The sequence below is a fragment of the Vanellus vanellus genome (assembly GCF_965231255.1).
Source record: "Vanellus vanellus genome assembly, chromosome: 7".
NCBI classification, from domain to species: Eukaryota; Metazoa; Chordata; class Aves; order Charadriiformes; family Charadriidae; genus Vanellus; species Vanellus vanellus.
In genome coordinates, this window is record NC_138912.1 from 3157696 (window position 1) to 3413487 (window position 255792).

A 255792-nucleotide genomic window follows, 5' to 3' on the forward strand; every position below is an offset into this window, starting at 1 on the left:
GCCCAGTATTGTAGGTCTGTTTAAGTTAACCGTGCAGTTCCCACGCACTTCCTTACCCTACGTGCCGAAAGCACATAGGGAGGGAAACGCTGGTCAGTGCCTGTTGGAGATGCGTTCGAAACCCCCTACAGAATTTGCAGAAGCCCCAGTGGAATTGCCTACGTGGTTATTGTGGCTATGTGTTGCAACTGGACACTTCGTGACTCCTAAATCCCCCCACTTTCTCCTCCCCTCTCTAGCACAGGAGACGGGAGTTCTCTAAGGCAATCAGCGGCAGCAATAGCAGCAGCCGCAGCAGTAGCAGCAGTGGTAGCATTTGTCGTGCACCTTGCTGAAGAGGAGGGCCTACACACAAGTGACTGCTAACCCCCTCAAAACACACAACCTAAGAAGAACAGAAAACAGAGGCCCCAAGGAAAAAAAATGAAATTATATCGGTCAGCACGGAAAAGCTGGAATTATTAAATTATTAATAAAATAATTATTAATTATATTTAGCGGCATCCCAGAAGAAAAAAAAGTAAGGGGAAAGAGAGAGGCCAGCAAGGTGACTTTGCAGCAGAGGAAAAAGCTTAAGTATATTAAGCATCAGCAGCCAGTCCGAGCCGTTCATGGGATGAGTGCAGGTGCCATGGCTCTGTACGGAGAGGTGATGGGTAGATGGATGGATTCGGCCAGAAGGGCCTTAAAATGAAGATGTATCATTCAAGTTTGCTATGCGTTCAAGAGAAAAGCAGTTCACGTATTCAGGGTGGTGAGACACGGGCTATCCAACAAAATAAGAAAAGGCAGTAGGAGTTTAAATGGTTGAAATGAAGACTAGATTGGGCTGGAAAAGCCAAGGACAACATGGAAAAATCTCCCTGACGTGTGTTAGCATCCCATTACCTGCTTTAATAGCACCTCTGAAAAGAAGCACACTGACATTTGCCAGAGAAAGGTGCTGAGATGAGCTGAGTGGAGACCTGAGGTGCAGGAGTGAAGAGAAACAGTAGGATTGTCAGTAATTGGCCCACCGCTCAAGCGAATAATGTGATACTATTTGCTAATTAGTTTTTTATAATGCTAAGAGTTCGCAAGAGTGAAGAATTGCGAAAACAGTCAGTAGCAGCACCAAGTTACAGATATTTCAAATCGCCAGGAAATACAAAGTTGCAGTTTTTCCTACAGAATGGCTCTTTTACCAGGGTGGATACAATCTGCTTTCACAAAACAGCATCCAAGTGTACCAAATCAGCTGAAACATGAGCCAAAATCTTAGTATTAGTCCAGGTGACTGGGGGTGCAAATGAGACTCTCAGATACTTACCCCGAGAAAGTTATCCACACAATTTGGTCGGAAGTGCAAAACCTGTCCATGTAGGCTTTATTTTGTTGCAGTTTAGTTTCATTCACCTGAAGGGAGAAACCGAGAGCCTCGGGCTAGCTGAAAATTTTGCTTTTTCGTAAAATAAAAAGGACTGATTGAAAACACTCACCCGAGAGAGGGAGTAACTCTAGAGGGAAAGTCGTATAGAGTTTAATTGGAGTTACAGCTGTAATTAAGTTCCAAGCAATTATCCTAGAGTGAAAGTAAGGAAATGAAGTCCTACCTATGTTGGGATTCTCTAAGTTATCCTGTGGAAGTGTAGGGTAAAGGTTTAGCTCTCTCTGGAATTCTGTGAGTATTTATATCATGCTCTGAATTTACAGGCAGAGCTAGGAATATTACACATAGCGTTCTCCGTCACATTTTAGTGTTTTGTTTAGGAACCACACTGTATCTCTCTTTTTTTTTTTTTTTCCTCTAAAATTCTGGGCTTTCAGAACAAATTTGTGATAAATATAACTCGCAGAGCATAATTATTGAACTTTAATACTTAGAGCCTTCCATTTCTTCAACATCTGTTCCAAGATAGACTGACTTCTACTTGACAACAGTATCTATGACACTGGAAACCCGAAGGTGGAAACACATCGTCTCAAGGTTGTAGTTTGTCTGAATTTGTTCCTTTTAGTTGCTTATAAAAATTTTCCTAGAAGTGATTAGGCGTTCGCTTATGCAGGGTAATTATGTTGCATAAAGCATCTTCCCATTATGTAGCTAATAAAAACAACAGCAATGTATATCTTGGCCCAAAGAGGCTGGGAGTTTATTAAAGTTGTAAATTATGGATTCTGCTAATGCAGGGTAATAAGATCAAACAGCACAGCATGAGCAGTGATCATTCTCCTATTTTTGTCTAATATTGTGTAGTTATTAGACATTTTGTCCCTTATTAATCATCTTTGACCTTCTTCCACAATGTCTCCTTCCTATAAAAATGAATAACTGCTGAGAATCGTAATGTGCCCACGAATGTCCATGAGGATAATAGGGCACAGTGTGTTACAAATGCAGTTGATACAGCAAACGCCCTGATGAGACCACAGCGATGCCCTCTGCTCCTCTGACCTGGGACGTGACCTGTGGGGCTCGCAGGCAAGGAGGTGGCCTGGAGTAAAGCAGATATCTAAAATTTATTTCAGCAGAATATCTAAATACACTTTCTTAATGTCAGGTAAGGGATTTGAATGACAATGATTCGAATAGCAACAACTTACTGTTTTCTAAACGTTGTGGGAGAAGACTAGAGAAGAATCCTTCGGTGGAAGGGGCAACCCAGGTGGGACATGACAAAGCAAACGCAAAATCTTCTTTCCAAAGTCTTCTTGTAAATTCAGCACAAAATCTCCCGCACTGGAAGACAGCCAGTGTGCTTCCACAGCGTTCCCTTTTGTTTTGCGAAAGACTAAAGGATCGAGAACACGGCCACCTGCAGCAAGGACATGTCATGGAAGAGTGCTCAGCGCTTTGCTCACTCCTTGTCGGTACAGACTACAGCCCCAGACCCTGTTTCACCGGGGATCCCTGCGGTAGCAGCATACAGTAATATGACTAAATCATTCCTTTTGCTTATAATATGACCGCGTTGTATAAAAATGTAAATCTTTAGGGACTTTATAACTTATTCGTATCAATCACAACAATGCAATTAGAATGAGAGGAGAATAAATTCTCTGCCGAGAAGTTATTTTCTCCAAAAGGTTTAATTCTTGTCTCTTCATTGTGGTTTTTTTCCCTTATGTACAGGAGAACAGAAAGAAAAAACTGTAAGGTAGGAGTTGATCATTCTATTCTGCTTGTCTGAACAAATGTTAAATAAAATCTTACAAGCCGTAGACAGTTTTAAATAAAGTGGGTAGGACGTTTGAATAAATAAATAGGTAAGATATTAAAATTTAAAAATCAGCAGCTCTGCATACGAAGTAAATTCGTTTCAAAATGTGTTTGCGTCCTCCCTCTCTGTGAAGTCCGCAATAACAAACCAGCGCTTACGCGCCATAGCACAGATCACTGCACTCACAGTCTTTCAGGAAAGGTCCATCTTCACGCCACCCGTCTGACCAGGACCTGAACTCAGAGCAGGTTAAAACTTGCACACTCCAAAATTATGCTGCTACGGCTGAATTTCCCAACGGCTTTAAGTTGCACCCCCTGTTAGGCTGGGGACTGCAGACTCCCCCAGCCTTGAGCTGTCCCCAGGGATGTCCCGGCTGCAAAGCTCGATGCCCGGAGCCTGCGGGAGCCGAGGGATTTCCAGCTGCAAGGAGGAGCACGGGCATCCCGCGAGGGCAGGTACCGATGGAGTAAGGTTAGCAGGAGCATCGATGCAGCGCTCCAACTGCACAGCCAAAACCCACCGAGCAGCGAGGGTTACTAGTCTCAAAGAAAATGCTGTATTTGAAACATGCCCTTTACAGCAGGTGGCTAAAGAGTGTTTTCCCGGCATGGGGAATAACGGCTTTTAAGGACTATTACAATTATTTTACGTGTAAGCAAAAAGGAAATAAAAAAAAAAATAAAAAGAAACAAAAACCAAACCCCAAACCAGCAAAATCCTAAATCCGCCGTTTTCATCATTTAATGGGCTCTGCGTGAATGCTAAACAGAAGGAAGCCACAGAAAGGAAAGAGTATAAAATGGATGCACTTTAAGCAGCAGCGAGCCATTATCTCTCCGTGGTGTGTGATGCAATTCAGCGGGCAGCACGTGGGCTAGCACAGCCCGGAATCCAGGTGAGTTTTAGGATCCCAGGAGTTTTCATGTTTCATATGTGGTGCAGGTGTCTCTGTACATCTCGGGTGGTGGCAGGAGGCTGTGAGCATCGGGCACGTGTCCACCTACGGCTACTTGAAGCATCACCGCCTGTGCCGCTTGGCTGCCGTACAGAGCAGGAGCTTCCACTGCTTCATGCGGGGCTAAAGGGCTTATATCTCACGTGTTTGTTTTTCATTTAACACCCTCCGCCAGGTTTTATTTAGTTTGGACGTGTCCTGTGACGCCTCTGCATTTATATTCAGCACATTTTAAAATCCACTGGAAGAGACTTGTTTTGTGCCCGAAGAGGTGACAGGAGACTGCAAAGGCAAGTGGCAGCGGAGCCAACCGCACCGCTGAGCGCACACCGCTCCACTCTTGACTTCACTTTTGTGTACTCTTCCCTGGCATTCATTTTCCATTTGCTTATTTGTCCTTTCCTTGCTTTTAGTGTATAGTGCTTCATTCCAATGAATGAAGTCCTACTCACAGATAAGGGACAATTTCGGAAACCCAACCAAGGCCTTTTCCCTGCCTCTAAAACCGCCGTGCAGCTTTGGTTACCAAACTGAAGGACTTTTGGAAAAGCAGCCTCAGCATGGTGCCTGGCAGAAGGCAGCAGGAATGGTGTATAAGGACTAGTGTGGCCAGCAGGAGCAGGGCAGGGATCGTCCCCCTGTACTCGGCACTGCTGAGGCCCCACCTCGAGTGCTGTGTTCAGTTTTGGGCCCCTCACGACAAGAAAGACATTGAGGTGTTGGAGTGTGTCCAGAGAAGGGCAGCGGAGCCGGTGAGGGGTCTGGAGCACACGTCTGATGAGGAGGGGCTGAGCGACCTGGGGGGGTTCAGCCTGGAGAAGAGGAGGCTGAGGGGAGACCTTCTCGCTCTCTACAGCTCCCTGAAAGGAGGGGGTAGCGAGGGGAGGTCGGGCTCTTCTCCCAAGGAACAGGCGATGGGACAAGAGAAAACAGCCTCAAGTTGTGCCAGGGGAGGTTTAGGATGAATATTAGGAAAAATTTCTTCCCCCAAAGGGTTGTCAAGCACTGGAAGAGGCTGCCCAGGGCAGTGGTGGAGTCATCATCCCTGGAGGGATTTAACAGATGTGTAGACATGGTGCTGAGAGACGTGGGTTAGTGGTAGTTTTGGCAGTGTTAGGTTGATGGTTGGACTCGATGATCTTAAAGGTCCCTTCCAACCTAGGAAAAAAAAAAAAAAGCAACCATCTGGTGCCCATGGGATGTGTGGGTGACACCACCACAAATCCACAAACGGTGTGACGGTGCACAGGAGCAGGGCTGGCCTTGAGATCTCCTCACCATCTCAGGAAGAACAGGCTGGAGCAGAGAAGCTGTTTTGAACAACTATCCTTCCCATTTTCATGCTCGAGAGAGAAGGGCTGGCTTTTCTCATGAGTGAACAGAAACATGCCGGTATTGCAGAAGTTGTTTTTAATTAATTAGAGAGATGGAAATCTTTCAAAAATTGGTTTTGGCATTCAGGATCTGATAGAGGCGGCTTGGCACCACCGACAAAAGAGAACAGCAAGGTGACTGATCAAAGGAAGGAGCTGCCTTGGCTGCTGGTGTGGGCTCGAGCCTCGGTGTCCTGCTCCTCAGGTGACCTCTGCAAGAGGGTGGAGGGGGACAAACCACTGCCAGCGCGGGATGCCATCCCCCTTGCTCAGATATCAGTCATGGGATATGGTGCAATGCAGAGTTAGAGTTCAGAGATGGTGAAATCAAGCAATAAACTGTTTATACACATTTTTAATACACTGGGACAGATGCTGACTTAACCCATAGTCAGGACACAGCCTCCTTCTGCCCCATCAGTACATCTCTTCACCAAAACAAGGAGGTTTATGGCCAAAAAATGACTGTTCAGCACAACTGGCACCAAGTTTTCAGCAGTTGGTTTCATGTGTCCCTGTCAGATAGCAAAAACAAAAGGGACGCTGGTGCGTCTGCCCTGTCCATGCCATCTGGAGGAAGCCAGACAGACGTTTCAGCCAGGACCCAGGAGGAACGAGGAGCAAAGTTTGAAGAAGCCACGTCCATGCTACATGGCATGGTGCGTGCAAGAGCTTGCACGGAGGATGGGGATGCCTGGGAGCCGTGGGGACATGGTGGCGTGGATCAAGAGCTACTCTTAGACCCAGCATAAGCCGTCTCTCTCCAGTTTCCCTCTTGCATATGAAAATGCACACAGAAACTATTAAAACCTTGTGCCGGATTATCCTGTGAATCTTATTTACTCCCATATGGTCAAATACTTATTTGCTTTCCTTATTAGCAGTGTTTACTCATCAGCTCTACTTTCTGAGCAACCTCAATTTTTTTTCTACCTTTACAGAAGCAACATCTGTCACAAGTTGCTTCCTCGGTCTGCCCTTTTTATACTCCTCAGCTTGCATTTTTCTCTCATGCAAAGTCATTTTTATTCGTATGAAAGCACAATAAAATGAGCTTTCCTTTTCCTGTTTGTGCAAAACTGCCCCCCACGGCTGACCGAAGCAGTGAGCAAAGCAGAAAATTAATATATGCCGCGGCCTTCACTGCAAAAGCGCCCCTGGAGTGAGCCAAAATGCCAACGTCCACCCAACTAAGTGAAAATTAACCTTGGCATCTTCCACCGCAATGCCAAGGCCTCTGCTGCTCAATTTAAAAAGGTGCTGGTGGTGTGTTGTAGAGAAAACGCGAGAGGATATGATCCTGTAAGCCAACCTGCTCATCTCCAAAGTGCTCCTTTGGCCAACATCAGCGAAATCTGAAGGGAAAAAAAAAAAAAAAAAAAAAAAAAGAAAGTTTTTTTTTTCCAATAGTATTGCTGATATCTTTGTGACCTGCCACCCAGACTACCGCAAAGTGTTTAGTAACTGCAGAAAGTGTAAGGGAGGAGTAGCCTGTCCCCGCGACTTGGTGCACAGCGTGAAGTGCCTGAAACCCCCCGGTTCTGCTCAGCAGCGTTGTTCTGGGTCAGACAGGGACGGGATCCCCTGTTCAAACACCCCTTCTGCTGACAGAGCGGGGTGTTGAAGTATGACATTTGCCAAAAAGCATCCCTACTGATAAATTCCTGCTCTATCTATAAGGACTACTGTTTTGGTTTTAGGTCAGAATGTAAATGAAGTGCTTCAAAGTATGGAAAACATTAATTTCTATTCATCTGCAATTATTCCATAGAAGAATGCCTAAGGACAACGGCTATGAAGGCTAACATAAGGATTTGCTTTTTGTGTAGGACTAACTTATTAAAAACTTTCAATTAATACAAACTAATTAGAAATAAGCAAGTTTCCTTTAAGCTGGTCCAATACCCATGAAGTTTCTCAGGCACTTCAATAATGTTTTCTGCAGGACAACAGTATATTCATAATCATATCTAATTAAAAGGCTTTAAAGGCACTCTTATCATAATTTTCCATATGTTGCAGAAGATTGCTACTGAGTATTGTTTTCAGAGCAACAATGCCCCAATCCAGAGCAGGTCCCACCACGCTGGATGCTGCCCAAATACATATCCCTGCTCCAAAGAGTTTATGATAATCTCAGGCCAGCGAAGCCTGTAACAAAAAAGGGGACGAGAAGACAATGATGGAGGGATAAGCGGTTTATGTGCACGAATGCCGCTCAGAAAACGTAACTCACGCTATGAAATTAATGAGATAAATATACGAAATGAATTAGCAGCACATCCTTGCCTACAGAATATTCTCCAGCCCATTTCCGTAATTGTAAAAGCTCTATTAACAATCAGCACAAACAACTTTTTGATGTTGACCTTTCCCAGCCCGACTTGTAAGTTGTACGCAGGCCGAGCCCCACGGATGTCAGCAGGCATCGTAACGGGCACCGTCCCGTCCCGCGTGCCGCAATCAATTCCAAGCTAATAGAGTGACGCGTGCTATGACTTTTGCGGTGCTGCCTTGTCCGGGCTTGGGATGTTCTAGTTCAGATGCAGAAGTGAGGAAAAAAGACAGAAAAAAGGTTTAGGTTTGTCCTGGAGTCATACAAGAGGAGAAGGTGATGGTAATAAAAATTGGTTATTCTGATCTGCTCTGGACAAGGCACGATCCCCTCTGCTGGCATTGTCCTGCCCTATTGCGTGCACACACGTAGACACACACGGACGGGAACCACCAACCTTTCTAAGTGAATGGTATTCACGATATCATGCATGCAGCAGTGTCTCTTAATTCCAGGCTTTCATATTTTATAGTCCTTTCTCCCGTCCTTAGCACTTGCTATAGATTTTTAGGTACTCAACGCAAAATTCGAGCTGCTGATGATTTGATCCCCTGCAGAAAAAAAAAAGGACAGATAAGAATACTCTTCCCACCCATCCATAAATACTTTGCTAATCAATTCCCAGTTTATCACTAAAATCACCTGGCAGATTTCAGATCGCAGAGGGGAAATCTCAGCTTTCAGTCCGTGTATGAAAAGTAACTCCCAGCGAACACTGATTTTTTAATGATACTTCTGTTAGAGCAAGGTTCCCGTGTTCAAAGGCAGCAGAAAATTAAAAGCATAGAAAGATTCAACACTGAACAGTACTGCTCTGGAAAGTTATTCAAGTATATCAGGGTAATTTTGTAACTTGAATTACACTGGTCATTACCAAATGTGGCAATAAGTAGATGCACATTTCAGATAGGAACTCGGGATAGAAATTGATGCAGGGTTTTGATAACATGTCAGTGCATTTCAGTTTTATCTCCTGATTTCAGGCTTGTGAGGTTGTTTCTGTAATTTATTTTTCTTCTATTTTTACATATTACTAAGATGTTAAATGGAAATGTATGTGCAGAGTTACCAACAGCGAGTGCACTAGCCAAAAAATCATTAAATAAAAGTTCTTTTATTTCAGTTTCAATAAATAGGATGATGTGACTTTATTAAAGAAGAAGATTGAAAACTTTGTGATGTGAGACACTTTTAAATGGAAACAGGTTAAATTATTTACTGTGGTAAAACCAGTATTTAATGGAGAAGCATTTAAAATTTAATTGACTGCTGAGATTATCGGTTGAATTCTGCGAGGCACCCACATGATGTACAGCTTTCTCTTGTAATTGAAAACACTAAGAAAAACATTTTTATAAATCTATTTTGAAACAAAAAAAAAGATAATGGAAGATTTGTTGTAAAATGTATTGTCGTGTTATTACTCAAGTCACCAGAGAAAACTAAAACGGCATAATTTGGGGGGAGTGGAGGATGAATAGGGCAGTGCTTTCATTGATAGAGGACTATGAGTGAAAGTTCCATCTAGAATTTTAGATGGATAATTAAATAACCTAATTAAGTTATTTAACCTGGTATGTAATCTAAGTTTAACTGACTTACTGAAAATTCTTAATAAAACTATAGTTGCTCTTTTGATCTTGTACGTACTATCTCTTCCCAGCCGAAATCTCCAGCCATGGCTTTTTTGAATGGTAAAACGTATCCACAAGACCGCTGAACCGTCACGGAGAGGTCCTGCTGCAGCACACCAGGCTCCCTGGGGTGAGTCTGGGTCTTTGCAGAGACCCGAGACATGAGGTGCGAGAAGGTTATCGGCTCCTGTCTCACCTGCTTCGGGCTGCCCTGGAGTTTCCCCGTGCAACGTTACGCAGTGATGCTCCATGCAGCTCTGCCTTTACTTTGTTCTTCCTTCGTCTCGTGACCGCATGAAGGTAACGATATGAAGATTTTGACAAATGGATGGGCCTGAAGGACATGCCCCAAGTCCCACAGCCAAGCAAAGTGAACCAAGAGCAGGATCAGGTCTCCTACCTCCTAGACCACCCTCCAACCCAGGCCAGTGTCCTGCACCACCACACGTCTGCTACCTGAGAGAAGGACAGGTCCTGAGCTCTATAACTCCCTATACATTATGTTTTTATAATATCTGTCTCTAACTGGAGACCTCATTGACTCAGAGCATTCCCAATGCATCGGCGTTTGCCTTTGGGTGAGACACTTCACATTGTCATTCCTCCTCACGTGAAATGACTCCCACTGGGTCAACACAGCAGTGCTTTAAAAATGAACGTCCTCCACTTTACAAAGATTAATTTGCTTTCAAAATTACAAGAAATTAAAGCAAGTTTTTTAAAAAATGACTATGTAGGCATGTACTGGTGAGAATTTTTCTGGGAAGCACCAGCTGAGTCAGCCATTAAATGATCCTTCCAGACTGTTTCTAGATTATTTATAACACTTGACAAAATATTTCTAATATTAGACATTGCCAAACAATGTGTCAAATTGCCACTCTAATTACTCCACCAGCAACACAAATCCTTCTGCAGTCGATCACATTTGGATATGTTTGTAAAAACCCAATAATTTCTTCGTGTTATTTTTAAATTGTTGTAATTTTATTTTAGATTTGCTGGCAGCTGTAGAGCTAGCATAGGGCAATAACCATTCTTTTCATCACAGCACACATTTAACAGACATTTCCTTCTATCTAGGGACTTTTCAAAATCTTTTTTTTTATTTAAACCAGAATGCTTAATACATTTGCATTTTAAAAAAAGTAATTTTTGCTCACAGTTTAACTTGTGATCTGTGCTTAGGATGCACAGCACAAAAATAACACTTTCGTCTCGAAATTTCCTTTTCTTTCTGTTGTACCTTTGTGGGAGACAGCAAAAGCAAACCTCATTCTGAGCAATTAAAGGCTTTAATATTTTTCAGTTGCTACCACTGTGCAAAACCCAGCAACATGTACCACAAATGAAATAATTTCTCTGGACCTAAAGAACCATTGTGTTATTACCCTCGAAATGATGAAAATGTAATGACTGTTTATTGGAGTTGTTTGTCAGCATTAGTGAGAACTTAGGATTTGTGGCAATTTATTAATTCTTGCTGTACAACATGGTGTGTCAGGCAGACAGAGGAGCTGGCCTGGTTGAATTAAGACTTCTACAACAGCCACTGTCAGTTTTGCGTGTTCTCCATCGGATACTAAGCCTCACAGATACCAAGTCTGTAATGTTTAATGGCAATTTGTACACCAACCTGGGTGTGACTCACTCCAGGTGAGAGTGGAGGGCTGCTCTTGCCAACGCACCTCCCCAACCTCCTCAGGGACCTCCAACACCCCTGGTCTCCACCACCGAGAAAAGGGCTGCAGGCACATCCCTTGAGCAGTTCGCTATAAAATCATAGAAAGGTTTGGGTTGGAAGGGACCTTGAAGACCATCTCACTCCAACCCCCCCTGCCCTGGGCAGGGCCACCTCCCCCCAGCCCAGGTTGCTCCCAGCCCCGTCCAACCTGGCCTTGAACACCTCCAGGGATGGGGCAGCCACAGCTTCTTGGGGCAACCTGCGCCAGGGGCTCACCGCCCTCACAGGAGAGAATTTCTTCCTCGTATCTCATCTCAATCTCCCCTCTTCCACTTTGAAGCCATTCCCCCTCATCCTATCACTCCATGCCCTTGTAAAAAGTCCCTCTCCAGCTTTCTTGTAGGCCCCTTCAGATACTGAAAAGCCTCAATAAGGTCTCCCAAACCACCTCACAACCCTCTCTGGAGCCTACGCACAGGCGTATTCACAGATCTAGGCTACTGCACCTCAGGCTTTAAAACCTTTCCTTTAAAAAAGTCTTCTCCTCTGTGCAAAAAGAAAATGTTGCCTCCCTTAATGTTAAAAAAACCCACATTCCAGTCGTATAATCCGTCCACACTCATCTTTTCTTTTAAATTTAGTAATTAAGTTTAGTCTCAGCTGAGAATCAGTATGCCAGATTTCAGCCTGAAGTGAAAATAAATGGTTGAATTATAAATCCCTAAAAATAGAAATTCAGAATGCAATCACTGACACAACCTTCATTTGGGCCCCTGTAGTATTATAAAAGACATTTAGTAAACAACAAGGTAGCTAATGATGCACTAAGCATTTTCATACAGCACTTAGAGACAACTCACTACACCTAATTAGAGCATTACTAGAGTCATCAACTGTCTAGTACATCTGATAAAGAAATGTCACCTGCCTCAAAATATGGTAGCAATTCCAGTTGCCTTATGTGCAAAGCTTTAAAAATTGGAGAGAGAAGACGACAAAAACAAAGCTAATGACATAGTTCACGTCTTGTTTTGAAGCAGTAAAGAAATTCGGAAGCGAAATTTTTTTTTCTTCGGTGTCATTTGCAGAACTTTGCAATAAGCTCTTATGGTGATTAAGAAACCAACCAAACAAAAATGTTGTGTCCATCCCTAAGGACACGTGTTGGGTTATTTAATGCCTGGGCTGAGAGCCTGTCCTGCACGGGCTGCACGGGACTGAAGAGTGAGCGGTGAAGGCTGGGCTTGTCTCGCCCCAGGCTGACTATCCAAACGCGGAGCTTATTTTTCACCTAGGCTTTTCTTACATGATACAGTGATAGATGTGACTCAGGAAGATGATTCATCCTCTTGAGGTGTTAACTCAGACAGGGTTGAACCGCCTTTGGGCGCATTGGCCTCTCTCAACTACAGAGGGAGCAAGATTATTCCTTTAATCAGACATCCAGCTCTTAAATGACTGGAGTTAAACGAGATGGATTCCACCCTAAATTCATAGTTCATACGGGTACTCTGTCTCATCCTTTTCTGAACGCAATGACAGAGTGATTGCTACTGTGGCAAATGTTACTTGTGCGTGAGTCGGAAAGCCTGGGGCTTCCACCAGCAATCGATTATAATACAGCTGGAAAAATCTGTGTTAGCCTCTTGTCCGGGGCTGCACATGGGCTGCTAACCGAAATGTGGCATTTATGGAGTTCTCTACAAAGGCAGAAGTGTCCGAGTGCTGAGATCAGCACAGCACTATTTCCATGTATTTTCAAACATTCATGAAGGCAACAGGAACTCAGCAAGCAGATTAGCATCAGTGATGTGGAACCACAACGTATGCATAAATAAAGCATTGGGTGAGTAGTGAATAACTCCGACTCTACAGGATCTTTGGCAGTAATGGCAGGATTTCAATTATTTGGATGTTTGTTGGGAATAAAAGTATTTTCTGTACTTTGAAACTAATTCATCAGTTGCTTTTACGCTTGGAGATAATTCAATGTGCATCCACAGGGATCTCTTTTTGGTTTAATTCTATTCAGTATTTTCATTTATGACTACAGCAATAGAGAGTATTCTGTAAAAATTAAAATGCCACTAAATAGAAAAAAAAAAACAGACAGACAATCAAAACTCAAGATTACTGTAGTAAAGGGAGAAAATGGTACACGTTCAGAAAGGTGAAATTCAGGAGGGGAATAGTTTTCCATGCCGTGATACTTCAAGATGTACTGGGAGCGGGAGGATGACATATTGAATACGAGCCAGTATTGTGACTGCTGCAAGAGATGACATAATTTAAGAAAGGTCAGAGACGAACTGTAGAGGCTGGAGGACAGCTGGGAGATTTAACAGACATTCAGAAAAGCATGACTTTTCTGAAAAAGTTGAAAAATTTCATTTTGTTTAATATAAGAAAGAGAAGGCTGTTTCAGGGGTGGGAACCAGCAGCCCGTCGTTCTCATCCATTGAAGATGAGGCAAAATGAGATCAACTCAATGGCAACATGAGATATTTTAAGAATTCCTAATCGATCTTCCAGGAGCCACATCAACAGACGAGACCTCCTCATTTCCAGTGGCTCTAGTTTTGCTTTTTGCTGTTGTCACAGCAGGACAGTTGCCTAACTTGGTATTTAGAAGAACGTGGTTTTGCTTGGAGGCAACACAAGATCTGGGGCTGAGCCTTCTCTTGAGTCTCTTTCAGCTTTTCCTTTGGAGGATGATTTTTTTTTATGACTCATAACATCAACCCCCCCCATATTTGTTCGTGAATTACTGTTGTATGTCAGGCAAGAGCCACCTGGGAGAAGAAACCTCTTTTGAAGCACAACGTGCATGATGACACATGGAAGACTGCAGCTGTCCCCTTGCCAACAGTGGCCTGGATTAGAAAGATGTAATGAAAATACACGCTCCCTGTTTAGTCATTGGGAAATGAGTGGTTTCGTAAGTTTGTATTTTCCATTCTTCTTGTTTTTTCCCTCCCTCGGGGTATTTCTTTCCCTCTTTTCTAAAGGCTCGTGTTACCATGGGAAACACGACAGAAACCAGCGGGCGTTGTTAGCCTGGGAGATCTTAAATAATTTCTTATGTGAAAACATTTTAATTCCTAAGGTATAATTTTAAGGTGCTGATCCAAAGCCCATTGTAGTCTACGAAAGGCTTTTCATCAGAGTTAAATGCGTAAAAGTTAACTGATTACTCCTGTATTAACAAATTCCTGCAATGAGAACACAAAGGTATGCTGGAGAACACAGAAATAGCTCTTTTGAAGACTGAAAGAGCTGAGTTTATTAACAATGTAGAAAACCTTTGACTGAGTCAACACAAAGCATTTTTCAAAGTGTTTGGCTCGCACAATTCAGAAGTCGATTCTCTGTCAGAGCATTTGCTCTGGACTTGTCAGGAATCTATTGCAGAAGTAACAGCTCTGTTTGCAGAAGTCTCTGCTAAACACTACCACCATTTCTACTGCCTGGTCAGACGTGTTCTGGCCCATCCTTTCTTCTAAATATGGAGATATTTCCTTGCTCCACTTTAAAATTGACTGGGTATCCATAAGGAGGACTTGAGAAAATAAGTCAACTCGATAACCTGATGCTTAGCGGGTAATCTGTTAAAATACATCACAAGACTTCAGTGAACGTTACTTTGCTTTCATTTTTGCATGAGTAACCTTCAGAAAGCTTCACAACTGTCTAATGCATGCAAACATTTTTTAAGAGAAACTGTTTCATCTTTTATTCTATTAATTCATTTATCAAAGGGGAATAGGAGCCTATGGGTTTATTTACATCTTCTCACCAGGCAAACCATTGCAATCTAAAATAATCCCGAGCAGAAATCTGCCAAGAACATTGGGAAAACAGCTTTTCTTGCAGGTGTTAATGTGCTGAATCAGAAGTAAAGCCTCAGAAACAGACAGAGAGGAAATAAAGATATTTGTAATGCCTGACACACTACAATTTTCATTTTTTTTCCAGGATGAGCTTTCTAAATCTTACCCTAAAGTGTCTGTTTGAATTTGATTGAAGGTCAACATATTCTCTTTGTAAAATGAAAAGTATCCAATTACCCTGTACATCGGGGAGCTAATGCAAGGACAGTTAATGAGATCTGCACGGAAACATGAATATTAAACAGTCAATACTGCATAACTCGGGTTGCTGTCCCGGGATTTGATCCAAAGTCCGCTGGGATCAATTGAAGGATCAGCACACTCAGTCCAAAGGGGTTCGATGCAGCCCCATACATGCACGTACTCTCTGGGCAGACCCATTGATGGGTCATCCAAGTGAAGGGTTGGAGATGGCCTTACCAGCCCCGAGCATCCATCCCAGCCCACATGAGCCTGCTCCAGCCAGCACGTCCTCCCGGCACACGTCAGCTTTGCTCCAACACGAAATCTGGCCCTTCTCATCGGTTATCGGTGTTTGCTGAGCCATCACCATCCATCCCTTAAATGCTCTATTTCTTCTGTCAGACTTTATGGTGATTATAAGTGCAATTAGTATTACTGTGTAGCTCATAATAAACTATCGTATAACGCAGAGTTCTCAAATGTGCTAGGTAATCTGTACTTTAGAAGATATATATACCCAGACAGTCAGAGACACACAAGCATGAATTTAAAAGTGTAATTATCCTGAGAAACTTCACGAGCTACCCGGTATCTCACACCAGCCTGGCTGCCAGTGTCCAGCAAAATAAAGCACTCACAATAGCAAAACGCACATATCTGCCCCAAAATAAAAGCTAGTTACATACATGCATATTTTCAGTTTAGATTTGGCAATTTCGTATCCTGAGTTAGACCTCAGCTGTTTAAGTGACTTCAATATTCAATTACCTTTTGTTGATAAGAAACCCGCTAATTGCGTAGCAACGTCAGACTCTAGAATGACCTCTATGGATGCTGGAAAGAGGCAGGTGTCTAAATATCTCCCTGTAATGAATTTTACATTGAAAATATTTGATTTTTTTGTTTGTTTAATTACAGCATAACTTTTCCTTTCAGAATCAGATCCGGATCCTTATTTGCTGCAGGCAGTATATATTCACTTAGGTATCAGGTCCCAAAGTAGGCGCCAACAATAGCAAGCGGGAATACCATTTTACAAAATAATAGATTAAATCTTTATATTTTGGGTTTCGGTAAAACTACCATTCCTCCTCACCCGTGCCCCTTTGCAGGTGACTGTATTTGCCCCTGCAGCTCCACCTCGCCTCTGGCTAGCAATGCCGCAGGGGAATAGCTGGCTGTCTCCGGTGCGGCGGTGCCAGCGGAGACGCCACCTCTGCTGTGGCCACCTCGAGTCCAACGCACTTAGAGATCAGCAAGTTTAAATATCATCCCTCCCTCAAAGCCACGTACCTGAATCTCCCGGTGCTAAGGTCACGTCTAGGCAGGCAGGTTTGGGAAAGACGGGGTAACCGCGCGGCCGTGTGAAGTCAATGGGTATTTTCCAAATTGTATTAAATCTCTGTGTGAAGTCTGTCACTGGGGAATAGAGTGACCTTGGTTCACTGTAGCTTAATCCTCCTCTAATCCTCCTCTCCAAGGCAGGATTACAGTACGGCGAACTAAGAAATTTCTCCTCCTGGAGGAGAGCTTCCACAGAGGAGTTTCACGTGTTGTAACTCTCCTGCCGTCACCCTGCGGCGCGCAGCCCCGCTGCATGTCCCGGCAGCGTCCCCAGCAAGGCGCTGGGCCGGCTCCCCGCTTCTCTCCACTGGCACCACCTTATTTTTCAATAATTTCTGTTGAAATGAATGGGACTACTGGGAGAACATGGCATAATCCAGACCAACGTTGTAAAGTGTTGTATGTATGTCCTGAATTTCATCCCAGAGGAAAATTTTCGCAGCCAACTATACCAATGGACTTGAATGTGTTTATTTTGATGTTATTGCTGAACAGCAACATTCTATTTAGGCATTTTAATAGATATAAAGAATAGCATCCATTTAGCGTGTGGGAAGCGCGTAGACCAAATAGTTCCAATTTTCTGATGTTTTAAGGTACTATGCCTGCTGTCAGCTCACGACAAATCAGGTGCCAAGGAGGTCCTCCCTGGGCAAACCGCTCTTTAGCAAAAACAGTGTTTCAGTGTTGCCTAATGAGATATTGGATCATTAGAGAAATGTTAGTTTCCAAGGAACAACAGGAGCAATTAATTTGGTCTCACGTCGCGGAAGGTTGCAGCACATGCTTGTTTGGGGAGAATAATACATCAGAAGGAGCCCCAAGCAGGACTCGTGGGCTGCTGGTTTGAAACTGTAATGGTTACAGAAGACTTGGAGTCATTTAAAATTTTATCACTACTTCTTGCTAAAACCAATGACATGAATTATTTTAAGTCTTGGTAGCATTAAGGTAAGAGGAAAAACTTGGCAGAAACTTGTAGTCGATGCAGAAAACAATGTAGTATGTTGATTTTCCCCCAATAATGGCTCGTGTATCTAATTAATCTTAAAGTTTTGAGTTTTAAATTGGTTTATTTTCTTGGTTCTTACCTTTTCTAATGGAAGATCTTACCTAAAATAAACAACACATGCAAGTAGAACATAAAGACCCCAGTCTGTGAGTACAAGCGGTAAATACTTTTAACGCAAACTTGGAATTACTTGTAAGTTAAGAAGATATCTGCAATGACTTTAGTGAAGACACTTACGTGGTGTGAAGTCCCGAACCTGTCCTTAGCTAATGCAGCTTTCTGCCGACTACAAGTGGCATTAGATTAGGACTAATGAGCTCTCAAGTCATTCACACACATCTCATATGCTAAGAAAAAAACCCGAACTCTGGTATAAACTAACACACTGATCTCCAATTTGGTTTTGGGCATCACAGTCAGAGATATGCTCCTCATTAAGGCTACCCTTGTAGGGTAACAATTAACCACATTTTAATGACTGATAAACTGACTCTAAGAGATCTTAATGTATTATCTTAAAAGTGTGTAGCAATACCTGAGCCCCGGGGGTTCTGGGTCTTTGACTTTTTGCTTCGAATGTTAGACTTCATCTACGGGTGAGCTTTCATCCATCGATGGAAAGTTTTAATTTATGTACAGGAGTATTTGCAGATTTGGATCACTTTTCTGCGTTGAGCACAAACTGCTGAAAGTTATATTTCAAAACAGGAGGTTTGAGGTTTTATTTTAAATTTTTCTATGCTTGTATGCTTGTTAAGAAAAAAAATAAGTTGTTTCTGTTGCAATGTTTCTACTGTGATATTGACATTCAGAAGAAATCAATAAAAGACTCTTCCACTGTTGGCTGTACAAAAGAAAGGGATGCTGCTATTTTCAGTAATTTAATTTTTGTTTCGTTTGCGAAGTTCACAGAGCCGCTCAAAGAGCCTCCCCACGGTGTGCAAGGTACACACTACCCCCTTGGTCTGCCGGGGGAAGGGGAGTCCACCGAGCAAAAAGGAGCAATGTCATGGCCGGGCAATCCTCTGCGGATCCCTGGCGCCAGCCCGGCTGGTTTTCCCACCCCACGCACCAAAGCCCCAGACAAGACCATGGCTGAACACCTACGCTGAGCAAAGAAGTAAATATTTCTTTGAAGATTTACAAAGAACATTCGACTGTCCTTTAAACAGTCCCTGTGCCAAAGCTGGAAGCAGAAGCCACTGTTCAAACGCGAGACGTGGGGACGTCAGGCCGGCTTCGCCGGGAATACTAATTCAGCCCTAATTATGGATAAGCTTATCCTGTGTGACGGTGCTGAGACACGCAGGAGAAAATGAAAGGGTTAATTTAATTTAAGCTGGGAAATTAACCTAGGGAAACTGTTCTGTGCCATGGAAAAAAATCAGTTCTTGGAGAGGAGTGATGGTCTTACATGGGAGTACCGCAAGCCCTGTGTGCCCGGTGGCCCGTGCCAGCGGTGGGTCCCCCTTCTCCACTAAAGCATCTGGGAGGAGGAGGAGGATTGACAGCAGCAGTATTTCTTTACCGACAGATCCCGTGCAACCCATACAGCTTTCAGTGGCACTTCCATTGCAAAGCAGAGAGGGTTACATGGATATGTTTTATAGCCCAGTTGAAATGCTTTGGTATATAGAAAGTGCCATTTTTCTTCTCAGTTTTAAAATGAAAAAAATGATACCGCCTATTACAACTGAAAGAAAAAATTGGGATTTAGTGCTAATTAAATGAAAAATGCTTGAAATGTAAGAGGTGGCAGGAGCTAACCACTTGGAAATTTGGAGGCCTGGGAAAAGGACAAGCCGTGCCGGCGCAGGAGACGGGATGGCGGCTGCCGCTGCTGCCCTTGCAGGGCTCACCCAGTGCACAGCTGGTGGCAGGAGCTCCCCTGCAGCTTCACTCCCTCGCAGCTTCAAGCTCCTCAGCTGCGGGCAATGGGGACATTCAAACCACCTGTGTGGATGGCCCTCCTTTGAGGTTTGGATTTGCCCTGAACTGAGGCTTGTGGCAAAAGCCCGGGAGCATCCTTTGCTCGTGGTGCAGGGGAGAGGCTGTACGTAGCCATAACACGGGCACAGCCTTTGTGGGTATGAAATGTTGTCTCCAGGTCAATGCTCAGTGGAGGGTTTGGGGTGCTGAAATTCCCATGGCTTCAACTTGCTGAAAGAACTTAAATAAAAAAAAAAAAAACAAAAAAAACAAAAGAACCCCCGAAAGTCACCGCCTGAGTTTGGGGCCAAAGGGGACCATCTGTCGTAAGGAAAATGTTGTATTGCAATATGAAACGCATCTACTTTTGGACTGGCAGCTTCTGAGACTGCAATATACCCACTTTCTCTCGCGCACAAGATCAATTGCGAATCCCTCCTGAGCACAGAATTATGCCTCTGAACCTCAACCTCCATTTAAAAGATTTCTTTACCCTGTGATTGTTATGGCAACTTTAAAAAGCTGAACTGCATTTTTCTTGGGTCTGCGGAGAACCCAAAATGATCATTTCGAGCGCATGAATTGTCTCGAGCACAGGAGTAAAAACCAACATGACAATTGGAATGTCAACGCTGCCGAGGTGTCCTAGCCGCTACTGATGTTTTAGCAAAATCACGAGTAAAGAGCTGATGACATTTATGGCACCATCGGAAAGACTTGGCACCAAGACGCGTAACTGCACTGGATGCAGCCGTCACAACAACAGCGCCGTCAGCTTTTATTGCAGCCCCTGTGAGCAGTGACTCAACTCAACACTGGACATCAGTAAAAAAAATGTGAATCTGAAAAGGCAAATGAATTTCAATATATTTTAAATGCCTCAATTCAAACAATTTCACTATCAATTTAAAAATAATCCGTTACAAACCCTGGAGGTGTCTGAACCACGGTGGAGTCTGAGACGGCCATACCAGTTCACAAAGGTGGAAGATGGGCAGAAGTACCTCATGTAGCGGTCACCTTCCTCTGCTGAGCTGAGCTTTGTCCTGAAGGCTTGTTGAACGACATGTTCAAGGTAAAAAGCATTAGCTGCATTATCATCACCTGAAAAAGTAATGGAGAGGGCAGATAATCAGTGCTCTCTACTCTGAAAAGATATTGACCTAAAATATCACTTCCAGCTTAGCTCTGGGTTTTAAAAAAAATGGGTAATTCTTTCTGTGTAAAACCCTAGTCAAAACCATCTGTTAACCAGCTGGTGGCAGTGTTTTCATTAGGAAAAGATAAAAGGTATCACACTCATTTTCCATAAAATCCACTCTTTCAGCTATTGAAGTGGAAGAATCTTACTTGTTACTTGTTTTCCCCCATTAAAATTCTAAGAAAATCCATACAAGAAATAAAACCCCTCAGTCACTGCCGCAGAATACTCTGCTTTTAACAGGTTATATAATGTCAGGAGAGCACAGATATGCTTTATTTCCCTTTCGAGCCTGGTTGGTGTTTATGCTGCCAGAATGCTGCTTTGTTAGAGGGATCCTTGCTTTTTGGTGGAAGTTAGTCTAGATTTCGAACAGAGATGTTAAGGACGATAGACAAAGAGGACAGATTTAATATTGGTTTCTACCCAGTACCGGGCATTGTGCTTTGAAAGAGAGCGTTAGTGTTGTTTCTGGAAAAAGAGAGCGCTGCGTTATGTCTTTGTTCTCCCCACACATTCAGCAATGGCGTGTTCCCATCCCTCTCCTGAATCTTAATTCAAACCAGACCCTAGCTGCGTGGAGGCGAGCTTCACCTCTCCTTACGGTATTTATTAAAAAGAAATAGCAATTAATCAGCATTTATCAGAAATAACTTACAGAATCCGGGCTGCCTTATCTGGAAACACCTCTCACACCCCCGTCCCTCCCAAGCTTCCAGCGATGAGCCTTGACGTGCCATATTTACAGATTTTTCCACCCTGAAATAACAGGTACCAAGAATACCAAGTGATAAGTGAAAGCTATTCTGACCCCTCTGACTGAGAATAACATCGTACTCCTACTCGGAGGAATCAAACACTCCTCCCCGTATGTGATAGCCGTGCCATCTGCACTACCTCCATCTGCTAACAGGCGTCTTAAGCCTACACATATGTACCCCAAACTGATGCCAATACGTGTCGGAACACCTCCTTTATGTCCGGGAATCACATCACGCTATAGCTAAGATGTTAAAAAAAAAAAAAAAATAATGCTTATTATACTGCGTAAACCCCTCCGGCAGCGCGGGTGCAGAGCCAGCAGGGCCATTAACTGCGGACCCCCGCGCTCCTGCTCTCCCTCTACATCCCCCCCCCCTCCCCCCACCATTGCACCTAAATTAGTGCAGGTGCAGTAGCTGCGGGGCTAATGCCTCCATGTAGGATATAACGAGGTTTAGGAAAGACTCATGACCCACCGTAAATACCTGCACTGCAGTTTGGGAATGGCCAACTGAGATGGCAGCTCTCCAAGGCTGGGCACTCCTCTCTCTGTTTAGCACCGTGAGCGCTCAGCTTGCTTTGGGTTATCCGAGAATCACTGGAAAACAAAGAAAATAACACTTATTAACTTCAATAAATGCGCTAGTATTTGAGAGGCGGGCACTTATGTGCTTTGCTAAACTGGGAGATCTTTGCTATAGGTTGTGGTCGTCCACTTTCAGTTTGGGTTTGTTTCTCCTTTCTTGTACAGCAGACCAGGAACTCCAGCGCGAGGAATCCTGTGATTAAAGAAATACATTACTAAATGGGAAAAACCAAACACACGCGCATACGGCACTTCAAAAGAGGAAACGTGGCATTCAGTTTAACAGAAAGGTCAAAGCCACGCTTGACTTCAATGGCTCTGAAGGTCCTCGCTGCTTCCAGGGCTGGGGAGGACGGGGGCGCGAGCAGCTCCCGGCCGCCTGCCCAGGTGCTGGGGCGGGCGAGCATCATCGATCTGACACCCGATGGAGAGCGACCTGGAGAGCCTGACAGGCAAGCTGGCAGGAAACCTTCCTCGCTGTGACTTTGTCAGGATTGATTGATTTTCCCAGATCACTTCATTTTTTATGATCTGGCATTTTCCAATGGAAAACTGTTTGGAGGAGATTTCTGGCCAGCCTGATTTCGGTCCCTTTGGGGTTTTGTTTCATTCCTGGCCTTTTTCAATATTTGATGAGTGACCAATTTCTGCACAGATTGCAAACGTTTGGAATAAAAATTGCCCATACACCCCCCCCCCCCCCCCCAGGATGCACGTTTCATTATTCCTTTCTCAGGTTAGAAAATACAGTAAATATTTCTCAGTGAATACGTGATTGATGTTTCAATCACGTTTGAATTTGCATCCACCTTGGTGTTCTTTCCCTGTGCGTATTCCTGTGAGCTGGCTGGATGATCAGAAAATTAAGCATTGCAGCCAGGAGTGTTCATGGATGGAAACACATTTCATGCTTATTCCACAAATACTCCTCCATGGTCAAGTAGTCACGATCCCAAGGCAAGAGAGAAGCCAGCGTGTGAACTGGTAGTCACACCATAAGCGACATGAAACAAACTCCAAAAATATGGTGGCGTACAAATCACAAAAAGGCAGAAAAGACGGTATGTTTGTAAACAGAGCTGGAGCTCACACGGGGACTCGTGCCCCGTGTTCATTAATCTCTGTTATTTATTCACTAGCATATAAATCCAATATATGTTTACTTTACTTAATGCGTGTGGTTTGCCAATTGGCATCATAATATAAAATATTTTCTATTTAGAGTCTACCTTTTCATGGAGGCCAGCTTTTCAGACAACCACAAATTAACACTTTGGTTTTGTTTTGCCTCCTAAAATCTCTTCCATAAGAACACAAGTACCTCGAGGAGCTGACAGCAGTGCGACGGCGTAACTTAACGCAGCTGCTGCAAATATCAGAAACCTTCTGCAAAGCCTTTGCTGGACCCTGGTTTGTCCAGGTGACAACGCCCATCCCCTAAATGTGAGGTTACGATGTTGCTGAGATATTTGCACTATCCCGTTCCTCAAGGACCTGCGTCATCTCATGGGTTTCCTCATGTGTTCAACACCAGAAAACCTTGGGACCTCTTTTCCAAACTATTCACTATGCAGAACATTTCAGTTCTTGCTCTGTGCCCTTCAGTGCCGGTTGACTTTTGCTGCTAAAATAAACCTGAAGACCTACTTGCCCACAAGCCCTCCCCTTGTTCTGACTCAATCGCGACTAACTGTGCCTACCACTGAAAGACAGGGAGGAAACGGCTGAATCCTTATCTGGAGGAGGGTTTTCAAAACAAATAGCATTTGAGGCTGAGATTTAGCTTTTATTGGCTCCTGGCATCTCAACTCCATTGGAAGCTTTTGAAATCCCCAAATTGTCAAGTGTTCCTCTGTCTGCTTTTCTACTCAAAACGCTGCTCATCCAGAGAACTTATGGCCAATCCGTATTACCCTCCATAGCCTCTCGCTGCCTTTTCAGTCCCCTTTGGTTGGCTCTGTTGACGTTAGAGGGCAGTCTTCCATTTTATTGCTCTTTTCCAAACATATTCTAAATAGCGCTTATTGCAATGTGCAGAACCGCCAGCGCTTTGGCAGGCTCGGGGTGAGGGGAGAAGCGCGTTCAAAACAAAAATGATGCTACTTTCATTTTAAAAACTACTACAATTTGGTGAATATGTTCTCTCAAATATCACATTTGCATGATCTTTGTATAGCTAGGAGGGTATACAATTTAGAAAATGTAACAGACATTAACTATTTCGCATTGCAACGGCTCTCTCTGAAGGCTCAGTGATTTCCCAGCAGGAACTGGAGTGAATTAAGGCAATGCAGCCGTTCCTTGACATTGCGGGGCGTTAAACTAGAAGTGGCTAAAGGTGACTACTCTGCACCTACGTTTTATGGTGAATATCTCTAAACTCCCTACAATCTCTTAAATTCACTTCAAGAAGCGGTTTGAAATCAAAGACAAGCCATAAAAAAAAAAAAAAAATGTCAAAGACCAAAAGTTGCTTTTGTGTAGGAAATGTATTTCTGAATCACAGACTAAGAAATGTCTCATAGTCATAAAACCATAAACCATCTATAATGCCATTCCCACATTCAAAGTGGTAATATTCATATATCAAAGCTGAGGTGCTGTTAGCGTCCAACTTTTTTAGGATGGCATTCATCTTTATGACAAAAATAATTACGGAATGGTAACCTGCAGCGCTTTCAAGCTCGTGGAGAAAAAAAAGTACCACGTCTCCCATCTCCAGCCCCACCAAATTTAAAAAGCTAAGCTTGTGATCATGAAAATGGAGAAAGAGCAAAATATATGTACGTCATAGGCTTTTATCTCTCTGGGAACTTTTTTTTCTGGTGCAAGTATGCAGGGCAAAAAAAAAACCAACCCCAAAATATGGAAATTGCTCAGTGATCCAATTTTAGCCTGCCCTTTCTCCTCCGCAAATCTCCTCCTTCATGCCATCACATGCTGGTTATCCATCGTTCCCACAATTAGTTATCGTTTGCACTACAGTAGTGCTGGCATACCAAATTAATTTGCAGGGGCTAGACACTGCACAAATCCCAAATAGAGAGCACGTACCGGCCCCGGCAGCAGAAAATCACGTCAGTGTAACAGAGGAAGGAAAAAAAGGGCGAGTTCATATTTTTTGGCTGTGAGACCCAAGTGCAGAAACAGTAAGTAGCCCGCCCAAGGTGACATAGGGACTGTGGGGAAGCTTCCTGTAAGGAAAAGGAGAAATGGCTTCTTTTTTTTTATTGATTTTTTTTTTTTTTTTTTTTTTTGCAAGGCTCCGTGTCAGGCGTAGTGCGTTCCCGCCTGGGCTCGGCTCTCCTGGGTTTGTGCTTCTGCAACTCCACGGCACAAAAATATGAGAAAAAATCTCTTCGCTCTCCCCCACTGGCATGTGAAGTTCATTGTTTATTTATGGTAAAATTGAACCATTTCCTGAAGGTCAAGAATTTTAAAAGTAACTCTCAGAAATAAGAGTTTTCATACACTCTGAGACAGGATCCCCTGGAGAGTGGTTGTGTTTGCTTTTTCTTCCCAGTTTTGTTCCGTTAGTCATGAACAAGTACTTACCTCGCTGCTGTTAGTGACCGTGGCTGTATTTAACAAGGCATTGAGAAAAATACACGGCTGCGTTGGGGTCATTAAAAAAAAAAAAGAAAATATAATGTAAAACTACTGAAGCACCGTTTGCTACGACCATTGGTAAACACCAGCATATTAATGGAAACCAGTATGAGTCTCGTGGAGACCTAATGAGGAAGACTGATTTTTTTTTTTTTTTTTTCATGATTCGCACAAAATAAAATCTCTGCATTTGTTGCAAACACATTAAAAAAAATATAAGTCAAACTTACAGAGTGAAACTGTGTCCTACAGCAGCAGGAAGGCAGGTGGCAGAGGCAGGACCTCATCCCTACCCCACTCTCTATGCTGCAGGGGAGGAGCTGGAACGAACTAATGCAAATGGAGTCATGGTAATGAATAACCGCATCATATATTCCCCCACTAACTCTGCAAGCATTGGAAAAAAACACTTTCCAATGAAACTGCCTTAAAAATGCTGGGATTTGTAATGCAGTATGACTATATCCATCTAAAATAGAAGGTATTTCGCGTAAATAAAAAGTGAAAAAATTGAATATGGCTTAGCAAAATATCCACATTAGGCTAGTGACCAAAACATCTAGTTTTCATTTTAAGGCTGTAGCGTCTATGGTATTGCTAATTAAGCAGCGGGACAGGCTCAAAGGTACAGCCTGGGTGACAGGCCAACAGCACGAGCGCGGCAGCGAGGGCTCGCGCTGTGCCGAAACACCTGACTTCATTCCGAGAACGTAGGGAAGATAAATGTAACTCGTTTCCTTAACGCAAGCACGTAAATGACACCTTATTTGTTGATCATAAGGAGTGATTTGTAAACTTCAAACACCCAAATACGCAAATTGACACAATGCTTTACATGCAGAAGAGCAAACTATCTAAACTCACCGCCGCGGAGCAGAGGAGAACCTGCTGCGAACCCCATTCTCACGCACACCCTTCTCCTACGCTGGGAAAACGTGCAAAGCCAACGGTGCCTCGCCAAGCACCTGGGCATCAAAAGCAATAGTTTGGTGGTAGAAATTTAGAAAAAATGCCAGCTTGATACAAAAATAGAGAAAATGGTTGGGCTTTTCAAAATGATTTAGTAGTCTGGTGCTTGAGTTGCACCAATTTGAAATGGAGATTGTGCTCGGACACAGACGCTTGCCCAGCTGCTGGCAGTTAGGAGCATCCATGAGAAAGCCCGTTACGTTATTGTTCATATTTACAGATAGGCAAAGAAAACGATAAATAACAACCCACGTTTGCAAAAGGGAAAAGAACAATTTTTTTTTGGTTTATAAGTATCTTTTCATAGGCCAATTACATCAATTCCACCCACATGGGTCATTTGTCTTCTTTCATTTAAGATTGTTTAAAGTAATCAACAGGATCTCCATGCATCAGTTAGCATACTTCATTATGTTCAGCAATCAGGATTTGGCCTTAAATTGCTCCGTAAGCTCCTCCAGTCAATTTTCCTACATTGCCTCAAGTGGCTGTAGGGAACCTCATTAATAAATGGACATGATTAGATCACATAACCAAGAGTAACCAAAGATAAGAGAGAATATAAATAGTGTATTAAGTAAAGTTTGTTTTCCTCCAGTTGTGCTATTTTATTAAAAGACAGAGAAATATAGCACTTGCAGTTCCCTTGCCCATCTCGGGGGCAGACAAGCGAGGAGCAGCCAGAGCCCAGCACTCAGGGCTGGCCCACACTCGCCATGGCTTCTGATGCCAAACCATGAAACTGAGTCAATAATGAGCAGTCGAATAGCTTGTCCCCCTGACTTACACATTGCTTCTTCGCGTGATGGTGCACTCCAGCCAGCACCAATTGCCGTCTAATTAAGTGAATGACTTAGCATCCTTCCTGATGTGCCATGGTGTCTTGCGCAACAATAATTTTGCCGTATTTTGAATGCGAAAATGAATTTAAAACTGAGAAATGCGAAACGAAGTGGCATTTCACAGGATGCACTTTGCCAGGCATCACTGAGCAGCAGAAAACATGCTCGTGACTGTGCTGCTCCCATCAGCCGGGAAGCTAACAAGACTCACATTGCCAGCAGGAAGGAATGATTCGCAGACCTGGCTAAAACTAAAAAGCAAAAGCACCAGCAGAGTCAACACATCCCTTGTCATAACACGGGGAAACCAAAGGGCATGCCTGTCCAAGAAGCCAGGTTCGTTTATCCCAAATTTCTAGATGAGGAGCGAAAGCCCTTATGACTTCAAGCCGAGAACGTGTGGCGTCTGTGACACATTTCCAGACAGAGGCGAATGTTACCACAACTGCCATTCAGTGGCTTCAAGAAAATCATTAACAGAAACAGTGGCACTCAGTTCACAATTAAGACAGCAAAATTTATAGGCTGAAAAGAGATCTCTGTATGTGAATTGTACACCCGACCTCCCACCGCAGTCAGCTGAGCTCTGTCTGGTACGTCCGATGTATCGATGGGTTTCCCAGACCCGTGCAGAGATGCGCCCTTCGGAGACACCCCGTGGCTGTGGGTTGCAGACCGTGTTGAGAAAGACCCATCAAACACCACCGATGGGCACAAGCGTGAAGGCCCTGGCATGGGAAAGGAGCTCCATCAAGCAGGTTCCTACCAAAATATTTCATGACTCCAGGTCTTTGTTTACTGTAAAAATATTCTAAAACAGCACTGTAGAGGATTATCAATGAAATCGTCAGAGAAAAGGAGCAAATATTGCTAAATGGCAATGATTTTTCCCCCAATGGTCATTTTTACTTGCACATATTCTCCCTTTCCCCCTGTGGTTTGAATCAACTTGAGATTCATTTGGGTTTTTTTTTCATTTATTTCATGATTTTTACTCATAAACAAAGTAAACGAAGCTCCACAACAAGTATAACCATCATCTACTTGCCAGTATACTTTTTTATTAAAAAAAAAAATAGAAGTGTTTGGGGGACTGAAATCACTCTAGAATAACGCTTACTCCTGTATTTACATCTCTGTGATTAACAATAAATTTACGCACGCATCCTTGTAGACCTTGGGTTCATCCAAGTGTCATGTTACTAATTACAATGCTAATGAAGACACAGAGCCAACCACGGTGGCCTGGGCTCCTCACGGAGCTCCCAGCTCCAGCATTTAGCTGCGGTTTTGAAATGCCAGCGATGCTGTGGTCCCCAGATCGAGATATGGTGGGCTAAAAGAGGCAGTAGGCACAAACCACAGAAATCAACGAGGATGCTTTTTGGGGAGAAAAATCTATTAGTGCACATAGCTGCTGTGAGGTGCTCAAGGGTTGCCATAGAGATTCACTGGATTCATTCGACCGACCGTAAGAAGCGAACACAAAATACTCTTACCGTTAATACGCTGAACGTCTGATCCAAAGCCCATTGAAGATGCTCAGTAGCTTTCTGTTGACTTCAATGAGTTGTGGATGATGTCTCGAGAGCAGCACTTGATAGCTCATTTCTTATCGCATTGAGCTCTTTTATGGCTTCTGAAAGGTTCATACTGAAGACTTTGAGAAGATAGGTCTCAGTTGATCAAGCTTTTAAGATATGCTTAATTTTAAGCATAATCAACCCAGTGACTTCAAATCCAGTAGGGTATTAGAAAAAAAAGTCTTTCTATCACCACAAAGGCAGAAAAATTCCCCCTGGCTCTAAAACTGCCTACTGGAGTGAAGTCCAACGTACAGCTGTATCATTTTGTCAGTCAACAAGCTCCATTCTCAGTTTGGTTGCGCGCATGTTAGGGTAGGACAATGAGCTCAGCTTGTTTTCTTAAAAAAATGCAATGGCATACTGTTTCATTATTTAAAATAAATTTAAATACAGTGAAACATTCTGTCAGACTAATAAAAAGCGTATCTTTGACTTTTTTTTATCTTTTTCCAAAGTCTTTAAACGTTTAAGCAGACAGCTCATCAATGACATATTGCATAAACGCTTCACTGTTAGAAGTAATTTTTCATGATGAATCTTTAAAGTGCCAGAATATCTGATAAGTTAAATTTTGATTTTCTTTATATGACAAATGCTTAATAGTTGTCTTAGAGTCTTTCTGCACTATGCTTTTTATCTGTGTTTTATTACGGTAATAATAACATCTAATATACTCTCTCATATCTGTCTTGTTCTTTCTTAAGGTCAAAATTATATCCAGAGCTAAAAGCAGCAAGACACTTCCTTTCTTCCTTTCAGTATTTTAAGGCAATATATTACCACCTATAGGCAAATAATAGCAAATTAGGAAATCTAAGCGTGATATATATATACACACTTTAATATATACTTGGTAATCAGAAGACCAAGTATTGGGATGTCATTATAACGACTAATTTTCAGTCTTGCAGGTAAATTAGACGCTATTACATCAGGCTATTTAATTGCCTTTCTTGCCAATAATCTGTGAAGAACTAAAAAAAATGCTAATTCCTCCTCCTGTCTTCAGGCAGATTTCACTCATTCATATTTTATTGGATTTGTTCTCTTTATTTTCACCTCGTGGCGGATCTTAGCTGCCTCTTTCAAAGCCACAGCTCATTTTTAGGGAGCAGAGGAGCAACAGGGAAGGTACGAGAACGCGCATGGCCCTTTGCAAGGTGCCCTTCCAGGGATGGGGGTGGGGATGGGGATGCAGCACAGGCTCCTGAAGTTGCAGAGCAGTGGCAGCCCGTCCCCAGGGCTCAGGAGAGGGTTGCTGCTGGAAATAGTGACTGCTGTGCTCCGAGATGGCCCTCACAGCCCAAGGACAAGGACCCATCAGTGGAGACTTATGTCCAAAGCTTCCAAAGGAAGATACAAGTTAGAGCAAAGTAGGGTAAAAAAGCCCTATGAGTTCAGGGATTCTGCATGTCCTTTAAATTCATGTTAATGTATTTTACCAAAGGATGCATGATCAAAAAAGAAGAAAATACAAAGTATTACTAGCTGAAGACTGAATAAACTATAGCAGCTGCACTTTGAAAGTGGAGGTGGAGAGGATGCCTCTCACTCAGCCTCATCAAGGAAGGAGCATCTCACCCATTCGATGGATGTAAAGATCACCCTTCTCTGTCCCAACACCTCCAAAGCACTTCCCAAATCCATCACTCGTGACACCGCTTATGCGAGATGGCTTGACGAAGACAGCTGCTCATTTTTCAGATGGAGAAACTGAGTAGAAATGAAGTGACTTCTCTAAGGCCACAGACTGAATTACTACCAAAGGCCGAGACTGGCCAAGACATTCCCACCTTCCCAGCTCGCTCCGCAACCCCTAGAAAAAGCCTTGCCCTTCCCACCCTCTAAACTTGTTTATTCTTTCTCTTAGGTTAGCCAAGAAAAATAGTGAAGAAAGTCAACAAAGTATCTTTTCACAGTGTAAGGAATCCCTCTTCTCCAGAAAGGAACAGAATTTTCTGCAGCACGTTAATTACGCTGTAGGCCAGCATTCCTACGGTCGTCCCTATTGTCCTCTTTGCACTGCAAAGAGACATTTTATGTCATGTTTCCAGTTTCTGTCAGCATAAAAATTAATGTGCTCAGCGATGGCACCCTTAGACCCTGATTTTCCGACAGAGATCACTAAGGTTACTCTCTGTTCCTTCCAAAATAAAGCCACCTTTAAAGTTCAGAAAAGAGTTTAGCATTTCGTGTCGAAGGCAGCACAAGCGCTGTGAGTTTTCAGAGGGTGGTGACGGCGAGATCAGGCCACCAGTGACAGAAATACCTCTGTAAATCAGCTGGGTAATCTACATTTTCCATTTTTGGCTTGCTCGGTGTGATTTAGGTGAGTGCAAAACTTATGGCTCTTGGTGGCCTCCTCGTACCATCCTTTTTGCGTATGCAGATCCCTCAAGGCGGAGTGCCCTGTCAGGGAATGACTAAATCATAAATAATGGGCTTTTTCCTCCAGCCAAGAAGCTGGTTTTCTTGCAGCCCATACTTTCAAAAAAAAAAAAAAAGGGGATGAAGGTCTGTGCAAGCGGGATACAGTCTCTCCGTCCCTCCGGAGCACACCCTGCTCGAAGGCAATGGCCAAATCGCTAAACGACTTGGTCATATACCCGCACAATAAATTAAAGGAAGAGGCTGCTTTTCAGAGCTACGCGTATAGCTCTGTTGGCTTTCAAACAGCCTTGTTGATCATAGGTTACGAAGGCAGAAGTGTATTTGATTATGTAGAAAAAAAGTCAAGTAAAATGGATGTGAAAGCCCAAGAGAATGATAAATCTGGACTTGTTTCGGGTTTTTTCTTCCCTGCCAAACAAGTTGGGTGGTGACATGAGCTGTGAGGAGCAGGCCAGGGCCACTCCAGGCAGCTGCACTGCGACAAAACACCTCCACCTCCCTGAATACAGACGTGCACCGAAGCGGAATGCACACATTACGCCTGTGCAAGGGCATAATTAAATCCACGTTACGTTTTTTTTCCCCAAAGTGCTGTTGGGACCCCGCACTCAGGACCTGTGTTCAGCAGGTCGGTACCTCTTGGCAGCACTTACCCGCACGCCCAGGAGTCACGGGCCGGGAGTCATTCCTTGCCCTTCCGTTTTACGTGGCCAACGGCGTTCAAATGCTGCTTCTTGGGCAGAGCTGGAGAGTGTTTGAGTTGGAAAACTGCATTTGCAGGACATCTGCCGCGGCTGAAACCCCAGCAGCCAAGACTGAAGCAGGGCGAGTGCCCTGCTGCAGCGGAGCTCCTGCGTGCCACCGCGTTTGCTGGCCTGGGCTTCCCCATCCGCACGTTACAGGAGTCAGAGCGCACGAGAATAATAATCATCTAACATTCTCCTTATACAGTTTTGAAGGTCTCTAGGTGTCACTCGACTAAGAGCTGCAAGAGCTAAGCAACCCGGACGCCAACGGTACCCAAAAGGAGCGTAAGTGTTTAAGCAGCTTTAAAAAATACGATGCTTAGAAACATTTCAGCATGGACAAACACAGACAGGAGCGTGTTTGATCTCCTTGAACCAGCCAGAAATGAGGCAGCTGCAGTCCAGAAACCCAGAATCGCACCAGTACGGCTCCGTGCTCGAGTGGCTTTTCCCCGTGGGCTTGGGGGGCGCGAGACACGGGAACGGGCATCGCAGCGGTGATGGTGCCACCCCACCTTGTTCTGGGTTTAGTAGTGATGTCCCAGGCTATGATATTTAACAGGGAAATATTAGAAAGCATCCGCATACTGATTTATTATTATCTTAGCTTTGAATTCGAAATGCATTTGCATGGACACTTTGCGACGTTTTCGAACCGACGTTACAGCTTGTTACACTGCATTTGGAGCAGACAGCCACGAGGTAAAATTCACACAGATGTCACTCAGCAGATGACCTTTCCTACGCACCACATTTACATATTTTCAGACCAAACTACTTTTTTTTTTTTTTTTTTTAACAGGAAATTAAAAAAAAAAAAGCAAACCACGTTATTAATTACTGCACCACAACTGTAGCAGACGAGCCGAAACCGCATTTGGCACATTTCATCAGATGTGCGTTGCCTACATAAGTCAACTAATTGAGGCAAAGGGAGCTGCGCTGATACCCTGCCTTAGAGTGATTTCCCAGGACTCTTCTGGAAATGAGATGACACATCTCAAGAGATTATTTCCTGCTACAGTCATTTTAAATAACTATATTAAAAAGAAACTAGAATTTACGAGTAAGGCCTGATTCTGTCTTTCACCAGTGGCCCTTCGTACCTTTGGAAATCTGAAATTAGTACTTTAAATCTGTATTAATATTGCCAGAGAGGTTGTCTTCAAGTAAATGTGATTTGGGACAGGAAAGCAGAGGCATGCCATGCCTTGCCTTGCCGCCGGGTTTGCCGCTACGGCAGAGGAGGGATGTCAGGAATAATACCGTCAGTCCTCCCGACAGGCTGCGGGCACACACCTATTCACAGCACAGGACTAATTTTGGGTTAATCAGGAGCAGGCTGATTAAATCTGTAGCTTTACAAAGAAGGGGAATTAACCAAATGAAAACATTCATTTCAATACAAAACTTTATGATACTGTAACTTTGGAAACAAAGCCCTTTCTGAGCAATCCCATCTGCTCCACTTGGCTTGTGCTCTTTGAAGCAAACATCTGTTTACATGATGAAGACACGGGTACATTTGTCTCTCTTGGTTTTATCATAGAAAAGCATTAAAATGATTTTAAGCGCAAAGTTAAACATCAGATGCTAAAACCGGGACTGTGGTTTTGAACATTTGCTTATGACTTTGCTCTTCGAAAGGAAGTTTTTTTAATTCCCGATCCAACACCGTTGCGAAAGGACCTTTTATTGAGAGGCATCTCCAGGTAAGGCTTTAAAAAAGCCAGTTCTTCATTCCGGCCCACCTTGGCTAAGCAGTTATTCAGCAGGACGAGGCAGTAATCAGATTTTCCATGCAGCTGGCAATTCAAATAAAAAGGATTGCTGCTCTGAAGATAAAAAAGAAAAAAAAAGAAAAAAAGAAAAAAAGAGAGAGGTAAAAAAGGGTAAAATTATGGATTTGTGTATTTGTCAGGTCTTGTTCAGTATAAAAAGCACAGCAGAAACACAAAACCAGTTTATGCTTAGAATGAACTGTTATTTCCTAAGGATTCATCATATTCAAAATCAGCTTGGTTTTGTAGCTTTCTAGAAAACTCAGCTGTGGTATTGCTGGTATAAAATACTGATACTGTTACAATTATGTCTAAGGTATGAAACGAATCGTTTTCCGTGATGTTGACCAGCTGTGACATGTAACACAGTTTCCCTAGAGTAGCCTGCATGTTTATTGCTGTAAAATGAGATTTTTTTTTCAGTTAACAATGAAACCACATCTTGTTGTCACTTGTGTGAAGCCATGTAGTTTAAATGACGGATAAGAGAAAATGAAAATACCTGTAAAGCAGAAATTTGGGAGAGGAAGCTTCCTAGCAGTTACGACTAGTTATGGTAGCAGTTATGACTAGTTATGGTAGTCGTTATAACTAAATTGAATAAGCACAAAAGAGCAATGGGAATTTTAAAAAGTCTGGATTAAAATCCAGATAGGTTTATGTATGTAGGTGTTCCTCTCACCTGCGCTTCGCAGTATAAAAAGGTAAACTACCTTAAAAAGTTTTGCAAATTTAAGTTGCATGTACATAAACGTTGAATTTTAAAGGAAGCATTTCCTGGCATGTCTATAGCTGCTCTGTGCCTCTTTCACCCCCTCGTGATTTACCAGCTTGCTGATTGTCTATCTAAAAGAAATACTCTGCCATCATTTCCAAAGCTGTGTACTGCGATCTCGCTTGGGACACGGTTGCACGCAAAGCCACGGGGTTAACGCCTGCCTTCACTGGAAATGATGGGAAAATTGCTATTAGCTTCACTAAGATTAGTTTTAATTCAGTATGATATTACTTTTATTAATACTGGTTAGTACGTCACATTTTTTTTCTGTTCTGTGCATATAAAAGGAAGATTAATGATCCTTTCTGCAAGGAAGAGCGTGCACTGAGCCCGAGGAACCGAGCAGGCACGCAGCTCGCTAACCACACAGCTTCTCTTCCCGCTGGCCGGGATTTTTTTCCCCAGACTGACGTTTCTCCCTGGCAAGAAGAAATGCTTTCTGCAAGAAACACAGGCACAGAGAAATTCCCCTTCGAATTTTTATTGGTGTCTCCCAACCTATTCAGGGACTTACCCTACTGTACCAACGACTGTTATTTCGACACGCAGGATATTCATTTATGTGAAATAATCAATGAAACTCATTTTACCCATTATATCATTGCCATAAAGAGATCCACTAAGAAACACGGCTAGTCACATCAAGCTGTGTCTAAACTGCCCATGATCAGAAATGAAAGATGATTCAGCATTTACAGAAGTAAAAGATAGAAAGGATAGGTTAAGGCTAACGGGGACTTCACACCAATAAAATAAACAGCTGCGCGAGTGGCCACCGTTTCTGCTAGCCTTAATGAAGAGATAATTGTGCAAAACACATCAGAGGAAAGAAAGAAATCTGAACCGTGGCCTCAAGAGCTGATTTTACAGCAATAAAGAAACAGAGTGTCTAAAGAAGACTTTGTCCAAAGCAGGAAAATTGAACATCATTAGAAATAAAATATCTCATTCCACGTTGGCAAAGTCTTAAGTGGTGTATGCATAGTTTGACCAGTGATCTGTCACGGTAACCTGGTCGAGATCAGCACCTGAAAGGATATTACCATTATTTAAGTAAACCTGTGCACTTCTGTGCTATGGGCTGTTCTACTTTCTTTCATAGTTTAATCAAATTTGTATTGCCGATTCCATGCAATAACTCTCCATAACTTTATATAACAATTTCTCCTTTACCTACACACCAACAGTGACAAATAATTTTACTGGCTTATAAACTAACTAGCAGTAAGTGGAATTAATACATATATCTTATTGTACCTATTTGATACAGACAAGGAATTTGGACGAAATAGAGAGGAGATATTGATGTTTTTCTCTTTTCCATACAGTATTTCAACTTCAGCAAAGGCTCCCCACACTCTACATTAAATATGCAGTAGATTTCTCACATGATTATTTTAGAGGCTTGCATATTTTATTAGTAACTAAAGCAAAAATTGAGCTATACTCCAGAAAAATTAGGTAATAATATTTAACCAATAGCTTTAATACAAGAAGCTTCTTTGATTTTATAAAAAAACAACAACAACAAAGAAACAAGCAACCCGAAAAAAAAATAATTTAAATAAAATAGCTATTTAAAAGAAATGAAACATCTGATCTTCAAGTAAGTAGGGAGCGTGACTTACCATGGAAGGGACAACTGGGTAACCCGAGCACACAATTGTTGTTGAGATCCAAAGAATGAAAACAAAGTTTAACCTGCATAGGCTTCAAAGAAAAACTGAGATCGGTTAAAATTGACAACAAAATCAAGCAAAACTACATGCGTACACATAAACACACAAACAGTATATTTCCTCCATGCACAAAGTAATCTGCAGTGTCTTTACCTGATCATTTTTTGCTCAGGAGTGCATATGTAAGTACATGCAGTTATACTACCAAATTCCTCACGTATCCTTTCAGTTCTTTCTTAGATGACCATTTTATACCAGAGTTCAGGAGTGAAAATGTCATCAAAGCTGATTTTATTATGACTAATTGGTCCTTGTTTGGCCTTTTCTTCTTGTTAAATGGGAAAATGGCAAGAACACGCATTCAGCTGCCATTATGAAACTACCAATTGATTTCATTTAAAGTGTTCCATTAAAATGTCTCTCAGGTGAGTTTACTGTTAAGTCTGTATCATCATAGCAAATACGGTCAAAGGTCTACAGATTTCAAAAATACATTTCCAGAATTTTTCACTACTTCCAATATATCATATTAAGACCTTGTAAAGCCTGCCTCCAAGGGAAGAACAGTGAAAGTGCGCTTTAAGTAGAAAGTTCCGCAAAGAATCTTATTATACTCACAACAGCCACAATACATAGAACAATACGGTTTCTTCTTTTTCTTCCCCTCCTTTTTTTTTTTTTTCATGCTTAGCTTTTAGTGCACCCAATTTTTAAGTGTTTTTCTTAGAACTTAAGTTCTTTGGACATTAATTTCTTCTCTTGCATGCAAACATATCTTAGCCTGTGTTAAATCCATACAATGCAATCTTCTGTAGGATTAATAGATTCTGATAATCTCCATCAATGTAGCAAATTTTTAATTAATGTTTATAATGGGTAAAATGTTTAAGAGCATCGTTTGTCACTGAAACAAATTTAATTGCGCTACATTTAATTTAACTGTATAACATTTTGGGGAGTCCTGTGGTTTATATACAGAGTACTGTAAGAGTCCCACAAAGTCTGTGAATTTTAGACTGCACAGGCAAGGGAACGCTGAAAAAAAATTGAATTCTTTTTTTTCTTAGAATAGCAACTTTAAGGATCTTTTTTTGACAGTCACCCAGCGTCAGCCATGCACGCCAGTGACTCAGCAGCCTCAAACGCTGCATTTCCTTCAGTGTTTACACTGAAAAATCAACGTACGAGGGCTCCAGAAGGCAACTCTGTGTGAGTCTTTGGGGACACCTGAGCTGTTATAAATTATGGCAACTTTAGCTGGAACATTCAGTCTCCTGATGTAGACGCATTTAATTCCAGAAGGTAGGAAGCACTAAGGCCTTCAGATAAGACCAGAAGAAATACGGTGGTGTGTAGGAGTCTTTAACTCTTTTTACAGAAAAATTCATAATTTGATCTCAGATTGTGGTTGAATATTTTTTCATCATCACTGTACACGCCGTTGCTGCTCGTGTCAGTGGTTGATATTTAAAAAGTACGTGTTTGTAGTCGCTGGTAAAGTACTTCAGGATTCTTCGGGACCAACAGGACTACAGAAGTATAAGATGAAATTAGCCTCATTTAAACACTGCAGTAAGCAATCCATTTACAAAAACCGCCAAGAGAACATTTGACTATTTGCATATTCAGTATGTGTCCTCTTATTCAGAGAGAAAATCCTTTCGTTTGAATTGAACATCCCGTTCCGACTCGTACAGGACCTCCAACTCCAACCGATAAGCGGATTAGCCCGTGTTTCTGCTGCAATGAAAAGCACGTCGGGCTGGATTCTGCTTGAGCGTACTTCAGCGTCAGCTTTCATTGTATCTGCGTTTGGTTTAACTCCATTCTCATACAAAATTAACCTTCACACAATGTTATTTGTGGAAGGCGAGGGACAAGAAAAGCCTTGTGATTAAAGTTCAAGATTTCTAGGTTCAGTGTGGAGTTCAGTGACTCTCTGGGTAACCTTTGGTTCTTGACTTAGGTTTTTTAAAACATGAGTTGATCGAGTCCCTGGTGACAATCCACTGTGCCTGGTCAGTACCTCCTACGCTTACCATTATCACATCCCTTTAAAACAGTGGATTTGGCCACAGTTTTAGCTCATAAGCTTTGGACGTGAGAGATGCCCAGAGCCTTTCTCTGTAGGCACCTTCAGCATGAGCAGGTGGTGAGAGGACAACCAAGCAAGGCCACCAAGCAGGGGCCAGCAGGGAGACAGCCACGTGGGCCCGGACAGGAGGAAACTTTGAACACCATAGGAAGGCAGCTCTTGTGTGACTTACTAAGGTGTGACAAAATGATGATCAAATGCGCTCATTAAGGCTGTCTGACACAGCAGGTAGGAAAGGGAAAGAGGCTCCTATGGCAGCAAATCTCCCGAGGACTTTGCAAAACCAATCTCATCGGGTCTGAACGCTCGGATGAAGATAATGGTTAACCCGAGGGTCTGCACGTATTTCATTCATGCTCGTATTACAAATGCTCACAGTAAGATCTTTCTTAGCAAAATTCTTGAGCCTTCTTTCCCAGTTGCGCCTAAAAGTCACCTCTGACAGACTGTGGTCCTTAGGACCCGACTCTAAGAGGAGACGGGCACGTAATGTTTGGGGTTTTTTCCCCGCAAAATCCAAGAGCAGATTCCACCTTTTCAAAGGCTTTGAGGAGCTGAGCAACCACAAAAGCTCTCGCATTTGCTTCTCGCTTCTTTGAGTTTATTTTTTCTAGCTATTCAGGATGCAATTTAACACACCACAACTGTGATTTACATGCATAAAGTGTATATGGAGATTTAGATACATTCAAGATATTCCCACTTCAGGTCTGGATGAATCAGGTTTAACTGAACAAGTGGCAATTGACATTTCTGTCTTTTACTCTGTCTGCAGAGCACCCAGTCTGAGGCTTTGCTCCCAGGTAAGGTTCATTGGCAGGTATCATAGGTCATATGAATCATTAAGGACCATAATAAAAATTCCCAGCATCCATCAAATTTGCATTTTATGAGAATAAATTAGCAGCAACCTCTCCCACTTCCCTGCAAAGCCAACAACTTCACCTCTCCCCTCCTGCTTGCTTTGTTAAAGGGACAGTGTATTGCACCTCGCTGCTGCTCTCGTTTGGGTTCCCCATGAAAAACATGAAACGCAACACAACGGCTGCTGATAAGCCCATCGAGCCTTGCAACTTAATGAGGTTAACATGCCTATAAGCTTTAGAACATGGTATTTCCCTCCCCCTTCACAGTAATAAATCGAAAGTGTTTAAACTGTCAGTGTGTGCCTTTGGTAAGGGATCACAACAATAAAAATGAAAGAATACACCAAAACCTGTCTGCGTGGTCCATCGGTATAACCCCAAGCATTACAAAACCATAGCAGGTTAGTGGTCTGGATAAAGGCAAGGTGCTAAATCTTGTTGTTCCCCTCTAGGATGCTCACAGTGAAACCTCAGCATGGCTTTTGTTGGAGACAGCTGCCCGGATATTTTGCTCCAAGCTCAAATGTTTTCTTGCTCTCAAGTACATCAAGAAACCAAAGAGCCAGGATGGTTTCCTTTGAGATCATGGCAAGGTGCAAAATAGAAATTAATCATACTCACAGCCTATAAATGTGTTTCTGACTCTGTGATATTAGAAAATCCCAGCAAGTCGCAAAGACAGAAGAAAAACAGACGTCTGAAAGCGAGTTTATTCCTTCAGTCGTTATCGCTGTGTTCTCAGTGCCAGCAAGGGTGGTGAGGTACAACCAAACCCTTCGCTTCCACCACTGAGATCTCATCTACAGGGGCACAAAGGAGCTAAAAAGTTGCTGCAGATGCACACTTAACTATTTCTGTGCATTTACAGGTTGCCCAGAGAGGCTGTTGAGGCCCCATCCCTGGAGGTGTTGAAAGCCAGGCTGGAGGTGGCCTTGGGCAACCTGGGCTGGTGGGAGGTGCCCCTGCCTATGGCAGGGGGGCTGGAACTCGATGATCTTCAAGGTCTTTTCCAACCTAAACCATTCTATGATTTCTCCGCCATGATTTTTTCTACTCCCTTTAAACTTGGTTGTGCTCCAGAACGAGCACGGCCCCGGCTGACCGGCTGAGGGGTCATAACGCCAAACGCTGCGGCCGGGGGGAAGCACGGCTCTTGGCTCCCCTCCTGCCCTCGGAGATTTGACCGGGCAGAGACTGACCATCTCTGACCACCCCACGACCGCGCAGCACTCGTGCCGGTGGGCTGCAGCCTCTCCTCTCTGTTATTTACTCTGCTGCTGTGCCGCCACGGCGTTGGCACAGCGGTGCTCTCTGCGGAGGATGCGATAGTCTCATCAGAGGTCAGGTGCGTATTTTCCCGAGTCCATCGAGGCCCGCGTTGGCCGCTGCGGATAAGCAGCTCTCCGTTCCTCTTTCAACTTCAGAAGTTCTCCAGAAGGAGAGAGGCATTTATTGGATTTCATTCTGCTCGCTCACGCTGCCGCCCGCGGAGGGAAGTCCTGTGAGCGACACGCCGCTCCAGCCCCCGGCAGACGGGGACGGCGCCTACGCTGGGCCCTGGCACCGCAGCCCTCGCCCGGCAGGCGCACGGCCCCCTTGTAAAAACCTAATTTCCGATGCAGACGTCGTTCCGCTCTCAGCCTGCGCTAGCAACGTTTAAGGCTCCAGCAATGCACCGAAAAAAAACAGGAAAATGAGAAAAGGCATTAAAGCAAGACGCAGCGGCGCCGCTCCTGCCTGCCGCTCCCTAAGGGCGCCCTGCTCCGCTCGCTGTGCCTGGGCAGAGGCTCGGCAGGAGGAGGTGGGCAGCAGGCGAGCGGTGTCGGACCGCGTAAGGAGCAGGGTGCGAGATTTGTGGGCATACGGACAATGTGAACCTCGGGGTGCAGGTTGCCACCCGACGTGGAAGCGCTTCCGCGTCATCGGAGCCGTGCACGTCGCTGCCACAGCAAAGGGGATGAAGCTGCGGTCCCATCCCCCGTGCCAGAAGTAGAAATTAGCTTTAAAGTCACATTTTTCATCCTACCTCAGTGTTGGCTGTGGCATAGTCACCATCCTCTGGATTTTAAAGTCTAAATCATCATCTATAATTACATGTATGTTCTTTTTCCCGGCTACAGTCAACGTACACAGAGACGACGTGGGCAGAGACAGCGTGAGTTTCCTTACCTGGGTCCGCTGGTCCCACTCCCCCCCGTCACGGGGCAGAGCTGCCGACTGCGTCAGACTGGGCGGTGATGTAAAACCTGAGCCGTCATCACCAAACGTCATCATCATCTCCCACAGACGGCGGCGCACGGCACCTTGCAGGCCCTCTGCCAACCGCACAAATGTCCACGCGCCTTCTGCTGATGCTGCCGCATTCCTGCTGCGGTCTATGGGAAATGACAAGAATAACGCTTTTGGCAAAAAAAAAGATATTTAAACATGGCAGAAAAGATTTCCGATTTATAGACTCTCTTGCGTTTTTGCCAGATTCCTTAGCGTGCCTTCAGTAAAAACAATCTGCAGGAAGTGCGACATGAAAAACAAGCTCTCATTATTCTCCATGCACCACCACCAAATGTTAAACTCATTTGATAATTTATCTGGAGGTTAAAAAAAAAAAAAAAAAAAAAAAAAAAAAAAAGCAGAGCAGACAAAACTTGCTCAACCCATTAAGGGGAGACTCAGCAGCGGAAAAGTGGTGGTAATCAACATTTTTGCTATGCTTATTTGTGCGTGCCAACATAATGTATGCATTCAGAAATTTCTCAAATAGACCCTACAGGAAGTTGCTGCCTAAGAAAAGATGTCAGTGCTGAGCTAAAAAGACACCTGTCAAAGCTGAAACCCAATTTCTGTTCAGATGCAACAAAGATCTGGATGATCTGAGAAAGCCTGAATAGTTGTTGAAGTAGAAGCAAGAAAGAGAAACGAGCCTAGATAGACAAGAAAAAGCAATGTTTTTTTGAGGGGAGAGAGGAGAAAAGGATGTAGGAAAGTCTGATGTGACTTAAGAAGAGGAGATCAAACTTTAAAGGGATCAAACTTTAAAGGAGTCGAGGAAAGCTAACGTAAATAGTATAAATAGTAGGGAATAGGGAGAAAGAGTTGGATGGTTTTGAAGGGCATAATTCTTTATGTGTGTTACCGCACTGTATCTCAGGGTTCTCCAGTGGATAAGGCTAAGAAAGACAAGGAAAACTTACCCGCTCTTTTTTATTATGCTAAGATGCCAACAGAATACTCCGGCTTGAGCAAGTTTGCATATTGTCGTCTACAGAATCTCAGTACAAAGCCATTTTTTTCCTGCTCTCTAAGTCCTTGAGTTGTCATACCAACAAGCGCTATGTCATTTGGGAATGGAAAAGAGGGAATGACGCAGGGCAAAAGTTAGTCACAGTCGCACAGCTAACCCAATGAAACAATTATGGTTGGGAGGCAAAAAGTGGGACACAAACCTGCGGACCTGGAGTAACTGCAAGGTCAGTGAGGAACACAGAGGATGCCAAATGCTCATCAGGACACTCACCATCTACAGATTGGACAGAAAAGGGTGAATTGCTTACACCTGAGCAGGTTTTTATGCAATCTGGAGTAACCTTCAGGACGGAAAACAGGTCAGCTGGATGCAGAACATCTGTCTACAGTTTCATTTCCTCTACAAACAGTCCCGGTCTGATCAGCTGGGAGAGAAGCAAAGTTACTTCTCACTTGGCACAGAATTAAGAGAAAATATCCAAATCACAACTCAGGGGTGGCTCATTTCCTTGTGAACAGGCAACATTTGCGAGGCAGAAATCTCAGCTGTTCCACAGATTAGCTCTTGGCATTTCTGGAGAAGGGTAAGATGCCAGTTTAAATTTGTGACACGAGACCTGAAGTACCTTTAGGCAATAAGCGGCTACATCTGAAACAGCAGTCATCATTTGTAGGAGGTGAGAGGACACACCTTTTTTCTCCAAAATGCAGAGCATTTTCCATCTGTTCTTCATGCTCTTTTAACTTACTGCTATTTTCTTTCTACTTGTCTGTGCCACTGAATAAACAAGGGTATTGCAGCCTCTTTAAAGGAGGCATCTTTTTCTGCAAAATCCTTTTGACAGGAAGGGCCTTCTCCATAAAGACCTACTAAACAGAAGACAAAGAGGCACTGAACCCTAGAGCAAGCCCCACATCGTGAACATACCTGTGCTTTCAAATTCGCTGGTAGGAAGATAAAATCAAACTACGAGTCTGCCTTGGTCTGCCGGCAGTGGAGGCAGAGAGGCGGTACGAGGCATCGGGTACCTCTCGGTACCTTTGGTACTCCATGGGTGACGGCAAGGAGCTTCACTACCTTGCAAAACACCAGCCCCAGATCACTACTTGGTGACAACCGTTGCTTATAAAGGTCCTCAAGTAGGAGAGAGGTAATGTTGCTGTCATACAATTCGGTGCCCAAGCTGAGGTGCCTTTTGTCTGAACACGAGCTGCCGAGGAGCCCGATTCTCCCTTGGGTTCTCCTCCTCTTATAAAAGGCTTCATTCAAAAATACCACGTGCCAAAAGACAGAAGAAGTTTTGGTTTTCTCGCTGAAAACCCGTTGCAGCTGACTGGATTTTTCTTGCTCTTTGCAAGCATTTCTTCACACCTAATTATGTTTTAGCACCCAATATAAATCCTCAAGAAGTTACATCTGCCTCCCTTAGTCTTCTGTTGCTTGCATTAATACCTAATTTACAAACCTCGTCTCTCTCCCCGTCTCCACCTTGCGAATTCCCCTTTAAGCATCAGGGGCTTCATGGTTTTTTCCAACCCATATCCCTTCCCACAGCTGCAAGTTTTGGGGGTAGTCAACTGCTACTTATTAATCAAGAATACAGATTCCTACGAATAAACACAAAATCCAGTATGAGAAAAGCTAACATAACCTCACTCTCCAGGGAATAGGAACAGCCACAAACGCTGAGGATGAGGGTTGTTCTCTGCGGACGGGACAGTGGATATTTTCTGGCTACTTACTACAGAGTTTCACTGCTCCAGTCTCACAGGAAGAGTGCTGAAGACACAGTACGTGAAAAGGACCAGCTCTCCATTCAGCTCCACACTGTATTGACTGCCAGAAGCAAACATGTAGTCCACAAAAAACCCCTGTGACTCCTTTTTCCCTCCAAAGAGCCCGCCCGCCGACAGCCAGTTCTTTCATTCGAACAGTAAAAGTTCATGCTTTTAAACCCAATTCCCATCACACAAGTACACTGAAAAAATTCAATGATGGACTTTAATATTGCCCTTTTCAATAAAGACTGAGCGAGTCCCAGCTGTGAGCAGGGAAGACAGACAGGGTGTAACTTTCAAAGGGGCTGAGGGCATCTTTTTCAAAGCAAGGAGCACTGGGAGCTGAAGGACTCGACGGTGCAGCAGCGAGGAGCACACGTGAATCGATACTCCACGGAACCGCCGCGTGCATCGCCCGCCTGGTCCTCAGCACCAAATAACCATGCGAGTGTGGCGGGGCCCAAGCTGTCTCAGCAGGGTTGAGGGGTATAGGGACCGTGCCCTGGGGACCAGGTGATGCTGCTCCTGGTGCTGCAGTGAGCACCATCTCCACTAGCTCTGGGATCTCTGCACAGGGCTCCAGCGCCCGCCACGGGCCCACCCTTCGTCATTACTTCATGAGATTGGAGATGCTCCAGACTACTACAACAAATTATGAATGAGCAACTACGAATGCGAAGCTCGCGCGGTTCCCAGTCTCTTTACCGCAGCTGGAATGACAGGACCACATTACATAGAAGAGATCCCTTGAAATTCGAATAACCCTACAGTTCTCTGCCTTGCCAAATTTCATAATATCAGCATCATCTAAGCCAACAGGACAGGAGCTAAAAATACCCTGATTCAACTCATCGCAGGCTTCTGATATAAGGGCAGAGTCTCTTAACATGTGCTCTTTGAAAGTGTTGAAGCTTGTGGCCTTAGGGCATGTCGTACCGCGGGCGTACCAAGCTACCTCAGATACCGATAGCTGCGCATCAGAGACGTGACCAACAGGCGCAACCCAAAGCTTTCCCATTTCCCTGGAACGATTCACAGTTCAGCCCTACCGTGGTCTCTTGGTGAGCATCTCAGAGTCCACATGTGAGTTTGCAGTGCCAAATTACACACTATGTTCTTAAGCCACATCAAATTGCCTTTCAATCCCTGTAGTTCACGGGCTGTAAGCCGCTTTTTCTGTTCCAACTGTCAGAGATGGGGACCGCGGAGCCTGATCACTTCGAATTTCCCAGGGCTATTTTCTAACCTACAACCTCTCCCAAAGCCCCGCTGACACATTTGGGGTGGCGTAGCATAAACAGGGGCTGGGGACGGAATTTGAAGAGCACACTGTGTTCATACAGACTTCATGTTCCCCGCCATCGTTCTGAGGTCAGTCCCATTTTCCGCAAGAATGCATGCAGTACAAGAACAAAACGTATTTACTATGTTTTTTTCCCCGGCATAAAGCAATCTTTTGATTCTCCCCTTTCTAATTTTAGCCATGGGGGTATTTTTTTTTTTTTTTTTTTGCTCTTGTATCACTAATATTTCTCTTTGGAAAGGGATGGTTCCTGGTTCCCCTGCCCATCTCTGGACCCCGAGCAGCACGTTTCACTGTCTTCACGGACGCTATCATCCATTCAATCCCAGCTGGCAGGTTGTGGCTGGGCTATGCATCATTCCAACCTAAGCAGTCAAATACTCTTTGTTCTGGACAATACCACAGCCAGGAATGACCTTAACTTCAAGAGGAAACACCCCAGACTAGTCCAAACTGTGTTTGTTTGTTTGTTTTTTAATCTCCACAAAGCATGGCAAGGCATGTTTGCGGCTTGCAGGCTCGCTCGCACGAAGAGAAGCTGGCCAGGCAAGCCCTGCACCCTGCTGTGGATGAAGATGTTACAGTTGCCTGGGAAACCGCTCCATGGGATCACTAAAATGTATTCTATATGTTTGCCTTCAGATACGAGATTATCACCTTGTCTATGAGCAGTGGCAGGAGAAAATCCCGACATGGGATAAACTGAGACTGTAACCTGCAGAACCCAATTAACTCTTTTATGGCGTTAGCTGAAATTTCACGGAGCTAAACCCAATATAAAACGCCTCATGATTCAACATCAACCACATCTTCCCCGAAAGAGTAAAGGTGGGTTACAGTTAGAGCATCTCATTACTTTAGAGCATCTCATTCCTCAGCAAAGGACACGTTTTAAATCCTCTGGTATGTTATTAGCTGCAAGAACTGGCTGAGGTGAGACAACGGACCTAAAATCAGAGCAGATGGGATTATTCAAGGACTGAGAGCATTTATTTAGAGTCAGTACTTGCAAATTTGGATCATTTTATTTTTTCTCTATTTTAAGGAAGAAGACATTCAGTACTTACAGAAGGAGCACCTGTAGGTAGCCACCAACCAGCCAAGCAGGACGGTGGGGTACGGTCTCTGCTTGCTCTTTCTCACCGCAATGAGCAGTTCAGGACTCGTGAAGACCAAGAAGTTAGAGCTCTGCCACATTCCTTTCCCAAGGTTTTCTCTGGTCCCACGATCACGACATTGCACACAAAACCCCACAGACTTTATGGTGAAGAAGTTCCTGTAAGAGCTGGCAAATGCTAGTTTGGGGGAAAACAGGCTTAATAGCAAGCAGGAAGGAGTAAGGAATTAAGGTTAATTAACATTTTATTGCAACATAACAAGCCAACAAGCCCAAACAGGACTGTGCTGTGCCTGAATATGGTCGGGGTAGGTAGGTAGTTTTAGAGGAGAAAGATCAATAAAGAGGAACAGGCTATTGCTCAAATCCTCCTGTTTCTGGCAGCATTTTAAACAAAGCATCCAGTATTTCACTCCTTGCTTACCTTCGTTCAAAAAACAACACCGTGCTTTAATTTCTCCTGTGGGTGTAGTCAGCTCTTAAGTTAAAATCCAGGCTTAATACCTTCTTACTCATAATTTAGGTCACGGGCTGGGAAGCGACATAGGAAATACAGGGAAACGTCAAGCTCTGCCATAGATGCTAAAACGCCCTCCTGTGCTCCAGGCTCCCGCGGCATCAACTGCACACACGCCTCTGCTCCGAGAAAGCCAAAAAAGAGAGGCTGAAATCCCTACGGGATTTACCACCCGAGTTTCCAGGCCTTTGCGAGGATCTGTCTTCAGCCTCTGAGGCGGCTCGACCGGCTAAGGTCAGCAAAGACTCCATTCTGCTCCGCACTCGGAATGCCTCGTACCCTGTGGGCAGCTCAAAAAGCGGCGGGAGAGATGGAGGTGTGGTGCGCGGAGCTGTGGGCAGCGCTCGGAGTGCTCCGCTCACTGCTTCCCTCCCGCGGGAAAATGGGTTGGGTCAGAGAAGGGCAACGGAGCCGGTTGGGGGTCTGGAGCACACGTCTGATGAGGAGCGGCTGAGGGAATGGGGGTGTTGAGGCTGGAGAAAAGGAGGCTGAGGGGAGACCTTCTCGCTCTCTACAGCTCCCTGAAAGGAGGGGGTAGCGAGGGGGGGTTGGGCTCTTCTCCCAAGGAACAGGCGATGGGACAAGAGGAAATGGCCTCAAGTTGCATCAAGGGAGGTTTAGGATGGATATTAGGAAGAATTTCTTCCCCAGAAGGGTTGACCAGCACTGGCACAGGCTGCCCAGGGCAGTGGTGGAGTCACCATCACTGGAGGGATTTAAAAGCTGAGTAGACGTGGTGCTGAGGGACGTGGGTTAGTGGTGGGTTTGGCAGTGTTAGGTTGATGGTGGGACTCGATGAGCTTAAAGGTCTCTTCCAACCTAAAAGACTCTATGATTCTATAAAAAGGAGCGAATGGGAATGCTAAAGGAGTCATTGGGATCATGCAGTTCACGTGCACGGAAAACGGAAGACGACGGTGTTTAAACAGCAGATTGCAACAGTACCACTCTGGGAGCATCCTGGGGGGGGAGGGCAGTATTTGGTTGGAGTTCCCATCCTTCACTGAAGAAATACCCACAAACCAAACCAAACCAAACCAAAACACCCTTCTACTCTTGTCTCTGTTACACAAATTGCGGGGTAACGTTCAGTATTTCAGCTGCGGTACTGTATATAATTAGAATTACGTACACTGTTATCAGTCATTGCTGTGTGACTTTCTACGGTTTATTATGCTCATACTCACATAAACATAATTACATTGCACAAGGCTATAAACTCCCCATACTGGAGGATGTATCTTTTTTTCTTGTATTTATTAAACTGTGTTTACACACATTCTTACTAATTTATATTGCGTCTTTCTTGTTAAAAATAACAGCAAGATATAATTGAGTCTTCCATTCATAATGCTGATTTTTCTACTGCTGAAATATACGTGCTTAAATTTTTTGTACATCAGAAAATCATCTGGAGCCATAGACAAAGGCAGCAGTGTTATAAGGCTTTTGGTTTTCGCTAGGTCACCATCAGGCCTGTGCAGAGATTGTTCCATCTAGCTAACAGAACGTGCTGCTGAAAGCACAGCCAGGTCCTTCAAAACTGCACAAACTTCCAGGAACTGCACTTAAACTCCCAGGAAATTGCGTACAATTGATTGCTAACATATATTTTAACTGCTTCTACGTTGTTTTTTTTTTTTTTTTTTAGTATTTCAGCTCTGGCTTGATTTGACTGAGGTTTTCACTACGCAATATTTCAGAAGAAAACGTTAGAAATAATTAATCACATAGGAGGTAAGGATGCCATATTATCTGATGACACTGGGGAGAACACAGGACTTTATGTGCCGCATTACCTACCAGCCTCTCTGCAGGGTTAAAAAAAAAAAAAAAAAATAAAATAAAATAAATAAAATAAAATAAAATAAAATAAAATAAAAAAATAAAATAAAATAAAATAAAATAAAAAAATAAAATAAAATAAAATAAAATAAAATAAAATAAAATAAAATAAAATTCTATTTTGTACATTTTCTTCTGGTTTTAGCATTAATTTTCAGTACGTTTAGTAAGCGCCGTGCCAGCCTGAAGGACCAGCCAAGAGAGGCTGATGAAGCAGCTGCCGGCCCTTGCTGCCAGCGTGCTCGATGGCGAAGGGAAGGGACAACGTCCAGGGGTTGGCATGGCAATTCCGGCATCCGTGCTCCCACAACTCCTTGGCCTCGCGGCAAGGGCTGCCAATAAGGCTGTCAAATTAGCACTTAGTGAGATGGTGTCTTGTGACGTGGACTTCTTTCCTGTAGGTGAGAAAACCTTTTTCAGGCTGGGCATCAAAGAGCCACTATCGACAGGGGCTGGAGAGCTGTTATTAGCCACCTGGAGGGAGGGAATCGATATCCAGCAACCAGCGCCTGGAGATACCCAACCTGCTCTAAAGGCTCGTTTTTAAAAGAAGTACAGCTTCAAGACATTATCATGATGCGGGAACGCCGATGACGCCACCTAACCGACTCTTATAATCTGTGGTTATTTTTTGGTTATCTGTTTAGGCACTCCAGGCAAACCACCGAGCACCACTGGCCGCTGCCAAGGCAAGCTGCAAGGGGAACCTGCACGACTTCTGGTCGTACCGCAACATCATTGCACCAGGAGCACAGTCACAGCCGAGCCCAGCAATTCACTTCTACCTTTTTTTCTCCTCAAGGCATAAAGCTGAAATAGAGCTCCATGCCACGGGCTGACAAGACCTCACCAGAAAGCTCCATGAGAACGTATCGCGTGCAAAAGGGTAAAAAAAACCAACCAAATAATCTGTGAAGTGGGACAGAAGTTCTTTGGTTTCACTATGAAATAATTTGTGATGAAGCTTAGCAGGTAAATGAACCGAATGTCACGTCACCAGATAAAAGACTTTCACGTGTTGTCAGACAAGCTATAGTTGTGTTCGGTTTTTATAACCATGTGTTTTTCTCAGCCTTTCTGCAAATTAACTCCCCTACGCATTTGTCAGGGAGAATGAGGCAGTGAAACACGAAGCGATCTATGCTGATTTCCAGGCACCCGGTGTTAGCGGGTCAAAGATATCAGGAGTTTCTGGAGACAAGTCTGGGTGCTGGTTAAAAACCCTAAAAAGTCACAGGTTTCCTTTACATCACATCTGTTGCTCCCCTCTCCTGTTCTACTGCCACCGGAGCAGAAAATGCCCGGACTGAAACATCCTCCGAAAAAAAAAAATGGTGATGCTACTGCCCCGGGGGATGCTGACGGAAAACTCTGCGTGTTCCTTTGTCTGCCTTTGCCCATGGAAAAATCCATCAGCCATTAAGACTTTAGAACTTTCTACAATTATTTTATTCTGTGTTAAGTGGAAAATAGGAGTCAAAATTTATTGCGCACATCACAGTCCTGTGTTTAACCCCCGAAAGGATTTAATTTCGATAGCCAGAGAGACCGTATGTCAGCAGACATATGGGCTATGTAATTTACAGACACATTATGAAGCAGATTATTTTGTGAAAAAGCTGAGAACGTCGAGAATTTTGGGAAATGTCTGAAAACAGTATGCAACTGTAAATGAAGTGCCTGAATTATTTGAGATTATAATTTCAAACAGGTTTTCTTTATTACAGAGTCCTTTGTGCTCGCTTCTAAGACTGTGTGATTTATCTTGCACTCTATCATTTCTTTTACAATGGTACGTATCTCTTAGCAGAGCCCACATTTATTTTCATAATTAGGATCATTGCAGTGTTTTGATTTTGTTTATAACATTTGCATCTGTTTACTTCAAATGCCTTTGAGCCAGTACAACTACATTTTATACCGCCCTGTCCTGCAGCGGCAGACAACTGGAAAACAGACTCTCGCAAAGACTTCAGCTCATCGGTTTTAACGGTAAGATGTCCTCAGAGAACCAATTTAAACCTATTCCAAGAATAGGTCCCATGAAGGACTCCATTTGTCTGCAGCGAGCAGGTATTGACCATTCCTATCCATCTCTAATGCAATGGGGATGGACGTGTTTTCTGCCTGAGATGTCAGCCAGAAAAGTGCGTATTAAAGTGATTACCTTGGAAAGCGCAGCTTTTCAGTCTTCCTCCAGTTTTCTTCTGGAACAGACAGTAGACAGCATCTGGGACAGGAGTACGGGGTGGGAGCTCATGACTTTTGAGGTGACGTTTAGTTGGCTGCAGGTTCAATGATGGAAAATTCTAGGATTTCAGCAGTGGTGGCAATAATCTGGGCTTTCACTGCCTATCAAATAATTTATGAGAAATCATTACAATGAGAAAGTCAATTAGAAAAAAGCATTGTCATAGAAAAACATCCTCATATGAGAAGTAAAGGATATTTTGCCCAAACTCGGGTAAAGCACGTGGCAGGGATGTCCTTTTAAATATTTGCATCAGCTTGGTTTACATTTCTTTGTGCAACTTATCATTAGCAACAGCCTGAGCACGGCACTGTGCTGAATACACTCATTCCGACAAAACAGAATGCAAAAAAAAAAAAAAAAAAAAAAAAAAGTGCAAAAGAATGTCCATGAAGATAGATTTCAAAATATATCAGTAACAATAACATTCATTATTCTAGGAAGCGCTGGAAAATGGAGGCATTTCACACAGTGACTGAATGAAATAGTCAAATAGCACAACACACTACCTGCAATGACAGTCATAAAGTGTTCACAACTTTTAATTACTTGGCCAAATGTCTGCTTTCACGACACATTTGCAACGAAGTCGGCTATGCAAAAGCCTGCGGATATACAAAAGTCTGTGGCCGTTTGCAGACACAAAAATGAGACTTCCAGACAGCTTTCCATGAGCTGAGAACTATTGCCAGCTCTTTGCTGTAGTAACAGGAATTTGTCTCCAAGTGTCGGGAGGTCTTTATTGCCTTCGGTAGACATCTCCCGAGTCAATTCACACAGCAAACGAGGAAGAGGTGGAGTAACAACAAGGCAGAGGCTGCAACGCAATATTTCAACCCTTCCAGGATTAAATTCCGAGACGCGGAGAACAGTGAGGACAGAAGTGATGGATGAAGTAAGTGGGTTTATGTCAGAGGCGTTATCAGGAAAAGCTAATATCTGTTTTGTGTTGCGGTTAACGACCAACAGAGTATTAGTGTGTGAAAGTGAGTTAAGGCGCAAATGCCCTGAAACCGCCTCGCGATGGGAATGATGCGGCGGAGTGATGAAGGCGGCGGTGCCACGGCTGGAGCGATGCCAGCGGCCGCCGGGAGCATTGGTTCGTCAGGGCAGCCTGCGAAGGGCAGCGCCCGGCAAGCCGGGAGGGACGGGGTTTCGCTGCCACCTGCTGAAGCCTTGTCCTGGTGCCGTCGTTATTCGTTATCTCGATGCAGCGCGCCTGGGAATCCCGATCAGCTGTGAGGACCGGGCTGCACTGCGCATTATAAGAAATAAGAAAAAAGTGTCCCTAGCTGTACCTGATCGTTTCGGAGGATAGTGTAAGCTGCCCAGAGAGGGAGGGGGAGTCTCCCACTCTGGAGACATTCCAAACCCGCCTGGACGCCGTCCTGTGCCACTGCTGGAGGTGCCTCTGCTCTGGCAGGGGGGGTTGGACTAGATGAGCTCCAGAGGGCCCTTCCAACCCTGACCATTCCGTGATTCCTGTTGGCACACGCTCCCGAGAAAGGACCTGTCAAAAAAACCCAGGTCTCCCCAGAAACAAAGCACTGCATGAACGTTGATCGTAATGATAATTATTTTGCAGTTTGAAGAGGAACGTTTTTAATATCGGACAACTGCAAATAATGGCCCTTTTCCTGCCAGCTTCCACCAAAGGGCACAACAAACCCAACATGGCTCCGGCCTGCGTGACAGGATCTCCCTTCCCGGGAGACATTTCTCAGTAGCAATGGGGGAAATGCCATGGGACACGGTGAATGAGGACAGAATCATAGAATCATAGAATGGTTTAGGTTGGAAAGGACCTTGAAGATCATCGAGTTCCAACCCCCCTGCCACAGGCAGGGACACCTCTCACTAGACCAGGTTGCCCAAGGCCACCTCCAGCCTCGTCTTGAACACCTCCAGGGATGGAACTAAATCTCACTGCAGAGATAAATCTTCTTCATCCAGGTGTCACACAACAAGGAAGAAGCCCAGTCAGTCAAAACGGCGTGGTTGTTTTTATAAATGGGTTTCTGCGCCCAGCAAAGCTTCCTCTCCTGCCGCCTGTGTCATGGACCCACCACCTCTCCTTCCCTCTCTTCAACGTTAACAGCCCTCCTCCAGGACAGCTCACCTTCTTGTGCCGAAGCATCTGTGCTTTACAACTCTCCAGTAACTTCTTTCCCAACTGGAAAATGCTTTCCCATAGCTCCCTATTTTTTCTAGGGTAGCATTCAGGTCCAAACCCACCAGAAAGGGGTATGGGGTGGAAAACTCTGATTCCTTTTTTTTTTTTCCATTCTCCTGCTTTCCCTCTACAATTAGTTGCTCTTCCCGAGCCATCGCCTGCCTTGGTACCAGCTCCTCTCAAGACAGCAGAAGTCTGTTGCTCTGAAGCAGACACCAAAGTGCTTCATGGATTATTGAAGGGACAGATGGTCTTGGAGCGACCTCGGTTGAGTCCCACCAGTGCCATGGAGGGTTTTCTCTGGCTGCGGCGGAGCGCAGTGCTGCTGCCCAGCCGCAGGAGTGCAGATGCAAACGGTACTTTCTAAATGTGTTTAGACTGAGTAAACCACGTGTCTCCTGACACGGACTATTTTGCTGCCTCTCAACCCACGTCTGCAGCTCGTTACGCCCCGGTGGTGCCAGCGTGCGCGGACCCTGGGCCACTCTGGGACCACCTGAGCCGCTTTAATATGTACCATTATTTTCAAGGTGGTGGAAAAGAGTCAGGATTTTAGGTGACATCAGTGACGGTTATGAAATGTAACGGCCTTTCCGTGCCTCTTCCAGAGCACTTACAGTCACTGGTTTTCAGACATAACATACAAAAGTGGTATTTCCGCAGTACTGGGGAGGTGGATCCGAGATGTGCGTGAGCGGTTAATGCATCGGAGTGTATATGTGTGCAGGAGCACTCTGAGCCAGATTTTTCTCCTGCTGAGGTTAACGTGAAAACCTCTTCTGGTTTCAGTCATGTAGAGTTGAAGCGCGCAGGTGGTATTCACCCAGTGTATAAATGAGAGGTTGCACGAGCGTGTCTTCCGACTGCATTCAAAACTGCCTGGCAAACTACGTCAGGACCATCAACTCCCAGGGCTGAGACATCAAAACCAACGCGAACAATACCAAAAAGCAAAATGAAAATAGTTCATATGTACTAACAGCCTGGGAGAGCAAAACCCGGTATGAAACACTTTGGATTTCTACGGGTTTAAAAGAGCGGCAGCGACAGTGCATATAAAATGGTTTAGTTTGATTTCCAGAAAGACGCGCTTGTTCCTCCTGATCGGGTGTTGGGTAAGAAACATGCTTTGGGGATGCAGCCCGAAGCGGGACAATTGGTCAGAGCTGCTTCATTACTTAAACCAGATGAAATTTGTCTCTAGAAAGGTCTAAGGGAAATTTCGTCTCTGCAAGCCGAGTCAAGTGCTGCCCAACAGGTTCCTGATCTCTTGAGTAAGTGGAGCAAGCAGTCCATGCGACACAGACAAATGTGAAGCGCAGTGCAGGCAGAGTATAAAAGTGATCAAATGGAGTGCAAAATGAAGGAAACAGAACTAAAATAAATCTTGAGGCTACCATCTGGGCAACGTGTCTTCAGAGCGGAAAGCTTCAAAAACGCTGGGATGCAGTACATACCTCAGGATGGGACTATTTAGGATGCGATAACTGCATGATGTTGCCATTAATATCAAAGCATGCACACGCCACAGCAACATGCATCCACGGGTATAAATATTTTTGGGGAAATATTTTAAAATTTTGCTATGTAGGATGAAGGTTTCTAAAACATTCACTGAGCTAAAGCAGTGTGGTCTCATTTTCAGCACTAGACTAATTATTTACATACAATAAACAACTCCTCTCTGAATCCTTCCTAATAAATAAATAAGTGCCCTCGAAAGAGGATTATTTTCAGGTAGCTAGAGAAAGGCGTTTTGACTGCTTACTTTTTTTTTTTTTTGAAGTGCTTTAGATCTTCCTTTAAATTTGCTGCTTATGTTCCAGGAGCAAAGATCGTTGTCAGGTTTCATGCTGCCCTGTTGGAGAAGGCCATAGAGAAAGCATTTTCAATTTTTTGTATGCAATTTTAGAGCCAATTTGAAGATTCAAAATTACTTTAATACTCCTAACTAATCAAGGCATAGTATATATAGGTTAAAATTATAAAAGATCTACACATCCTAGGAAAGCACGTATTAATGCATGACCTAAAAAGAGGAAAAAAAAAAAAGGTATTAAAAAAAAAAAGCAGAAAGAAAAGAATATGAAAAATAAGAGCTACACCCGCTCTCCCAGAACTTGAAAGTCAGAAATGCAGATAAATTATGTGATATCTAATTGCTATAAGACAAGATGATCATTAAACCACAGCTAGGAAACAATAAGACCATAATGAAATACAAAAGGTTGAGATTATTAACATCTACTCCCCCATTTCTTTATATTAATTACTTTTCTGGTATTATCACAGGAGGTCTACTTTTTTTAAATGAGCTGTTTCAGCATATGAGGACCAGTGACATCCATCTGCAGCAAAGGGGATTCCAGAGCGGTGCTCTGCCTGCATGGGTGATGCTCCTCAAATCGGAGCTCTCGTAAATGAAAGCAACGATGTGATTTTTCTAAAAAAATAAATAACTATTGATGCAAATACAATAGTTCATGACTTATCTTCTGCTTATTAATTTGAGGAGAGTTTTTTTTTTTTTTTTTCCCCAAGAACTTACTGCAAATCCCTAAAAGATGCAAGAGTCACCAAGAAAAGATAAGAAAATGCTATGCTGGCCACGGGCAGGTGAAGGTCCTATTTTATTCAAGGCAATAGAAAATAGAAATGTTGAGACATAAAAGTCTCCCTTCGATGACAGACTTAGGAAGCACGCGGTAATAGCCAGGTGAAACGATTCAGGGCACACAGCTCATTTATAACCCCTGTCCAAGGCTGTCGCGGCGCCGAGAGCCCGGGGCTCTGTGGAGGCACACAACAGTATATTGGCAAATGTCGAATCTGTCATCCAGAGAAGAGAGGAGGAAGAGTCAGAGAGGCTCTGCGGAGGCCTGGCTGGGACAAGGAGAAAAAGGTCTTCCTGGGACGTTATCTCACCTTGTCGCTTCCTACCATCGGCGTTTCAGAGAGATGTCAGATACGATCTCGGCAGCAAATGCAGCGGGACTTTTTGTTTCCTCTGGAACGGTGTTCCTAATCGTCAGCAAAGTCCGTTTCGCTCTTCATCAGCTCCGCAGGCGGCAGTGGGGGGTTTAGAGGAACTCAACCGCGGTCAGAGTTTCATCCAAATCGAGGTGAAAGGCAGTTTGATTTCAGAAGGAGAGAGCACAGAAAGTGCTCCTGGAAGATCCGAGGGCGGTTCTTGGGGAGAGAAGAGTCAAAGTAAGAAACAGCTCTTTTTTACTCAGCCACGGAGCTGTTTTGCCAAGCTGTTTAATACGATCCCAAATTGCGCCACTGAAAGCACCTTTTAGGATACGTACTACATTTTTAGTCACCTGAAATGCTGATTTTCAGACCTTGCATATACGTCTTCAAGGGAAAACCAGAGCAATATCCGTTTATTTTATTTGCACACACATGTAAATAGGAGTATGCAGCTATAGTCTACCTACGCTGTCAGCCCCCATCAGCCTGATACTGCAGCACCCAAAATGCTCCACGCAGGACCTGACCGAATGCCAGGAAGATCCCGCAGGCCCTCATAACCTCTCCTGGTGCCACCAGTAACGTCTGCAAATATGACCCCTGTGGTTCCGGCATTCAGAAGTTTTCTTGGCAAATATTCCATCGGGGTAAGCTGTGACGGTGTCAGCCAGGGCTAACGCTTATGAAAGATGGAAAAACAGTATTATCAATGAAGAATTTTGGGCGGTGAGGGGCCGGAAAGATTGTTAATTTTTGAAGCATATTTACATCCAAACCTAAAATAAATGCGATTCTAGCCATTATACACTTTGAGATGGGCTTTTTTCTTTGCAGCCGAAGAATTAAAAAGTGCTCTTACATGCAGCAGGGATAAAACCGCATTTAGTGCAGATGCTAAAAGAAAGCGTATCAGTGAACTGCGAAGTGATTATGTTGTACCCTTGGGCAATAAGGCTGTCATAAAATTTCAAAACAAGATGTGAGAATCTAGGACAGTTCTGTTGTTGGGTCACAATATTTGCTTTGCAGTCACATTCTCTGTTTCCTAGTTATAAATTAAATGGCGACATTTCTAATATCAATTCATCCCCTGTCGCTGAAAATTTGCAGAAAAGCCTGAGTAGGTTTGGGAAGGAGAGGGGAGGTTGTAACAGCAGAACATGTTAGATACAGGTCAAATACAGTCCTTGAACAAGTGAAATGGGGGAAGATGGGAACTTCTGGCTTTCGTTCAAACACAGACCTCTGCAACTAATTACTTGTCAGAAACAAAATCTGAAATTTTGCCTCTATTATCCACCTAACCTCCCTACAGAAGCATAGGGGTATCGATTAATAAAGCCACTTTAGGCACAGGAGAGGCACTAGAAGGAGGTTCCTCCAGAAGGCAGTTTGAAACATGTAATGCTGGACCGTCCCCTGGAGAAGCCCCCCCCCAAAAAAAAAGCCCAAACAATAAAAAAACCAAATGAAACTAAGATACTCGCAAGGGTCTTGATCACATCCCAACGGGGAAGAGAAAATTTTGAAGTCGCCTCTGCAACAATTCTGCGTGTCTAATAGAATAAGTGCGATATCAAAGTACCGGATTTACAGGCTGTACACATTGCGAGAGTAGTGAAATGGCACCAGTGGACCCACACAGGCCAGTTTTCCTTAATAATTAAACCGACTGCCTAATGTGGTCAAGAAGGAGTAAGACTCGGTTGCAGCCAAGTGCCACAGCCGTCGAGTGGAATAAAATGGTTATATGCAGCATGTGGAGGTACCCCCCACCCCCCCCAAAATATATACTATGCACACCAAACCTCCAAAGTCAGCAGAAATAGGGCTAATCCTGTAGCAGAGAGGGTAATTTCAAAAGGTAATTGATGTCTTTTTAACCCAGAACTGTCAAAATGTATTGACAATAATAGAGCCTGACAAGTCTAAAGTTAAAAGAGAAATTGCAAGATTGATCCACTTGGGGTTCCGAATTTTAAGCTAAGTTGGCATCGCACTTTTATCAGGAGAGTACCCAACAAATATTTCCCCATAAATAAAGGAGCAAAGCAAAAATGGTCCTTACAGCGCAACCCCAAATATTCAAAACCCAGAGTTTTCCCCTTAACTTTCTCAGAATGGTTGAATCCCATTTCTCTTAACAGCTACAATGTGTCTGATAAGAGCAACGTGTTGGGAAGTGGAGGTCATCTAGAACGATAAAATCAAATTCATTTAAGTGAAAATGCTTTTAAATCTACCTTATACGTAAGTTACCGCGTTGCCAACTTCTCTGCGCTGCAGAGATGTAGAGCTCTGCACTGAGAATTTAAGGGCTGATGGGACTAAAAACCTTGATTCGGTTGAAAAGGGAGAGGAAAAGTCACAGGAAGCCGTAGAAACTAGAGACAGTACCAAGAGCGGGCTGTGAAGCTACAGAGAATGAAAGTGTCATCGGCACTTATGTCCCCGCTCATCCAGCTCCTCGGGTCAGGGGGATGTTCTCCCTCCCTGGGCGGCTCAGCTGGAGAAGGAAAGACGGGGGAGATGCCCAAACCTGGGAGGTTTTGGGGGTGTGGGATGAAGTAGGGAAAGGACTTGGTTTTCAAAGGGCTGAAATGTCCTACAGCCCTACGCGTGCCGGTGTTCAGACTGCACAATGCACAGACTTCCCTGTCTCTAAATCCTTCCCACTTGTGACCCAGACACTCAAGATTTAAAAGTCCTTACGGGCGTTAAAAAAAGAAACAAAACCAAAACCAAAGCAAACCTCAGCTAACATACAGCTTTAGGAATAAGAAAGTTAATGAAAAACTCTCATTGACTTCAGGAGGCCAAGAGATCTTAACGCGCACATCACCCAGGCAGTACTTTGCTGCATCCAGCTCATTTTAGTGAGGTTGGAGAACCACAGTCATGTAAGACACAGAACAGCATGCTGCAAGATGCAGAAAGTTTAAGCAGTAAGATAGCTAACGTGCTCCCCAGAGGATTAAAATGGCACTATTTATATACATTTAGCTTGTTTTGCAATATAGAAGATACACATACCTATGTCATTATCTAAACTTAAACACCACAGTTGGAGTTGTTTATTTTGATGGGCTACTTTAGATAAAGTAAAAAAAAAAAACAACCAAACAACCAACAACTGGCATGTAATCTCCTGTATCAGTTCACAGGCGAATAGTGCAGGACAAGAATGCACTGCCAGTACCAGTTTCAGAATAACTTTAAAAGTTTAACTCCCATTTACATTTACCCTGGCACCTTTTAGATTTGAGACTGAGCAGAACGAAGAAATAACAGCACTAGTTTTTAGGGGAATATTATCTAGAAAACTCAGGCAGTAGTTTCTACTAGTAAAACCCAGGCCTCGGTGGTGGTGTTTCCTAATGACGACGTCTGTAATCCTGCAGCCTCCTCCCCCCCCCCCCTTGGTGTGCAATACTCGATCTTCCAAACACAGCTATTTATAGTGGAGCTGTAATTTCAGTATTTCTAAAGGTAAGTAAAAAGAAACCCCTTGCTAGCACATTCCTACCGCAGCCCTCGTTTTAATTACTGAGATTTAAAACACTGACCACCCCGTGACGGTGGGGACTTCAGGCAGGTAATCCCACGAGGTCTGCACAGACCACACCGGCAACAACCCGATCCTCTTTCCTCTTCAAAAGAAGCACTTCAAAGGAGGCAATTTTTCTCTCTCAAACAAATTCGGAGAAAAATAGCTGGATACCAATTTCTGGGAAGGAACGAAAAGCAGCAAACACTCTTTTCTCTGACAACACTCATCGTACCAGTTACGGTTTGCTCAGCTTCCCCAGCCGCGTGCAAGAAGACTCTGCGAGCAGCTTACAATTTAAATCATACAGCAATTATTTATTGGCTGACGCACAGAGAATACAGCTCACGTTTGAAGAGCCCCTTCGCTAAGCAAAGGCACAGCCATTATCCCTGAGAGAGCAACCGGATCCTCGATGTCGCTGAGTTGCCATCATTTGTCACCACCACCACCTGGGTGGCATCCATGACCCGAGCGACTGACACCTTGACCAAGGACTCGACGATCCAGTGACTCCCAACCCCCTTCCCTGTTGATTTTTTATTATTATTTTTCCTTTTAGGCTTTTATACCTCTCCATGCAAGTGTTTTTTCTGCTTGAACTCTGGATCTTGTCTCAGAAATCCCACCCTACCCCAGAGCTTGGCTGCCAGGCCCACCGGTGGCCGAGCCCAAGGAGGGACAGGAGACCATGACAGGGACACGCACAGAGATGGGGTTTTCCAGAAGACGAGAAAGTGGGCAAAAATATACAGAATGTATTTAAAATATTTTATAGCACATACGATCCACCGAATTGCCAAAACTCCTCTGTATGTGCAGTGGATGATACATCCATTATTTTATAGGTAATTTCTGACCCATCATCATAACGACGCAGCCAAATGCTTGAACGACCGTGATGAGCAGTGGTGATGAAGTGCTTTGGAGGGTGCACTCACACCTTTTCCAATTCATTATACATGAGAGACACAGCACTCTGGCAGAAATGCTGCAAAACAAATGAAATTTTAACCTAAAGTTAAACCTTACAGTTTCCACTTCCCCATCTGCAAGTAAAGAAAGTTAGGAAATAGATAAATTTACCAGCCAGGTTTTGCTACCCACTCCCAATTAGGAGCCGCTCCTTCCCACTCCCCCTTTGCCCATCCTTCGCAATGCGTGGGTACCGCAGCATCTCGCGGGGAGCTGCCAAAAGCGCACATCATTTCTCAGCAAACGCAACGGGAGCATGTGCTCTACTTTGTTTTTCCACTAGCTCTGCTCTTGCCTGAAGGTGCCTTCCTCTGCCCCATCATTTTCTTTAAAGAGAGAAGAGAAATGCAAGCGACATTCATTTTATAGCTCGACTACAGGTAAATTATCTGGTAAAACAGGTAAGCGCTTGGCTTTCTTCCCTTTCATTTTTCTTATCGTGAAAATAAAACGCAGTGGGTGTACTGATTTATTATTACCGGCACAGTGTAACACGAGTATCTGTGATACTCTATACGCCTGCATAAATCCTTGTCTGAATGACAAAACCCCCATCCCATGTGGTTTGAGGTTCCCCCTGAACCTCTGCCCCTCAGCTACATCAACTTTTTGCCAGGAAAAAAAAAAAAAAAATTCCTAAAGCCCCACATCTCCACTGGTATGGTCCCCACGGCTTCTGGGCAATGCTCATGCTGGGGGGTGCCAGTCCCAAACCTGATGAAGGCTCCAGCATGGGGTCACGCTGTGGGCTCAGCTCTTCCTTCGGGGCAAGATGGCCCCAGGGGGATGATGCATGGTATGGCATGGCACGGCAGGGTATGGCGTGGCACGGCATGGGCAGAGCCAGGCACAGAGAGATCATCCCTTATAGAATCATAGAATGGTTTGGGTTGGAAGGGACCTTAAAGATCAGCCAGTGCCACCCCCCTGCCCTGGGCAGGGACACCTCCCCCCAGCCCAGGTTGCTCCCAGCCCCGTCCAACCCGGCCTTGAACACCTCCAGGGATGGGGCAGACACAGCTTCTCGGGGCAACCTGCGCCGGGGGCTCACCATCATCACAGGGAAACATTTCTTCCTCATATCTCATCTAAATCTCCCCTCTTCCAGTTTGAGTCCATTCCCCCTCGTCCTATCACCCCATGCCCTTGTAAACAGTCCCTCCCCAGCTCTGCTGGAGCCCCTTTAGGCACTGAAAGGGGCTCTAAGATCTCCCCAGAGCCTTCTCTTCTCCAGGCTGACCCCCCCACCTCTCCCAGCCCGTCCTCCCAGCAGAGGGGCTACAGCCCTCCCAGCATCTTCCTGGCCCTCCTCTGGACCCGCTCCAACATGTCCATGTCCTTCTTATGTTGGGGGCTCCAGAGCTGGACGCATCCCTTGGAAAGGCAAAGGTCCCCATGCTCCTTTCCAGAGGATAACAGGGGTGGGTGAAACTGCACGCTCTCATTCTTACGAAACACACCGTCCAGTTGTTCCTTTTTAGAATTTTTCCCTCATTAAATAACAGAAATCGAGGACAGAAAGGAAGGAGAAAGAGGAGGAAAAAAAAAAAGGAAAGAACATCTTAAGTGCAAACGTCAGTATTTTAAAAAAAGAGGAAGCCAGGCTCTGGCTCCCACACGGGGCTTTGCGGTCACTGGTCACTTCCAATTAGCTCATACCAGCGGCTAATGCTTGCTGTCAGCCAGAAACAAGAAGCACTGGAGAAAAAGAAGTTCCACGCAGAGACTTTGGGTTTTTTAACAGTACTACAATGGCCTGCAGGAAAGGAGAGCATCCCCGCTGAACGTGGGTAACTCCGCGTTAGATAACGCTGCCGGAGCTTGGCACAGCTCTGGTCCCAGCAAAAAGCAGCCCCCTCCTGCCCACGACGTGCCAGGGCGAATCTCCCCCCCTTGGGATCGGCCTTTCCCCGCTAACACGGAGCTGGCACTTGTCCTGCCGCTGCTCCGGGAGATCCTCGTAGGCACCAAGGACGTGGGAGAGAAAATCACAAAGGAAACGCAGCTACGTGTGCTGCAGGGGTGGGCACTGGTGTGGAAGTCAGCGCTGCCCCGGTGAACAAAGGACCAAGAAAAAACCACCCCACCCTGAACTGAGAAGCAGGGCAAGCAGCTCAGGAGGTGAAGAAACAAGGAAGAGACTCAAACAACTGAAGATTATAATGAAATGGTCATGTATAATGAAATACATCTGGAGATGCATCTGCTGAAAGCACAGTCATGGCCCAAGAGCCAAGGGACTCCTGATCAGGGCGGGGAGCGGCTTCAAACTGGGAGAGAGGAGATTGAGATGAGATATGAGGAAGAAATGTTTCCCTGTGGGGGCGGTGAGCCCCCGGCGCAGGGTGCCCCGAGGAGCTGTGGCTGCCCCATCCCTGGAGGTGTTCAAGGCCGGGTTGGACGGGGCTGGGAGCACCCTGGGCTGGGGGGAGGTGGCCCTGCCCAGGGCAGGGGGTGGGACTGGGTGATCTTCAAGGTCCCTTCCAACTCTAAGCATTCTCTGATTTCACCCCGGGACAGCCCCTGCACCCGCAGCAGCCCCCGTGGGCACCTCGCACCCCGGGCAGGCTGGAAATAAAACCCTTTGCCACAGCGGTGCTGCTCCTCCCCCTGCCCCCCGCTTCCAAACCCACGTGTGGGGGGCACACACCACTCCCCCCCAGCCCAGGGAGGACCGAAGCACCCAGCATACTTTCACTGCAAATTCCTTTAGCTAATTGGGTTTGTTTACTGAATAAAACAGGACCGAAAACAGTCAGCCACTGCTTTATTTTGGCAGGCGTTGTCCTTCCCTGAGGCCAGGGAGCTTCAGCCGGTGGCTACCGAGGGTTCGGCTTTTCCATACATAATCATTGCTTTGCTTCCAGTTACCTCTGCAGCTGAGTTGAACGCAACCTGGTTCTCCATTATGCTCAAATGATTATTTTTCTTTTTTAGAGTAAAGCACTTTCTAATCTTAGATGGTTTCCAACAAAGGCAATTTGCAGTTAAACCCCGGTATTATCCAGAACAGGATACAAAGCATCAGGGATCGAGACTGATCATCAACCAGAACTGAGTCATCGTCACTCAAAGCTGAATTTTAAAACTAAACCCAACTTTGTTATTGTCTACACTTACTCGGGCAGTGGATTAATTTCTTGGACAACAGACCTTTATTTTAAATAAAATAAATCGGTTTACTTTGTATAGCCCACTGATACCAACAGTAATTTTGTCTGAATTAAGTCTTAAATGAATATTAGTTATTGAGGCAAATTGTACATATGCTTAATGATCGTTTATGTAAAAAATATAATTGTATAATACTATAGTGTTATAGTGCACAGGAGGAACAAACTGAGCTTTTACGGCAAGAATTCTCCGTAATTCTACCAACAGTTTAGAAAAACAGTCTCACCCCCTTCAGCAGAAGTATTACATCTCTACCAAGAAAAATAATAATGCAATACAGAAACGACGCGTGCGAGTGCTGTGGGCATGAAATCAGTACTGGCCTTGCGGTTTCGTTATCCTGAAGACGTTAATGACTACCTTTACACTGATTAAATATTACGAAGAGGATGCTGTGCCTTGCCCACAGTGATAGCTGCGAAGGGGTGACTTCGGTGGACTTGGCAGAGCCAAGCTGTAACTCAGGAGAGGATTTAGCCCTCGGTGGCTCCTTTTTGCTTTTAAAGGAGAGAGGTGCAAACGCTGTGAGAGCAGTACTGCGCTCCCCATCAAACCAAACAGAACTTCACCTTGTCCAGGTCTTTAAGAGACCCGACCTACCTTAAGACATGATTTCTGCTACTGACCTTACACGAACACCGCGTCCCCAGAAAACCTCGCACCAGAGAAAGGAATCCGATCTTCCCAAAGCCACTTTTCTGTCGAGAGCCCCGCGGAGCAGCCGCGACACGAGCGATCCTGATCCAGGTTTCAGGAGTTCTCGCCCCTTCCCGCGGGTTATTGTCTTTGTAGACGTACTCACGTTCCCCAGTGCCCGTTTCAGATGCCACACGTGACACGGAAGGACGATCCAGCACAAAAACGTGGTATTACCTTCCACAGACCTCTGCTCACCTCCGTATGGACCGTGAGGGCAGTAATTAAAGGAACAAACTGAACTCTTTTAAAAAAAATCTTCTCTTTCTAGCTTTTTCCAGTATTTTCCCCTGAGGAAAGAGTTAACAGTGATGTGCTGCATAGAAGAACAACGACAACCAATAAATTTGCCAACTGTACACGGTAATAAACTCATGGAAGGAAGTTTATCCCCAGTAGACTGAGACATTATTGACAGCCATATCTCAACACGATTTTAAAATTATCTCAGGACAGGCCTCCCGTAACACTAAGAAGTAGTAGGTAACTACCTCACCTTTTGAAAGAAGGCATTTTTCTTTTGAAATTTTTGACTTCACAGTTGATTTATTTGGGTTTTCTCGCTGACAGATTTTGCGCACATGCAATCAAAATGCAGGAAAACACATGTAATTTGCAGCGAAGCAATAATTACAGCTTAAGTGAACTTCCTGCACTCTGCGACGGCTTCTTCTCTTGCTACGAGAACACGCTTCCCAAAACAACATTCGTAATGTTAAGTTAAATGTTAATAAGCGTTCTAAACTGCATAAATCATGCTAATATAGGAAGTGTTTTGCCTAGACTGGAACTGGTGGGGCTGTTTTACCTCTCCAACTGTTACACTTCTACATTAGTCGTCTGCGATTCGACACAGCACGGGTGTCAAACTGCTCTAAAATGGAGCGCGGGTACATATCCATTTCCACGGGCTCTTTAATATTCTGCTAAATATTATTTTTTTTAGTAGAGACGGTTTTTGTAGTTCATTTTCTGGGTTCTCCACTGTTGGTGCAGTGATCCGTCATTGCTCGTAGGAATGACGGAGAAAGAAAACTCGATTTAAATTGGGATTAGAGTGCTGAGGAAACGTAAGCACAGCCATAGGAAAACAAGGCCAGAGAATAAATATAAAACTTGGAAGAGCAGCCAACAACAGGAGCACACACACAAAAAACGCCTTATCTATAGGAAAACAGTGTCACATTTGTTTTTGTCCACGCTTTCTCTTTGGGAAGGACTCCCTCAAATGTTGATGACACCATATATTCCCCTCTGACGGAAACTGGCAGAAGGCCACGGCTTTCAACAACAGCAGAACAAACATCTTTTCAAGCATCTGTGAAGCCGATAGACCTCCTGGTTTGGATATGTGTGAGCGACCGATGATGCTTGCTCTTGGTGATAATGAGGACAATTAGAGGCTCCAAGCTTTTTTAAGTGACGTGAGGTGAGTCACCCAAAGAACGTGGCAGCACGCAACCGGGCATTGCTCACAGGGAGGACACCTCTGTTGTGCCAAAGCGCAAGGCAGCGCACACACCACCTTTGGGGACCAAGCAGATATTGCCCCAAAAGCTTTTTCAGGGGTGTTTTTAACGAATCATTTGACAAACAAGAAGATTCAAACACCATTTGGGTTTCTTGCGCTTTAAAGGAGAAAAAAAACATGTGAAAAATGGAAATGGGAGTATCTACCAAGGAGGCTAAATACCAGGAGAACATTTTCATATGGGCAGCTTACGGAAATCTGCCTTCAGCTCCAACTCGGAGGAAACTTCATGAAAATGATTTGCAAATAATGCAAATTAAACACAAGGTGTCAGCGAAGAAAGTGTGGTCTCATCACTGCATCTGTAGCATTAATGTGCTATGGCCATCGTTCCTCCGTTAGTTCTCCAGCTCTGCAAGAGAGTTTGGGCTGCAAACACTGAAGTTCAACAGCATCGGAGCCAAACTGTGCAATGAAAAGTTGAGTGAATGGCCAAAACAATATGGATTCAACCCAAACCAGCGACATTTCCCCACCCATAAAATCTCTGCAAGTTTGGGAGAGCAGACGGGGAATTTGGGTAGCAATGCATCTGAGATGGTCAGCTTGGATTCTGAAAACCATGCATCAACGCGTAGGTGTAACAAGACGGCGTAAGGGAATGGAAACCGCTTGGCTAAACGCAACATGAGATGGAACAGAGTCACCGTCCCCGCTCAGTCTCACAAAGGGGTCAGCACGTGTCCTCAAGGCACTGGTCCAGAGCCAGCTTGGTTAGATGTGAAACGAGTTATTTAATTCAGCAACTTTGCAGCAAAGTGCTGGAGTACAATACCACACAGAGTGGAAATTAAAAAAAATTAAGTCTGCCGTTTGATGGAGAAATCTAATTTACAGTAATTATTCATGTCTGCAGAATACATATGACAAAACTGAGGGAAATTAAAAATCCTATAAATAGCCTCACTGCAGAACAGCTGGTGAGATCCCATACAATGCCCAAGCATTTATACCGATCCACACGTTTCTGCATCACCAAGAAGACGGCAATTGCAACCCTGAAATTCGGTTTAGATCCATGAAAAGTAGAAAGGGAAAACGAGAGGAAATTGAAATGTCAGACCAGCTGGACCTCACGCTTCCCATTACCGCCTTAACGCCGAAAGCTGAGGATAAAGGAAACCCCTGAACTGCAGCGTTCACCACCACTCAAGCGCTTGGTCTTTTTTTTTTCACTGGCATATTCTACATGCGCTCCGATTTATTGCTTTGTCACAAGGCGAGGTGAAAGCAAATAGAAAAATGCCTTTCCCAGTTTGTGCAGAGGGCTGCAGGCAGCCCCAGCCCGGCCCCCGGCAACTCGGTGCTGAGCGGGCACAAAGTTGTCCACCTTCACCACCCATCCACCTAGGGAGAGCGGCTCCAGCCCGGGGCTGTCTCCACGGCTGTAGTCCATGTGCGCACCCTGAGCGTCCTGCGTGGAATTTAAATTCATTGAGCAAAACCGCAGGCAATTGATCAATGCGGCACCTCAAAGGATGCATTAAGAGGAAGCAAAGCACCAGAAAGGCGTCCTACACTTACGTGAGGGAAAAATCAAAAGAAACATTTATTATTACAAGAACAGTGGGGCTGTGTGGACCACAAGGCCAAGTGCAAGGTCCTGCACGTGGGTCAGCACAATCCCAAGCACATATCCAGCCTCGGCAGAGAATGGCTGCGAGCAGCCCTGAGGAGAAGGACCTGGGGGTGTCGGTGGGTGAGAAGCTCACCATGAGCCACCAATGTGTGCTGGCAGCCCAGCGAGCCCCCGGCACCCCGGGCTGCGTCCCCCGCAGCGTGGCCAGCGGGGCGAGGGGGGATTGTGCCCCTCTGCTGCGCTCTGCTCTGGGGAGACCCCCCCACAGTGCTGCCTCCAGCTCGGGGGGTCCCCACAGCAGAAGGCCCCGGAGCTGTTGGAGCGGGGCCAGAGGAGGCCCCGGAGATGCTGGGAGGGCTGGAGCCCCTCTGCTAGGAGGATGGACTGGGAGAGGTGGGGGGGTCAGCCTGGAGAAGAGAAGGCTCCGGGGAGACCTTACAGCCCCCTCCAGTACCTAAAGGAGCTCCAGGAGAGCTGGGGAGGGACTCTGGATCAGGGAGGGGAGTGATGGGATGAGGGGGAATGCCTTCAAACTGGAAGAGGGGAGATTTAGATGAGATATGAGGAAGAAATGTTTCCCTGTGAGGGCGGTGAGCCCCCGGCGCAGGGTGCCCCGAGGAGCTGTGGCTGCCCCATCCCTGGAGGTGGTCAAGGCCGGGTTGGACGGGGCTGGGAGCAACCTGGGCTGGGGGGAGGTGGCCCTGCCCAGGGCAGGGGGGTGGGACTCAATGATCTTCAAGGTCCCTTCCAACCTAAACTATTCTATGAAAACACAAAAAACTTGAAGACGAGCCAGGGAGAAGCTGTACAAGGCTCTGTGTGTTCCCAGTAAGGGCTGAATGGTGGCAGCAATGGAAAGAGCAGCCTGTTTCCCGGTGGTGTGAACTTCTGACAGTTACAATGAACAGCAACATCTCCATGAAACACACACAGCAGACGCACGTGTAACATAACAGGTCCAGGAAAAACAATTTCTGCCTTACCTTCCTCTATGTTCATCTTGAGGATAAAATTCTTTTTTTCTTCAAAACGTCATCCAAAAAGCATTCCTAAGCCCAGTGCAGATGGTAATTGCTGGATCAGAAGAGGAGGATGACTCCTGTTACACAGTGTACTGTCTAAATCTGGTCTACATATTTTTAAACATCAAAGCAGCTGCAACCTTTACAAAAAAATTTCTGCTTACTTCACCTGATCGTGTCAAATATGTATACAAGGAATGACTCGTTTATCCAAAGGGCCTTTACTAAAAATAGGTAATTGTGAACGTCCATCATGGGCCAGCTGGCATCAACGCTACCTCGAGCTTCTGGCACAGAATGGTCCCCAAATAGATGACAAGAATCGATAGGAAAGATGTCTAATGTGAAGCAAGAAGGTGGACATCTCAACCAGTCAATGAAGTGAGAGATTTTAACAATGTGTGTTTAGATGCGTGTGCACGTACACACACACGTATGTATGGACACCCACAGGACTCTCTTATTCATACATCATAAACATATACATATGCACTGCAACCTTTTTATCATTTTTCTCTATGAAGTCACACATCGCAGACATCCATAGTAAAGAAAAATACCTATGTTAAGACAAAACTGAATTTAAAAACATTTTTACACTCAGATTTCGTGATACCATCAGAGACATTTCAGTAATCATAAATGTCAATTACAGAAACCAGCTTAAGAACTGACCTTTGCATTGAGCTTCCCATTGAAAATAAATTTGATTAAAAACCAAACAACCTTTGACCAACAAATCTTTTGTGGTTTTGCATGGGACTGATGGGAATTGATGTGTGCACCTGCGAAAATTCCCCTCTCACTCCCAAGCTAAGACTCAGAGAAATGGTATTAAGGGCTTCTCCTTTTTATATTGGCACTGCAAGTTAACTTTCAGTAAGTAAATTCAAGCTAACTTTCAAGAAGCAAAAATCACTGGCCATTAAAAATCTGTTTTTTCATACTACTTTGAAGCTTGACACCTCTGAAAATCTTTCAAGAAAATTTGTGATGCACAGCCTTGTGGTATTGCTCTCAAGTCCGAGTGAAAGGACAGCACTTGGGGGGAGGTTAATCCCTGTGCAGTAGCGTTTGTCTTAAACGGTGAAAACTTGGCCCCTGTGGGTCCTGCTACAGCCCCGGACATGGTCTACTACGGCAGACATGGAGGGGTCACCTTTCAGCATGCCGCTTGCCTTCGGCATCCTCCTGGGACACAAATATCAATTGGAATGGAAGTCTGAATGGGGACCTTTGGGTGCGGAGGCATCAGGAGAGCTGCAGGAGGAGAAAGCGGTGGCAGCAGGACCAGGTCAGGCCAATCCCACCATATCCCCATGCAGCTACGCAAGGCAGTGAGGGGGGGAAGCAAAAGACTGATTGAGGCCATTAAGGGGTGACGGTGGGAAGATGAAGAGCAGAACAGGAACTGCACAGCACCCTCACCAGGCAGGGAGACAACAGCCATCGAGTGCTGCCTAACGAATTCCCACAGAAGTAGGACAGACTAAAGGGACATGAGATCACAGTCACCGCCATCTCCCAAAGGGAACCACGGGCACATCCAACAAACCAGCACATGTTCACCAACCTCAGAGTAAGGCAGGAGACGGGACGCAGGCTTCACAGCAGGCACCGCTTCTCCTCCACGTGACCATGAGCAACCCCGGACCCATTCCTTGGGCACGTGTGCCTCCACCTGTGGGAGGACGTGAGCATGACAGAGTAAGTGTAAGCGATACCACTTCGGGTAAAATTAAGTAGCGTGCTTTTTCTGTATTGTCTCATACCAAGCTCTTCTACATTGGCTCAGCTTTGTCGCAAATGATGTCACAATAAATTCGTATTGCATGGGGATGCTCTGACACCACGCCAACGAGTACAGAGGAAGAGAGCATAGAATCATAGAATGGTTTAGGTTGGAAAGGACCTTGAAGATCATCGAGTTCCAACCCCCCTGCCATGGGCAGGGACACCTCCCACCAGCCCAGGTTGCCCAAGGCCACCTCCAGCCTGGCCTTGAACACCTCCAGGGATGGGGCCTCAACAGCCTCTCTGGGCAACCTGGGCCAGTGCCGCACCACCCTCACAGGGAAAAACTTCTTCCTAATGTTCAGTCTGAACCTGCCCTCTTCCAGTTTAAAGCCATTCCCCCTCGCCCTATCGCTACATGCCCCAGTAAAAAGCCCTTCCCCAGCTCTCCTGTAGGCCCCCTTTAGGGACTGGAAGGCCCCAGTAAGACCTCCCCGGAGCCTTCTCTTCTCCAGGGTGAACAGCCCCAACTCTTTCAGCCTCTCCTCATAGGAGAGGTGCTCCAGCCCTCAGATCGTCCTCGTGGCTCTCCTCTGGACACGCTCCAGCATACCGCAGGAAGAGTAACAGCCTTCGCAGGGTTGTTCACTGCTCAGAGACTGTAACTGAATTAGTTTCTGGATTTGCTGAAGTGTGTTTTTACAACACTTTGAGGAGGGTAATGATTCGTTCTGGTTGGTTTTTATACGAGCTACAGCCTCGAAGCTGTTAGATTGTGAAAACGGTGACAATTTGGGTCTGAAAATGAATCCGAGCCGCTGATTTTCAATTCCCAGTCTCTGCTTGCGTCTCTGTAAAACATACACACATACGAGATTTAGAGCTTGTACTGCAGGACCCATTTGAAAGCGCACTCCTTGTCTGAGGCGTCTTGCAGGGCCAAATTATAACACTTGCATGAGCACAGGAATTTGCTAAGGACGCGTGAAAACAAACACATTATCAGAAATACAATTTACAAGCATCCAGTTAAAGGTCCACGTGAAAGCCTCTTCCTATCCTTTAGAAAGTAAATGGAACAGAAAAGAGGAAAACTCAGCAGCATCCCAGCATGATCGCCCGCACAGTAACAACAGCAGTCTCTAAAGCAATTTTCAATTAAATGAAAGACTTACAGAATTAAAGTTGTAATACGTTATTGATCGTCTATGGAAAGAATATCTGATCGACTGTAGCTAGGATTCCTTCCCAGTCTGTTCCTCTTGAATGGAGATTGTACTAATAACAAAACAAATAGGGAATCATAGGACAATATCAAACAGTAAATTCCGAGACACTCTGGTGGCTGATGTTATCTCCCACGGCGGGAAAAAGTGTGTTCGTTTGATCCGAAGCAACTCAATGCTTTAAGGCAAAATAATGAGAATACATAATTGACCATTTGAGCGCCTAAATGTGAGCAGGGCAATCTGTCTGCCTTTGTAACAACGTTTTTGTTTTACCGCTGTGTAAGTCATGCTTCTGCTGCTACTTGCGCCATGTAGGAGCTACCTGAGGTAGGAAACATTACCTAAAACTCATCAGTTCTCTGAAGTCTTCTCATCGGTTTTCTGAAGTGTTCCGTAACAGATAACTTATAACTTAAAGACAAGTAAGCCATCATCATGAATATTGACAGCACACAAAGACGGATGCTTCTAGTGCTGACGTGTGTTTCATCTCAGTCCTACACACGCGCAGGCACGAGCAGTTCTACACCGCTACTATGAAAGACGGCAGTTTTATCACGGGTTCCCTCAAAACTGTTCAGAAAAAAAGAAAGTAAGCGTACGCGCAGCCCTCTACAGAGCTCAACAGCTCCTGAAATTCTGCAACGAGGATCAAAACCACCAAGCAAACGTATTCATTTTCGTAGACAAGTTTTTAAAATAATATTTTATTTTTTGTCAGTGGTATATTTAAAAACAATCTACCGTAAGAGTAAAAAGACTGTAGATAGTAAAAAAAGAAAGAGTGATGACAATAAAAAATGCTAGAGTATAACGTTAGTTTCCTTCCTCCCTCCCAACACCCCACCCCATCATTGTCCAATATTTCTCATAGCCTAATATCTGGAAAAAAATTGCCTTTTTTTTTTTTTTTTTTTTTTTTTTTTACACTTTCAGCAATTAGGAAATTAAAAATACGTAAGGCTTTCTTCGCAGGTACATTAATTCATTATTACATGAAAAGCAGGCACCATAAAAATTAAAACATTCTAAAAACCATCATATATACAAACGCTGTACAGAATGATGGCACAAGGACAAAGTGATTCCATTCAGTTCATCCTAATCCTCATGAAATATTACACAATAAAGAAGAAAAGAAGAAGCTCTTCCCGCTCTTCCCGTTCTTGTACTCAGCCGCCAGGTTCGGAACGACCGGGGGTCTCCTATCCACCTACGCTGTTTCTTTTCCTACACACTTGTGCCCAAGAGCAGCTAAAAGGCTCCATCGCTTCACCCACCGAGCGGCACCCAGAAGAAGGGCCAACGCAACGAAAACGGAAACCACTGACCACCGGCGACCGCTTTTACAAAGCCCATTAGCCATCCGTTTATTTGTAATGCAGACCAATTAAAGGGAAGGCACATTTCACAAATTAACCCCACGATTGATTTTTAGCCCTGGGCAGAACCGGTATTTGGGGGAATCCTACGGCAGCTTCTCCTTACTGTGAAGCCTACTCCAACGTGCACCAAATTCAATGTGAATATCCTCATCCATTCCTATATACACTGAGATTAGGTACAAAATCCTCAGCTCATTTTAAACTCCAACAGCTACCTAAATGCTTTAGGTACAAAATATTCAACTCTCATTTTAATCTCCACAGCTACCTACGTGCCTGAAGTTATTCCGGAGGAGCCGGGAGAAAGGTTAGGGAGAGGGTACTGTCAGTTGATGAACGCCTCCCGGTCTCAAGTAGAAATCCAGATTTCTTTCAAGCGAGGGGAGGGAGTAACCCCAGCGAGAGGGGTGACGTAGTGTTGTTTCTGACACACGGCTAGAAATGGATTTCTTACGGAGTTAGAGTCATTGCACTACATGTTAGATACCGCACGCCTGAATGAGGTAAACATTATATACCATAAAATACTTAGGTAAATGAATTGTTACAGCTTTTATCTTTGGAAAAAGCGCTTCCTTCTTCACTGGACAATCCCAGAGTCAACAGACGTTTGCTTCCGAGTTGTCTTTGGAGGCGGAGGCGGGGGAGTCTTGCTGGGCAGCGGAGGCGGCAGGTGCTGGAAGAAACCAATTTGGAAGAGACCGTGTTAGCAGTGACTGGATTTCCCCAGCGCTCGCTGGTTCGTACACAACCGCGTGAGACGGCGGGTAAGGCTGTGGCCCTCTGACTCCTGAGAGCTTCTCCGCAGAATTTGCTCCCATGAATAGCAAATGCTCTCGGCCATTAGCTTAAAACGCGACTTTTATTTTTGACAATGAAAAAAACTCTCTCGAAGGTTCGTGATTAGTTAGCTCAGTATTTCAGGAAAAATCTTTTGAAAGCGCTGGAGAAGTTTATAATTCCCCACTTTATATCATGATAGGATATTGATTTCTTGCTCTGTATCGATTGCCCTCAGCCTCTACGCACTACACAGCTTAAAAGCCAAGTTGAAGCGACAGCTTCATTGCTTTTCCATTATTTTTGTATTTTTCAAATTTAGAACACAAATAATTAAAAAAAGGTAACCATTTAAAGAGAGAAGTAACTTGCAATTTACTATCATGCATTCAGTTATAATTAAAATATTCAAACAGAGATCCAGACTGTTCAAATACACATATTTTAAATCACTTCATATATCATAAAACAGAACAAGAACACCCTCAGAACACCCTCAGTTAGATCCACCAGCTAATTGGGCAAATCAAAAAAGTCATTATGGAAATTAAGACTTTTTTTTTCATAACGTCCAATCATATATATGATAAAATCTGTTGCAGAAAGAGCTTGAGAACGCTGCAATTTCATAGAATCATGGAATCGTCGAGGTCGGAAGGGACCTTTAAGATCATCGAGTCCAACTGTTAACCCAACACTGCCCAAACCACCGCTAACCCACGTCCCTCAGCACCACATCTACCCGGCTTTTCAATACCTCCAGGGATGGCGGCTCCATCCCTTCCCAGACCGCCTGTTCATGTGCTCACCCAGTTTGTTTTTCTACTGCATTTTGGCTGTGCAGCCGTTAGCTGGCACTGAGGCCGTACGGCGGTGTCACACCTCATAAATGCTGCTTCGGGTTTGTTTTTCCTAAGATTCTTCCCGCGCTCAGCCAACCACCGCCTTTCGTTTTCCTCCACGCGTAACGATGCTTCTCCTTCGCCACTTGCGGTGTCCCAGCGTTCCCGTCCCACCTTGCCCACCCCGCACTGCTGGCTCCGGGCGCTAACGGGGAAAACCCTACGACACACACCCGCCTCTTGCCAAATTTCCTTCCTCACCTGCTACAAGACCAGTTCAAACATCTGAAATGCTTTAGCGTTACCTCGCAGGTACTGCACTTGCCACTTTGATACTCATATTCCAACTTTTATTAATGCCTTGGACAAAATAACCGATGATTTCTCAATCACAGTAAGAAGCCAGTATACAAGTAACTGAGAAACCATGTGGAAGCGGGTACGAAACAAGCCTGTTCCTTTCAAAAGATACCCAAAGCTGCCGTCCCAACAGACGCGCGGTTCAGGGTGACACCGGGACATTTCAGCCTTTCTTCTGCCGCGAGGAAGACGCAGCCCAGGAGCCTCCCAACGCTGCCGCAATCTAGTGACTGCCAGTTCTCCGAGCTGCGTCAGAGCAGGAGGAAAAACCCATCCTTAAGGTAACCGAGTGCCCTCTCCTTAAGGTAACGGAGCTTCTCTCTCCGTTTTGCCACTGTCCCAAAGAGCCCACCCAGAGAACCAACCCACCGCCATGGCCGCGCTGCCTGCGCTCCCACCTCCCTCCCTGCCCGCAGAACGCCTCGTTACCCAACTCGGGGATCCGTTGGGTTTTATCTGCTACTGGATAAGAAACTCTGGACCCCCAGAGCAAGGCGCCGGAGCCCGGGGCTGGAAACCCGCATCCCCCCTCTGGCAGATGAGGATGGGACTGAACGTATTGGGCAATGAAGACCTTCATCTTCAAAGGCCAGTTAAAGCTTATCCTAGCTCTTTTGAAGAAATAACCAAATTATTAAAAGGTTTGAGTCTCAAAAGGGCAGTGCTGCTTGAAACGCGCGCATCAGGCAGCCCCTGCTGGGGAAGCGGCACTCGTTTTCCAGCGCAGTCTCAAAACCGCGCGCTATTTATTCCTGACTTACTGTGGGAGACGATGATCCCCGGGTCGGAAAACCAAGTCAACAGACTAACGGGAAAAGCAGATAAAATAAGGATGTTATTTTACTAAATGCAAAACTGAAGCTAAGTTTGTTTTGTTTGTTTGTTTTGTTTAAATAAAATGCCACTGCTGATCCATCTCTAATTATTACAGTCAGAACCATTAAACATTTCCCCTACCTGACCAAATGGGACTTTGAGCAACTCGGTCTGGTGGGGGGTGTCCCTGCCCATGGCAGCGGGTTGGAACTAGGTGACCTTTAAGGTCCCTTCCAACCCAAACCCAAATGGTATGGAAAAACATTTCTTAACCTGGGATGTTAAGTTAGCTCCTGCATCCCTGAACAAGCACCCAGCCAAGAGCTGGACTGTCAATGTCACGTAGCCTCACGCATTCAATTGCGATCTGCAGATTTTGAGATCTTTGAAAAACTGCCAGATGCAGGCAGGTATCCAGGCAGGAGCTCTGGGCAAACTCTGGGAGCTGCTGGTGGGTCTGCAGGACATCAGCGTACAACAGGCAAGAACTCCTCACAGAGACGACGTTCATTTCAAAACCGAAGAAGCCAGGCGCCCCTCTAAAATACATTACAAGACCTAAAAATTTCCTCAGTGCTTTGCTCTCGGATGACATCTTTAACCTCGTATTTATCGCTACAAAAAAAATAACTCTGCTGATAGCACCATTTGTAAAAATCCATTTTGAATTTAAAGAACGGGATATTGGCAATATTTCTCAATCCAATTAGATCAAAGGCGTTTCTCAAACAAATGAGCCCTTCATATTGATCAGAGAACAATCAAATTATCCCTGAAAACCTGCTTCTGAAGAACAGATACAATGCAAATACAATGAGAGTAAGCTAAATATATATGCTATAAATAACAAGCACAAAACCCACCAGAGCTTAGATTCTGCAAGCAAATTAGGCAGAAAGAAATAACAGAGATAGGTAGATAATTATTATAATTGAATTTACAATTTCCATTAGAAAGTCGGATAAATTTAGTACATGTTCATTTATATAATAAGCTACCAATGAACATATTAAGAAGGACATGTAACGCTCGTCAGGGCAGCGTTATTGAGAAATCAGTACGGCAAAACGTGCCAATATGGGACTGGTGCAACTCCAAATCCAGCCATCGCTCCCGGCGCCAATACGCGCTCCCTTTGTTCCAGCACGGGAAGAAATTCAAGCACACTTTCCCTCTCCCTTTAATATCGTACTCAGAAAATCATTATTAGGCTCATGAAGATCATTTTGCCACGCTTCCCCTTAAACTTTGAAATACAAAATAGAGTTTCCCTTGATTCTACATTTCCATTAAGAACTGCTTTGCAGCGTTCCCGTTTGTATTTCAGCGGTTAATTGTGAACCTGCCGAATCTCGAAGCATGTTTTTACTTTCTGACATAACGACAGAGACTGCTGGTTCACATTCAGACCTATTTTGGGCAGAATCCTTGACTCACGGGTACCTCAGGGGAAGCAGAAACCTTATGTAAAAGGCACATCTGCAACACAGAAGCAATCTGCTCCTTCTGCTTCAAACATGAAATTGCTCCCATTTGTTTGCTTTTTCCTGATACAGAAAAGAATCAGGCTTAAAAACATTTGTCTCCATTCTCTTAGAGATATAAAATACACTATACTGTACACGTGCAGGATGCAATAAAAATCAATTAAAGAGGATGAAAAAATATATATTTTTTTTTTTTACTCTGGGAAGAAGCAAAATAAGACACCGGAGTGCCTTTCTTAATCAGAAAATACTATTAAAAAAAACCCAACAACCAAAATTTGATTCCCAAAAATGGTCCTTGTGACACTGTACGAGATTTCTTTCTGCGTAACTACTTTTCTTTTAAATTAAACGGTCATCCATACGACGAGCTATGGAGATCCAATCGAAACCACTTTAGTTTGAAGGATTAACGGATCTAATTAGGTCAGAAGCAGTAGAAAGGAGGCGTACATAGGCTAGCAACTGCACGGGAGTGTGCAAACGCTCCCGAACCCCGAGCTCGGAATTGCTCCTTCTCGCTTACACCGTTGTTTGTAGCCCGAAGCCGGGTCGCCTGAGAAGCCCCAACTTACTTATTTAATATCCGCAATGAAAAATAACACATAATGTGAGGTCTTGGAGGAATAACGCTCCCATTCTGAAAGAGCGATAATGCGCCAGAGGAGAGATCAACCCAACTCCCCTAATTTGAATCAAATTATAGACAGTTTAAGCTAATTGGCTGTTTGACCCAGGGAGCAAAGTTATGTGGAAAATACCGCAGGTAACCGATGGAAAATGACTGTTTAAGCTCTGTTGTCATCTATTTCATCCGTCTACTTCATCTATTCGAGTTTCATTTGACTTTGTATCACAGCCATTAGCTGCCCTTGCTGGAGCACACTTTGGTAAGAGAAATTAATTTTCAGAGTCCCCCTACGGAGGTGCCCTTTGTGTGCGCCCACCCCCGAGTGCTGAGCACCCCTCCTCGGGCAACGGGAATCATAAAATCACAGAATGGTTTATGTTGGAAGGCATCTTAAAGCTCATCGAGTTCCCACCCCCCTGCCCTGGGCAGGGCCACCTCCCCCCAGCCCAGGCTGCTCCCAGCCCCGTCCAACCGGGCCTTGGTGAAAGATCCCTCAAAACGGGCAACATCGATTTGCTCCGAATGGGTATCTCAAGTTTTTTTGGTAGGACTCTGCCTGGGGCAGCAGGGGGGTGTTCCCTGGAGGATGCTCCCGTGCGGTGACAGCAGTGGACATGGGGGAGAGCTGGATCTTATAGCAGCTCTCCAGTATGTGAAGGGCGCCTACAGGAGAGCTGGAGAGGGACTTTTTACAAGGGCATGGAGTGATAGGACGAGGGGGAATGGCTTCAAAGTGGAAGAGGGGAGATTGAGATGAGATATGAGGAAGAAATTCTTTGCTGTGAGGGCGGTGAGCCCCCGGCGCAGGGTGCCCCGAGAAGCTGTGGCTGCCCCATCCCTGGAGGTGGTCAAGGCCGGGTTGGACGGGGCTGGGAGCAACCTGGGCTGGGGGGAGGTGGCCCTGCCCAAGGAACGGGGGTGGCACTGGCTGAGCTTTAAGGTCCCTTCCAACTCCAACCACTCTATGATTCTATGACTCTATGACCCAGCAGAGGTCTTGCACCCCTGGTGCGGGGAGGGCTTTGCTCCCGGTGCGGGCCAGTTGTGTTAAAGCATGGCTAATGCGATTTTCCCTCTGTTGAACCACATTTCTGCATGTGGAGGCTATTAGTATTTCAGACCGCTCCGGCTAACTCGATTTTCAAAAGCACGCTTTTTCTGCTCTGCTCCGTACATAAACAGAGCCCGAGAGTTATGAGCAATACCTTCAGAATTAGGTTTAGACTCCAGACCGAAACTGTATTTCTTAGTGAAGGTCTGGGCCCTGCGAGAGCCATAAACAAGTGCGTTACCAACTGGCCGGAGCGAAACCCACAGCTCGATCCCGCGCCGCGCTGAGGGCAGCGACACGGCCCTCTCCCAAACAAAATCACAGCCGCTGTTGAGGGATACATCACGGGCTCTGTATCTACAGGCAGACAGCAGAAGTACACATTTTTCACTCAAAATCCTGTAATAAGCAGTGGCAGTCCACTGATTTTGGGACTTATTAAAAAGCGACTGTGAGCTTTTTAGGACATCTTTGCTCGGCAAGCGTTTAACCCACCACAGCCCAGCCCAGCCCAGCCGGGCGGGAGGCGGCAGAGACTGGGCGCCGGAGGAAGGGCTTGCGACGCTTCCCTCCTCCAGCAGGCAAAAACAATGACCAGAGGGTAAATAAAAAAAAATAAACTTTTTTTTTTTTTTTTCTTTTGGGCACAGTATATGCTTCTATGCATCATGGAAAGGCTTGGGTCAGACAGCCCGTTTTTTAAAAATTTGGAGGATCAGTCAGAAGAGGAGAGGTTTATTTCCATTTGTGAGCAAATGCAGCCCACAAAGTCAACTTTCCAATTCAATCTAATGGATTAATAATGCACGTTTTCCAATTTCATGTTTTCCAAAAATCTCCACGGGATAGTGCCGCTAATGACTGTCCTCCCGCTGCCGCAGTAACCAAGTCAGTGGCAAGCTTTGGGCCACCAAACCACTCGTTGGGTCCTGGGGAGGTGGCCCCAGGATGCTCAGAGGCTTCAGCCCCCGCTCGGGGGGAAGGGAGCCAGGGGGCTGCATGAGGAAGGGGTTTTCTCCTGAGAAATAATGTCAGAAAAGGAACAATTGCAAACCCCGACGTAGCGCTCCCCAACTACCTGCTGCCTCCATAGTTTCAGCTGGGTTTCCAGCCGTCGGCGTGAGTACGGCACGTTTGCCGAAGCCTTTAAGGCCGTTTTTGGCTCGCTGTGGCTAACCTAGGGGATAACCATCAGCACTGCAGCACAGAAGTATAGAGATATTTCACAACACGTGAAAAATCCCCTGGATTTTTCCTCCCGTGTAAGCGCTTCCATTCTATCCAAATAACCAGTCTGAATAACTCCTCGTGCAACAGGATCCCCGAGAGTCAAAATCAGCGCCGTCGCCATCAGCCGTGCGAGACCGTTCCGGTCCTCGCATCGTGCACCGCTCTCCCTCCTTGCCGAGTTCTTCATCTACACTGGACTGATCGATACCTTCTCATCCAAACCATTATCTGATGCTTCCTAAGCGTTATAGCCGATATTATAAATCTAAGTGCTCCTTTGTCTGTTGTCTTCGACTTTCCCTTCTCGCTGTGAATACTAAGCGGCCGGTTGATTTCTATGCAAGGGTATGGGTGAACCCATAAAGAATGAGAAGTGCCTAAAGGAATCCCTTGATGTAATAATAATCCTTGCAAGAGTCGTAGACTTTTTTTTTTATGTTCCCATATATTATTAAGAACATTTTTAGCAGAACAAATCATACGGAGCAAGAAAATATATATAAGGGTAGCGCAGTTAACAAGGAATAAGAGGACAAGCAGACAATTATAATTAGATGATCACTTGGATAAAAGACTTAAGGTAGACCAAGTTAATAGTGGGCTCCAAATAATCTAAGATGACCATCTCAGACACTAAATGACACTATTGCCTGCAGTTTGAAGTATTTCTTGATGCATTTATCACTGCATGCTTTTCAGTTCACTACAGCACTTCATTTTTGTTTTTCCTAACTGCAAAACAACCAGAGTGAACCATGGAGTAATTTCTCCTAGAAGGAGATATTTCCAGCTTGAAAGCCACTAAGGTAATCTTATCTATAATACTTTTTACTGATTTTTCCTCACTGGTACAAGGCACGTGTAATTTCAAAGATGATCAGTTTACCAGGCAGAGAATGATAAAGCTATGAATTATGTAGCTATTTGACCCGTGAAACACAAAGCATTAAAAACTGGAGTGGGATTTAATCACAGCAGTAATAAGACTTTACCCATCTGATCTTTCATGCCCAGCACTACTCATTTTCTTTATGTTCTTCAACAGCTTCCTTCCTACAAGGCTGGCGAAATAAATGCACAGAGTGATTGTTGTAAGACTAGAAGCCTTTCCTAAAATTCGTTCTAAGGCTTATACAAATCTGCTTTACAGCCATTTTTCAGACTTTGAAACTACATTCCCTTGTCTTGGAAAGTTTATAAAAATACAACACTGAAATAAAGTTTGATTATATTTGATTGCATTTCTAAGGTCTGCTTAAATCCCGAGCTCCTTCAACTCCCCATGTTGAACAACGGGGCCCGTTTCTACAATTCCAAAATATATTTAAAAAAAAAAAGAGTCTGAGCAGTGAAGACTGTAAAGAGAAAACAAATATTAAGACCTGAATAAGACTTTGCCAAAACCCAAGGGAGCATATTGGTACTGTTTTTACGAGCTTCCATTTAATGATGAGGAACCCCTGCGAACGACAGGTAGAGGAGCTGCGCAAGGTCACATCGTCAACAGCAACGACACCCAGGCTGGAACCTGAGTCGTCTTCGGGTCTGGGCTCTAACCATCGCCGCACGGTGGCATCTGCAAGCAGGGCAGTAAATATCCAGCATTTGTCCGCTCGGTGGAACCCCCTTCAAACAGCCTCGCGAGGAACGGAGAAAGGGATTTTTATTCCTCACCGCCTGTTTTATCATCGCATTGTTTTAACGCTTTTTAGCAAAAAATTGAACTCATGTTACCGATCCTGAGCTACCACCGTGACCTAAAACTTACAGTGTATCACACAAAAATGAATTTACTACTCTGGAGCTCACACGGGAAGGAGTTCATGAAATTTGAAACCTAATTTGAATTTCTCAGGTTTCTTCATGGCGATGCATTCCTTAGGCAAATCTCCCGGCAGCCCTCCTGCACATCTGTAATCTTCCACTTAGAGGTCTGTATTCAGGCCGAGCGCTGGCCCCTGAGAGAGGAGCCAGGGAGTAACAGCTTCGATGGAAATTAGAGGAAAAGGGCTTGCAAAAAAACTTACTGAAAATATTTACTAAAGCCATCCAGCCATGGGGAAGAACTATGGAGGAGATAATGGGAATAAAGAATTTTTCAATGTATGCATATAATGGGTAAAACATGGTGGTTTGAGTAACACTACTCACATTCCTGAAGTTACTTCTATAACTGTTCTTTTTCCCCATTTAGCCTGAAAACACTAAATTCCTGCAACAACACAGTTACAATTTCAACAACATAACAAGCCAGAATTGCGTCCTGTTGTACACCGTGATAGTCCGTGTTAAACACAATTATTCCCAGAGTTAAAACTAAATTCCTGCCTGACTCTTTCTCTGCCGAGGTTAGAAATGCTTTCTCTAACCGTGGAATTTACTGAAAAGCAAATTAATCAACAGAATTTCATTTGAACAATGAACTTCATAGAAATCCTGGAAGACACCTCTGCAAACAATAAAGAATCAGTACCGCTGAGAATTTTTCCATAAAATAACAGCTTGGCCAAAGTTATGCATTTCAAAGTCAAAGAAAAGAAAACCTCTTTAAACATTTTTTTTTTTTTTTCAAAAAGGAAATAAATGGTCCCTCTCAAAAGTGCTGCTTTAAAGAAAAGGACCAAATTATTTTTAAAAGCTTCCAGGATACAGGAAGCAAAGCTGAAAAAGTGTATCTTCTTGAGAAAGCTGAAAACCCTGCTGCTGCTGAAGAGCGTTTGTGAGCTCCTTCCCTCAAAGGAGGCACGCGTGCTTGCCTCGGGGATACAAGTGGCGATTGAACACCGGCAGAACACAGCTCCAGAAAGGAAAGACGCCGAGAACATATTTTATTTCCCTTCCTGAGACAGGATGGAAAGGCTATTAAATCGAATTTGCTGCTGAGACTATATCCTGCCAGTTTAAGCTCCCTTACCGACACAGCTCACAACATGTAGCTTTGCCACCAGAGTGAATCCAACCACCCTTCAGGTTGGTCCTCGTCAGCGGTGCCGTTCCCTCATACTCCAGTTTGCAACTGCGGAGATCTCGGGATCTCCGAGGATTACACCTCGCTGTGGACTGTTCAAGGTACAAAAGCACAGAAAACTGCAGACAGTGCTCCTCCTCTCTGGGACTCACCCTTTGATGGGCAGGGGGGGAGGTCGTCGGGCTGATCAAGTCTTGACTTTCCATGAGGTTCCCGTAATCGGCCATGCTCCCTTTGAGAGGCAGAGGAGGAGGAACGTCGGGGATGTCGGAGCTGGACATACCATTCAGCTCCAGATCTGTAAAAATCAACACCGAGTTAACTCCTTCAATAACCGAATCGAAGCCAAAGATCCCGACGGCGCCAATTCTGACAGCGTCGATAGTGCCATAATGCTGCACATGCGGTATCTTTGTCTGCTCTTCACTGCCTCTATAATTATCTGCAGCTCATCTAATGAGGGATTTTAAAGGAAAGTAGAACAAATGAACCAACCCCCGCATCGATGGGAAGTACGCGCTGTGGAGTCACGTTGGGCTAATTTCTTGGATACGCTTAAAATACTTGAGCCATCCTGCATTTACACCTCGTACGTTAATACACAATAGAAGTTTTGGTAAATACAGTAAGAAAATATAACCGAGCTAAGCTTTATTTACTTTCCACCAGTAAAATAAAAGCTGCTTCTTAATGAAATGCACAAATGAAAGCCTATAATTAACTACATCTCTCTCAAAAAAATCCAAACTCCAGGTAACCATAATAAATGAGCAGTCATTAGTTGTTGAGTAAATAAAATCACGCAAGAGAAAGTACAAAACATTTATTATTACTGTTTGCTGGGTAGAAAGTTCCCTTTCCTTCGCAGATAAATCCTAGCAGGTACGTGCTGTAAAGGCGAATAGCCTGAGGGACAATAAAGTTTATTGAGGCCTGAGTGATACATAGGTTTTTGTGTAGAAATCCACCCACGGTGCATTTCAGGGTAATTCAGTCATTTTAACACAGGCAAAACCCACTGTGAGCTCTACGAGATAAGAAACTTAATTTATTTTTGATAAATTAGGGAAGTGTTTTCATTTAGGAAATGAAAAAAGGTTATTTTTATTTTACTGGGGTGATTTGTGAAACAAGTGGAGGACTTGTTTATGCAGATATTTTTATCGCAAGGTTCCTATCAATATCTTCCAAAAAATGTCCTTTTATTGTTCTCTAAAATGGCCTCTCACTAACACAATTTAACTGTAAGGTGGCTGTATTGATTTGTCACTGAAAACTGTAATTTTGCTCTTCATCCTTTCACTTGAACTTTCAGCTATGTCAGGAAGAATAATATTTTCCATCCTGGGACTTCAATCTTTCAGTGGCTTCCTTCTTCATCAGACAAAAACGCGTTGTTTGTCCTCCAGGACCTGAATTTCTCATCCCTTTTCCCAATTGCTCCCATTTTTCATCCTTCTTTTTCCAGGACTTCTCCATTCGCCCCCAGAAATCATAATACTTTCCTTTAAATATTCCCATCAGAACCTATTTCTGCTAAACTCATGTCATTAAACATGTAACTGGAAAACAACACTACGCATTTGTAACTAAATATTGATGCTGCCAAAATATTGATGCTGCCAATGAACTTCCCTGTTCATCTTGTATGAATTTCCCAGTCATAGTGTACATCAAAAAATCACGGGCATTTGAGACCATAAATCTCACAAAACAGCTCCTTGACATACATCCTATGCATCTCGTCCGCAACTACACATCCATCCATCCATCCACCTATCTATCTATCTATCTATCTATCTATCTATCTATCTATCTATCTATCTTTGTATTTGTTTGCTTTTTCCATGCAGTTTAGGATAACGCTGGGAGATATTTGGAAAATGGCATTTTCCTTAGAGTTGTAGCTTTAGCCGGAGCTTTAGCAGCACCCTGAATCCTGCTTCAGAGAGGGAAACCTTCTTTGGGCATTCACTGTAAACATGCCATGTTTTTAGGTCTCCCTATATACATACATTCCTTGGGTGGAAACTGAAAATGAGTACAGTAACACACTATCACCCAAAGATGAAGAGAATCTACCTGCCCCAAACACTTGATCTTTGTACCTTACATGACATTACAGTATCTACAAACTTCATCTAAGCCGCTACATGTAGATTAGTTGGTGCTACCAAGAAGACAGTGAGACGAATTTTGGTAGGAGTTACACAAACCCTTCGTTTCTTCAAGGTGGACATTTTGGAAGACCCAGGGAAAGGCAGGTGAGCGATGTTTTCACCAGAGCTGCAGAGGAAACAACGTCTGGAGGCGATTCTCCTTTAACATCTGCAATACTCGGAACGAGCTGGACGCTCACCAACTGTCCGTGCGACTGCGTCCTGCTCTGCTTCCGTCCCTTCCCCTCCGTTCCCCAGCTCCTGTTACCGCTCTGATTTTCTGCAGCCCCCACTGTGCTCCTACAGCCTGCACGTGGCACCTTCACAACCTCATCCTTTTGTAAGACAGCAATTAATCCCTGTAAATGTGCACAGAGTATTTGCATCCACATGAACAGTTCATAATATACATTAACAACGTATTTGCCTTCAGTCCGGCAAACTATTTAGTAGAACAACAACATTCTATAGTGGAAAAGAATCATTTGCCCTGATTAGCTAATCTCCCACACAGTTTCATGAAATCGGAGTCATCCACCCTACTGCACAACCAGGGATCGAACACAAACGCCAGTAATTTTCAGTCGTGCTTCCAGAAGATCTATTTGCTACAGATCTATTAATTTTCCCCTGCTCAGTTCAGCTGAAATACACCCCACTAACTCAGCCACTCTACAAATCATTACTCATCATTCCTGGCTTCCTATCATTACTCAAGGTGCTTCATCGGACCAGTGTGCTCTGAATGTTTATTCTTTACTGGACATGTGCCACTGAGAATGTCTTTGAGCTGGCAAGAGATCTGTTCGATGACTTTTTTTTCATCTTAACCTAATGACCAAATTTTACACTCCATTCTCCTAAACTGCCAGCTAACAAGCAAGCAGTATTGCTTAGCAACCCATTAAGTGCTTTTAGCCAATTTGTGCGCTGAAGGAACTTCTTTATCCTTGGAATTCCTAAAAAATGGTATCACTACTGTTCCTCAGACGATTATGGACAAGTCCCACGCGTTTTTCAATAAGCCGAACCTATTTCTCGTAACACCTATAAATCCCCATCATAAAGACATAAATAAATATTCTCTGAAATACATGAGAGAGTTTCAGATACTTTTTAAAAACGAGATCAAGTTAGTTTTAATAAAATGCATACAGGAAGAAATAATCCAATTCAAAGAATATTTTTTTTTTGCAGGAGTACATATACTCTACTTCTCTGTATTTCCAGTTTTTAGCATACTGCTAGTTTTTGGCTATCAAAACTGTAAAGAAAGGAGCGAGTTCACCATTATCAAAATACGCGTTTCGGGTCTCTGACCATGCACAGGAAACGCTGCATTGATATGCACTTGCTTATCCCTCTTCCACTTGTTTGCAACCAACAATTTCAAATCGTTAAAACAAAGCCACAATGCCTTTTAGAAGACAATCTCGTTGCTGGAGATTTGTAGAGTAAACACGTTCCTGCTCACAGGACATATATCCGCAGTTGGCAACAAGAACTTTGCAAAACACTGACTATTTAAGGGAAAAGTTTTTAAGCGTCAAAAAAAGTAAAGAAAATTAAAGGACCTTGATCAAACAAGATTTTTTTTTTTTTTTCTTAAAACCGATCCTCAATTCTCCTCTTTACTGGCGCTGTACTCTTGACTGTTGTACTGCCATTTGGGTACATGTATCAAAAAGATCTTTTTTTGCGTGTGTCGCACGCTAGCAACCGAAAACTCTGAGTATCAGCTTTTGGTAAAGAGCACTATAAAAGAAACGCGTGTTGTATTACACCCAGTTCTGCAATAGAGTTTCCTGAAGAATGAGGCAAACATGATATTTTAGAGAAAAACTGAGTGATAGGTGTCAATGTCAAACAAAAAATACATCAAAAAGACTGACTTTTTCCCCCCTCTGGCTTGTCCTAACTATGCAGCAAACAAAAGTTCTTTTAAGGTACAATTACATTGAAAGATTATTTTTTCAGCCTTTATGCTCCAAAATACCCTAAATCCAATACAGAATCAAGTCCCACACTAATTTTTGACCGTTACTCCATACCTAAGTAATTGCTAATGATTACTTGACAAGGAAAACAAAACTTTTCCGATGTCACAATTTCGCTTGCTTTTGTAAAAGCTTGAAAGAATTTTTGCTGGCAAATGCCAGGAGCGCGACGTTCAGAGGTCAGTTCTTGTTCCTGCAAGGACAAGAACCAGCCCATGGTGATGGCAGAAAGACTAACTCAAAGAACTCAACCCAAGGTGTCATCCAACGCTCAGGAAACCCATCTCCCCACCAGAGGTTATTTTGCAGAAAATATTCCGGGAGAAGAAAATGTAATTAAAATGAAACACTTACTGGCCTGTACGCTGAAAGAAAGTTTCGTCCGTGGAGTTATCGGGGGTGGCGTCACTTGGGAGCTGGGAGGTGACGGCGAGACGGAGAAACGTCTTTCACTTGAGATGACGTTTATGACTTGGCTTTTTGGTCTCTGGGGTCTCAGCGGGCTGATCTGCACAGGGACAAAAGCAGTGACAATCCCAGTTGTTTCACTGCAGCACGGCACGAGCGCTCCCCACGGCTCATCAAGGGGAGACGGGAAAGGAATACGTGTCGTTACCGAGCGGCAGCCCGTGGGATTGCTGCATTCTCCCCACTACCTCCTAAACAGTAACAGGGCAACAATAACTTACAATACTTCCGATTTAACGCAGTATTTCAGAGCTCCAAATGTTCTTCCCTTCTTCCCAAGAATCCCAATGACACTTAAGGCACACGCCTTCCCGTAGCCTGGCATGTTTTCCTGTGCAACAATGAGCCAATTCCCCAAACACTCGCTTAATAACAGCTAAGGAAGTCTATACCCTACACAAGATTATACAGCATTCAAAATCTTTTCTTTCTTCTCATGTGGCTCTACTTCCATTTTTACTATTTACTTCTTTAATTATTTGCATGGTCAAACCCTCTTCTGAGGAAGACATCATCTGTCCAGAAACACTTTCTTGATGGCGCATGGTTGTGCTTACGTTTAATTCACTGAAATATCCTTATTGTTTTGCTCTGGCTGCTTCATGGTCCATTTACATTTGCCAACAGAAACCCTGAACTGATGCTGGTAATTGGAGGGGCAACTAATGCTTTTGTTAAGGTGATTCCTTTTACTGACTGTAATTCTGAGCTCTACTGTTAGTTACCCATCCACCAGCCTCCCTATTTCCAGTAATCACAGTGAAGAAAGGAACTTTTTATTTCCAGGAGATGAGGAGAGAAAATGGAGCAGCAGCCTGAAGAGGGGAATTACATCCAAGGTGCTGCATTAGGACAAAACTGAAAATGCCCAGCAGCAATTTGTGCTTTTTTTTTTGCAGAATTTTGTCATTCCACAATATTTTTTTTTTTTTTTAAGTATGTTGTGAAGGAGAAATCTAAAATGAGGTATGAGTGTTTCCTCTTATTTTCAGAAAAGAAACCTTAAAAGGGTTTGTATAAAAGGCTGTGTCTCTGAGACCCTTCTGTGAGAAATGAATGACCATAAAGGACGTAACGTTTTTTTGAAAGTTCATCAAGACCTCAGGGTAACCTTTCAGAAATTTGCCTGATATTAAAATTCAAGTCCTAAAAGCTCCAAAGGTTTCTTATTTCAAGATCTTTTAAAGCATATTTTTAGTAGAATGAATAAGCACAGTAATCACTTTCTCAGAGGCATATAATTATAAAAAAGCAACTAAGGAAAACACACTCATTGATTAGGAAAGCTGCAACGCCAGAATCAAGAGAAAACCCAACAACTAGAATCAAGTTCCCAAGTTAACCTGATCTGTAGCTACTTATCTCAAATAAATTTTAACGTCTTCTGTGATTGACAAGCTTGGTCCTCTTCTTAAAGCTTCGCATAAATCACGGTTCTGCTAGGGAATATGAACTCTTTGGAGACCACTAATCCATAATGAACCCATCGCTAATTTTTTTTTTTTTTGGTCTACCGAAAGCAGGATCAATAGTGAGTGATGTCAGATGCCACTAAATCAATAAAATGTACAGCCTGTTATTCTGTTTTCTTACCCAGGCTTTCCACTGGTCTGTTAACTACCTGGCTCCAGTGTGAGGTTTGCTCAAGGAATCAAAGAACTAATAATGAGAATTTATGTTAAAGAAGTTTATGTGATACTTAAAAGAAGATATAAATCTCTGGGAAACTATAAAGACATTACTGATCATCTTCACATACTAAAGTGCTTCATTTATCTTTTGATAAGATCATAGCAGTACCAGATCTCTGTAATTAGGGCTTGGATTTTGATCAGTCAATAAATTCATTATGAGTACAGTGAAATTTGGAAAAAAGTATTTAACCCATACAACTAGAAAAAAATGGCCTCGGACTGCTCCTTTTTAAAGAACATGCAAAAGCTGCAGGAAATAATTCTGCAGTTTTATAACCTTCTCACGTTCTTGCACGATGATTCATTTGATTGGTAAAAAATGAAGTTCCCATATAAGAAAGTCCATCACAGTGATGGAAGCACTCATTTCATTAGACAACATCATCTTTGAAGAGAGTAGCGGAAGCTCCGCAGAGAGGGGAATGACCGCTGTCTGACTCGCCTGCTGCTCCTCTCGCTTGATATTCTCCCTACATTCGGTATGGTGCTTACAATTACCTTGCGCAAACCAATTAGTGGCGAACAACACAGGATCCAGAGCAGATTCATACAGAAGGTTATTGATGCATCCTTCCCCCGTGAAAGCAAACCACTGATAACTACCTGTTTGGGTTGGGCGAAGAATAATTTAAAATACGAGTGTTGTCAGGCAACAGATAATTGCGTGTGAGCGTGGGTGTGGGGGACGAGTATCGGACACTGCCGAGCACAAGCCCGCTATTTGCCAGCCACAACTGGCAGGGGCTGGTTGTACACTGCGGTGGCACCTGGATGACGTGACACACAGAAGTGACACACACTGAGCCCTCTTCTTAATAAACAGACACGAGACAGAGCCCGCGATTAAGAGGCTGACCACACGCTGTGCTTCTGCACATCGATTATTTTGACATATCCCACCATCCGAAACCCATCGAGGGTTCGCATTTACCGCGTCTCACCCGTGACGATATTGAGAGCGTTTTTTTTTCCAGGCTGCTGTGGATCCTTCAAACACCTCAGACCAGACTTCCTCGCCCGGTCTTGCTCACGAGAACATCGTGTAAGATGTGCCCAAAGTCATACTGAAGGCGGCCCCTCGGGGGGCTGCGCATCGTTCCTACCCCCAGAGCCGCCTCCTCTGTCGCAGAAAGAACAAAGAAGGGCTTGGCCGAGCCGGTGTTGACAAATCCAAGCTGGCTGTTATTCCATTCTTTCATTCATTGTCTTGAAGGTACTTTTGAATTGTCACCATACTAAAGAAAAGCCTGTCTTCCGCAGTAAAACTCCCAAACATGTCAGAAGTCAGAACTAAGAATCCATTGGAAAATTCACCAAATAACTGAAATCTTGTAATCAAATTAGCGATGGTACAAGTGAGTTCTAAAATTCTCAACAGAAGGAATCCAGTGATGATGATAATAAATCTCATAACCAAGAATAGTTTATTACTAAAATCTCACTTTAAATCTTTATTTTAATTTCCTCTTCTATTCAAATCTGGATTCCAACTTCTTTGGAAAAAAAAAAAAATCCTTAATTTTTCCCCTCTCCATTTCATCATCATCTTTTTCAAAGCCTGCAAACTTTCTGCTTCCAAGGTCCTAGTGCGAGATAAATCAAAATGCCTTTTCCTTCATAAAACACAGCAGTAACAGTGCTTTGGGAGCAATTTCAACTTGAAAAGGGAACTTGCACACAGCGCAGCCCACAAAAGCAGAACAGTGGAAAAGCCGAATTCCTACCCACAAAAGATAACAATTTCCCCTTAATGTCATTAATAGGGGACATATGTCTCCGGAGTGCGAAAATTTCAAGACAAATTTTATCTTTAAACTTCTTGACATTATCTGTACAAAATTCCTGAAGACGGCAGTGGGAATTGTACAACCACTCTTGTAAACTAATCTCAAAAGTGTTTCCTCTATTTCACCCACAAGAGAACATGGACCACACTACCACCGCGCATTAAAAATCGCCTTGCTCATTTCGGAGCTCACCAAGTCCTTTGCAGATACGGAAAAAGGAGAGTTTTTCTCTCACCGGTAAACTCCTTTTCATATTATTGATCTGTGGATTTCAAGAAGCTCAAAGTAACTGTAACTAATGAAGACTGACATTTAATTGCCCTCCCTCTCTATAACCAGGGGAAAATTAGTCATACCAGTCACCCAGTGAAAGCTTTTGACTGGGAAGAGCGGAAAACTTTGAGTCAAACCGTGTTGGGCTTTGCTCGTTTTTGTTCTTCACGTGACAAATGGGAATACACCTTGAAGGGTTATGGTGTCCTCCTTTCCGGTCAGCATTTGCGTTTTTCCAGTCATAAGCAATCTTCTCCAATCTCCAAGACCTCGCAGAGATGACAGTGACCTTGTGGTGACATCACCCAGCTCTCCAGCATCCTTGGACGCCTCCCACCTGGTCTCATGGATTTTTGCAAGTCCAACTGAGCGAGCTGCCCCGAAATACATTTTTCTTCTGCTGTGGCTAATGCTCTTCCCCCACAAGCCCTGCTAGTCCGTGGGGGGGTCCGGGATGGACCTACTCAGGCGTAGGCAAAATACGACCGCTCCAATGTGCAGAGTCGAATGCGCTGCATCAAAAAGATGAGACACGGACATCTACGCAAAATGTGTTTTCTGTCTGAAAACACTCCAGTGATGCTCACCTGGCTGGATTTTGGCAGGAGGAATCTCCATTTAAACCAACCAGGGCTGATCCAAAATTTACTGAAGTCAATGGAAAAACTGACCGGCTTCAAACAACTTTGGGTGAAAAGCCTGAGAGGCACAAAAGGGATTTTATCCGAGTTTTTTGCTGACGTAACACTGGGCCTGTGGCCACAACAGACAAAACAACTCCGATCTTCCATGATGTCAGAAGATACACCTGAGAGATTAGCTCATCTCTGGATGGAAAAGGAGGAGCAAATCCGGAAAAGAGAGGAACTCCGGCTGAACTCCTGAGTAATATTCTGCTACAAATACCAAACAGAAAGACTTAAAGGACCTGGTCACCACAGGTCAGAGGGAAACTCTTTGGAAAGCCCAGCGTAAATGACAGAGCCACCAACAAAAGGCTCTGCTGACTTAAGAGCTGGCTCTACCAGCGCTCGTGCCAGCCTTTAAAAGAACATTACGTTTATTCCTAGAGGGCAAGTTTGAAGCTATTGGCCTCAAAACAGGTGTCCAGGCAGAGATTTGGAGGCTACTGGTAGTTCACGCACCCCCGCTCCAGCTTAAAATGGCCTCGATTTCCATTTCAGAGCTAAAACTTCCCCAGTTACCTAAGCCTTTAGGACAGTTTCAGTGAATTAAATGTATGCCAAGAAGAGAGGGCTTAAGAAAGATATGCCCTGTAGTTAATATTCTTACACACAGCCACCAGTGGAACCGCTTACGATTTTCTGCTCAAAATAGCCTTTCAAGAATACGTAATTGCCATGCACGAAATGACCTTGTAACATATCCACCAAAAAGTGTCTTGCAGGAGTCAGCTGAAATATGAGAAAACCCATCACGATCTATTGGGAACCATAAATTTGAAAGGCTGATAAAACAGTAGCACTTATTTTACTTAGGATATACCATTTTTTCCTTTTATCCAATATAGCTTTTGGTAACATTTTCATACAAGGAACCATGACGTTTTTACACCGTAAATAAAAGCTCTATTTTTGAATCATTATCACATATTAACATCGTAGAGTATTCCCTTAGAGTTGTTTTGGGTCTAAAAATAAAATAACTTGTAAAAAACAACACTTTTATTTAAAAAGAGAACACTGCTCAGAATTAGATAAAGCATTACTTGTTAATGAAGTTACCGTTTCTGAAAGGATCACTGCTTCGGACTGCTGCAGAGAAATATCAGTTGATTTAAATTCTTTATCAAATATCTCCTGATGCTTGCTGTTCCTTTTCTCCTTCTTCTTTTCTTTCTTATCTTTATCTAGGTCATCCTTGTCCAATTTATCTTGAGACCTAGAATGCATCTTTTTTGGCAGGAGGGGCTCCAACACAAACCTAAAAAGAAAATTGTTGTTGCTTAGATCAATAAAATACTGTTTTCAAACCACCTAATTCTCATTTACATATTTCCCCATGTCTCACTTGGGTTAACGATGCTTTCTTAATCCAGGAGAACTCATTAGAGAGAAAAGGAGGGGGCAGAAGGTCATAACAATCATAACTGTCTCACAATAAAATTTACAGCAGAACTGCTGAAGAACCAGCGCTGCCTATTTCCCCGCTCTGTAGTAAATTTACGGGTTTACAGCTACACAAACTCCTGAGTTTCACTCTATGTGCTTTACATAAAAATGAGTTTCTCGCTCAGCGCTCCCACCGTCATGTGCTGGGGCAGGGCGGCAGGCGCGCCAGCAGACGCCTGGGAGCTCCGGTGGAAACGAGCACTGGATGAGCGACGGTAATTGTACAACGCCGTAAAGAAATGTCAGCCCTACCTCCCCTGCACCGCGGAGGCAGGCTGCGCGTCCACAGCGGCTTTCAGGACTTCTTTAAAAAATAGCCAAATCTCTCAATTCCTCCTGGACTTTTTTTTTTTTTTTTTTTTTTTTTTTGGTGGAGAAAGAGGATGTGTTTATTCCCCAGAGAAGGAATAACAGCTGAGAAATTGTTTTGCAGAGGTGTAGTGATTTACTGTTGAACATGCACAATGTAAAACGCTTCCTAATCCCTGTGACTCATCAAAATTACAGTACCTTTGCACAGAAAAGCAGAGTATCACCCTTAATGCAATGGAAACCCCTATACATTGCAGAAAAGTATGAGTTATAGAGGTTTAACCACAGATGCAAGCGCCGCTCCTGTCTGTAACAGCACCCTGTGTGCGTAGGTTTGGTTTTGCACACGCGTCTGAGGATACGTATCTCCATGAGTGTGCAAACATATACTCACAAATCACAGAATCATAGAATGGGTTGGGTTGGAAGGGCCCTTAAAGCTCAGCCAGTGCCACCCCCCTGCCCTGGGCAGGGCCACCTCCCCCCAGCCCAGGTCGCTCCCAGCCCCGTCCAACCCGGCCTTGACCACCTCCAGGGATGGGGCAGCCACAGCTCCTCGGGGCACCCTGCGCCAGGGGCTCACTGCCCCCACAGGGAAAAAATTTCCTCCTAATATCTCATCTCAATCTCCCCTTTTTCCAGTTTGAAGCCATTCCCCCTCACCCTATCACTCCATGCCCCTGTAAACAGTCCCTCCCAGCTCTCCTGGAGCCCCTTTAGGCACTGGAAGGGGCTCTGAGGTCTCCCCGGAGCCGTCTCTTCCCCAGGCTGACCCCCCCCAACTCTCCCAGCCTGTCAGGTCCACACCTCTGCTCCCCTACAGCACGCCCTGGTCAGGGGGAGCCAGGAGGGCTGAGCTTACTTGTTCTGATATTACAGAGAAACTCCAGAATCAGTAGGATAATAATGGAGGGCAAGGTTAGTTTCCAAAGAGCAGATGTATTTTCCCACCTGGAATGCATCAAGGCTGTGAATAAAGCAAGGCTGATATACCGGTACCATCAGCTCTGCAATTTTTACAGTCCATGACTATTTTTTTTTTCTGGCTACAAAGAAAAAAATCTTTAAGGCTCAATGAACTTTTCCAGGAAAACTTCACTTTTTAGAGTTTTTATTTTGTCGGGTAAGCACCGCTCTAAGAAATACTGGAATTCTTTTTAGCTAATTTTTCTCAGTATTTTAGAGCCAGCTTATCTCACCTTTTTTTAATGACTAGTTTAAATAAAAGGTAAAGAGATATTTTGCTGTTAACGAGCAAAAATATCCTTAGCTAGACAGAGTATTTTATTATTTATTTTATGTTATAAACTAAACAGACTACTAAAATCACACCCTGGTTACAATTACAGTGAGAGATTTTAAGAGGATGCCTCACATCATGACATTACAAAACTGAAACCAAACCAAAACCCCCCGAAACAAATGAAACCACCTTACTTTGTAACTTTGGAAAAATATTTACTATGCCACAGTGATGCACGCGTGGACAGGCCACAGTCTTCGCTGTGAAATACTGGAGGGTTCATATTTCTGACTCTTTGCAGTGAAGTTACCCTAATCGCTTCCATTAGCAGCAATATCCAGCAGAAATATCCAAAATTATTATTTTGTTGTTGTTTGAAGCACTAAAGGCCCTTCAGTTTTCAGCCAGTTCGCTCGTTTGATGGGAAGATGCTCAAACCAGTACCGGCGGCAGCGGCTCCTGCGCCTTTACCCGCCTAACCAAAGGCAAAATCCCGCGGGGTGGGAGACAAAACCGAAGCATTTTCATCCCATTTTACAGATAGGGAAAAGGGAGGGCAATGACTTGCCCAGGGCCACAAAGCGCACCGGTCACAAAGCCCAGACCAGAAGACTCTCCTGCCACCGTGTGTTTTAACCACCTGAACTGGGTGTTTTAGACGCTTCTGCCGGGCTGCCCTGGGCTGGAGGGCAGGGACAGCCGCCCCGCAGGCTGACGGCACCTTTACAGGAGGAATTGCCGTTCTTCAGACCACGATTAATTGCTTGCCTTCCAGTCATTACTATTATTAGTACTATTAATTATCTGGACACAACGTATCGGTGATGAAATGCGCCGTGCTCCTACTCGGACTACATCAGGACTTCCAACAGACGGCAAAGCCCAGAAGCAAACTGGGATTTCCCCGCTCCCAACCACTGCTTCTAAATGCTCAGATTTGTACTTTTAAGTCCCATTTTAAGCAGTGAATAAACCCAAGGTCCTTTTTTTAAAGTCAGAGTTTTATTTATACATAGAGCTGGGAGTTGTAAAACACCGACTATGTCAATGTCTGCTTTGAGTTCGTACTGTTTAAAAGCTCCAAAGCGGGAGAAGCAGGAGATGGTATAAAATGTAAGTTGGGCGATCTGGGCAAGACAGTCTGTCGGCTCCATTTTTAATTGTTTTTCCTGGCTTCATCTCTAATCTCAGAATTGTCATATGCAGAAGGGGGATATGGAAAGCAGGAGAGGACAACTGACCATAAACCCAACCAACTGTGGTAGGTACATGGGTGAACTTCTTCCAAGTTCGTCGCGACAAACCACCCACATGATTTTTACAGTCATCTGAATCTTGGAGGTCTTACGTTATGTTATTTACGTCTGATAATTTTTCTTCTCCTGCTCCACTGATCAAGCAAACGAGCACTTCTTTCAGGTCTTCTCAGTGATGATAGTTGCTCGTTATCTTTTCCTCACATGTACTGCAGCTGTATTGCCCTGGGCTCGGAGCGGGAGCTGAGCTGCACTGTGATCTTTGTGAGGTTTTTTTAAATATATATACTGAGTAGGCTCATGAGATCCTCAAAAAACTGCTGAGTGGCACCTATCTCAACAAAGCCGGGATGGAGATGCAAAAATTAGGAAAACAGCATCCAATGGAGACAGAAAACCGCACACAATGATTTTGAAGGGAAAAAGAGAAAGCGGTAGAGGCAGGCAGGGAAAGAATCAGTATTTTTCTTCCGAGATAAAATAAAGTTGCCCGCTAACCTGGGGTGGCCGTTACCCCCAAGTTCCAGCAAGACAACTTTTGTGGATGAATTAGTCAAAACACGTTATTGTCTCCGCTGTCCTGCATTTCTATCACCGTGACTCACCGTGTATACGGTTACGGAGGGTAACGTAATGAGAGCTGAACTGCGCTCTGTTTGCAGTTCTTCCCAATGGGTAAATAAACGGTAATCAAGGTAAGTATCATGTTGGTCCTTAGGTGCTGTATTTAATTTTACTCAATGCTTTTCCTCTCCAGTCAGGTAATAACTAACTCCCCCTGAAGGTGCACAAGGGACACAAACGTTTCTAGCTCATCTCTGTAAGACAGCAGCCCTCCAGGCTTTAAAAAACTGCCGCCTTGGCCAAATATTGAGTTTCTGGATTACGGGAATGCCTCGGGGGAGGAAGAGGGAGAAGGGACTTCTGAGGCTGCATGGAAACCCCAGAAGGAAAACAGATTATCTTGTTCTTTTGAGGGATGCGACTGTGAGACAGGGCTTATCAACAGAATTCCCAGTTCTCATGTGAAATATCTTGATAAGTCTTGAAGTACAATCTTGCCATAAGCAGCTTTTCCTCTGGCAGAAGAGATGACTGAGCAGTTAGCTAATCCCTTCCTTCTGCCGAGCTCCACCTGCTCACCGCGACCGGGCTGGCCGAACACACGTCTCGCCACCGACTTTGCGAAAGATCGCTTCTTGCAGTACTCTAAAAGGGGATAATTTATCTCCTGTTGTCTGGGGTTTTTTGTTTGAATGCTTAGGGGGTTTTCTTTACCTTTGTTTTAAAGACGACTGAGAGCAGCATTATATTTGTCTTGGTTGAAAAGAAAGGACAAGGAATACATCTTGAGATAAATATCTATATAGGTGGGGTATTTTTAGCCAATATTAGGCTGTCAATTAAAAGCACCATCCCCACCCCACACTAGTTACTCACACCGTTGTGTCCCATCAACGTTTGTGGGGCTTCATGATGAACTAAATCTGGAATAAAACACACTGGGAGAAGACCCAACCAAAGAACTCCGCAGTTCCTTGTGAGATCAAACAAATGTCACACTGCCACACAGGGCTCCGCAGGATCAGAAGGAGTAACACTGTGAGAGCACTGAGATTGGAGTTGGGTGGTGACAATCTTCAAAACCCATAGATGTGCACACCAAATCACACTTTACAGAGATAAGCCCTGAACGACTATTTCTTACGCACCCATCCGAGCCAGGTCGAGAAGGTGTGCTGTCGGAGGAGATGGACGATACCGATGCAACGGAGAGGGGTCTGGAAGACGACGGCATCGTGAAGGATCTCACCATAGACCGTGGCCGACTGCCTCGTCTATCATCCAGGCTTGAAAGCTGAAATAAAGAAACATAAGATCTTACTTAAATCACAACGTAGCTGACATCTGGCTACACACAAAAAAAATGCGGAATGGCTTTTCTTCCATGTGGAATTTCAGATTACTTAATTACACATCACGTTTAACAACAAAGAAAAAAATTCTAAAGAAAATCTTTTTTAAGGACTAAGAGGAAATATGTATAATTTTAAGTATATTCCAGTAATTCATTTGCTTGAATGGAATTTACATGCTTTTTTTACATCTGAGCTTTAAAAAGGAGCTTTTTACAAGAAGCTTCTTTTTTTTTAAACCCATCCTTGCAATTGAAGTGACTGCCCTGTCAGTATATTTAAATTAAACAGGGTTTTTAAAAAACAAAATAAAAAGAAAAAAAAAAACCCTACTAAGAGGAACTTTATGTCAAGAGACCCGATTTGCAGAGTGACATCTAGGTTAAGAAGAAAATATATGAAAGATCTTTTTTTGTTTCAGACAATTTCAGAGTTGTGAATATTTATACAGGCTTTGTTAGTCATTAATAACTGATATATGCATAAAATAATTGAACTCTTTCAGTCAACAAATAAGAATCTCATGCTGTTTAATTACAGGTATATTTTCCACCCTGTCAACTACTGGTAAATTGGCCTTGTACAAGGAAGACAGAAGCGATAAAACTCCATCAATCCTGACAAGTCTTACCGGTGGGTAGAGTGAAATTAGAAAGATAACACCACCTGCGTTTGACTTTCCAGTCATCTCCCCGATGATGTAAATGTATATTATTGAAGTGACTGACATGCGAGTATCATTAATGTCAATTATTCCTGTTCTCCTTGGGAATAAATTACTATTTGAACTTTTCTCTTCCTAAATATATTAGCACGATGGGATTTGAAGGACTACAAATGGAACACCGCTTCGAAGGATCCCGTAAAGGCTGGCACCTTCCCCGTAACATCTCAGTGTTCCCATTATAAAAATGTCATCGCTAAAGACACAAGTGAAAACGAATCTCTGAAGGAAGGCCTGTCATAAAATACAACGGGATACTTCACTGGCACGTACTGTTCCACCGAGGCTTCGGGCACTCGGAGAACCTCACTTGGCACGTTTTTGCTGCCCCCGCCTGCTGTAGCGTCTGTCTTGCCTCCCCCTTCGATGCTCTGTGTGCCACTGAGCAGAGAGCTGAAGCTCTCTCCCTCACCATATCCCACATCATCCACTCTTCAGGTAAATACCTGTGGGATTTTCCAAAGAGAAATTGGAACCAAATTCACACCCTGGTTATATCGATGTGATTGGCGTAACATCCATAAACTCAGTGGCATGCACCCATTACTGACCGCAATCAGACCTGGATGAAGAGCGTGCTGGTTTAAGGCTGTTCGGGCGTATCTTGGTTGCTTCAGTCTTTTTAGAATCAGTTTAGCGACCGCTGCTCATTTAGGGGCAGAAGTAAAATTGGAGAACTTATAACTGTTATCAATTTCTTTTTTTTTTTTTTTCTATTTCTCAATCTTTTATTTCTCATTTATTAAGGGCTAGATTGTGATGGAGCTCCCATCTGATATTCTTGCCTTGGAGGGTTTAAGGATGGGAAGGCAGGGAGGGCATGGAGGGCACTATTTTCTCTGTGATCTCCTCTCTCTGCAATTGTGTTTTCGACACTGAGTTTTCAGGTAGAAGGCAAAACCCACAGCTGCAGATGGTTTTAGTCCCATGGCTGCAGAGATAACATTCAAAATCTGAACCCGTGAAGTGATATCTGCCTCAATACATACGTGAATTGATGCAGCACCTCCAAAAACGATGACCCAACTCCAACTGGGGCAACCACGCAATTTGGCGTTTTCGTAAGGAAGTCACCACTCACTTGCAGGGAAGTACCTGCCACTCAGTACCATGTCCTTCACCTGCTGGGACCTGCTAATGGGCTTTCCTATCAAAAGGCAGTTAATGGGATTACAGTGTCAGCTCCTTATCTGCTTCCAGGGTGCCAGGGAAAGCCAGGGATGGAGATGAGATGGCAGTCCCCAAGCGCAGGCTGGCAAGCCGGCTTTCCTGCGCCACGGCCCAGTGATTAATGGTCTGCTGGTGATTTCCTTTGTTTTTAGATGGCTTTTGCTGACAAAAGGCTGACCTGTGCCATCTTAAAAATAAATCACTGCTTTTTGAGATGGTTTGGTTTTCATACCAGTCCCTTCTGTGGGAGATGGCTTCTGGCATAGGATATTCTCTAGTCCAACTTGGGGAAAATGCGTATTGTCCTAAACAATAATGCACCGTTTGCTCTTTTGGAGATAAACCATACGTTACAGGCCACATGTAAAATTTTCTCAAAACTTGGATATAGAATCATAGAATCGTTTTGGTTGGAAGAGACCTTTAAGATCATCAAGTCCAACCACTCCTAAATCTCATTAGCTATCTTTTTATTGCCTGCCTACATTTAGGGTGGTGCCAGAGCATGTGAGACTGCACACTACTGTAGAGGAGCACAGCCCTCACATCTCAAAAGGAATTACATCTCTGGAAAGGTGATATTCAGCTCTAGAAGAATCATGCTATAGCGGCATTTTTTTTTCTTTTTTTAAAAAACCAAATTCCTTAAAAATGGAATATTGAAGAATTATCTTGACTTTCAAGGAACAGATTCAGGCAATTTAGAAATTGGTCCCATGCTAGAACATGAAAATACCAAGGCTTTCTGAACATCTCTTATAGCATCTGCTTAGTTGATAACTGCAGAGAACAACCAGGCAATGCTGCATCAACACTCCTTTTTTCATCCATGAGAATTAACAGAGAAATACAAAGTTGCCTGTAATTTACACAAATTCATAGAAACATAGAATAGTTTGGGTTGGAAGAGACCTTTAAAGACCATCTAGTCCAACCCCCCCCCCCCCGCAACAAGCAGGGACATCTTTAACTAGATCAGGTTGCTCCCAGCCCCATCCAACCTGGCCTTGAACACCTCCAGGGATGGGGCACCCACAGCTCCTTGGGGCAACCTGCCCCAGGGGCTCACTACCCTCAAAGTAAAACATTTTTTCCTTATATATAGCCTAAGTCTGCCCTCTTTTACTTTAAAACCATTAGTCCTTGTCCCATCGCAACTGGCCGTGCTAAAATGTCTGTCCCCAGCTCTCCTGTAGCCCCTTTAAGTACTGGAAGACCCCAATAAGGTCTCCCTGGAGCCTTCTCTTCCCCAGGCTGAACATCCCTAACTCTCTCAGCCTGCCCTCCCAGCAGAAGGGCTCCAGCCCTCAGATCATCTTTGTGGCCTCCTGTGGACCCACTCCAACAGGTCCATGTCCTTCTTATGCTGGGGCCTCCAGAACTGAAAGCGATATTCCAGGTGGGGTCTCCCCAGAGCGGAGCAGAGGGGCAGAGTCTCCTCCCTCGCCCTGCTGGCCATGCTTCTTTTGATGCAGCCCAGGATGCGGGTGGCACACATTGCCGGCTTATGTCCAGCTTTTCATCCACCAACACCCCCAAGTCCTTCTTGGCAGGGGAATCTCAATCCCTCCATCCCCCTGCCTGTATTGATACCGGGGACCACCCTGACCCGGGAGCAGAACCCTGCACTTGGCCTTCTTGAACCTCAGGAGGTTCACAGGGACCCAGCCCTCCAGCCTGTCCAGGTCCCTCTTGATGGCATCCCGGCCCTCAGGCATGTCAACTGCACCACCCAGCTTGGTGTTGTCTGCAAACTTGCTGAGGGTGCACTCGGTATCACTGTTGATGTCATTGATGAAGATATTGAACAATACTGGTCCTAATACGGACCCCATATTTGGTGAAGCATAAAGTTAGCAGGTAACTTACGACAGCTCGGACCCCGTACTGTTTTTCCACTTTGTCTTTCAGCTGCCTGAAGCAAGCTTCCATCCGCTCGTGGAAGGGCCTCAGCGCCTCCGTCACCTTCTCCCCGTGAATCCGGATGCCTTCCGCCAGGAACGGGATCTGGAAAGCAGAGTTACGCGGCTTCAGTCTGCCCAGTCCTTCCGACGCGAAGGGTTAGGGCAAGACTCCCACATACGTTGCAAGAGGAGTGAAAGATCTTAATAATAATAATAATAATAATAATAATAATAATATAATCATCATCATCATTCATTGCATATGAAGCACAACATAGTAAAAAAGGATCTAAAAATCTGTTGTACAATATTTCCTTTTTTCTCTGTAAACCAAAGTCCTTTAAAATTAAACCACCCATAGTTCTGCCCAGTAGTCATACACTGGAGGTACAGCTGAATTTATCAGATAGCACAAATATTCCTGCGATGTTATATTCACTGCCCCCCATACACACTGTACTTTAAAATGGTAAACTGATGAATGACGACTCTCGCACCCGGTTATTAATATCAGCCCTTTCCCACTTCCATGAGAATACAACCTTGAAGGAGAAAATACTTTTATGCTTTCTTTAATAAATGCTATTTCTAAAACTGCAAAGGAGCCACATCCGTGGACACGTATATATTGCAGAGCAATATTTATTAATAAAACATATAGTTTTATATACTACACATTTCTCCTTAGAAAAAAGATTTTATTTTCTTTGGGAACAAAACAGAAGAGAAAGAAATTTGAATTAATTCTCTTTTGTAACTGAAAATAATCATTTATCTTCAAGGCTCCTGTCACAAGATATCCATGCCAACACAGGATTATATAATTAGTTCATGGTGTGGAGGTGTAGCTGACCTTTTAAAATGTTTTAAGAGAGACATTTTCATTCCCACAGCTATCCAGACACGCCATTAGAGTTTTCTACCTCCAGCTTAGGAAAAATATTTCCTCTTCCAGGTCCGTTTCAGCCCACACAGTGCTCTGATTCGAACTTAGATATTCTCTGCAGCAATCAAGTTAAGAGGCTTCTTCTTAATAATTCATAATTAAATCATAATACTGATTAAAAACAGATTTTTCTAATAAGACTGAGCAGCAATCAGAAGGAGTAGTTTTATTAGTAAGGAGAATAATAAATACACATGAATTACAGGTGAACAAACTCAAGAAATCTTTTCAAGATGAGTCTCTGTGATTTGGCACTATTTAAATGGACACAGTTTATTCTCCTAAAAGTCTACAAAGAGAAGTAAGAATAGCGACAATTTTTTTTACTGTACCCACTTCTATGTATAGCCAAATGGATTTGTACTCTCAAAAATTAAACGCTAAAATCAGAAAATTTCCCTCTTCTGAGTAAGTAAATGAGTTTCCAAATTTTCATAATTATCAGGCCACACTCTGACCCTCCTATTTTGCAGGGATAAGTGGTCACTTGGCTCATTTATTCAAAAGAACCTGCTGACTTTTAAATGGATTCTTTTAAAAAATTCAAATTACGGAGGTGAAGTACAGGTGGGGCCTGAAGCTTCAGCTCTGAGATAATTTTTACAAGCTGAAAATACACTAACGAGCCTGTCCGAGGGAGCAGATCTCTCCAATTTAGAAAATTAAGCAGTATGACATATATGACGTTTTTTGGAGGGACGTGTCCCAGTCAGGAAAAGAAAATGTAGGTGCTTCCTTCTGCGCCCCAGATAGAAGGTGCTCAGGAGGGTTTCACTGTTGGTATACACCTCAGGTACACACCAGGCGTATACAGCCAGCCGGGGAGAGCTTCTGGCGCTTGGAGAAGCAAAATGGTAGAAGGGTTGGTGGGGAGACCTGCTGGAGCGAGTGTTGGGTGGGTTGGGAAGACATGAGCAGCTAAAGGCTGGTGGCCGCCTGGTACAGGAACTGCGGAGTCAAGAGGTCGAGGAACAGGCAAGAGAAGGCATCAACTATAAGGGAACGAAAGACGACTGGAAACCACAGAAGAAGAAGAAGGAAAGGTTTGTTTTTCCTCAAGAGAAGCTGAATTTAATAAACTTCCCGTGGCTTTGCTACAGCACTTGTGTGAGGTTTCTGAGCCGGGCTATTTGGTCCAAGACCACTTACCCTTTAAACATTTATCAAGTACAGAAAGAAAGTACATTCGGACTGTTTTACCCTTTCTGCTTCACCTTCTTCTACCAACTTCAAAATTCTGCCTACGTCTCCTTTCCAGACACTGAGACAAGGAAATCTGACACCGAATTTTAAATCCAAATTTCAAACCCGAATTTTAAACCTTTCTAGAATACGGAGACAGAGGCAGAATTTTGCCATGTTCACGCTATTGCCAATTCATTTGCCTTTGGAGCAACGGATGGGTTTGCTCATGGCTTTATTTCAAAAGACCTTACAGGGCACCCTCACCTTTGGAGAGGTGAACGAAAAAGTAAAGGTAACATAAGTAGCTGAACTAGAAGCAAATGAGCTGCATGTGAAAGAAAACCAGCCCAAGATAGCACTTATTCCATTACTCTTTGTTGTTTTAAAAATTTTATAAAGTTCCACTGCAACTTAAAATTATTCCCTGATTATTTTTTTTTTTTAATTTTTTTAAAGATCTCGATCTGCTTGGCTGAAAAGAATGAAAAAGCTACATACATTTGAATTAGTAAAATTAATATAAAATCTTAAATCCTAAAAGAAAATCTTTCATAACAACGGTATCATAAAATATAATTGTAAAAACTTGGTTTTGTGTGCTACAATTCTTTCATCTATGTAGAAGCAGCACAAGATTTTTACGTGACATACTAGTTTTGGTATGCTGTAACCACATTCGCTAAATGCAGAATGACTAATGTCATCAATCATTCATCTCATTACCATCATTTCAATCAATCATTTCATTATCTTCGTGTTAAAATAAAAGATCAGCTTGAAATGTCGTAGTTGCATGGAAACATTTTTTTTTTTCAAAGTTGAAAAAGCGCTAAGATGGACAAAAATGGAGAGTGCTTTACTCATGATGTTTATCTGAAAAAGTAATGGACAGAAAAAACCCCGTGTAATTAAAGTTCGTGGGAATTATAAAAGGACAATATCCTAAAGAGCATGAGTTCCAGAGCACAACAGAGACAAAGGTAAGGTAAAGGGATAGAAAAAAATTAAATTTAACTAGTCAGGTGATAATATGATTGTCAGGCTCCTATTTCATAAATCCAGATTGATTTACACAGCATAAAGAAAATCTCCGCGTGATCACAAAACTCCAAGCCCCGCATTATTGAAAAATGAAAACTCATTTTGGCTTTCAATCACTGTCAAGGCGGCGATGAATTCCGAGCCCTGCCTCTCCTCGGGAAGTTTCCTAACGACTCCCCCTCCTGACACCAGCCGAGATCCGGCACCAGCTCTCGCCCCACTCCCACCTCCTCGCACGGAGTGCGTTCTGAAAACTGCAGTAATTTGAGAGGAGGTTTAACTTTTAGGATACGCTAAATGTGTATCAGACGTCTAAGGTAATTTAAAAGCACTGATTTCCACCGTGAAATGGCTAGACCTCTTAGTGAAAAGAATTTTCAGACATAAAAATAGGTTTTGATCCCTTTTCTCTATTTTTTCTGCTTTCTGTTGTTTCGGAACTACAATACTGATGGGAAATTACGTATTTAAAACCACCGAATAATTAAAATACAATGTGATCAGCTGCCACACATATTTTCAAATAGTAGTATTATTTTAATACACAAATGTCACCAAAGTGAATCTTTGCTGAGGAAAAGTCTGTTTGTAATTCATTTGAAGTATCGCTATCAGAGGCAAAGACAGAGAGCTGACACGAAGTCAGTCTTCTGGGATCAAATTATTTTCCTCTATAAAACTTAAAGCTCCTAAAATCTAATCTTCTGTAAAAGTTCACAGTAAATAAATAAATAAATAAATCCATACATAATTTTTTTTCAGACCCAAAGAGTTTTTATTCAGTGATAGTTTTATGGTCTTCAGAGGATTTTTTTTGTTTTCTGAATTCTGTATCTTTGGTTCCACTACCTCTAAGATTGAAACCTATAGAAATGTAAATTATTCCCTTTATAATAAAGACAAAATTGAATATAAAAAGGCCATGAGTCACTTTCTTCTTCTGCGGGAAAAACACTTCCCATCATATTGGTATTTTTTCAGTTATCATAAAATTATCTTGAGACCATTGGAAAATGTCCAGTATATGATATGAAACAAGTCTGGAATTGTTTCTTCTTGGCCCTGAAAAATATTCTTTGGTACACGTAAACACAATTCTTCATGCAAAAGAGGGTTCCTGCTTTGTCTCCGGCACAGGGATGGGAACATGGCTTCCGTTCCCGGTCCAGGAAATACTTCCCCTGTGGTCTTACATTTACATGATTTCGGCTCTAATATTTCATCATAAATATACCGGGTAATCTCACACGCTTCATGAATCACTAATGTTTCTCTACCATGTTAAGTTATACAGCAAATGAAGCAAAGGTTTCACAGTGATGAATTTACTAAATATTTTGCATGCAGGTGAATTTTTGCAACTCTCACATTTAATATTCTGTGCTAAGGGGTACTATAAGTATATACAGAAAGTTTAATAAATGGAAAATGTGGTTTGAAGAAAAACGTAAGTATGTGAAGAAATACTGTCCCAGTGCACGCAGGCAGGAGGAGGGTTCAGGGTTGAGCATTTCATCCTACTGTCCGACGAGAATTTCTGAAATCAGCCTTAGAGAATTAAAACGCCAAAGTAAATTGCCACTACTACTAACCAACATTATTACAAAATATTTTCTCATTTGATACAGATGGGATATTGTCACTGTATTATGGTTACCAAAGGAAAAAAAAAAAAAAAGAGGTCGCTCACGTTTGTTCCTTGCGGGTTTATCAAATGACAAATGATGTCAGATTTGAAAAGATGAACTTTAGCTCAAGTTCCAGGACAGTTTTAAATGGCAAAGAAGTGTATGCAGGGTGAATAGCTTAACGTCTGAATCTTCGCAAAAGTGACACTAAACTGCCTTTGTGCAGCAGTTGGCCCCAACCAGCCCGACTTAAAATTTTTTACCTGCCAAGCGATCAGATCCTTCAGTTTTTCGATCTTGTCATGATCTTCTGGATGCTCGTGCATGTATTTTTCAGTAAAAAAAGCCTAGGCAAGAGAGAGAAACGAGCAGTTATTTGAGAAAATGAATGGACATCTACCATGGAAGAATTACCTACAGCGAAGATCAATGAATCAACCCCAAAATTCTGCAAAATAGAAGTAATGGCTACAAATACAAATGTAAGTCTAGGAAAGGTATATTGAATTTAACAATGTTTTAAGATTAAGACATCAATCTTTCGTAAGTGGGCAGATGAGCACATGGTGATCAAGACCAAATCTCACGGGCAACCCTGCAGAGGACTTGGCACATCTCGGAAACGTCTTTCTTGCAGCTCCCAGGACACAAGAAATTTTGGTAGATGAAATGAGTGACAGTCACAGAAGGACATAAACGGAGGGATACAGCGACATGGCAGTCAGCGTGTACCTTCTCCGTTTATGGCACAAAATGCGTGTTGCCTGTCTGTGCTAGCTTAATATGATTAATATTCACAACGTAAATAACGGATTGTGTTTACAGTTCCCCGATGTTAATATCTTATCCCATATAACTTTAAAAGTTAACGTTGTAAACGTGCATTATTAGATGATTTAGACATTTGATGAATCCTTTAAAACCTCAGGCACTTGAAAGCAAAGGTGAGAATCGCAGTCGGTTACTTCAGTCACTGAAGTTCACCCACAAATTCCTGCTTCAGCTCCCATGTCCAAGCGCATGAGAGCACACGCTGGGAATGCCACCAGCATCCGAGAGACTCTCAGTAGCAATTGTCCACCACGTCCCTACAGTAGTAGTTTTGCTGCTAAACGCGCCGACTCTTACGGCAAAAAGGCAAAAAAGTATCCATAAATATCAGGAAGACATTAAAAAAGGCAAGCGTTAAGCAACGTTCTGCCAAGCACCTATGGGTGGAGACTCGCGTGGTGGTCACACACAAACACCCCCCCAGGTCCTGCCGCGCTCCAGGAGAGGCCGCGCTGAAGAGGTGAGGCACCGCACGGCAGAGAATTTTGACGTTACCTTCTCATAGTTTGCGAACCCTCCCATGACCGCAGGATCCACAATGCCGTTAAGAAGCATGGAGAGAGGGTTAATGGGCAGATTTGGATCATTTAAATGCTGTTGAACCATATTGTTGATCTTATCATTTGTTAGCTGCATGGTTTCTATTGCATTTTCCAGTGGACTAATTTCAACCTGAAATAAAAACAAAAGGCAGTTTTAATCAAGGAGCAGAGTTTTTAACCTGCCACACAACTGGCCAACCACCAAACCACCACAGGAGAAACATTTCAGGGATTTCAGAACAAAAGGTATTTTAACCAATGATTAATGCTTGCGGATTGATGAGAAGCTCAACACGAGCCGGCAAAGCGCGATCGCAGCCCAGAAGGTCGATCGCATCCTGGGCTGCAGCAGCAGAAGTGTGGCCAGCAGGGCGAGGGGGGGATTGTGCCCCTCTGCTCTGCTCTGGGGAGACCACTTGGAGTACTGCGTCCAGTTCTGGAGCCCCCAACATGGGAAAGACATGGACCTGTTGGAATGGGGCCAGGGGAGGCCCCGGAGATGCTGGGAGGGCTGGAGCCCCTCTGCTGGGAGGACAGGCTGGGAGAGGTGGGGGGGTCAGCCTGGGGAAGAGAAGGCTCCGGGGAGACGTTATTGCCACCTTCAGTCCCTAAAGAGGCTCCAGGAGAGCTGGGAGGGACTTTTTACAAGGGCATGCAGTGATAGGACGAGGGGGAATGGCTTCAAACTGGAAGAGGGGAGATTTAGATGAGATATGAGGAAGAAATGTTTCCCTGTGCGGGCGGTGAGCCCCTGGCGCAGGGTGCCCCGAGGAGCTGTGGCTGCCCCATCCCTGGAGGTGGTCAAGGCCGGGTTGGACGGGGCTGGGAGCGACCTGGGCTGGGGGGAGGTGGCCCTGCCCAGGGCAGGGGGGTGGCACTGGGTGGACTTCAAGGTCCCTTCCAACCCAAACCAGTCTATGATTAACAGCAAGGGTGGTTTCAGGTGTTTAAGTATTTGGTGTCTATATAGAGCAGTGACCGATATGATCCTCAGTATCGGTGGAGCAAGTTCCATGCACTTCTCTGCTGTAGGAGGGATTACATCTCTGCACAACAGCACAACATTTAGAAAGGCTCTGACAGGAATCACGTGAGGTTTTGGGAGGATTACGGAGAACATCAGAGATTACGAGTCGGTGAGTTTTAGCAGTACAAAGAAGATCCAGCTTAATGTAACAATAAGAAAGAAACGGTAACTTAATGTGGATTTTCCGATGGAAAATGTAATCCTAAGCAGCTCAAAAATCAAGATGTTTTTGCAGTGATTATTTTGGTGTATTTCCAAGGAAATGGACTTTAATATGTTGAAGAGACGACTTCTAAGCTATCTGCCGTGCTTTTTCCCATAAGGTCGTCTTTTCTACATCTGAATGTTGATAACTGAAGGAAGAAATTTTCTTCCTCCCATCGCCCGGGCTTTAATGAAGGAGCTCCTCAGATGTCTTTATGGGGTGAATTAGCTCTTATACTGGGCTTCATTTTAATTGACTCATCTCCAACTATTATTTATGACCAGATACTGTGTCTTTCGGAATGGCAGTTGCTCACATTGAAAAAAACAGTATTAAAATATTTTCGATATTGCTAAAATATGTACATTTAGTGAATGGGCTAAAAATTACTGACTTGCAGCAACCCAGAGTGTAGAGAGTCCTCACTGGAAGACACAGCCTCCTTACTTTTAAAAAAATGATGCGGTAGGAGCAGAAAAGGAAGGTTAATTGAGGCCTGTGAGGAAAATGCAAGTGTATATTTGATTACAGCCTAATTTGCATAAACGCTACATAAACAAAGCAGCACTTCTACCTGGCGATCAGTTGCTTACCATGTTTCTGAGAACCACTTATAATCAAATCTCTTTAGTTGTTACTCTTGCACTTGCCACCTGATTACATCAAGGATGTTTTAATTAGCATTTTAAAAAGTACGCCTGGCGAATTATCCCGGGAGGCAGGGAAGGAGGGCGACGCTTCTGCTGCGGCCGCGGAGCAGCCCCGGCTCAGACGGACAGGCGACGGCCGCCCTTCAGAGCCCAAATCCGCTACGAGGGAAACTGGGACTGGCGTAGTTCGACCGCGTTCGACATCTGATTCGGCAGGAACTGCTGCAAACGTCGTCTGCTAAATTTAGGATTCCATCATTTGTATTAATGGGCTTATTACGAAGCAATAATTTGTTGATGAACCATTGCTTTTAAAGCTCTTGAATATCTACCGAAATTAGCACTCATTGAGCTGGCAGACGTCTTTTTTGACTTTTCTGTATCAGCAATCACGGCTTGCTTTCTCGTTCGCCTCTCTTTTACTACTCTTATAATCCTCCCTCTAATTTTTTAAAAGCAGATAGAGAATTGCGGTTCCCGTCCCACTACTACAAAGTCGGCTTTGAATTTTATGGAGAGCTATTTATTAAAAATATCTCTACTTGTAAATTGTGAGCCTTGTTCCAAGTAGCTTGCTAACTCTGGACGCCACACAATCTATTCAGGGCAAAAAGGAACGATGGACTCCTGCTACGCTTGCAACACTAAACAATTACACATCAAACCAAAACAGAGATTAGGAGTTGCACTTTTTCAAAACCAAGTGCCATTCAAAATCCAGTTTCTAATTCGCTGGTTATGGGCGCAGCAAATCCTTCCCCTACAACTACCTGTGTCCAGCTAAAAGAAATCAGGTGCGGAATAACGAATGCGTACAACAAATCCCTTGCAGATAATGAGCGGAGTGAAAAGGTTCAGGTAAAAGTACTCAGAAGGAATTCAAAAAGCAAATAGATTTAAGGAAATTATGCATGTTCCTATGGGTTACGTAAGATAAGACACCGCATTTATTAAATTACTCAGTCCTCTCCCAGCACTGGTTTCATATGATCTCACCTCTTCCTTTAAAGATATTCTAGTTCCATCAATAAAATATGAAATGTGTGGAGCTACTTTAATTCATCGTGTTTAGTAAAACATCGATACTATCTGTATCCTTAATCAAAATTTAGCATTACAGGGATGTAAACCTCGTGATGGCGCTTCCAGCATTTTAGCCGACAGGAATCTTGACGAAAGTCAATACCGATTTTGTAGCAAGTACGCCGGAGCGAGGGCGAAAGTTATCCGTTGCCGTCTTCCCACATACTATTAAGTTCCATTCTGGTATCGTTTTCCAGCTACGTGACTAATATAATCCTTACTTACAAAAAGCTTATAGAAAGCGCTCTCCCAGGATTTACGCACGTTTCCACGCCAAGCACAGCGTTGAAGGCGCGTGTGTACAAACTGCCTGCACAAAGCAGCCTCTCTCTCAACTCCTCTCTGCTCTTAACTCCTACGGCAAAGAGACTTTCATCAGATTTGCCAGGCTTTATAAACAACGCTTTCTGCAATCATGAAGATGAATACAATCTTTGCTATCGGGATTATATTGAAAATACAAAATTCATTAAAATTTCAATGTGTTTTATTCAGCTGCCTGTTACTGTCAAACATCACATTCATATTCTGTTACTATAGATACCATAGTAATTTTCTGCATTGCTTCTGTTCATCGAAATACAACTGTCCAACATAACCTCAATGGAGCAATGAAAAAGGTTTTAATTAATCATATGCAAATTGTTCTTTTCCTTTAAAAATAAGCCTCGCAAGAGAGATTTAAAAACCGCAGTAACAATGTTTTTATTGCCACTTAAAAATTACAGCTGCGTAAGAATAATTTAATCTTAAAGGCGTTTAATGGATATGTCTTATCTAAACAGTCTAAATGGCAGAGCAGAGAAATACGTAATTTGGAGTTACTCTGTGAGGTTGCAGGGGTATATTTTGGCTAACTATGGAGAAGAAAGAAAAACAACCTTTCATCACAAAGGCTAAGTAGAGAAGAGACGCAGACACATACAACGCATTCCTTTTATGGTATATTTTGAGTAAATTACAATTAAAATACCCAAATCCTCTTATGCAAAATTCAATCTGATGTAGCAGGGTTCCCCTACACCACCTCTTCGTTTTAGGGACGTGCCACGGGCCGCAATGGCTCACCTACCGAAAGCCACAAATACTTTATAAAAGCGCTTCAAGCACTCGATCGGACCTTGCCCTAAAGGGCTGGAAGAGCCAGCCGGCACCTCCCCTCCCTCGGGAGTGGAAAAGCATCGCTGGAGTCGCCCTCAGTCAATAATCAGCATTCTCAGCAAGCACGTCCCCTCGTCTCAGGACGCCAGATACAGCCCCATTGATCGCTTGTTCACGGGACTGAAGCGCCGCCATACAGAAATATAAATGCTCCCTGGCTGCATAAGAGCCCCATCTTTTTATGCAATCTCAATAAAGCCAAATTGATCTTACCATGAAAACTGATTTGACTTCAAACCACCTCAGAATCCCGGGTAATTTATACGCCGTCACATAGATGGTTCTCTCAATCCACATATTCTGCAAATACAACATAAACAGCGCCTTATCAGATTGAGAGCTCTTTTATCTTAAGCAAAGCCTTAAAACATTAGCGTCGGGAAAAGGAATGGCAGTACCACAGACATTATGAATCCAGGGGGAAATTTCAACCGGTATCTGCTTGGGGAGATGATGGAGCGGCGCCGATTTAAATCTGATACGTGATTTAGTAGAGAACAGCTGCTCTCCTGCCAAAGGAGAACACCAGGTAGAAGATCCACTGGTTGTACTGGACTGTCATCTATCCCACGAGAGCTTTGGAGGACCACCCTCCACAAAACGACAACATCTTGCTCGAGGGAAAGCTTCTCCCCCTGGGAGGGTCGAGGAGTGGAGGGACGGGTTCCCGGGGAGGCTGCGCCATCCCCGTCGGCGGAGGTTTCAAGACCTGAATGGGGAAAGCCCCGAGCAGCCGGGTCCGAGCCCGGAGCTGGCCCTACCGGGGACAGGGTTGGACGTGAGCCCTCCCGAGGTCCCCACCTGGATTTGCGATCCTGTGGTTTCACCTGAGCTGTGAACTGCAGCATCTCCCTGCGGTAACATCCCCCCGCTGGTCTGGATTTAAGGATACGCGGTTTAACATCTCTGCCTTCCCGTGCGTGAAGTGGTTCATAACCAACGTCAAAGACACCTCTTGATCTGATTTTGTTCGAACCAGTATGTGTTCGTAGTTCATCTTATTTATTGTGAGGCTTTTTTTTTTTAAAACAGAATGGTTTACTCCATCCCCCATTAACAGAGGAAGAGCTTTCAAAGTGATTTAGATATACCTATTTTTTTTTTCTCTTTACCCAAACCATATTGTTAACTCCAGTGCTCTCTAGCATTACCGTTTCAGACAGAGAGGGTTCCCTGCCTCCTCAGCCGAACCCACGTAGATTAGCAAATTAGCAATTTTTGATATAAGAACCACCACAAGAAGCCAGAGATGCTAAAGGAGTCTCCAAACGAATACCCAGTCTTAGCTGTAGGAAACCAAATACTCAGTATTTACTGGCACATTGACCAGAGCCTGCTACTGCACACAAACCCAAGTTATTCACTCAAGAAATGATGCATTAATTTATTACTTTAATTACTACTTTACTACTAACTGCGTCCACTAGAAGCCCTGTGAATAAAATGGTGTCTATAAAAAAAAGGCAATCAACTTGATGTAACCTGTTGTAAACGTTTTGATGAATACAAGCTGTGCTCAAAGGGAGTTTTATTGACCAGTACGTGAAACATATGGTTTAGTAAAAAAAAAAAAAAAAAAAGGTAAAAAAAAAGAAGGTGTAAAAAAAAAAAGGTTTTTCAAAGATGCCTGACTAGGATCTTCATGGCAAGATAAGTATTGGCAAGAGACATCAATCTTTTCAGGTATAACCACATAAACTTCTTTCTTAAAATAGTTGGGTTTTAACAAAATAAAGACAGCTTTGTCCATTTTTTCTACTGGTATAAACCAGAACACGGTAGATTCGTTTAACTGAATCTCTATGTAAAATAATCACATTTATAATTAGGATTTATTTTTCAACAACCAAAACATACCGACTCAGATTCTCAAAATGAAGGGGAATAAACAAGCAAACCCCTAAAGTACTCTATTTTCTTTTCTTTTCTTTTTTTTTTTTACCGCAAATTCGTTGTCCGGGTTTTTCTCTCCTTTACGAACAGGACGTGAATACTCAAACCGTTGGACTTCATTCACCCTGTAGAAACTGGAAAAAGGGAAAAGCACAATCAAAACCAAACACCATCTGTTTAGGAATTGCTGCTAAACTCCAGTACTAGAAAATAAGTTTATGCATAACCATAAAATACTTATGGGATCGCTGTTTTCCAGTGGGTTGGACAGAATCTCTGCTAATACTAAGACTCGCCGTGGAATGGCCTCGCCACTACTTCCCTCCTTGGCTGCGTACAGATTTGTTATACAACAACAAGAACTTGTTTAGGTGTTATAAAGGAGACTGACAAAATCGCAAAACCAACCCAAACTCACCTCACGATCTGTTCTGACACTGGCCTGTGAAATTTAGACGGTAAATCCAGTTTTGGCTTTACAGTAAAGCACTGAATATCTGAATTCCGGGGTTAAGAACTGAAAAGCGAATTTCAATCACAGAGAACAGGCAGCTCAAGGGGAAGGCGAAGAAAGGACGGAGCAACAAAATTCACGTTTTACACCCATAAAGGCAGAAGTGCAGTAGCCTCCTGCTCGCGTCGGCCATAAATCCTCGATCTGTGCAGCTGCAGGAGCTGCTCCGCGACTGAAGGATACACTGTGCGGAGGAGTTTTTAATGTCATCGCCCGGCGGAGACGTCGTTTTCATTTTTTCTGCGTTTGGAAACTGAGTCAGTAACCTCGCTTCGAAGTCTTCCCGGCGTTCATACTCCTTTCCCCGGTAAATGAAGACTTTGTTCTGGAAACAAATTGAGAGGGGAAAACGTAATCCCAGTAACAAACTGGGACCTCAGAAGCGTCGACTCCAATGCTGTTAAGTGAGAAATTTTACATTCCCCACACTATGACACAATCAGTAGTTTACAAATATCTTAAGCCTATTCAATAAAGCCCAAACGCATTTCCTTACCTCCGGTTCAGGACTGAGATCACTAAGCCCGCGCTCACCTGTGTACAAACCACGCTAAATTCAACGGGACCCAAATACATGATTTCAAGGATCGATAAAATAGGCACCCGCTGAAAATGTATTAAGACAAATCACGTCCTCTACCAAATCCGAGATCTCCCTCTGTAATCCCTCTCATCCACCTTCCACAGCTAATGGTGTGAATGGATGTAAATAAACAGAATTGGGCTTTTTATACCCAAACATTTATTAAAAGGCTTTGAGGTGAGCAAGCAAGAGTACCAGATAAAACTATAAACAGAAAACAATGCCAATTTTAGGAGGAAGATCCAAAACCACTGACTCTTTCAGAAAGATGGATACACCCTAGACTTCATATTAGTCTATTAGATTTTTGCCGTTGTACAGTTGTCTGCACGCAGCATAACTTTTAAATTAAGTATATTGCATTTCTAAGTATTGGTTTCTTCTTTTAACAATAAAGAAAATCAAGACGTATTTTCTACAGTCCATTTATATACTGAACAAGCACATTAAGTTCTAAAGAAAAATGTAAAAGACGACTTGCATCTTTTTGACCGATCAAACGTTAAAGTCAGGTTCGATATGAATGTCACACTTGCGTCTGAGTATGCTTAACCTCAGTACTCATCTCAAAACCATCACCTGGTGAAAAAACTGCGCAGCACTTAGTAGGAAAAGGGTATGACTTGGGGCAGAAAATTGAAATAGTTTACATTTGCCCAGTTGGGTTTAATTCGGCAATGGCGCCTTCCCAAATGCGCAGCAGATGAAAGGATACTCTATTTGAGGAAAAAAAAAAAGGAAAAAGGGCAGAAGCCTAAGAAGTGTATATATACCTGTAATTCACGTATATAGACCTGTAATTCACAGGAATAATTGCAACAGAAGAAAAAGCTTACATCGAGGATTTTCTCTGTCAGCAAGGCACTTATTAACCTGTTTTTCAGAGTTTTTATCACTCACTTCTTACAAACCGACCGATCCACGAGGCTTTTGTAAAGCACAGTAAGGGTTTTCCCGCGCTCAAGGAAAACCCCCATTCAGTTGTGAATGCTCTGCTCGCCCAGGGCAGCCCCTCTCTGCGGAGCAGCGCTGGATCGGTGGCCATTCCCGACCTTCCTACAGGATAACGTGCACGCTGTTGAGAGTGACGGTGAGCGGGACAAAATTCCACGACTGACAGCTGCGACCCCCCTCTGCAAAGCTGACAGTGACTTTATCATACGTTCGCTTTGAAGACTCCCGATAATGCAAGTCTTCCCTATAAGAATATCATACAATATTAATTTAATCATTTTGTAGAGAAGTGGGTTGGTCAGTCTTAACAGTGACTCCTTCGTAATGGGTATTAAATATTTTTTGCCTGGTAAAAACTTAAGAAATTATCAATATGCATTTCACAAAAATCTTATTAAAGCTTTTTTACTTAATGTACCACAGCCATTTTTTGCTGTTTGACGCTTGATAAAAGCTGTTGCATGTACGTTACTCTACATGTATTTCAAACACTGGAACAATTCTACGGTTTTCCGCATCACATCTCTTTAGAGGTGGTCTTTTGATACCCGCAGTAGCTTGCGCACCATCGTGCCTTCGCCTCTGTCACCAACGTATGGCTCCGCCAGTCCGCAGAACGGCATTTCTCAGGCTTTGGGGCAGCTCGGGGTACCGATGATGCTGCCACCATCCTGCACGCTCAGAGTCTCTTTGGCACGAGTTGACCAGGCATAATTTGGAGACCAAGCATTAGGCCAACATACAAGAGCAATGTGTCCTGGTGGCCCAGAAGGCCAATGGCATCCTGGGGGGCATCAAGCAGAGTGTGGCCAGCAGGTGGAGGGAGGTCATCCTCCCCCTCTGCTCTGCCCCGGTGAGGCCACATCTGGAGCACTGTGTCCAGTTTGGGGCTCCCCAGTTCCAGAAGGACATGGAACTGCTGGAGAGGGTCCAGCAAAGGGCTACGGAGATGAGGAGAGGACTGGAGCATCTCTGTGCTGAGGAGAGGCTGAGGGCCGTGGGGCTGTTCAGTCTGGAGAAGAGAAGGCTGAGGGGGGGTCTCATCAACGCTTATCAATACTGACAGGGCGGGTGCCGGGGGGGGGAACAGTCTTTGTTCAGTGGTGCCCCGTGACAGGACAAGAGGGAACGGGCACAAACGTGACCGTGGGCAGTTCCATCTCAACCCGAGGAGGGACTTCTCTCCTGTGGGGGCGGCAGAGCACTGGCACAGCTGCCCAGAGAGGGGGGGAGTCTCCCCCTCTGGAGCCATTCCAAACCCGCCTGGAGGTGTCCTGTGCCACTGCTGGAGGTGCCCCTGCTCTGGCGGGGGGTGGCACTGGGGGGGCTCCAGAGGGCCCTTCCAGCCCTCACCAGTCTGGGATTCTGGGATCTCCCAGTTTTTGTTTGAGGGTCTGCACACAGCGGATGCTGCAACTTAAACTCTGAGCCTGGCAGGAACCCCCCGGGTCAGCTTCATTCCTTCCAGCCGCAAAGAACTGATAATTTGATGCACTTCTCAGCAGGTACAAGTGGTACAAGTACGCCCGCACACCGTATCCCAGGGTGCATGAAAAACCACACACATTCCCTGCTTCTTGGCACAATTCAAGAATTTCAGTTTCTTCACACGGGCTTTAGTTAGTCGGTGGAAAAGGAGGCTTTTACCAAATCAACACCTGCGTTTTATTTCTTGGGATTTTTGAAAGCCTTTCGGTCCCACTCCAAATACTTTTCAAGTTTCTGTCTGTATATCTGATCATAAGATTTCTTTAAGGGACGGTTGCTCTAAGACAACTCTTTTCTGAAATCACCGTATGTTTGTTTCTTCGCAATGCACCATTAATATATATTTTACATGCACTTTTAATACGTCATGTGAGACCTGCCAACCACACATAACCTGAGAAAACCAGCTTAACCGGCATTCCCTGGATTTATCCAGTGAGCTGGGCTTCAGCGTAGGCTTGGGTTTGTTCCTGGTATTTATTATGGTGTCATCTGAGAGAGTTAACATGGGATTACTCAGTTACGACCAGGGACTCATCTCCTAAATGAGTATTTCCAGGAGGAAACCTACTACCAGACTAAATCTCTCTGAATCTCCTGGACTCGGAGAATAATCTGAGAATAACAGCAATAATTTTATTCTTCTGTCTCTTGAACTGCCTTAATCTACTGTAACTCTTCCACAGGGGGCTGGAGAGAGGCTCTTTCCAAACTGAAAATCCGCAGCTCTTAAGATAGATACGAGCAGCACAGCGGCTAAACAGTTGACGTGTCACCTCCATGCCACCGACCGGCAAGCGCCAGCGTCCAGAGAACCACGATGCAGATGCAATTCAGATGTGGGATATCCCCACCCTTCTTTAGCCACTCACTCACCCCCATAGCAATCCTGGTACCGGTGGAAAAAAGCCTAAAATGTTATTTGACTTAGGTTACCGGCATCAACCAAATGACCTATGTTACAAATCGACACACGAGTCATGAAAATCAATGATAACAGATTGCTTTTAAAGGTATCGCACACATCTCTGATATCCAGCTTCGTTTTAGTGACTACGCTGGAAAGGACGCTCACATGAAAACATGGTCACATACAAAAGGCTTCTCTCCCATACTCATCTATCTACATATACCTGTCAGACAAAAATGTCACCATTTCAGACGGCGCTGGTTATGACCCTGATTTATGGATTGGGTGGTATATCTTCATTTCTAGTGATAACCCGAAGAAGTATAAAGTATTGGACATGTTTGAAGAAAAAGCTTCTCTACTAAAATTCAACTACTCCATATTAGAAATTGGAAAGGAAAACCCAATGTTTGTCTCATACACCTAAAAGCCAACCATCAATGTTCAGCAGATTGTAAATAACGCACAGACATACAATAATGTACTTTTTCTACAACCGAGGGGAATTTCCAAAGCAAGAAAGCTTGCTGTCATCCGTGGAAAACGACAGACGCTTACCCTTATGAACGTCGGAAATCCCTGGCCGTAGTATCCAACAGCAAAGTAGTCTGGTTTCGGTCTTATCACTTTGACAATGTTTTCATAGAACTGGGCTTGCTTTCTCTGTAAAATAAGCAGGAGGAACTTTAATGACCTAAACCTTAAGAAAATTCCCTATGCTTAAGCTCTAGATCTCTTTCATGCGTATCTTTAACTGAGAGATGTACATGTTTCATTTGCCCCTTTTTCTTCACCTTTCTATCAGATACACGCTAATATTTTGAAATACTAGACTCTGTAGCCACGGTTTTTATCCTCATCTTGGTGAACCTGACTGTTCCATATCCCGTATCCCAATTAGAATGAAGCTCAGGAATTTGCAAGGCAGCCTGAATTCCTGGTTGCGACACTGCCGACGCCGAAACACGGGACCGATGGAGCCCGCACCGCCAAAGCCAGCTCATCCCCGCGGTGCTGACTTTTCAGTTTTTTGGCTGTTACATTTCATTACATTTTTCTACTACTTTTTTTTCTTTTTTTTTTTTTTTTCTCCCCATATTTACAACTCGTTATTTGCATATGGAAAGCATGCGGTTGAGAATTGCAGCAAAATGTAACTTCTGGAATAAACACACGCATGTCAGACACCATCTGTTTTTGAAGCGGAATCCTTCTTTATCTCAAATGATGAAATAATAACAAATGCGCAGCTTCAGACGATCTGTCCATTAACTTATTTTGAGCCTATTACTTTCTGTAAGAGAATGAATTCTGATTTGAGGGGAGGTTTATTACCGCTCCCCTACGATAGATAACAGTAAATGGCGAGAAGACCACAAAGACCCAGATCTGCCGTGTATTTCTCAGTTCACCTGCAGCCAAACTATTGTGTCAGCTGTGGCTTGTCTTAGAGTCTAATATTTAATATTGCTTGAACAAAAGAGCCAATAGGGAGAACAGAAAGAAACAAAAAACTTTTAAATTTTACAGTGGGGAAAAAAAAAAAGAAGCGCTAGCATGCTAATGCTATCAGTCACAGCAATCAGAAAAGCCGACGGGGTATGCGAGACCCGACTCACACGGGAGCGCGAATTTTGATCCCTGCCTTATGAAGGACGAATGCCCAATGCACGCCAGTACTGATTTTTGTGACATCTCTCTCAAGTTTCTTCTGTCTCATAAATAAAAAGCAGATAAACTCGGTTGTTTGACCTGAGAATTGGAAGTTTTTCTCAATTTTCCCAATTAGAAGAGGGAGTAACCTCCATTTCCATACCTGGTTTATACCACTGCCTGTACTTATGTCACTTAATGTAAACAATGACATATTTACTGTGCGAGACAAATGATACATAAGTTGGTATTAGTGGCCATCAGCTACAATGTACGAAGTTCAAATTCAGCCTTCTGCTCCAAAAACGGATACAGTATGATAAGTAAAGAGTGGTTGTTTCCATGACAAAGCTGTTCATGTGGCCATGTGTGAGAATAAAGGAGATGGAAAATTAAAAATGAGGGACTTGGAGAGTAGCTACCCACTGGTGAATAATCATATCTGACACAGGAGAATCATTTCCAGCTGAGGAACAATCTCTACCAGATTCCTTTTATATTGAAATGAAGAATATCCTCGACTGAAGGCAGCCCTACTGGCAGCGGCGCGGGCAGGAGGCCACGGAGGACTCTTCTGGCAGAGCAAAGCGCCTGAGAAATGCTCGGTGACTACCTCCCTGACCTCCGGCCCTACAGAGCAATGTGACACCAGGCTCCAGACCACTTAGGCCAATGAATACAATCACCCTGGCACTAAAAACAGTTAAAAAGCCACAGGTGGAGGACCTTCAAAAAGGGATATACATTCAGCTGTGGAGAGCTGGAGGACTGAACCAGGGACTCAACAAAGAAGGAGATGTAAGGGAGCGAAGAACCCATAAAATTGAGACGAGTGGTATTTCCCTTCACGCTTTCCTCCCCAAGAAAGGAGATTCTGGGGAGATGGGGATGGAGGTGCTTGAGGGGAGATGGTTCCAAGCCATCTTCAACCTGTCCAAGCCATCCTCAACCTGTCCAAGCCATCCTCAACCTGAGCGTCGGTGTCAGCGGAGGGAGAGGGTGCAATGACACCGTATTAGCGCCCAGCTCGGACAGGCTGGGACAAAGCAGATAAACAATTCACAGAAACTAAGGAAGATCTACTCTGGAGAGGGCAAAAGCAAAATGCATCAAAAAACCTGAAAGTCAACAATTTTCAGAACCAAACTGGAAGCGTGTCCCAGCTCCTGTGAAAACGGTTGAGAAGTGAGGAGGGACAGTGACAGCTGCCATTCATCCCTTTCGGGAAGAGCCGGAGATAAAAAATGGTGCGGGCATAATGAGTGGGTAACGTCAGGGCAAAAATAACTGACTCTAGACATGAATGCTCTGGAATTATTCATACCTAAAAAAAGAAACGTGAATATGGAAAGACACTTGAGAGAGAATGGGGATTTTTTCATGTTCCCATTTATATTTAAATTCCAAATTTCCTTTTATACCCCAAATCAATCAGCTTAACATTACCGAAATGTTTTTCTTTCAGCTAAAAAAATAAATAAAATGCAATCCTTTTCAGGCACTCCAGTGGTAGCCAGTTAATCAACATTTGTCCAACAAAGCCAAAGCGGGCATCTATTTCTGCATTTTACTGTCATAACAAAGATTTTCAATATAATTTTAAAAGGTTCAAAATTAAATTCTGAAAAAAAAAAAAAAAAGTTGCAGTGCCTATGTCATTAAAAAAACCTACCAGCAGCTCACTGAGTTGTTCATAATCAAACATTTCATTTTCATACTGTTCTGCAAGTTCTTTACCCAAGGCGATGGCCTCTTCCCACATCTGTTGAAAAAAAAAATCACAAAACAACAACAAAAAAGTTGAATTACATACCTTGGTTAAACAACAACATTGGAATAAAATGAATCTTAATGAAACACAACAAAATGCATTGTGTCACATGCCCGAAAACGCTGTGCGCCTGATGTGCCAAATAGCTGTGGCAGCATCACCCACATGTCTCTATTCGTTGCAAATCAAGTAAAATGATCAAATTGCTTCAGAAATAAAATGATTCCTGCTAGCCCAACTAGATAGCCAATAATGCGTAAACATGGCCTGCCCACAAAGAAACCCAGAACCTAGGACTTCGGATAAACGTTGTTGATTGATTATAGTTCATAATCGCCTCTCCCCCCTCTAATATCTATAATCTATATTAGACAGGACAGGCAATTTGCAGATATTGTTTTGAACAAATATTCATTATATTTCCATTGGTTCTTTCCCCGCTCTTGTCCTTCAACCATGAAATTCATCAGCCGTCTCTACTGACCCAAAGAAATCTAACAATATCCTTCAGCTCTTTAGAAGCCAACAACCTTAATGAGGAGCAGCAAGAATGCTTCTGAATGTGTATTTTTAATTTTTTTCTACTTTAAATACAAAGAACCACTCAACCCCAAAAAGATGCTTAGATTAGCACACCAGGCTATCTAAGATCAAACTTGACGATCTGCCTCTGCTGCTGAAATCTGGCTGGCACTGCCGACCTCACTTTAGTATAAAAAATGAGATTTGGAATGAGTTATAAATCCATTTGGTTTGTATTACCCTTCATCTTAAATTTAAATCCCCTGTCCACACCACCTAATTCTCCTCTCGGCATCAGGCCCCGTGTTCCTAGCCCCGGGGAAACACCGAGACGGCTGCTGCTGCCAAGAGCAGTCGGATGAAGGAGGGTTGAGGACAAGGGCTGAACGCACGTTTCCCCACTGCTCCCCAAAGACGTCCGCCCCCGGGAACGAAGAGTTTGAGATGAAGCACCAAAATTTCCAAAGACGGTGGGAGCTGGATGCTGGTGAGAGAAGAGGGGAACGGTGCTCCTGGGGAAACCTTCACACACCCAACCGATTCCTTCATCCATCCCGCACAGACCCCCCAGCCCTGATTTAAATAAGAAATATTTTACCCCCCAAGAGCTCCTGAAAACCAAAGGCCACCAAAACACACAAATGAAATCCCACCGACGCACAAATGAAATCCCACCACTCAAAGCCCAAAATCAATGTCGGGTGAATTTTATGTCTCTTTTGATCTGCAAGTTGAAATCACATTTCTTGGTATACCAGGAAAACTTGAGGGGAAAAAAAAAGCAACGAGGGAAAAATCCCTAGTTCTGGATGCTAATTTAAAAAGAAGAGTAAAACATTAAGGGTTCATACGACCGTCAGTGTGACCGAGACTGCAGCCAGCACTGGCCGAGGAGTCAGGAAGGGCACAGCTACCTGTGATTTAGTAACACCAAACTGGGACCTACAACGTCTTTCTTTTTTTTTTCCCCTAGAAATTGGCCGTTTGGGGCCCAGCCAGACCGAATGCTCAGTAGCCTTCCCCTACGTGTAACATGCCAATGCCACACAAGCAACATGTGGCTCGGGTCCCACCGGTTTGCTCTCCGTTCCCGTTCCTCCCTGGAAATGAGCAGCCAAGTTTTAAGCAGAGGGCACTCGTCCCGCAAACCCAAGGATGGACTGAAATATCTTCCTAGCAGACGGAGAGGGAAGGGAGGGAAAGCAGCAGCCTGGAGAGGCAGGGAGCTGCTGATGGTGGAGGAGATGGGAGCTGCAAAAGGAAAAACAGTAACAGGAGACTGCAGGGAGAAAGGACAGAGATTTAGAATCACAGAATCATTGGAAGAGACCTTAAAGATCATCTAGCTCATCCCCCCTGCCCTGGGCAGGGACACCTCCCACCAGCCCAGGTTTCTCCAAGCCCCGTCCAACCTGGCCTTGAACACCTCCAGGGATGGGGCATCAATAACTTCTCAAAGTAAGGGAGCGAAGTAAGAGAAAAGATGGGCCAGACACTACACTGGTATGGTTGAGCAAGGGCAAAGGAGCTTCTGAGTCCTAAAGAAAACAGATGGGGAGATGCTCGGGCAAAGGGAGACTGGGTGGTGACCTAATTTAAGACAGAAAGACAACAGATGCTCTCCAGGGGCAGAGCTCGGTACCTACATTAACTTCTCCTCAGGGCTCCTCTTGATGTTTGACCCCTTCTCTTGATTTTTCTCATTTCTACAACAAGGTTCATAACATTGTTTATCTAGGGAAGAGGACTGGAATGAGCATGAGTTACCTCATGTTTGTAAAGTGCCTTAAAGACGAAAAACACGTCGGAATGACTAATTACAATCACCGTAATGAGGGATCACGTCTGCAGGAAATCACAAGGCAGTATATACACTCTGCAATGCAATTTTTGCAAACGGGAGGGTCTGAATGTTTTTATCCATATTATGTATCTAATCTAGAATAACGGTACAGAGCATATTTTTATTTCTAAACAAAAATTAACATGAGTTCAACAGTAAAGGCGTATTTGCAAAAAATGGGGTACATTTTCACATACTAGGCTAAGTTCATTTTGACCCAGAAGAGCAATATACCACCAATTTATAGAAACTAAACTAATATTCGCTTGTTTGGCAAGTCAGCAGTTGAAACCTTTCAAAGTCACTTAACCTTTTTCTTCATTTTGACTGCCGTTTTCTTTTTCTTCTTCTGCACATTTTCATTTCAAAGAAAATGGCGTTGCCATAATGCTTGTCCCAGTCCTCTGTTTGCGTGTTCCGGATTTAACCAGTCCCTCCCCAAAACCAAAGCAATTCTACTCTGTTGTCTGTTGTGAAAATATTTATAGATGAGCTCAGGCAAACAGCTTTGGAGCTGAACAAGACTGGAAATAAATGGAAGCCTCAATAATTTTAGATTTGCATCGACACTGTAAACAAACTCATTCAGTTCTTCCGCTGAATCCCGGATAAGCAGAGACATTGCGACACGTTTCCAAAGCGCGGCTGGCAATGCAAAACACCAGCTCTGGGCTAAGGTTGTATGTTATTTAATGCAAACTAATTCCACCTGGCCGTCAAGAGGCAGGGGGTGCGGGATTAGCGGTGGGAGAGAGGAAGGGAGAAGATGAGCCGAGGGGGCTGAAATGCCATGTTGGTATTGCTCAGACTGAGAGCCATCATGCCACTGCAGCGTCACAGCCCACGGGGCACACCACAGCAAACGTGTCCCAGACTGTCACTGTCATCTCTACCGTTGAAATGCTCAGGAGCCCATCAAAACTTCAAGAAAGACAGGGAGCTGTTGGAGCAGATCCAGAGGAGGCCCCGGAGATGCTGGGAGGGCTGGAGCCCCTCTGCTGGGAGCACAGGCTGGGCGAGGTGGGGGGGGTTCAGCCTGGAGAAGAGAAGGCTCCGGGGAGACCTTACTGTGGCCTTCCAGTGCCTAAAGGGGCTCCAGGAGAGCTGGGGAGGGAGAGGAGCGATGGGACGAGGGGGAACAGTTTTACACCGAGAGGGGGAGATTTAGATGAGACATTAGGAAGAAATTCTTGGCTGTGCGGGCGGTGAGCCCCCGGCGCAGGTTGCCCCGAGAAGCTGTGGCTGCCCCATCCCTGGAGGTGTTCAAGGCCAGGTTGGACGGGGCTTGGAGCAACCTGGCCTGGTTGAAGGGGTGGCTGAGCTGGTGGCTCATGGCAGGGGGGTTGGACTAGACAGCCTTTAAAGGTCCCTTCCAGCCCAAACCATTCTATGATTCTAAAACCAGACCCAGGCTGTCGAAGGCACTGCGTACGCACCAATGCCTACAGACAACACAGCACCGCCACCGGTTAAAGGACAACTTCAGCAGAATTAAATCTTGGTTTTGAATTTTTTTCCCTTTCCCACCCTTGTCCGTCTTCTCGATGCTGGAGCCGAGGCTGCATTTCCATTGCGCCTCCCTCAGCCTGATCAAACCCTTTAGATAATACTGAATATAAATATTAATAATGAATTTTATAAATGTTTCAGAGCCTAAAAATCGAATCCTCAACTTAATTATGATATAGATTTAGTTCATCTCCAATATGCACATAGTAATCGCACAATCCTAGCACCTTTCCATTCTAATTTCCATTCCCCTATCTGCAGGTGGAGATGAACAGGAAAAAAACCAGATATTATGAAGGTTTGTTTCTGGATTAAATTACTGGAATTAATTTAAAATTTCCTTAAAAGTTAGTTTATAAGTTACACTGCTCATATTTTGTCACATTATTTTTAACGGAACACGTTCAGGTGTGGGTAAGAGATAAAACTACTCTTTTTCTATCATACTGCAAATACACGATAAAAGCGCCTCACCATGAGAAAAGACTCTTTCCATTTTTGCCAGCCTCTAACCTGGCCCCTCTCCAGCCGAGGGATCTGTCTTAGAGAAAAGCACCACCTTTTTGTTGCTACTACCTCTTAAAAACCCCTCTCCGCTGCAACATCTCTATTTTGAAATCCAATTGTCCGGTTCAATCCTCTGAAGGAACACCAGGAACTCGTACTATAAGACTCAATTTGTAAAATGTCAAGTGTCCTGAACTCCAGAGCTCCACGAGTCCATTAACCACCCGGCTCTTCCCTCGGCCGTTTGCGCAGCTGGACCACATCATCTGCAACGTCCCCCAAAACAAAACCAAAGCTGGTCATTATTCCAACGTCGTAAGGGAAGCAGGAACGGCGCGATTAAAAACTCCCCTGCGCAACCCTCCGAGAAAATTTCTCTGTTTACGACGGAGCAAATTTATTCAGGTGAGGACAGCACGGCTGCGGCAAAGGATTCTGATAAACGAAATCTATATTCTTGAAGGTCAATAACTCCCAATCTGCTGCCTCGCAGATTTCCTGCCTTGGAAGGTTTCCCAGGTTTGCCCAAGACATGGCAGGTCTTCTGGAGGAATGAGCCGTACCGGGAGCTACTACACAGGATTTGTGCGGTGTACAACTCATTAATGCGAGAAACAATTTATCTGGAGAGTGCACCAGAGAGAGAGGTTGGCGATAGTGGAAAGAAAATGCTTCTTTTACACTGAAGGAGTAAGAAAAATGTGTACAGCCTAAATTTAGTTGTGTAGACATGAACTGCAAATTGTTACGGGAAAGACTTTGAGGATGCAGAAGGAGATCTTTTTAGGGAGAGCCTAGCAATGTAATTTATTTTTGAAGCTGGATTGCTTGTTGCCCTGAAAGAACTGCAGCATCCAATTTAGTTTTTGAGGTTCTTCAAGAGCAGTAAAGGAGGATCTTAGGATATTTCTTAGCTCCTGCTGAGTTAACGGTCAGTAAAAATGAAATAATCTGGGAGAAGAGTATTATTGTGAAATATTCTGATGTATGAGGCACATTCCAAGCTGTTTAAATTTCAGATAGCGTTAATTACTATCATGTAAGCTTACTGTTTTAAATAAAATGTTTAAACACAGTATTTCCCTATTGCTAGAACTGTATGCAAGATGTGCAAGATAAAGCCACGGTTGGAAACCCTTTAAAACAATGTGCTGTATTCGTTTGGAACGTGGTCAAACACCCTATCTTTGCTCTCTGAAGACTGCCTCTGTCTTTCACAGCTCTCAGGACGGGCTTACGATCTGACGTGGGATATGAGCTGGACATGAGCCTCGCGCTGATTTTTGGCAAACAGGTGAATTTCACCACTATCTTGTTAGATGGAAGAAAAAGCCATTTGATGCCATCCTATGAGCTGGAAAAAGGACATTTTAAGCCAAAGCATTGCATTTAGTGGGTAGTTTCAAATATTTTGTGTTTTGTGGCTCCAGTAAAACAGTAGAAGGTTTTTTTTTTGTGGGTGGTGGAGGGAAAGGAAGAGCAGAAATAAATGAGCAGTGTGCATTTATTTATTTTTTTCTCCCTGGGACCAACGCTTTGGATTTATGAAGGAGCAGTGGAAAACAGGTACTGATTTATAGACTGCGGCATCCACCGGCAAACGTGAAACACGTTGCGGTTTGGACATTTAACCGTGCAGGAATAAGAACGCTGCTGCTTCCTCTACGGCTCCAGAGACCACTCAAACCTGTTTAAAAATGATATCTCGTCTTTATCAAGGCCACCGAGTATCTTATGGCTTCAGCAGTTCATTAGCATTGACTAACATCAACTGCTCCACACGGGCAAAATTCCACCCCCGTTCCTCGTCACTTTATTACCGCCACTATTTTTCCTCCTCATCCTGAGATACTCTCACCTACCAATTTTCAGTGAAGTCCTCGGATTAAGGGCTTTGTTGAAAATTACAAAGCTTCAGCAAAAGACAGAAAGGGCAAACACTTGAGAGCAGTTGAAAGGCTGGGTCAGACTGCCGTGATAAGCGTGGGGATAAGGCTTTTGAGGGCAAAAGCCAAGAGAGACGCAGACGGGACTGGAAAGTGCAACGCAGTGACGAATAATCATAGAATCATAGAACGGTTTAGGTTGGAAAGGACCTTGAAGATCATCGAGTTCCAACCCCCCTGCCATGGGCAGGGACACCTCCCACCAGCCCAGGTTGCCCAAGGCCACCTCCAGCCTGGCCTTGGACGCCTCCAGGGATGGGGCCTCAACAGCCTCTCTGGGCAACCTGGGCCAGTGCCTCACCACCCTCACAGGGAAAAACTTCTTCCTAATGTTCAGTCTGAACCTGCCCTCTTCCAGTTTAAAGCCACTCCCCCTCGTCCTATCGCTACATGTCCCAGTAAAAAGTCCTTCCCCAGCTCTCCTGTAGGCCCCCTTTAGGGACTGGAAGGCCGCAAGAAGATCTCCCCGGAGCCTTCTCTTCTCCAGGGTGAACAGCCCCAACTCTTTCAGCCTCTCCTCATAGGAGAGGGGCTCCAGCCCTCGGGTCATCCTCGTGGCTCTCCTCTGGACACGCTCCAGCAGGTCCATGTCCTTCTTATGTTGGGGACTCCAGAGCTGGATGCAGGACTCCAGGTGGGATGTCACCAGAGTGGAGTAGAGGGGCAGAATCACCTCCTTTGACTTGATGTAGGAGAGCAAACTATGCGTATACTGAGGAAACTTGGAAGTAACAACATTTCGTTTTGGAAACAAGGAGCTTAGGAGAGTAATGAAAAGTATTACTAATAAGGAATCAAATCCATAAAGGAGAAGAACAGCAAAACGCAGTAGCTGTATGTGAAAATGCTAATTTACTAAAGGTGAAAGGTGTACTTCAGCTTTACAGCAGATTGGTTTAAGGACCAAGAGGCAAATATAAGTAAAAAAAAAAAAAAGCCAGCTTCCTGAGAATAACATATTGAAAAATAGAAATCAAATTGAGGAATCTTAAAGGGATCTCAAACTGCCAATAACGGGGCTATTCACGGCGAAGGCTAGTATTTTGTTCTCAGTCAAAATGAGCCACCCACACTCCTGCTTTCCGTGCAAGCCCACACGCCCCATTATGAAATTACAAATTTCACAGGCGCTTCTGGTCGAGAAGCGAGAGGTTCGCTCCATTCCAGTCTGGGTATGAAGGATTATACCTCCCTCTAAATTCACCTCGCCGTGAATGCTAATATTTAGGGAATAAGCCTCACGGTTGGTTTTCACTGGGAAAGTGCACCGTGCCTTCCTCTTGGGAAATTACTCCGGTAAGACAAAGGGATCGTGATTTTTTGAGAGGCTGAACTATGCCGTCCTTCATAAAAAAATAAAAAAACAACAACAACAAAAAACCAAAGAAAAAGCCAATGTTTTAAAACAAAGTGACACCTTTTAGGAAATTCCTTTCCTCCATTTCTTTTGCATAACGTTTCTGTCCACGTCTACCTCCCCCCGCAAGTCCACCGCTCCCATCAGGCTGGCCGGAGTGGAAGAGGCACAGTCTCACAACAACTTTAAAACAAAACTCCTGAGCTTTTGCTAAAATCTCTACATCTGCCCAGGGCAAAATCACCTTCTTTTGACATCTCTTGTTAACTGTATGGGAAGAGAGAGCAGAGTAGTGGGATCAACCCCGAGTGAATTGTCAGGTAGAGCCACAGCTGGGCAATTATGGTAAAAAAAAGACAAATTGGTGAGTGTATGGGTACAGTCTTCTAAAAATGCACATCAAATATTATTTCAGATGTGTTACTGATCACAGAATGGCATAGTTAAAGGAGCCGCTGGACTACATTTGCAAAGTGCATGGGTAAATGTAAGCAGTTGATTTAACCTAATGTCAGAACATCCCAAATGAGAGGATTAACTCAATTCTGCTGTGGAAACCTCAACTTTGAGCTTCCTGACATTTGAAAATTCAAGTCGCTCGTATTCTCAACATATATTGATTTTTATTTTCGTTTTTCCTTTTCACTGAACAATATGAAAATTTATCACTGGCTGGAGTGATCAGAAAATGAGAGAAGAAGTACCTGTAACTAGGAAAGAGTGCTTTGGAAATGAATCACCTCCTCACACGCATGAAAGAAAATCACACAGGAGTCCTATGATTTGAGTTAGGCAAAGGAATAGGAATAAGTCGTCAGAGCGGTCCCTTCGATATCACTGTTCACCAAAAAATTTTAGACTAATGCAGATTCAGTTGTTTAACCTAACGATGAGGGAAAGGGAATGCACAGCGTTTCCGGGGCTATTTCTTTTGAAAGCGGGCAGAGCCTCCTCTCATTTCTAGTTGTAAAATCTGAAAAAACCAAGAATGGTTACTCAGTCTAACGACGGTCTCTGGAGGGGGGACGCCGTGCTGGGTAATGGGGCGCAGGCTGAAAAGTAAGCAGCAGGTATTTTGCCTGCTGTTTATATAAACAGCTCATTAGCGCTATCAGCAGAAATGGGTGGGTACAACTTTAAGGCAGGCTGTTTTCAGTATAGATTAAAAGACGCCGCAGCTCTTAATTTACAGCTCAAACCCACTGGCCTGGTGCTCAGAAGAGCAATTCCCACCGCCTGCACGCCTGCGCCATAAAGGACTGACCGTGAAGCCAGAAAGACGTAAAACAACAACATAAAAACACGCGACTTCTGGCTTTTCGTTTCCAGAGAGGAATGTGGTATTAAAATATACTTTTAAATCAGCTATGACCCTAATTCTAACGAGGTTCTTTCTCCCTTACCCGCTGGTAAAGGGTTAGTAAAAGCTTTTTTGGGCAGCAGAAACGGGCCGTGGAAGCCAACGCCATCCGCCGCAGAAGCAGCAGGGCACCGCCACGCGCCCCAGCCCCACGCTTCGGGAAGCCCGGGCTCTATCACAGGCTGGAATTACAATGGCTTTAGCATCATTTATTAACAAGTTGTAAATACCGCATTCAGATAAGGTATAAAATTTGACCTTTTAAGCAAAGTTTCTACCAAAACACTAATCTGATTCTGCTAAAAACCTACTTGGAAGACATGAGCTGGTTTGATAATATTCTAGTTCTACCAGAAAATGACATTTCTGTTTGCACGACGCTTATGCAACAAAGATTGCTTTTAAAAACCTAAGTATACGCTCTTGAAGTATTCTGACAAAGAGATTTCTACTTCTGTACTTAAACATTTTGGGCACAAAATATCCAAACACTGGTACGTCCCTACATGTCCCTGTCTCCCAGGTTAAACCCCTCCACCTCTGTGGACCGGTAACACCAGCACTCTCCCCTTCCCACTGCGCAATGCCAAATCTTGCAATAAAGGATGCGATTGCAGTGAAATATCCTCATCTGAGAGCATTTCTGCCTTCTTACGATAGAAACCACAGACACCCATTCTCTGAGGGAATTATTTTGTGTACGCGGGAAGGAACAAGGGCAGCTGAAGGACTGCAGCAGCCATTGCAACCGCGGGAAAAAAGTCAGTCCCCCAAATTACATGCATCAATTTTTCATTTTCTCTGTGGCATCATATGCACATATATTTACCCATAACACAGCAGTTATAAATGTACCATTGATTTCTTTTTCCTTTTTTTTTTTTTTGTTTAGCATTATTATCTTTAAGCGCTAGCTGGTGGACCGTTTACACAAAGCACTCCAAATAACCTGTAGCAAGTTTAAAGCTTCCTGAAGGTCACTTGACGCAAATTATGTTTACTGGTCAACTGGTAAGTTAGAGAGAAAAGCAATGAACCGTATTTGGATTTTTTTCTTCCTTTTTTTACCTTGCCCTTGTCAAAGTAATGGATAATTTCTTGATATAGTTGATCTTTCAGCTGTCCTTGAGTAGCAGCCTGGTATCCATCCCGCTGGGTAAGATGTGCTGCACATGCTTCTTCCGACCACTAAATGATACGAGAAAGAGGGGAAAAGAGAAAGCAAATCAAAAATTATGAAATATGTCAGTAAAATTACGCTAAATAAAACACGCACTTTTATTTAAAGAAGTGGTACCACAGCTAATGCACTAAAATAGTGGGGGGTTTTGTAGTTGTGGGTTTTTTTTGCAGTTGCGCACAAGAAACATTTATTCGAATGCTGTAATTGGAGGCCAATTATAGATATCTCAGCTGGAAGGAAGTTTCTTGAGGTGGCTGCTTCTCCTCAGGGAGTTAGATGTGGCCGACCTTGGCCTGCTGCCGGGTACAACCTGCTGGATGCCGGTTGTTGTTGAGAGAAGCCCTGAAGGTAAAATACATCCATCCAAATGGAAAGGACCACAGGCAGGGAAATTAAATGGCTGCAATTCATGGAGAACGTTTGGAGGCAGGGAAAAGCACAACTAACTTTAGACAGCCCGTCTGCAATTAGTGGCTCTTGCAGCAAATGCCGAATGGATGAGGAGCAAGATATTAAAGGCATTTCCCCGTAGACCCGAGAGGACCAAGCGATTCCCCACAGCTTTCTCCCCGGCACTGTCATACTCTGCTGTCCATTCAAGGAGAGATGCAACTGAAACCTCCGGACTCCAGTATTCATATCACCTCTTCTTCACCTCTCTTCTCTCCTCCCACTAATATTCCCTACGATCTACCTGGGGATGAGGCAATATTGGAGCCTCTCCCCTAGGCAGGAGCCTGCCCTTCCATGGCTGCCTGTTTTCATGAGGCCGGCAGGGAACGAATGCCTCTGAGAGGCACAAACCTCTACCAAATCAAATCAAATCAAATCACTCCACAAACCTCCATTAAATCAAATGAAACTTCCCATAGATAAAAAGACAGACAGGGACAGGCGCTCCAATAGGACCTGTTGCCTCAAGAAACCAATTTCAAAAATTAAAGTGATTAAAGAAGCGTTCACCACCTTCTCTGAAAATCAAAGCTGCTATAGAAGGAGGACCGCCCACAGAAATAAAGTGGTGTCACTTTTGGAAAATACCAAAGATCAGCAACTCAAGAGATTTATTCACAGAATTGCTGTTACATCATCCAGTTTGTTGTTATTCCTCCTGTATGTTGTTAAATTTCACCCAATTACTTAATTTGGCCAGAATGTTTGCGTTTGGCCAAAGCAGACAACTTTGACACCTTCATACTGCAAAACCGTGTTTCTGAGCAACAAAACCCTCGTGGAGTCTTCAATGCAATGGCACCTTTTTCAGCACATGAAGACCTACTATCTTCTGTTAGTTTTGAACATCTTAATTTTAGCTAGCTAGGTTAAAAAAACAAAACTTAAAGTCTCTTTTCTTAAGTGTGCTTCAGCAGCTTGCTGTGAGCCGGAGAAAACGATGGTGGCTCCCTCTCCGCTGAGACAGCCTTCCCGCAAATTTAAAGGTGAAATTCTTGAAAGCTCTCAGTCTTTGACCTAAACGTGATCCCATTAAAAGCCATGTGATGAAATATATGCCAACGATGAGTGTCATTGAAAACCCCGTCCTCGAGGTTTGAAAGAACAACTCGATTGCTTAAAGCTACACACAGCACAATATTGCTGCTGCTGCTCGAGCACCACCGACCTCCTCCACCCACCGCTAACTACTGGGAGAACAGGACATTGTGTTAGATAGGCTGGTACGCTTTTATAATAAAATAATTCTAAACTATAAAGTCATTATATTTATAAACAAACACCTTAGCGAGGAAAACCTGCGATAAATACTAACCTTACATCTGCCACCTTCTATCAATTTGCACTATAAGAAAAGAAAAATGGATATTTCTTTCCAGTAAATTAAAGGAGTACTTTAAAGATACTCATCTCTGAGGACATTCGGTAAGAAAAACCAAAATTGGCTAAACACTAATGTAAGGTCACATAAAGCATATTGGCGAACAAGTTCAAGACTTAATAGGTGAAAGTTTGAGGGACATTTTATGGCACGGTTCATTCCACCATTTTTCCAGAAAAGGCATCACCTGTGGAAGGGAACGGATGCTTTGCCTTTTCTAAAAGGCTCATTCCTGTTAAGTGCGATGAGCAAGAATTACACAATTCGGCAGTCCTGTTTTACGCCCCTTGTGGGAATAAAAGCCATCGTTACACCACAGACCGGGCCAGTTACTCACTGGAGCTGTGGAGTTGCCCACAGGCAGCCGCCGGCGTGACCGAAGGCACCAGGGCCACCTCCCCACATCTTCACCTCTCTGACACCTCTCGGCACAGAAAATGGCATTACCAAAGAAGTGAGCGCATCCAGCAGGCGGCCTCCAGCAACTGCCCCGCTTTCAGCAAGGAATAAAGCTATTGCTGCACTGCTTTTGCACTCCACATGAATCCTACTCATGTTTTCCCGTGTAATAACCCTCTGTTTATTTTTAAATACAGTAAATACATTTCAAAGCGTCTTAATTTAAACTGCATATGCACACTCTGCAGCATATTTAGTCTTATTACAGCTTGGATGCAGCTCACTCGGTTTTGAGGTACAAATAATTCTCAGTGCATCTGTTAGAAGCATTTCATTTAACACCTTCCGCTTTTCAACTTTTTAAAATAGATATTTCACACTCGCATTTCACTTGGGATTGCTTACACTAAATCAAAGATTGCTAAGAACAATTTGCCGCTTAGAACGAGATAAATTTCCTTTACGAAATGGGTACCATTAGTATAACTTCCGCAGTAATGCCGAAGGTTGCAACGCACTCGCCACCGGCGTGAGAAATAGACGGAGGGGAAATTGCGGTTCTCAATTATTCTGTCCCTGACCCTCTGCCCCATAGGGCTGTCCTCGATGGGAGCAGAAAGAGATCCAGGTCTCCCTGGAGAAAGAAAGGTTTCACTGCGGGTGGTGGGATGTGAGGAAGAAGAATGGCACTAAAGCAAACACTTCAGAAAACACTAATTCTTATCGAATTGAGATTTTTTACTTTTTCTATTGACTGGTTTTTAAAACTGAAATGCAAAACTCCTTGCTTGCAATTTAGTGATGACTAGGCTGCATTAAACATGGGATTTCATGACACAAGTGTCTGCTGCTAAGTGCAGCATCCTTCCGGATGATAACGCCGGGAACACGGTTGGCACACGCTGCCACGTTTGTGACACAACCATGTAAACAAGCTGCGTGTTAGAGACAACACCATCCATCCAGAAAGTTTTCGGAGATTAGACAGGCTGAGAGAGTTGGGGTTGTTCAGCCTGGAGAAGAGAAGGCTCCGGGGAGACCTCAGAGCCCCTTCCAGTGCCTAAAGGGGCTCCAGGAGAGCTGGGGAGGGACTGTTTACAGGGGCATGGAGTGATGGGATGAGGGGGAATGGCTTCAAAGTGGAAGAGGGGAGATTGAGATGAGATATTAGGAGGAAATGTTTCCCTGTGGGGGCGGTGAGCCCCCGGCGCAGGGTGCCCCGAGAAGCTGTGGCTGCCCCATCCCTGGAGGTGGTCAAGGCCGGGTTGGACGGGGCTGGGGGCAACCTGGGCTGGGGGGAGGTGGCCCTGCCCAGGGCAGGGGGGGGGACTGGATGGTCTTTAAGGTCCCTTCCAACCCAAACCATTCTGTGATTCTATGATTCCACAATTAATGCTTATGAATGCTTACATTTGATTGACACTATATAGTGTTAAAAACTCATATGCTTTATTTACCTGTACTTTGTACAGATAACCGTTTATTTATATATAATGCAGGTTACACCAAAACACTCCCTGAAGAACAGCAATACGGTCAGGTCTCTTTAAATGTGCTATAAACTGTGTAACACTGCATCAAAATTACACGTACCTTTTAAAGACATGAACTTGGAAAGAAGACCATTGGAACCCCTCTCTAATTTTCCAAAATCAAGACTGAATCTACAGATACCCAAGAGCGGTTGCGGACAGTTCCCAGCGCTCCATGGTATTGCCTTTGCAAAAACCATTCTGTGGAGAGCTGATTTATTAAAATACGTGTTTAGATGCCTCCGCACAGTACGCAATTTTGATATTTAAAAGAAATTTAAATTACAGCTTTGCCATTTTTAACTCGCTGTCTGGGCTTGACGGCGCTCCCGCTCATCCCAGCCCAAGGCGAGCGAAGCACGCTCCGGCACAGGGGGAGGGCAGCGGGCTGCTGTCCCCCCTCTACTAATTACGCCTGCCAAAGAGAAAACCGACCTAAGCAGCAGCCCACAGTTGATAATCAGTTTAAAGTGCAGATGTTCTAAGGCTGACGAACGATACTGCTATTGGGGTCACTGCTAAGATGATTTTCAAACCTTGCCGTGTGTTTTGGGGCTTACCTTAAGGAGCTTTGCGTGCAGAAGTAACGTGTAGGCAGCTTCCGTGTAGTTATCGCATTCTTTGTGCAGGTCACACAGCTTGTACAAATACCTGCAAGTAATAAAAAAAAACCCACCAAACTGTTCTTAAAAAAGGTTGGCTCTTAAATGTTACTAAATAATTTATTTTGAAGGCTACAACGGTTCAACTCTATCTTCAAACAGATAACTATATGTGGGTTTATTTAAAGCTCGTACTTCTGTGTGCAGACAACCTTTAGGGTCATTTGCATTTTCACTGTGGTTTTTTTTCCACTACAAATAAATGACTTGTGATGTGTAACGAATCCAACACAGATTTTGTGCAAGAGATGGTGCTCTAATTGTTCAGCTATGGATACAGATACTCATCTTCCTCCTTAACTTCTATATCATCACACTTCTGGAAGGGAATTCTCTTCATTTGATTGTTGGTTTTTTTCAGTGACAATTAAAAGAAACCCCAGAAAACTGTTAAAATTGTATTTTGAAAAAGCCAGAGAAAATACAGAACTTTGATATTCATTATGACACTTTGTAAGTTTTTTAACAGAAATAAGAAAGAATTTGGGTAGGGGTTTGACGGCGAGAGACAATTTGTCTATCTAGAAATGCTGAATAGGGCAGACCTTCGACTCATAACCTCACGTGTTTGTCCACAGTTATCAATCCTGCCTTTGCCTGGATTTTATTTTCTTTTTGAAATTAATAAAGCAATAATTAAAACCATTTAAACAACAGGAAGCAAATTCACAAGCGAAAATTCTTCCAAAAAGCATCTGAGAATGAATTCATGAATAATATTTAGATACCTAAAATAGCAGTATAAACGCAAGCTTCACCATTTGAGCCCAACGGTCTAGCCAATTTTAAGCCAAAGTACAAATAGAGGAGTAGGAACCCTGAGGTTTACAAAAAGCACAACAACATATTATCATTTTCCCTTTGTGTGAAAACAGATTTTGAAAGGTTCCTAAAAGCTTTAAATTTAAAATAAGTATCAGTCATGACATTATTTAACAGCCCTTTTTACCCCCAGTCACATGTTTTGTATCTCACCGGGAAGTGAAATTATTTCTTTGCTCAGTTTTCTTTTGACTAATTTTTTTCACGTGACAACACTCACGAGTATTTCAGTGTTCACCGTAATATAACTGCAACAGTTGGAGAAGGGGGACAAAAAAAATCTCATGACTAATTTCTAATGCTCACTGTTCTCAGGGAAGATGAGCTTTTAAATGCACTTAAGGTTCAGAAAAGGTATGGCTTTTCATTACTTCTCCTCCAGCCCCCAAGTGACTGCTTAAAATGAACTTAATTTTCTCCAATTACACTGCGGTAAGTCAAGAAGAGTTTGTCACCGGTCATGTTTACAAACCTTATGTACATTTCTTCTCTCTCGATCTCCTTGTAGAAATTCTGAAAAACAACATAATTTTGTTACAAAGTCTTTGATTTCACAGTCTGGAACGTACACAGAACACGCTCTGAATTAAAAATTCATAATTGCGTAACATCAACCTCAGAACTGCAAAATGAAATTTGCCTCTAGTGATAGAACGCCAGTTATTTAACTTCTAAAGTCTAATGCTGCGATGTTTCATGATGTAGCGTATTAGGGCTTATGTCTCATTGCAAAGGTTAAGAATTTGCAAGAACAGTACTGCCAGAAATTTGCTTCTGGCATTTGCAAGTCACACATCATCAACCATTTGCAGTTGAAATTTTGTAATGTACGAAACCATAATTTTTCAGCAACAGTTGTTCTATGGATTTAAAACTCCAAGCCTTCGTGGAGCAATACATCTTCTGCCCTTGCATTCTAATAGTTTCTTTGGAAATAAAAAGTTAGATTAGTGTTATTTATCTGGTTTCATATGCCACACATTATCATCACTCTCTTCAGAAATGTCTGAACGCCTCCGGTCTTGAGATAAACTAGTTAACACCACAAATATTGTAAATGCAAGATATGATAAATTGGGTGAGATATTAAAGGCATTTCTGAATCTAATTTAAAGTTTGCCTTCTAAAGTTAAAGTATGTCTAAGAAAACAAAATACAAAGAAATTTCTCCTTCACCGAATTACAATATATTTCAATGCTAAATGAAACCAGTGAGTAGCCACCAATAGATGCACAAGCCCAGTACTAACAGATGCATAAGCCCTTCAAGGAGAACCGAAACACAAGACAGAATCTACGTAGCGGAGTTGGAAATGATGGATTCTTCAGCGGATATACCATTTTAGTTGACATAACTGCTCACTGGTTTTGAGTTCAACTCACAAGACAAACTGAACCACATGCAACTTTTCTGATGTTTTTTCTTATTTGTGTTTTCTTTGGGTTTTTTTTTTTTTGAAGCAGAAGAGACTTCTGAGCTAGGTGGATCAATAACGTAAACCCGTTTTATCCTAATATTGCTGCCCGTGGCTCTGCCCTTCTGATGGAGCTCCAGAAGCACCATCAACCCAAGCACAATGGGAAGAGGCGCGGGCAGCAGGTTGACACTGACACACGTGACATTTACTACAGTCCCCTCTCCCCCAGAACGCAGTCCCGGCTCCTGCCCCGTCTGTGAGAGCAGGTTCCCACGTCCCTCTACGCCGCGCTGGCCCACGCGCGGGTGGCTCTGCAGCGAACCGGCCCAGGAACCGATGGGGAGGAAAAATAACCGGCGGGGAAGAGCCTGAGCTTTCGGCAAGACCCCTCCTGGGACCTGCTCTGCCCCTGTGGCCACACGCTTGCTTTCGCCAGGATAGTCAGGGCGGGAACAAGCAGCTGTTTTTTAACATCAGCACTGGCTTAAATGCATATCAAAACCTCGGACTTAAACTGTAGTCAATACAGACAAACTCCATCCTGTGAAAGCCTCTGCATCGTTAAAGTGCCAATTACCAACTCTTTGAGACCTCAGGTGGGAACTGTGCTGAGTACCAGCCCTGGGTTTGGATTTTTGCAAAGGCATAAATTTCATTTCAGGTGCCTGGAGAACGATGAAAAGACCCGAGTCGGCCCTGGAGGGCAAATGGGATTTTAAAATCAAGCGAAAGTTTTAAATTGCGCCTACGCAAAAAGAAGGAAATTTCTGCCCTACGATGATGCTTTCCGGCATTTCCCGCCGCCTCCGCGGCAGCGCTGTGTGCGGGTATCTCGCGGTGATTTAGCCTGACAGGAGCAAATCGCCCACAAAATTTATCATCTGCAAACACTTGAAAAATTCAGATGAAGAAAATCAGCATCAGGAGACGCTGTTAGAGACACTTAGAGAAAACAGAGCCAACCCCCAAGCGTGCCATCGGTCCCCTGCCCTTGGTACGGTGAGGATTAGGAGGAGGAGCCTCAGATTACTATGAGGAAGGGAAGGAGAAATAAATTCACCTTCCTCGTGAAATTTTCCCAGTTTTACAGATGGTTGTCATGTTTTAGAGCGTACAGTGGATGCAATTTCATTTCCTATCCGGCCTGGTGGGAACTGGCAGGCTTTTCTAACTCAAATTCTGCTCAGGAGGATGCGGTGACTTTTCTGCGGGCAACCGAACGGCATGGGCCAGGTCAGCAGCCGGTGACAACTCTCCAAGTTCCGCCTCTCTTCCCATTTCCTAAACATTCGGATGCTTTCTGATGGGCGCAGAGAGGAAAAACAAACCAAAACCAAAATCCCAATTTCTGATTTGATGTCCGTATCTTCTCTCCCATTCCAGCGGGCACCGTTTCGTTTATAGTTTACGCTGTAGTGCGGCATAAAGGCTGCGCCGCACAAGCCCGGGACGATTTTATTACTTGCAAGTACTAAAGCTACAAACTATTGACTCACGTCTTTCCAAACCAGTCTGAACAAAATCTATCAGCCTTCTCACACAAACGATAAACACCATTTGTGCCCCACGCATTTAAGCAAAATGAAAGCTTTGACATTGATATAGGGATAAAAGCTTTGAATCCTTAGTGGCTAACGGTTTAATATTAAGTCCTATCGGAAAAATCAAATCTAGCCAGTACTATGTTTGAGGGTCTCTAAAATTTATTTTCACATCGTTTTTCCATATGTGCTGATTTCGTGCTAGTAAAATCCCACACTCCAATGCTCCCACCAAAGAGCATTAGAAGGACAACTCCTACTGCGTCCAACTCTGGCCTAAATGCACAAAGGTTTGTAGTATAGATTAGATACTCCAAAATTTCTGGAGCTAAGAGGAGGAAATTTCACATCAGTGAGGAAAACCTCCCCAGCTTGTTCTGCTGTGAATGAAATAGTAACACTCAAATTTCTTCAAAAATTTTGAATTACAGAAGCTGAGCAGCGAGCAGAATACTAATGGGATTGCAAATGCATGGAAATTTCGGTAGTCAACTGCATATTACTCCAACGTTCTGCATGTCAAAGTGTTTTTCTGCATAAAGCTGTCCATCAATTGTAAATGTCAATGAACAGCCCTCAAGGATCAGGCCCTGAAACATTTCTTCTCAAATCTTTCCTTCAAACCAACTAAAGAAGTAACAACCCATGTTTTCATAGATTCACTTTCATTAAAAAAGGGAAAAAAAACCCAAAAATATTTCAAACTTTCATGATAATCCCACCATGTGCTCTGTTTTACACAACTCTCTTGTTAAAGGTGTAAAATGAAGAATGCCGTAACCGTTTCAGGCGGGTGGCTTCTTGCTTACCAGCACGTTGACGGTACAGCTCATGCGGTTCTCCTTGTTCTCGTCATGCATGATGGTCCTGTAGTCCAGCAACCTCTCCATTAAGCGGACAACCAGTTTCACGAAAGTTTCTCCGCTCTTAGCAAGGTATTTGTGTTTTCTGCAGTGCTCTAGGAGACTGAGAAACCAATTACATTCGCCTTGTTAATCACAGGCAGAAAAAGCCTTGACTCAGGTGCAATTTTAAATATTGTGCATCATTAACAGATTTTAATTATTTCTGGGCTACAAAGTTCATTGTAGTCTAATTGCTCTCTCTCCTGACTTTACTGTGACATAAATCTCGCCGCTGATCAACACTTACATTTTGTCAAATAACACTTTGTACTGTTCGTCTCCTCTGCCTCCTTCCACTTCGTGATCCAGTTTCGTGATGATCTCATTTTCAAACTATAATTAAACAAAGCAAGCGTAAATAATCAGATGGCAAATATTTCACTTTATTACTGTAGCCTCAATGGTTCACAGATTGGTTGGGTATCTCGGTGCGATGTTTAGCCACTATTTTAAAGCTTGATTGACTTTAAGAGTTTGCAGTCTCCGGTATTAGACTATCCATGACGATGGGCTGCCCTACAAGGACTTTTTTGCTGAAGAAATCATTGGTCATGTTGGTAAATGAAGTGTAAATATTTGCAATACCAAAAACTAAATAAGGAGATTAACGACAAGGATGAGGGCGGGGAAAAAGAGGACACAAAGCCAGGGACAGAATGTCCCCTGCAATAATGGTAATAGCAACAGAAGTAAAATACAAAAATGTCGAAAGCTCTACGAGAGAGGCTGTGTAACACCTGGGGTCGGATAACTCCGTCGGATGCACCCCCCGGCATCACTGACATCCCTTTTCAGCATACAGACACTGACTCTGTGGGGCACAACTCAATTAACAAACCTGTTAATAAGTCACTGCAAAGGGAAAAGAAGTTGTTTCAAACAACTTAAGAGTAGGATTTTATTTGGGTGCATCAAGCATAGTGTGGCCAGCAGGTGGAGGGCGGTCATCCTCCCCCTCTGCTCTGCCCCGGGGAGGCCACATCTGGAGCACTGTGTCCAGTTTGGGGCTCCCCGGGTCAAGAAGGACAGGGAACTGCTGGAGAGGGCCCAGCAAAGGGCTACGGAGATGAGGAGGGGACTGGAGCATCTCTGTGCTGAGGACAGGCTGAGGGCCGTGGGGCTGTTCAGTCTGGAGAGGAGAAGGCTGAGGGGGGGTCTCATCAACGCTTATCAATACTGACAGGGCGGGTGCCGGGGGGGGAACAGTCTGTGTGCAGTGGTGCCCCGTGACAGGACAAGAGGGAACGGGCACAAACGTGACCGTGGGCAGTTCCATCTCAACCCGAGGAGGGACTTCTCTCCTGTGGGGGCGGCAGAGCACTGGCACAGCTGCCCAGAGAGGGGGGGAGTCTCCCCCTCTGGAGCCATTCCAAACCCGCCTGGAGGTGTCCTGTGCCACTGCTGGAGGTGCCCCTGCTCTGGCGGGGGGTGGCACTGGGGGGGCTCCAGAGGCCCCTTCCAGCCCTGAATGGTCTGGGATTATGTCAATAATAAAAGAATGCAAACTTAAGTGGGCACTAGAATATATTTTAAATGCGAACTGGATAATTCACTGGATTTTTAATGATTACAGAGGGTTTTACCTGTTGCTGCTACATCTCCTCGGGTTCTGGTTAGGAACGAATGCAACCTGTTAGCGGAGGAAGGCTCACTCTAGGCCAGCTGCTACGTAACATATTGGTCTAGACATCTAATTCCCAGTTCTTCATTAAATAAGCACATTAGTGACACAACCTGTTGTCAAGAGACCTGAGCAGAAGCGCCCGGGTGAGATGGGCGCCTGTGGCAGGGGCAGGGGAGACCATTAGTCAGAGTGGGAGTTTATTGAGAGAACGGTTGTCTTCATGGTTTTTCACTGTCACTTGCTCAAGCAGTCCCCAACTGCTCCGAGGAGAAGCAAAGGGCCACCTGCACAAGAACAAAGCCCACTAACATTTTGTAAATGTCACGAGATGTACTTTGCATCCGCAGTTCATATCAGCAGCATATCATGTAAGAATGAAAAAAGAACGGACTGTCTGTAGCTTGATACGCTTCCAGAGCGAGGACGTATGTCCACAACCGCCGGGCTCAGCAGCTGCCTACGGACCTGCTCTTGCCCCTCTGTTCCAGCCACGAGCTCTCCCCCCCAGTGCTACCCTTCCCCACCTCTTCAGTTGGACCAGAATGATAACAGCATTTCTCGTTTTTTATAAATTATTTCCACCAATCAAAATAACTACTTTAGTGACAACAGTATTAGCTCCTCTGTTAAAGCCACCAAACGCTGCCGGATGAGCAGAGGGCCTCTCTGGAACTGGAGAGGGCGGGCGTTTGCTGAAAGCCTGTAAGCAAAACTAGACTTTTCTTTCATAGAATCGTAGAATAGTTTGGGTTAGAAGGAACCTTTAAAGGCCATCGAGTTCCACCCCCCTGCCCTGGGCAGGGCCACCTCCCCCCAGCCCAGGTTGCTCCCAGCCCCGTCCAACCCGGCCTTGAACACCTCCAGGGATGGGGCAGCCACAGCTCCTCGGGGCACCCTGCGCCAGGGGCTCACCGCCCGCTCAGGGAAACATTTCCTCCTGATGTTTAATCTAAATCTCCCCTCTTCCAGTTTGAGGCCATTCCCCCTCACCCTGTCACCCCATGCCCTTGTAAAAAGTCCCTCCCCAGCTCTCCTGGAGAGAGCACTGGAAGGCCCCAATAAGGTCTCCCTGGAGCCTTCTCTTCTCCAGGTTGAACACCCCCAACTCTCCCAGCGTGTCCTCCCAGCAGAAGGGCTCCAGCCCTCGAAGCATCTTCGTGGCCTTCCCTTAGTTCTGCACAATCCCCTTCTCCTGAAATAACTGCTGCTCATGTGGTCCAAAGTAAACCCGGGCAGAACAAGAGAAAAGCCTGCAGCAAGTAAAGGAGAGGAGAAGCTTCTCGGCCACCCCCACAGCTGGAGGCACCTGTCTGGTCTCCTGGAATCTCCTTTTCTGCTGATGCCCACAGCAGTTGTGAACATACACATGCCGGCCAAGCTGAACCTGTGTATGAAATGCAGCCATGGAGTGTAGAGAAGTTTCTGCTTTGCTCAGAAAAATCATGTTTAGGCAGAAATAAATACACATTGGTATAATGGATTTGCGTGATAAATTGTGACAATGCCAAAAGAGTCCTCTTTGTTAGGACAACTCAATCTCCGAATATCTGACCAGGCTCACCAGCGGTAATGATAAAGTCCACAGTCAGATCCAGGACACTGTTCTTGTCTCCCTTTCCAAGTCTCCATGTCCTTCTCAGCATTAACTGCAGTAATGGTCACTGCATGTTCCTACCTTCATATGCAACCCCAGACCTTTTTCCTCCGCATTTGAGTTGGGAAATTTATTTTTACAAACTATCTGGCAGCCCACCAGAATTTTCTGACAAACAGAGAAAAAAAATATCTCTGCTCTGAGCTCAGTGACTACAAACTATCATGATGAATGATGGCAGCAAAGCTCCTGCTCACTTACCGCTCAGAGCAAATTCAGGGTACAGTCTAACAATGCGCACAAGTCAATCGAACTGTGAGCTGTCAGGAAACCTGAACTACAGATTGTATCATGCATAGCGCAGGAAAATCAACCAAGTACCCAAACAACAGATATTCCATATTAAAACAATTTTTATTCTTATGTGCCACTGTTTTAAAGATGAAAACCCCAAACCTCGGATTAAAACATTTCAGACGCTCTTCTGTACTCCAAATGATCCACAAAATCACAGAAACAATGGCTACAAGAGACCTGAAGGTCATTTCGTCCAACCTCCCAGGTGACGTAGGATGATTGCCAATACTAGATCAGGCCAACTGTGCCTTGCTTAGCCAAGGACCGAACATCTCCATGGATGGATAATTACACAGCCTCTCCGGGTAACCTGCTCCACTCCCTCACTACTTTCCTTGTGAAGAAATGAATGAAAAGTGAAGTGCAATAAGGGGTTTTAATACAATGAAGCCATTGTTCAAAAAATGACAGGAAAATGAGAAAAGGAAGAATAATGCAATCCACCCCCTCTAAGAAGCAAACACAAGCTGAAACATGTTCCCATTTTAGAAGGACGTGTCAAGTAAACCACTGAGGCAACACGATGATGAAACAAAGAAGTCACAAAATTCATGTTCTCTAATGAGACCAGAAAGAAATTGACTTTCTATACCAATGTGAAAAATGACACTTGCTGCCAGTGTGAGCCCTTTAGGCGATATATTTTTTAGCAAGAGATTACTCATACAAAGAAGAGCAATTACATTTGTCATAAAGGATCTCGAGTATCTTCCTGATATCAATTTCACTTAAATTTCTGTAAATCTAGGCTTTGTTGGGCCATTTCCCTAATGGCCCCCTTGGGTTGAACAGAGCAAGACTTGGGGCATTTCTGGGGTCTTAAGGACTATTAACGATATCTTTGCTCTTCAGTCATTCCTGATTCTTCTCAAGGAATCGATACGATGCAGACGATGCAAGCCAGGTGACTGAACATAGTTAAAAGTCCTTCTGCGGTCTTTCAACAGAAGAAGGTTTCATCAACACAAGTTGATGTTTACCGAGCTACTGTCTTCCATGACGGGAGTAAGAACACGGTCTGGGAGCGGCACAAGCTAATGGCTCTGGGACACTGCACCTGGCATCTCTTGATAAAGTCTCAATTTTTCCTTTTCTTTCCTTTTTTTTTTTTTTTTTTTTTTTAATGCATGGAATAGCACAAAGTAGTCCTGCAATTATTGTGTTTCAATGTTTACTTTACGGCCAGTGACACTTGCTGCGGCTCTTTCGGGAAGCTTAAGGGGTATATCTGGCACCATCAATGAGCTGAGATTCATCTTTCTGCTGACAGTGAAAGCTTGAGGGGGTGATGTTAGGAAGATTACAGGGAATTATTATCAACTTTTCCTTGCAGTGGATCAAGATCTCAGCTTCCCTTTAGGATGTGCCTTTGAACTTGAGCAAAGAGTATATCCACTCCTTCATCTGTCTGCTACAATCTCCCATCCGGACAAAATAAATCAGTGTAAGCTATCTAGCATCTTCAAGTGCCAGCTCAAATAATCGCTTTTGGTCTTAGGTTTACCTGAAGTGTGGTCAGGCTACATTTGTAGCACTGACTGACAATTTAATCTAGCCGTAGATGAGGAGGACTTTCAATCCTCCGAGCTGCTATAAATTTGTTTTGATACGGGATAATAATGAATTTGCCATATGAAGCTCAAGTGACAGATGACACCACCAGAAATTAGTCCTAATGCAGAAATAACACACAAGTACTGTAGAACTTTGTTCAAAGGCTGCTACGAAAGTTGGTGATAATATCCGACAGTTTCGTATGTTCCTTTTCCCATTTTCCCCCAGCATTCTGGTCGGCAAACAACCACTCAATGTTAGGTGATTTTGGAGGTCTCTAGACTTACTGCATTACCTTTTTCCATTGCTCTTCAGGTGGGGTGAGGGAGGAATACCAATATTCTCCAAAAGGTCAGAAAACAAGAAAAACCTTACACATTTACACGTCAACTGTAGCTAACTAAAAATGTTACTTATTGAAATGAATCCTTTGTGGGGGATGACTTATTTGAATTTGCTCATTCAATGGGATTACAGAGGAGAATCTGCAGCATCACAGAAACTTGGAGAAGCCATTAACTTGTGTTCTGTCTGCAGATCTATAGCACGGGGAAAAGGCGGTTAACACAGGGCTCAGAAGCGGTAAAAAGACTTAATAAGGAATTATAGGTTCTAAAAGTTGAGAGAGATTTAGATCAACGAGGTACTTCTCATTAAGGAGAATGATATCAATTTGAAATTCATTGATGACCAACAAGAAATTACACTGCAAATAAAAGCGCCAGTATGCCCATCTTGATCATACTGAGATTTATTGTTAAATGTTAAAAATGAATTAAAAGCGTTTCCTCTTTATTTCTCCTAGTCTTTATTCATTTATTTCTCCTAACAAGAGAACGCCAGCTAGAGGTACTTTAGCTGCACCCATGGTTTTATTTAAGTAATCGTACGCATTATGCATTCATTTACTATGCATTTCTATATGATTTTGCATTATGCATTCATTTATTATGGATTTCTATATGATTCAGCATTATGCATTCATTGCTTATGTATTTCTGTACCATTTTTCTATCTTTTCAGCTACGGTTCCATTACGCCAAGTGTCATTCTGATTTGCAGAAAGCAGGACAGATCCGTCGTTCCATTTTTGGGGCCATTTCCTCAGGTAGTTACTTTTACCCAACTCCTTACTCAACAGGGTAAGAACACATGCTGGAGCTTGTATGCTTACAGCGCTGATGCTAACGCCACCAGACAGTGATCATTCTGTTTAGTAATGCTGTTCAGTCTGAAAACTAGACATATGGGACTCCTAATTTCTTCTTGCTCGCTACTGCAGAGCGGGGGCGTACACCTCTCAGGTTGTGCTTTGAAGGGTCCTTCCTTCCTTCCTTCCTACTTGATGAGAACTGTAATTATGCTGGGAAAGACAGGCTGGGGTAGTGCTTCCGACTCGGTCCCTTACCCTACTTTGTTAATAGGGTTTTTTGGCTCTTGAAGTAAGCTATTTCTACTAATTAATTTGTACCAGATCAGTTAGAAGAAATCGTATGATGATGCAGTGCCATGAGATAGGGAGAAACTACCCAACACCTCCCTCCGCCTCCTCCTGCTTCCTTCACACTCTGTTTTGGACCAGTTCCGGCACTGGCACCTCTCCATGAACTGGTTCAACTCAAAACAAGCAGAACGTTACATCAGCAATGACACGGGTCCAGAAAAGGTACGTTAAAAGTTTTGGGTAGGCGAAGAAACATGAGTGCTCAAAGGAAACGGAGCCAGAGCGGGCGACAGCTTGAAGGAACAGGCAGCAAAATCCAGAGGTTGGGGCTTTTTACGCTCCGAATTCCATGTTTCGTGATGAACTTTCTCTCCTGCTGTCACCATGGGATCCAACACGCTCACCTGACCAGGCCTTGAACACTCAAACCAATTCTCTTTCATCGTTCCTGCGGCTCTGACATATTCCCTTTGATCTGGAGGGTTCGCTAGTAAAACAGGCAAAGGGAAAAAAGCCGAGCGGAGAAGGAGGCATTTCCTTCTATAGGGAACCTTCAGTCCCACACTGACTTCAGTATCAGACTCACGCTTTGAGGTACAGGGTACTTTGAAGCCTTATATAGGCTTCAAAGCACCTTAAGAGGGAGAGGACAAAAATGGGCAACTCCAGCTTTTAATTCAGTAAGCTTTTAATTTAGTTCTGTTAAAAAAACAGAGGAATTTATCTTCTGTTTTTTTTTTTTTTTTCTCAGGGCTATATATACACTGGAAGAACAAAAAAACCCCAACCATTCTGTCTGTTACTGGTTTTTACAGGCAAACCAATTCATACTGAAATTAAAACCGCCATGGGGAAAGCTGTGTGTTTATAACACAACCCATCACAGCAATACAAGTTCTGCACAAAATTTAAATTCCTCCCCCACAAATCATGAGGTTTATACATCTGCTGGAGAAGTGGAGCCAATCTAAACCCTTGTTGATGTGACTAATAAGGTTAGATAATTGGATTTCTGGCAGATTAGTTTAACAGCAGCCAGCCATTCAATTTGGAAGTTCTCTTTGGGAGGGATGCTGGGCAATGGTAAGTGGTACTTGCATAGAGGTGACATAACGCAGTACGTTACACTGACGCATTAAGCATGAAAGCTTGCCTACGTACTGGTAATACTTAAATTCTATATCTATTTCTACTACTTAAAGACAAAAGAGGCAAAACCCATGAGCTGGGAAGCTAGAGGCCAGGCTGGCCCACTTCAGTTCCCGAGGAAACCACGGAGCACGCTCTCAGGGAAGCTACTTCCAGGTCCAGCAAGGGCGAGAAGGTGACTGGGAAAGGCCAATACGGATTTACCAAGGGGAAACCACATCTGACCAACCTGACCGCCTTCTGTGATGAAACCATCTGCTCAGTGGACGAAGAGCTGCGGTTGTCACAACCTTCAAACACGACCCGTGTTTGATACAGTCTCTCAAAACATCTTTGCTGACAGGTTGGTATGATACAGACTGGACAGACAGACTGCAAAGCGGGTAGAAAAAGCGGTGAAAATGCTGATCTCAAAGGGTGGCGGTTTCATGACTTTGACAGTCTGAAAGACTGCCAAGAAGAAATTGTGTAATATTTAAGGAGGAGTAACTTAAAGTCCCGAATCTGGGATGGCATAGTTGCAAGCAGCAGCACAAGAGACTCCGCTGGAAAGGCCCTGGTGGACAGCAAGCTGAACACGAAGCAGCAGTGCGCCCCTTCAAGGGAGGCAAAACCCATCCCTGATTGCACTAAGAGTACAGCTAGAGCATCATCCCACTTGTTGGGCCACGGCTGGAACACTGTATCCAGCTTTGGTTCCCCCGCCTCGAGAGAGACATCGACAAATTGGAGACGGCCTAACGGAGGGCCACCGAGTTGAGCAGAGTGTTGGCGAAGCTGGCCTGAAGAATGGTTGAAGGAATTGGGTTTGTTCAGCCTAGAGAAAAGCTAGACTCAAGCCTTCCAACTCCTAAAAGGAGGTTATAGCGGAGATGGAGTTGCTCTGTTCACAAGGGGGCATGGTGACAACACAAGCAGCAACAGGCACAAGTTGAGTCAGGGAAATTCCATCTGGATATAAGAAGAAAAGTCTTAAAACATTGGAACAGCTCACCCAGAGAAGTGGTGAAACCTCCCTCACCGGAAATACTCAATACTGAGCTTCAGATGGCCCCAGATAACCCACTCTAAGGCCCCGTTTGGACCAGGTTACTTCCAGAGGTCCCCTCCAACCCAGCCTTTTCCGTAATTCTCTGCCTTTTACCAGCTGTGATCTTCGTTCCCCAAAGACCACTCTGAAATACTCAGCAAACTATATAACTACATTATCTGCAAAAGCATAAATGGACAGATTGATTATTCCCCGTTAGACGTAACTGTTCACTCCAAATGGACTGAAAAAAGGTTTACTGCCTCTGCACCTGTCATACCAATGCTACGTCCATAAAGAAAGACGCTATACTGCCATAAGAAATATAGGTTGAGTACATACGATCCAAGACATCCCTGACTTAAGCATGAGGCATTTTTCTTCTCAAAAGGCAAAAAGAATTTGTGTGAAATATTTAAGACGTTCATTTATTAAAATCACCCAACTATTCCACACAAAGCTGGTTTCCTTCTGTCAAGAAAATATAGGCCCGTAAATTTAGCTATAAAGCTACCCTCGGATTTTTCATGATCCATATAATTGTACAAATAAAAAACGACAAGCAACAAAAGAGAGCATCTGACAGGAAACTGTTTAAATGGCATCCCAGCGAGCATTTCAATCTTTACAGTACCATCGGAGTCAAACACAAGAAAGAATGATTACGCAGTAATTGGACGGATGCAAAGATACAGTTCACAACCTTCCCGCACACCATCCAGCACAGAACAAATCAAAGTAATAAAGCTGATGCCATTTCCCTCGCTTAAGTCTCTCCACACAGATATTCATCTACTCTGGCTACGGGTTTATTAAGAGCTGGTTATGAATGACAGTTCACAAAGAAGTATGGAAAAGGATAAGATTTTCATCCAAGAAAGAAAACTGCCAATATAAAGGGGAAAAAAGTAAACAACGCACGTCAGACTTTATTGCAAAATTCACAAGGTCATATCCTGAACTGATGGAAATTTCACAGTGTAAAGGAGCTACGCTGGCTTACAGCATAACCCTCCCCGGCCTGACTAGTCTTAAACTCAATCCGTAAGGCAAAGTTTCCAGGGGAAGAAGGTCAAATGAACGATGCTGGGAAACCTTCTTTCACTCCACTTGTCTCTCAAAAGTTGATGCTATCAGGATAAGGTTGTGAGTGCTTATTCAAGGACTCCCCTCAGCATGTTAAAATAAAATGGAACAAAACCGCTGCATTAGTATTTTAGATTTTGCAGTGTCTACATAGCATGAAGAAACACTGACACTGACTGGATAGCTTTTCTTCTTCAAAATCCATAAAATGGTAAAGAGTACCAAAAGATACTAGAGATGATAAATTCTTACGGGTTATAGTTTCTTTTGCCACATTATCAGGTTTCCTTTACGTCCAATTTCACTCGGAAGCAGACTCCTTGTCTGAGTCACAGTGAAAATTTAAGACATCTGTCTTTGCTCTCCTTTTGCATCATAAAGAAAGGTTTCATTTCCTTCATGCAAATTTGTCCTTCAATAAGAATTTAAAACCCACATATGAAAACTCTATAGCCACTCAAGAGATATAGAAAATCCATAATTACATTATTCTTTAGAAAAATAAGAAATAACAAAACTTCTGAGGTTTTTGTCAAAGAACAGCTAAATCTTTCTCACAAACTTTAAATACGTGTAGCTCGTTGCTTACCATCTGGAAGCTTCTAGTAGAATGAAATTCACACTGCATCATATCAAAGAAGATCGGGATTGTAGCTTTCCGAAGTTCGGTTTCTGGGATAAGCGTCATTTCTAAGATAGGTCCCACCATTTCTGGGATAAACTTGATTTTATGCTGACCTTTAAGAGAAAAGATGCATTTCAGAGTTAACGAACAGCCACTGTAGAAGGCAATTGTTATAAAAGCCGTATCAATAAATTCTCATATAGCACAAGACAGTATTTTTCACGATCTGACTCTAACGAAACACCTATTATTTACTTATGCCCCAAGCGGAGAAGCATGCGATATGTTTAAAACTAAACGAAGAAGAGTTGTTTAATCAAACTGGAACTTCCCACGTTTTCCACAAAGCACCCATATTTGCACACTCATATTAAGTTTCGAGGCTTTTTTTTTTTTTTTTTAAATACGACTTACGGTTGAGAGAGAAGGTGGCTAAAAGGCACATCGCTTGTCTTAACTTATTTAGACTTCTGTATCTTCCGCGGCCTACAAAATGTTCTCCGTGTCAGTCTATCAAAGTGTCACCACGAGTGCATACTTACACAGCCTCGAGACACGAAACTACATCCTACCAAGCCGACAATACGTCTTCTTTCTTCCAGAGCTGATCTAACTGGCAAACTTTATTTCACATTTATCTTCCCCAGAGAAAACTGCACCTCCCCCGACCCTCCCTGCTACGCTCTCCGCATTAAACCTTAACAGGAACACGGCACCTAATAAATATTGGACTAGTTTAAAACATCTAGGTCCTGTTCGTATTATTAGCTAAAGTGTAGAGAATGTAGTTTATATGTTCTGCAAATTATCTGTTCCAACAATTCCGTGGACAGATGTTGGTGTGGAGCAGTGGAGCAGAGGACTGGAGAGCTCCAGGCAGAGAACTTGATGGCAAAAGTTTAGAAAATACAAATGCGTTCCCCTCTCAGCAACAGGCTGGGAGTCCTCTGAACCCCGCTACGCAAGGGGTGACCTTCCTCGCAAATGCAGTGTTCATGGCGGGACACAGCCAGGCTCCTACGCTGTCTACGCGCCCTCTGCCGTGGTCCAGACCAGACCTTCTTCTGGGCTAACTGATGGAGCCCGCGGCTTCCTCCATCTTCCCACTCTTGTTTCCCGTTGCAGTTACCACCAGTATATGACAGAAACAGATTTTAATTCATTTGTATTCCACCGCGCTACACCTGCATGGCAGTAACTGTGGAAGTCTTTAATTAGCAGTTTCACTTTTGACCAGAACCAACATAAATCTCAACAAATGTTGATATCAAGAAGATATCCTTTACTAACGAAAGGTGCTACTTTTTGCGGCAGATATAATTTCTGTTACTTGATTTGGCAAACTTCAGAATCCTATTAGCATTACCAATCCTATTAGGGGGAATTAACACTGTACTAAAACTGCCACTTTGTACGATGCCGCAATGCCGGTTGTGGGTAAGGAATATCACGTGAGAGGTGTAAAGCTTTCCTCTGTCTCTCTTACAAGTATTATTACATTCGGGCTCTCAGGTGACAGTTTTCTTGTATTATGCCTGAAAAGTGTCAGAGTCAATATTTCAGAAAACAAATGATAGCGACAGAAGTTATTCGTCAGGCACAAATTCAGCGTCATGAAATTCTCCGTGTGCCACGGTGGGTTTTTCCACTGCTTCAAGCCCAGGGATTCCCTCAGAAAAGTAACTAACACCTTTTGAACTTTAGATGTGAACAACGGCAAATTCACAAAAGCAGATTTTATTTCAATCTTTCATCCCCAGTCCTCTTCTCCGGGGGCATATAAACCTCTTGCTCAAGAAGGGAGTCGCTGAAGAGCTGATCTGATGACGAGGGCATGGAAAGGCACAGACCTCACCTCCCGGGTGCCCACCAGCCCCTCCGCCGAGGTGAACGGCGCCGGGGGCGGCCGCAGGACGTGCTCCGGGCCAGGCGGGATCGGGCCGGCAGCAGCCAGCCCCACCACCCATGAAGCCGTACTGCACACACTCACCCTTCTTCCCATTTATCGACTGTACTGGAGTTTTTAAATCAAAGAGGACAGAGAGCTTCTTGGAATATGAAACCCAGAAGGACTTGGGGGGAATAGAAGCGCGTGAGTTATTCGCAGGAGGTATTATAGTCACTTGTACTTTGTACTGCGGAAAAATCCCTCGTCTGCTGTTTGAAACCCACTGAGCTCTTCACGGAGGGTCCATGGGTGGCTCCTACCAGAGCTCAGCTGTTGAGGAGAACCCGGGGAACGGTCCACACCGGGGCTGCGGCAGGCAGGAGCGGGGGCCGGCAGCGCCCACGGGAAGGCAGGGCAGCACTGAGCAAACCATTAAGCCATCTCAGTTGGTTTTCTTCATCGAGCATGGACGAGGAAGAACACGGAGAAAAGGTTCGTCCACCAACTGGGTGATATGGGAGAGGGCTGAAAGCGCTGTGGGACATCCTTCTGACATCAGCGATGTGACGACGCATACGTCCAGGGTTTGCCATGATGGTGGTGTGGCACAAAAGAAAGCACAAGAGCGAAAGACGAACAGAAACACTCTTCCTCTGGCAGGGCAGAGCATCCCCCCGCTGCCTGCCACGGGCAGCACTTTCTGATAAACAACCCAACTACGAATTCGCCTTTTTTTTTGCCCGAGATAGTGGGAACTCCCACGCAGAGACACAAAACTCAACAAGTCTGGAAGAAAATTGAGGATCCTCTTCTGAAAACCAAATTGTGCAGCTGCTTTAAGAACCACGGGAAAAAAAAAAAAAGAAAAAGTATTCTTTTGAAGATGCAAAAACTTCCCCTTGCAGCAGCTTCTGCCTTGCCATGAGACGTGCTCCCCCCGACTGCTCACACAACAGTACAGACCCCATCACACAAACCAAACCCAAGGTGCTCACTTTCTCAGCTAACGTGTGATTTTCATTTCCCAGGTTCTTCTAATTTAAATCGGGCCACAAAAAACCCCACCAAATAATTTGCCAGCAACTCTCACTTGGTTCAGCTCTGAACATGCGTGACTAATTCAAAGAGTGTTATCCGTAATGACTCCTATTTCATAGAATCATCGAATCATAGAATTGTCGAGGTTGGAAGAGACCCTTGGGATCATCGAGTCCAACCATATACCCTACTCTACAAAGTTCTCCCCTACACCATATCCCCCAACACCACATCCAAACGTCTCTTAAACACATCCATGGATGGGGACTCAACCACCTCCCTGGGCAGTCTATTCCAATGCCCGACCACCCTTTCTGTGAAAAATTCTTTCCTAATGTGCAGTCTAAAGGTACCCTGTTGGAGCTTGAAGCCATTCCCTCTTGTTCTGTCATTAATTACCCGTGAGAAGAGACCAGCACCAACCTTTCTACAGTGTCCTTTCAAATAGTTGTGGAGAGTGATGTGGTCTCCCCTCAGCCTCCTCCTCCTCAAACTAAACAGTCCCAGCTCCTTCATATGATTTGTCTGCTAGGCCCTTCACCAGCTTCATTGCCCTCCTCTGCACTCACTCCAGCACCTCGATATCTCTCTTATATTGAGGTGCCCAAAACTGGACACCATACTCGAGGTGTGGTATAACAACGCTCCAAGTTCAGCTCTATTTTTAACCTTGGCCTTCCTTCCAACAACACTGAATGTCTCTGTCGAGACACCTTTTCGGACGGCGAGCGCGTGGAGGGCCGGGCCGGGTGGGAGGGCAGCTCGCCGGAGGACAGCAGCAGCAGCAGCAACAACCCACTGCACTTCGTCTTCAGGAATTTCACTTTTCCATCTCCCTCTCAGACGTCAACAATCAAAGCCGTGTTCTCTGAGCTGGCTTTCCTTGACCAGCATTACCACAAGGATATTATTAACGGCAATGCAATTTTTTTAACGTGTAACTGTTGAAACCATTAAGCATTGAAAACGGGTACACATGACCTTGTGTCAAACTGTGTTTTGTATATGTTAAATTGCATTACATCACGCTTTTAAGTGCACGTATTTTGAGTTCCCACATTTCCAAGACAGAGGTCACGGCTTGTTTTACGCTTCTCTGATACTTACTGTCTCACCAAGTTCTAAGGAGCCCCAGTTCCAACACAACACTGACTCCAAATAATATGTAATTTTAAAGTTCAGGTTGTGATATGGAGGGGAAAACGCCTACAGAGAGTAACGTACACTGGGTTTGATGCACACAAGAAAATAAAAGCCTTTCAGAGCTTTCAGCAAAGCAGAGCAGTGGGAGCTCAGCGCCCTGGGACGGGGCTCCCCGAAACCTTCCTCAGTGCTGCTGCGTCACAGCGCTCAAATCACAGAATCACACAGAACCCCAGACTGGTGGGGGCTGGAACCCCCTCTGGAGCCCCCCCAGTGCCACCCCCCGCCAGAGCAGGGGCACCTCCAGCAGTGGCACAGGACACCTCCAGGCGGGTTTGGAATGGCTCCAGAGGGGGAGACTCCCCCCCTCTCTGGGCAGCTGTGCCAGTGCTCTGCCGCCCCCACAGGAGAGAAGTCCCTCCTCGGGTTGAGATGGAACTGCCCACGGTCACGTTTGTGCCCGTTCCCTCTTGTCCTGTCACGGGGCACCACTGCACACAGACTGTTCCCATCCCCCGGCACCCACCCTTTAAGGACCGATAAGCATTGATAAGATCCCCCCTCAGTCTTCTCTTCTCCAGACTAAAGAGCTCCAAGTCCCTCAGCCTGTCCTCATCAGAAAGATGCTCCAGTCCCCTCCTCATCTCTGTAGCCCTTTGCTGGGCCCTCTCCAGCAGTTCCCTGTCCTTCTTGACTCGGGCAGCCCAGAACCAAAAGCCGTCACGAGCAAACCTAGCAGGGTATCAGCTACGACTAGGATTCACACACAAAATCTGTCAGGCTGGACCTCTCACACGCAGTTCCCTGTTTAAAACAAAAGTCTTATTCCTAAATCACCAGTAGTTGAAGCGTGTGTGCACACAGCTAGTGTTGCTCTCTGCTATACACGCTCTTTCTTTTTATTTTTTTCTACTTATAAAGGTATGAATATTGCAGCCAACACTGCATAAGAATCACGGACAAGAAGAAAACTTTCAGAATTTGTATTTTACTATTTAATTTCAGAAAATAAATGATACTCTTAGATGTGCGTTACAGCTACAGGGCTGCCTGGTCCCCGACGGGGGAGTTTTAACTCAGCATTTTACGTTAATCATGGTACTCATGAACAAAAACTGATGAGACAAAATATTAATTTTTGAGGCTTATCCATACCCTTTAATCCATAAATCAAAAGTCAGAGTTGTTTGGCTTCATCATGCCTTATGCACAATGGCATAGTCATAAAAATTATATGCTCAAGTATATGCAAGAATTATAGCTTTTCACTCCTGACTTTTTTTTTTCTGAGCACATACATTAATAATTTGACTAATGTAGTGCAACTTCTAAGATAAAAGTGTCAAGCGCCCCCCAATCAATTCCCCTGCGGTGGAATGTCAGAATTCTTTCTTAATTGATGCTGTGACATACACGAGACTGGTGAGGAGCCAGAAGTTGAACATGATCAGCATGGACTGTCTGCACGACAAAGAAGATGAGACAAAGCAAGCCGCTCATTAGCAGGAGCACAAAGGCCGCCTCGGATTGGGGTCCTGCCTCCGATTTACCTTTCTCTCGCCGCTTTTGTTGGGAAGAGCAGCAATTTACCGCCTCCCTCAACATGTGAGATTTCAGCATTAATGATCCCAGCCACTTAGAGAAGCACAGGCGTCAGAGCTAGAAGAGGTCAGGGAATCGTCTACCTGGATAATCTCGGTTTATAAAAACTCTATTAAAAATAAAAAGGCTTTCATGACAGCACCGAAAGGAGTATCGAAGAAAACACCACCCCCCGTGCCGATCGAGTCACAAAACTCCAGGGGAAATTATTGTTAATGGTGAAAAACTGAACGCCAGAGCAACTAAATAACTTGTCGGAGGGGAGGCAGCACCAGCGGCGGAGGAAAAACCACGATGCACTCCCCAGTCCCCAGACCGAATAAAATAACCTCAGGTAAAGAGCAGCCAGATGTCTATCTATGTACGCAAAGCCTTCTACCATCCGCCCAGTAAATTCCAGGAAAAGCAGAAGATGCTCGAGGAATTAGTAACGGTAACAGCTGAATACACGGCTGTACGCCTGGAACGGGGAAGGATTTGGCTAATTGCCGACGGGCTGCCGGCGTCCTGAGCTGGCCGACCCCGCGTCAGGCACGACACCGATGTTGTTAGCTGTCTGTCAGGTCACCCATCGGGTGTGTACTGCGCTTTAATCTGTTCTCCAGACCCTTAATTCATGAAAGACGCTTCTCATGAGAAGGGAATTCGGCCGCTCTCAGAAGCCTTTTCTCACCGTCTCAGCAGAGCGGGCGCAAACTCTGCGATATCAAATACCGATGAACCTTTGCGTTCCCTTCTCTTATATATGCTGATTTTTTTTTTTTTCCAAGTTTCAGCAACAACAGTTCAGCTAGAGATAGAAGTGAAGTGGCAAATGCATTTATTTCTGATAATTTAAGGAACTTTTGATAAAACTCAGAAGAGCGGAAGTGTCTCCGCTGTTAAGCTCAGGAAAATGAAATCTGGCAGATGAGTACACTCAGGTCACAGTAAATACTCAGTTTCTCATGAAATTCAATGCCCATATAGCTAAATTACACCCACAGAACAGCACAGACTTGAGATAGTCGGGAATGCCTAATTTACCTACGAACTTCAGGGACGCCCAAGTTCCCATTCTTTGTCCATCTTCCCGAGTCACTCTCCTACAGCCAAACAAGACTGAAAAATCAGACTTTAAATAGAATTTCCAGGCTAAGTTACTTGGACGCATTCATTTTGCTACAGTCCCTGTTACTGCATCCGCATGTATCTGTGTGTGTACATATGCATATACGTAGATGTGCATGTGTATATATATATAGAATTAAGGAGAAAAACCCATTCAACAGGTATCACCATAACAGTTCCTTTTTATTTAGCGTGAGGTTGAGCACCATGAAAAAACAGGAGATATCTAAACACCGACTACAGTTATATATCTTCCCAGATGGAGAAATAAGCACGCAGAGGCTTTATTTTTGAAATATGTAAATGCCCCCTGGAAGCCTACCATTATTTCAGGAGAAAGCAAGCTCATTTCACCTCTGATTTGGTTTACACAGACCCTGAGTGAAAGCATTAAGCAACGGGTGCTGGGGCTACTTACCCAGGTTATACCACATGTCCCTGATTTCAAAGCCAATCTGCCTTCTCATATCACCGTACCTTAAAAAGGAAAACAAAACCACCATTTAAAAAAACCAACCAAACAAAGAAACAATCAAAATACCAATAAGCAGAAACATTTCAGTTCAAAATCTGTTCAGCATTCAAAGAGATTTGAAATTACGGAGCAGGTTCTCCAAATGCAACCCATGCAGCAGGATGAGCCGGACTCCCTCGCCCGCTCGGCGATGCTCCCGCCAGCGCTGGACTTTGCCAAACGTCCCTCTTACAGCAGCTCCTCTTCCTCACCTTGTGCGACTTGCTCTCCCTCAAAAGACCTCAAATTTCAATTTCTGTGGTCGTACTTACTAAAGGAAGGACACACGCTCAGCATTTACCTGTGCAAAACCTCTCGTTGCTGCATCTTCAGATTACCTAACCGTCCTTCAGGACGCTGGGGGGTCACAGAGATTAATTGTGAGCATCTTCTATTTTTCAAACAGTAACGGCTGGAGGAAGCGTAACAGAGAGCTTCACAGCCTAAGGCTGGATTTTATTTTTATACACCCTCTTAGCACAGCATTGTCCTACAAAATACAAGGAGGACCATCGCGTGACACCTTGTACCTCTACGCGCAAAATCAGAAAGAGGAGGTTTCTACGTTCCGAGGGGATTCTGCGTCCTGCCCGGGCTCGACCAAAAGCCAGTTAATGACCGGGGGCGGAGGGGGGGGAGCCCACCCTTCAGCACCGCCACTCACCCCCCCTCTGCTCTGCTGCAAACGTGGTGGCACCAACACCTCCCACCTCCCATCAGCCTTATTTTAATCTGCCCCTCCCTCTCCACGTTAATACCGGGAAAGCGTAATGAATGGAAAACATCCTATTGTCTTCATTAATGACGGGATCGGAACCACAACGAACCAAATACATAAGAATGTATTTGCTACACAGAACGTTTGTACGTTAAAGATCATTACTTAAATAACAAGATGAGGAAAATGGTAATATCTGGCAACTTGTGGGATTTCTGTGGGATAATAGCGAGATACCCTATCATTAATACGGATTAAAGAGATTCTTCTGCATCATTAAGAACCCGTTATTATCTAATGCTTAGACGCAATGTTTAGCAAAAACTACGAATTACAATAATTAAATTTTTAATTATTAAATATTTGACATACTAATTGAAATATATACTTAAAAAGATGGGTGAGTGTGATATTGGATTAACCGATTAATTATATCCCTTTGGCACAGAACCGGTAGCGGTTTCACATAGCAATTAAAAGTTAGTGCTTCCAGACCATACATTTATTGCATCTTGAAGAATTTATGGTCTTGAGCTCTGTCTCCAAAACACGATTAAACTGAAAATAACAACTTGTAAAATCATTATAAACAGAGATTTACAATTCAGCAAACTTCATTAAGTAACCGCTTCAAATGACTCGATCTATTTACTTATATTAGCAGGGAGAAATGTCTGCGCATTTCTTGAATCTCTTCAGCGAGCGACACTGCTCAGTTTAACATAAAAATCACCTGAAGAAAATTTCTGTCGAGGGTTCCCGTCCTCACAAAGAGGAATATCAGTCCACAAATATATTTGATGGTATTTTCCAGTCCAATTACAGCTCAGCTGTTGGTTTTTTGCTCGGGTCAGGAGGCTGATCCGACCTACAGTGCCCCATAGATGCAGACTGAAGTCGGACAGAGAGCGCAAGGGGAGACGGACGGCAGCCCCGGCTTCGCTCGCTCTGCTGGCTAATTGATTGGAGCGCTTTGCCTTTTGCAAGTATCCTTTACACTCTTAATTACAAAAGTGGAATTGTATCACCGGTCCCGTCTTGTACAAAACCATTTTGTCCCATAAATTCTAAATATAATGAAATAAAACTTACCTGACTCTACAAAACCACCTCGATTTCCTTTTGCAAATGCATAGCTATAATGTTATTTATGATATTTATAGCACAAATGCAAAAGCCTGAGCTCTGCTTGACATCACTTTTGCACCGAACTTGTAAATATTCCTGTTTCATCAAGGAAGCCCCACGAGCCACACGTAGGTATATTGGCTCATACTGCGCTTAAAAATTCTGTTTCAACGCTCAGGTACAGCACAGCTTCCAAAGGAAGCTCCTCCAAACTCACGATGGAGTGGATGAGTTTGAAGGGCAAAACTCTGGTGCCAAAAACAAAAAAACAAAAAAAAAAAAGGATGGGGCACAGAGCTCTGTCTTTTCTGGTCAAAGCCGCGACCCACACAGCGAAACCAAAAAGCCTTTAAAAATCACATCTCACTGCAGCACTGAGAAACTCTTCCCGTTCTCACCATGATCTCTCTCACCATAATAATATACAAAAAGGCTTCAAGTTAGAAGGTGAAGCGATATAAAACGCATCTTCTTTCTCTATATAATCTACATTGTACATGCAAGGAGTCCGAGCGGTATAAAATGCATCTTCTTTCTCTACATAGCTATATCGTACCTATTGTACACGGCAGGAGCCCGAGCTAGACTTGCTCAGCTTTGAAACTCCCCGTTTTTGTGCGCTGACGGCGGGAACGTGACTGCCCATGGGAACAACCCGCTTTTGCAGGCGCTTTTTACAAATTTTGCGACACAGGAAGAGAACCCGCACGGCCGTATTCGAAAACGCGTTCAGCGTTTAGTTAATTAATGATGAGGTCCGCTACGCTGGAACCCCAGTGAAATTTAGGAGAAATGCACACGTTCAACAAAATATTCGTGCTCCGGTCTTTTTTTTCCCCGGTCTTTTTTCTTTCGACAGGTTTCATTTGCTGTGGGATCCTGAATAGCAGTCGGGTAGCTCGGGCTCCCCGTTCGGAGGTGGGCAGTGTAATCCCTTTTCACCAGGAAAGCATACACCACTGCAGTTACACAAACCCCTTCTTCGGGGATATCGCAGCGAAACTGGCTGTAGTTAACAAAAATTCACTCTAAAAGGCCGTTAGGGATTAAGCAATAAGGAGCACACGCAAAATGAGATTAGAATAAGCACAAAGCTAAAGCGATTTAAAAATTCAGCTTTATAATATGTTAATACTTCTGAAAAGTCTTGACTTTATGAACATCCTGCAGTATAAAATACTGTCTTCATCAGTAATGAATCATGTAATTTAGATCTTGATTCAAGGGTAGCAACACATGCAATACTTGATTCATGTTTTTAAAACCAACCTTTCATTATACCATGATTGCATCTCAATTTGAATGGGTTTAGCTAAGAAATTAAACTAAAATTATGTTAATAGACCTCAAGTTCTTGTCCATGATTTAGATGACGAATAGGACTTACTTGTTAAGTATTTTTGCTCTTTTAGCACTTGAAAAATTCTCCAGTTGTAAAGACTCTTGTGTGAGAAAAGCGACAGCCAGGTGGAAGTAGTTGTTCCAAAGCTGAAAGCCCCCAAAACGACAAGAATAGACACCATTAATTCTCTGAAATGAAACCTACAAAACACCTTAGAAGTATCTAAATTATGCACATAAATATTTAAAGGCGAAAATAACAGACACCACAGAGACGGTGTGTCTTGATATATTCTTAGTACATCTCCTCGTTGTGTTTACGTTTCCACGAAACGTTTCCCATCTCCAAATCCTGATCGATTGTGTTTTGACGATTCAAGTCTAATTAAATGTGAACACATAAATAAAAAAAAAAAAAAAAAAGGAAAAAAGGGATCTTGAGCAAGAAGTGACCTAAACCGGCGCGTTTCTCCTCAGCAGGGCACTCGGGCTCCACGTTCGAGGCAGGAATTCTGCTAAAGCATCTGCGGCAGAAATGGGGAGGACAGCCCTTTTCGCTGCTCCTGAAGGAAAGGAAGAGTTTTCTGCGATGCTCTGGGTGAGATTTGTTGCTTTTCTATGACAAGACCCACAAGACACCAATGGTTTGTACATACCTGCTGCGCCTAAAACGATTGAACTGGGCTAACAGGTCACCTGGGGTTCACGACAACACATGCATACACCAAAATTATGCTTTTAGGTCAGAAATTTATTACATCATTAACATTAGTCCCCAAGACGCTGGTGTGTTTTTCTTACCTGTAACTCAAAGTTGGCTTGATCGAGAAATTTTTTGTTTAGCATATCTGCATACTGATTAATCGCTCGCAGGAAGACTCTGAAAGATCAAGAGAAAATTACATAATTACACACTCTTCTGTGGCACCTTTGTACATTTGGCATCCCAATTAGAGAAAAATCTGAGTCTGTCTGGAAAGTGAAATCCGTAGCTGTTACTTGAAAAGCGGCGTGATCTCACCACTGGTAAGTATACAGAATTATATGCAGATGTTCTCCAAATTAATCAAGCAAATCAGCATATGCTGAAACACAAGGAATGTTTTGGATAAAATCACTTGTCTTTAAAATATCTCATGACAATCAAGAGGTCATTAAAAATTCAGTTGATTAGAAAAAAAGTACATATATTTTTAAAGTTACAGCATCGTGGTGGTGTATCTAACCTAGATCTGCGCTCGGCTGTAGTTTAACTCAAGCGAAACACGTCCGAACACATGAGGCGAACGCTATTTTACTGTATGGCACAATAACGCATAAAAATGCCGTTGAAGGACGATCTTCAAAACGTTGTTCGCTGTTCTACTTCTGAAATGCTAATTTAGTACCCAGTGTAGTTTACTGCTTTTCTGAAAAGGACGCTTCTTAAATTGCACTAGGAGTTGGCTTTGACAAGCTTTAAAAATAAAACCAAATGGTATAGTGTAAGTAGGTCACTACATATTCATGGTGCTGAAAAGTAAACATATTATTCTTTGGTACCCTCATCTCCATTTTCAAAATAAACATTAGATTCCTCCTGAAAACTTCGAATTTATGCTAGGAAACTGCCCGCTAATGCCCAGACAAATGAGCCTGTCTTTTGAGCAGACCGGGGTAGAGATTTATGGCTCCCGAAAGAGCCAGCAACGATAAAGCCCCCTCATGACATGTACTACTCTCCTCCCCCCCAATAATAGCAATCTTTAAAAAGAGAGTTCGCTATCAAATGCAAATAACAAACTTAATCTTTCTACGGGCTGACAAACAAATATCAGAATTATTTAAAACAAAGCAGCAGAGGCAGTTAGAAAGATCTTTTACCGAATTTAAGATACCTAGCGATCTCTCTCCTGAAAAAAGATTAATATTGAGCTCAATGTTTGGTAACCCAAGAGAAATGAAGCCTCCAGATAACACACGGGCATCGGGATGCTAAGAGAGATTATTTATGTATACTAACTTAATAAAGTAAGGCAAAAATTTTGACGCCACTGGGATGTATCTGTGCCATAAAGTCAGTCGCACCCACAGTAGCATAATGGAGGTGAAGAAAAGTATCCAAACGTGAAAATGAAAATTAAATTTATAAAAGAAAATACAAAAGGAAATCTAAAAGATGAAAGGATATGTAAAACAAATGATTACGTGGAAAAAATAAATACACACATGCACGTAGGCATACACGCATCCATACATTTTCCCATATTACTCTTCATAGCTCAGATGCCACAGGCACCTGCGCACGTGCACCCAGCACACGCAGGGATGCATTTCAGGAACAGCACTTCTGCGCATTATTCACCAGTATCTTTGTCAGAAGAAAACAACTTTATTAGGATATTTTATAAATGGGGTGAATTCAGCATACACAACAATACACTGCAGATATATGCATTTTAGATCTATGATTCAATTACTGAGCTGTAGCATATACTAAGATTGAAACTGAAGTTATCCATGTAATCAGACCATCAACAGCTTGATATGTAGACATATACCCTGTTTTGTGGTTTTAAAGTCTGATAATACTATGAGATCCGTAAGTCTTCCTAGAAGAATTAGTAATTTACCATAGTAGGGAAGGCCATCGAACGCTCCTTGCCTTATGAAGATAAAATCAGTTCCAATACAAGGAGGATTATGCCTACAATTTAATTATGTTGCCTCAAGACATCACTGTAATGCATTCAATCTGCTCCATCTAATTAAGCTTTGGAACAATCTCATTACTTTATATACCATTATTTTTCTTTAAATTGTAACTCTCATTTTTCCCCTATATTAATTCTAGTGCATACCAATAAAGAACAAATAACGCAGAATCTACAGTAGATTGCAGCTGCAAAAGGACCAAACCACGGCACATCTGTTAAACCGCAGCTGTAATTAAACAACCCCATCCTCTCGCAGCCCATGCGCTACCCCTGTCACCCGGCTGCTTCAGGAAGGTCGGTATTCCTCCCAGCTTCCTACAAAAGAACATCAATAGAAGAGGCGCAGAGATTTAAGTGTTGATTTTTGAATTATTCAAACCCCATTTTAATTTTGATTTCATTTCATGACACACTCAATCCTTCCGCTACTGGATAAAACATTTCCTAACGTACGCCACCGAAGAAAGCCCAGTCCTTGTCCCACTGAAAGTCAACAGTAGTTTTATTACAACAGTACATCTTCAGTCGCAAATCAAACATAAGTCAATGAGGATTTTGTGCCTGTTTCGACCCGTACCGAAAGGATTTGTGGAAATCTTGACAGTCCCTTTACTACAACCCGGGGGGCGGCCAACTACGCCTATGCCGGATCACGGTCCTGCAGAGCGAAACGTGACTGGGACGGCACAATAACAGTCAGATCCACCCTGAATAATCCGGATTCAGCTGAGGAAAAGGGAAGTTACGAAGTAGATTAATCAGCAACCAATTTAAGTACCGCAATCTCCCGCCATAACCGAAGCCAGCAGAACGACCCTCTCGTGGCTAAGCTCGCGGCTCACATCGGTACCTCCAGTGCCAAGAGCAAACAGCAAAATCATGATGATTTTTATCTGAAGAAGTTAATTTTAAGAACAGAGGCTGCATTTTGCATAAATGTAGTTTTCTATCAGGCTGAGCTCGCTGACTACCACTCCGTGTACTCCTGCCCACCTCCTCATCTCTCCCACACCCGCACAAGGGCGAGGGGGGCCGGCAGCTGAGCAAGAAGGTAAGTATTTCAAACACCGCCCTGTGAACGAGCTGCAATTCGGTCAAAAAGAATCAGAGTAAGTAACAACGGAGCAAGGGCTGCAGGGCGAAGGTAAGCTGGTTAGGTTGGCGTCGCTTCACCGGCCTGGTAGGACGCTCAGGCCTGCAGTTAATCAGACAGAAAGGTAACTACCCCAAAGAGATCACTTGGATAGAAAACAATTTTGCTTGATGAACTCTTGGCTATAATCTAAGAAACGGTATGTTACCGCCCGTGAAGTTTGCTGCAACTCAGGAAGGTAACAACGGTTCAGGTTTACACCCAAATAAAATCCAAAAGACACTCCGGGTGTCAGCTTAATCCTCCTCCTCCGCCAACGCAGGTACTGCCGTTTGTCAGTAACGTCACTGGCAAAGTAAGAGAAACTGAAAAAAACGAGGGAAATGTGCCTCTTCAGAATAGGCAGAATTAAACCAAAGGCATAAACTGGCTGCTGCTGACACGCGTAAGGGCGGAGGGTGCGCTCGGACACCCCGGAGCCAACAGATGAGTAATCAAAACCTTCTCCTACACTGAGATGGAGAACATCAATCCGCGGTGGCATACCTTATCTTGCTGCAATTAATAACAAAGATTAGCTTCCAGTTGCATGTGCATAAAAAGAAGTACTCTTCTTGAAGTTTGGTTTCGATTAACAAAAGAATACATTATTCGTGTCAGGAAAAGCCACAAAAGTTAAACCTTGAAAAAGAGAAGTTCAGAGACTGGAACCGATCACGATGTACTCTGCTACAATACCGAGAATGTCACACGCAGCAACAAAATCTAACGCTAACATATTGGAGAAGATTTGTTAGACAAAAGACTTTATCAACCCAATTAAAAGAAGGAAATTAACATTTCCTATGATGTGACTGGAATAGAAGGAATATGATTACAGAAGGAAGTCACTACAGGATATATGGAAGGAAGAATGACCGCTGCTAAAGGGCATAAGTATCTACCAAATAACACAATTAACATCCTGGACAGATGAGGTTTACGTGCGCAGAGCCCCCAGGGATGGCTCCAAAGGCATCAGCAGCTTTCTGGTGTCTCTGCTGTTGTAGCTCAGTCCTGTGAGGCAGCGACTGTCCTCTTACTCCGTGTTTAGCCAGCTTCCATCACAGCCAGGTCTTACACCACCAGCGCGTTTTCTTGGTATTTTCTGTATTTCCTTTATCAGTCCTCCCTAAGCCAGAAGGAACAACGAATTGCACTAAAACGGTGGAAGACTGCACAGGTGTGTTAGTCATAGACTCACAGAATCGTTTTGGTCGGAAGGGACCTTTAAGATCATCGAGTCCAACTGTTAACCCAACACTGCCAAACCTACCACTAACCCACGTCCCTCAGCACCACGTCTACACACCATTTTAAATCCCTCCAGGGATGGCGACTCCACCACTGCCCTGGGCAGCCTGTGCCAATGTCGGACAACGCTTTCAGTGAAGAAATTCTTCCTAATATCCATCCTAAACCTCCCCTGTGCAACTTGAGGCTGTTTATTCTTGTCTTATCGCCTCTTCCTTAGGAGAAGAGCCCGACCCCCCTCGCTACCCCCTCCTTTCAGGGAGCTGTAGAGAGCGATGAGATCTCCCCTCAGCCTCCTCTTCTCCAGGCTGAACACCCCCAGCTCCCTCAGTTGTTCCTCATCAGACATGTGCCCCAGACCCCTCACCGGCTCCGTTGCCCTTCTCTGGACACTCCAACACCTCAATGTCTGTCTTGTCATGAGGGGCCCAGAACTGAACACAGCACTCGAGGTGGGGCCTCAGCAGTGCAGAGTACAGAGGTGCTGACTCAGATGGTGGACAGTAAAACAGCCGAGCAGGAACGTGCCATGGGGCTGCAAAAGGCTCAGTCCGGGTTCTGTTAGGATAACGGCCCACTGGGAGACGGAAAATATTTCAACTCACCTACTTGGCCCTGGCAAGGCCTCGGCTGGAATATTGTTCAGTAAAAGTCTTTGAGAGTGACACAGAAATACGGCAGAGAGCTCAGATGAGGGAAACAAGAGGACAGGAGATACAGAAAACCATGGCAGAGGTTAGATGTGATGCTAAGGATGGGCCAACAAGAGCAGAAATTCTCAAAAAAACCCAACGAAACAAACAAAAGAGGTTAAACAAACACCCGGGGCCTGGTGGGGTATCATTCACCTTGTCCTGCCTTGGATTACTCCTAATTTGTCCAGTAATTTCTCCCCATTTATGGCTTTTAATTCAGAGTCAATAAATGAATTCATACGCTGCTGATTCAAGCCATGAACTAACCTCAATTGCAGCTACTGAGTTCTGGGTATTTTTACTGTTATTGATTATTAATCGCTTCCAACAGGCCCATAGGTGGTTAACTGGCTGGTGGGTGCACGCTTAGAGATTGCTCCACCACATACTGCAAAAATTAATGGCTTGATTCTTTGCAGAGAGGCTCTTTTTCCTACAAAGAACCACACTGAATCCAGGAGGCTGTTCATATATATCAAATATAGACTTCAACTGGCGATAATAAATGAAGAAGGGACAAAGGGATTCAATTTGTAAGTGTAAGAGTAGTCACTGTGCCAAACAACTCTTTTTTTTCTCCCTCTTTCTCAGGTACAGTCGGTTTTTCTTCCTCCGTTCTCTCTTATAATTAGTCAAGTGCCCTGATTTGCTTGTTCCCTCATGTTTAAAAATATTCTATGCCCCATTTTCCTCCATTCAGCCTCTCACATCATCGGAAAGGATCTGCAAAAGCTACGGGAGCCGAGCGAAGGTGGGAGCCTGCCCGTGCTGCAACACACCTCTCTCATCAGGTAACGCACACGCAGACCAAACTGCCTCTGCAAAAAGACTTTTCTGGAGAAATAATCTAGAGAGAGATCTTGCAAAAGCAGAAACCTTCTTGCAGTATATTCCATTCTGTACATTATTCGGTCAGCTTTAGTACCCAGGGATGCTGATTGACACCGTAAGCGCTTAGGCAAAATATGGACAGGAAAATATGGAACAATACAGGCTCCAAATGTGCTCCCTCCTATTTTTCCTGAGGAATCAAAAAAGAAGGACGCAAGAGCGAACGAACGGCTTCCGTAAAGACAGAAGAATTATCTAAACAAGAATATACAGATACAGCTTAAAATAATTTAGGTTTAGCTGATAATTCGATAAAAGAGAGGGAATTTGGAGGGAGGTTATAAAAGGCACTATTATGATGTCATTTCAGTTAATTTAGATGGAAGGATAATGAATGCTTTATTACAGCTGATCAGCCTTCCTGCACATCATCATGCTTCCCATGCTCGAGCTTCTGCTTCGCTGGGAGACAAATTTACTGTGCGTATGTGAGACAGACTACTCTTATCTTGTCAGGCTGCGTATGAAACAACAGACCTAGACCTTGAAATCCCAATGCAAAACCCAAACCCGAGCAAACGCTCACTAAAGCATGAATAGCGAAGCCTTCTTTTAAACAGCAATCACTTCAAATACCTTCACATTCTTTTTCAACTTCTCAGTGTGGCAGAGCACGGTTAAGTTTGGAACAACTTTTTACTTACATATGAATTAAAACTGGTATTTTAATAGACTCCTATAAGCACTTCTCTACTGGCACTGCATACAGTATGGTGACTCTCCAATTATTTTAACCCCGGAACACAGAGAATACGTAGTGACCTCACATGTGCATTTTGTACTAAAATGAAAGTCAAACTCATTAAAATGAGTGAGCACGCCGGTAGCTGCCCTCCTGGCATCTCCGCCCAGTTTCCTCCCTTCCCAAATTCTCTCTCTCTTTTCTTTTCCGGTGATGTTATTATCCTTCACCCGTCTTCACACCTCCAGACCTGACAATACCCAGCCCACACAAGGTTTCCGAAGTCCTTTTCGTTTTACACTTCCGTATGTGATACTTCTCTGTCCGGTCTAACTCTCTCTCTCTCTTTAAAAATAAAAAAAATGTTTAAAAGATTCCTTGTAATATTCTCCAATTCATCAGGCTAAAGAGCAGTGAAAACTTAAAAATAAGAAACAAAACCCCTGATAATTTGTTTTCTTTGGAATTACAATTCCTGGTCTGACTATGATAATAGCACTGAGTAATCCCAATGAAGACTTGCTACTAAATACTTACATTAGCATAATCTTCTCATAATGTCTGCTCCACACCGGCACAGGTGCACCATGTCACTTTATTAACCTATTTTCTAATAAATATTTCAGAAACGGTTTTAGCATATTATCTATAATCACTGACACCTCTTTCCTAATTTATATTCCGTGCTGTGTGTCCTCTGAAACAATGGGGACAGATGAATGAAAAATAACTGCAAGTTTCGAAATTCTGAAGGACAAACTTGTGGTCTGACTACCAATAACAGACACCGTATAGCAGGCACAACGCATTATTTTCCAAAACCACCTTTGCAGTACAGCCGTCTCGCACCTTAAAATCAAACTGACGGAAGAACCCTGTCAGAATAGACAGGCAAGAGCGTTACACCGCCGGACAATCAAATGATGAACGTTTACAGAAATAAACACTATAAAAAAAGGGTAGGATTTCCAGTCCATCCAAACGTCCTTGCAGACGTACGCTGCCTACCCAGCGGCTGGATGGATCCACGCTGGTACTCTCTACACCTCTCTAACTCTCTACAACTATTTGAAAGGACACTGTAGAGAGGTTGGTGCTGGTCTCTTCTCACAGGTAACTAATGACAGAACAAGAGGGAATGGCTTCAAGCTCCACCAGGGTAGGTTTAGACTGCACATTAGGAAAGAATTTTTCACAGAAAGAGTGGTCGGGCATTGGAACAGACTGCCCAGGGAGGTGGTTGAGTCCCCATCCCTGGATGTGTTTAAGAGACGTTTAGATGTGGTGTTGGGGGATATGGCGTAGGGGAGAACTTTACTGTACAGTAGGGTAGATGGTTGGACTCGATGATCCCAAGGGTCTCTTCCAACCTAGACAATTCCATGATTTGATGATTCTATACACGGTCCGCCTCAGACGGGACCAAAATCTAAAATCGACAGGACGTCCCAGCATGAAAATCATCCTCAGCACGAGGCCAGCACCAATGCAATGCTCAACCTGAAGTGTAGTTGTCGGTTTAACGGTCTTGGCACAGAGTCAGAGGAGCACAGAGATGCTGAGGTTGGAAGGTGCCTCTGGAGGCCCCTGGTCAAACCAGAGCAGGTCGCTCAGTCGGGTTTTGAGTGCCTCCAAGGATACGGACCTCCCTGGGCAACCTCCTCAGACAACCTGTGGCAGGGTCGGACTGCCCTCGCTCTCCTCCCTTCTTGACCGCTGCTCCAAAGTCTGGGCTGTGGTTTCTTGATGACTTTCAGAGTGCAGGAAAGAAGAAGCTTTAGACTTCCATAATCTTTTTCAAAAGCACCAGTAAACTTTGTCTCCTGAAATTTTATCTAAGATGTAACTCCAGCCACGGATATAACCTTACATACTAAATTTCACCACCTAGGGAATTTTATGAGAGAGTAATAAAACCTTGGAAATAGTGTTTTCTAATGGAAATGCTAGAATACAATTTAATTTCGGAGTTTTTAGCTGAGGCTACAATACTGGGAAAGTAGCGTCTATTGCAAATGACATCATTAGTGTTCCCCTAACCCAAAAGTTGATATTCTAAAGGGAGAAGACTTACTGAATTCAGAGAGACTGTTTCTTATGGTAGTTTTTTCCCACCACACTGCTTTTTAAGGAAGCATTCAGTTTGGGAAGAGAAATACTTAAAAAAAGAGAAGCAACTCTTGGGGAGTTTGAGAAAGGACGTTGCAGGCAAATTTTCCTGTCAAGCGTGAAAGTTCTGACTGAATTTGGCCAAAAGTTTTCAAATACTTGACAGCATCTCACGGCTTGCAGCATGGGAACCTCCCTCGTTTTCTGCTGACAGCGCTGTCCTTTCTAACTCACCCATTTCCATACAGATTAAGGCTACTTTAGGTAATTATGGATAAATCAATAGAATCGATCCCCTACATTTCAAATTCTTTGGCGTTTTCATCAATCTTGCAATCAATTGTTTAGACAATTGCAGCTGGCTAAACAAATGTCATAACGTTCCTTGAAAAATAATCTCAGTTTTTCTTGTGGGTTTTTAATTACTTTATCAAAGTCCGTCACAGAATACTAATGAGGAAAAAGAAAGCGATCCGCAGACCAAGGAAGCGTCCAAAGGTTAGGTTAACACCTCTTCAGTGCTGCTGGGGTCATAAATCCGGTGTGCTCAGCAACCCAAATTTGCAGAAAGGTCTCTTCTCTTTGTCCATCACCCAAAACGTAAAGTTCCCGGTGATGCCTGATGGCAGAAAGTTTCCATGGGAGCTGAAAAAACTTGGGGTTTAGCCCTATGCCTTACTATCCCTTTCTTTCATTCCCTAACTACCAAGAATCACAGACACGGAGACACTGTCCAGAAGAGCTGAACTTTCATAAAATTAGGATCCACCTCCCAAACACACACACACACACACACACAGACATGCGAAGCGACTCCCTGGGAAGAGGTTAAACTGCAATTTCTTGCAATAGATGAGAACGATGAACCCCCGCAGCTGCTCCGCTTCGCTGCTCCCGGGGTGCTTATGCGGCCGACAGCCTTGTGAAGGGATCGCTAATGCTGGTACACTAAAAAAACCCAACCCCTTACTGGAGCTTTAGGTAAGCCTGCGTTTGATTCAAAGCGTGGCTCTCGGATATTAAAGTGACACAAAACATTTTAAGAAGGCAGTGGGGTATGTGAGGGGAGAGAGCGAAGCGAGACGAGAACGGGGCTCGGCTCCTGTACAGGCTATTGCTCGCCTGACCCAGCTATTAACCTTTGGACGAGATCAGTGGTTTGCTATTCTTTTAATTTCGCTTTCAGGCTCCTGTCTGATACTATTTGTAGCAGGGAGACAGGACTGGAATAAATACTTGGTTACGATGCTTCTATACCTGCCCTTAAGAGAAATGCTCCCAGCACGAGGCCCATCGGGAGCCCGTCCCCACCGCCGCCATTAGCAGGTTTTTTGGCTCCCGTGGCAAGACTTAATGTACCCTGCATACAGGGACGCAGTCACAGATGATACAGCACAGAAGTCGGGCTTGAAGGGCAGATAATAACAGTATAACATTTATAATATGGTGCGGTTTGTTGTTGGTTGTTTTTTTGGTTTTTTTTTTTCTTTTTCTGTTCTAGTACATCCCTTATTTTGGGGAAGCCCACAGACACCAATTACCTCCAACTGCCTTCAGCGTTCATCTCATCCTTACCAGGCATGTGTTTTCTCCAGTTCAGGCATGTGTTTTCTCCAGTTTAGAAGGGCTAAATAACGCTGCAGATAAACACAAACTGTCTCATAAGAGACCGCAACAGAACTGAATGATCAAACCCATATTGGGTTCGCTCCTTTAACGAGCCCGGCACACGCCAGCACAGCCGCGGGGCAACAGAGGGACCTTCCCAACTCCCCAAACGCATCAACCCGCAGCCTTTCAGGAGGCACCTCCCGCCTCGAAAGGACGTGCCCTCCTGCAGGGCGGCTGTGGTGCGCAGCGGTCCGAGGGGCTCCAGCCTTGGCAGGATCCGGCGCTCGCTCTGCCGCGCCGCCCCGATCCTCCCCGCAATTCTACAGCTGGTAATTAGTCAAAGCTTCGGAGGTAAACGCAACTGGGGTCGCATAAACCACGGCCAAGTGCGTTGATGGGACAAAGTTTTTTGCTGAAACAATTTTCCTATTAAATGAATTGCGAAACATAACTGCGGCTGTACGCGCCACTGATAGGAACGCACCGTTGTTTACGGGGACAGCCAAACCTCTCTGTCACTTTGTTAAGGAGCTTAACCCATTTTTCCAGATATGTGGACCAGAATACGTTAAGCTCCGTTCCCTGACGGTCGAACAAACACAGGTAAGGCTCCACTCCAGCTGCGGAGGACGCAGGCAGGCGGCCGATACGGTCCTGCCCCAGCCTCCCCGCGGGGGAAGGAGAGGAAGGTTTGGAAGCATCCCTAAAGCACACGCGTTCCCTCGGGAAGGCTGAGCACCTCTGTACCATTATACAACAACTACCAGTGTCAGGAGCCTTGCAACTGCATCCTCCAGAAGGAAAGCTGGTTCTCTGCAATTTCTTTTATGCAATTCTTTAATTTCACTCTCCCCGTTAATCCCGAGGAAGCTCTTTAAGCTACTGAAGTATGCTACACGGATAAAGTATTTTTAAAACAGCAGCAAACTATCCGGCTTTTGAAAAACAAATAGTAGCTTGGAAATCCTTTTTTTAGTGCACCATAAGACGAAAATTTGATTTCTGACAGCTGAGTTTGTAAGACAGCATCATAACCTAAAGCTGCGGCTGCACTGAATCCTCACCTTTCCGAAGGCAGAGCCACATAAAAGTTTGCTTTAATGTGGACACAGCAATAAGTGCGTCACCAAAACTAAGGCAGGTCTATTTCCTTGTTCTAAAAAGCAGCACTTTGAATTTGGAAATGACCCCAATTTGGAAAAACGCCCGACTCCAGCAGCATCGCTGGACACCAGCAAACTGGAGCATCGTAAATCCCACAGCGCAGATGGTGCGTCGCGCCGCGCGGCAGCGCCAGCGCAGTTAATTCAGACACAGGGCTCTGCTGCGAATGTATTTCCAAGCCTCGCAAGGACAAGACAGCCAGGCAGTCACTTGACAAAAATCAATGCCACTGGACCGATTTTCCTGGACTGGGTCAAAGTATAGTTGGGCACAAGGCCCACATAACGTTTATGCACCATTTATGCACCTTTTACGTTCTCCTCTGGCCTGAATTACACATTTTGGCCATCTCTAGACAGATAATTTATAATGCCAATGGCACTGAAAGCCAGCAGCTTCTCGATGAGTAGACTGTAATTATTTTACGGGCTCATATGGGCAGTAGAAACTAAGTGGGGAAAAATCCAGACTAGCCCCAATGCTAGGAGGTTTTCCCACCCAGAAAAAAAACAACCAAACAAAATTCATAGAATCATGGAATGGTTTGGGTTGGAAGGGACCTTGAAGATCATCCAGTCCCACCCCTTCCCTGCCCTGGGCAGGGCCACCTCCCCCCAGCCCAGGTTGCTCCCAGCCCCATCCAACCCGGCCTTGACCACCTCCAGGGACGGGGCAGCCACAGCTTCTCGGGGCACCCTGTGCCGGGGGCTCACCACCCATTGCTACTTTTACTATATTTTCCAAAATTTTCATATAAAATTCTGTTTTTAACAAACAGTAAATTTGGAAGGTAGAGTCTGATTATGGAAGTTTTAAGGGAAACCATTAATGCAACCACTGGAAGGCCAAAGTTGAGCAGAAGCTGACCAGCGTCGGAAGGCACAGAGACAGCATATTCCAAGTCTTAACATATACGAACGAGTGATTGCCGGCCTGATGTAAAGGCTCGAATCCCAAGGAGAAAAAAGACTAATCATAGCACTAAAAAATGCAAACTTGAATAACATCTCTCTTTAGTGACCTGTCATTTAAAGTTTCTAGAGGAGCGCGAGTCTTTTAAGCCTCGTCACGCCGGGACGTCTCTATTAGGGATTCACGCTAAGCCAACACACCATTTGCTTCATCCCTCCATCGCACTGAGGTTGAAGCTACAACATACGCGCGTTCCTGACTCCCGTACCTTCCTCGTTACCTACATGCCAATAAGCCAGGAACGAGCCGAGCGGGATGCGGGGACTAACAACGGAAGCCTTTTGCTGCAGAGAGGGATGCTGGCACTGCCGGGATTCACGGCGGGCAGGGAAAACGCTGCTTTTCGAAAGGATACTTATCGATGCTCGCGCAGGTAAGGCTTGCCAGCATCTTCGAGTCCATCTGCAGCGGACGTTACAGGAAGCCTGGCAAAAGCGAGAAGCTCTACAGGTCAACACTGAACAACCAGAGGATTTGTCAAAGGTTTACATAAGGTAAAAAGCACAGTTTTCTGGATTTTTTCCATATACTGGCAGGCAAATTAAAAGCAGAATGGCATGCACAGTTTGTTCCAATTTTACGTCATTTCAGCTTTAACATCAGTAATATCCAAACTGCGACGGCTGAAAAACCGATAGCCAAAAGCTACTCAAAGTGCCCGCAAGCGATGTGCAAAATTACGGTAGAATTTATCGTGGTTTCAATCAAAAGGTTTTGCATTACGGTATCAACACGAAAGCCTGCAAAAAGGGTTCGGTTTTGACCACACTGATAGGCCAAAGGGATGAGGGAATCACTGCTAAAGAATCAGGGGATGGTAAAATCGAACGTGTGCGCTGGTTTAGCTTTCCTCAACTCTTCCAGGTTTTCAGCAGAAAACGGTATTTTAAAAGAAAATACCTAACAAAGCGTTTTATAAATTACAGCAAAAATAAGTTCAACTTTTTGTCCTAAAAACGCCGACTGAGATGAAGATTTTCTTTTCCCCATATTTTAAGAGTCTTTTCCTTTTTCTCCATATTTATCGGAAAGAATTGCCTCCCCCTGTTGCTATTTAGGTTGGGTAATTTAAATTTTACTGGGGGAAACAGTGAAAGGGTTTTTATTATCTTTTTTTTTTTTTTTTTTTGCTATATCTACCTTAATATATACCTTAATATCTGCTCTATTGCAATCGTGAAATTCTCATTTATGCATACTTAAAAGTTATATACTTCCTATATCCCACACATAGCAGGTAACGGCGCAGATGAGCCCCGCAAACTGTGATTTAGTTCAATACATAAGAGAGCATTAGATGATGATACCACTCAAATGCTCTTCCTATAACGGAGAATATATTAATTTACATTACATTCACTCAAATTTGAAATTCATGACAGAATTAGAATATTTTTATTCCCACGGCGTCATTAAATGTTATTAAGAGCCAAATGCCACTAAAAAGGGAGAAATACAGCCTTCTGCAGGGACCTCCTGTGATTCTAACTCTTCCAGCGTTGACATTTTCATCAGAAATTACCTCTTTGGCTTTAGGAAAGTTGCTCGCTCACAACCGGGGCCAGGAACGCTGTTCCAAGCCTCTCACCTCTCACGGAATGAGCAAACATAACTAATCCGCTGTTAGTCAACAAGCCGTGCCACAAGCCCTCGTTACACAGTCTCATTAAAAATACTTCCGTTAAAAATACCATGTTACAGCCCAGACGCAAATAAGTGTTATTTTCTCTGTGCCACAGTGGGATAATTTAATTGTACAGAAACACAAAGGCAGAAGAAAAAACAACTCGTGGTCCAAATTAACCCTACACGTATTATTTCTGCAAGAGAGTATCTTAATTGCAGTTATGTATTCAGAGACCAACGCAACACTTTGTTCTTAATTTGTATGTAGTATAATGAATGGGTTTTAAATTAGTCAAAAAAGTAAATATTAGTCTGCGACAAATCATAATTACTGGATGACCGTAGCCGTATAAATTAACTTCTGCTACGAAGTTTTGAGTTATGGTAAATACGGTTTTGGGCTTTTTTGTTAAGTTGCTTTGTACAGCACAGTAAGTTGGGGTGTCAACCTATTTCTTTAAAATTACTTAAAGACCCATTTACAGGGACGGGTCCAGACAAAACCGGCTCTGGAAATTGTAAGAACGTTTCAGCATGTTGCTGTGCCTCAATTAACGTGAGCTGTAATGGGAACAGCGCTGGACCAACTCTGTAGAATCTCTGAATTACGACACCTGCCCCCGTTACCGCACTGGGTGTGACAAGGATGGAGGGCAGTGAAAGCAATGGGGACAGGCGACTCCAAAACAGGGAATAAAATCTCAGTGGGAATGTCCCTGGCCACCCCGCGTTGAGGATGCAGAGCCAGGCACCTCATCATGCAAGGGCAGACCGAGAAGCTCAACCTGACCGGGCAATGTGCACTGGCAGCCCAGCGAGCCCCCGGCACCCCGGGCTGCGTCCCCCGCAGCGTGGCCAGCGGGGCGAGGGGGGGTTGTGCCCCTCTGCTGCGCTCTGCTCTGGGGAGACCCCCCCACAGTGCTGCCTCCAGCTCGGGGGGTCCCCACAGCAGAAGGACACGGAGCTGTTGGAGCGGGGCCAGAGGAGGCCCCGGAGATGCTGGGAGGGCTGGAGCCCCTCTGCTGGGAGGACAGGCTGGGAGAGGTTGGGGGGTCAGCCTGGGGAAGAGAAGGCTCCGGGGAGACCTCAGAGCCCCTTCCAGTGCCTAAAGGGGCTCCAGGAGAGCTGGGGAGAGACTTTATACAAGGGCATGGAGTGATAGGATTAGGGGGAATGGCTTCAAAGTGGAAGAGGGGAGATTTAGATGACATATGAGGAAGAAATGTTTCCCTGTGGGGGCGGTGAGCCCCTGGCGCAGGTTGCCCCGAGAAGCTGTGGCTGCCCCATCCCTGGAGGTGTTCAAGGCCGGGTTGGACGGGGCTGGGAGCAACCTGGGCTGGGGGGAGGTGGCCTTGCCCAGGGCAGGGGGGGGGACTGGATGATCTTCAAGGTCCCTTCCAACCCAAACCATTCTATGATTCTGTGATTTGTGAGCACAGAAAGACAATAAAGATGTTGAAGAAAATCAGAAAAAAGTTCATATGTGAAGAAATAACGGTTACTTGGTTATATGATTAAGCAGAGACTGAACAGATTGCCGACCTTTGCTTTGCAAGACAGCTGTATAAGCCAACAATGACCACGATAACCTCAAAACACTGCGAGTCCCACGGCTTGTGCCCCGACACAGGGCTTCAGCACCACGTGGAGCGAGGGACGCGCGTAGCAAAGATCAACAGAGGGAGGAGGTCTCAGCCAGCAAGGGAAGATGACTGGCTGATCTGGAACTAACAGGGTGTTGACTTTCTTTGAAATATCAAACCTTTTGTACCGATCTCATTTTGTACATCAGAAGATGCTACTGAGAAGCAAATGACTTTCCATCTTAAAAGACCTGCCCTGTAAGCCAATTTTTGACTTTCCTACTCAATAAAGGCAATCCGCCCTCAGGTGAAACCTGCAAATCACAAAGCAGCATAATTAGTGTTAATCTTGGAACAGGAAAATGCTGGTATGATGATGTACGTACAAAAGCCAAGATACTAACATTTTATCCTTCGGTTGGTGTTAGAGATAAAATAAAACTTCATTCGTTCATCTGGAACTGCAAAGGTAATGTTCGCCGCTGCCTCTGACAATAACAGAAACCTCATTTTCTCATTCTTTAAGAAGTCTCGCCACCCAAAAGAGTATGATCGATCAGGGTGAGAAGCAAACCTGTGCTTCCCAACCTCCTCACCAGCTGAATTCAATATTTTCTCCTTTTACGTGAAGAGCAGTCAATAGGTACGTCACCTCCCATATACCGAGACATGATTATTTGACTCGGCAGTACCAGGGCAGGGACATACAGGCGCAATAGTCCTTATTAAAAGGGAACAGGGTCAAAAACCTGGTGGACCTGGGCTGAGAAGTTTGTGGGTGCTGGCAGGGCAGTGCAAGGACTCTGCTGACGGCCCCTTCGTTTCTGTAGGAACTCCCAGGGAAGGTCCGACAGCAGGTTTGGTCGGGCGGATTCCAAAGCCGGGTGACTTCAGCAGTCAGCATTCAGTAGTCTATAGCTGGCTCCTCGGATGGGACAACAAAGAATGACGTCTTCCCAACAGCGTTTGGGGGTGTCCACCCTGAAGGCAAACCCGAGGTGAAAGCCCCGCACACCACTGGTGGTTTGCGATTATGGTTTTTGACTTGAGGGACAGTTCTTGCATTGCATTTGAAGGACTCTTTATCTAAACCAAAAATAACAGCAATAAAAGGCAAAGCTGAAAGAAAAGCGGGGCGAGAAGAAAAGCTCACCTCTCCCCCCAGTTCCTCCTCCCAGCCTCTGCAGCTAAAGCCGCTCCCTCCAAACGACCCGCTCCGCTGCCACCAAAGCGTCTTGTTATCAACCCATGTTTCCGAGCATAGTTTTACAAACAGTAAGGAAATGGAGATCAAGACCGCTGCTTTTACTAGCTGAAGTGAACTCAGCAGGATGTCATTTGTAAAAACCAGCAGTGCCTTGCCTGGTTGCGCGCCCCACGTTCAGCTAGCGCATAGCAGGCAACCGCCCATACAAGCAACTCCAGCCGTAAACAACAGATTTAAACTCATAAAAATCGGAAACTGCCGGAAAATGTCTACGGTGGCTCCACACGACTTCTCCCAGGGAAGATGGGCTATCGGAAGAAATAAACCCTCCCCAGACCACGCGATACCCCGAACAAGGCGGCAGCTTGAGAGCTGCCCTTCCACCCGCTCCTCCCTGTCCCGCCGCATGCTCCCAAGGAGCCGTGCGAGGAGGGCATCTTACGGCACAGTAAATGTTTGTTTGTTTTTTTTTTTTTAAATCTAGATTATGAATGTGTGAAGTAATCGCATCAGAGCTCCACCTGTCCCGAACAGACGGTTTTACATCACCCTTGTATCCCGGCGTGCAGGCACAGTACGCCTCCCTGCAAGAAACCATATCAAACCTGGAAAACCAACTTTCCAGCCAGAGATTGACTTGGATAGAAGAACTGAAGAAGCCTGACTACCTAACATTTATTTCAAATTAATTTTCTGCCATCCAGCTACAGCAGTTCATTTTTCCCTCTGAATGGGATCTAATAAGACCTAATAGGTGATAAATCAGTTTCCTGGTTTAGGGCATTAAGAAACTGCAGCGATATGTTCTGCTACACCAGTAAGGTCTACAGCACTCTGTTCCACAACAAGCGGGGCATTAAATAGTCTTAAATCATCAGGCTGTCCCTTTCTCAGCGATATGACCACTCCTGCGGCTTTGAAATTTCAGAATGAGAAATCATTCTTTATGGCAAACTCTGTAGCTGCAAGCGAAGCAATTTAAAAAACACTTTAGGAGAGCAGTTCCTACATACTGCCTCTGTTACAAATTATTTTGCTTCAGCATTTACAAAATACGCAGCTTAAATAATACAAATGGGTTATCAAATTATCATGATGTAAACAGATAGAAAAGTTGTTTCCTATCAACAAATCCATTATAAACTAAGAGGAAAACAGCATTATTTACTCAGCATCTATTCATTCCTGTTAATTTGGCACACTTTTATTAGAACTGAAGCTTTACGTGCAACACACTCCAATTCTTGGGATAATTTGATAATGCAATACATGTTGCCCGATCCATCCTTTTCTACGAGAAAGGTGAAATAAACATATGTGCTAACATCGCAGTCATTATTCAGCTCTCATACGTCAAAGCATATCTATCTCAACTACGAGTAATAAGAGTTTTACAGAAAGTTTTGATGAGGCTGACGTTTAGCATCCTTGGGTCTATAACCCACACTCCAAAGGCCTTACGTTCTACTTTTAAAGCTGAACAGGGCTGTAAAGAAGGCGTCTTCTTACAGATACAGCTATGGGAACAGAAGAGGCTTCCATCTCTCCCATAGCTTCTCGCCATCGCTGCTGCTGGAGCCCCCCGTCCCTGCAGCTCCTACAGCAAAAGGGGTTCAGGACGGCACTGTCGCCTACAGCAGTCAAAATCAAACGGGTTAACTCCGTTTATTTAAGCCATACAACAAACCCATCCTAGCTCTTTTTGCCTGAAGCCAGTGGGGGAATGGTTACACAAGGTGTTGTTTCGCAGCGATGTGCTGGAAGCGATAACCTCCAACAGAACGATGGGGAATCAGGAAGGACCGTCCAGGTTAGACTTCACAAAAATATACACCTCTATGGCTTGTTTCGGGGTGAATGCTCATCTACATCTACATTGACCTTAAAAACTAAAGACCGCACTGACCTTCCTTATTTTTGTATAACATTTTGAGTAATTTTTCCACTTATACACCCACAATGTGAAGTGTGTTATCTCAACTAGAGTTATGGGTTAATATTCATATGGAAAATGTACTAGTTACCGAAATGGAGCAGAATATTTCATGTGAAAATAATAGATGGTTTCAGTTCTTCACTGCTGGTTGTTCGCTGCATGAGCACAGGCAAATTACTTAATTCCTCTATGAATCAACTTGAACATCTGTAAGGTCAACATAACGCAGATGATCTTCCCCAGATGCTCTGAGATTCTTACAAAAATAATTTAAATCAATATTATGGTTGCTACATAAAACCGTCAGTATAAATCTTACTTTATGGCAAAAAAAAGCATCGTTGACAATGGCACCCCCTTAGCAAAGATGAGCTGAACAAGTTGGTAAAGTTTAATTTACCCACAATGCCCAATTCTTTGGATAACAAATCCAAAATCTGATTTCTCAGATTAAAACGCGAGAACTAAAGCATATGTACATACTTGCGCGTAAGATTAAATCGGGCCCCTTTGCCAATTTGTAATTATCTCAAAACATATTTCAGTTAATTGTCTTCAAGCCAAAAGTACCTTTAAATTGTCTTCAAGCCAAAAGTACCTTTAAATCAAATACTCAGTTAAGTAAGTGGATTGCGAATGGGAGATCGAAAGCATATGTAACTTCTACCATCACACAAAAAATAACAAAGGCTTTACTATGATAAACTAGACACCGTAATAAAATGCTACTGAAGAAAGGTCGTCGGCACATTTTAGACTAATACCTATAGAAAATGCAAAACAACATGCTGTATTCCTGACAAATAAATCATTTCTTTTCTGGAACTTTAGACTGGCACAAGGTTTGGATAAACAACAGGTTGGATTTTACACCAGAGCTAACTTGGAGCTCTCTGCCACGGCTTGGGAATCAGTCTGAAGACTAAAGAAAAGGAAAATTTTAAGGTAAGTTAAAATCATCAAAATTGTATCCTTACTAATATCAGCAAACCTTGCCCTGGTGTTTATTTTCACACCATTTGCTAAGACCGCAACAACGCGGCAAACCCCAATATGATGATGTAATACCTCAAAGGAGATCATAGAATCATAGAATCAGTGAGGTTGGAAGGGACCTTTAAGATCATCAAGTCCAACCATTAACCTACCCTGATAAAAACACCACCACTCCTAAACCATGTCCCTAAGCACCTCATCTACCCTTTTCTTAAACACCTCCAGGGATGGTGAATCCACCACCTCTCTGGGCAGCTTATTCCAATGTTTAATAACCCTTTCAGTGAAAAAATGCTTCCTAATATCCAATCTAAACCTGCCCTGACATAACTTGAACCCATTTCCTCTTGTCCTAGATGAGAGATGCTTTGGTACAGGACCCCCGTGCCCCGCTGCTCTCCCGCGCGCTCGAGGATGGGAAGTGATTAGAAACCCGTTAAGAAAACATCGCTAATTCTCCTGGGCGAGTCCTCAAAGCCGGCTATAAGCCAGCAGCCCTCCTCCAAGGTACGCCGCGGCGCATCCCTATGCCGCAGCACCTGAGCCTAAAGGCCATCGGCTGTCTCTACAATTTATGCCCGGGATTTCGCAGCCTGTGTCTATCGGAGCCTTCAGCGCTTTCAGAAACGAGCCGCGCTGCGTTTAGAACGTCGCCTGCTTTCCCGACGCAGCCGTGACTCTACTGCTGGCATCCCTCCTTACACCTGGACTGTAAATTCTCCGTGTTGGTGTCTTGAAGCGCCTGAATTTTGACTTTAAATCTGTCGTTTCCTTGTATTTGCTATAATTCAGGCTCCAAAATGGATTGAGGGACTCCAAAATATGAGCTAAAATCCACACCTTCACAAATCTTACGTCCTCCTTAACCCGTTGAATGTCCATGGCAGAATACGTTTCCTTCAGTGCTTTCCCTGCGGTCCCATCAGGTTCCTTGCCCATCCTCAAGCAAAGCCCCCCCCAGCCGAGCTCGCTTACACACACACATAAATCTTCGTAAAGATGAGCAGGTTTTGCTCGTTGGTTGCTATTTTTTTGAAAAAACAAACAAATAAACAAACAAACAAACTTTTTCACTGGAACTTAGTTCTACTTTTTAAATATCTCACTTTCACATCGGCATAACCTGCCAAAATTTAGTTACAAAAGAATATTTACACTGAGATACTGACATAAAAGAGAAAAAAACAGAAATTATTCATTTGCACCAGTCTTACGTATTTTCTAACTTAGGTTAAAATGAACATTATGCAAATTTATTTACAGCTTTTAAAAAAACTAAACCAGAATTAAGATGGGTCAACCAGTTTGATTGGGCATCGTATTTTTATCCCACTGAATCCTACAGAGATTTTCTTTCTGATCAATGCCGCGCAGGGACACGCGAGGGTCAGTGCCGAAGAACCAGCAGCACGGCGGCAAGTCGGTCAGCAGCGCTCGCCCGCCCCCTCGATGTGCTCTGCTGGGACGTCTATCACAGAACAAGGAAAAAATACGTTTTTTTTTTTCCCCCTCCAATGATACACGGAGTCACACATCGCCTACAAATTGCCCACGCTCTTTTCAAACCCTGGGTTTCATTTGTCATATATGAACTGTCTTTAATAAGACACAAATAACCAAAATACCCACGGAGGGTACTTCTCCCTTGGATGGATGAGAGTGAGTGGCACTTTTTGTGGCTCCCCACGCAGTTTAAGGGCGCTCTGGCGGGAGGCAGAGCATTTCTCCGCACCACGCAACACTCCCGGAGCCCGATGATTTACCATCCAGGGAAAGAAGGACGTGTTTAAGGGAACTGTTTTGTAAGTTGAAAACGGTCAAAGCAATTGCTTACTGCGGTCAAGGACAGCTGAAGGAACCTACAGGACCCGGAACCCAAGCCCCACGGCTGTTAATTGAATTGCAAAATCTACCAGCTAAAAAAAAAAAAAGTCATTTTCATAAACATGAATTTTTAATTATCTTATTATTTGCAGATCAGGAGACTTACACACGGTGGGATAAGAGCACCTTATAAATTTATGTTTGAAATTTAAGTATGCGTAACCATCAACAAATACCGACTAATCAAACAAAAGGTGAGCAAGGAGGGGAAAAGAGGGCTGACAAAGTTTTAACTCTTGATACTTATTTTTCTTTGTATTTTACAACTAGAAAAAAAAAAAAAGGGAAAAAGAAACGATGTTATAAAAGTTAAAATGATGAGAGAAGTTTAGGACCACTGTATCATGAGCAGCTTGCTCATGCAGTCTACAGCCAAAACGCAGCGCTCTAAGAGTCAATAAATAAATTCATAAATCAAACCACAATCAATCACCTTGGTTTTTTTTTTTTTTTTTGAACAAAGAAGTACTACTGAACCCAAACAGTACGCCGCTCAGATTAGTTATTCATTTATAGGTTCAGCTAGACGTTGGGCTAGAGCTGCTGCATCTCTGGCTTGCGCTGCGAGCAGACGCTGGGCAGAACCCGTCCCGCCAGCGCGGCGCACGCAGGAGCGCAGACGGCCCCGGCAAACGCCACGTGCCCCAAACACACGGCACTTCTGCCCGGGGCTCCTGGAATCAACGTGCACGTGTGCCGTGGGCACGGCCTGACGGATGACGGGAAACATCAGGAGGGGGAGAAAAGCAACAACAAGAACAGCAAAAAACAAACAAAAAAGGGATATTTTTTCTTTTTTTTTCCCCAGCGAAATGTGAAGGAGAATTTGTGTAGGGAAATGTAGACCTATATAAGAACCAAATATAATAAATAGATCATATAGATCTATATCAAATATATAGAATACAATCATAGAATCGTCTAGGTTGAAGATCTTGAAGATCATCAAGTCCAACCCTCAACCTACCACTGCCAAGTCCACCAGGAAACGATGTCCTTAAGCACCGCGTCTACCCGGCTTTTAAACACCTCCAGGGATGGCGACTCCACCACTTCCCCGCGAGACACCTCTCCCCGGTCTGTTTGACAGGCTGGAGAGACGGTTTTCATAGATCTACAGATCAATTCTCACGTCCTGCAGCCATACCCCTGGCCCCACACCCACGTCTCTGCCCGGAACCCGCTCCGGCGTGTCTCCATACACAACCTTGCTATTTACCAGCTCTAACACCACTATCACAGACCCCACGTTAAATCGAGGCAGCCGCTGTTATTTCATCTATCGGGCCGGTAGAGGTGGGATTTCCATGTCAGAACAAGAGAACTGCTTTAGGAGAAACACGTAAGTGAAAGGGATTAGGTGTTTTACAGGAGAGAAAACAACGGGCTCCGATTCAAACCTCCACGTACCGCACGGGGAAAGTTTACAAATTTCAATCAAATCCAGGTTAAGCGCAAAATGAAGGAGTCGGTGCTGTCAGGGGAACCACGCAACAAAACGTTGAAAGCAACAGCGGTTTTGCCCATCGGCTTCAGGGAGGTAATTCCCCCCCCCCCCCCCCAACTTTCAGAACAAATAAATTAACAATTCATACTACAGATGTCACACGTTACACGGGAAATTAATGCAAGAGTCTAACTGAAATGAGGCTGAGTGAAATGCTCTTATTTTCCCCGTGGACTCCTATGTCCACACACTGAGTTCTGCAGTTCTGCATTGTGAATATCCAGAAACCATTCAGCAAAACCTTTAAAAAAAAAAACCAACCTAAACCAATTCTGGTTTTATTTCAGAGATGCACTTGAGTTTTGCACTGGGTTGTTGTTGTTTTTTTTTTTTTCTTTTTTTAAGATGTAATATGGAAGGATTTCATGTAAGTTTGTCATTGGCAATATTCTACTTTTCTCCTAAGGGCTTCTACTCCGTGAGTTTTTTCTAACATAAATAATTAGTTTGAAATCCTGACTAACAGCGGAACAAACTCTTGCAAGTTACAAGTGCTGAATGTCTAAAACTTCACTGTGAGCCGAATACAGAGCACAGAACAGGATGGAAATCTAGTGTGCGGTCCGCATATTCATACAGAACGATCAACAGTTTTAGTCTATTTCCAAATATCTTATTAGCAGCTCTGATGTTGGAATTTAAAATACATTTTCTATGCCGGATGAATAAATCACATATGCCAGCATAAATTTTTCATGATTTCTTCATAAATTCCTCATTTCTTGTTGTCAGTTGTCTCAGCAGAAACTCAAATATACGAAGCTGTAAAAATGTCAGTCTAATTTAATTACAACAACTGTCTCCTTTCAGGAGTATCTGACCAGTACTGGGTGATGCTGCCCCACTGCCCTGCTCTGGGGAGACCCCACCTGGAGTACTGCGTCCACCTCTGGGCACTCAACATCAAAAGGACACGGAGCTGTTGGAGCGGGGCCAGAGGAGGCCCCGGAGATGCTGGGAGGGCTGGAGCCCCTCTGCTGGGAGGATGGGCTGGGAGGGGTCAGCCTGGGGAAGAGAAGGCTCCGGGGAGACCTCAGAGCCCCTTCCAGTGCCTAAAGGGGCTCCAGGAGAGCTGGGGAGGGACTCTGGATCAGGGAGGGGAGCCATAGGATGAGGGGGAATGGTTTTACACTGAAAGAGGGGAGATTTAGAGGAGATATGAGGAAGAAGTTTTTCCCTGTGAGGGTGGTGAGCCCCTGGCCCAGGTTGCCCAGAGAGGTGGCGGATGCCCCATCCCTGGAGACATTCCAGGTCAGGTTGGACGGGGCTCTGAGCAACCTGGTCTGGTTGAAGATGTCCCCGCTCATGGCAGGGGGGTTGGACTAGACGGTCTTTAAAGGTCCCTTCCAGCCCAAACTATTCTATAATTCTGTTCTATTCCATGCTATGTTATCACTCAATATGCACATCAAAGAGTGCAGTGGCCTTTTAGAAATACAGAAATTTAAAACAAAACTGCATCACCCTTGGCTAGTTGATGATCAGTTAAGCAGGTTTCTCCATGCCACTCATCATCATCTTGCAAGTCCCTTTGGTTTTATATTTAATACTTATTTGTAAATTCATATTCATTACAAACTGTGTTTTCTTTCACTTCTGCAATGAGTGAGAGAGTGGGATTTTCACCTCCTTCAATCAAGAAACGAGAGTTTACTAGAGAGGCGGGGTTGGGTTTTTTTGGAGACCACTAGACTAGACCAGAAAAGAGTAAATGAAGACAGCAGGAATGAAGAAATGGATGCAGAAACTGAGTCTTCAGCCTCCAAGAGAAATTACAGTAGAACCAAGAACGTGCTTTCAAGGAGAACCAAGCCCCGACTCTCTTGCTTAGCAGCCTGCCTGTAGTGAAACAGGGTGAAAAACGAGCTTTGAAGGTTTGGTCTGCATACGTAGAAGTGCCATTTGAAGGAAAGCCAAACTCGGCACACATTTGTATAATTTCATTGCTATCCTAAGGTACTTCAGCACTGAATTTGGCAAGGAGCGAAAATGCAATGATCCCTCTCCACACCCCTCTGATCGGTATTCACCTGAAAAAGTACATTTGCTTCTTGGCACTCCTGCAGCAGAAATGTTTGGACAAACTGGAAAAGATGAGGAATAATTCATAAAAAAAAAAAAAAAAAGAAAAGTAAAATCCTTAGATGCTGTCAAAAGCACTGAAAATTACAGGTTTATGTAGACCAGGAAAACACTGTGGCTAAGGAGCAGTGTCTTCTGGGACACAGTACAGCAGCAATAAAAGTGGTTGGTGCTGTAGCAAAAGAGGAAGGTGCACCCCGCTATGAATATATTGGTCAGGTAATAACTACGAGATGTATCTCAAAGAGGGAAATATTTTCCTTCAGACAAGTCTTCCTTGAGAAAACATGACTGAAGCGGTTCTGGAAGAAGCGTGTTGTAAAAAATAGTTTGACAAATGAAAAAGTATTCAGCGTTCAACAAGAACTTACATAAAACCTGGTTGGTTTTGACAGTCGGCAATTTTACTTTCATTTTTAAAAATTAAACACGGTTGCTGGCTGAACAGATGCAAAACAGTCCAGCGAGAAGAACAGGAGACAACAATGTGGGAGGGAGAGAGAACGCTTGCAAATACATCGTAGTATCGCACCTCCTTTTACACTCTCACTGACAAAACCATGCAACTAAAATCATTCCCAAAATGTTTCTGTTTGGATCTCTCTCTAAGTGAGCTGTCAGAAAACCATCAACTATCTTCTTCTACATCTTACTTATTTTTCCAGCTTTACGAGTGCTTTTCTTACGCCTTGCATGCTGCAGAAGCGACCGGGTCTGCAGAAGGTAAACCATGGAAAGTAATACGTTTTACCACAGCCAAAGAGAGATGGGAACAAAACCAGTGATGACCGAATGCCTGAATTCCCAGAAGGGAAATTTCAGCATTAAGAAATAAGTAATGTCACAAAAGTAATTTTTTAAGTTTTTTGTTAATAGGGGATTATCATATAGAGAGACCTTAGAGCCCTTTCCAGTATCTGAAGGGCGCCCACAAGGCGGCTGGAGAGGGACTTTTTACTAGGGCATGGAGTGATAGGAGGAGGGGGAATGCAACTGGGAGAGGGGAGATTTAGGTTAGATATTAGGAAGAAATTCTCGCCTGTGTGGGTGGTGAGCCCCTGGCGCAGGGTGCCCCGAGGAGCTGTGGCTGCCCCATCCCTGGAGGTGTTCAAGGCCAGGTTGGACGGGGCTGGGAGCAACCTGGGCTGGGGGAAGGTGGCCCTGCCCAGGGCAGGGCGGTGGGACTGAATGGTCTTCAAGGTCCCTTCCAACCCAAACCATTCTACAATTCCATGATTCTATTGCAAGCTGCTCCCTACCCCCAACTTCCACATGGTTTAGAGACACAAGATCAAGGTTGAGACACACAGAGCATGGCTCTCCCTGCCAGCTTCCTACCTGAGGCCGCACTGTCCATCATCACCTGTGAGTACCCACTTGGTCCGGGTTGGGGGAGCCATCCCCGCGCTGGGAATCACCCACTTCGCGTGAGATACAGCTCTTGCTCCAGCCCAAGGCTTTGGCGCTGGCTCTGCCGCTGCAGAAAGGCAGATGACACCTGAGCCAGCGTAAAGCCCGCCAAAACAAATTAAGCTGTCAAAAATAAAAAAAAAATAACAAATTCAATCAGGCAGACGATATTGTATAGAATGAGTGCTTTGTGTCACGGAGAGGTGGGGTTCTTCACCCGGCAGCGGTAGCTCTACGGTGAGCTTCAGCAAGTTGTCACAAGGGGGTCAGGGATCAGAAGCTCCGGTTTCAGCTCTCTCGGAAGCTGCTTGGCAGGTATCCTTTTCATTTTACTGATAATCATGCTGACCTTCAAAATTACAGTCTTCGCACCTTCTGGAGCAACCTTATCCTTATTTAATTTTTTTTTTTTTTTTATTTTACTGAAGTTGCCGGCAATCAGCAAACAACTCCCACAAGGGCAAGGCTGTCACGCTCTTCCCCAGCCCGGCGGCGAGGGCTTAGGCAGGACCAACAGTCAAGCGAGGGTGGGAGAGGTGAGGGGAGGAAGGGCAGAGAGGAGGAACGGCAGAGACATCTCCAGAGCTCCGTCCCTCCAGCAGCCAGAGGGCTTTGGCCGCCTGGTGGGAGCACAGCAGGTTGGGAGGGAGCGGGGAAGGCGTTAGGTGCCGCCTTCCAACAGGCAGAGGGGGACTTTTTTCCCCCGTCAGTGGTAGGACAAACATCAGAAAAGTTGGGACAACGACGCTACTGTCACCGGCAGAGCACACGCAAGCCTGTCCCCGAATATGCTGAACAGTAAAGCCCCTTCGCAGCTCAACGGGCACACGAGGAATGTATATCCACCGTGAATTTAAAAGAAGGAAAATATTTGCTTTTAATACCTTTCACGTTCTTTTTTTTTTTTTTTTTAAGACTCCAAATGAAAAATATCTCAGAATTTTAAAGTTTACCCATTCAAAGAACAGGAGCTGCACAGAAATATTGAAGCCCGCTATTAATACTTTCTAACACAAATGCTTATACGTGTCCACTACCTGTATATTAAGGATACCCTCATTTTGGTAAATGTTGACAAACAACAAATTTACCTTCCCATTTCAGTCTGTTCATCCCAAGAGCTGTCAATACGACTGTGTTACTATCTGCGACAGCGCCTGCTTAGCTGTAACACAAAGCCTTACGGTGAAAAGAGACAAACATCCGTCAAGAACGGCTTTGCCGGCTCTCTGCCTGCTACGCCATTAAGAGACAGAGAAGATGACTTCTCAGTCCTCATAGTCACTGATATAAACCTTCATCCTGGTGATAGCCGATCATCTGGAACGTCCTTTCTCTCTAAATATACTTTAAACTCTTATTGTCCTATAATCACACATGAATGTGCAATCTGTTATGCCAGAGCAGGAATAATTTTTTTTTTTATTATTATTATTTTTTTATTTTGAAACTCTAGTTATTACCACCCTGGTAATGTGCTTTCTCACACTTGGCCTGGAAAAGCTTGTTTTCTAGAATCTGTTCATGAAATACTTCTGATCCTAAAATTTAATAGGCCCAGAAAAGGCCTCACCGGCTTTCTGCGCATCGAGGCCGCTGCTCTCAGAAGCCAAAGGGCTACATAATGGTCAGCCACTCAAAAAGACCAAAAAACCCCCAGAAAAGGAACGCGTTAGCGAGTTAAAAGCAAACAGGGCTTTAGGCGCATTTTACAAAAAACTGCGGTAAATTCGTAAGCGTGCTGGTCACTATTTTTTGTGGATTATTCCAAAAAAATCATACACGAACAGCAAAATGCTATCTGACACCACATACAAGACCTCTGTTTAACCAAGCTGCTCCTCCCACACTTAATATACCACAAACGCAGGGCAGAAAAATCTCGCAGCAGAAGAACCAGCACCCGAAACGACGCAGTAAAATTATCATCAGTATTCCGATCTTATTTCTGTTCTTGCACAACCCCGTTCTCCTTAAAACGGGCTAATATTGGCAGGAGGAGGAACTACAATTGAAATGCTGCTGTTAAAGGCGCGGGAGGCCGGAGCCGTGCCAGGGCCGGCAGCTGCACCCGGGCTGGGTACCAACAGCCGCTCGGGGACACCTTTCACCTACACAACAACTCTTTTTGGCTCTACAAGGCACGAAAAGGGGAAACGAAGGGTTTGGCACGAGACTTGGGAGTCGCAAGGGCTGGTCCGTTGCGACAAGCCGGCTTCCGAAACGCGACGGCCCGCGAGCGCTGAGGGGTGCGGGAGGCACGGTCGCGTTCGGCCAAAGCCCACGGCAGGCTGGCCCGGCCCCCGGCAAGGCGGGAACCTTCCCAACATCACGGTTTTGCCTCTCCTTGTCCACCGGCTTGTCTGGGCCAAAGGAAAGCGGCTCAGAACACCATTCCTGCCCCTTCAGGGAAAGCTTTGGCAGCTCGCCGCGCTGCAACGGGAACCGCTATTTCCAAAAGAAACAAAAAAAAACCAAACAAAACAACCCACTCAGCCCAGAAGGCGGCGTAAGATTTCCTTACGCGTTGTCATTTTCACCGAATCGCGGCAAAATAAATCACGTGAGATTTTTGAAAGGGCAAAGCGTAAAAGGATACAGCTCCATACACTGCATCAGCCCTAAAAGTCGTATCCCAGGCAATAAATAAATAAATAAATAAATAAATAAATTCTCAAAATCTTAAAACCTGATGTATTCTTTACACCTGGACCTACACAGCCAACCTCACGGGCTCCCTAAGTGACGGATAAACCTCTCCAAACGCCTGCAGATCTTTTGTGTCTCTCGGCCCTCAGGTTTAGAGCTTCCTGACGTCTCCTACCACCATCAGGAACACTGTTTCTTGCATTTCTTGAGCGATAGCTCTTGAGACTGGTAATGGAGCTTTTTCTATTTCTAGTCTATATTCTATTTCCCAATATTTTTTTATTACAGTAATATTTTTAATATTTTATTTTAATATTTTATTTAAAAATATTACAATATTTTTATTATAAAATTATTTTTTATAATATTTTATTATCACAAAAAGGTGATCAACGGAGAGCAGCCAGAAGGAATAACCTGGGAATGTTACAGATACTCATTTGACTACGGAAAGTAAATCAACAGGAATCAACACCCTACAGTATTCCCTGCGATGTTCGCTGGTACACAGGGAAAGGACCACGCACTCAACTCTCTTTTCCTTTGCAATATTATAACCTTCTCCCAGAAGAAACTCCTACCTCAGCAGGAAGAAAGGGCGAAGGGTTTTGCTCCGTGCGGTGGCCATCGCATCCCACCTCCGCTCCGGCGCCCACCGTCCCCGCGCGCGGCGGGACAGCAACTCCCGCTTCCGACGGAACCCCCCGGAGAGCACAACCTCCCACTCCGCTGAAAATCAACAGGATCGAGGTTTTCCTTCTTTGTTCGGAAGAAGGAAAGGGGCAAGAATTTCTACTGTTCTGATAATTTTTACCATTTAAAGAAAATAGGACAACTATGGCGCAGAGCAATTGATTTTACTGGAAAAGTAAATAGACTGCTTTCTAAAATATGACTGATCAGCCAAAAGGCCATTTTCTCTCCCACCTCTAAGTGCTGAAAATAACAAAGTCACTAATTGATGGTCAAAGCCACAGAATTTACAATCTGGTTTCAAAGCTAACTGCAGAAATCTGCATTACAGCCAAGAGAAGCATTTAAGCCTGAACTTCCATTTATCGTATTCAAATAAACATTTTTTTGTTACTTCTAAAGACTAAAATATGGGGTTTTTTTAAAAATACTGGAAGAGGAAAAGATTAATAGAACTCAAGTGTGAAAAGGTAGCACATACTTCACTCACGAGATATTTTTAAATGTGCAATAGTATTAACGTAAATGAAGCTGACGTGGAAAAATAACGATTTTAAGTGAAAATTGCTACACCTTCCGCGTTAAAAATAGACATCACACGACACTTGCTTTTACTGTTCGTAAAAACGGAGTCCTGCTAACACGCTTTTTGATTTAACACCTTCAGCTTCATTTAATTACCTACTTCATGCTGCCGCTTTTATAAGAAACGAGCACTCGCGCGTTCTTGTTCGTGCCATGCATTTTGTGCCAAAAAAAAAAAAAAAAAAAAAAAAGAGAGAAAAAAGAGGACATGATTTCACATGTGGATGGGTGATGCGGACTGCACTGCACGGCGTTGTTTACATACGCAGAACGGACGGAGAAAGGCAGTCACCCCGCAGTACAGGCTGCCTCTCGGCACCAGAATCTCCCATTAATAACCGGAAGAGCACGTTGAGGTGGGTTCAGGCGTCCTCTGCTGTGCGGTAAGGCAGGACCTTCCTCCCTCCTACCCCAAGTGAGATCATCGGAAGGTGCTTTCAAAGAGGGGACCATCAGAAGCGCCGACTCAGGGGCGCAGCACAGCGGGGGCTCGGGGAGGGACTCCGCCGCAGGGGCGAGCGGTCCTTCCGCCGCCGGAAGGGAGAGCAGGGCCAGCACGGAATGGCTGACAGCCAGCGGGATGAATCGGGAGGAGAGGACCGGACGGCGTCCGGCTTCATCCCCGCTGCCGTCAGCGCGGCGCTCTCCTGCGGGCGTGATGCCCGCCCTGCCTCAGCCCCGCGCCGGGGGGGAGAACCGCGACGCTCTTACGCCGTCTTTGGACTCCCAGCGCCAAAGGACACCACTATCGTTTGCTCCATCGCGGCTTTTGCCACGTTTACGACTGATGCTTAATTTTTCCTGTGGGAACCTAGAGAGCAATCACTCCTCCGGGACGTCCCACGAAATTCGGGGCTGCAGGGAGAGAGACGGAGCTGGCACCAAAACCGAAGGCGAGGAGCCAGGCAGACGGAATAAAGCTGTGAGGCGCGTGGTCCCAAAGGCGTCATGAAATGAGAAAGCAAATATTCATATGCGGCTTCATCCCAAACCCCGATACTGATATAATAAAGAGAATTCAAATGTTCGTGATCTGACCTCCCTCAACCTTATACACAGCTGAACTCCGAATATCTACACACCAGGGGCTTTTCAGGGAGTTCATACAGCAGAAGAGAAAAAGAACATTAGAATTTTAAAATACAGTTTAAAATTTAAAATTGCAGTTAGGGTTTTTTCAGTTATAACGAGAAAATTTAGAATCAGAAAATTTTAAATTAAAGGGACACTTCCACTAAAGGATCTATCTGATTAAATGTAGTCTGCTAAAGGTTTCTGCTACTCCCAAAACAATTAAAGCACAAACCAAACAAAAATACGTAACAACATATTATTATGCACTATTCTGTGCAGAATATATTGAATTCTTCTTGAACTGCACCATCTGATCACCAAAAAACATCATAAAAATCAAACTGATAAACATATTGGTTGGTATAATATGCTCAGGAGTACAATCATCACAACGTATTTTAATGTCAACCCAGGTTTAGGTTCTAGGAGGGAAAATAATATCCAAATCATTCTTTCCCATTTGAAATTAATTTGGCAATGCTTCTTCAGATCTCAATTAGACTCTTACCAGAGAATTGTCATGACGCACAGTCTAATAACCACTTGTAGCTTTCTTTCAAAATAATATATTAAACCCAGGAGTTCTTAACTCTGTACAGATGCAAGTTGGGAAACAAAGTGCAAGCATCCCAAATAATTAGTTGGCTTTATTACTATCTTGTTAAAAACAAAAGAAGCCAGACATCCACAGCATACTGTGGACGATGATTCACGAAACCGAGGAAGAATAACCTATTTGCAGTGTTATTTTGCTTTTGCTTATTGTAACCATCGAGCCAAGCTGCTGCTTTTGCTCGGCTGCGTAGAGCTCGTACGCCCTATTTTTCGTTTAAAGCCTCCCGTTTCTGAGCCGCGTCTGAAAACGGCAGACCGCGAGGCGCCTCTCAATTGCTCATCACCTGTTTGCAAAACAAATATTTAAGAGTGGGTAAAATATATGAAGGAAACGAGCAGCGGGGCACACTCCCGCTTTAGCAGCCACCCCAAGCGGGGACGCCCCAGGGACTACCCCGTACCTAAAAACCACAGCAGTAACAGGGGAAGTCCACTGGACCGAGTGTTATTCTGAATTCACACACCTCTTTACAGCTCTCAAGCTTCGTAAGATACGCGGAGCACTCGAAACGTCTTGCCGGGATTAAAGCTGCCACCGCTCAAAGGAGGACAACCAGGTAGCGACCAGGACCGTTGCCAGGTCTGAACCCCAGGACTGCCTCGCTGCTTAAACCCTTGCGAGGAGCCAAAAATAGCAAGGCCTTGTAACAGAAGAAAAGAAGAAAAAAAAAAAAAAATCTCTAAAAAAACCGCTTAGTTCAGTTTTTTCACCTTCATATATAAAACGTGAAGTCAAGAACACCAGCAGTTGGGATCATTTCATCCCTCTGTGCTTCTTTCTAGTTCAGGAAGAGACGTTCCCGAACACGCAATTCTTTTCTTCAGAGTCACTGTAATTTTCTTGTGGCAAACAAAAGGTTGAAGTGTCACGGAATATATCAGAAATATTTTGAGGAGACGTTAACAACTACTGAGCAACGAACGTGGGCATATTAGTCTAATGCTCCACGGTGCTATTTTTCAAGCGAGTACTGAATAAGGACCATTCTTTCCCCAGCAAAATTAAACGCACCGTCTCCCCTGTGCGTTTGGGATGACACAGACCCGCGGCAGCCTTCACCCGCCTTCCCGGAGATGCCACGGTACAGAGACCTGCCTTCCCCGGAGGAGAGCAAACCCCATCCACGCTTTAGGGACAGAAAAATAGGTTTGTCGAGGGGAGCGTAACAATCAAAGACACAACAAGCAGAGTCACAGCGGACGCTCGACACAGTCACCCAGCCCGAGCCCACCCTCCTCGCTGCAGGATGCCTTCACCAAAAAAAGCCCCACACATCCAGCTCTGGAGCCCCCAATGTAGGAGAGACACGGAGCTGTTGGAGCGGGGTCAGAGGAGGCCCCGGAGATGCTGGGAGGGCTGGAGCCCCTCTGCTGGGAGGACAGGCTGGGAGAGGTGGGGGGGTCAGCCTGGAGAAGAGAAGGCTCCGGGGAGACCTCAGAGCCCCTTCCAGTGCCTAAAGGGGCTCCAGGAGAGCTGGGGAGGGACTTTTTACAAGGGAATAGAGTGTTAGGATTAGGGTGAATGGCTTCAAACTGGAAGAGGGGAGATTTAGATGAGATATGAGGAAGAAATGTTTCCCTGTGGGGGCGGTGAGCCCCCGGCGCAGGTTGCCCCGAGAAGCTGTGGCTGCCCCATCCCTGGGGGTGTTCAAGGCCGGGTTGGACGGGGCTGGGAGCAACCTGGGCTGGGGGGAGGTGGCCCTGCCCGGGGCACGGGGGGGACTGGATGATCTTCAAGGTCCCTTCCAACCCAAACCATTCCATGATTCTATGGTTCTATGATCTTCAAACATATGAAACCCATCATTTAGACTATATAACAATGATCAAAATAGTAACTATTTTAGTACTGGAAATCATTATTCCACCTCTAAACTCCAGAAGAGCTTAACCGTGATACAAATAGACAGGAGAATACTCAGCGAAGCAGCAGGTGGTTTTGGGGGGCTGGGAGGGAGCTGTGACATCTCAGCCGTACACCCCCAGCGCTGGCAGTCTCAGCAGCGCAAAGGCTGGTACCCACCTTCTCCAGCACAAGTGATCACAGATTACAGAAACAAAGGAGCAACACGGATCCGTTACGTTCAGGGGTCTGCCGACACCCCAACGGTCCATCAGCTCCTGCGACAGTACCGTTATCACTACACCACCGACGCCAGACCCAGCGCTTCCAACTCCTAAAGGCCGGGATAAAATAACCTGCTACCGGGGACGGTTCCTGTCCTCCCACTATGGAAACCATCAAGAGAAAAGAGCACCCGCTGAAACATGTTCCTCCCGGGAATCTCAGCCTTTTGAGTAAGAAAAAAAAAACCCATGTGTTATTTTAAACATAGCCGAGTACCTTCATTTTACTCCCAAGTCCAGTTAATTTGACAGGTACAATACTAAACCAAAATTCCTGCAAGGTCTTTGCTGAAAAGGTCAGTACATTATGCAACAACATTTTATGGACAGAAAAAAAAATATTCCCTCCCTCTACAGAAACGGGACCTTTATATAATTTATCAATGTGTATTCATCTCTTTTATTTAAAGATGAAGACCCAACTTTTGGGTGCGTGAGTTAGTTTTGAAAACCAGTTCCTAAGTCAGTTACATCCTCTGGAAATTGTTATCCTCAAACTATACATGGCAAATAGAGGGAGGTTTTTCTACACAGAGAAATATTTGGCACTAAAGAAAACCAAAATTGCTCCCATTTGAAGTCTTATTTCATTCCAGCCCTAGATAAAACTATTTTGTCGTTCAAGTCGCATGTCTGGACTCTGAAACTTTCTAAATAAGTAAACCCAGAGCCCTATAGCAAATGTATTAATAGTCAGAAAAAGCAGTGCCAATTCCTTCTAATCAAAGCTTTTCCTACCGTTCAGGCTCTTCTTGAAACAACGCATCCCTTCTCCTCCCAAAATATAATTGCATTTCAAACACTTTCTTCATCACAATATCCTAATTTGGAAATGTAAAACAGTTACCCTGTTCCATACCAACACATACTGAGTAAATATTTTAATGCTCAGTGCCCTAGTTATGAGTGCAAGCTTTCAAGTCACGTCTCCTCGTAATCTCTTTGAACGTGGTATTAACGCAGGCCGGAACACCGCTCTACGCGGGGGCTTTGGAAAATGAAGCAATGATTTCAAAGTTCTTTTGTGCTTCCTCCCCCCACCCCGTACGTCTGAGATTACTCCGTAGTCTGTAAAACTCCGTGGCGTCCCTGCATTTTCCGTAGTTTTCTATCCAGAACCTTTGTCATCCTTCCGGACCGCTTTCCCCTCTTGTGAAAACTACACCTCCATCCATCAGCCGCTTGGGACGGATTTTAAATAAGAGCTTTTGTACTTGCACCTGATTTGACAGATGTGACTTGGCTGGTCAATTATACGAGTGCAAAGAGCCTATTTTCATACAATTATTAAAAATATCAGTTTTTTTTTCTTTCTGTACGCCTGCATAAAGCCTAGCAGAATACTGCAATTAAGCAAAATTCCAATAAACTAAACCCCAATTTTATTTTGGCTTTGGGTTACGTGTCAGTAAGAGTATCTCTGGGGCGGCTGAAGCCTGTACTACGTTTTAAGGTTCACAGTTACGCAAAACTTCCTTCAGTTCATAACCACTTCAGTGTTTGCACACCAGTGATGGATAGTCACATACGGGGCTGAGGTTAATTCTGAAAGCGCAGTATAGATCTGACAGGTACTGCTATGACAACCACACAGCAGAACAGCCTACATTTCCCTGCAAGCTCCGAAAATAAACATCTACGAGCCGCTCCAGCAACGGTAAAAAGGTATGTGTTTACCAGACGTATCTCCCTCATCCTTCTTCCTCCTCTTGGTAAGATTCCCCCCCCTCCCCCGAAAATGCATTGAGATTCTGGACAGGGTTTTCAGGAGGAAACACACCTCCACCCACCTGCAAAGCCAATGCAGCGCTAGTGGGGAGCGGGTAACACCCGCCAGATGCCCCCCCGCAAGGCAGGATAGATTTCCTCGGGAAAAAAAAATACGTAAGAAACCTCACTGGCACCGAGAAACATCTCATCCCTTTTTCTCCGACTTCAAAAGGCAAAATAACCAGGTATTTTATGTAAATGTGGACATTAGACACAAAAAATAGAGCAGAAAACATCAAATTCATTTTTCAGAGGCAGCTCAGCTTCCACTGGAACAGCTGCAGATGAAAGTAGCAGCTACAAATTAATATCTCATAAGGTCTACCGAAGGAACCGATTGTCTCAAATGCCAAAAGTAAGACCAAAGACTAAATTATTTTCATTTACGAAAACATAGAGAGGCACTGTTTTCGTGTTCTCCGTTATCTATTTAAGAGGAACCTAATTTTGGCTTGTCAGCTCATGACAAAAGTTAAAAACAATTTCTAAAACATTTCTGAATCATTTCTAAACATGATCTAGAGGGGAAAAAAGTAAACAATACAAAAATCTCTGCTTTTGTTTTGGTTTTTTTTTTAACTACTTCTACAGTGAAACCTCCTCAAGTGCCTTTTCCCGCGGGAGATGCCTGGAGCGCTGACTCTGCCTCCGAAGCTCTCCCCATCCCTATCCCGAAACGCAGGAGAACCTCCCGACTCCTCGCAACGATTCCGTACAGCTATCGAAGTTCATCGCAGAGACTCACGTGACAGAAATACCGCGGTGGCTGAAGATCAGACCGAAATGTCACTATCGAGCACGTGGCGGATTGCGACCCAGCGGCTGTCGCAGTAGCTGTCAACGCAGCCGATAAAACCACTTCCTTTTCATCCAGAGGTATTATGCTTTTACCTCGATAGGAATAACTCTTCCTGAAAATACGTACACATAGAAACCTCATGGCGGATGTAATTTAATAATAATAATAAGTGTCTGAGTCTATTAAACAGAATTATTAGCAATTTCCAACAGCAATATTTAAAAGTACACAGGGCATTTTTTTTAATAAATAAATAAATAAATAAATTTAAATAAATAAGGCTCATCCTTATTTTTAGGCACCGCGATCACGAATACATTTAGTGACCACTTGCCGGGAGTTTCCCAGGCTTAAAAATTCCCACTGAAGAAGGAAACCCAAGAGACGAAAAGCTCCGTGCGCTGAAGCGGCGGGGCGGGCAGGCGGCGACACCGCAGCAGGCAGGGGACGCGCTGCAGGGACCCCGGGCGGCCCCACAGACACGCTGCCACCTGCCAAGCAAACCAGGGCCCATCCACTGTCCCATACAGAGTGACAGGGCTCAGGGACACTCTCTGCAGATCATTTTCCCTAAATTATCACCGGCACCTTAACGGATGCTTCTCAGCCTGTTTTTAACCACCTCTGCTGCTGGAGACTTCTCAACGCCGCGAGCAATCCACCAGGGTACTGCCCCCCGCCTCGAACCCCGATGGTTTTTGCTACCAATGACCAGTATTTCTTGCGCAATCCACCGCGGCGATGCAAAGGGCGGTCCCATCCGCTCTGCTGCAAAACTTGATGTACCTGAAGGCCATTTCTTCTCTTTCTGCCCCTCTGTCTTCTCTCTTCTTTAGATTTATCCCAAAGCAATGACCGTTTCGAGACAATATATGGATAAAGACATCATCATTAAATACTATTTGGGTATTCCAGCTCTGGAGTCCCCCAACATAGGAGAGACATGGAGCTGTTGGAGCAGGGCCAGAGGAGGCCCCGGAGATGCTGGGAGGGCTGGAGCCCCTCTGCTGGGAGGACAGGCTGGGAGAGGTGGGGGGGTTCAGCCTGGAGAGGAGAAGGCTCCGGGGAGACCTCAGAGCCCCTTCCAGTGCCTAAAGGGGCTCCAGGAAAGCTGGGGAGGGACTGTTTACAGGGGCATGGAGTGATAGGGTGAGGGGGAATGGCTTCAAAGTGGAAGAGGGGAGATTTAGATGAGATATGAGGAAGAAATGTTTCCCTGTGGGGGCGGTGAGCCCCTGGCGCAGGGTGCCCCGAGAAGCTGTGGCTGCCCCATCCCTGGAGGTGTTCAAGGCCGGGTTGGACGGGGCTGGGAGCAACCTGGGCTGGGGGGAGGTGGCCCTGCCCAGGGCAGGGGGTGGGACTGGATGGTCTTCAAGGTCTCTTCCAACCTAAACCGTCCTGTGATTCTGCGATTCTTTGCAATCAACCACCCCCAGAAGTACTGTGCTGGTGGGCAGTGGCCTTTTCGGCATTCTGCTTTTTGGGTTAAGCACAGCCTCTTGCTCTCCTCCTAGAAGTAGCAGTTTCAAACGTAGGCGCTACGGTTTATTATTCATCTCTGTCACCCTGTCATCAATGTTTCTCTCCATCTCTGTTGCTTGGATATCGCTGTATTACTGTAAACCAGCAGCTGATTTGGACCGAAATTTGTCAGCGAAAGGAAAAGCCATAGCAGCAGTTTGACTATTCTTTTCTTTTACCCCCTCTGACAGCTTACGTTGCCCGACGGACCTACCCAGCGACCGCCGCGTCTCGCCACGGCTGAGCAGCAGTCAGCAAACCAACGCCGCCACGGACAGCTCGGTGGCAAACCAAAGGATTGCATCAAATCAGTAACATTCAAAACCTTGGACTGCTTATTAACAAATGGCTTTGTTAAAACAATACACACTGGTTTTAATTAAATTAGTGAGGTCAGTAAATAGGGTATTAAGTGGCACATCTATGCACAAAAAAGAAACAATTATCTCATTAGAGATGAAGATTTTTGTGTTCATTCCCGCGCGACAGGAGGTGACACGGCGTGACTATCAGTGCGAGGGGAAGGCCGGCACGGGGCGCAGGGCACAATCCTGCGCGGGGGCGGGGGACAGAGAGTACCCTGAAGTTTTGATGCACTGTACCAAAAACGTGTGGGCAAAGTATACAGAACGAGAGCAATTTCTATGGCTATTAATGAGTATGCATATAGTTATGTGTGCAGGAATGCTACTAGTCAAGTTCAAAGAAGGATAGTAGTAAATTTTAACTAAATATAAGGACAGGCTGGGAGAGTTGGGGGGGGTCAGCCTGGGGAAGAAAAGGCTCCAGGGAGACCTCAGAGCCCCTTCCGGTGCCTAAAGGGGCTCCAGGAGAGCTGGGGAGGGACTCTGGGTCAGGGAGGGGAGCGATGGGATGAGGGGGAAGGGTTTGACACTGAAAGAGGGGAGATTTAGATGAGATATGAGGAAGAAATTCTTTCCTGTGGGGGCGGTGAGCCCCTGGCGCAGGGTGCCCCGAGAGGCTGTGGCTGCCCCATCCCCGGAGGTGGTCAAGGCCGGGTTGGACGGGGCTGGGAGCAACCCGGGCTGGGGGGAGGTGAGAACTGGACGATCTTCAATGATCTTCAGTGATCACCAGATGATCTTCAATGTCCCTTCCAACCCAAACCATTCCACGATTCTATGGATTTGCAAATATTCCATGTAATACAGTTGTTCACACGTGTTTCTCCGATTCCCCTCTTTCCCCGTAGCTACAACATCATCTCAGCAAGAACATTTTAACCCTCGCTGAACTTTCTGGAAGCAAACCAGCTGGCCGGGCTGCCTCTGCCATGGAGGGGAAGAGATCCCCCCGAAGGGACTGGTCTCCCCGCTGCACACAGAGGGGGCTGAGGTCTAACTTCCAGCTCGTTGGGTTCCCCCCCCCTCTCTTTGTTTCACACTACCTGATGTATTTCATACAGAGAAACTGATAAACCCACAACCGGTGTGGATATAGTTAAAAATTAGCTCACTTAATTTGGCTTACGGCAGAGAAACGCTCAATCTGCAGAAAGAAGTGCCTTGCAAGAGTGACACAACACGGCAAGTTCCGAGTCATTCCTATTGAGAGGACATGGCAGCTTTAAAAGACAGGATTTGTTCTTAAATATTTCCTAGTTTTCTTCAATAAATGTTTATAGGGGTGAAAGTAAATGGCCCAGATGGACAAAAAGGTATTCCACAATGCAGCTTTCTGTTTTTGAAAACCACATTAGCTTCCACAGGAAAAATGAAAAGCACTCAAATCAATTCAGAAGCATTTACAAATGAGCTGGTGTAATGAAAATGAACTTGTAAATTAGAGATGAACAACCCCCGTTAGCACTTCTGCAGATATTCATCAACATCAGAAAGACGTGAAAAAATGTCTTTTGTTTTTTACTTTAAATACTACTCAAATATTCTGTGGGTACTGAGGTTATTCAGGAAGAATCAAAGATCTTAACAACACATCCCACTTCTGCTTTTTCAGGACTTAATGTTCAGCACGGGGAAAAAGACAAGACTATTTTTAACGATGAGAAAATCAAAGCCCCTATCTTAACTGCGGACCTCTGCATCAGACTTTGTATGACTCCAAATTTTTGGAGCGAGGAACTGCCTGGTACGGATCCCTTTGCGCTTTAAAGAAAAAACGGCGGGGAGGGAAATGCTCTTTCTATAGTTTTGCTCTTTCCTTTCTGTGACAATAATTCCACAGTTTAAAAAAAAAAAAAAAAAAAAAGTCAAGGTCGAATCCCCACCCAAATGAACTCTGAGAGGGCATTCGGCAATATCATCACGGTAATATAAGGAATACCCGTCGTCTTTACATCCGGGGGAAGAGTCATCGCAATGTCGTTCACACCACTGCCATTGCCATGGGACTGGTTAAATGGCATCAACAGTGTCCAAAGACAGACCTGCCCGGTCGTATGGCAACCTCGTTAAAAAATTCCGCAAAGTGCAGAGATGTTCTGCTGTTGGAAAGGATGTCGGTAGCATATGCTGTGAGGGTTTCCAACGCACCCGCTACGCCACTCTCGAGACAGGTGGAGTTCCTGAACCAAAACCGCTTTCAAAATTAAAAAAAAAAAAAAGAAAAAAAAAGAAAAAAAAAAAAACCAATGGGCTTTAGATCTCTCTCATCAGGTAATCTCAACGGGCTCTTCGCGTAAAACGGGGCGCTTCGCAAGCTGCAGCCACGCGGAAGCGCGTGGCCAAAACCAAAGGGTGTAACCCAAAAGACAGCTGACTCTCCCAACTCACCGTTACTAAGAATGGCTTTTAGTAGGTGATTTAGGAGACTTCCGAAACCAAGGTTAAAGTTACGGTGCATTTTTATAACAAGAGTAGGAACTGTGGTTCAGGATTTTATAGAAGTAAACACTGACAATTTTATAGCCACCAGTAGCGCAGTGAGCTACCAGTGAGCGCAGAAGAGCTTTCTCCAGGCAACTAGTAAATATAATGTTTTTTTTCCTTATACTTTCATCACAGTACACATAAAAGCATTTGACACACTTAATAAATGTCACGGACGTAAAATATTGCACAAAGGCGCGCCAAATAATGACAATTCTGTGATTATTGGGAAAAAAAAAAAAAGGGGGGATTAGAAACATTTGCAGCCTGTCTCTTCATTACCGGGCTGACGGAATCTGGGTTTAAACCGCCCTTTTAATTCTTTCTTGTTAATACCACTGAAACTATTCCAGAACGTACAACTCGATGTCAGTGTACGATAACCACTAGATTTTGAGGTCATATGCAAAACGTATCATTTATCCCCAAAGGAATCCATTTAATTATTATATGCCCAGACCCCTACTGCATCGGCAGTTTGTTCCTGTGGCTCTCCGAATGATGCCACCCTTAATTTGTGGTGGACTCTGAGAGCCCCCAAACGGGCCGCTAAAACCACTGCCCTGCGATCTCCAAAAATCAATTGTTAAATAATTATTTGCATCAGAGAAGGGGAAAAAAAAAAAAAACCCACCAAGCCACCCCAGCTGCCGCATTGTGTTTTACTGTTTCCAAGCAACACCGTTGTTTCAGATCAAACACGGAATAGCCGTCTGAGAAAGCTACAGTGCTTTTGCCTCTGTACTCACTTATTCTGCATCATGTTCATTATAACCCAGTCGAAGGGATAGACGTTCTTCCCAATGAGATTCTTGAACATGATGAATGTTTCCATCAGAAAATCCTAAAAGAAGAGAAAATATTTGGAAAAGACCACTCTTCTAGATCAAAGCAATACAAGTGGTAGTGTCAGTTATTAATGACTAGATTCGAGACGTGTCTTACTGTTCCGCTTCATAAAAAAGCCATTATTCATATACAACATACATAAATTCTACTAAGGCATATTTATATACGATGTACATAAATCCAGCCGTAATTCCATTTAAACTTTTCAGAAATGGTAACAATAGTAATCCTGTATCGTAAACAACCCGTGGTATTACTCAGGAACAAGCACAGGTTTGCCAGTTATCCAAAGGCGGTTTCTGCTGAAAAAAATTAATTTCTTTTCTATAGCACAGACCGAGTCTCCCAGTCCCTTCGTGTGCGCACACGCCGTGACACGTGCCTGGCGTATGTTGGAGAGCTGTCAGAAGCACACTGGTACATGGAAAGAGGAAAAGAAACTAAGCTATTAATTTTAACCTTATGATTACACTAAAAATACTCCCTGGAGTCAGTTGATGAGTTTTCCCTCCCCTTGTGAATACCTTCCTGAAATTTTCTCTTGCTTGAAATCAAGACTGCCTAATTATTAAAAAAAAAATATATATATGCTTTAGTTCAAAACTGGGTTCAGGTAAGTGTGGTGGGGGACGTTACCTCCGACCCGGGGCAGACGACAGCAGTGGTTTGGCCATCCTGAAACGAGGAGAGAGTCTCTCCCCAAAGGCAGCGGCAGTAATTGCTTCTGCCAGTGAAAACCTGATCCAGAACGAAGTTAATTTAGTAGCATAAACCAATTTATTTCTACATAGATATAAACAAACATCTCTTTGGAAGAGAAATCTCGTGTACTTTACAATGTAAATCATCTTCTACAATTTGGGAATCTATAATTGCTATCTAACAATTTGAGTAATATCAAATGCTCCGAGAAAGATAAAAGGGGGAAAAAAGAACTTAATGCAGAGCCCTTGATCCACTTCATGCAGAGATAAAAATGAACTTTTATTCCAAGGTTAGAATATTTTTTTCCTTTGCTACAGCTTCTTGGTAATGGTATTTATCTCGTCTATCTTTAAAATGTCAAATGCCTACAAAAAAATCCCCAAAATGTTACATTCACTGGACTTTAAACTAAGGCTGGTTTTTACGTAACCTTTTCAGTGAGAAACAAATATGAAGTTACTGCTCTCGTAAGTATTTCTTCATGTGTGAGAGCCGTCCTCTTTGTCGCATTTTATCTTTTGAGTCGTCGTTCTGTTAAGATGTTTTTCCTGGCTCGGAAATTCGCAGTCGGTGGGAAGCTGGGAGCCCCAGAGACCCTGAGGACACACCGGTGAGATGGCGAAGCAACGTGAACTTCCAGGCTCTGCCGCACGCCCGGCCCGAGGGTCGCGCTTTGGGATGCTTCGGGATGCTTCGCGTCCCAGCTCCTGGTACCCGAGGAGACGCCCGGGCCAAAGAGGGCCAACCGAGCATCAGCAGCCACCGAAGACGCATCTTAACCAAAAAATGTGTAACACTAGTGAAATAACTCTTCTGTTGTTTTGCCCAAATCGCTCCCAACAACACGACATCAGTAAAGATGTTTTGACATTAACAGGATTGAGATAAAATTTGGAACCGCTCGTGGTTAATGAGATGTTACCGTTGCGTGAGGCAAAACTCACCCCAGACACACACTCCAGCGGCTCAGTAAAATGTGTCTTCATTTAAGAGATCAAACTGCATACTTTACTGCTCATTTTTCATGTATTTTGGCGAAAGCGTTACATAATTTCTAATAATCACGTTGCAAGTTTTGCTGCCTGAGCATTGCACAGTACGTTGTTTGAGCGTGTGCTTTTTTACAGCTACAGGTATTGCTGCTGCTCCACAGCTCAAAAACCCAAACGGTGGTGGAAGTGGCGCCATGGGAAGGGTCACCACCTATCCAAGAGGGCAGATTTGAGCTCAGTGGGGGTTTTTTTGGGTTTGGTTTTTTTTTTTCCCCTTAATATTTTATGACTAGAGATGTATACTTTCCCGATTTCTTGCAGCAAACTCTACCTTACGCTTTCTTCGTGACGGGTTTCGGCTGCTGCGCCTCCGCGCGCGCTGCTGATCGAGCTGCGTCTGACGGGGGGTGAATTCCCCTACGTTTAGTTGACGACTCACGTTCGTTACTGACCCTGGAGGTTGTGGCACATACGATTTGACCTACTTTGCTGATTCAGCTCTACGTTTTAATCTCCCGATATTTACATTTCAATAGTCTTACTTTCACACAGGTACTTTAAATAATGCTCTCTAACAACTAATCTAATTGTTGATCAAATAAAAAGGTCCTGAGGCTTACCTGTTTTTTATGTATTTTTAATATTGCTCTCTTTTCCCTTTTATCTTTCTTATAGAAAAGCAAATGGTTTACAGTTGGACTCGAGGATCTGAAAGGTCTTTTCCAACTTAAATTTTCCAAATTAAAAAACTTAATTCTATGATTCTATAGGAATGAACCCTCATATTACGAGCAAAACCCAGCCTTTTTTGGGGGGAGGGTGGGAGGGAGGGTGGGAGTGGAAGAGGAGCTATCAGATCATGCCGTGCTGCTGTACAGCCTGCTTATTTTCAGTATCCCTAGAAGCAGAAGAAATTGTTCTGAACATTAAAAAATGATAAAAACCTGTACTAAAGGAGCAAGGGCTGCAACTCCTGATCTCTCTCCAACTACAAATACAAATAATATCCCAAGGAAGCAAAATTCACAATAGTTGGGACCCCTTCACAATTCCCATCCAACTACAGAAAGAAACAGAGTCAGCTCAGCCCTGTGACTGGGTAGATGGCGACGGAGGAGGCTTAGACGATTCCAGGTCCTCTGGACTGCCGAATATCACACCCCGATACATCTGTATGCCTGTTTCATGACCTGGATTTCAAAGAGGTTCTTCAATAATTTCTCAAGCTTAATAAACAAAACTCGCTAAAACATGTAGTAACTTGCTATGAAAAAACTTGAGGTCAAGTTGATGAAAATTTCAGCTTTGCTGAGTCCTGAGGTGCAGCAGTCAGACATCAACTACAGTCAGCTACAGCTTTTCAGGACAACAGCTTAACCTCTGCTGAGCTCTGCTACCAGGCGGTCTCTGGAAAGGCCCCTCTCCACCACCATGGATGGCTCTGGGTAGGCTGTCTCCACGGGGGTCCCCCCACCACGGGGCATCCCCCGTGACTCACGTCGTGTCCCGCAAAGAAGAGTCTGCTTCAGCCACACAATCACCCGCTCCGTCTACCGTTAGCCAACTCTTGCCATGAAAGGATGTCCCACACTCACCAATGCATATACTCACATGAAACCCCAAAGTCTAGAAGCGCAAAATATTAAGGGGGGAGAAGAAAATGGAGGTGCAGAAAATAGTGATCTAAAACCCCCTACAGAGCTTATCTTTCTCCATACTTCACTGACTCCAGGACGTTGTCTTGAAGGCCGTTCGGGAGGAATATTTCTGTGACACTCCACACGGCAAAACATCAGCGTATATTCTTTTGTCAACTAATACCGGATGCGGCTCAACTGAATATCAGTTTTACCAAGTACAAAGGGGACAGAGATCGGTTAGTCCCAGAAATAACCCCACCGATGCAGATGATGTTTCACCTCAGGGTGTTGGTGGGCTTGACGGTAAGAAATTCCTCTTTGAACACAAATACACTAATGGACCTAAACAACGTATTCTGCAGAGAGACACAAGGCTGGTTTTATTGCATTCCACCGCATATTTTCTAATATTTTGGAGGCCAAATAAGACCATTATAATAATCTAAAACTGACACCTACATAACACAGGCCATAAAGTTCCCTCCAGCAGTTCCAGCACCGTGGTGGCTTATAACTCCTGGCTGAGCAAAAGCACGCGCTGAAGAGAGAGTTAAGTGTCTCCAACGGTGAAGGAGCAACCAGAGCTTCACTTAAGTTCTCCCTTTTTCTTGGGTTTTTTTTTTTTTTTCCAAGAAAATCCTCTTCATTTGTGTTTGAATTAATCCAGTTTCAGTTCGAAACCGCTGCTCCTTTATGCCTTTGCGGTTAAACTGAAACCCCTGTAACAGGAGATGTAGTACCACCTCCCCGCGCGGGGAAATCGGGTCTGAATGAAAACACTCGTGGATCTAAGCTCTGACAGGTGAGTCAAATGGCACTGGCTCAAAAAATTGTCAGACAAAGGAAAAGGAAAAGGAAAAGGAAAAAAGGAAAAGGAAAAGGAAAAGGAAAAAAGGAAAAGGAAAAGGAAAAAAGGAAAAGGAAAAGGAAAAAAGGAAAAGGAAAAGGAAAAAAGGAAAAGGAAAAGGAAAAAAGGAAAAGGAAAAGGAAAAAAGGAAAAGGAAAAGGAAAAAAGGAAAAGGAAAAGGAAAAAAGGAAAAGGAAAAGGAAAAAGGAAAAGGAAAAGGAAAAGGAAAAGGAAAAGGAAAAAGGAAAAAGGAAAAAGGAAAAAGGAAAAAGGAAAAAGGAAAAAGGAAAAAGGAAAAAGGAAAAAGGAAAAAGGAAAAAGGAAAAAGGAAAAAGGAAAAAGGAAAAGGGAAAAGGGAAAAGGAAAAAGAAGACCATGAAAAGTTAAACGAAGAAGGGTGGAAAGGGTGTTTTTTTCACCCAAACCATACAGTACCAAGGACTGTACACACCCAGTACAGTCCAGTAGCATCCCACCACTGAAGACAGGAGAAAACAAAAGCTCTAAGGGAGGATCACGGGCAAACTTGAACCGCAGCACGGATACTGGTTAAGGAGGCGATGCTCCTGGGAGAGCTTCGTGGGGCATCAATTCTCACGGCGAAACATAAAACACGGAACAAGAGGTGGGTGTCAACTTAACAACGAACTCTCATCTGTGAAGAAATACTTAGGAGAACAGTAACTCCTGGCTTTGGTTCTCACTGGAAAGGTGATGCAAGCTTTTCCCTTAAGCAGAGAAAGGGGATTGTATCCTCGTCCTTTTGTCCTAAATGATGACTCAACCAGTTTTATTTAGGTTAAAAATAAAAAAGAAAGAAAAACTAGTTTATTCGCTGTAGTTTCCTTTTATCACAGGATTAACGATATTCTGCCATTATACCTCCACACTCCACCCCTTCATTTACACTATTTATAAGTTAAAGTCAGTTTAAGGTAGCATTTTCTACCATTACCTCGTTACCCATTTAATGTTTCACCAGCTCACCGTGCACTTTAGTTCCCATTAACATACATTATCATTTAATCAACAACGACCTCTTCGAGGTCCCGTCCAACTCTAACCATTCTATGATTCTATATTGAAGTATTTAAAAGGTACATTTTAATCAAAGATACAAAAAGCATTACAGCAACTGACCGAGTTGGGATTAGCACATCTGCTCATACCGATGGTAGTCAAGTGGCAGAACAGTGGAAAACAAGTAGTCAGGTAGTGCTCATGCTGATGGGAAATCTGATTTTAACAGTACAAAACAATTTCAGCTCCACAACCCAAGAACGTGCAGAAAGGGACAAACACACAGAGAGTGAAGACAAAAGAAGTGATTCTTCGTGTGTCCCCGTGCGCTGCGTGCGCATAAATCAAACTGCTAAACCAAGCAATTCTAACCACACCACTTGCCAAATTTCAGATACATAATTGCTCCCTTGTTTTCACCAAGAAAGGTCTGACCCACAGAACCACCCTTCAGACAATTTAGACCAAGAAAGCGAGACTTTAAAATTCTATTGCCATTAGAATAATCACAGATTTCCCAACCAGTATTTTGCCCTCTGCATTTTTTCATGACGTGTTTTAAGAGCAAACTGCTTTTACCTTCTCCCACGCAAAACCCTGTCATCACTTTGCCTTTTCCAGAGCCGAACGGTTTGAACCACTTTAAAAGTACAGAAATATTTGGCTTGATTAACCTTAATCCTCCTCAGGTTTTTTCTGTATGCTAAAGCCATTATTTTCACTCATTTAGACTGGGGATGTTTCATTATTAGTGGAAAAGCGAGTGGAAGCGCCCCGAGAGCCCGAAGCAGGCTAACTGGGAAGCGGCGCTTTCAGTACAGCGATGCCCTTGTGCAGTTCTTTGCAGGTGGACTTTGCCTTCACCCTCCTGAAGCTCCGTCCTTCAGTGATGCCAAAATCAGGTACGAACCGAGCAACAGAGGCACCTGATCTGCAAACCGCCAGCGGGCAAAGAGCTCAAATCTTACAGAATATAAGCAGAAGAACAAAAATTGCAGACATAAAGGAAAACTGGAAAGTCCAAACATAAAGGAATTAGGCAAAGACCCTGCGTTTTGTCAGGCTGGGTTTGGAAGAAGGAAGGGAACCTCAACGAAGGTCGCCCTGAAGATTAAAACACAGGTGAGACGCGCCGCGAGCGGCTGACAGAATGCCCGGCGGCGGGGTGGGTAACACCGTACGGCTGGTGGGGCGTCAGGTCAGCCGCTAATTGACGGATCTCAGCCAAGGAGTTTGGTCGCTGCCTTGCGGCACGCACTCGCCATATGGCAAGGACAGTTTCAGGTCATTAGAGAGAGATCTCCTCAGCTATAAACCCTCTTCTATTACGCTCTAATTAAGTCGCGTTGTTGGCGTGGTTAGGGTACCGAACGACTCTGAGAAGACAAATTTCAATTATTATTGCTTATTTAACAACTAAGGACATCTTTAAGGTTAAAATGTTTTGTATAAAACTTAAAGTGAGCGGAGCTGTAAATAAAAGCTATTTAAACCAATGAAACTGGGACATCTGGAAGATTTAACGCTGAAATTTTCTTTCCTCAAGAAAGCTTTCCCCCTCCCCCCTTTCTCCTTAAACAAAACAGATTTTTAGTAATGGCTCAGCACTACTATTTCCTAATGCTCTCTTTTAATTGCCTTAACATCCACTGCCTCGGCGCTTGCTTTCTAAAATATCAACCGGCCCCAGAGACGAGCTGAGCTCTATTCCTGGGTGTGGCGGGAACGTCAATTTTGTCCTTTGCAAACTCGGAAAATGGGTCAGTCATAGTGCTTTATTGATTACTTTGATAGTAAATCTGGAAGCGCTTTATTAATTATTTTTGTGTTCCGTCTGTAAGGTCAAACACATTTGTTTACATTTCACCAGTGTGTTTATCAAACAGTAACAGGAAAAAACCAAGCGCCAGCCGAACTATCTTATGGACGGATCGAACACGTTAAACTTACCACAACGTCTGATCTCATCTTTCCAAAAGTCTTGATTAAATGAGCGTAGTGATAATCTTCCATTTGCCTTAAAATGGCAGTCATGCAGGCAACGAAACTCCCCTATCAAAAACAAAAATGCAAACAAATCAGTTATTCAAGGTAGGGCAACTTAACACTCGCTGTCCAAATGTAATATCGCTGGAGAGCAGTGGACATCATTTTATCATTTCAATTCATTCACATGCAAAATTCTGTCAAAAAAAAAAAAAAACAAAAAAAAACCAAAAAAAAAAACAAAAGAGAAGACATCTTGAAAAGTTTCTACTTCCAATTTCATGGCTTTATCACCATCTTCACTGAAGATTTTGCAACATATTCACATAAAATTGCTCAGGCATTAAAGGCTTTGGAATGTAATAAACACTACTGCTAAAAATATCCCACAACGTCAGGATTTGCATTTGGGAAGTCGATACTCTGCTCAGGGAAGAAATCTCTTAAAAATCATTATACCAACCATCACAGTTAAACCCCAACTTTTAATTTCATTGAGTGGTGTTTTCAGATACTGCGATGCTTAAAAAACCAAAACAAAATAAAATGCAATAACTTCCATAAAAACAGAACTGCAGTGCCAATCATATCTCTCTCAAAGCACGGAGAAAGTAAAAAGCGACCAGAAAAAGTTTAATCTTTGCTTTTGGCACACGAAAGTATCGTTGTAACAACTCAAACCCATTTCTACAGCTACGAGAAGTTCCGATCCCATAATCGACTTTTCGGCTTGTCCATCCTCCTCCTCCGACTCTCTGCTAAAACCTGTTGCCTGATTGCTCTAATAGCGTCTGCACCTTTGCTGACCTTCAATGAAGAATAAATCGTTGGGAAAAAAAAAAACACAGCAGAATTACTCAGAAAATAAATGATTCTTTATATGGTTTGATAAAATTTGAAATTCCCCTTTCTGTGCCATTCTCAAGGTTATTCTATGCCACGCACAGCCTGACTGCGGAATTTTCTATTCTTTCTAGGCGTCGCGTAATTGTTACCCTTAAGATCTCCGTTATTTTCAATTTAAAATATTTATTTCTACACCAGCCCGCGTAATGAAGATCAAACCCAAAACCGCAGTAGGTTATCGGTGTGTGTTATGAGCCCTCTTATTTACGGTCCGGTCCCCTCCACCTCCGCCAGATAAGCACTCCCTGAATTTGCTCTTCTCCTACGTAATGGAGTTCAGATCTAAACTCCCACATAACTGATTTTGTCCGGGTGAGAGCATTATTTTTTTTACACGACACAAAGGTACCTGACGGGAGTTCTCAGGCATACGCGACCGGCATGATTATGGAAGGGAAAGGCCACCCGAGATGCCATTCCACCACATCAGAGGGACTTTATAACAAACTATGACAAGAATAGAAGCGGTGGCTGCACAAAGATAATGTTTACTACTAGGAAATGTAAATAAGACGGGATCGTCTCAAAAATCTCAAAACCTTAATTGTCAAAACACTGTATAACAAGCACTCTACGTAACAGCCACCGTAAAAGGGCTTCTGCCTGCAAGAAAATATTCAACAGCCCACATCCAGTCCTATTTCCCCTAATGATGTCATCAATCAAAGCGATGTTTCACTGCCAATCAGAATTAGGAATTTTTTTAATTGGCTGCTCAAGATTGGGCTGCAGATTGCAATTCGGTCCATGACTTGACAGAACAAGAGGGAATGGCTTCAAGCTCCAACAGGGTAGATTTAGACTGCACATTAGGAAAGAATTTTTCACAGAAAGAGTGGTCGGGCATAGGAACAGACTGCCCAGGGAGGTGGTTGAGTCCCCATCCCTGGATGTGTTTAAGAGACGTTTGGATGTGGTGTTGGGGGATATGGTGTAGGGGAGAACTTTGTAGAGTAGGGCAGATGGTTGGACTCGATGATCCCAAGGGTCTCTTCCAACCTAGACAATTCTATGATTCTATGTTTCCCATCAGGTTCTGCAGATGGTTCATAAATGCTCAGGAGAGCTGAAGACGAACTCCGGTTTGCTCATGGTATCCCTTTATAGAGGCTCGCTCACTTAAATAATCTGTGAAGTCCATTGTTTGCAAACATATAAAGGTGTCTTTACCTTCCTTCACACAAACACATCAACAAATGCAGCGAATCCAGCCCTTCCCAGGTAATCCGTCACTCAGCACGTCGCTTCTATAACTGGCTAATGGCTTTGATGACATTTCTGTTTATCTACACACTTGGTGAGTAATTTAAGTTAACATATATGGCTGCAACAGTCAAAAGATGAATTCCATACTTGAGGAAATTATCATGGCAACCTTGTATGCGAAAAAAAAACAAATGTGGAGCAACTGTTAAACTTTCAAATGTATTTAACATGGATTTTTAGATACAGGAGCAGCTAGAGATGCGGACAGCCCATCCCTGGAGGTGGTCAAGGCCAGGTTGGACGGGGCTGGGAGCAACCTGGGCTGGGGGGAGGTGGCCCTGCCCGGGGCAGGGGGTGGAATGAGATGATCTTTAAGGTCCCTTCCAACTCTAACCATTCGGTGACTCTGAATTTGATTATCACCTCTTCCACATCCACTGGTGACCGCTCTCCCCTCCGCTGGCTGCTTGTACACGAGTCACCAAAGAGAGAGATAATAACAGAAGATAATCTTCTTAATTAGCACGGTGAGAATCGGAAACGACACCTGAAAGTTTCACGTCTGGTGGTTTAACGCTCTGCTTCCAGGTGAAAAGTGGGGAAATAGCAAAGCTTGGTAAAAACCCAGAATGGTTGCTGGAGGAAAAAATAAACTCGGACAAATAAGGAAGCTTAGCAAATACAAATGGAACACGAGGATGATGGGACTCCATAGCGCGTTTAAGTTTTAGTTAAAGAAAATTACAGAAACTTGCTAAATGTTGTCATGTCAGCTTATGTCGAGCCCCAGAATGGTTCAGGGCCCTTGATAAGTTAATCAGCATTTTTGTCTGGTTCCCCTGCATAAAACAATGACTCATCCTCATCTTCGTAGTATCCCAGTAACAAAAAACCTTTCCTTCTTTGGTACAGTATCGTTCCTTTAAGCCTCCGTTGCATTACACACGCAGACATCTCTGCTACAACATTTATCTTCAGATCCCCACCTGCTAAATAGCGTTTAAGCCCCTGCTGGTTAGGAAAATCTATTTAATATTGGAAAAAAAGTACCCTACCAGTCATCTGCTTACTTTTCATAATTTTCTTTGCGCTTAGTGAGGTATCATGTGCAGCCCGCATGCTCTTAATTACAATGCTAATAACAATTTGTAATTATTTATAGGCAAAATTTGTACTCTAGGTGTTTTTAATACGGCCTATTAACTATTTAGCAATAGCTAACAACATTATTAAATTTTAATCTTAAATTGATTTTTAATCTTTGGTTGGATTTGGAGACCATTGTCATCTTCTGCAGCGTACCACTCCAAGCAATACACGGGACAAAAAAATACTTAATTCTCTAAAAAAAAAAAAAAAAAATAATAAAAAAAAAAAAAAATCTATTTCAATTTTAACTGTAGGAGTAATTGCAACCCTACGTTTGTGCAGCAAGTACTGCGAGGGCGACACGGGGGGATCGCCATTCCCTGGGCAATTATTAGCTATTAATTCACCAACATAGCGTCGAGGTTTAGACTGAAAGCCTTTCGCATCTGCCCTTACTTGCAAAGCTCCGAAACGAAGTAGTCACACGGTGACTAAGATAATTACTGCGCATCGTCCTCGAGAAGCGCATTTAATACACTTTATAAGCTGTTTAATACAATCAGTCTCTCTCCCGCCCGAAAGCAGAGGCGCTGGATTCGTTCTTTCTTTTCTACGCAGCTGCACTGAGGCGAACGGGAACGGAGCGTTCCCAAGGCAGAACCGTGGGATCGGCCGGCCTGGCGGAAGGGAAGCCGGGTCCAGCTCCCACGCTGGAGGGCTGGTCATTCAGCACCATTAAAAGAAGAAAAAAATAAAAATAAAAATAATAAACCACCAAAAAACCCCCAAACAAAATAAAATAAAATAAAACAAAATAAACAAACAAAAAACCCCCAACCAACCAACCAACCAAACAAAAAAACCCACCAAAAAAACCAAACCAAACCAAAACTGAAACAAAAATCCCACCAAAGATAATGGTTCTTCTTTGGAAACAATGCATTGTTATTCAGAAGATACATTTTCTATTGAAGACAAAAACAAATGACAACACTACTGCAAAATTTCAACTTATTTCTAATTCCTGTAAAATACAGTTCTGGGAGGAAAGTTGAAGAGACACGTGAATGTTCAGAAAGTATTTCTTTTCACAGATAATCTTTACAATAAAGAAGTAAATGTTCAAATGGCCCTTTAACAGATATGGGCAAAGAAATTATAATAACAAATCTTCCCAGGAGTAATACCAGCACTGAACAATTTCGGAAAGAGAAGCGAATTCCCTGCAGGACAGACAACACACGCCGACGCTTATCTCCCAGGGGTAAAACATCCTACTTCAAAATAGTCTTGTCCACTTTATTCCAGGGAAATCGCTAAGTTGGAAATATTAAGCTCTTTATGTAAAGTGAGAAAACAGAAGAGAATCGAAAGTGAAGGGATGTTTCAGTATAATGTCCCTATTACCGTGATCAGGAACAGATGAAAAACCGTAAGCTGCATTAATTTTTTTCAATAAAATTTTCCTTACATGGCCTTAAGAGACTCCACAGCTAAATAAATAAACTGATAAAAAATAACAAAATAATAAAAAACAACCCACCCGAAACATTAGAAGGAACTCCTCACTACATTTAGGCTTTCAGAACAGTTTCACGGAATTTATTTTGATGAAAAGGGTTGAAGTCCCTCACAATTAGCAGGCAGCTTGCAAGGATATACGGAGGAAGTAAGTTTTCTCTTTGCTTACAACATATATTCTATATATATTAGCAACAAATAAAGAAATAAAAATCAGTTGTTATTGTTTCTACAAGCCACGAACGAAACGGTCGCCACTTATGGACGCACAAGATAAAAACGCATCTCGAAAATGCCCCATATTTCACCCGTTTGGGAACCGGGCTGCAAACACGTTTGCTCTCTTAAGCAAAATCTTATGAATTTCTCATTCTGAAGAACACTTTATATCATATAACAGGTAACGACCCCGTAGCCCGCAGCTCCCCATCAGCTCCGGGTTACGACGCACGGCGCCGGTTCCAGGTCCCACCACCGCAAGCGTCACCGAAGGCACACGAGGAAGGTTAAGACCCACCAGCAGATACGCCACACGGGAACGGGGAGTGCTCTGTGCGAAGGTAATTCCGCTCCCCGGGAGGGAAACCCCTCGTTTCTGCGGACAGCCCTGCCCGTGGGAGCCGCAGCCCCCCCCGGCACCGAAAATGAGATGGACACCGATTCCTTAAGCTTCCACCGTGCCGTCATACCAGTAGGGACAGGAATCAAAACCAAAACACAGCAAAACACCCCTAAAGTTACATATACATATATATATATATGTATATAAATTAATACATATATTTCTCATAGTAGTAAAACAAACACTTCTTTTCCCGTAATAGAAAATCTGACAGTAAATTCAGCAGCACCTGTAGAGAGAAAGTTATTTCCCGGGTACAGCGGCGGAATATAAACAAGTGCAAAATGTTAACATTTATCACTTTTTTTTTTTCTTACCGAATATATGCTACTTTCCATTTCCTTAGGCCAAATCCTGCCTTCTTGAACGCAAGTAAATGGAAGGAATAAAACATGTGAGTCTTTTTCCTTCGAGAAACAGAAGTTAATATTTGTAATAACGTGAGTGATGAATGTTTGGGCTTTATTTCCTGCTGCCGCAAACATTATTACAAAGGCACCTTTTTGCAAATGAAGACCCACTAAGGTATTTTCAGCTGACGAACTTTGCTCTCGGGGCTCCGGGGCAAGACGCGCCATCCCCTTTACCCAACCTGATTTCAGGAGCTCAGCGCTCGCCCAGTTTCCGCCCAGCAGAAGCCTCGCGTGGGTCAACCCGACTCAGCGTAGGTCCATTCAGAATTCAGAAGACGGATACAGAAGTTTACAGGTGAATACGAGCTTATTTAGTCTTGCATAACTTGTTTTACCTCAAAACGTTATTTTACAGATCCAGATTTGATCTCTGACAGTTCCATCGCTATCAATCAATAGAAAACTTGTTTTAAAAGGAAATCCTTTACAGGACTTCAATGCTGATTACTACAGCCTGACCAGCTGAGCACACTGGTTCCAAAATAGAAAATAATGTAAAAAGAGCAGTTTTTCCTGAAAAGAACGCAAGGTCTAAAGAAGTGTTCCGCTTTCAGAGATGGGGCATGGAAGAACAGCATTTAGCTGTGCCAAGCCCGGAACTGGGATAATGATATAGGCTGAGGAACCTCAAGAGGTTTCTCCTCCAGCCTGCTGAAAGCAGGACTGCTCCAGGGATGGACCGGGCTGCTCCAGGATTTACCCCATCCTGTCTTGAAACCTCCAAGGATGGAAATAACTGCCATGAAGAACCCGGCTGCGCTGTCTCGACAGCCCGGGGGGCTGCTGCTAGGTCCCCCCAAAGCCTCCCTGAAGGCAGAGCAGATCCATCCTTCTGCTGTCAGAAGTCACGAGGTCCCAACTTTGCCCATCTTGGGGACCTCTCCTGCACCGTCAGGAGCCCAGGATCTGCTAAGCCCGTACCTCTCTGCAGTTTCCAACCCCTTCGGTGCCAACTGCTGCATCCATAAGCTCTTACAAATGACACAAATTAGGGGTTTTACGTAAAAAAGAGAATTTGAGAGAGGTCAGTTCCACGCTGTGCCCCTGCAGGAACTGCTCAGCACGACTCCTGCGTGGCAAACCAGTACGCAAAAATTTCCCGAGATACATTTAAGTTGACAAAAACTCTTGCAATTAACAAAAGAACTTTGCGGATACAAAATAAAAGCAACCAAGGTACGTTTTTCAGTTTCCTACTTCATGTTTTACTGAAAAAACTAGTTTGAGGGCTACAGAGAAAAAAAAAGCCCTACTGAAGTAGCATAATTGTGGATTTATTTGAGAAGGTACCTATTTTAGAAGGTATTTTATTTGGAAAAGCTGGTTCTTAGCAAGAGGTCCTTGTCCAAAGGTTTCCAAACGTCTTTCAACTACCAACTGCCAAGAGAAGAACAAAAGCTACAGCCGCCTTCCCCTGCTCCGGGGCAGCTCTCCGACACTCTGCCCGGATGGATCCGCAAGATCCCACTCCTTCCCAACCTCGGCGAGCCCCAGTGAGGTCAAAATATTCAGCCCCTTTGACACCCTTCTGTGCTGTAATCCACTGCTCCTAAAGCAATTCTGAACAAGTAAAATCCTGATTATTGTTTCATTTGAAGGAAAATCCCATATTCCCAAACACTAGGGGAAAAAAAATCCCACATCTCTGAGCACAGGGAAACCTCTCCGGCAAAAACAGCAACCAGGATCTTCACACAGGTCAAAACCAGAAGCCAAATGCACGATAGCTCAACTGAAATTCATTTTGCGAAAGGCCTATTTATGAGAAATGTGATGATACGCGCAGTGAGAACATCTACAAAGCGCTCCCTAGTTTGAAAGCGCTCTGCACTAACTTTCGCAAAAGGCAAGCAAAAAATTAATGAGACATTTTAACAACACCATTTATCATTTTTCTAAGGCTCTTTTTCAAAGAAGTCCATTTTAACCAAAAGTGCTTCACTTTAAAAAGCTCTGTACAGTTTCAGTATTAAACACTATGCCCTCCAATTGCAATCACAGCGCTTAAGATTTCCGAAGGTCAGTCCATTTATATTTGGTTTTCTAAATGCAATTGCCTTTCCCCACCTTTTCTCCCCCCCCCCCCCCCCCCGCTATACTAAAAATTATTTCACTGACAATCTAGAGAACTGCCCTCAGCGATACTGCGTCAGGAATCTCGGTTTAAACTTCTACTAATGCGAATAATAAAATTATAAATATAAGTAATAAAATACAGAAAACGGCAGTATTTATGGGCAAGACCAGTATTTAAAGAGTAAGAAAAAAGGAAAAGCCTTTTTAAATAATTTTTTTAAAGAAGGCTTTTAAAGAATTTTGCCCACGTGCATCACTGAATATGGGAACAGAACCATTCTGGGATTTAGAATGACTCTTTTTGTAGTTATCACTGGTTGGCACTCAAAGCCTTTTGTACGGCTCGTGCGATATCTGGACACGTGGGGAAGGACAGGGAAGGAGACGCGGGACAAAGAAGCGCTGGTGTGTCCCCGCACCGGTCCCTGTCTGAGGAACGGTTTCCACCGAGCCCCACGCAGAGGAGCCAACCGTTGAGTAAAGCCTCACAGATGGAAACTCCCAACAGCGCAGAGAGATGTGCACTGACATTTTTGACATTTTTACGCCGTCTAAAAAGATATGGGAATTAGGGAGCGGTATGGGCTGGTTGAAGATTTACCTGCTGTCCCCAAACGCATTTCATGTCGGCTTTGCTGTTACTGCCCCAGCTGCTCACCTGCGTTCTTCACCTGCTCACGCAGCCCACGTCCCCATCCACAGCGACCGGCAGTCTTCCTCCCCAGCGCGTGGCCAGAGAGTTTTTAACGCCACCGCAGCACACACCGCTCTCACTGCGGGCACCGGTGCCTCGGGGGGTGCAGAGCGCGGCGATGAGCGCCGCCGGGTGCCCTTTCCCACGGGACTCTGCAGCCCTCCCCTTCCCCGGGCTCCCCTCAGCTTCAGCCCCCGCTCTTCCTCTGCTTCAGCGGAAAAACACTCTTCTGACCCTCCTCCTTGACAATCCAACCCACCCTTGTCGTTTAAAGACATCTCTCTGCAGAAAGATCTTGTTTGCCTCTTTCGATCTTTCCTGTAAACTGGGAATTTCTTCCACGTAACGACACCTGACTGGAGACAGCCCATCTCCAGAGTTCCAGAAATCTCTGCTCTCCAATTGGACTCCCAACGCCATCACCTGCTACTTATTTGGGGACGGGGGTCAAGCTCAGTGAAGAGGCATCTTCATAAACATGCACATTCATTTGGGCTGTACTTTTCCAACCCCCTCATCAACCGGTGCGGCGTTTGGGGAATGCCGCTTACAAAAGCGCCTCCACTTCTCCCCGTCCCCACCATCGCAGAGCAGCGGGACATAGGCAAACCAACAGCCCACAGGAACGGGGAACGGGTGCGCACCCGCGGACACACACACACACACACACACAGAGCGCAGTCACCTCGGTACGGGCTTAACCTGGGCATAACAGAGTTCCTGACGCTAATACGAACTCCAACTAACTGCATTTGTCGCCCCAGGGAAAGCCTTTCATCTTGTTTATTTCACACCAAATTACATCTTACTTTCTTCACGTTATTGTTAGGAAGCTAATTTAACTGTAATTATTATTATCATCCTCTGAAGCACTCTCAAAACGAAAGAGGTATCTGTTCTTGCACTCGGTGTTGGATAAATGACAAGGAAAAAAAGCTGAACTTTCTCTGGAGCAAACAGAAGTCACCGAAGAGCTAAAATAAAAAGGAAGCCGAGAGGCAGACCCGTGCCCGGCCAGCACAGGAGCGTGTCCTCTCCTCGCGGCATCCTCAACAACCGGAGGACCCGAGAGGTTCGGCTTTACCGGCGGCGCCCGCGCTGCTGCAGCCACAGGGGCACGGGGAGGGCTCAGCGCTGAGCCGGGGCGGGCGCGCAGCGTCGCCGTGGGAAAGGAGGCGCTCCGGAAGGCCGGGCGGTCGGTCCCTCTCGGCGCGGCAGGACGCAGCTTCTGCAAGGATGCTGGCAGAGGGCACGAGCGAAATAGAGTAATGCACCCGCCTGGTTTGGGGGTTCTTTTTTGATATCTTCCAGCCTTTTTGATGGCACAGATAAATCAAAGCGGGGATGGGATTATGCGTTCTCGAGGAAAAAAGTCAAGAATTTTCCAAACTCTTGTTGGACTTTAAGTTTACGGATCCTACATCACAAAACTTTACTCATGGCTGAACCCATCAGTGAACCACGACGTCAGTTAATGCCATCAGAAGCACGATCTTACTTACCAAACACAACCAACGTTGAAAGCCAGGGAAACGGACTATCATCACGTTGATGCAAACCAGCCAAAGAATTTAAGTTTTGCAAATACAAGGAGAAAATAATTTAAGATAAGCAGCATCCTATGCTAAGAATGCCTGCACTAAGGTGATTTCAGTAATGGTGATAGCGTGCAGGTATTACGGGTATGGCAAATCACGCTGCGGTAAGATATCACTGAGACAAATCACAGGAATACTATGGAAAAATATATTACCTTTTAAACGAATGTCCTCTTCGCACAAGACGGGTGACCCTGCCACCTGAACACGCTTCTAAAAGCAACAGCCGTTTTCAAGACAAATTATTGCACTTGTGGTGCCTCTCATTCGACTGTTGTGACATAAAATATTCAGTAACCGGTTGGTTGAGGGGCTTGGAGGGATTGGAAGACAGATCAGAAATATAAGCGATCAAAATTTAATTGATAGAAACACACAGTTGAGAAATCCTCAGGTGAAAACGCAACTCGCCAGAAGAGCTCTCTTTGGGGAAGCTTTGGTATTTTTGAACTAATTTCTACCTTTGGTTCGTAATGACGTAAACCATCGCACCATGCCACTGGGGCTGTACTGGTATGAAGTTTTCGGGCCCAAACAGAGAGGGGGGATGAGGAGGGGATGGGGATGGGGATGGGAGTCTCTGCCGGGGAGCGGCGCTTCCCAGCTTCGCCTGCCGCAGAAGGTTACGCAGTTACCTTGCAGGCAGGAATTACCACAAGGCTCTCAGCAGTGTTAAAATAAAGAAAGAGCTCCTTTCACATTTGCACGTTATCAAAATGAAAACCCCGTTCTAGACAATGTTCTCATTCCCCCCTCCCCAAAGAGCAGAAAACTGATTAAACAGAGAAAGATAGTGCTGCTGAGAACAGTCTGGTCCTTTATTACGACTTTTCTAACTCACATTCAATTTTTTGTGATATTTCACAATAAAGTAGCAAAATTAGTATTATGTATACAAACCCACCTGCCATTATGGTAAATAAGAGAAATACAATTCCCAGAGTGATTACATTTTAAGTTGGACTTTCTGTACCAATATTGACAGATAAGAGGAGCTGAAAAGATGAATACCTCGCAGCAGCAAACGGGGGATTTCACAGAAGTGAAATTGCTCTTCTCTGCCTACAGGAATATCCTCACCTTACCCACCTCCTCCCTTGGAACGTGGCTCCCAAATCACACCCTCGGAGTCTGGAGGAGCACAGCTCCGGCTAACAAACGTGGCATTCGAAAACTAGAATACGGTTCTCAAGAGGAACGAGAAAACTCATTATTTGCATGAGAGAGCCACAAACCCAGCAGCAGAGCGAGCAGATGCAATTCCCTCGGCGTTCCCTCGGCGTTCCCCCGCGCGACAGTGGCAGAGACCCCACTGGCAGCTTCCACCTCTCCCGTGGGGACGGACGGGAACATCCCCACCATTATCCTACGGGAATCGCCTACAGGAAAGTTTTCTCTTTCTCTTATGGATACACAGGTTGTCTCTTGCAGAGGCAACCTTACTTCGTCTAGGATTTCTTCAGGCTGTTAGATTTCACAAAACGTGCGCAAGGTTTGCCGGGAGCAGAGGAAAAACTCAGTGGCCTTTCCCTTAAACAACAACAAAAAGTGAGAATTTTGGATTTAAATATTTCCTGACAGGCAGTGCGGGAGGCCATGTACAGATATCCTGAGAAGCATCCATACTTGTGTTCCATGAGGATACACATGAGGAGCACAGACCTATTTAGCACTTTGCATTTAGTTCAAAAAACAGGGAAGGACACTCATCCGCAGAACCCGACACCAGTAATGTGTGGGTTGCCTCTCCAAGAATGCCACAGTTCTTCCCCGTAAATTCCATTAAATTTGATTTTTGTTTCTTATTAAATTCAAAGTAACGCAGAATACTTTGGGGGATTCTTTCAGACAACCTGTTGCTAAACGATGTCCAGTATGAAGAAGAGCTTCAAAGCTCAGACACTCCATGAAAAGAATATGAAATCAATCTCTAATATGCAATCTGAGGAAAAACAGCTGAACATTTATATTGTGAAAAACTAAATTAATTAAAACTTTTTATTACCCTTTGGAACCATGACCACACGGTTCAACATAACAAGCACCAACAGGATGCCACGGGTAAATTGGGTTTTGTCCTTCTTCTACTGCAGAAATCAGCGCAGCTGAACTCGTCAGAAATCCAACACCAGCAGGACAAAAGGAGCCTCTCGGCCCGGTTAATGACAAAGTTGACTTTTTTTCTTCTGATTTGGGGCTGATCACAACATTCAGCAGCACTGAAGGAAACACGGAACCGCGGGTTGGAGCACGGCGGAGCCCGTGTGGGACCGCAGAGTCGGAGTTGCCAACCCCCTCTCGGACCTGCCCCGTTTGCGGGTACGCGCAGGGCCACCTCTGCCTCCCCGCGAGGCCAAAGGGGCCACCACTCGTTTCAGGAGCAGGAGCCAGCACGGAAAAATAAGGCAGCAGAGGTTCTAAAGACAAGAGCAGGTACTCAGCTACGGGCGCAGAGGGTACGGGGGGGCGGTTTCTGCCTTCAACCCCTCCTGGCAATTCTCAGGGTCAGAACAGACAGTAACCGGGAGCAGCGCTAGCTCACGCAAATCAAAAGGATGAATTCCAAAAGCACTAAATTGAAATACATTTCTTTAAAAACGTATTTAGAATACATGGAAAGCGTGATCGAGGCACCCCTGGAGGTGTTCAAGGCCAGGCTGGACGGGGCTTGGAGCAACTCGGTCCAGTGGGAGGTGTCCCTGCCCAGGGCAGGGGGGTGGAGCGAGATGAGCTTTAAGGTCCCTTCCAACTCTAACCATTCCATGATTCTACGAGGACATAAAGAACTAATCGGTTGGAATACTAAAAATTTGAAAAGCCTATTTTAAGAAGGCCGGAGCACAGAAGTGAAGCAAGCAGCCAACCAGCACCTGCGTGTCCATCGTTTTGAGGTAACCAGACCACGCTACGGCCACGGGAGCTTCTTCTGCACGCAGACGGGTTTTTACTTTTATTTTTCAATTCAGTTTATCCCGTTTATTTCAGATGAATAACATATACTTGGAAGATACGAAACAAACTAAAAATTTTGAAAGCAGGACGTGCCGTTTCCCTTTTGCGTTCAGCGGAGAAGAGCAGACGTGGGACTTGGTTTCCCCACTGCTGAGGGACACCTGCCCCCAGTGACCAGCTGGTGACAACCAGGTACCCCGAGACCCAAAAGCAGCTCCCCAGCGCCTGCGTGGTGCTCCCCCCACACCAGTTACCCTGGCATGGCAGCGATAAGCACAGGGCCAAGAGGATATATTCACCCTTAAAGCTCTACTGGTTCCAGATGAAGCTAATTCAGGTTCCTCAGTGCTTGCAGGGTCTACCAAAAACCACCTAAAGCATTTTAGGAAACACCTTCTGTCTTGAATAACTGACTATGACTAAAGTGCAACACATGTTTTGATAATTTTTGTTATGACACCCAACACACTCAATATATCCAGGTAATAACAAAGCATTTTTAAGTGCTGGTTTTCCACCACTGAAATAAATTTCAATTTATAATTGAATTTCATTTTCCTTCTGATACCCTTTTGGCAGAAATCATAAGGGAAAAAAGTAAATCCCCTCACAAATAAGAAGTCTTTTATCATTTTCTAACACAATAACACTTAAACACGAAGAACGGGATTAGATGTATATTCAACTATGTAATTGCTTTCACACACGTACACAGCCCATGCACGTGGTTAACAAAAGCAACTTAAGTCGAGAGATCGTTTTTAATTACAAATCCACACCTAAATGAGAATTAATCTCTCTTTGAGAAAGCAATTAAAATCAAATCCAAAACAAGATTAAAATCAGTGACTTAAAACGTTGCGGGGCGCAGCTCAGCGGGCGCGGGACCGGACTGCGCGGGGGAGGGGCTGCTGGGGCTGCCTCCCCCCCGCCTGCACATACCCCAATATTCCTTCTCCTTTTTTTCCCACCCCGGACCACCAGCTGAGCAGGAACCACCGGATTAAGCAGAACCCCCTTTTACGTTTTCTGACGTTCGGCTCCTTTCCCTGGACTCCCCCGGGATTTCCCATCCCGGTCCCGGAGGCTTCGGGCGGCTCCGCCAAGGTGAAGCGCACTCAGACCAGCACAACGGGGGCAAAGCAGCAGCGCTGATATTATGTTCAAAATATATCAGACATATTAAGAAAGAACAAGTAAAATTAAAACCAGTGCACAGGCTAACGCAAAACCTGTATGGAAAGAACTTAGTGTAGCAACGCTGCCTCCCCTGCCATCTTAGTTACGATTCACTCATTTAATTAAACTTTTCATGATCATCCACATATTTATGCGCATAACTCTTCTTCATATGGCCATAATAAGGCAACAAAGCTGAAGGCGGAAAAAATAAACGTGTATTTTTTTATACCGCAGACTGCAAGCTGTCCCAGCTCAATGAAGCCAGCGGTGCTGCCGCGACCTGTGCCACGCGCGCACCACGCTCGCTTCTGCTGGGGACAAAGGAGGTGGTGGCGAGGCCAAGGATGGGCCACAGCTTTCCAATTTTAGAGTTGCGTTTGAGTCCTGTTCCATTTTTCTTCTCATATATATTCATGAGATGATGAAAACCCTGCGTCTGCTGCTTTTCCCTTTAGATTAGACATTAGGAAGAAGTTTTTCCCTGTGGGGGCGGTGAGCCCCTGGCGCAGGGTGCCCCGAGAAGCTGTGGCTGCCCCATCCCTGGAGGTGGTCAAGGCCGGGTTGGACGGGGCTGGGAGCACCCTGGGCTGGGGGGAGGTGGCCCTGCCCAGGGCAGGGGGGGGGGGACTGGATGGTCTTCAAGGTCTCTTCCAACCTAAACCATTCTATGATTCCTTGCTGCCGTGCACTCTCCCTGATCCCAGCGGATCCAGCTCGGGATGAACACCTCTGCATACCTCATATAAATACTGCTGATAGTTTTGCCATTAAGCACACGAAAGAAAAGCCGGAAGTCAGAACTGGTGCACGTGGGCCAAGGCTAAGACAGCTCAGACATTGAAACAGTGGGGAAAAAAGCAACAAAAAGTCCATGGATAGATAGAACGAGAGGTAATGGGCACAAACGTGACCATGGGCAGTTCCATCCCAAACCGAGGAGGGACTTCTCTCCTGTGTGGGCGGCAGAGCACTGGCACAGCTGCCCAGAGAGGGGGGGAGTCTCCCCCTCTGGAGCCATTCCAAACCCGCCTGGAGGTGTCCTGTGCCACTGCTGGAGGTGCCCCTGCTCTGGCGGGGGGTGGGACCGGGGGGGCTCCAGAGGGTCCTTCCAACCCCCACCAGTCTGGGATTCTGGGATTCTGCAAAGAGGAAAGTTTGAGGACTACCTCCTTAGGAAAGCTGGTCAAATGGAGACCAGGGAAAGCATCGCTGAAAGGAAAGAGTAAGGGATTCTCCGTGGAAGAGTTTCACTACCAAGATGGAAAACATATTAAAAGTCTGCAGATGCATTCAACCCATGCGCATTTATACAGCTGTCCCGTCCCCAGGTCCATTCCAAGACAAAAATTAGCTTTTGTTTGGAACATTGTTCTCTACACCGAATGCTAAAAAGCCACTTCACATTGTCACAGGAATCTCAAGGGATGCAGAGAAAGAGTTAGCCACGAATCATACTTTTCCTGCTTTGGCATGCTCAGATCTGTGCAAAACACTGCATGACCATCACTAGTTCAAAAAAGTGCAAGCTTATTTTTTCTTTAGATTTTTCTTAAATAATTCTCAAAAAGTACATTGCAAACAGGATCGGCAAAATTACCCCTCTCGAGCATGTACATGCAAAAAAGGCTTATCTACTGAAACCCCTCTGTTCTCAAATCACAAACATTCCTGCTTCAGTCCTACTAAACCCTGGCTTAATTTTGGACAGCTTGAACCGTGTCCGTGTTTGGAGAGCAACAATATTTTTGAAGCAGATCGACTTATCTCTTTGCAAGGAACGACCCTGCAAACACGGACGGCGCTGAAGCTGCGGGAGCGGGAGGATGGCTGCACGGGGGCTTTGCTGCGAGATTTTTCACTCCCATCTTTGAATTCCATGGTTTATCCAAATTAACCGCGAATCATTACAAGAAGCCAGGCTAATTTTGTTATTCTCCTGGGAAAAGTTATTGGGTTTTATGTCCCACCAGAAACACTATTCAATGTGGTATATCAACATAACCAATTTCTTTATGACACAGATATAAGCGCGTTTACAACCTATTGTCATTTCCAATATCTAATAATAAGACAACTACCATATCATTAAAATATCATAGAATACAAATACGGCATTATATTTCTATATGATACAATACTACTTAGATATACTAAAAATATGAAAAATAGGAGAAGAGAAAATACCTGAAAGATCTCAAATATCCCAATTAGTCCCAGGGTCTGTCCTGAGGTCTCAAAACATGAGCGCAATGTTTGATTCCTACCTGAATGCAGTAATGTCATTATTTTGAAAGTATTTTTCCTGATACAACGTCCACGCATTTAATACCACCAGAACTACCTTCCTTTTGGGATATAACATTTTAAACCACAGCAGAAAAATCAACCAAACCTGAGTTATGGCAGAGCCTACAACACTCAACCCACTCTCGACATTTGGCAAAAATAAGTCTTGAAAACAATGAAGTACCCTTTATTGGCATTGCTGAAAAATATTCATTATCTGTTCAGGAGGTAAATTTAAGGATTTAAAAAAGTGCTTTAAAAATACCTTAGAAAAACTACTTAGAGTAAGACAAAATGCTTTTCAGGGCTGAGGAAGTAGACCTGATTAAGTCTATTCCTATAAGTAACTGGGAGGAATATGGACAATTTCTGCATAAAGACAGTACACACATTACCCAAAGTCATTAACTGGTAGGCAGGAATTAATATGTTTACAATTCAAGCCAAGTGATAAATATGCATAAATAAAAGGAAAATACTCATTGCATCTCTGTGAATTATTAAAACTTTTGTTGTTGTTGTTGTTCCTTATTAAATGGAAAAATTAACATGTACAAGTATTCTGCTTTTTCCAGTTCCTGGGGTTTTTCTAGCCAGGAATCGAGCCAGGTAATTTTTGCTAGCAACATGTAAAATTTAAAAGTTTTTATAAAACAAACAACAAACAAACAAAACAAAAAAAAAACCAAACCAACCCAAACCCCAACAAAACAGAAACAGCAAAAAAAAAAAAAAAAAAAAAGAGATCTTCAAGTTCAACTCTGTTTAATTAAAATATTATGAAAAACATCACATCATCAATTCTCTACTTATTGAGCTCCTATGGAATACAGCGATGGAGCAAGGGGCACGATCCTTCACCAACTGTTTTGTTAGAGGAAAGGACCTGCAAACCCCAGAGCAACCTGTGAAAACACAGATGGCGCCCCAAGAGCATCCCCAGCCCTCCACGGGACGGGGGATGCTGCGCCTCTCGTACGGAGGCTCCGCAGCCCCCCTTCTCCATGGGACTCTCCAAGCACAGGGGACTCACTCACCCTTTTTCTCCCCTCCACTGAAGAACCGGTGTCCCTCGTGCCGGCCAACAAAAATGTCAGCAAGATGATGTATCCTCTTACACGAGGCCACTATCTGTCCATTTAGCATCACCTTCGCTCCCCAGAAGCTTTCCCACGGGATATCAAGCCCCTTATTTAGTTAATCAATTGCTGCAGAACTTATCTGTCATCTGGTAATTGATGTGAAATAACAAAATTATACATCAAAGCAAACCTCATTAGCTCATCATCCCAGCTCATCATCCTGAGTGAAAACTTAGCTCACAAATAAAGTTCCAGTGATGTTTACCACTACCCTTCAATGAAAGCTTTGATTTATATCATCTCACAGAGAAGCAAAACTGAATTCAATAAATAAATACGGCCTCCGTTGCTCAGGGGGGACATAATGGATTGCAGAAGGTACAGGGAAGGGCAACCAAAATGACAGCCTGGAGAAGAGAAGGCTCCAGGGAGACCTTCTTGCAGCCCTTCAATACTTACAGGGGCCTTATAAGAGAGATGGAGAGAGACTTCTACCGGGGCCTGTAGTGACGGGACAAGGGGTAACGGTTTCCAGCTGAAACAGGGGAGATTTAGATTAGATATCAGGAAGAAATTCTTTACAATGAGGGTGGTGGGACACTGCAAGGGGTTGGATGCCCCCTCACAGGAAATGTTGAAGGTCAGGTTGGACAGGGCTTTGAGCAACGTCATCCAGGGAAAGCTGTCCCTGCCCACAGCGGGGGCGTCGGGGTAGATGATCCTCAAAAGGTCCCTTCAAACCTCAACTGTTCTGTGATTCTACGACAAGGGGACGGAGAAGCTGCCTGTTGAGAAGGGGACACAAAGTCCCAGATTCTTCCAAGAAGGCAGAGAGGGGTTTATGACTGAGGTTTACAAATTCACAGAGGTCGTGGATGAAGTGAGTGCACAGCTGTTATTCCCAAGTTTCACTGAATTAGAACCAGGACACAGCTGCTGAAGCTAATAGAAGATGAATTTCAAGAAAGTATGAGAAGGTACTTTTAATTTAGGCATTTATTTGTTTAAACACAGTGAGCGATGGACGTTGTGGCTACAGAAGTCGCAGAGGAAGGCAGCAAAAGCAGGTCCAGCAAGGGACTGCGCAAATTCTGGGACAAGATGGTCTGATGAATGAGTAACATTTGGAGACAAGGAGAAATCATTCCAGCTCCCCATCCAACAAAGTTCCCCGGTGAGGCTTGGCCAGAAGGGGAAGCAAGGGCACAGAGAAGGGAAAAGAGGGATGGGATGCCATCCAGAAGGACCTGGACAGGCTGGAGAGGTGGGCCCATGCCAACCTCATGAAGTTCAACAAGACCAAGGGAAAGGTCCTGCACGTCGGTCGGGACAACCCCACGCACAAATCCAGGCTGGGCAGAGATGGAGAGCAACCCTGAGGAGGACTTGGGGGTGTCGGTGGATGAGAAGCTCACCATGAGCGGGCAATGTGCACTGGCAGCCCAGCGAGCCCCCGGCACCCCGGGCTGCGTCCCCCGCAGCGTGGCCAGCGGGGCGAGGGGGGGATTGTGCCCCTCTGCTGTGCTCTGCTCTGCTCTGGGGAGACCCCCCCGCAGTGCTGCCTCTGGCTCGGGGGGTCCCCAGAGCAGAAGGACACGGAGCTGTTGGAGCGGGGCCAGAGGAGGCCCCGGAGATGCTGGGAGGGCTGGAGCCCCTCTGCTGGGAGGACAGGCTGGGAGAGGTGGGGGGGTCAGCCTGGGGAAGAGAAGGCTCCGGGGAGACCTCAGAGCCCCTTCCAGTGCCTAAAGGGGCTCCAGGAGAGCTGGGGAGGGACTCTGGATCAGGGAGGGGAGTGATAGGACAAGGGGGAATGATTTTCAACTGAAAGAGGGGAGATTTAGATGAGATGTTAGGAAGAAATTCTTTACCCTGAGGGCGGTGAGCCCCTGGCGCAGGGTGCCCCGAGAAGCTGTGGCTGCCCCATCCCTGGAGGTGGTCAAGGCCGGGTTGGACAGGGCTGGGAGCAACCTGGGCTGGGGGGAGGTGGCCCTGCCTGGGGCAGGGGGGGGGGAGACTGGATGATCTTCAAGGTCCCTTCCAACCCAAACCGTTCTATGATTCCATGATACTTTGAATCCCCAGCAGCAAATCTAGGAAACATCGCAGTACAATAAAAAACCAGAGGAGCCCCCCTCAGAGCAGGCAAAGGTACTAAACAGAACGCGAAATTCTGCCGACCCCATCAGCCACCTCTGCCCACAAGCCCTGCCTGGTGGCCAGGGCTGCGCTCACGGCCCCGCCGAGCTGAAGCATGCGAAATACGCTCCCCGACTGCCGCCACGTATTAACATTTAAAGCGCTTAACTTGTTTAAAATTTAAAGGAAATAAAAATGTGGTGCTACTATTAATGGTTTTTAATATGGTATGTCCTGGAGATCATTTTTTATAAAGAACAGAGCCATTTTTATTCAACTCTATTTTGAAGAGCCACAGCCCCAGGATTAAGGACTTCGCTTCGCCTCTGCTGTCAATCGTGAACTCATTTAATGTCATTATCAGGATTCCCATATTTATCATCAGACCGCCGCATAACACAACTTATTTAAATATTTTGTGCTTTTAAGATTTTCAGACTTTTAAAAATAACTTCTTGTATTGCTTTCTTAAGGTAAAACGTAGTCACATACATTTTAATACATAAAAGAATTAAGTCTTTGCACAGTCCATGATAAATTTAGCACACCCTTATGAGCAAATGCTTAAGTCCCTAGGTTATTTCATTTAAAAAAAAATAAACCAAAAAAAATTAGCTGGAGAACTAGCCCCACTCAATTATTATTTTAATCAATAAATTATTACTTTTCTACACAAATATTTAACGTTAGTACTGGCAACAATACAGATATGAGTATTTTGCTCAGCCTAAATTCTTTCAAGTCTTCTAATGTGATGTGCTACTATCCTATACTGTATTATCAAAGCGAGGCTTCCTACAGTCTACAATTGGTTTTGGATTACAAATAAAAAATAGTTTTGGTTTGATTTTTTTAAGAAATGTTGGTCTACGGAATTGTGTTACTGTGCTAGTCTGCAAGCCACATTATGACATGAACATTTATGGGTTTTAAGAAATATTCTGTGGACAGACAAATATGTTAAAATAAATCCCAAATAAGACCCTGTTGTTTAATTACTCATTCTGCAGTTAGAAATTGTGCCAGAAAGGCCATATTGACCAAGACCATACCGAATTTTTGTCTTCCCAGAGCAGCAAACGGGCCATGAAATTCTCTTCTTTTAATCTGCACAACACATTTTAAAAATTTGTGGTGGCCATCGCATTCATACCACCAGACCTTTTCAACGTGCCCCTCGTTAAACAAGGGAGTAGAAGCTCATAACTGCGAGCGTATGGCTAAAGGTTTGGGGTGCCCATGATGTCGCAACCCGCCTCTTTATATCCGCTTTCACCCACTACCATCGTTCCTCTGCCATGTATCAAAATTATTGAGGGCAATTTTGTTTTGGTGCCTGCGTATGGATTTTGGAAACTACACTAAAGAGATCATTTCAGAACATTATGGCCAAAGCACTTAATTTTGTGATGGAGTCAGAGCGCTGATAGAAATGATGCATTCAATTTTCTTCTATTTGCACTGTTCACTTTTCTCTCACATAATTTCGTACGATTTTCATTTTTCACTTGTTTCGTACGTTTTATTTTAGCTTGTTTTTTCTGTTAAGTATTATGCATTAGCACTGGACTGCTGTCTGGGCTTCTGACTTTAAAGCAACACGAAAAGCACATGAAAGCCCGTATTTTTATGCTATATTCAAATTTGAAATAGTTCAATATTTCAATCGAGAAAACCTTACTGAGGGTTTGGGAGTTTACATTACCTTATAACATTTAACGGTTCTCCAGTTTGACAGAAAACTTGCATCAAATCCTCCTTCTAATGAAATCAATGTTGTATAAATAATATATTATCCCACCAAAGAGCAAATAAGAAGCAGATGAAGGTATCCCCGTTACTTGTTACATTTGCCTTTCCCTTGTCCGTAACTTGAATTCTAAGATGGAATTTGTGCTCATTCCAGATTATTTCATGAGGTGCTTAAATCTGAAACCATTTGTTTGAAGGCAAAAGTATGATCAGATATTTGTTTGTTTTATTTTTAAACAGGGCGGTATTTCTCCCTTTGCCATAAAGCAGTTGGAGATATACCCCTGGGATTTGACAAGGTAATAAAATAAACAAGGCCAAACAAAATATTAAAAAAGTTGGCACAATATTCCTTTAAAAAATTTCACCCACACTTACAGTTTCTCGAGACATCCTAATAAGAATGTAATTTCACATTTGCTCTTACTGAACAAATCAAACACGGTGATTTATTATTCAGATGGGCACAAAGGATTTCTGAAATGCAAAAAGAAGGGCTATAAAAGCACAAATCATCAGTAATGACGACAAGCTAAACTGCCTTTCAAATATGAGCAAAATGCAGCCATTTAGGGTATCATACATCACGGTCTCCCAGACCCTCATTTATTTCCTAACTGTACAGCCTGCATGATAATTCAACCGGTGCGGAACTCTGCATCTATTGAGAACATCTTTATTAGGCGAGTGATTCCACAGCTCGTACGCACCACGGGAGACTAGTTCATAATCCCCGTCCTTAGAAGAACAAACAAGCATTTCCAGTCAGCAGTTTGGTTCCCTTTCCAAAAACATTTGTGTGCTGAAAATGAACTTTCCTGAACTATAAACACAGTGAAAATAGGGGAAAAAAACCCTCCCCAACTTCCGATCCCAATCAAATTAGGACTTCTTTCTTAGTATGACTGATAAACTAACATCTACAGCAGTTGGGATCCCTAATGAGACAGCATTCATCTGGAACTCAAAATCTCAGCTTTAGCCGGTAGGACCCGCTGTTCTATTTTTCTTCCAATGATCTGTAGACAGGGAAATGAAGAGAGAGGTCTAAATCACGCTTATACCAACAAAGTGCAGAAATAACTATCATAGCTAACGAGGTTACTCAGCATTTTCCTTCTTAGAGCAGAAAACCCATATATAGCAGTTCACTTAATCAGCTATTTAATATTTTAGCTGCACGCAGGTATTATGGGTATTACACACATAATCTTAAATCCACTTTATCTTCAAAATGTTCCTCCAAGTTAACAGATGTGCAATTACTTGCACTTTACAGATAAAGAACAGACATAAGCATGGTCTCAAATGAATTGTCCAAGCTCATGGAAAAAACTTATCGTGGAGCAAGACACTAAATTAAATCTCTCCCATTTCTGCCTACCATGACTGCAAGAGAACTCGTTTCTTCGTCATCACAGCCAAGCAGATGACATCCTTCCCCAAAGCAAAGGAGCACCTCCAAGGATTTTGGGCACATGAGGACTTGTTTGAAATTCAAGCCAACTTTGCATTCGCCTCACCTGGAGGAGAGGAGCCCCTTTAGCTCTCCCCCATTTTCCTTCCAATGGCAGGTTCAAGTAAATGAATAAATAACAGATGCAGCGCAGAACGCCAGGCAGCTATCATACAAAAGCATGAAAATAACGACCTATTTAACGTGAATGAAGATTCAGCAATGTGAAAATACTTGCTTTCAGCAAAGGTATAAGGAGAGCATTGCTCCCAAATGACTACGGAGAGGAAAAGCACAACATCATCCACGCCTCTGTGTTTCAAATCAAGTAAAACTCACTCTTCTTTCAAGTAAAAGGAAATATAAGGTTCTGTGACAAATTAGGCTACTCCTAAATGATTACATATTCCCAGCACCCAGCTCACGTGTTTGGTGTTGGCACCTAAATTACCTCCCCTAGGAAAAGTTATAAATCTATACGCCAGAGCAGGTCATGAGGCAAGGTACCAAGTGTGATGCTCTCCCGAGAGGGAACCTGGGCCAGGAGCTCGGCGCAGCGACCGGCCCTTCCGATGGGTTGGCTCAAGGATGGCGCCATCGCCATCCTTCACCCAGTGCACATGGCACCAGGGCTTGCCTTGGCTCTCCCCTTCCGACACAACCCTGAACTCATTCATGGAATCATAGCATGGGTTGGGTTGGAAAGGACCTTAAAGCTCATCTAGTTCTACCCCCCTGCCCTGGACAGGGCCACCTCCCCCCAGCCCAGGGTGCTCCCAGCCCTGTCCAACCCGGCCTTGAACACCTCCAGGGATGGGGCGGCCACAGCTCCTCGGGGCACCCTGCGCCGGGGGCTCACCGCCCTCACGGGAAAGAATTTCTTCCTCATATCTCATCTAAATCTCCCCTAATATCTAATCTAATCTATTCCTGAACCTGCACCTCAGTGTACCACAAACATTTCAAACTAGGCTAAGTTTGAATACCAGCTTTCACGCTGATTTTGAACATGACTGTGGTGCTGGTTATCACCTTCCCCACGCTGGCGTTAGCTGGAACACCTGGCAGACAACTCCAGCTCTGGCTGCCACATGCTTTTCCCTGAGCTGGATTTGAGCTCGTTTCCTCAAGGACTGACAAGAACTTCATAGACTGTTCCAGAAAATTACATTTGAGCGTTACACTGTAGGACCCGCACATTCTAACGGAGCGTAATCATACAAAACACCTGCTCAACACACACACCTCCCCCGGGCATGGCGCTCACCGCGAGCGGTCCTCTAGCCAAAACCCCTGCAGCTGTAAGGAGCGGGAGGAGGACGTGCCCCGGCGCTGCCAGCCAGGAGGGCATGGGCTGACGTTCCCACGCCGGCACAGCATCAGCGTCTCCGTCGTTCAGCCGTGCCCTGGCTCCTCACGCTCTCCCAGAAACTAAACATACCAAAAAAAAAAAAAAAAAAAAAAAGCAAAACCCAAAGTCTGTAACACCAGGCTGTGCAAGAAAATGAAGAATTACAAAGACACATGGATGCCTTCCCAAATTTAGTATGAAATTAGTGGTGTGGAAGAAGGACCCCTTACTGTACTTCTTCACAGAGAATACCACTAAAAAAAAAAAAAAAAACATCTCTCACTGCTCTTAACTGCTCTTAAATACAACCTGATGACGGTATCACCTGCACGTGGTGCGGGAACGAACCCCCCCAGCCCTGAGCAGCGCTCGCTCCTCCTTCACAAACGCCTGGAGAAAAAGGCAATGTGGGGAGGTAGGACACTCCACTGGAGAGAAATGAATTGGTGATCTAAAAGAAAATAAAATAATAAATTGTCTCTTCTATCTTTACATCTTTCCAGGTTGAAGCCAGACCTCTCTCTCCCTTCTCACGCATCGTTTTGACTCTACGTTTCATTATGCAACAGTTGCACTCAGCGTTTTTTAAAGGCTGAAAAATTGGCAAATGGGATGATGAAGCATTTCCATTTTCCCAGAGTATTTACTTCTATACACTTTTACAGTAACATGAAGCATGATAATCAGGAAACTTTTTTTTTTTCTCACTAACCATAATTTAAAATATCCCTGTGTACACCGGTAGCATCAGCAGTTACACACGTGCAGGACAAGCAGGAATCCGGTCCACAACTGAAAAGTCCTTCCTAATTCTCTAAAAATCTACAGAAAAACACCGTATAGTTTTGGCACATAATGCCATGCAAGAACAATCAGCCCCGGAACAACGGCCTCTAAATATATTTATGGAGGAGAATGTTGTTTAACTGCTGCTTCTGTCAGGGGGCTTTTCCTTTCAAGTCGCTGAGGTTATCGAGCAATAGTATTTTCTTCTAGCAACCACGGTCTGCATGTCCCAGGATGTAGTCCGCACAGCTCACATCTTCAGCTTGTAGAAAAGTAACTGCATCTGCCGCCACTGAGCTATTTGCTTCTGTTGGAGCAGCATACATATTTAAACTGTGGTCACCGCACCATGTAATTTTACCCACGTACAGGCTGCAGCCCAGAACAAATTTATTTTGGTATAGAGAAAACCACAGAGGTCCTGGAATACAGCGACTCAGCGCTGCTGAAAAGAAAAGGAACGAAAGAAAAAAAAAACACAGCGTTCAACTGAAGTTCTTCCTCCTATTTCTTTGGGGAAAAAAAAAAAAGAAATCTCTGGTAAGAAACCCAGAGAGAGATGATAAACTGCGATCGAAACTGAGCCATCAGCTCACTCCTTGCGGTACAGCTGCAGGGAGCACACAGCCCCCAGCCCAGACAGCATGTCCTTGGGACCCCTCTTTTAGGGACCAGCAGTAAAGTCGCAAAGAAAAGTTCCGAAGGGAGGAGGGCGAACAGAGCACCTGGACAGGTAGCAGACGGGGAGAGCAACTTAGCTGCCCTCTGCTGACTGTCTGATCTGCTAAACCTTCCTCTGCTCCAGTCCCGCACAGCTGAACTGCAATTTAACAGGCGAGGATTTCTGTGAATTCACCTCCACGCTGCTGTTGACGTGACAGCCGGGTCCGTCAGGATTTCTTTACCCGCTGTCGGGCTCAAAGACAGCAAAGCTGGCACAAGCCAGGTACGCCAGCCGCTGCTGCAGCGGGCGTTCACTGCTGCAATGGTCCGCTCCAGCTAATTAACTCTAAAAAGATGTCCAGGACTTGAGCCAGTATTTCTGCTGCATCGCGCTATGAAGATGTACTAACTTGTTTAGCCCTTCGCTTGGGTGCGTGTCCCCGCCGTGGCACGGCACGCGTTCGGCCCAGGCAGCAGCAGGGCGTTTCACGCGAGGGCTCGTCCAGCCCATCTCATCCGCTGCTTCCAATCAGTGGATCCAAAGATCAATAATCCTCATCAACGCTACCGATGGCGAAGATAGCGCCGCTACCGACAAACTCCGCGGTCCGCGCCTGGTGGGAACCAGGCTGAGCCAGATTCACGCTGCAGTGAAAAAATATTTATTAAACAGCCATACTCCCGAAATCCTCTAAAGGAAAGGGGAATGATCCACCGCTTCTCATCTCGGACGAATCCTTGTGCCTCTCATGACATCTTCTGTCTGTCAGACGGGCCTGACTAAATACACACCACCCATTTAATTTCCAACTTTCTTTTATGAAGAACATCTCAAGAAAGCCCTCTCTAAAATGATAACGTGGTTTGAGAGAAAAAGAGGAAAGGGGGGATTTAAGTTCTAAGAACACTAGCGCGTGTGCCAATCCGTGCCGCTTTGTCAAAGCGCTTCGCTGGTAACTTGCGCCCGTTTTATTCGAGGTTTACAAGCAAACGGGAGCATCTATGCGTTCCACATCTGGAACACTTTTCCTCCAAAGAAAATGCAGCTATGTGGCTTTAAACGAGCACTTTGGTGAAATCCTGAGCGTATCAGCATCACCCACTCTGCGGCTGCTCCAGCGGTTCTGGTTTAAGTAGCGCAACTGGAGAACCCCACAACGCCTTATAGCGCTTTCCAAACCAACCCCTTATCACCCGCTTCGCCCGTAGAGGAAAAACCAGGGCTGAGCACAGGTTTTGAGCGGGGCAGTAACGCCGCAAACCCCCTCCCCCCCCCCCCCCCCCCCCCATTTTTTTTGCTCCCACACAGCAGCAGCACCACCGCTCCATCCCTCCATCCATTCCCCCCCCCCCCTCCCCTCCTCCCGTGCCCGGTCCCCGCCGCCGCCCCCGGCGCTGCCCGGCGCGGGGGGTACCCGCCGAGCGCGCCGCCCCCCTCCGCCGGCCCGGCCCGGCCCCCGGCTCCTCCTCCCCCGCCGACCCACCCCGCTCCCGCTCCCGCTCCCGCCCGGCTGGGGGACGCCCGCCGGTCCCGCTCAACAAGTTCCCCCCCCATCCTTCCCCTCACCGCCGCCGCCGCCCCGGCCGAGAGGACCCTTCTCCCCCCCCTGCTCCGTCCCCGTCGCCGTTCCCCCTCCCCCCCACCCCCCACCCCGGCGCCGCAGCCGATGAGGGCAGCGGGGGAAGCGGGCGGCGGCGGCGGCGGCTGCCTCTAGCGAGCGCCCGGGCGGCCGCAGCTGAAGCGCCCCCGAGCCGAGGAGAGAGCGGCGGGGAAGGAGGGAAGAGAGGGAGAGAAGGAAGGAGGGAAGGACAGGCGGCAGATGAGCGACCGGCGCCGACCTTCCGACGGCCATCTCGCCCCGGCGGAGGCGGGCAGGGAGATGCAGCCCGAGGGGAGCGCACGCACCGCCGCTTCGCTGTGAGGGAGCACTGAGGTAAGCCCGGCGCTGCCGGCGGAGCCACCGCTAAGGCTCTCCCTTCCTCCTCCTCCTCCACCCCCCTCACTCGAGCCAGGGCTCCCCTCAAAATACCCCGTTCCCCGGGTTTTTTTCCTCCCCCCAGGAAAACTTGGCGGGGAGGGGGGCGAAGCACCGCGCTGAGCGGCGGCGTTATGCAATAGCGGATCCGGCGGGGAAGGGCGGCCGCACGCAGGAACTTTCATGACAGATAAGGAGAGGGTTATCACCGCACACCCTCCAAACCCCGACTTTCTTCTAGAAAAATACCAGCGTTCCTTCTCACCGCTGCCCTTTCTGACGCTGCCTGGTCGGGGGAGAGGTGCAGGCGGAGGCTTTTTTTGGGGGGGGAGATGCACAAAAAGTGGTTCGGTGTTTCAGGCGATTGATGGCGAGGAACTACCGCCGCTTATTAACTTCAGCGCTGGGAAGTGCAAACGCAGCCCCTAATGAAGTGCCCACACCACACGGCAATGGAAGAACACTGGACGTGTTCGTTCCCGTAACTTGCAGGAGAACACTTCACTAAAAACCAAACCGACCCCCAAATCCCCCTCGGGGGCTAAAGCTGCTGCTATTCTGTGAACTGTTATTACTGGAGAAAAAGCAGTTCTTCCGATTTAATGCTCCGTTCCACCCCCCCCCCATTCCCCATTCCCCATCACCAAACACATTTAAATTGGAGATGCCGTGAAAAATGCAGGAGGCAAATGGGACAAAAGGCAGCACGGACCCAGCACCAAAGTCCTGGACCTTGCACCTTGCGAGGCATCCACGGCTTCCCGCTTCGCCTCCCCATCTTGCCTTCCCATCCCCAGGAAAAACGCTCTCCCGTGACCTCGACGTCTCCACTTAATGCCGTGTGTCGACACAGAGTCACAGCAGCGAGGGGGCTGCAGGACTGCAGTTGGCTTGGAGGTGTTTGGGGGAGGCGGGAGGGGGGGGCGGCAAGCCCCAGCAAAAATAGGGACATCTGCCCGTGTTGAGAGCAGAGAATAGGCTCTCTGCTTATGTCACCCTCTCCCGAGGGGTCTGTCCCAAAGGAGCTGTGCCCCCCTCTCTGCCACACGTCGGAACAGGCAGTGGAGCAGGTTCGTTTGACCTTGTGTGTCTAAGCAGCTCAAATCCCGCACAAACACCACGGAGGAAAATTTAACTCATTAGGCTCTATGACCGGGAACTTTGGGAAGACCTGTTTTTCCAACCTCTGAGAATCCTTTTTTTTTTTTTTTTTTCCCCTGCTGAATGCTGGAAAGCGGTAACAAAAGACGGAACAGTAACAGGTCATGTCTAATATAAACTGTGAATTTATTCCCTCCACTTAAGTGTTCCATCGTAATTACCGTTCATATTTACAGTGCTGTCAGGAATGCTGCATGTATCAAGGTTAAAAATCTAGCTGCTAGATGGAAAAACTACAAGCTAAAAATAATGTGTATATATATATATATAAAAATAAATAAATCACATGACATGTAACTTCCCTAGCCATGTACTTAGAATTTAATGCAAGATTTCAAGCAAACGTATCTATAGTAAAAATATGACAAGCATGGAGAGTAACATATTTCCTCACTTTTGCTGTGAAGCCTATTGGTGTTCTCCCAGCCTGCTCCCGCCTGCCTCTCTTCACTACAGTGATGCTGTGCTCTTCAAGTGCAAATAACAGTTCTAAGTTAAAAGCTGGGTTTTTTCCTAGCATTATAAATGCGTACGAGCAGCTGAGATGAAAACATCTCAGTGCTCAGATATTACTGTTTTATCATCTGGAGGTTTACGTTTTTCTATACAGTGATGGCACACAGTCATTGATTTCATTAGAAATACATAATGTATATTGCAAACCCAAATGATCATACTGAACAGTTGTAAAATAAAATTACTGCCCCAGAGTTTAAGGTGCTGTTGCATTTAAAGCATACTGCCTTCACAGAATGAGATCACTGGGGAAGGCTGATACTATATAAGCTTTTCTTTTTTTTTTTTGGTAAGGACGTCATGATGCCCTTGATGAAAAATATGTGTTCTTTAAGACTCCGTAATTATTAACGAAGAGTATTTTTAACAAGATGCTCAAAATAATTCTGATCTTGAATGAAATCAGCGCCTGTCCCCCAGATTGACACATAAAAAACCAGCTGGGCAACAGCACCACAAAAGAAAGTATCAGTTACTTATCAAGAGGGACAGCACTTAACGTTCACTGCACCCTTCCACTAATAAGGCTCAGAAACAAGTAGCTCATAAGATCATCGCTGCGTTCTCCCCCCCCTTCAAGTTAACTGTTTCACTGACAGAAGCGTTTTTGCATGAGAGATGCACAGCATATATAATTAATTCGGAGGGGAAAAAAAAAAAAAAAAAAAAAAGAGTAGCTAAGTTCAATGGAGATTAACGTATAGCAGGAGAATATGGCTAAGCAGCCCGAGAGGCTGCATGAGTGCCGAATCGCAGAGCGTGTGTCGTCTCCTGACATGCACTACCGGGGACCGAACACTATTGGTCACCACAACACGGCGTTGCGTTACTCGGAAATCCAAACTCAACAACAGATTGCACAAATGGCAATGAGCTATTAACGCTGATGTTTCATTTAGCCCGTTCTAGAGAATTTCAAAGCAAAACTGAGCAATACCGACCCTTTGCAGTGCCCGACGTGAAAGCCAGGGAAACCTATTAGCTTCCCAAAAATCTGTAGAGAATGTAAGATACCTTCACAAAGCTACTGAGCTGTGATATCTCAAGGCAGTTCCTTATCCAACCATAGGCATCTCGGACAGGGAGGACGGAGGATGTGTAGTCACATAATTCATGCATACTTGAGGAAATGACAGTAAATCTAGAGTATTTGAGAACATAAAAAATTCACGTGATTCTTTAAACTAGCTATTAGAAAGGTCTTATATTCTGCTTTATGACAGCCACTATTTAAAGAACTGCTGAAAATTTGTGCAAGATATTAAAAAACATGTAAGCAGCAAATCTATTTTATAGACTGATACTCCCCTATATTTTTACTAATCAGTTTGCAAATTAAATAGGCCTTAAGGAAATGGGATCACGAGCATATTTATAAGGCAAAAAAAAAAAAATCTGAGTGGTAAATTCAGTGGGAGTTCCATATCTCTTCTTCTGAAAATCAGCGCCTGCTTTTATTCTGCTTAGAACATACCGTATAACCTATGAACAGACAGAGGTACAACTCGGTAGGTACTGACATTCCATCTTTAATTATTATTGACCACACAGAACGTGATCAGAGCATTCTCTTATTTTAGTGGCACATCCCCATTTCGGATTCTATTTACTGCAATTTTACTACATTCAGGCAGAAGACAGCCTCTCTGCTCATCCCTTAATACTCTCGATAATAGTTCAACTTGTTTAGACGTTTGCACAGCACAGTGTCACGGGGATCAGTGCCTCAAAATTCATCTGCCTTCCAGTTATATCTATCAGCACAAGTCTCATAGGCAAAGATAATTGATTGCAAAAATAACAATTCAGTGATCAAACAGCACTTCTTGGAGTCCTTCTCTTTGCCTGTTTTTTTTTCCCTGCTGTGGCGGAAAGATACCAGACCTGATTTTACTCCAGTAATAGTTTTTTTCCAGCCAAATCTACTGATTTCAATAGAGAGGAGTGTAGAAGACTAAGGGCCATTTTCCCAGTCTGAATTAAACAGAGATGTTTAGAGAGACTGAAGGCCCCCGAGTCCTACGATACTTGGGTGCAGATCTGAACTTCTTCATCTATCATTACAAGAGATTTTTGTCCTTAGGGGAAAGTGCTGGAGCTCCACTGCGTGTCACATTCCCCAATCTATGTATCAGAAAAGTGCGTTAAACATCTCACAAACGCTATGCAGTTTTGGCCAAATGTATCTGAGGTTGCAGCGACTAAAAAAGACAGACTGGAGTGGTCGTTTGTAACCAGTAATATGCTCACCCACAGTGTGCTCACGTACATGCAAGTTCAGCTGTGTGGCTCAGTGCAGCCAAATTACACGGGAATGTCTAATATTTGAAATGAGACTTTGGTATTAATTTTCAATGAAAAAAAACCCTACAACTAGTAAAATAATAATATCTGAATACCAAGAAGCAAAGGAAACCAAAGTATCCACCCATAGTGCAGTACTTCAAGTTCAGGAGAGCAGAAGGGAGCGATGGGACAGTGACACGCGGAAAGGAACATCTTGTTAGAGGACTACAACGGTCTCAGATAAACCCATCACTGCACTGGCTGCTTCTCCTGCAGGAACACTAACCAGCCTGCTTTCCAAAATCCTCATTTACCATCAGGGTTTCATTAAACAGGCTAAAAACGCAGATACACAGTGGACTAAAGAACACGTAAGCAGGTGGCTTCTGTGCCTGACTTAAGAAGACGTGCAGAAGCAGCGCGTGGCCCGGCACACTGACTCTTTCGCAGCAAAGGAGCAGCGCGGAAGCCCTCTGTACGCTTTTTTTTTCCTACAGTTGCTGTCTGCCTTGGCTGTGTGGTCCTTTTTCAGCACCAGTTTTGTGTGCTGAAGAACGCTTTCTCCCGTATTGATTTCCACCTGGACATCCTGCTACTTCAGACGCAAAGCTGAAATATTCTGCCCATCTCTAGAGAGACTATTACCACCTTTTTTTTTTTTTTTTTAGCAGTCTACACCATCCAAAGACTTTTTCCTCTCTCTGCATTTACTTTTACTGCCATTTTACCTGGTACAGATACTCCTTATTATTTGTACTGAAGTAATACTGGCAAAATCCCAAACCTTAACTCATGTTTATGACATCCATGGGATAGAGAAGCAAGTAGTTTGTGTTATTTTTGCCCGTCCATGATTGCTATGGCATGCTTGTAAATAAAGCCCACATAGTTACAAAATTAAACCGTTTTAAAAACAAAAGCAAAGGAGATCGTTCCATATGGTCCAAGCGAGGAGGAAGTGTCAAAAGCTTTCAAAGAAGGATTTACAAAGAAGGATTTACTTGGTTTGTGCTTGTTTCCTCCCTTCCCTGCTTGCTTTATCCCTGCCCCTCCTCACCTCTCCATTTTCTCGTAACCTCCAGGAAAAGCGCAGACACCTAGTCAGCGATACAGTCATACAAGAGACAGTCCTCTGAAACAAATCACAGCCACAGCACTTCAAGCTGTAAAACCTTTGCTATACTGCCCAAACCGTCCAGCACAATTTCCAACTAGTTAAAGATTATCATTTTGTGTTTAGACCCAGATTTGGGTAGAGTTATACAACTCTATAGGTAGACCTATACCTATACAACTTAAACACTCCCATCCCGCTTCCACGGTGACCGAAGCCACAGGACTAAGAAGTCTCATTAAATTTCAGTGAGACGCACAAAGCAAACCGCAGGTATGACAGCCCACCACCGTGACCACAGTGTGGACGGATAGACCCAAACTGACTTTAAACGGGGTAGTTTGGGTGGCGGTAACATCCCCGCTGAAGCACAGCAAGCCTGCTCGGTGCTTCCCGGGAAACCGCAGCCGGCAGCACTCACGGCACAGTTGTGATGCTGTCGCTTGGACCAAGTCGGTGAGGTCAAAGCTGATGTCAGTCAGACAGCCCAAGTGAGCCCCAAACATTTGAACCGCGGTGCAAGTGACTCTTAAGAATTGAAAGAGTACGATGCTCAGTACAAAGCAGGTGTGTAAATTCAGGATTGTATTTTAAAGTTGGCAGCATGAAAAGTGGTTTGGGTCTGGTTAGCTCTCCTTGGGAGAAGGAAGAGGAGACAATTCAGTGAAATCAGTAATGTTTAGGTATTTATATATAAATTAAAAAAAAAAAAAAAAAACTACAGCAAGCCCAATCTCTCCTTCAAAACATTAGTAATTGGTTGCTTGTGCCCATTTTGTTATTATATTCATTATTCTCTTCTGCAAACACAATCAGAAACGAGTGAGGAGATCTCCAACAAGTAAAGAAATTTAACTTGTGGATCAGTTTAATATATTTTTGTATCTCAAAACCATCAGCAAATAAAACACAGCAATATCTCTAAGAAGCTGACAAAGAGACAGATAAAACATCCCAATGCTGAAGAGAGTAATTCAGCAGAAATTATGCTTGAGCTGCCTGGTAACACCGATAACTCTGATCCATTCTGTAGACTGAGCCTAAGTTGCTGAATTCAAGAGGAATCTTTGCGTTTTAGGCAGTCCTGGCTGAGCAAGTTGGTGCGAATAATGTATTGGATTCATGCATTCACACTTTGTGATAGTATAAAAACACACAAAGCCACAATAAACATGACGCAAATTATCTGTCTCGTAGACAGTTCTGGTGCCTCGAGCATTGTCAGGCAATTCCCATTAATAAGAGGGGAGTTCTCAGCCACAATCCCGCAGCTTCAGACAAGCAGAGTACATAGCTCGAATGGACAAAAGGGGCATATGAATATTCTTAAGAGGATCTCCAATTAATTATTACTTTAATACACTCCATCATCCACATCACAAATAACCCATCCTAAAACACCATCACCAGAATGTTCATTTTGAGATCTTACTCCACGTCATCTCCCAGGTCTGCAAACCCTGGGAGCAGGTTGTTCTTCACCTCCACGCCGTCTTTGCACGTTCTCATTGTCTCTCTCTTTATCTCCACCCAGTTCTTCCCACATCAAACCCAAAACATTCTCCCTGCTGATACCGAACGCGCCGTTTACCAGTGCTACCCATCAATTCCAGTCCTTCTCCTGGAGCCCTCAGGTTTGATGAGAAAGTGAGGGCTTTGGGAGTTGAGATTTGGGGCATTCATACCCACATTGAAGTTTAAGACAACTCCCCCTCACATCAGAGTTTGGCTCTTCCTTCACATTACTTATTTCAAAAGCACCTTAGAACCAACTTTTGTGAAAGAGGTTTTACCGTGTGAGGGACTTATTCACTTGCAGTACAGCAAGTAAAGCACAGCGTTTTGCTCTACCGATATCCCTCTTTTCGGGTAACTAATGCTCATTTTTGTAGGAGCCTTTGCTATTGCAGAAATCAAACTGGTTTGTGCATTTCTCTCTTCTTTCACCAACATCAGCACGCTCAGGTCTCACTGCACATTGATGATTTACAGTTCCAGCAGGGCCAGAACCTGCTTGAAACCAGAAACTGCCCACAAACATGTTCCTCAAGAAGGGGAAAATTACACAGCCTTTCTTTCTTGGTGACCGCTGACAGCGCTGGAGTGCAAACACAATCTCCTAGACTGACATTATTCACCAATTAATATCCTGCTAACGATGTCAGGGTTTAGCCCTAGATTACCCAGCTGTGTTGCTCAGCACCACTCCCGAGGCTCGGCTGCGCGTAACCCTAATCCAGGCAGAAGGAGCTGACAACGCTCTGATGCCTTACAACCACCGACCTCCGCAAAGGCATTCATGTCTGTCATCTCCCATTTGTAGCAAGCTCTAGCACAGACTCCAAAACCCATTTTCCATACCGTGAGCTAATCTGCGTTCCCAGGGGAGCGCACTGAGCCGCGCACCTCACCCAACCTCAGCACCACGGTGCCTTTCCGTCACCTGCATGCCAAAACTGAAGATGCAAGACCGAAGCACGGCAGTGCAATCCACTTACCTCGTTTTTTCCTCTCTACCCCATCCAACACGTGAAAAGCGACGGCAGCAAAGGAAAGAAGCTGCAGTTGGTGTCGATGTTGCAGTCTGGACGCGGTCCCGGTCCCTAGCACGCCCAGCACTCTCTCCAGGTCTGACAGTTCTGCAAACCCATGGGCCGAAGCTAAAGAACAGAACTGCTTTTGCTTTTTTTTTTTTTTTCTCATGTCATTTGGGTGTTGTCTTTTTTTCCTGAACACCCAAAAAAACTATGGATCTTTACTAAGAACAATTAAAAGTTAGTATTCGACAATGAGGACAGTTCCTTGTCTGCATTAAGCTCTTGTTTTTAACAGCTTGCTATTTAAATTATTTAACAGAAAGTCCCATAAAAATGAAGAAGCCTTCCAGTGAAAGTACGCGGGCTTTTGGACTCCTGGAAGACAGTACAGTATAAGCAAAACTATTTGTGATTCTCCTAGCAACACGTCCTCAGCAGCATCCTTATACTGCGAGTACCAGCTGTAACACTGACAAAGAGTTGCACTGATTTACATGGCAAAATAATGCTAATAAACCTTTACTCAGATTTTCATAGCAGCAATGGCTGCATAGCACAATAAGAAAGAATAAGCATAATTCTTTTAATAGTAAAGTTATCTTTTCCAGTGCACTAAACCCTTGCAAACATTTGACATTATAACAACACTATGAATTGATAGGGAGGATCTTTTGACGTTGCATTTGTTCCAATATGACTTTAATAGTTATTAATTCGGGGTCTGTATTGTTTTTAATGCATGTGCAATCTCCTGTTAGTGTTACTATTAGTTGCAGAAAAGTACTATGGGAAAAGTAACCCTTATTGTACAGGATTTTATTGCATTGAATGCATTCCTTTTAATTTCATGCATGTAACAATATAGGAAGCAACAAAACCTAAGTATTCTTAAAATTTGTGTTCAGAACACATAGTAGACATGTCGAAATTACAGAAGACAGCTTGTGTGTTCAGGGAAATCGTTTTGTTTTCTAAGGAAAATCTTAAAATTAACCATTTTATCCTACAATTGATCACTGTTTTATCTAAGATTCTACAGGCTTATTAAATCATACATTTTATTTGTTACCAGTTTTAGTTCTAAAGCTGAAGCTAACAAGAGCATTTAAAGGCATTTATTGTTTACCTCAGCCATTAGCGAGGATACAATTTTTGTACATCATTCTTACAGAGCCTACCAATGGATGGGAGAAAAGGAAAAAAAAAAAAAAAAGACAAATCAAATGCCATATGATCATGTTTATTCCAAAGGAAGACTTTCAAGGCAATTACAAAACTATCATATGTCATCACTGAAACTAGATGATCGATAGATCCATTTTTTGAAATGGTACTAATGACCGTCACAATTCTACCAAACCTTTTTAGTTTCGTGCAATGCATTATTTCTAAATAATGCATCCCAAAGCTGTTTTTTTGCAGGAGAATGTAACTAAAAACTAAAGGATCAGTCTAGGTTAGTAGACTTTGTTGCAGCCTATTAATTTTTGTCAGTGAAAATATAACCCTCCACGAGCTGTAATTCTGCTCGGGAGCGTACAGCAGCTTTCTTTTCTAGCACACACAGCAATAATGCAGGTGAGAAATCTCCAAGCGTCTCCAGACCACAGGCTGAAAAGCACCAATTTTGGCAAACGGTAGTAATGCTCTGTAATTCATTGAAGTGGTGCAAACTTCTCAAAACAGGAAGATTATAAGGCAAGCGCAATTCACCCTCTACTTGATAAAATACAGAATACATAAATGCAGCAATAAGAATGAATTCAGTGTTGAGCAATAAATAAGGAAGTTCAAGAGAGAGAAAATTCAAGTTCAGTGCCTAAGGGTTTCAAAACAGATTTAACAAAAAAAAAAAAAAAAAAACCCAACCCAAAACCTAGTTTGACATTTACCAGCACTGCGAAGTCTATTATTCTACATGAACAATTCTGATAAGAGGAAGACAGACTGGTCTACCACATCAGTTTTGTATATCAATTGATATATCGGGGTTTTTTCCTAATAATATTCATCAGTACTTTTTAGACTGCAAAAGCTGAGCATACCTACGCCCTTGAATTTATCTGTAAGTCATGTTATCCTCATACTTTTGTATTAAAACTCTATAAAAAAAATTGTAACATGCAGGAAAAGTTTCTGCAAACAACTAATAATTTATAACTGGCTAAGATCGTTCATATTTTCCAACATTTTTACCAGTACAGTTTTGTTTACTGAACATTGCTTACTACTATAGGATACCACTATATGATTTTTATGTTGGTAACCTAACAACACGGTCAGTTAATCTAACAACTGGATTCCTTTTAAAAGACTGAAAATAGTCCTAAGTGAATTTAGTGAGAAGTCGAAATGTCTGAAAGTCGAAGAAATAATACGATATTAGAAGAAGTCTATTTAACTCAAAATTAAGAAAACCATTTAGATTACATGTAAAATATCCTCAGGTCGCTATCAGCAGTTTACACGATGGTGTACTTAGAATTAGCATAGAATAAGCTTCCATCTTGTATTTGTTTATAGGCAGTAAATCCAAATTTCTTTCAAATGTTTATTTTTAACAATAGAAGCGTATTATAGTCTACATATACGCTTACAAGGCGACTTATAGACATCAGATAGTTTTTGAAAAACAAGTATGTATTATCACATTTTATGCTAATACTTGGACATATAAAAACGGCATACGTGGCGGGGGGATGTCTCGTGAGAAAGTACAGCCTCTGTATATTCAGAAGCTTAAAGACGTTGCGAATCACTAATGAGCCTTCCTTTACACGGTAAAGCCCAATTATTTGCAATCCATTGCATTATTTTTCCTTTAAGCTATTACATACGTGCACAGAAATTTGGAGCTGCATCGCTAAAGCCTTCATTTGGTCTGAAAACACACCGACCGAAATCTATGCCTTTCATCTGCATTGGGAACTTGGAAAGTTGAACTCCACTCTGCTTATTAACACATTTAGTCTTTGAGTATACTCCTGTATCATAAAACTGACACACATAAAATTAAATTAACAAATCAATCTGGAAATTCAACAGTATAATTCACCGCATAGTGCAGTGCCTTTGCAGAGTTTGGGATTAAAAGTGGAGGTCCTGCAAAGATTTACTTAAGCTTTACCTGCTGACACAGACTTGAACGGGACTGTTGGGAACCCACTGCTCCTCATACCTGAGGCCTGAATCACATAAAACAGGTCTCCTGCCTAGAAATGCCCGTTGCATCGCTGAACTGGGGGGAGGAAATCTGGACAGCATCAATAAATGGAGAACTGAAAGGGAAAGATTTACTGCATTGAATAAAACATGCTATGGAGAACCTGAGATAATGAAGAAGGTAGTTTCCATAACTTACCCCAAAAGATCTTACACTAACTTAAGGCTTCTCTGTGCATTACTTTTTTATTATTATTATTTAATAGTTTATTTCCATATTCAAACATAAGGGAACACTGCTTCAGGGTAATCAGCCAGAAGTTTATAAACAAATCAAGTCTAAAAACTGAAAAATAAGCTCTGTGATTACTTAAATATTTAGCTTAGCAAATCATCTCATGCAATCAGGGTTTGTTTAGAGTACCTACAAACAAAAAGTTTAAATCTATTATCTGTATTTAATTGGCATCGGCAACTAAAATTCCAGTTCAAAGCCTTTATTAGCCCCCGACAGAATAAGCCATAAACTCTGCAGTCCTCATGCAAACTGAGAAACTCCATCTCCGCATTTTCCTAAAGCATCCAAATATCCCGCAGGTTCTGTGGTGTTTCACAGCCGCACGTTTTAGGTATGCCAGCCTTGCCCTGCGCTCCAGAGAACGCCACCGCGCTGAGTAATGGGCAGCAGAATTACAGAGAAGTGGTGGAGGGAAAGGAAAGGCGTTAGGGGGAGATCTGCTCTTCCAGCCTCCTGGGGCGGGTCCAGGATGCGCTCCCCAGGGAACCGGGAGGACTGGTGGCCCCAGCCTCAGCGGGAAGAGGGCAGACCTCTGCACGCTCCGAGCTCCCATGCAGGTCGAACCATGAAGCCAGACCTCCCAGGAGACACCGCTGTAAACGCTAGTGCCAAAGTAAGGCCAAATTGGGAGTCAACACCTTGGCCAAAACAAAAATGAAGCAAAACAAAAAAGTATTGCATAAACTCTTCCGCGGTAAATATTTATCTTGCAATCGACTGTTTGCTCACCTGTTCTTTTATCAAATGCGCTCATACAGTTCTCCTCGGAGATGTTGAGATCTGAGCAAGGCTTAAAAAAATCTAGTTCTTTTGGTTGTTGTCATTCTTAATCACAGATATCTACAAAATTATTAGTCCAAGCTACTACTGGGAATAGAAAACTCGAAATTAGCTAAATCAATCAGACCCGTGCAATCGGGAAAGGGAGACAAGCAATTGTTGAAGAATCAATTTATTGGCTATTAAAGACATGCTTAAAATTAACTGCATCACAGAATACAGTACCCCATTTATCTATTTCTATTCTGCAGAATATCAGAGACTCCTGGTTTCATCTGGGTTACAGACTCCATTAATTCCATCTGTTAAGTCATTCCAAACAGACCCAGCGATCCAGCAGCCCCAGAGATTATTGGATTAAAGTGGTATCTCAAATAATCTGAAAATTGGGAGAGGTCAGAGGTACACTAATAAAATATTAAGCCGATACTTCAGAATGAATTGTACGTTAGTGGATCCTACTGTCAAATACCCAAGTGCCAGAAAACTCACTTTGACGACTCTGAGGGATCCTAAGAGATGTTTGTAATCTGCGTCTTTCAGATCTAACGACTGATTTTTGTAAGCTTCTTTTATGGGCAAAATGTGTGCCTCCTCTTCAGATGTAATTACTGAATATTTCACATCTTTGTAAATGCAACATTTCCTATTTGCTACAATTTCTTAGTAGTGCATGAACTCTCATTAGCACATTTGAAAACTAATGGATATAACGGCTGTTGTTTTTATGTATTTAGTTTTTTGGTAAACTCATTAACTCACCAGACCTTTATGGAAGATTTTCTTCCAGTAGTTCTGCATTAATGACAGTGCAGAGTTTCTGGTTTTGACAGTGGTTTTTACAACATCTTTTAGACGTGTCTAAAGGTAACGTCTGTCCAATTGCAGCCTAATGGATTAGGTCTGTATCTTATACAACACTTCATTATTCACTAAAGCATTCCAAAATTCCACCTTAGGCAGACAGACGATGGATGGATGGATGGATGGATGGATGGATGGATGGATGGATTTCCTGCCACCACCATCTTTGGAAGTGGTGGACCAGTGAGGCTCTGTATGCAGAATGTCTCTGAAATAGGGGCATAACTGCACTCGGCAAATGTTACTCTAATTAAAAGACAGTCCAAACCAGCCAGTACAGGATACTGATAATCCCCACAAAGCACCACTGACTCCTTATTTAGGGTTTCAACTAGAACAAAAAATTCCTGACATTCATATGTAGTTAATTTATCTTTCCCCCCCACCAAAAATTTGCCCGTACTTGTACATCATGTATTAAAGGCACAGGAATAACTGACCTTACACCCAGCAGGGCCCAATGTACAAAAGATGACTTTACCACCCTACTCTGCGTCATTTTTCCCCTTTTTGCCTTCTTCTGCAGACTTTGCACTACGTCTCACAGATCCAGATGGAAACTTCCCCTCCCAAATGACTGCTGCTCACTCACCCCCACCTGCACCCAACAGCTTCGAGAGTAAAAGGCAAACTAGACAGACCCCAAAATACTTGTTACTTGTTTGCAAGTTACTGGGACCAAGGTGTAAAACATGAAAAAAAATAACAATTAAGTAATGACAGTTGTGCATGAGACTTAAAAAGCAGTTTGCTAACCCAGGAGTCCAACCTCTCACTATAGTTTGCCACGCACATGTGTGTGTCTTAGTAACTTTTGGGAAACGTTACTATTACTTTTAAAAAGCCATAAACGTTCAATTTTCCATTTACAATAATTTCCCCATTATGTTTTCTTAAATTAAAACTAAATATAGACTAGTCACAAGGATTCACTCACTTGTGCCACTGAGTTGACTTTATAAAACATACCCTAATGCGGTGCTTAACTCTTGAAGAGTTTCACATTTTTTATTTAATAGACAAAAGAATTTTAATTAAAAATGCATTTCAAATACCACACCTGAAAGTCCCTTTACTCATTTTACATTGTACTCTGAGTGCCTCCGCGGGTACGTGGGTGTTTAAACAGGAGATACATGCAGAATACTTGGATTAAGTGGGAATTTGGTAATTCAGTAAATCTCAGCATTAGGGAGAAATTTGTGCAAGAGGAGAGTAAAACCGACAACTTCAAATGAGGTGTAAAAATGAGGTCTTAACTACCCAGTTACTGCAGATCCCGTATGATCCGTACAGAGCGAGAGCTGTTGGGGTTTTTTTGCTCTGTGCTGCGTTAAGCAGTTGGCATCTTTTCATCCTTGAGGAGGTGCTTGTCTTTCAATCGCAGATTAAGTCATTTCTGTGAATCATCACAGGTTTTTTGCGTTTTTTTTTTTTTTTTTCTTTTACTGCTTTAGGATCCTTTGGGATAAGAAGCTCTATTATAAAGGCGTATTACTGCTTCTAGTAAAGGATGGGTTGTTTTGCATCTGAAGCAAAACCTTAATTGATGCACTGCTGACTTCTTCCACAAACTTCAATAGTTCAGAAATTTCTTGCATGCAGCAGTACCACTGCTAATAATAATTAATCTATACCCAGGTTTTAGGTTTAGCTATGAAGTACATTTTTTACAAAATCCAGATGACGACACCTCTAACAACCAATTTTCTCGCAGAGTACATTACACAGAAGAAACACGTTTCATAAGCAAGAGCACCAGAAAAATAGTGCCAGTTTGACACTTCTTCCTGCTAAGAATTTGCATTAAAGGAGCATTAAGGGGTGGTCAGTGCTATAGACTTCTCTTCATTTGTACAAACACACTTTGGTTTTCATTTTCCCTCTACTTCCCTCTGAAAGGGGGCTGGAAAAAACTCCCGGTGCCACAAAAACCAGGTTGAGCCCCGCTCATAGAATCACAGAATCTCCTAGATTGGAAGAGACCTGTAAGACCATCTAGTCCAATCCTTAACCCAACACTGCCAAGCCCACCACTAAACCATGTCCCTGAGCACTGTATCTCCACGACCCTTAAATCCCTCCAGGGATGGGGACTGCACCACTGCCC

The 255792-nt window shown here is 44.2% G+C and overlaps 2 protein-coding genes and 2 long non-coding RNA genes across 4 annotated transcripts; all 4 read right to left on the reverse strand.

Moving 5' to 3' along the window:
* Positions 1-33859: 33859 nt before the first annotated feature.
* NPS (neuropeptide S) lies at positions 33860-41704 on the reverse strand (the record flags this gene model as incomplete). The annotated part of the gene is made up of 4 exons (XM_082486380.1): positions 33860-34069; positions 36422-36503; positions 41603-41650; positions 41700-41704. The coding sequence occupies 4 exons, from the start codon at positions 41702-41704 to the stop codon at positions 33860-33862; spliced, it is 345 nt and encodes a 114-aa protein (XP_082342506.1).
* Positions 41705-41746: 42 nt separating this feature from the next.
* On the reverse strand, positions 41747-46840 carry LOC309674636. The gene is made up of 3 exons (XR_014269411.1): positions 46826-46840; positions 42877-42950; positions 41747-41808 (listed from the first exon to the last, which is right to left on the reverse strand). It is a non-coding gene; the product is annotated as an uncharacterized lncRNA (long non-coding RNA).
* Positions 46841-72986: 26146 nt separating this feature from the next.
* LOC309674360 (dedicator of cytokinesis protein 1) lies at positions 72987-152673 on the reverse strand. The gene is made up of 20 exons (XM_082486381.1): positions 152542-152673; positions 142362-142447; positions 142019-142175; positions 138723-138763; positions 137327-137417; positions 132887-133006; positions 122676-122765; positions 119909-120013; positions 115599-115740; positions 115320-115398; positions 114951-115035; positions 113222-113308; positions 108836-109012; positions 107773-107856; positions 102675-102812; positions 98708-98853; positions 93798-93996; positions 88185-88338; positions 83827-83972; positions 72987-74185 (listed from the first exon to the last, which is right to left on the reverse strand). Exons 1-20 carry the CDS (start codon positions 152659-152661, stop codon positions 74090-74092), a joined length of 2343 nt encoding a protein of 780 aa, XP_082342507.1. The 5' UTR covers positions 152662-152673; the 3' UTR covers positions 72987-74089.
* On the reverse strand, positions 152674-213205 carry LOC309674458. The gene is made up of 5 exons (XR_014269390.1): positions 213182-213205; positions 163861-163939; positions 163106-163206; positions 159777-159835; positions 152674-152690 (listed from the first exon to the last, which is right to left on the reverse strand). It is a non-coding gene; the product is annotated as an uncharacterized lncRNA (long non-coding RNA).
* Between the last annotated feature and the right edge of the window lie 42587 nt (positions 213206-255792).

What these genes read in the sequence shown, in the direction of transcription:
- LOC309674360 (XM_082486381.1), bottom strand. Translation starts at nt 152,661, where the DNA reads ATGGTGGGACCTATCTTAGAAATGACGCTTATCCCAGAAACCGAACTT. An exon ending in CTACTAGAAGCTTCCAGATG is followed by an intron (nt 142,448 to 152,541) that starts GTAAGCAACGAG and finishes GTTTAATTATAG; the next exon opens with TTTGAAAATGAGATCATCAC. An exon ending in ATTACTTTGACAAGGGCAAG is followed by an intron (nt 122,766 to 132,886) that starts GTAAAAAAAGGA and finishes TTTTTTCAACAG; the next exon opens with ATGTGGGAAGAGGCCATCGC.